This window comes from Lucilia cuprina, chromosome 6 (assembly GCF_022045245.1).
Source record: "Lucilia cuprina isolate Lc7/37 chromosome 6, ASM2204524v1, whole genome shotgun sequence".
NCBI classification, from domain to species: Eukaryota; Metazoa; Arthropoda; class Insecta; order Diptera; family Calliphoridae; genus Lucilia; species Lucilia cuprina.
The window spans coordinates 32,671,108-32,947,054 of NC_060954.1; the positions used below are offsets into that span (position 1 = coordinate 32,671,108).

At 28.2% G+C, this 275,947-nt stretch overlaps 5 protein-coding genes and 1 long non-coding RNA gene across 27 annotated transcripts in view; 3 read left to right on the top strand and 3 right to left on the bottom strand.

Moving 5' to 3' along the window:
• Positions 1 to 2,072, bottom strand: part of LOC111675243 (putative uncharacterized protein DDB_G0277255) — a 54,827-nt gene extending 52,755 nt beyond the window's left edge. The window contains exon 1 of one of the 2 annotated variants that reach the window (XM_023435974.2): positions 1,396 to 2,068. The gene's annotated coding sequence lies outside the window, so the exon portion shown is untranslated. Of the gene's footprint in view, positions 1 to 1,395 lie in introns of both variants that reach the window. The other variant, XM_046954938.1, reaches the window with a different exon arrangement.
• A 33,930-nt stretch (positions 2,073 to 36,002) lies between these two features.
• LOC111675414 (integrin alpha-PS3-like) lies at positions 36,003 to 56,815 on the top strand. 2 transcript variants are annotated; one of them, XM_023436184.2, is made up of 9 exons: positions 36,003 to 36,977; positions 52,397 to 53,387; positions 53,451 to 54,141; positions 54,200 to 54,329; positions 54,403 to 54,765; positions 54,825 to 54,894; positions 54,964 to 55,294; positions 55,354 to 55,853; positions 55,922 to 56,815. In XM_023436184.2, the coding sequence occupies exons 1-9, from the start codon at positions 36,787 to 36,789 to the stop codon at positions 56,033 to 56,035; spliced, it is 3,381 nt and encodes a 1,126-aa protein (XP_023291952.2). In that variant the 5' UTR covers positions 36,003 to 36,786; the 3' UTR covers positions 56,036 to 56,815. The 2 variants fall into 2 exon arrangements, with proteins under 2 accessions (XP_023291952.2, XP_023291958.2); XM_023436190.2 differs by lacking the exon at positions 36,003 to 36,977 and adding an exon at positions 50,230 to 50,606.
• Positions 56,816 to 64,116: 7,301 nt separating this feature from the next.
• LOC111675331 (transient receptor potential cation channel trpm) lies at positions 64,117 to 242,958 on the bottom strand. Of its 18 annotated transcripts, none has more exons than XM_046955458.1 (39): positions 235,312 to 235,703; positions 221,320 to 222,214; positions 193,464 to 193,531; positions 160,649 to 160,818; positions 155,368 to 156,076; positions 139,453 to 139,509; positions 122,811 to 122,893; positions 113,616 to 113,778; positions 112,881 to 113,021; positions 112,707 to 112,779; positions 110,369 to 110,528; positions 108,408 to 108,544; positions 107,863 to 108,019; positions 101,878 to 102,025; positions 100,557 to 100,743; positions 100,126 to 100,282; positions 99,845 to 99,946; positions 94,388 to 94,574; positions 93,028 to 93,217; positions 92,506 to 92,717; positions 91,941 to 92,093; positions 91,331 to 91,405; positions 87,998 to 88,075; positions 86,198 to 86,254; positions 85,376 to 85,414; positions 82,723 to 82,869; positions 81,978 to 82,135; positions 81,713 to 81,903; positions 81,489 to 81,634; positions 74,422 to 74,521; positions 71,575 to 71,696; positions 70,628 to 70,751; positions 69,759 to 69,991; positions 69,069 to 69,335; positions 68,627 to 69,002; positions 68,388 to 68,567; positions 67,888 to 68,025; positions 66,445 to 66,602; positions 64,117 to 66,147 (listed from the first exon to the last, which is right to left on the bottom strand). In XM_046955458.1, exons 5-39 carry the CDS (start codon positions 155,413 to 155,415, stop codon positions 64,993 to 64,995), a joined length of 6,099 nt encoding a protein of 2,032 aa, XP_046811414.1. In that variant the 5' UTR covers positions 155,416 to 156,076; positions 160,649 to 160,818; positions 193,464 to 193,531; positions 221,320 to 222,214; positions 235,312 to 235,703; the 3' UTR covers positions 64,117 to 64,992. The 18 variants fall into 18 exon arrangements, with proteins under 18 accessions (XP_046811414.1, XP_046811413.1, XP_046811415.1 ...); XM_046955457.1 differs by having other exon boundaries at positions 221,320 to 221,644; positions 235,034 to 235,703; XM_046955459.1 differs by lacking the exon at positions 235,312 to 235,703 and adding an exon at positions 235,111 to 235,129 and having other exon boundaries at positions 221,320 to 221,644.
• LOC124420960 lies at positions 76,801 to 77,999 on the top strand. Of its 2 annotated transcripts, none has more exons than XR_006941460.1 (3): positions 76,801 to 76,856; positions 77,589 to 77,769; positions 77,858 to 77,999. It is a non-coding gene; the product is annotated as an uncharacterized LOC124420960 (long non-coding RNA). The 2 variants fall into 2 exon arrangements; XR_006941459.1 differs by having other exon boundaries at positions 76,838 to 76,856; positions 77,505 to 77,769.
• Positions 242,959 to 251,802: 8,844 nt separating the features above from the next.
• LOC111675198 (DNA repair protein complementing XP-C cells homolog) lies at positions 251,803 to 261,752 on the top strand. Of its 2 annotated transcripts, XM_023435921.2 has the most exons (6): positions 251,806 to 252,282; positions 252,342 to 253,156; positions 258,063 to 260,182; positions 260,464 to 260,931; positions 260,992 to 261,160; positions 261,232 to 261,752. In XM_023435921.2, the coding sequence occupies exons 1-6, from the start codon at positions 252,107 to 252,109 to the stop codon at positions 261,507 to 261,509; spliced, it is 4,026 nt and encodes a 1,341-aa protein (XP_023291689.2). In that variant the 5' UTR covers positions 251,806 to 252,106; the 3' UTR covers positions 261,510 to 261,752. The 2 variants fall into 2 exon arrangements, with proteins under 2 accessions (XP_023291698.2, XP_023291689.2); XM_023435930.2 differs by lacking the exons at positions 258,063 to 260,182; positions 260,464 to 260,931; positions 260,992 to 261,160; positions 261,232 to 261,752 and having other exon boundaries at positions 251,803 to 252,282; positions 252,342 to 254,304.
• A 1,603-nt stretch (positions 261,753 to 263,355) lies between these two features.
• LOC111675170 lies at positions 263,356 to 269,192 on the bottom strand. Its single transcript, XM_023435908.2, has 4 exons — positions 268,877 to 269,192; positions 267,988 to 268,780; positions 265,766 to 267,193; positions 263,356 to 265,696 (listed from the first exon to the last, which is right to left on the bottom strand). The coding sequence occupies exons 1-4, from the start codon at positions 268,928 to 268,930 to the stop codon at positions 264,081 to 264,083; spliced, it is 3,891 nt and encodes a 1,296-aa protein (XP_023291676.2). The 5' UTR covers positions 268,931 to 269,192; the 3' UTR covers positions 263,356 to 264,080.
• Positions 269,193 to 275,947: the final 6,755 nt, after the last annotated feature.

Genomic DNA, 275,947 nt, shown 5'->3' on the forward strand with positions numbered 1-275,947 from the left:
TCCGCAGCCAAATTTTTGTATGGCCAATAAAGTAATTCAGTTCGTAAATGGGGGTTGAATTAAGAATGAGCGTAAATGACGAATAATTGCATCGTGTGAACGGGGTATTAGTAAATCGTAATTTTAAAATAGAAATAGTTTTGTAATGAGTTTCAAATTGTAATGAGATTCAAATTGCGACACAATTAGGCTTTTGACTAACTAAGAATTGAGCTTTTTTTTGAAACCCGAAGAATCGAAAATGCAAATACGACAAAATTATTAAAATCATGAAAAGTTTCTCCTAAGAAAGCTAGGTGTAAAAATTTTGTTTTGTAATTTATAAGTTTTTTATACAAAAAGGGACTTTTACCAATTTCATGATTAAAATCTTGTTTTATTATCGAGAAATATTATCACTCCTAATTCTTTTCGACTTTAAACTTTTAGGAATATTTGTATTTATTTTTGATAATAAATATGTATGTTTTTTCGACAAAAAAGCTTATAAATCTTGCTAGAATTTATAAAAGTTAAACCCCCCTATTCGGAGGGTACGGTTGTATGAGGGCTAGACGAAATAACTTGTACCGAGCGCCCAAGTTTTACATAGACACACAGACAAACAGACTGACGGACATAGCCAAATCGACTCAAAAAGAAATTATGTGCTGAATGGTATACTGTAAGGTGTAGGCCCAATATTTTAGGGTGTCACAAACATCAAAACAAACGCATAGACTCGTAAACAAATTGTTTAACAAGTATAACTTTTAAATTTGTTTTTATCAAATTTTATGCACCCATCACCCTTTATAATGAACTAGTTCAGCCACAAATATGAATCCATTCTTTTGGCATTATTTGAACATAAAGGTTATGACAAACTTTTACCTACTTAGTATTGTCTATTACGTGGTGAAAATTTCTTATTTGTTCTAATTCAATAGTTTTTAATCCGATGTTATTATTTATTAATAAGTTGTTATTATTGAAATGTTGAAAGTGTATCAGGAAAACTATAAATACTATATTCATTATAATAATTCCTAATTTTTTTAAATAGTAGTAAATTTTATAGCAGATTTCCGTTATTGAATTGATTTCTTTTTAACAATTTTTGTTATTTCTATACACAAATCTCCGAAAAAATACTACAATTTCAACAAATTTAATTAAATCTAAAGTTTCAAAAAAATTGTCAAATTAAAAATTAATTTTGACTAATGTCATGCCGTCATTAGAGTTTTTCAAAGAAAACTTTTTTACTAATTAAGCTCAGAAAAAAATTTTATTTTTATACCAAAATGCAACTAAAATACACAGACATGGATATTTTCACATAAAAAACTGTTTATTAACTATAATTTAATTTTTTTCACGTTGTTTTTTAGTTTTGTTCTTAACACTTTTTACCTTTTCTTCCATTATTGTTTAAAAAGTCGGTTAAATTGAAATATGTATATAAAACGAAAGAACTAATTATAAAAAAGAACAAACAGTTAATTATTGTTGTTTAGTTTTATTTTATTTTTGTATTTTTTTTGTTTTTTGCAAACGTTAACAGAAATGCAAGTCGTCTGAGTGACTGAATGTGTGAACGATACAATTATCAACACCCACGGGTTTTTTAAACACTTCTGTTTGTAGTGGCTGAATTTATAAATTTTGTTTAAATTTTATTTATTATTTTTTTATAAATTTACAAATAACACTTTTCACTTATTTCATAGATTTTTAATCCTCTTATATTATGTATTTATTAGATGAATATTAATTAATTCTGTTAAATATGCAAGTTAATGAATTTTTGAAAATTTTATAGTCAAATAGATTTTAAACGTTTTTCTGATTGCCGCTAAACCCGTTCGATGCATTTGGTAGTCGGATACAAACTGAATTTTTTGAAAACCAAAATTCTTATTTACGTAAGAAAAAGGCAAATTTCCATCCATCCATCCATCTAACCAACTAACAAACAAACCAACCAACAATCCATCGGATCAACTACATCCACTCACACACCGATTGTTGACTGACTGCAACAACTCAGTCAGCAATATGAGAAACTAAAACAACAGCAACAAAAAAACAGACGAAAACACTGAATGTGTGTTGTTTTAGTTGCTCGACTGCTGCCGGTTTAAGCTGAATGGTTGCTAGTAGTTAGTAATTTTTGTTGTCGTTGTAGTTTTTGTTGCTGTTCACTGTGACCAATATACACACATACATCCTCATACTTACATATGTGAGGTTTTCTGTTTGCAACTGTCTATGCATTTCGGATGCACATCGTAAAGAATACCTTCTTCTTGCATGCACTTCGTCTGAGAGTGCAACAGTTGTAAATTCATGCATATGTATGTATTTGCAACATATTGCTGCAACATTTGTAGACACTGCATGTTCTTTTTATACTTATTAACCAGCAAATGCACGCACATGAAATATTTTGTTTATATCTATAGAATTTATGGCGGGAAATATATTTCCGACTGCGTTATAATGATGTTAATTGCTTTCAGCTTTTATTGACTTGATGTTGTATCAACATATTGCTAAATAGCACGTGTCATTTTTGTTTAGCAACATGTTTAGTTGGTGGTTGGTCTGGTTGGTCTGCATTTTTATAAATAAAAAGTCAGAAAACACATTTTTGAATGCATTGGAGAGAGGAGTCTGGAGACTTCTAGCAATGTCAATTGTATATCCTATAGATTGTTTTTTTTACTACAATTTACCTACTTAAGTATATACATATTTTTTTGGAAGTTTGAGATATGTATGTACAATGTACATACATACATTGTGTACGCATACCTTTTGAAATTGAAATATTAGTCAATATGTTATTTTACATGCCACGTTTTATCAATCATATGTTAATCCCGACTCAATTAGGTTATTCTTAAAAAATATACTTAAAAAATATGTCGAATTAGAATAAGATAACTAACTGAATTAAAGTTTTAAAAGATCAACTAAAACAAACTGGTAAGAAAATATTTCGAAATCCTCTGCTAATTAGATAAATTAGTTTAGGTTGTGTGGGTGATAAGGAAAATAATGTCCCGACTTGAATCAATTATTGCTCGTCCGTGGTCCGAAAAAGACGTACGTGCCAAATTTATCTTTCTAACATAGTTTATATGTAAACCCAGCCCGCAATTCAAACGGACATAGCGTGATCTTTTCAAAAAATGAATCTTATTGGTTACTAACATCAGCACAAACACCCGACTGTGGTAAAAAGTGTAAATCGTTGTACGACCAATATAATAACCAATGTATTAAACTCCATTCTTTACAATTGTTCTGCTTAAGGTATTACTACTACATATTTTCAAGTTATTTTTTCGGTTATTTTCAATCACCTGCAATATCTAATTTAAACAAATAGAAATAATTTAGTAGAAAATTACAATAAATTCTTTTTTCTTTTATTTATACTCAAAGTCAAAATCATGCTTCAGTCATAAAATAAATTTCAACCTAATGTGTCTATTGTTTGTTATTTTGCATGTTTCCTAATGACATCGATGAAATTGTGTTCAATGCATCTTACAGATGCAGCATAGATAAAAAAACAAGTAAGAATTTTTAATCGGCATATGCATGCCATATGATATCCTACACAAGTGGTTGAGTCATTTAAAAATACAAATTATTTTCAATAATAAAGAGTTTGTATTTTTTTGTCTAAATGCCGAATTATTTTAATAATTTGTTGACAAAATAGTGATAGTGATACTTGTGTTTATATGTGAATTATTGACTTTCAATTTATTTTCTGAAGGAGGTAAGTCAAATGAGGACCGATCATTAAGAAACTAGACAGTAATATTTAGATTTATACAAAACTAAGTTGTGTCAATTATTAAAAAGATTCTAAAGCATTTACCATTTTAAAATATAAAATTTAGATACTTCTGAACAAACTCGACACAGCCGATTTATATACTTTAAGGTCGATGTATGACTTATATTTTAGGGTATTACAAACAGCAGCAGAAACACATAATAGCTTTTCTAATATAGTGGTAAATAGTAAAAAAATGCAATGAAAACAGTAACCGCAAAAAGCAAACAAGACTTAAACTCCTTAACAATAAGTCCATTCAATTAAATTAATAAAAATGTTTAATAGTTTAAAAAAATACATGGAAAGTAACTGAACCAGCAAAAGCTTCAATAACAGTCTTAAAGATGCAAACACCGAAAACAAATAAAACGATCGAAATACACATAAAAAGTAATGAATTCTTTATAGCTCAAACAATGTCATAGTTTAGATATAATTGCAAGATTGCACAAAGTGGGTCAAGGTATGGCAAAATTTTTAAAATTTTAAAAAATTACTTGTCAAAGGTACAGTACTAACGCGATTATGGGGTTTATATATAAATTCCTATTCTTAAATCATAAATCTTAAACTCGAATACTCCTTGGCTACGCCTACTCACAGTGGTATAGAATAAAAAATGTGTGAAATATTTCTGTAACTTGTTATAGTAAAAATTAATACATATACCTTATGTACCCTTCACAAAGATGAAAAAACTTGAGATATAATGCAAATGCTAAACATTGAAAAGACATTTTCTTGAGTTATAAAACATTTGTTTTGATAGATTTCACACTTGCATTAGGCGCCAAAAAAGCTCTTAAAAGAAAAGATCAAAGCATTCTTCAGTGAAAAAATTTTGGAAAACTCAAATAAATTTTTGATAAAACTATTTGGGAAAAATTTTGTTGAAAACAGTACGTATTAAGCAAGTTTGGCAACCGTTATCTTTGCGCTATCTTTACCGCTAAAATACCTTTTTAAAACTACTACTACGCTAGATACCAATTCCGAAAGAAGTCTAAATACCGTTGTCCTTAAAATACACCGTTACCAAAATAAGCCAAAATGTCAATATAACTATATTCTATTGGAAATTCCTTAAAGGAGATAAATGTACGTCAAACTTTGATACTCTGTAACTGAAAGAGTTCTTAAAGGGTTGAACCAAACGTAATGTTTTTTTTTTTTTTTCAAATAAATTGAATTTTATTTTAATGTGATTTTCTTAAAAAGTATTGTTTTAGATCAAGGTTTCGTTACGTTTCGAAATGATGATAAGGTAGCGGTATTTTGACTTCAATGTAGGATTGGGTCAATTATGGACCATAAATCCATAATTTTATGAATTAATATTTATTTTGCTACAGTGGCATTTTAGTTATGAACGTTAAAGTGATTTTCTAAAGTGGACCTAATAAAATTTGATAGAACGAAGAAGTTGATAAATAAACATGTTTTGTTAAATTTCTTCCCCGTACTTGTATTTACAGTAATGAACGTAAAATTTCTCTCAATTATGAACCGATTCTCATAAAATTTGGTGGAATGATCTTTAACCCTCCGTCATGCGCATGTATCTGACCAGATATTTTACGAATTTAACTGTGATTTTAATATATTTCTAATTTGGTTAGGGGTTTGAGTCTCCAGGTACCCACTACAAATATTGTTAGATATCGTAATATTGTTACTAAAATGGCATATTTTTCATATAAATGTACTGAAATACATAGTGTATCTCGCCAGATACATGCGCTACGTACGAGACTATCGGAACATGTGCATGACGGAGGGTTAACGAGTTTCTGTTTTATGTTAAATTTCATTGTGGTATTATTAAGTCAGCAATAACGATATTTTAGCGTTACAGGTATTTTGATATCGGCATTTTAGCAATAACGATGGTAGTGCTGCATTGATATTTTATCAATAACGGTTGCCAACCTTGTTTTAGATTTACATATATGTTACCCAAATGATTAACTATAAGGTATTTTGTTGTGATTTAAAGTAAAAAAACTAATTTGGATATTTTCAGTACGGCATATCATACATATTAGGTTTTTATTATATCTTCATGAAAATTAGAACGTATTGTGTCATCATCGAAATATCTTTATATCGTCATCTCAACTTAGGCAAGGAGCAAGAAATACAAAAAATAGACGTATTCAAGTTAAATCCAACTGACAGATATACAAATAAACTATGTATTTATACCCTACACCACTTTAACTTGGTGGCCAATGATATATGTAACACAAACGTTTCTTGAAAATGGTTAAATATTGAAAATGGTTAAATCGGTATATTATTTCATCTAGCCCTCATAGAACTGTGCCACCCAATTAGGGCTTTTAGTCCATAATTATGTTAAATGTTCTAGTAATTCTACCAAAATTAGCACAACTTATTTTTGTGCAAGCCTGAATGTTATTGGTGATTTCTTTATGATCGAGCATCATTTGACACCAGCCCTCATACAAAGGGGGATCATAAGCCATATGGACACATCTGCAAATAGCTAATAATTTGAAAACTGAGTAATCGATTTTATCGCATTATCAAATTTTGTTTTCGTTTATCGATTATCTACTGTCCCTGAAAATTTGAAACATTAACTTTACATATGATGGGAGGCAGACATGATTAATTGTTTTTTAAAGGGCTGTGAAAATATTTCACTGTGCGAACTTTTTGTGCTAACTTTTTTAGTTTTTGTGATAGAAAAAAATATATTGGTCAGTATAAGAACGTCAATAATAGTGAGCATTAGGACATAATAATATTTTCGATAATGTAAGTTGAAGCCCGAAAAAAATTGAAACTAAACTCCAGAACTGCCCGTGGGGCACATGCGCCAAATATATGTAATGCTTGTGATGTAGGACAAAATTTGGTTAAAATATAGAAAAAATCAGTAATAATTTGTTTTAATTTTTTTGTTAAGTTTTGTGAAATAAACAATAAGTATCTGGTTTATTTTACTTTGTTTAATAAATTAAAGTATAAAACAGCAAAAAAAGTTTTTATTTTTGTAATTTTCTTTTATTTTACTAATGACAAATCTGCCCCATCCCCTTGGCGAATTTACCCCATGGATGGGGGTAACGTTCTTGGTCAGTGCGGAAAAGTTAAACAAATATGTACATGACGATGACTTAGGAAATATTGAAAGGAATAAAACTAAAGCCATCATATCTAAGTATCCGAACCAAGAAAAAAATTAATAATATGTATTGTGGTTTTAATTTGAGGCCGCTTCAAAAAAAAAGTGGCCTATGGTTCCCCTTCTACCTTACTCTTCAAAAAATGATTCATAAATCAATAAACACAAATAAGAATTATATCAAAAAACAATTTAATGGCATTATTATTAAAAATAATCCTCATCTTTTACTTGTTATTTACTGGTGTAGGGTATTATATGGTCGATCAGGCCCGACTATAGATTTTTACTTGTTTTTCTTCGTATTTACTAATGATACTTGCATCATGAAACTAATAAATGAATCTGCCACTTAGAACAAATTGTATTGAGGAATATGTCTCTAATGAGATGTACTTATTGTACAAACATACAGACAGACATTATTAAATAGGTACGTGGGCCTGTCTTTAAGAAGTCCAACTGTCTACCTTTGTTTGTTTTCTTATTTTGTTGATCGTCATATACGATTGTGATTGTCAGTAGAAAGCAATAGAATATGTTGCATGCAATTTTTCAACAAACCAACTAAGTACAACGAGGCATTTCATGCAATACGAAAATAAAAGCTTATTTATGTCTCGGAATTTAGTTTTCCTTTTCTTTACTCTCTGCTATTGCATTAAATTAGTCAGTGGTTTAAACGAAGTAATTGATTAATTTGCAATGCAATTTCGATAAAATGAATCTAGAAAATAAATAGTATTGAAAAAGGAACTATTTCAAAAGTGACTTCAAACGATTGCTGCATTTTAAATGTCTGAAAGCGTTAATAGTTGAAAAAAAATTAAAATCATGTTTATATATTCTTAATAGTTTCTTTGTATTACAAAATGGTAAGAATAATTTTGAACAGCACGGAATCTAAAAAGTTGTAAGTTGCAAGCAGACAATGAAATGCATTTTTGTATACTGATTATAAAGCAATTTGTTATCAAAGTTTAACGCGCCTCGTGGGCTTGAATAATGTTGTATATAAAAAAACAAATAGTTTTTCTTAACACTATTTTTACACCATTTCTAAATTATTACACTAGTTAAAATAACCCAACAAAAAAGAACTTCCAAAAAGCAAAAAAGAAGGATTTACGTCATGGAATACTAAACAAAGGGCTTGCGAAAGTGATAGTGATTTCTCTTTAGATTCTTGTGATTTAAGTCAAGTCCCAAGAGCGAAATCCTTTATGAAAAGGTGATTCTATAAGAAGTACAATTTTGTTCTAACTAAATTCGCGTAGTTATATACGTAAGTAAAAGTTGGATGAGTTATTACCAAAGAAAAATTTATGGTGCATCGTATGGACGTATGGATAAGATAATTACCCGCTTCAGACCAATTAAGGAATTTTAATTTTATTGCTATTAGATTTTTTTTAGGTTTCAAAAAAGCACCAGGTCAACTCCGCCATTATGTTAATAAATATACAAAATGTTAATTTATTTTTAAAACGCTTTTAATGCACGAAAATAATTTAAACAAAAATATAATTTTAGTTCAAGAATAATACAACAAAATTAGATTTATTAAATTATTTTTAGAAATCAAAAACATTTAAAAAAATAATAATTTCAAAATTTCACTGGAATCGAAATCATTAATAAAATATTCAAAACAATTTACGGAAATGAGAGTAATAAATAGTTTTTGTTTTGAATGGGATCATTATAAAATACGATGATTAATTATTTTTGTTTGAAAATAATACGTGCAATTCGTGAGCAGTTGTGTTTTTTTAATCGATATAAATAAATGTATTTTTTACATTTGTTAAAGCTAAATTGCCGCGTTACAGACACTGTTGCCAGATAGTTTAAGCATTGCAAACTTAAATATAAATTATATTTGGTTCATAAATTCTTCGATAGCTCCTTTAAAATAAAGATTTTGTTCCGTTATACGCAACATATACTCTTCATAAATTCTCATTGCAATTATACTTTAAGTAATTGTAATTGAGTTTTGTCAACGTCGATTTATACTTTAGCATATTAAAAACTATTTCAAAAAATACTATAAAATAACATGTTAATGGAGCTCTGAGTAAGCGCAAAGAATAATTTTATTTTATTTTTTGATCTCGTTGAACAAATATTCACCCCAAAAGTAAGTACTTCCACATTTCTTCATATTACTTGTCTGCTTACTATGTAAGGGTAGTTTCTAAGCTAGAAGAATAGTTTCCAATTTTTTAAAAACATTTGTATGAAGAATACTCGGGAATTTTTGAAAATTTTAATTTTTTCATTATTTTTTTTTAAAGTTTGTCGTTTCGTTTGATAAAATGAGGCCCTTAATTTTTGCGCTAAAATTTTCCTCTTATTTCTTGTTTCTGATATGGTAATATAGGTAATATTTTATTCTTGCTTAATTTTAAAATAATTCCCAATATAAGTCTGGCGATGGCCGTTCGGAAGCTGGACTAAATTTAAACAAGAAGGAAGATGAAGACGGGCGAGCCATATAATACGCGACACCTGTTACAAAAATGAAATTTGATTTAGTTTTCATATTAATGCATTTAAGTTAACTTTTACATAGCATCAAATGTACTTTAGCCATTTATTGTTGTATAAAAATGTGGACATTTCAGTCAAATTTTGAAGGGGGATTTCTATATGGGCTAGGGTCAAAGGCCCTGTAATTATAAAGTACATGATAGACATTAAGGCTAGTATAGTACTTAGTTTTACAGCTTTTTGTCGAGATAGGAGCATATTATGCTAGGTGAAATAATGGACCCATCCGGTACTATTAGAGATCATGTATCAAACTTCATTGAATGTGCTTGACTAATATCAGCACAAACTCAATATACCCTATCTAAAGTGGTGTAGGGTACAAATAGGTAGTTTTAAATTATCTTTATTCCCGCCATCAAAAAAGATGGGGGTATATTGATTTTGTCATACCGTTTGCAAAAGAATAATAAATTCTAACACAATCAAGCCATGTCTATACTACTGTCTGTTGAAATCACAATAGTGACCACACAAGAAGTACTATACATTTGAAATTTCACATAAAAAGGTTTGTTTTGTATTGAAAATGGGCAATATCAGTTTAAGTTTTCGCATAGCCCCCATACAAGTGGCACCCGGAAATTGTATGTGGATAAGTCAACTATTGACTCTACCTCCTTAAGAAAATGAATTTACTTGCTTTGATAATAACAAATATCATTTAATACCGCATATTGTTTATCTTTTTTAAGAAAAACTATAAATTAACAAGTAAGTCGACCCTACACCTGTTACAAAAAGTAAAATGTGATTTAGTTTTCATAATAAAACATTTAAGTTGAATTGTATCTTGCCTTAGATATACTTAAGCACAAAAAAAACAAGTATTAATGTATAGTCGGGCATGGCCGACCATTTGATATACCACTTTGTTAAAAATGTGTATTGCATTTTAAATAATAAAGCATTAAAGTAGTTTTTTCCTTAATTCCGGAACATTTTAACTTATTGTTGATAAAAAAAGAGATTTCTACGAGAAGACTCACAGGGGCGTCCTTGGGCCAAAAGAAGAGTATGTGACAAATTTCATTAAAATATATTGAAAATTGCTGTAGTGTGCGCACAAGTTTTACATGGACACACAGACTGGCAAACGGATATAACTAAATCTCAGAAAGTGATTCTGAGCCGATTGTATACTTTAAGGTGTTACAATCATCAGCACAAACACATAATACCCTCCCCACTATAGTAATAGCTGAAAAGACAGTTCACGAAACGCCATCGATACTCAAAATATTTCGGAAATTCTCATAAAACAAAACTAAGATTTTTAAGCTGAGAAAAATTTTGAATTGAACATGTCAAATTTTAATATACATATTTTATTTAAAACTGTTTAGCTCACGAATGGACAACACTAAACCCAAAATATTTTGTGTAACATCATATGTCATAACACCATTTTTTTGTGAGTCGGTCTAATGTACATAATATGTACGTGTGCTTTGAATTTATGCATTTTCTTCGTTTAACATGGTAACTTAGCTCAATAAGTACTAACAATAATTATTATTTTCATTTAGTTTTATTTTGTATCTACAAAGTGCGTTAGTTGTACGATTAAATATTATGAACGATTAGCAATATAAGACCGTCCTTAAAACAAGTAGTTGTATCGGCCGGCATTGTTTTGAACTTAACTAATATATTGTATGTAGTGCTATTTATATGCACTTATACTTACAGATGTTTGTCTGTAAGTTTTTACATGCATTTATCCATAAGATACTTGATCTAACTATAGGTAAATAATATGTTTGTAGGTATAGAACATTTGCTTTTGAGGTGGATTAAACAAATATTAAGAAGGATTAAACTGTCTGACTGTGATGGGTAATTGATCTCCTTGACTGGGTTGAAAAATAACAACTATCAACTACAATAGCAATAGCTACAACAAATAAAAACAAAACTTTCTTCTAAAAGCCAGCTAGACAGACAGTATTGTATAACATTTATTGAAAGTTCCGCAAATAAAAAGAGACCGACACAAACGAGTATTTATAGACACATACAAATATAGATAAATATATAGATATGCAGACGTATTTGTACTAAATAACTACGTACATAACTAATACGGATAGTTGGCAATTAATTGATTGTTTATTATGACACTCTAACCATTTCATTAGAAGGAAGATAACAATCTTAATTGCTTTAATTAAATTGTGTCAATCAATTAATTAACAACAAGTTGTTATAGAACTTTGCTGATTTTTCAATGTTAATTAAAAGTAATTTTTTGCACAATGCATATTATATGCCTCTTGCATCGCCTTACACCGTAGATGAATCTAAGTCCTACACATAAATTACTTTGCGTCGTAATTGTTCATAATAAAACAAATAACTTGTCACTTTGATGTTTGTACAATAATCGGTTTTGTTTGGTCATGCATTTTATTTGATATTCGATACTGTCGGCATCAACCCATTCGTACTCATAGAAACATACAGCATGGTGGGATTTTTTTGAGGCCTTCTATCTACAGCCTATATGCCTTTGCATTAACGATATCTTGGGTTTTGTTATATTGGAGTTTTTGTAATCACTAGTGAATGTGCACTGCAGTGTTAGTACCATATTAATAAGAACTAATATTGACCATGTTTGACCCATTGTCCTACTTTTTGTCACCTTCTGGTCCAATTTTCTCAATGGCGCTTTAGCAATGGATATTTGGACACTGGGAATATTAGCATATTTTAAGATTGTTAGGTAGCCGGATCTAGAAACGAGAGATTCTAACCACAAAGGAATTTTCATATAATGATATCGAACTTTAAGTATAGGCCTTCAAATAGGTTAATATACGGCATACATTTCCCGTGTGCAATGTTAGCAGACACAATTTCATTTTAAAACATATTGAAACGCATAAGTTACTACTAAATATTTCCGAATGTACAAGAAAAAATACTTTAACTCCCTCATTTAAATGAAAACGACAAGACAAACGTTTGAACAAATTATTAGGGCCTAATTTTATAAAACGAAACTACAAACGTTCAAAAAAATTTGTATGGAAAAAATTAAAATTTTCAAAAATTTCCCAGTATTCTTCATACAAATTATTTACGTTACCGAATGTTTCGTTTTATAAAATGAGGGGGTTAGTATAAGAAGTTTTCTTCATACTAATCCCTTCATTTTATAAAACGAAACCTTCGTTAACGTTAAAAATTTGTATGTAAAATACTGTGAAATTTTTGAAAAATTTTAATTTTTTCCATACAAATTTTTTTGAACGTTTGTCGTTTCGTTTTATAAAATCAATTTAATTCAATCAATTTCTAAAGTCTCCTTTACTTCACTTCATTTTTCATATGAATAGTTCTTGTATTTTCAAAAATGTGTACGAAAATATTTTCAACGCAAGGTGAAGTGTTTTACAAAATAAGGGGTATATTTGTTAAAATTTTTGGGTCTTATTTTATAAAACAAAACGACAAAAAAAATTTGTACGGAAAAAAATTCAAAATTTCCCAGTATTTTTCATAAAAAATTTTTTCTTTAACGAAAGTTTCGTCTTATTAAGGGGTTAAAAAAATCAGTTTTTCCTTCTGGCAACCAAAATTTTCCCGTTCTTTCATATTTTAACCATTTAAAGATTTTTCACCATTAATTAACAACACCCAACTTATTTAAGACAAAAACCTGTGTTGATTTAATGACAAAAACATAGAAAACATTGCGTAATTGTACATAAAACAATATCTAAGACACAAACCATTTGTGGGATGTATCAGTGTTGCCAGAAAACTTTTGACTATAACAACAACACACACTACGAATATTTTTAAAAATGGGAGAAACAATAAAACACAGTAAAACGTACATTCCTTACGGGAGACTTTTGCTCTGATTGAAAAAAATCATATAAAAAGTGAATTATTGCTCACGCTTGCAAATTTGTTGAAATAATGGGGTTGTATATTTCTATTGGTTCAAAGTCGAAGCCTATTGAAAATGGTTAAAATCCGCTCATTATTTCACCTTGCCTCCATAGAACCGTACCCTCCAAATAAAGCTTTTGAGCCCATATTTATGTTAAATGTTCTAGTATCTCTACCAAAATTAGCGCAACTTAGTTTTGTATAGTTTGAATATTACTGGTGATTTTCTTAATGATCGGGCTTCATTTGACGCTAGCCCCCAAATAAAGGCTAGGCCTATATAGCACGTGATATCTTTATCCGATTTATTTATATCAAGGTCTGTTTTAACATAACCATGGATGTCTATTTATGTCAAAGTAATGTAATAATGTATTAGGCATACCTTCTACAATATTACCATAGATCTCTAGAGTTAACGTAATCCTTATTTCGAAACCATTTTTTACAAGATATATGAAGTACATATTCTTTAATAATTAACAAAACTTTAAAAATGATATTTGAACATTGACTTACTGACCCAATTCTTGAATTTATATTCAATTTAGGTAATTTATTCATTCATATCATTTGGTACTGATCACGTATCACTAGAACACACATTCATAAATCTATTGATACGACTCTTATATGTATCTACCAATTGATTTGAAAAATTAGCGGTGGAAGTACAACAAGAACAATTTATTGAAAATTTTTGAATTATAGTTTTTATATGAACTATACGATCAGCCAATATACATAAAGTATATAAAAAATTAATTTAATAAATTTATTCTAAACAATAATAAATATAAAAATAATAACGAAGACATTAAAGCAATACTATACTAAAATGTTTGCATTATTTATTTAATACTAAAGTGGTGATTTTATTACGGGTCTGATCTAAAGTTTGAAATACATATGGCCAATGTCGTGTCAAGTGATCCAACTTTTAACTTTGATTTCCAAAAGATCCAATGTTAGTACTATTGGATAATGGGCCAAACACAAAATTGTGCTTTCCGCAATTCCAAAATAATATACCAATAGCTTATTTTATGTGAGTAAATAAATTATTTTTAAAATTTTATAAAAAATGGCTCAATGAGTTTGAATAAAATAAAATTTCTCGTTTTCCCCTTTTTGATACTTTTCTCCACACAGAAATAGCAAATATTATGTTATTATATATATAAAAATATATAATAAGAATACGTCAATAAATCGAAAAAGTTTTCTTAATGTGCTAAAAAAAGTACAAAAAATACAGTTTTTTCTTGTATTACTAATCTTATGTAAGATAATCAAGAAACCCCATTCTTCCTCTTTTTACCCCTTTACATCTTTTACATCTACTGTCTACAGTATATTCCTTAACATCCCTACAAGCTCTTGCTATGGTATTTTTGATATTTGCAAAAATTGCAAAAAATTATAAATCAAATGTACATGTACAAAAAAAAGGAAATAAGTAAAAAACAAAAGTTCCCCCCCACACTCTCTGTGTGGATCAGCGGCTGATGTAAGTTTTATAACATTCCTACAATATTTGAAAATTTTAAATCAGTCCTATCCATTTCACATTTCTCGAGCAAATGCTTAAAAATAACAAAATTTTTAAAGTTTTCGATATTTACTCTTAATAAAATTTTAAATTTATTAATGCATAATCGGAAAATTTTGATATAAACTAGTGCCACTGTATTCATTTCTCTTCCAAATTTCGTACCCAAAAATGTAGATGTTTATGCCGTTCAAGATTTTTACACCAAAATGACCACATAAAAGATTTTTCTACCACTTCGTGATTGGGTCTAATTTTGGTTATATTACTAATGTACATACATATCTATATATATTTTATACGTAAAACATATGTATACAATTATGTACTTTTTAATTGCTTTTTAACCTAATTACTTTTTGAAATTTATTGTGCCCCTCAATAGTAATCATTAAGATTGTGTTATATTGTTTTCAACATATTTACACAAAAATCAGATAATTTTGATATTTGCAAATTTCTTTTCATTTAACATTACATACTTCCAACCTAAACAAAAAGTGTAGGCTGATTATTCATCAGTTGAACATACATATTTTTAAAGTTTTGTAATCAAACTAGACCGAACACATGATACCCTGTACTATGTTAAGTGTAACATGTACTTATAGTGAATTTCGGAATCGATCTTTTTTTATTACAATTTAAACTTTTTTCCAAATTTTAATAGTTCGTAGTTATTTCATACATTATTTGGTATTGAGAGGTCGTTATTAATGCTATTAATAACGACCTCTCAATACCAAATTTTAAAATCTTAGAATAGGATGTGGAGCCAATTGACTATAGCGTATATTTAACAACAATATGGAGTCGATTATCGACCAATAAACAAAATAAGACCCATGCAAACAAAAGCAATATTTTTCTGGACCCTCTAATGGGCACTCATACATATGTAATGAATATGCATGTATGTAGCATTCAATTTTCAATGACAATCAAACAAAACCCACTAACACCAAATATTACGAAATAATCGTTTGAAATCCATTAGGAGGCGACAACAATTGCCACTTTTACTTTTCAATTGAAATTTATAAAAGAAAAAATTAAATTCGTCTAGATGTTCGTAATTTTTACTCTTTCTATCATACAACTAATGTTTTAACCCTTTTTGTCAAAAATATTCTAAATTGTAATATTATTTGTATTAAATTTCTCTGGAACTTGTCACTTATGGTTTGTTCGGTTCAGATGTTTACAATTCACCTTTGTTATATTTGCTGGCGCCTATAACTCCGTATGAAGTTTGCAAATGACTCTAGGAATTGAAGATGACGAGGGAATGTTGTTGTTTTTTTATGGGCGAAACGTACAGTAAAAGTGTTTTTGTATTGATGTCATAAAAAGAGGTCACAAATGGGTTTGAGTAGAAGAAAAAAAGAAATATGTACTAGTATTCTTGTTTTAATTAGTTTGGTTGCTCATCGGTTTCATTCAGTATTTGTTTAATATTTATTTCATCCGTCATTATGATTTATGAGCTGTTTAGTTACAATTTGCTGCAATGAATTTTTGTTAAGTTTGGTTTTTATGACAGGCGCTTAGTTTTACACAATAATGACCTGCTTACAAAGGGTGTTGTGTGTGTAGTTTAAATAGGTTTATGATAGTTTGAATGACAGTAAACATACCTGATTGAAAAATATTTTATATGATATTTCGTTCTTATGAAATATGAATGTAAGAAAGGTCTAAATTAATTTAGTTCAAATTGAGTAATTGAGTAAGCGTTTAAACATTCATACATATTAATTATTTAATATGGTTTAAGAATGTTTTATTCACTAGTCCAAAATCCATTAATACCTACTACCAGTATATTACTTTTTATGTATATTGCTTTTCTACTTAGAGTAGTAATATTAATTATTTTTTAAGTATCAGTTTATAAACGGTAGCTAGCCTTCATCAGAATCAATAAATTACTTCAAATTAAAACATGTTGTTTGAATATCTGTTCCCATAAACCGATGTTTCCACTAATAAAACATACCATCATACTTACATATGTACCTGGAGCCTTCTTGTAATACTCTCTCTGGGGTCATAACGTTGGATTTTATTTGTACTTACCATCATTTCAAATTACCATATGGATTCTCTGGTTTTCTTTTTTTGTATTCACTAGGATAACTTCCTCGAGTTTTCGTTGTTGATTAATCTCTAGTAGCCGTATGATGTAGAGCTTGCAAATGGTTAATAATTTGGTAATATCTCATTTACAGTCCATAAATATTTTAGATTTAAACTTATCAGCTTATATGTTTCCAGAGTTATTCGTACAATATTTGGGGATTAAAGTTCTAAAATGTTCCCAATTATACGATTTTTATACCCACCATCAAAAAAGATCTGAGGGGTATATTGGTTTTGACTTTCCGATTGTAGCACATCCAAATATTGATCATTGACCCACAAAAGTATATATATTCTAGGTTCTTATTAAATTCTAAGACGATCTAGTAATATCTGTCTGTTGAAAGCACGATAGAGTCCGAACGAAAAGAATTAGACAGTTGTAGGTAAGGTTTGTTTGGTATTGAAAATGGGTAATATCGGTCCACGTTTTCTCATAGCCCCCATACAAGTGGCCCCTGTCAAATTTTATAAGAATCTTTCCATAATTGACCCTTCCCTTCATATATGGTCCCCTCTATAAATGACTTTAACGCACATGTCTGCCTTAAAAATTCGAAGTTCAATATAAGTATGTTTCTTATGAGCAAAAATCTATTTACCTAATTTTATGAAGATTGGTCCATAATTAACCCTACCCCCATATAATGTCGCCCTCAGAAAATGACATTAACGCTCACTAATGGCTTAAAAGTATGAACACTAATCTCTCTACCGAGTTTTATAAGAATCGGCCAATAATTCCCCATATATAAGACCCCCTTCAGAAAACATAATTTTAAATGTAGTATTTAAATTAATGAAAACTTAAATTTTAAACAAAGAAATATATGAAGAATATATTAGCTCTGTTCCAGAACTTTTATGACTAAAGGAATTTAATGAATTTTCTCTTCGTACTTGTAAAAAGTACGGGAACAGAAAAAACGAAATTTTTCTTTCAATAAATAAAAAATTTCAAAAAATTTTTGTTTTTAATATACTTTTTAAACAAATAATTTATTTGACAATTTTATTTCTATTTGCCAGGAAAAAAATTTTCTGGCTAAAACCGACAAGTTCTGGCAAAGAGAAAACTATTATAATTTCTCAATTTTGCTCTCTTTTACAATTTCTGGTATAAACCTGCAAACATGGCAAGTAAAGGAACACAGCTATTGTGAAGTCCCCATAATTTATACTAATCTATAAATCAAACATTTTAATGTTTATTTTAATAAAAATTGTAATAATTATTTTGGCATCTGCTGTTTACACTATAACATTTCTTGCTCAAGTTTAAAGCACCTCCATTGGGCGTTTAAACTAGCTAACAAAATTAGCTAATTGAGTATTCAATAACAACTTTCGAAAATTAATTTTAATTTAATCCATAATCCTTCACCTAGAGATTAGCTCTTAGTTATTACTTATTTGTTGAAATAAAAAGTTGCCAAAAAGTTCCATTTAGACATCAGGAAAGCACTGTGTAAAGGCAGAAACACACTATCAAGTATACATTTGTGTGTGTTAAGCAGAAGAAAACCATATTCAAGTCAACATTTAGTATTAGTACACTATCATGAAAAACTAAGGGTTTATTTAGTAAATCACTTCCCCTCACTTTATGAATAAGGCATATAATCTATAAAAAATTATAATTATCTTTTTTATTTTATATTTTTCATAATTAAACAATTATTTTTGACTATTCATATTTTTTTGTAAAAAAATAAATTTCCTAATTAATATCAAACATATTGCTATGTGTATTAAAAGAAGAAAGAACATAACAATACAACAAAACAACTAACAAGTTTTCATTTCACCTAAACACGGACACACCAATCCACGAAAGCTTATAGTGTACGTTTGGAATCGAAGCATCAGCAGAATTTTCAAGCCTATACACGCAAGCATTCGAATCGCAATTCTGCTCGTGACTGTTTTTGAGGCTACCAAAAGTGCATACATTTGTATATTGTATGTATATAATTTCGAAAAGCAGTCGTTTGTAAAAACATTACTATTATCACAATATTATCACGAGATCGTGCCCCAAAGGCCCCAATTGTACAATACGTACTTTACATATCGAAATCAGAATTAAAATAAATTTATTACTTTGATTTTATACAATAAAGTATGAAGTACAAGTACAAATAAATTTAATTTCAGATGACTAATGTGAACAATCCAACAATTGAATGTCAATCACTTTCTTATTGTTTGTGCAAAAAAAAAAAAAAAAACAAAAATAATAATAATAATAATATGACGTTTAAATATATTTATGTACGTAAAGTGTCTGTGAGCATTTTCCACTGAATGGTGGCTAAAACGTGCTTTGTTAACAAAAATCTACATATAATGTGTTTATTGAATGACTTTTAATCAAAATACAAAGAAATTTGACACAAAAATACAAAAAAAAAAATTGTATTATATTACGTTTCACAATACAGACAATATTTACAGTCCATTGGAGTCTTAAGATGTAAATAATTGCAACATTTTTGTATGAGTCGATAAAAAATAAAGTACGTTTTAATTTCGTTTTTATCTCATTAATAAATTTTGATCATGATACACAGGCGAACGATTAAAAACAATTTAAATAACTTATACTAATCCCAGTGTTATTTGGTGTGCAGATTCCGAACGAGGAAATAACATTTTCAGTCCTTCTGACTGCAACCCGAATAGTGACCGCTAGTTTCATTTAGTGTCACAAAACAATATCTCATTTTATTAAAAAATCGTGAATTATTCTAACAAAACATGGCATTACATTTAATTTATTCGTATTAAGTAAATTGTGAATTTTTATCATCATTCAATAGCGTACAGCGCTTTTGCAATTCCTTGGCAATTTAATTTTGGAGATTTCGGAGAAAACTACTTTTATGCACTTAAGTAATAAAAAATCTTTCCGAATATAAAATTTAAGATAATAGGAGACATATATCTGAAGTTTTAGTAAAATCGATCTATGTTAACCCATAAACTATTTGAATATTAATTTTGATTATATTTTCCCACAGTAAACTCTACATTTATGTTTTTATACTCTAATAAAGGAAGTGTATAATGATATTTGTAACACTCAAAGATATAAGTATGTACCTAATCGGCCCACAATCACTTTGTAAGTGGATTTAACTATGTCCGTCCGTCCGTCCGTCTGTCAGTAAGTGTGTACAAGTAAAAAAAAATTATCTTGTCACAACTGACAAAATAATTTGGTGAAACTTGGTACATACAGTTTTGACCCAAGGACGAAGTGTATTAAAGATATTAAAAATCAGTCTATCATTGTTTCTTCTAGAGTTTGTTTTAGTTTTTCCCTGGTAAATCATGAGCAAGGCGTAATAAATGTTACTTTTTTTAAGAAATTTGCAGATATTGTTTGATAGATTTACAAATTTATTAACAATAGAAATGAATTCGATTCTATTCGTGTGGCAATATGTATTTAAAAATTGTCCTTTGAGATTTAATACATAAGAAATACATAAAGTAGATAAAGCAGATCGTCGCAACAGATTAAGGATAAAACAGTTTACTGTTATAAATATCTTTTAAATCTCATATCTCACTTGTAGATTAATACAGTTCAAGAATAACATGTTCAAATAACCTAAAAAGTGGATTTAGAAAAAATAAAAATGCGTAAATATGTATTTTGAATATGTAGATTGACAAGAAATCGCAACAAAAATATCAATGTAATTATATGCAACAGGTGTAAACAACTGTCAAAATACTATATAGGTATAATAATATTTAGATTAATTATTTAGTACATTTCAGAAACTATAATCCCTGAAAAGCTCTCACGCACTCTCACATAATCCATAATGTGGAAAACCACATAGATTACAATATCTCACCGATTGTGTACGTCTGTTGTTATTGTTATTTGATGTAATGATCTTAACTACATATAGAATAACTTAATTTAAATAACAATTGTAATTTTCATAATAAAAGATTCAAGAGGTTAAATTGTGAAATGTCATCTACTCTATTATTTGATTTTGAGTTTCAATAGAGTTCTTCAATTGCATATGTATGTGTATGAAAACTTATTTAATGTAATGTTGTAAGTGTAGAAGCAAATTTATAGATACACGCACTTATGTGTATATCATACATTCATTCCTAACAATATTTTCATGTACAATCACTTAGTTATGATACATAAATACATACTTTACTGTCGATTTCAATGACAATGAAAATATCATATTTCATAAATTGTTGATTCAACAATCTGTAAGAATTATTTAATTTTTACTAATTCTATAACAAATGTGCATTCGTAAGAGTTTGTACATTACATGAAGATATAAACAAAAAAATATACTTTTATGTACATACATTTTATAATTCAAGAGGGAGTTCAGGGCATGAACTTGATCGTTTTGATAAGATTTTTAAATTTAACCAGAGGTTGTAATAATGAAAAGGAAAACAACCGATGATGAAGAGTGAGTTTAAAGAAATCGATAGTAAAGCTACATTCACCCTTCAAAAATCGAAATAATGATTTCTTTTAAATTTATGTTTATTTACACAAACTTAATAGTATATTTTGATGATATCAGTTTGGAATGTCTTTATTATTTGTTTTGATATTATTTGCATTTACCATATCCTACTCTACAAGAATGAAGCACATTAAAATGGTTTAAATCGGTCCATTATTTTATCTAGCTCCCATACAAATGCTTAAAGGTTTAGTATCTCTACAAAAATAGAAACAACTTAACTTTATATAAGTCCAAATGATACTGCCTCATTTAACCTTAGACCCATACAAAGTCCCCTTAAGAAAAGGTCTTTATCTTATAAACAATGTTGTCACCATAATATTATGCATATTATGGTGATAACACAGCATTGCTGTTATAAAAAACAACAACCACATAGCAACTTAGCGCCCCCCTTAATGTAAACGGAAATTCCTACACTAACATTTATAAGGATAAGAAAATCCCTTTTTTTCGTAAAAAAAATTAAATATTTCGATATTAAGGTTTATTTTTAAAAATAATCCACATTTTTTCATAAACTTACTAGTGTAGGGTATCATATGAACGACCATGCCCGACAGTATATTCTTATTTGTTTTTAATAAAATTTAGAACTAAAGAAAAAATTATGAAAAAGGGACACGTTGATCGCTAAACAAGTTTCATATTTGTAAAACCCTAAATGTTACTTAATTGTACCAAAGGACGTTTATATACCATCGGGCACTTTGTTACATTCCTTTAAAGTAAAATAACTGAACTCGCAAAGATAATATATGCATATGTATATAATAAACTTTTTACATTTTGTCTGTATAAACGGCAATATTTTGGGAAATCCTAATGAAAATTTACATATCATAATCGGATGCCCTTGATGTAATTGTGGTTTTTGCTGTTATTTTTAGAACGCATTTATGCATACACACATATTTTATTAGTGCAGTTAGACTTTATACTTGTACATATGTTTGTTCATACATAAATAATTACATACTCCATCTAAGTTTTGTATCCATGTACAAACTCATGCATTGATATTTAAATTACTGTACGTTCGTGTATTCTTATGCTTACAGCTGTGTTGACATAACTACTCGCAAAGTATAAAATATACTCTCTTGTAAACTAATGGCCAAACATTTTATAAAAAGATACTCTGTCTTACAAGAACATGGATAACCCTGAAGAACGTTCTTCCTAAACTATTAATTTGAACACATCTGCGTAAACAAACAGATAAAAATATTTTTTTCGTTATTGTAGAGAGACAACAATTAAAATTTTCCAAAAAAAAAAGTTTTTTATAGGCTGTCTTTTGAAATATTGTTTAATATGTTTTTGTGTGTATTTTGTTATTCCCTTTGATTCATATAAAAAATTTTAAGAATCCCCCCCATGTCATGGTACATCTATTGCTGCAGTTTATTATGGTGATGTTACTATTTGTATAAATAAAACGACATTCCTCGCAATATAAAAAATTTACATAAATTTTGTGAAAATTGATTTCATCTTTTCAACGAAAGTGTTTTACTCGCAATATAAAAATCTTCACGTTGATATGAATAATGTACCCTGTTTTGTTTTAATAATTCACTTTAAATTGAAATGAATTCTAATAAGGAAAGAAGAAGTTCTTTCAGAACATTAATATATATACTCATACTTACATAATATAATTATATGTATGTATAATATGTTTAATATGAAAACACGATAACACAAATATTGTGTTTACATATTTGTGTCAGCCATGCATTAAAAGTAATATTCAGGATGTAGCGCTTAAAAATTAGTAATATCGGTTTACTTAAGTGGACCCATAAAGGATTGGTCCATATGATTATTGGTTCATAATTGACACTTCCCTATATACATGTGTATGTAGGTCTCATTGATTATAATAGTTTAATGCTCAAAATTTTTAAAAATCCACGTTTTTATACCCAAAAAATTATACTGTAAAGTATTGATCGTACTCATTTGACTTGACTAACTAGCTGTTGATTGCAATATTTGATATGTATGATTAAACATTTAATTTTATTTATTTGATGCATATACTATGTAATGCTTAATAAAAGTTCTGAAATAATCACTTCTCCTGTAGTTTTTTTTCATTATTTTAATAATTCTTTGTTCCAACTACTGTTCGAACGAGTCTTTTCGCAAAAAAAAAAAAATAGTCAGTAGTTGCCGGAAGTTAAATGATTCATTATAATACTTTCTTTCACTGTTGGGAAATTCGAAAATGGTTACATGCCTACTTATTTATAAGATTTAAAAAATATGTGTATTTAAAAATAAACATACGTAAATGTAGTAAGTATGAGTCTGTGTATTCATTGATAATAAATAAATTTATGCCCCTTTTTACGTAGAATATACTATTTTTAATGGTTTAACATTTGCGACAATTAAACCTGATATAACTTAACGATACAGCAAATTATTCCTACAAATTTTATCAGCATTGGTCAATTTTAAGACGTTGACTAAAATCTTTTCATAAATGTAATATTTTTGTCAGTATCGGCCTTTAAATGTCACAAATGTACATTTTTTGAAGGGCATTTTAAGAGTACATATTTGTAGTACATTAGGAGTAATTATATTGATAATTTTTAAATTTCAACAACTTCATTTGTTGTTGTATTAGCTATTATAATTGAATATTTAGACACTTCTTCAGTCAATGCTGCTTTTTTTAATAATATATTGTTTAACATATCTTATCATATAAGTAGTGCTATATTTAGCACTTTTTAAACTTAGTTAGCATCCAAAAATATAACCTAACACCTAACACCCTTTCTATGATTACAAATTATGTGCAACATAAAAATAATTTTTAACCGGTTATTTGTAGAAATATCCATTCGTATAATATTCGAATGAAATTATTTTATATGTAGTTTTTTATACTAATTAAAAAATTCTAAACCTATTTTTTCAAAGCAGTTAAAATGTACTACCAACAATTGTTTCAATATAAAACAGAAGTATAGTCGGGCGTGGCCGACCATATATACCCTACACCAGTTATGAATATTAAATGTGATTTATTTTTCATAATAAAGCATTTATCTTCAATATTCCTTTGTTCCGATACATTTAAGCAATTTATAGATGAAAAACTAATTTTCTGAAAGAGGCTTTATATAGGGGCTAGGGGCAAATATGGACCAAGCCCGATAAAATTTTGTGAATATATTTATATATACATAATATTTTGTTGTGTTGAATTTTATCGTGATATTTGTGTTTATAAGTTAATTTGGGGCATTCAAGTGATTTTCTGAAGGGGACTTTGTATGGGTGCTAGGGTCAAATGGGGCAAGATCTTTATGAAATTTGGCATGGTCATCAAGACTTCTATGTGCCGTATATTATCGATATATCTGTATATTTAACATAATTATGAGCTCAGAAGCCCTTTTCGGGGGTTCTGTTCTATGGGGGGCTAGGTGAAACAATGGACCGATTTCAACCATTTTCAATAGGCTTCGTCAAACAAAACGTGCGTGTCAAATTTCATAAATTATCTTGAAAATTGCGAACTGTACCTTGCGCACAAGGTTTACATGCACAGCCAGACGGACGGACATAGCTTAATCGACTCAGAAGCCGATTGGTATACTTTAAGGTGGGTCTAGGACAAATATTTTTGAATGTTACAAACATCAGCACAAATCCAACATACCCTACCCACTAAAGCGGTGTAGGGTATATATAAAAACATACTTTTTTAAAATTTTTTCTAAATTTTTCGGAATTGTTTGATCATTAACAAAATTTGTTTACAAATTCACATTTTTTTTATTTCATACAAATTTCAAATATATTGATATTCTGTACAAAGGAATTAATTTTGTGTATTTTTTATCCAAATATCATTATAATTTTAAGCTCAATTTTAAAAATATTCACAACCAAATATTTTAATTAATCAGTTCAGGAATTAGTTCTTTATTAGTTAGTTCTTTTTATGATTCAAATTGTTGGTATTATCAATTTTATGAAACAGTCAATTCATATCTAAAATTATTTTCGATAAAATTTTTACTGGTTTTGAAACTCTGGAGTAGTGTTATACCAATAAAAATATTGAATGAACTAATTTCATGGAATATTTTAAAAGTCCTTTGTAATCAAAATATTTTTCGACAGAAATTATTATACAATTAATAGCGATATTAATAGTTCCAATGAAGCAGTACCAGAATCTGAACAGGTTCAATTTTTGGGATATATAGAGTAAAAATCGAAATATCTATACATAAATTTTATTACCTCGTTAGGCTAGATGGAAGTGTGCTAGCCTGTTGTTGTGGTTTCGATTCTTAACAAAGATTCTTACCTTAGTACCCCGGTAGGCTAGATGGCAGTGTGCTATCTTGTAAGTTGTGGGTTTGATTCTTACCAAACACTATAGCCTGCTGCACTACAATTAAAATTAGGCTAGAATATAATAATATTTTAATGGATAAGTAAATAAATCTATATATAAAATTAAATGTTGTATTAAAATCGTCCCATAATAAATGAAAAGAACAATTCTTATCACTTTTTTTCAGCATTCTTTCTTTATTTTTAGATTTTTTAGAATTTTTTTCAAAAAAATCTATCACTTTTTCCCAATTAGGTTTTGGCAACACTGCATATAAGAGATATTACCGTAGAAATGCAGTTCAAATGTTCTATTGGAATAATAATTTGATGTGAATTTTTATAGATTAATATATCCATTATATTAATTTTCCTCGATCTTTTGTTTATTGGGTTGTAATTAATAAACAAATTGTATAACAATGTTCTAAATCTAACACACACAAAATTCATGTTTCATATTTCTTATTACCAGATCTGGGTTAAAATTCGACTCCACTCAACTTTTGAAATTCGAAGAAAATTATAAATACATAAGCTAATAATGTTTTTACGTAGTCGTACGATATTTATTACAAATTAACAACTTTCATTTTCTATTTAAATTATGTTATTTAAATAAGTATAATTTCTAATATTACAAGATTTTACTCATTTATGTATATATAGCACAAATGTATCTACAATATTTGTAAATTAACGCATAAACAAATTAGACTGGCTCGTGAAAATATATGTTAATAATTTTAACATCATATTTACTTTTTTAGTTCTTCAAACCAATTATGGAAAAAAATAATATTTTTTTTACAATATTTTAATGTTTAAGATATTGAAGAACTAAATTAAACCAAACCAGTAAAATTATTTTTTATGGGCTGGACTTAAATTAACAAATCTTAACATATTTTATAGAAAATAAAATATTCAGAAATGCAATAAATGTATGTATATAAATGACTGACCAACTGAATGAAAGTAATGTGTAATGACAACAAATTTTCGTCATAATAGTGTTAAGTGCTTCCGTTTTTCTCAGTCACGTATGCATGTTACTAATGTGGTTTTGGGTCTTTATGTACAAGTAAGTATCTTTTCGATTGTCAGTGTGAAAATGTTTACTATTTATTTGATATTTTTTCTGATAATACTTTAAGCCATAATTGTAAATAACTACGCAGGTGTTTCAATACAAAATTATTATTTATAAAAACACAATTATTGATGATTGTGGTTGTTCTTGCACGTGCTTTTGAATTTTCTTCAAAGTTTTTATATGTTAACATACAATTTTTATATTTTTATATTAATTAATACAGATAATATTCATAATCCTATGGAGATATCAAATTAAAAAAGAAAAAAAAGACTTATGGATATGGACAATTTCATGTCAAGTGATCCAACTTTTGAAATCATTTTTTTCCGACTTTCATGAAATCTGAACCAACCCGGCATGATGGGGAAATGGAATGGTTACACAAATTACTTCATTTCATGGTCGATTACAATTACTTGTAATGTGTGATTGGGCAATAACCAATTACAATTACTTGTAATTATAACTGAAGTTTATCCAATCACAAATATGTACTTGTAAGGTGTAATTTACCAATAACAAATTACTTGTAATTGTAATTAATTTTTATCTATTACAATTACTTTTAATTGCAATTGAAGTTTACCAATCACAATTATTTGTAATCATATTATATTATTTATAATAATAAGAAACAAAATTCTCAACTACAAGTAATTGTAATTGGCACAACTTCAATTACAATTAATTGTAGTTTGGAAAACTTCAATTATAATTAAAAGTAATTGTAATAGGTGAAGCTCCAATTACAACTACTTCAAATGTAATTGAAAAGTCAATCATTACCCGCCAATGTTAGTAATAATGGATAGTAGGACGGAAACAATTTGATCATACTGGGTTTTACTGAAACAAGAGTACACTATTAGATCTAACAAAAATTGATGCATGGCGTTGAAATAGCTTCTTCATTGTTTTGTTTTTGCTCATAGCGATTTTAAAAAATATAATACATAAATATATAAAAAATGTGTATTTTTTTATGTTTAAACGTTATAGACTACTAAAGGGCAGAGCCGATTTTCTTGGAATTTTCACAGCGCATTCCTGTATGTCTGTATTTTGAAATATCAAGTGGGCTAGGAGCCACGCCCATATTAAGAAAATATAAAATTGATATACATATTTAAAATAATATAACAGAGTCCTCAAATTTACCACTTTCAAATTACCCACTTAAGTGTGATTCTTTAGGATAAAAAGTTGGCGGACTAGCACTAGGCAGCATATAATTTAAATACAAAAATTCTTTTATCTTGGAAACTATTACAGTTAGAATCTTAAAATTTTGTACGAATAACTTTAACATCTATTTTGGATAATAAATTGGCAAACTACCCATGAGGTGCTCCACCCAAAGTAATTAAATACAAAATTTTGTTTATCCGGAAAACTAATAGAACTAAATTCTTAAAATTGCGCACTTTCATTCTGGGGTGCTTGGATCCCGCATATGAAGGCATTAGAATAAGAATTATTTTTTAAAAATAAAAGTATATATTAAATTTTAGAAAGTAAGAAATAAATAGACTATTATTGTATTATTTTAGAATTTAATTGAAATATATTGTCATTATAGGTTTTTTATAACCCTTAAGAAATAATAAAAATTGCATAATTTAACAACTAAATAAATATTTTTTTTTTGATTTATTATGTATTTAATTTCGATTGGAGTAGCGAAGCACCCCGGTTATTAGCTAGTTTAACGATAAAAATAAAATAAAAATATTTTTCAACTCATTTACTTTTTGTAAATCGACATAATAAAAACAATTATAACAGAAATATCAAATGAGTTCAGTTTTTTTTTCTTCCAATTGATTACAATTCTATATGAGAATCCATGTTTCTGTATTTAATTGCAAATAGCAAGCATTTAATAAAGTGTATACAAATATTTAAAAAATACCTTACAGAACAATACACTTACTGCAAACATTTGCAATGTTATTTCTTTTTTTATTTATTCTAAATTTATTTATTATCTATTTTATGAATGTTTTTTTTCGACCACCAAACAAATTTTAAATGTGTCTAAGGGTTAAACATACACTTTATGTTAGCCTATTATTGTGTAGAGTAGCCATAATTCGTTTTATGCTTTTGTATTGATCATTTGAATACTATGGCACTAGCATTTGGTGATTAATTAAATAGTTGCTACTGCTAAATAATTATTTATTACTTAAATGCTGCTGCTGTCTGGTAAGTTCATACTATATATGGGTGTTGCCAACTCTTGAAAATAAAAATAACTAAAATCATTTCAAAAACATTGTGATATGTTAACAAGAAAAGACAGACACATTGGAGTTATTCTCTATTAACTAGGAGATAATTAAAAATACCTACTCGTAAACTATTCTTTTCGTGAATTCCAGTCTCAACATAGATTCAATGAAGATAAGCAAAAAGATTTTTCGTTTCCATTCTACTACTTCACAGATCAAAATGTGTATTTTCCGAATAAGAGATATATTTTTGGCAAGATATACCAGTGATCACAAATCGAGACTATTTTCTCAACCAATTTTTATATTAGTTAGTGACGAGTTTATGATTTTTTAGTTTTCCTAGTTAACAATTAATTTTCGTTTCTGTATTGTGATTTTAAAAGCCTATCATGGTCATCTTAGAGTTGTATAAAATCAATATATGTATTTATGCGATTTGTAAGTATTACGTTTAATTTTTAAATCGGAGATATTGGAGGTCAAAGGTTACAAAAATCTGTTTTTGAAGTTATAATTATATTTATAGAGAATTTAATTTTGTATTATATTTTTATTTTCAAATCTTAATATTTTAACTCCAATACTAATAATGTTGCATTTTTTCATTCTAATTGAAACTAAAAATACATAATATTTAAGCGCCCAAGATATTTCTGGTGACTTTTAACCCCTTGCTAATTATGGCAAAGTGTCAATGTTCGTTTAGCTATCTGAAATTCCCCAGATTGCTTTTTTTGTCTAGTTTTCCTGCAGTAGATGTGTTTTTGGTTATGTAGATCCACTAAGGAGGGATTTTTGGAAATTTGCACATTTACGGGTAAAAAGGGGAAAAAACTGGTAAAACAGATTTTCTTAATTATCTTACATAATATTAGTGATACAAGAAAAATTTTAAATGCACCTGTATCTACTCTTAAAATGAGCAGATGGGTGTCTGGTACTTTTTTGAAATTTGTAATTTTAAGGGGTAAAAATGTGTAACAAAGGTGATTTTGGTACCTTTTTTAGCCCTTTATAACTTTTAAACTAATTAACATAATCAAATTTTTCTAAATATTTTGGATACATCTCTCAAAATTATGAGACACCTGTTCCATACTTTTTTTGAGTGTAAAAGGGAGAAAACTGTATTTATGGTACTTTTTTTAGCACATTAAGAAAACTTTTTCTGTTTATTGAATTATTCATATTAAATTACGGACTAACTCTGTAATATTTATTGCAATAAAATTTTTGCTATTTTACTTAGTAAAAAAGTACCAAAAGGGGAAAAACGGGAAATTTAATTTTATTCAAACTCATTAAACCAACTTTTATAAAATTTCAAAGAGTAGTTTATTTAATCACACAAAATAAGCTTTTGGTATATTATTTTTGAATTCGAGTACTATGGCCTATATGGGACCAAATTCGAGTAAATTGTTTGGTACCTTTTTTAAAGCATAATTTTTCTGGAATAAATGAATGCATATTTGAATCGTTTGAGTTTTATCTGTGATATATATGTAGATTTAAATACGGGACATTTTGTAAACTTAATTCTCGAAAAAGTATACTTCTAAGTGAATAGGGGAAACATTGTACTATTTTTATTAGTACTTTCCACTTAGTAAACTTTATTCCACTTTTGGTACTTTTTCTTCCTTCAAATGATACTCTATGTATGTTCTTTAATATGAACTGAAAACACATTATTATTAAACATACACGGTCCTCATTGAATAAGATTCTTTAAGAGACAACTTTTTAGTACTTTTTTCTCATAAATTGTACTTTTTTAATTTTCTAAAATATTCAACCTAGGAACATTAATTTTAACATACATGGTCTTGACTGAATAATATTCTGTAAAAGGGAACTATTTGGTACTTTTCTATTCTTTAAATGGATTCTTTATAATGGTTAACCGGAACACACGGTCCTTATTAAATGAGAATTTATTGAGAGAGATCTTTGTACTTTTACGTTTTTCCGATGGTACTTTTTGATATTTTTACGATATTGAACATAGTTAGGGTAGCGAAGCACCCAGGGTATGCTAGTAAGCTATAAACACACCCAAATTATCATACGTACACATTATACATAATACAGTGTTGACATGTGCTCTTATTCGTATACTTTTAAACATACAAATACTTACATACATATGCACATGAATGTATTTATTTGGCTGGATTAAACAGTATCGAAAGTACATAATCAATCCCTCGTTTTGCACGATACCTCTTTGTATGATTTCGCCTCTAGTGTTAAAAGAGGGATGAAAATTACCTCGTTTAACATAATTGTACCGAAAATTTGAAAATGAAACATTAATCTTAACTTTGTGACGAAGAATGTATCAACGCATATATGGACTGACCTTCATATCGGAAAAATGTTGTCATTCAGTTATAGGTCAAGCTCTTTAGTGCTATGAGGCACAAAATAATTTAATTTCTACTTGATAACAATCTCTGAATGGAGTCGTATCAATAGAGTCGATTTTACATTACCTATATCCGACCGAAAATAGAATATAACTCTCATATATTGGCTGGAGCTTCAAAATCTATTTTGGACTTATTCGACCGTGGTCGTCTAAGTATCATATCGACCAATTGTGGTCGATTAGCTAGTGGACCGTTCAACACATAAAGTAGAATTATTAGGTTCTCCTTAGATTAGGTGTACTGGATAAACTATAGTTCTACTTATTAAAAGAACTTCCAAAGAAGCGAAAAAGTAGAATTTACTTCATGGAAGTACTGAAAAAGTTATGATTTTAATACAGGATTGTCATAGGAGGAATGTCCTTTTTATTTGATCCCAAATTCACTACATCTGAAGTCGTTATCAGAAAGTAATTTTTATGTTATTTTTTGGAAGTTATTAGGAAGTTGAATTGTACAATTATATAATACAACTAAATTCATTCAAATAATATTAACATAAATAAATTACACGCCTTTATCAATTAACGCATTAACATAATATTGGTTTAATTCAAAAATGTCAGTACAAAAACAAGTATGAATGTATAGTCGGTCATAGCCGACTATATGATACCCTATACCAGTCGGTATGTTAGAAATGGGGATTATTAAAAAATAAAGCATTTAATTTATTTTCTAACTTTATTCCGAATTATTTTTACTTATTTTTGGCAAAAAAAGAGACTTTTTACAAGAGGGCTCAAAGGAGAGTAGGGAAAATATGGGCCTATTCTTATAAATGTTGGTAGAGGAATTCACGTCAACTTCAAAGTTATTTATATAAAATTTAAAAGTATTATTAGAGTTTATAAGTGAAGTCATTTTCCGAAGGGAGTTTGTATTAGCGCTAGGTTCAAATGAGGCCCGACCATTAAAAAATCGGTAATTTCATTAAAAGTTCTATAAAACTAAGTTTTGCCGACTTTTGTTGACATAATAGAACATTTAACTTAATTATGAGCCCAAAGACCCTATTCGGGGGTACTGTTGTATAAGGCCTAGGAGAAATAATGAACCGATTTTATTTATTTTCAATAGACTTTTTCCTTGGGCCAAAAATTTCATCCAGTTATCTTGAAAATAGCGACCTGTACCTTGCGCACAAGGTTTACATGGAAAGCCAGTCAGACGGACGGACAGTGCTTAATCGACTCAGAAAATGATTCTAAGCCGATTGGTATACTTTAAGGTGGGTATAGGACGAATATTTTTGTACGTTACAAACTTCAGCACAAACCCAATATACCCTCCCCACTAAAGTGGTGTAAAGTATATATATACCTAAATTTAAAAAAAAATGAAATTTGGCACATACTCTTTTCTTGATTCAAGGACGAAATAGCTCCATTATTTCGCCTAGCCCCCATACAACCGTAGTTTTATAGAACGATAAATGACACTACTAATTTTTGATCGGGCCTCATTTATCCCACATACAAACTCCCCTTTAGAAAATGTATTGATGGTCAAAATTCATTTATAATTTCTAATAAAACGATTAAAATCTACATAAGTAACTTTAAGGTAGACGTAAATTCCTCTACCAAAAAATAAAAGAATAGGCCCATATTTACCTTTTTCTTCAAAAAATCAAACGGATGTTCAATTGTCATTATGTTTTACTACGCCCTGTTACTAAAGTTCCAGAGAAATCACTCGAATTCAATATTCATTTTACATCCATGTTTTAGTGATAATGAATTTTCGGCTCAGCCGAATATAACTCTTTTATTTGTTTGCTTGTAAAATATTTTTATTTTTTTTTTGTGGTCGTTTTGGATCTATTGACTTTAATTGTTTCCTATAAGGTGTATGCATGCATGTTTCCATAAATTCTATTACAAACGTATGCACATTGTACTGCACGAAAGTGTTCTATTTTGTATTTATTGTATATGTGTATATTTATAAATTTTATGCTACTCATCATCATAGTGGTCTTTTATAATGTTGATGATACGAGTATTAAGTGAGCTAATGACCCCCATTATCAAACAGTTCTATGTCAACATCCATCAAGCCAACCAACGATCCATTAAATGTAATACGATTAAAAAACAAAACATAAATATGAATCGTAAATCTATATGAATAAGTTAAAATGTATCTGTATCTACGTACACATGTATTCATTCAAAAAAACAATGAAATTATATTCGTTCATTATCGTACATACAATACTTGTTGTAAGTACATTTATTTTCAAGAAAAAATCTATCTACTTGATGCAGTATCACTTCTGATGACGAAGTATTGAGGTAGGCAATGTTCACAGCTAAGTATATTTTATATTTAATTTGGAAAAAAGCAAAACGAAAAATTATTGATAAGAATTTTTGTAGCAAATACGTTGTATGTATGTATTTCATGCCTCTTTTATTTAGTGGTTCACTTATTTTTGTTTCGATTTTTCTCCCCCTATTCCAATTTAATTTCTTTAGTACCAGTTTAGTACCCCGAATTAGTTGCAGTTTTAAAAACTGGGGTGGATTTTTCTTTATTTGTATTTTTTTTACATGGAAAGTTTTCTTTGTTAAGAAAAAGAAACTTTATTTGTTCATATTCGTTCGTTCATTTGTTTGTATTGACGGGCGGTGGTATCAGCCGGTCTTCAAATTTGTAGAGAAAACAAAAAAATATATATAAAAAAACTTGTAAATTGAAAAATTACTAACAATAAAGTGCTCAAGTTGTTCTTCAGTTCTATAATGATAATTTTTTTATTTACTCAATTTCAATCGAAACTGAAACGATTTACGATTATAAATGTTTTTCTTCTGAATAAAAGACAAAAACAACAAAATTCACTTATTAAAAGAGTCTTTGTATGTGTCAAATAAAAGATGTGCGTGCACACAATCACCATCGTGGTGTGTTGTTATTGTTGCTGTTGCTGTTGTTTCTGACGTTCAACTGCTGAACTGAAGAACATTGTGGGCGCCGTCGCGACTTTTTCCTATGGGTATTTCTATAAATTATCTCTAAGAAACAACTATAACTATATAACACTCATCTAACTTTAGAGTTTGTAGAGAAAACCTTAGTTTTTTTCATTATAGTCAGTGGGAACAAAACTCTTTATAGCACCAACAAGAATTTCTAATTAGACAGTTTAATGACGCATCCCTTTATGTATACAGTGGGATTTAAGAATACAAGAAGATCTGTCTTTTCCCAGGAAGGAGGATACTTTCTACCAGAACATTAATGAGATACCAAACTCATCAACATCACGCCCAAGTTCTTTATCATTCCCCACATATTTGCCACGACAGACCACTCGTTTTAAAGTTTTTGTCCTCGGTGAATATACATAAGTATCCCAGGTTTCCCAAAATTAACCTATAACTGAGCCAATACCTTTACAAATTCAATGGCGTAAGATATTGTTTGTTGTTCTGGTTGTATCTTACGAATGTTTGGTCCAATATTAGTCCCAAAAGATATTGTTTGGATTGTTGGAGGGCTGTACAAACAATGTTGGTAACATTTAAATGGATACGGTATATATATAAGTTAGTATTGCTACTTTTAATTAACTTTATTTCACCATGACCCATTATTGTCCCTTTATATAAAATAATTTTATTTTATGCTCAATAAATCACAAGAATTAAGATAAAATCAGATAAAAGTGTTTATTTGTCTTTACAGTTTACGTCGACTTATAACTATTTAAATTAACTATATCGTATAAAGTATCGTAATATTCCTTTTTTTGATGACATTTAATATCAACAACTATAGAATATTTTTTTAATTTGGCTATACATAGATCTTAAAAATTGCAAGAAAGTTATAACCAAGAAAAATTTTTGTATTATTTACATCCATAATTTGATTCTTTCAATTATATATTTATTTGAGTGGAAGGACCCATACCTGAATAAAAACAAACATATACAATCACATTTATGAATACCACTCAATACAGCAACTATTAGTATGTAATGCAAGAGCACAATGACAGCGAAGGCACAACGACATAACAACAACAAACACAGAGAACACAGCCCAACATACATCAATTATAGAGCAAAAGACAACAGAGCAGCGCAGAAGTGAACTAAACTGAACTAACTGAGCAGCAGTAAGCGGAGCTTAGAGCATTTCTGACAAAACAATTGATGTTTATTTTGATTTCGGTTGCCGGCGAAGTAAGTAGCACTAGTGAGGAGTGTTTGTATGAATCTGTACGCGAACAAAAAAACAACTAAAATATATATGTAGCAAATAAATGGACTGACTAACGCGTAAGTGTAGCAGAGAAAAACAACCAAGAAAAACACATATTCAAGATAAATACGTATAAATTGAATCTACAAGATTGTGTCTAAAGTATAAAAATAGTACATGCAACAACAACAATGAAATAAACAAGCAAACGACACCACCACTAACTACACCATACTAAACTAAACAACTCAACCTAACAGCAGTAATAAAAATTATTTAAGTAACAATTTAGTGCGTGAAAAACAAAAAAATATATTTTATAATAATGAATTAAAATACGAAAAAAATAATATCTACTGAATGTGATATATGAGATTATAATAATCCACATCCGATTCTGGAATTGAATTCATGGGAAGAGGAGAAAAAGTGCTTAAATATAAATGACAAATTTTTTATAATTTCTGTGTTTATTGGAATTAAAAAAACAAAAAATTGAGTTACGAAATGAAACCATTGTTATCATTACAAAATATACAAATCAATTTATTCAAAAAAAGAAAATAATATACGATATAAAACGTGATCAAGTTCTAAATTTTTACTTAAAATAAGATAAGAAAATTAAATAATATTATCTATTGTTCAATAAGTACCTTTTTTTGTGTTCACTATTCGAAAAGAATAGAAAGTAAATAAAAAAGTTATAATAATAATAATAATAAAAAAAATCAAAAATGTCTGCTCAAATATTCCAAGTGCAATGTTTAATTTTCTGTGGTCTATTTATAAGTTTATTAACCTCAACGCACACCTTTAACTATGCACCAAAGCCACAAATAGTCATCACTGGACCCCAGTTGAAATTTTTCAAACCTCAAACTCGAAGCTCATATTTTGGATACACAATTGTCATGCGTACCTCGAGGTAAGTTTGTCACCACCACCTATGTATATACCATCAACACCAACGAAAATGCAGCAACAGTAATAGCAACAACAAATATAACATTCGAAAAAAATAAGAAAACTATTGAAATTTATTGTCTACAAATATTTAACTTGATATTAAATAAAGTAACAACAACAAAAACAAATAGTTGCATAGAAAACCAGAAAAACAAATATATACATACATACGAAAAAATCTTCCCCATTTAAGGTGGAACGAAATAGTCATATCAATAATTAACACGTCCCACTGTGTGTATTCCCAACTGACAGTCTTTAAATTAATGAATTCTTTTAAAAGAAATGCATATGTTTCGTTTTTTTTTTTAATTCTTAAGAACTTAAATTCAAAAATTTCATACAATGTGAAACCATGTCAAAGAACTTTGTTATTGGGATTCATAAAACTTATTTATATCGAAGTCGATCGCAATACTGATTATAATTTATAGTCAAAATCAGCTGACATTTTCGTGCGCCGCTTGTGATTCTTATAAAGGTAGAGACATTGGGGTATGCTAAATAAATGCTTAATAAAGTTATTGATTGTTTATTGTTGAAATTTTGTATGGAAAATGTGCGTATTAAACCCAAAGTAAGCGATTAATACCTTTATGAATACGAGGGACATACTTTAAGCATTTTACACGTCAAGCCATTTTAAGATTTTTAATCAATACAAATACATACATTGATTTCTCTTTTTTTTTGACAGGCGCATAAAATGCGATATAGCGAAGATCGCGTAGTGTAGACATCCATCTTCAGATGAAACATACAAATACAGTGGACGTCCACTAGTACGAATTATATAATGTCAGGCCCTTTCGTAGTACCGAAAAATTCGTATTATTGAACAACACATTTTGTATGTTTAAATTCAAATAATACACATACAATATAGGATTTTATTTATTTTTGTTTCATTTTTCATGAAAAATTACATAACGAAACAAAATATAATAAATATGTATTATTTCAAATTTCTTGTAAATAAACAGGCATAAAAGACTTATATTTACGTATACGAATTGTTAATAAAAGTATCGTGAGTCCAATGGTTGAAATGAGATATAGAAGGTTTTAAATTTTAATGTTTTTAAAAATATGTGTGTCAAAGACAATTTGCATGTACATATCTGTTCCAAAATGTATAAAACATGTTCAGATTACATAAAACTTTAATTAGAAACTTAAATGGAATATACTTTCAAAAACAATTCTCTAATTTAAAATTTTCTCTTAAAAAATTGGAATAGTTAAAGGATCACATATAGTAATGCTTAATCCCATTGGAATGTGAAATTACAAGAAAATAAATTAATTACACTAAATAATTGTTGATTTGTAAATATACATATAGTAAATTGTGTGTATAGGACTTTTAAAAACACAAAACATTTGTAATAAATACAAAAAACTTCAAAATTACTGAGCTAAAGGTGAATGATATCGAAATCATAAAATAAAAACAAAGTAAAAACTTCATTCATACGCAAATAAAACCAAAATTCCTATAAAAATGCGTTATTCGTACTATCGAACAGAAAAATTGTGACTTTATTCGTACTATAGAGTAGACAATGCAACAATTTTGCCATTCGTATTATTGGACATTCGTAATAAAGAGGGTACGTACTATTGGACGTCCACTGTATTAATAAAATACATTTTGACAGCAGTTTTGCAAGGGTTAAATGTTCTCGTTTACAATAGTATCATCAGCATCAACTTTCTATGGACTCAAAATATTATTATTTTTTTTTAACCAAAATTAAGCAACACTTTAAAATAATAAAATTTCAATTAAATTATTACCAAAAATATCTCTGGCCCGAAATTTTCCAAATCCTGCTAAATTCAGTATTAGAAATTCATTCATAAAGAAATATTAAGAAATTCAGTCCTAAGTTTTCGGTACCATCAAAAAAATTCCTCACCAAGTAGTTGATCTTTTGGTCTATATATTATGTATATATAAGTATATATTTTTAGTCTTTTATCTTAAGCTACGTTCATATCTATCAACAATTTTATGAAAATCTCAAAATATAAAGTTTTCGTTAAAATTAATATTTATTTACACAAATTCAATATATGATTTAAGAAATAACTTTATTATATCTTTGTTATTAATTTAGATATATTACAAAAATCATTTTAGATAAAAAACATGCCGTCCATTAATAATTTTTTCGAATTTTGATCGTATCTGTGATAGATTTGCACCAATATTTCAGGATGTCCGATACAATAGCGTCATATCATAGTCATATCTCTAATGTCTATATTCAGTAACATAATAGCCCGCTGGTCAAGGATTTCTTTTATGGTTTTCTCCTTTTAGTTAATTAATTAACTCTTTTAATTTTCTGTACAAAAATACGAATTTTTTAAGGGTTACCATGGCTAACCAATATAGAGCTTTGTGTTTAGTAGTTTACTATATCCCCAGCATATGAATGAATGTTTATTTGTTTACTCCTTAAAAGTAAACAAAATAAATTTAAATAAAAACTAACTATAACATTAAATAAACCGAAAATCCATTACCATGGAAATGAGTATTCCAAACGAGAATAAATGGTCGTCGGCAAACAACTTTGAGACCAGAAACTAAGTATTATATATTTTTTCTTTTTTTTCATTTATTTATTCCTTCGTTTACTCTTGCGTCCAGACGTACCATTTGACAATCGATTAAAATTCTTTCAACACTCGTTACACAAACAGGCGGTCAGTTAGTTATAGTATAAAAATATCTATGGGAGTCTCAGTCAGCCCCCTGTCTGTCCGCCCGTTTATTTACATTTATATTTGTTTTAAACCATTTTTTTATTTTAATTTTGTTTTGTGCATATTTGTCCATCATTGTTCATTTATTTTATTAGTTGAATTAATTGCTTTTAAATTTGATTATGTTTATAGTGTTGGTTTGTTGTATATTTTATGGACATTCAGTTCGTTTGTATTTTTGAGTGGATGTTTCAGTTTTTTCTTTTTAATTTTATTCCCTCAATTACTTCTGGTTAATTTTTTTATGTTGTAAATTGAATTAATTCTGTACGCGTACGAGCTATACGTCGTTTATTTTATTATTATTTTATTTTTCAGATTTCATTTAACGTTTCAATTATAATTAAATTAATAAAAATTTGTTAATATTTTATATGGAATTTTATTATTTATGAACCAGCAGACAGTCGGGCTTTCGTCGTTATGTTTAAAAATTCAATTCTTCCAAAAGTTAATAAAATTAATGTTGCATTTTTGTCTCCTCACATACACGGAAGTTCATTGCAACATAAAACATTTTGTCCAAATGCATAAACAACAAACAAGATACTTTTTATAAAATGTGCACTTAAGTTGGTAAATTGGTTGTTAATTTATTGTTTTACTTAAATTAATTTATTTAATTGGTGTCTGACATTAAGGACTTAAATTTGTATTCTCTTTCACGTTCTATAAATTATAAACGTACTTCGTTCGGTTCATTAGGTAGTTTTTTCGTAAGTTGTAATAAAAGTAAATTCAAATCATAAAAGTTTCTTCAAGATATGTTAAAGCGTCTATGGATAAAGGGCTTTTATTTTTTCGGAAATTTTGATTTTATGATCAAAATTTTGTAATGACTTGCAATTTAAACCACTTACCTATTAACATACTTTTCAATGACTACTACATACCGTTCTGATTATAAGGAAGTATCAGAATAATGTATTATATAAATACTTTCTAATGTAGTATCTACACAGAAAAAATTATTCATATCTGGAATGAATTTGGTAATATATATTATGAATCGAACAATACTTTTTTCTCAAACCATTTTCATTCAGAATATTAAAAGTTCATAATGTCTATGAATTTGTACATGAGGGAAATTTTTTAAAGTAGTAGATAGTAATCCCATATTAGCGAATATGTATAATAAAAAAATATATATTGAAATGTTGAAAATCAAAATCTTGAACAACAAAATATCAGCAAACATATTAAAACATCTATTCTTCATAACATCCGCCAATTTCATCGATTTTAATCTAAAAATCATAAGGAAATAAAAAATTTCCAAAGAAAATTTCAAACATTTTTAACAAAAAGAAAAATATAATTTAAATTTGAAATATTTGAAAAAAATCATACATTTCTTTAATATCATTAACTTTTGTCAATGAAAGCAGTTCATAATATTTATGTTGAAACTTTTTTCTGTGTAGTTTATTAGTCAGATTTATGGTGAATACATAGAAGCTGTATACATTTTTCACACGGTTTACTTTGACTGATTTTTTACTGACTTGTAAGCGATTGTGTTAAGACTTGCGTTGAATGACATCACCATGTTAAAATAATGTCTCTAAATGCTATTGTGTATGAAAACTTAATCCTTTACCAGGTAATGTATATTGTTCAAATTTATATTTAGGTTAGGTTGATAGGTCACCTAATGGAAATGTTTGTTAGTAAAAACAAAAACCTTAAATATAGTACTTGCTGAATGTATTACGTCCGATGTGCAGAAACTCAGATTTTATACCCAAATCCTAAGAATATTCCAATCAGTGTTCTAGAGGGATGTTATATCCGAAATAATATCAAGATTTTTTGATCTAATCTCGGCGAAAAAAAGCCGAGATGCAGAAACTCAGATTTTATACCCAAATCCTAAGAATATTCCAATCAGTGTTCTAGAGGGATGTTATATCCGAAATAATATCAAGATTTTTTGATCTAATCTCGGCGAAAAAAAGCGTCCAAGAGTTTCACTGTCCTCTCTACTTGTTCCTTGTTCTGCCTGGTGTGTGTGACCACCACACACACAGGCCCACTATGTCCCACAATTTAGAGACATCCGTGTAGTAACGGGTTTCTACAGGTATTTGCTCCAATCATCAAAGTTTTCGACATATTCTGTGTCTGGTATGCAATCGTGATTGAAGTTAATAATTAGTTATTGGAATTTGATGAAACATAACGATCTGTTAACTCTTAATAATACGTGTATTGCATTAATTGTCCAGATTTATATGTTCATTCCCTGTGCTTATTTAACGTGTGCTAAAAAATTTACAAATTCTATCGTTTTGGAAAATTATTGAAATTTTCTTTTGTTTAGCGTTTATTTTAAGTTTATTTTTATTTATCTTATTTGTCGTTAAGCCCTAACAAGTGACGTATTTCGACAATATTAAAAGAAAACATAAACAGCCTTCTCAAAGTTTGATGACCTTTAAAATGTACACAAGCAATTTCAGCACCGATTATCTGAGATTTTTTGCAAAGATTTTATAAATAAATCAAAGAATGAAAACTAAATAAAAATACGTTTTTATTCTTATTTGTATTTCCATATTTTTAATTCTTCCGGAAAGAAATACAACTTTTACAAATAAAACGAATTGCAGCGACAGAAACTGTAATATGAATATACGTATGTATTTATGTATGTGCAATGTATACATTTCAAATGTTTAAAACAAAAACATGACCGTTAAATTTATAATTAATTGCTGTCTTTTAATTTTCGTTGATTTTTTCTTTTTTGCAGTTTTCAAGTCAAGAAGTTGAGTTTTTTTTTTAAATTTTAAAAAGATTTATGATTCATAATGACAGTTAAATGGAATGAATGAAAAAAATAAAGACAAACTATATTATTGCAGCAAAAATACGAACGTATGTATGTTTGTGTATATTGCATAGTAAATTTCAATTTTAATGCATTCGGATAATATCGACTATATAGATTCCTAAAATAAAAATAGATTTCACATAATTTTTCTCGCACCACTATATACCGTAGATCTTCTGAACTATTCATAAAAAATTCTGCGCTTCTTTTACATTTTAAATAGTTTAGTACTAGAGATGAAAAGTTGGGATAGAGTCAGATAATGTAGCAGGAAGAATCTAAAGTGTTCTGGAGAACGTGACTGTGAAAAATATGGACAGAATATAATCTATGTAATTTCACTACAAACTCCTCCCTAGCTATGTTTACATATATGTAATATGGCGTAGGGTAAAAACATTACGCAAAACTAAAATAATAAGTATTTTGCACAAAGATATAGCAATAAATATAGCAGTTTTGCAAGAGTGTGATTGCAAAAAAGTGACATAAAGTGGCAAACTTATTCCACGAATTGGGGCATTAAAAAAATATATGTTTCATCTTTATTTTCTTCTTTGAACTTGAATGAGTCAATGCAACGCAACAATTTAGGGAAATGCATACAAAAAGAAGTGAATACACAAAATAAAATCTGTATGATTGAGAAAAGTATCTGCGTTTTTTATTCGAAATAAAAAATTTAAATAAAATAAAATCAAAATAAGTAAACATATGTTCTTTGTTTTGGTTGTTTGTTTTTTTTTTCAACGTCGCGTCGACTACTTGTAAATATGAAAACAGAAAACCAACCTCTTACAAAACGTTGAAAGTATTTTCAAGAGTTTTTTTAAGATACACAACAACATAACAAAAGAAATAAAACAAAGAAAACTGATAAATAAATGAGAGTTATACTCGTGCCATAATAAGTTGTGGTCATCAGAAATATAAAAGTATAAGAATTTCTGACTGTCAAACCACAAAAACAATGCGGTTAAATATCCCACACTCTTTCTTATATATGGACATAAGTATGTCTCTGCATTCAACAATCAACCAAAAATCTTAAGGAAGATAGGTTTTTAACGGGTTTGTTTTTATTGTGTTTTTAATAGTTTTGCATTTTTTACCATGATGACTCACAATAATATCAATAATTTAGTCAGTCGTAAGCACAGCAAGTAGTTTGATAAAAAAATGTAATATATTAACCTCTATCTAGTAGCTTGACTGTTGATTTTTTCAGTTTAATCCAGGGTTGGTTAAATAAAATGTAGATTTGGTTTTTATGTAAAATAATATTACAGTTTTGACTGGAGTATTTTGTAAGAGAGGTATTTGGAAATTCCTAAAAATTTCTTCATACAATTCTCTAAGTGTAAAACATTACTTATAAATGCAGCAAAATGATTAAATATTAATACCTCAAACAAAGCTTTAAGTAATTCTCGGTAATTATGCATGCATTTGTGGTAATGAAGTTTTTTTATTTTGTCTCATTCTCTGCTGTTGTTGTTTTTTTATACACACCTGGACCTTGAAGTTATTGAAGTTTAAAAGTTTTATTTGTGGAATTTTTTAATTAAAAATTATAAAAAATAGTATCTTTATAAATTTATAAAATACACCGTTTTTTCTGTAGTTCTTTATTTATATTTTAATACTTGATAATTAAGCAAAAAGAATGAAATATACCAACTCCCTTATTCATCAAAAACATTTTATTTTATAAAAGGTTTGTTAAATAAAATTTCCATACAAATCTTTTTTTATAATAAATAAAAATTTATTTATGAATAAAGCCTTACATATGTAGGTATAAGTATAACCGAGTAAATACATGATTTTTAACATCAATCTCATGTAGAACATGAAAGGGGGAGGAGTGTCTGTGTTGAGATGTTGTTGTCTGAGTTCTTATAAGGTCACAGTCAAATTTTTCAATTAATTTCATTTATAAAGTTTATTACTAAACACATTTGACGTACATAAGTAATTTAAAAAAAAAAAAATTGAAAAAAAACTAGTTTTATCTTTAAAATAAACCTGAATTTCAATGTGTTCTAATACAATAATTCATACATACATAAGTACCACATACATATTAATAATTACAAAATAATAGTAGAATAATTATAAAAAATAATATTAACCTAATTTCAAAAAATGTTGCTATTATTTTGCAAACATACAATTATTACACCCTACACCAATAACTAAGAACAACGCACACGTTTTTCCATTACTTTGAACATAAAGACGTTTTGAAAAAATTGCTTATGGATTTTTGTTTTCTAACCACTTAATTTCCTGCTCTTTCCTTAACTTAATTTTATTTGTTAGATCCAAATTTTATCTAAAAGATCAAATTAAGCTCTTTAAAAAAATTAACTTGAGAATCGATAACTGAGTCTCATGCTGATAATTTCAATCCCCTGGACTAATTGTGGCATGTTGGGATATCTTTGTCCGACTGAAAAAAATATTTTCTGCTGCCAAATTTTATTAATTTTACGTATCATTAAATGCACATTTAACGGATTAAGGCTTTTAAGATTATACTGTATTGTATTTTGTTCGATAGGTCAGTTATGCAGAATAATAAAAATAGGAATGTGAACGACTTCGTTTATGTTTTTGACATTTACAATGAGGGTATTTTTCATATTATCATAGGTTATATAAGTTTATAAACAAAAATTTCATACAAAATTCGTTCTATAAACCTTTGATAAATGTTTATGAATAAGGCCTCTAAAATATTTTTCGCTTTTCATATATTACTTAAATATATGGGAAATAAGGTGAAATTAAATAATAAAAGAAATATTTTGAATATACTGATTAGGGTATCCTATGGTCGACCATAATCATGTATATAATTACAAACATTTGTGGAAAATAAAAATAATCAAAAAATGTACAAAAATAGGTAATTTCTGTGTTATGTATGGATGTTATTTTCTCTCGCACTTACTTTCAAAACTTAACCAAATGACATCAGCTTTTTAAAATTATTTAAGATTGTTTAGTTTTTTTTCTACGTGTTTGAATGACTTAAATCAAATTACGGTTTAAAGAAGAAAGATCTGTTGTTGTTGTTGGTAATTTTTAAACATTGTTGTCCATTCCCTCATATATGTATATAGACAAACATAGTAGGTATGTATCTATTGTATATTATATGGATACATCTGTATCTATGTCAATTGTAGGTTAAATACGTAATGTCTAGTTAAGTTATATTGTTATTTATTAGAAAAGTCATAGTCAAATATCGGATGTTTTATTCGAAAAAAAATTCTAAATTTGATAGTTCTTTACATTCATTTAAAAATACCATAATTAACAAGAATGTCATGAATATAAAAGATTTAATAGCAAAATATAAGCAAATTTAATAGGAAAATGTAGTTGAAGTTCCATATTACCCTCTTTCCAAAACATATTAAACAATAATATAAAATTATATAATTTTAAAGTTTATTAAGAATTTGTTACTTGTACAGTTTACACGTATCGGTACAAATGAGGAAATTATGTATCTATAAAATCACGGAAAATGTCAATTAGTTGAAGCTGTTTAGTTGATTTTTGTCCATTTAAAGAGTTTGCTTTGTTTTTTAACATTATAAATTAAAAATATAAATAAATATTTTACATATAGATGTGATCATAAACGTAGCATTAATTTAATAATTATGTATAGTTAGTATGAAATAAAATAAACTCGATTTCCTTCAGTGCTCGTCATATACATATGGTCAATTTATCGTTAAGTTACTCACGGTTAAAACTTTTGGGTAGTAGGTAAGACTCAATGTTGGACATTTTGCTCACACAGGATTTTACTTAAATGAGTGTCACACTATTTTTCCTAACAAAAATTATCCAAAAGAGTTCAGACTTTTAGCTCATACAGAAAATTTTTTTAAAAATAGTTTGGTATTTAGTATGGTCCAATTCAGAACTTACATATAATACACTTAAAGTCGTTTTTCGGACCAGAATAACACTTACAAAGTATTTAATTATTTTTCCCGTTTTGATTGCAGAGATATTGTACTGATATCAAGATTTTTAATCTTAGTAGGAATTTGAAACTGACAGTAAATGTTAATATCAGAAATGATATTCATATAGCGAAACTATTGTCAATTAGGTATGTTTTATATATGAACTAGGGTTCAACTTGGAAAGAGATGATAAAACAATGGTTATGGCTTACAAGGGGTATCTTCTAGGATATAAACAAGTTAAAATAATAGATATATTATGTATATATGGGTTAAGCCAGATGGTATATAAAATTAAGAACTACAGGGTATTTATAAAATACAACCACACACAGCATCACCATTGTGCCCCAAAGCCATCAACGTCGTCATACTTAATCACTGAGACCAAATGGTCAAAAAATTGTTTATCATTTTTTATTAACACTTTTTTTTAATTTGTTTGTTTATTTAACACTTTTTTGTAAGCCAAAATATACTGGATCTTTTGTTTAAAAAAAGTTGCTGGTATGAATCAAACTGAAACATGTCGAGTACTACTTAAGTATATCTGTATAGAAAAAATTTGATTAAAAACATTTTATAACTTTCTCCCAGTTGTTGTGTATGACTAAAAAACAATTTGGTTGATTAATTTTTTCTGCAAAATTACTTTTACCGCTGATGTTTTTTTAACTAATTTAAATTTACAGATTTTATCATAAATTTTTATTTTTTTTTTATGTTGTGTAATTACAAGAAAAGAAAGAAATGTATTCTTATTTATTTTAACATTTCCGGTAAAAAAAAAACTATTTCGGGTGCAATTTGTATTTTGACGGTAGCTGACAATATTTAAAAACCCATTAAAATTGTATGCAAACAGTGATTTATGATCTGAAGCTATATTAGTGAGTCACAAAACCGTATTATTATTTTTTGGTTTTAAAAGAATTGTAAATATTGAATTTTTAAATGTGAAAAATTTGTTTTTGTCTTCAAATTATTTTAAACAAAAGATAAAAATAAAAATATTTACTAATTTTAAATATTAAGATATGAAACATTTCTTAATCTATGAGGTATTTATAAACTTTTTTTCTTCAAATAATTTATAAACAAAATGCTGGATAATTAATTTATATAAGGGTTATTGACTGAAGAGGAATATTGTAAATATTCAAATATTCTTTAAACTACGAGTTGGTGGTGGATATTATAAGTGTCTACAGACGTTTGTGAAGCAAAAATGTGACGGCATATACATATGTATGTATGTACTTCCGTTCAGAAGATTGGTCTAGAATTAGTCAGATGTATTTTATTAATTTCGATTAATATTTGCAGCATATAAATGTGTCTCATGTGTAGAGTATCACAAAGTCGAATTTAATAATTATTGCTTAAATAATTTTTTTATTTAGTTTTTTTAGTTAAAGCGTTTTAGGTTATTGGATGACTTAAGATAAAACAGTGATTCTTAAATACATAAAAAAGTTCTCAAATATATAAAGAAATTGGCTGATGTTCAAATTACTTTTTAAACTTTTCCTAACGTAAAGTGTTATTCTGAGTTCAAAACTACAAAAAGAAAATGTGTAAATAATTTGGATTACCTTTCTATACTCTCGGTATACAGTCATGGTAGTCATGGTTTAAACTTATGTTCATATATGCCAGTTAATTTCGAAAAACTATTAAAAAAGTTGTATTGTGTTAACATTTTCATCCCTGTTAAATATTTTTAATCATTATTTTTATAATACTTTAAATGAAACAAACATAATACAAAAAGGTAAGAAAACATTTCCGAAAAGAAATGTTATGGTTAATTTAAAATCAAGCAACTATATATTTAAGTCGTTTTAGTAAAATAAACGTTTTTATATGGTTTCACTATAAAAAGTATTCAAATGGTGGTTACAAAATAAACTTGATTCATTTTAAATAAATTTTGCAATTTATGGATCAAACTTGTTTGAATAGTTTTTATATTCACAATATTGAGGAGGCTATTATATATTGTTGATAACTGTTACAGCAAAACAATATTCCTACAAACAGTTATATCGAACCAAATATAGCTCCAGGTCATTAACGTTTATCGGCAATTCAACAAACCCAACACATAAAATTTAGCGGAATTTAAACCCAATTTAAGTTAATAATTATTTGATATATTTAACAAGTGCTAAAATATTTAACAGTGTTATTAATTAGCGGAAATCAAAAAAAAAAAAAAAGTTTCATTTGCAATACTTCTACTACCTAAATTTCTAACACCTTAAATATTATGCAAATTTTTATTTAACTCTTTTCGTTGCCTTATATATTAATATTTATTAAATAATATTTCACAAATTATTTTACATAAAAAGGTTAATGTTCCTTTTTATGTAAAGTACGACGTAGTCGACTAGAAAGACTAACTATTTTAAGTAATTATGTTTTACGCCTTGAACAAGAACTGCCAACTCAACCTATATCATTGTATGGCAAGCTGAAACTCACGAACTCAACTTCTGAGATTTTGTTTGTTACACCATCATATATCAAAGTAAAATCTTAAACTATTACTAAATGTAGTTAGTTATTTAGTTAGTTAGGCATCGCTACGCAATATGTCAGAGAAAGGACTTTAAATTGTAATGTAGTGGAGCGCGAAATACTTTATCCACCCAGTGCTGTAATAGAAATACATATCTTCTGATATATGTATTTAAATAGTGCAAACACACCTATTATTTTAAACACTGGTGTAAATGCATATAATTGTCAACATTGAAATTGTTCAATTGTAAATATACATATGCAAACATACATATACATTCTATGTGTCTGGCCAGTTGTTTTTTGTTTTGTTTGTTTTTTATTTGTATTTCAATCAAAATGTACGTCATCAATAAAGAACCAATTTTTTGGCTTTAAATCAAATGTAACAGAGCTTATGATTCATACAATATTCCCGGTACACATGCATGAGAAATCTTAACAAAGATGTTAAAAAACACTTGTAAACATACTAACAACATACATACATACATACAATAATTTAAAAAATTAAACAATAATACAAAAAAATATTTTGAAAACGTTTCATAGAGTATATAGTCTAAAGGTGGGAGCATAGAGATTGTCTTAACTTGGTTAATGCCAATATTTGGAGAATAACAAAATAGTTAAAAACATAAATGCCTTCGATTAAGAGTTAAAAGAGTAAAATGAGCAAACTAGGGGAGAAGTAAATTATACCGGTTTAATTAAAAAAAAAAAAACACACACACAAATACTCGTACAGATTCAAATATGACTATGACTGTTATGGGGATTACTCATACCGAGTGTGGTCCGTCTATATGAGTACGTTCGTAAATAAACGGTATCGTTGGTAAATTATACAATATCTACTTTTGTATGAGTTATAAAATACATATTTCTCAGAGAAATTAATTAAACAACAACAGCAAACATTATAATAAAAACGATATTCCCAACAAAGTGTGTTAAAATGCGAAGTAAATTTGTTGACTGGTTGGTTAGGTTGACTCTTCAATTTCAATTTCGACTACTGCTCTCGAGACAAAACGACCGTTTATAGATGGCAAAGTTAAAACAACATTTTAGTTTAATTTACGCGATTCAAGGGTTGGGTTCGCATTAGAACGGGCAACAACAATATCTTAGACGTCTTTAAGAAATAAAATTGTTATTGTTGTAATTCAAAGAAAAGAAAACAAAAGATTCAATAATAAGTGTTAAATTATATTTTAAAGTGTGTAAATGTGTTTTTGATCACAAATCAATTAAAAAAAATGTTAACAACATCACAAATTCTTAACGCCCTGTGCGTTATATTTATTTTAAATCATTGTACTGACGGTTACAATTTATCGCCAAAACCAAATGCTGTCATGAAAGATCCTCAATTGCCAACTCCCATGGCCAAATATGAATCTTCGTATTTTGGTTTTAGTTTAAATCTAAGATCAAATGGGTGAGTTTATATTTCTATTGTTTGTAAAACGTGTCATTTTATGGATATTCAATAAATGAGTAAATAAGTATCCACATAATTATAGTATAAAAGGTATGAGTTGGACAAGTATGAATCATCATTAAATATGAATTCTTATTTTTCCTTTTGCTTTAATTCGATTATCAATACTTGAATACTGTATTAAATATAGTGTATTTGTAGTTGTTTTTTTAAAGCATAATTATTATTATTATTTTCTCTAATTTTTTCGTACAAATGAAGTCATTCATACAAAAAGTATAAATATAGTTTTTTTATCTCTTCAAGTTTTTATAAAAATTTATGATAATACATATATATTATTGAGTATAAAAGTACTCTTACACACATATTTCATATTACTAAAATAAATATTTATTTTAATATACATATTTAAAAAATATATATATTTAAATGGAGTTGTAGTCATACCTCAATTTTCAATAAATTTTAAATACATAACTTTTAAGCAAATAAAAAATTTAATGCTTTAAATTCGCATTCAATAATAAAACGAAAAATATTAATCATTTTTGTCTACAAAAATATCTTCAATATCACCTTTAAAATGTACGATTATTTTTATACAAACAATAGGTGGATTCGATAAACATATTTCCTTCGATTTCTTTTCCAATTTGATAAGATTACAATGTTGACGAACTCAATTTTTTGATTAGTTTCTACCCAAAATAAAAGGAGTATTTTGATTTTGCATTACGTTTGTAATACATCGAAATACATACTTATGTATACTCACAAATACTAATTGATATTTTTAAGAAAAAAATGTTATTTCTTAAACTATTTTCACCAGGAATTTAAAAAATAAAACCTAATAAATACATTTGTTATTGATTTATTTACAAGTAAAAGTGGAAATTTTGTAATATTTAGTCATTTAAAAGAATTCAAATATTGCATTAATTATGTCAACTTTGTACAATTCTAATTAGATTAAATGCTTTTTATATTAAATTAATTTCATTAAGCGTCGAAATTTTTAACATTTTGATGAAGTGTGTATAAAATTCATCATAACCGAAAATAACATTGTTATTTATTTTTTCTTTATGACTACAAAATCAAATAAAAAATTTAACTTACTTTATTTCTTAAAACACAATCACCTTCAATTATACGATCATACATACATATGTATATATGTATGTAAGTAAATTTTTGTAGCAAAACTTATGGAGAATTTTAATGACAAACATCGTACTCATATACTTTCTACCAAATTCAAATTTTAGATAAGTTTACATATAAATACAACATTTCTTTAGTATTTCTTATAAGTTTAATTCTAAGAATTATATTTCAACTTAAATTGCTCATATTGAGCAATATTAATACGCTTAATTGTATATACATATATACATAGGTTCAATTTTTTAAATTATTATTAAATGTTGATGACAATTAGTTCGGGTTAATGTGTCATCTGTGTTCAGGTTGAAGGGTTTAATACAATAGTGACCAATTGATATGAAAGAAATCAACTGTGATCATTTAAATGACTGCAGTTTTTATTATCATTGTAGTTGACATCATCATTATACTGATCAAGCACATACATACACTCTAGGAAATAAATATGTATGGATGTACATATGTATATCATAATATAACTAAACAGATTTTTGGTATTCAACTTTAACACATGAGGACAAATAAAGTTGATTAGAGGATATTATGAATATTAAGCTTTTTGCACCTGCATCTGAAATTTAATAAAACAATTTATGTCTTTCTTTTAATTACAGTGTAATTATAGGTGCACCCAGGGCGCAATCAACTTTGGAATTACAGAGAAAGGTTAACGAAACAGGTGCTATATATCGGTGTCCATTGGATAAACCTACAGCGTGTTATCCCTACATATTCGATATACAAGGAAATCGTAATATCGAACATAGTGATTACACTTATGATTCGGAAAAACGTGATTTCCAATGGTTAGGCGCTTCCATGGATGGTGGTTTAAAAGACACCGATAAGTTTATTGTTTGTGCGCCAAGATTTATTGCACCAGTTGAGAAGAACGATTATTTAATGCATGGTTTGTGTTACTGGATCAATGATACATTAGCCGATCAACCAAAAGATGTACGAAAAATATCGCCCTTAAGATTAAAGCAAGATCAGATTCGCAAAGAGGATGGTACAAAGTTTTACTACTACATGTTAGCAGAACAGGGTTTAAGTGTTCATATAACACCTGATAACGAAGAATTTCTTATTGGTGCTCCCGGCATTCACACGTGGAAAGGTTCAGTTATACGACATCGCAAGAGAATTCTAAATGATGATCCCAGCTTAAGTCGTCGAGATACTGAAAGAGTTTCACGTATTCGCAGACAACTGGACATGGATTTGGAAAATACACAAATTTACTATGAATCTGATATACCAAATCCACAAAATTTCCATCAACCTCCTGATTCATATTTTGGCTACTCCGTTAGTTCCGGTTATTTCGATTCAAATGATAAAACAAAATTGTTGTATCTTGCTTCAGCTCCACAAGCAAATGAGCAATCAGGAGAAGCCTATATTTACGATTATACTAGCAACCGAATAACCAAGAACTATGTTTTCCGTGGTGAACAATTTGGTGAATATTTCGGATACGCAGTGTTAGCTGAAGATATCAATGGCGATGGCTTAACCGATGTTATTATATCTGCTCCACAGCATAGAGTTTCTGGCTTATTTGACGATGGTGCCATTTATGTCTTTATAAATCAAGGAAGAGTAAGTTTGTATTTCATATGTACTTAACAAATTGTAACTAACCAATATGTGAAAATTTTTTAGTTTAACTTCGAGCGTAAGCTGATAACGTCTCCAGTTCACGGAAAAGCACGTTTTGGCACAACTCTAACCAGATTGGGAGATCTTAATCAGGATGGCTACAATGATATTGCCATTGGAGCACCCTTTGCAGGTGATGGTTCCGTGTTTGTTTATCTGGGAAGTGAAAGGGGTTTGCGTGACCAACATAGTCAACGTTTGGATTCGCCTAAGGCATTTATACAATCATCATACGGCACTCACATGTTCGGTCATGGTCTTTCAAAAGGTTCGGATATTGATGGCAACGGTTTCAATGATATTGCAATTGGTGCGCCCAATGCCGAAACTGTTTTGTTGTATAAAGCGTACCCTGTAGTAAAAATCATAGCTACTCTCAAATCGGACACTCGTGAAATTAAACCAGGTCAATCAACATTCCCCTTGTCTGTTTGCTATAGTATTTCAACAAAATCCAACGAGTCCAGAATTCAATCTCAAGAATTGGACATGCATGTAGTACTAGATCCACAAGTGAAACGAGTAACAATATCATCAACTAACCGCAATGAAATGAAATTTAAGGCTGTAGCCAAAACTCAGACACAGTGTAGCATTATGGACTGTAATGTAAAATTCATTGAATCGGAAATTTTCAAACCCATTGAATTGGAGTTGCACTACAACCTTGTCAATCATGTGCCAGATTCCGAAGGTAAGGTTTTAATTACTCTCAAAAGTATAAACACCTTTACATAATGCTTTTATTTTAGTATTTTGTGAAACTTGTGCTGCCGTCGATCCCGCTGAACCAAAAGTTTTTAGCGAAAAAATTATCTTTAGCACAGGTTGTGCATCAGAAATTTGCATTGCTGATATGCAAGTGAAGAGCAGTGGATTAGAGTAAGTATTTATAAATATATATTATTTCTTTGTTATGTGAACAATGCTAATACTTTTTTTCCATAATTTGTAGTCATTCGTACATACTGGGCAGCAGTCGCACTTTAAAAGTTACATATGATATATCCAACGCTGGTGAAACCGCCTATTTACCACAAATCAATATTACATCGTCCAATCGTATGCCATTCGCAAAATACCCCTCCAACTGTAAGGTGCATGAATCAGTCATGTTGTGTGATTTAAATCGTGGTCAAGCCATGGTTAAGGGTGCTAAGGACTCTGTTACAGTCATTTATGATGTGAGTAGCTTAACGGGTACGGCCATGATCTTAACGGCTGAAGTTTTCAGTACCGGTAAAGAACTTAATCCAGGAAATAATATTGTTAAGGATGTCATTACATTGGGTGAATTTACTGAGATCGAGGCTGTTGGGTAAGTTTCAGTTATTTTTTAATTATCGAAATACATTGTTAACATTTTATTATTTGTAGAGCTCCTAAAACGCCACATATCAATTTAGAAAAGATGTCTAACACAGCAGAAGTTAAGAGTTATTATGAGGTAAGTTTATCACAAATTTTAAATTAAGGCAATTTTAATTAAAACAATATATTGCATTATTACTTTAAGATCAAAAGTAATGGCCCCAGTAATGTAGGTGCAATGAAGGTTGTATTTAATATACCCGTGGCCTACAGAATACCAGGATCCATAGCCACAATTCCTATTATTGATATGGACAACATAACAATGCAGGCTACCTACAACTCTCAATTAGTGGTCTTTGACTTTTTCCAAAATAATATTACACTCGTTAGGAATTCTATTTCAACCATGTCAAGTGCATCTTCGACAGTCACAAAAACCATAATGGAAAGCAGTAATGGTTTGCATTATAATGCCATTGATATGGGTCATGTTAATGAGATTTCCTTTCAAAATACAAATAACGACTTTGGAGGTAATGTTATATCTATAATTTAAATTTATGATTTTACCAATCAAAACATTTTGTTTTAGATTCAATAATGTCTGCTTCCATGGGCCATACTCGCAGACGTCGTGAAGCAGCTGCTCTAACTGCCAACAAGGACCAATATGCTCGTATTGCTCAGGCCAAATCTTATGATCTATTGAGTGAAGATTTAAAGGGTACTTTACCAGTTAATCGTACCATTGTGTTCAACTGCAATGATCCTGAGATGACTGTATGTGTTCAAGCGGTTATGGAAGTTTATAACTTTAAGCCCGAAACCCCCATTATTGTCACAATGTCCTATATGGTAGATCTCAAGGAGGTTAATCAAATTCTCATTGAACCATGGGAATTCTTTGTGGTTCTAGTAGGTTTGGATGTAGTCAAGACCAATGGCTTAGCCTCTACTTTAGCGGTTAACAAAAAAATAGACTACCACATTATTTCCAAACATCAATTATATGGCACACCCATCTGGGTAATAATTCTCGCTATTTTGGGCGGCATTTTAGTCTTAGCTTTAATTACATACGGCATGTACAGAGTAAGTTTAATAGACATCTGATTATCTGATGAATGTTCAATTATAATATTTTAACTCCCCACATTTAGGCTGGTTTCTTTAAACGTGCCACAAAAGAGGAAATGGATAAATTAGTACATCAAGCACAGATATCAAGTGATGGCGTAACAGAAGCCTCCAATTTAAATGATGAAAATAATTAAATCGAAAATATGCAATCATCGAGAACATCATCGTTGTCGATTTATTGAATAGCAGTGATGAGTTGGAATAATCATTGTGATCTTGTCTAGTGTACAAAAGCTGTGAATACACCTCCTTCGCCATTTTCCGTTTTACGTGAATGACGCCCATTTTATTTTTCCAAAATATGTACTTTGTTTTATTTATTTTATGTTTTTTGAGTTTTAATATGTTTTAAACAGTTAAATTACGAATACATCACTAAAAAAGAAATTACAGAACAAACGCAACAATAATCTAAATCTAGAAATAATTCTAGTTGATAATCAACTTGAAAAGAAGATTATTATTTTTAACTTTAGAAACCACGATTTCGATACCAAATGTTACTGTTTATATTCTTTTAAGTTATTTTTAATGATTATTTTTCCGTTTTATAAATATTTTGTAATTTTTGTATGTTTAAATAAGAATGTGTATAAATATAAGTTAATTTATTTGTTTAGCTTCAACATTTGTTTCTATAAATAGTATTAGGAATAGTTTTTTATTTAATTAGCTGCCATGTAAATATTTTATTATTTTCAATTCAATTCAACTCAAACTTACATTTGAATTTTTAAATTTAATATTGTAATTGTGTGTCTTACGAAACGTATTGATTGCATTTTTAAACGTAATTTGTAACTATTTAGAATCGAATTGAATAAAAATAATTGTAAATTTTAAATGATTAAGACTTACATAAGTATTAAAATATATTTTTATATTAAAAAATAAAAAATGAAATTTAATTAAATATATAAACATTGTAATTGATTATTCTAAAAAAATATATCTGGATTATATTATACACATCTCTGGTTTGCTTTTTTGTCATTAATTAATTATTAACTTTATTTCCATCTAGTATATATAAAAAGCCTATCTTTGAAGCAATTGGCCATTCCTAGAAACCCACTTTTTTGGTTAACCGAGCACTAAAAAACCGGTTAACCTAAATGTTTGGAAGGGACGTTGGGCGAAATATTATGAACAGCTGAATAAGATATTTGCACTTTTTAGCATAGATAGTAATATATCATAAGAAAGCACACTTATACAGATTTGAAGTTGTAATTGATTCGTTAGGTACCTACATGAAAGTAAATGATAAATTCACCCTGTCGTACATTTGTATATATGTTTATGTATTATTATACTATTAATTTACTAAATATGAGAAGATGAAAAACATTTTTTTTGAAAAGGCGATTGAAAATCTTGACCTCAGAACAATATGAAAAAAATATTTTTTGCAATCTTTTCGAAATCGGTCACAAAATTTCCGCAATTTCTAGTTTATAGCGGTAAATAAATTATTTCAATTTTGTTAGAGTATTTCCTGTCCGTAAAACGACATTTGGGGTATAATAACGGGCATATGAACTCCAAAGTAATTTAAAAATTTCTGAAATGGACCAAGCAAAACACCAAACTACTTCTTACAAATTTTTATTGGTTTAAGTAATAACTTTTTATCTATTTCCTGATATTGTAAATATTTATTTCATATATGTACATAAAATATTTTTAACATTAGCATACCTTTTGTTTAAAAATCTTCGGACTGTTTTTATAAACACGAAAAAAATGTTGTACTTAAAATTAAAATTTTTTGAATCAGTAAACCGAGATATAAAAACCGTATAACCCGGTTAAATGAAAATCAATATTTTCAAAAAAGCGAAATATGCAATACAAACCGGGTTTTCGATTAACCCGTTTATAAACACTATTTCCATCTAAATCGGCAGAACGTTTTAGTCGTTTTACTTTGGAAGTCGGTAGAATATGTTTTTCTTGTTTATATAAAAGAATTAAATACAACAAATAAGATTTCTACATATATTCGACAGTGTCGCTTCTTATTAAACCTTTAAGGTGTGTTAAAAACAAAATGGAATTCTTGCCTATAGACACTAATGAGCGGTAAAAAGTTTTCTGAAGGTGGCCTTATATGGTAGGAAGGTCAATTATGGACCGATTCTCTTAAAACTCAGTAGAGAGTTTTGTGTTTTAGCCAGTACCCAGCGTTAAAGCGATCTTCATAAAATTAGGTAAATATATTTCTACCTAATGATTTTTTTTTATTTAAAACGGTATAAATTGATATATACAATTTTTCTTAAAATACTGCGACTAGTCAAAATAGACTAACTAGCAGTTTGAGGCTAATTATTTAAGCATATAATTTAGTATTAACAGCAATTCAAATATTTTATAAAACATTATGCTGGTTGAAACGCCTGATGAGGTCATGAGGTTGGCATCTGTTTAGTCGTCTTACTACTTTTGTGGTTCTTAATATTTCTTCATTTGGGTGGAGTATAAGTTTACGCCTATGTTGTTCTGCTTTCATAATAATTATACCCTTCACCTTCGTGAGAAGGGTATATATAAGTTTGTCATTCCGTTTGTAATTTCTATAATATAATTTTCCAACCCTATAAAGTATATATATTCTGGATCCTTATAGGTAGCGGAGATGATTAAGCCATGTCCGTCTGTCTGTCTGTCTGTCTGTCCGTCTGTCTGTCTGTATGTTTGTTGAAATCAGTTTTTAGAAGACCCCAGATATCTGCGAGATCCGAATCTTCCATAATTCTATCAGACATACGACCGGCAAGAACGCTATTTAAAATCAGCAAAATCGGTCCATAAATAACGGAGATATGAGCAAAAAACCGAGACAACCTCTGAAAATTTCATATAAAATTTAGATTTTTTATTCATGCTCAGACAGAAACTGCAAAAAACAAAAACAAAATACATAACAATACGGTAAAATTTGTTATTGTAATTTGTTTATAAAAGCAAAGCAGAGCAAGAGCAGCAGAGCAAGAGTAGCAGAGCGAGAGCGGCACTAATGTTTTGTTATTGGCTAGAAATATGAAATTAAGTATGTAGAGCCTGGATTAAGTGAGAACCTATAAAAGGGGACTTTCTGGTACTTTTTCGTTCTTCAAAAGGTATTTTTTGAAATTTCTATAATATTGAACCTAGAAACATGAAATTACGTATGCATGGCCCGGATTAAGTGAGGACCCAAACAAGTGGAGTTTTTGGTACTTTTTCGTTTTTCAAAAGGTACTTTTTGCAATTTCTACAATATTGAACCTAGAAACATGTAATTAAGTATGTATGGCCCGGATTAAGTGAGGACCCATAAAAGGGGACTTTTTGGTATTTTTTCGTTGTTCAAAAGGTACTTTTTGCAATTTCTACAATATTGAACCTAGAAACATGTAATTAAGTATGTATGACCCGGATTAAGTGAGGACCCATAAAAGGGGACTTTTTGGTACTTTTTCGTTCTTCAAAAGGTACTTTTTGCAATTTCTACAATATTGAACCTAGAAACATGTAATTAAGTATGTATGGCCCGGATTAAGTGAGGACCCATACAAGGGGACTTTTTGGTACTTTTTGTTTTTCAAAAGGTACTTTTGCAATTTCTACGATATTAAACCTAGAAACATGTAATTATGTATGTATGGCCCGGATTAAGTAAGGACCCATAAAAGGGGACTTTTTGGTACTTTTTCGTTTTTCAAAAGGTACTTTTTGCAATTTCTACGATATTAAACCTAGAAACATGTAATTAAGTATGTATGGCCAGGATTAAGTGAGGACCCATGAAAGGGTACTTTTTGGTACTTTTTCATTCTTCAAAAGGTACTTTTTGAAATTTCTATAATATTGAACCTAGAAACATGTTATTAAGTTCGTATATCCCGGATTAAGTGAGAACCAGTAAAAGGGGACTTCTTGGTACTTTTTCGTTCTTCAAAAGGTACTTTTTACAATTTCTACAATATTGAACCTAGGAACATGTAATTAAGTTTGTATGGCCCGGATTAACTGAGGACCCATAGATGGGGACTTTTTGGTACTTTTTCGTTCTTCAAAAGGTACAAAAGGCTTTAAACACATCATGGTGAAGGGTATATAAGATTCGGCACAGCCGAATATAGAACTCTTACTTGTTTTCTCTGTTACTGTGCTCATGTTGAGATCTCTATGGATATCAGAGTTTCTAACGTACCATGGGGCATTCAGGATGGTCCTTAGGATTTTGTTTTGAAATCTTTGTATAATTTTTATAACATTTTTTAGCTCATCCCCATATCTGGATGCCATAGCTCCATACTGGCTTTAGAATTTGTTTATAGACAATTAGCTTATTATGGACTTAGCCATTAGTTTTTCACGAAATCCAAATTGATGATTTGGTATAATATTTCTATTTGTAATTATACTTTTCAGCCTTTCACAGAATAGTTTTTCAAACAGTTTTCCTATCACCGGTAATAGTGATATTGGCCTATATGAGCTGGCATCTGTGAGTGGTTTTCCTGGTTTTGGAATCATTATTATCTCAGCCACTTTTCAAAGACTTGGCATATATTTTAGATTTATTATAGCATTGAAGATTTTGGTTAATATTGCAAGTGCTTTGCATTTAGTAACCGGTTTTTTCACTTCGGAATTTGTTAGTAAAGGTATTTCTTCATCGTCATTGTTAATCACTGTTTCAATACTATCGTGGATAGGTATTTGCGTTTTAAATACATTTTCTAAGTATGTCCAAAAATGATTATGATGTTAAAGTAATTTTTTGGAAAGGACCATCTATTTTGTTCGTGGGTATAAAAAGTTCATTTTGAGGAACGAAAATGTAGTAACAGTCCCCTTGGGTAAGTACTAGGGTATTCAATTATTCGGGTTTTTGTTTTATTCGGTTTATTCGACAAATAATTATTATAGGTATTACGTTAGCCGGTTAATAATCGAATAATTTGAAATTATTCGGTTATTCGAATAAAAGGAAACTAGATGTTATTATTGCTTTTAACAATAATTTTCTTCATATACTGTAACAATTTTGAAAAAAGCATTCACACATGGAAAAGTTGATAATCATGTAAAAATTGATTGATACGATTTTTATGTCCTTATAAAAGGATTTCGAGTTTAAAGGACTACAAACTATTGGTATCAAATGAAAGCTGGGAATCTGTACATTCTATATATATTGTTTACCTGTCTTACTTAGAGAAAAATCGAAAAAGAAATTAAATTTAAAAAGGTTTCATTTTCGACTCAAAAACTTTTAACTACTTTTTTGTGACAAATTTTCTTTAAGATTTCCAATTCTTTGTTGGTGATCTTGGTGATTTGAAATATATTATATTATTTCGAAGCAGAGCAATTCAGCTTCATTTGAAATTAATATTAATACCAACTTTTTAATATAAATTTGGAATTTCATCTTTTGAAATTGGATGTCTTTTAAACTTTAAAGTCCTTTTACAGGAGCATAAAAACTGATTATGAAAAACTGAGTACAGTTAGTACTAATGTTAATAATAATGGTCCACAGTTCCTGTGGATTTTTTTATGTTTGAAAATAACTTTTGCACGGTTTATAAACAAGAATATTATTTTCACTTCTTTCACAAAAACCTTCGTTTAGTTTTTTATCAAATACTAAGAACACAAAAATTTTTGTTATAAGTACACATTTACACCGGGTTCTGCTAAAAAAATTTTGATTTTAAACTTCAAATAGATTGAAATTTTATTTAAATTGTGAATAAAAGATATTTCATTTAATTTATTGTTTTTTTTTAATTTGCTTTCGAATGTTAGGTCTATGATGAGTTGTACATATTTAAGGTGCTATTTTGTTTTATGAATTATTATTTTTTCTAAGTAAACAAAATGCTAATAAGGAATTAGTAAATATGTTCATTGTATACACATACATATTATTATAATGTTACGTTTTAAAATGTAGTTAATGTTACAAATTTAATAATCAATTTATATTTTATACATACGAAAATCCAACGTAATAAAACGAACAATTAAATTATTTTTAAAATATTTATTGGTCTATTTTTGTTTTCAATCTTTGCTCTTTAAATGCAACTTTTTTTATTTATTTAACACTTTAACACAAATTCAATAAAAATGTCGATTTAAAATTCTAGTATTTACTTTATTAAAAATATCAACAAAAATAAAGTAATATTTTCTTCAGGTTTTGTCAGTTAATTTGCCTTTTCACTAATTCAACACATTTTATAACTTAATTTATAAAATTTTATCTTGTACTTAAGGTAACAAGGATTCATTATATACATTTAAGGAGTTATTGTGTCAATACATTTATATATTCATACATAATAGAGTAATAATAGCACAATTATTTCTGTTTACTTCTAATCGATAGAGGAGAACAAATTCAAACTGTTAAGTTGTACGATCCATTAAAATAAATGTAGATCAACTTTTAGGATTACAATTATATAGTTAAAAACAGCCTAAAACCATGCAATAATGCAAGTTCGTTTTTAAATAATTATTATCTAAAAATTTTATTCTGTTTTTCACCCAAAAATTAAAACTCTTAAAAATTTATCTGGTAATCATAAAATTTAATATATTTATTTAATAATACTATGATAATGTGATTTTCGTTCTTAATATTCAACCTAGAACCATAAAATAAGCTTGTGGAGCATGGAGCTAATGAGAACTTTCAAAAGGGAACTTTGGTACTTATTAAATACATACTTTCTATATAAAAAAGTAAGAAATTATAGTCGGGAGATTTGAATTTGAATTATCCCTTGCATCAGATATACATACTTTAGCCATTTATTGTTGAATAGAATTGTGGACATCAAATTAAATTTTTGAAGAGGACTTTTTATAGCGGCTAGGATTAAATGATTACAAGGTTTACATGGACCGACGGACTAAATCGCTTTATAAAATGATTCTAAGCCGATTGCTATACTTTATGGTGGGTATGGGACCAATATTGTTGTGGGTCACCACAAACCCAATGTACCCTCCCACTAATGTGGTGTAAAACCCCATACGGTTCCATACGTATTAATAATTATAACAGAACCTAATACATTTATTCGAACTTCAATATTTTTTTCTTTGAAAAAAGTGGAATTTGTAGAAAGTTTAAATTGCAAAATCTTGATAAATAAAACTTGTATTCGAATGTACACAAATGAAATATCCACCATCAAAATATTGTAATGTATTGATAGTAATTTTTTTCGGAGAAGGTCCTATTATGAATTCTTGCCTCATTTTTGTCCAAATTTGCAGCTCAAATGAATGTGTCTTCTAACTCGCACTATCAACATACAGACACAGAATGTGTATACTTTTTGGGTCTATTACCAACATTTTAAAGTGTTAAAAACGAAATAAAAAAATGAAAATAAGGACGTAATTTGCAAATTTATGAAAATTATGGCTTAAAAGAGAAAATAAAAACATTTTTTTGAAGCAAATCCCGGGATATATTTTGAAAAATGCGGGGTTTCGGAATATTTTAATCCCGAAAAAATCCCGGGATTTATTTTGAAAATAAGTCTATATTCATAACAGTGCAGGATTTGTTTTCTCAATAATTTTTACATTGGCATTTTAGTTAATGAATTAATGTTAATATAAAATTGATTAATGCCGAATTCCATAGCGATACCAATTATTATAAGTCAATTATGGCCTATAAGTATAAATCCAAAAAGCGATTTCATATAGGGGATATGGTCAATTTTGTAGCGATTATTAAAGATTGCAAACTTTTTAAAAATAAATTCATATTTAACATAATTGTAAGGTAAAAGCTTACCGCCGGTTAGGTGAAATAACAGAAAGATTTAAACCAACACGATTCGACCTTTTGTCAAATTTATTACACGTACCAAATTTCATTAAATTACACATATATTTTTGACTCAAGTTATAGTATAAAATGTTGAAAATTCGTATGTGATACGACTTTTTATCTTTAAAATTGTACTTTGACTACAAGGGCGAACAAAGGACAGACGAACATAGCTTAATCGCCACCGAATGATTTTAAGTTGATTTAAGATACGGAAACATGAACAATATCTCTCACAGCGGAATTCGGAAAAACCATTTCCTTAAAAATTATTTTTGGAAATTATTTTTTACTGTTGAGCTTTTTATATAAAAATCTTTTTAGAATTACTTCTTTACAATAAAATACTATGGATACTTTTAATAAACGAAAATATATTTATATTCCACCATGATTTACTGAACAATACGATGTTAATGTAAAATATAATTTTTTCGGAAAAGGGTTACAGATGTATTTAACTAGACGTCGGTAAATTAAACATTTTCTATTTCTGTAGTTTTTTTCATTGTTTGGTTTGTATTTGTCTAAAAACATAATAGATAATTATTTAAATTTTTTTTAATAAATGGCAATTCTTAAGTATACATACAATTTAAGTACATAAATATTTTAAAAAATAAAACACAAATACACGTTATTAAAAATATTGTACAGCACACTGACACATACATACATATACAGCCGTTTATAATTTTAAACATTTCTAATAAATTAATTAACTATTTCTATGTATACAAATGGTCTTTTTGCAAATATTTTGGGTTCTAAATAAATAAATTTATAATTAAATGTTTTTAATTTTAAAAATATTATTGTAATTACTATTTGATTTAATACGATTAATTAAATTAGCTTAGATTTAAATTTGACTTTGTTTTTTATATCCTTAACATTTTACAGACACAGGCAGGGGGAGTGGGATTTAGGGAAAGCCTGGGTATGGGCGAGAAATTTGTCTTGACATTATGCGTTTCTAAACAACCGAAATGTATTGTATATGCACATCATTATTTTTTGTTATATACTATTTTTACAAAATCAATATATCCTTCACTATATATTATTTATAATAATATTTACAATCAAAAAAAAAAATAAATTTCTTTAAGGTTAATTTTTATTCCATTGGACTTCATCAAAATGCGTATAGTGAACACCATGATGAGAACGAGGAATTTCTTTTGATAACGATGTTATGGCAATAATCATTCCAAGTTTCAATAAAAATCAGCACATTGTTTCATTGTAGGGCGGATCCTTTTCTGATTCGGTGCTGCTCTTAATGTTAGATGATAGTTTTGCAATTTCATCTTGGACAAGATCTGTGCTTATTTGCGGTATAGTAACACTAGAAGCCGCACCGGTCTGGTCACCATCCTTGGATTCTTCAGTGCTCGAGCTACTCTCTTTTAGTATATTCATGCCGAATTTACTGGTAAGTGGTGGTTTGAGAGAGGAAATCAATTTGGCAGGAACCGTTGAAGGCAATACAGCACCGGCAGCAATTGTTGCTGCATGTTTCGAAGGTGTTTGCAATTTGGTTGATGCAGATGCTAATGCAGAAGCAGATGCCGAGGATGACGATGAAGGTGCAAATTCTGTGGTTGAGGTGGGTGTTTCGGTGCTTGATAAACGTGAGGTTGGTGGTATCGGCGGTGGCTGTTGCTGCTTGCCTTGGTCCAAGCTAAACTGTTTCTTCAATTGCATAGCTCGTGGAGGCGGTTGCACCTGCGTCATTATATTCGTTGCTCCAAAATCTAAGGAAGCTGATCCTTCATCAGTTGAGCGCTTAAGATCACAAGCACCAACGGACGAAGTTCGCAACGGTTGATAACGTGCAGAGATGCTCAGACTACTACCTCCACTTAAACTAACACCACCCTCGAGCACTGTAGTCCCTAACATTTGGGATTGTGATTGTGACTGTATATCAACTGCGTCGAGAGATGGCTCAGCCGTCAAAGATGGTGTATCGATATTATACGAGCCGGTCATCGATGTGGTGGTATCATTTGAACTTTGCTTAATAAAACGATATGGATGCGCTGAATAGTCAGTGTCGGTACTAGAATTCTTCTGTAAACTTTCACTGGACTTTTTAAAGAGGCGACCGGTGCTCTCATACGGTGGATTTAAAAACTCACTGGTAGCACGTTGTGGTACTACGGGTGAATGATATGTTTGTTGTTGTTCCATAGAGGCATTACGTTGCCAGGGACGTTCATTTTTTACTTGAAAAGCACCAGTAGCTGGACCGCTAGTGTCACTGCTATCACAAGCTCCAACCACACCGCCACCAGCTGGTGGTTTAGACGGGGACAACTCGATAGCAGTTTCTCGTCTAAGAGGATGACGATGACCGAAGTCAACAGATGCACCAGCCTGAACAAAAAACAAACCAGTGATTAAAACCAAAAACTTTATAAAAAATGTTGATAATATTAGTCATGCAAGCATTAATGCAAAACATTTATATAAAATTGAAAGTAATAATTAAAAAAATTTTGTCTAAAATATTATTTCTGAAAATTTTTATGACCCGAAAGTTACCCTTCTTAGTTTATTTCCAAACATGTTTTAACATTTTATATACATATTTACAAATGTATGTACAATATAAAAATTCAAATTTTAGTTTAAAAATATACATAATTACCGCCGTCTTTTGAACTTATTTACCTCATAAGAGTCGTCAGTATCATCAATTGAGGCACGCGCCGTAAATAGACCCTCTAGCATTTGATAATCATTTTCTTCGCATTCTTTTAAATGTTGCTTTTCTAAAAGAGCTGCTCTTTCGGCTTTCGACATTTCCGTTTTTGGTCGATCCAATGATGCTTTAAATGTGAAAATACATTAATGAAAATAGACAAATTTGTATTTATGAAGCAAATATTATGAAAATGTAAGGTATTTGAATAAAATTATTGTTTGTTCTGTATGTTTTACTAAATTGCACACTGTCTGCTGTGATTGATATCATTGAAAATTTTTTTAATTCCTTTTTGTATATCAATACTGAGTATTATTAGGGCTTGAGTTCGATACACACATTGAGATTTTTTCAATATTTTTTATTAAGAATTTTTTTTCGACTTATTCTGGAAAAAAATTAAGCAGAAAGTATCGTAGAATAATTTAGAATGTTTTTTTTTATTTGATACCCACATTGAAAGAAGACTACAAATATTTAATAATTTTTTTTTAATTTCATAATATTTCTTTACAAAAGTAAGGATTTTGAATATGACCCTCTTCGAATTGAACGAAATAATGTTCACACATTCTTCACATGCATATGAAATTTAAAAGTATTTTTTTTAAGATTATTTTCAAAACTTATTATATTCGACAACTACCTATCCGATTTTAATGATGGCTCAAAGTTCACACTTTTTAAGAATTGTAGTTTAACGGTATTTTATTTAAACTATTATAGCTTTAATGTAAGGAAATCAAAAGGTCCTACATAATAAGAACCTCGATAAAATCTCAATTATAACGAATTTCGATATTTTGAAAAAATTTAAAATTCGTATTTAGACGAAGAATGTGTCATCGAAATCAGAGGGGGTCATGTTTTAAATCATACTTCTTTGTTTGAAATTTTTTGAAATTAGCCAATATTTTAAACAAAATATAGACATTAAAATTATTAGAACCAAATAAATACTATAGCAAATATGCGATTTCAAATTTAATGTATATTCATAAAAACGAACATTTAACGACGATAAAATATAAACCGTTATGAATTTGGAAAATTTTGGTAACTTAAAACTCTATTGTTATAAAAAGAATGTGTGTACCGCTTCGTTTTTTTTTAATATTCTAATAAACATAAATATATTGAAATATGTGTTTCATATAGAATCCATATATGGTGCGTACATGAACTTTATAGCTGGGTCTCTCAAAAATTTTAATAACAAATGAACTCATAGGTTACACGAAAAATAAACTTCTAGTATTTTATGTACAATTTTAAGATGGAGCTAAGCTTTGTTTCATTTATTTATCTATATTTCTCTAGACTAGAACTGTAAAATTCATAACATTTAAATAAAAAAATTAAAGTATGACGCAAAATATTTTACAACAATAACAATATCAAATACTTACTTTTATGACTTGGAAGTGATACTGTAGGCGAGGCAATCATATGACAAACACTCTCCAATTCATCAGTGATGGAAGTGTATTCGCTATGCAATTTCAAGAGAATGTTTCTTGAGGGTTTTGCATGTAGTACAGATTTTCCTAAATTACATTTTAAATAATTTTGTTTGTTTGGTTTTTTTACGTTCAAATTTACGATACGAATTTGTTTGGAAAAGATAAAATTTCAAAGATTTGTTTAAGAAAAAAATTTACAAAAAATTACAAAGTTCACAGAAACAACAACAAAAAATAAAGGAAGAGAAATATTATATAGGGATAATAAATAATAACAACAACAATTGTTACTGCAACAATATCGGACACAACAACACAACGAAGCACGCAAATATTCCAAATCTCATTATCACTCTATTCGAGAATGCTCCATAGACTTGGAATACTTGATGCCAAACGACCGGAAGGAGATTGGTGTTCAACACATTGAGGACTTTTTATTGTACCTGTTTGTGCTTCCTTATCACTGTCTGGTTCTGATTGCGTAAGACTCATTTGACGACGTGTTAAATGTAATTGATTCAGACTTATATGAGAACGACTTATGTCGCCAACAATAGAACACGTCTCAGAATTTCTGCGACACAAGGAAACAGTACGTTGTCGCATAGCTCGATGTCTGGCAGCTGTAAAATAAAAATAATAAATTAAATGCAAAGGTGTATGCATAATATTATTTATTTACCTTCAAAAGTTATATCTGGTCCCGTTTCATCAGAATTTTCACCTACTAGTGTTTGATCGTCATCATTTCCTAGCGGTGTTAAGGTATCTTTACTTTCCGTACTTGCGCCTGTGTCCTGGCGTACAGTCACATACGGTGTTCGTTTCACAGTCTCACATGTAGATGGCCGTTGAGACAGAGGGACATAGACATCAGAATCCGATTCAGATTGGACAGATATTTTTCGCACCTGTTCGTTAAGTGCTTCACGTGATTTTACAACTTCATCTGATTCCTCTGGAACGGGCACCACCTCAAAATGGGCTCCATCATCAAATATATAGGCATCTGGGCGGACTTCTGTTAAAGAACGATTAAATCGTCGACGGTTTGTTACCTATATTTAAGATAATAACTTCAATTATGGATTATACTTGTAATAAATTAAATTCTTTACACATGCCTGTAAACTATTCGATAGGCCACCTCCTAGACCACCACCTCCACCTCCCCCGAATCCACCACTGCCACCACTGCCAGCTCCTGCTGCTTCATTGTCAGATACGGATACCGTTCGTAAGCGTTGCAATTCTCCGGGTATATTTATATTGGATGAATTGAAATCATCTTGACCCATTGTATGCATGGCCATAAAACGATGTATCACTGCTAAGTGGTTTAAAATTTGTTCGGATGATTCTTCCATTTTGCGCAAACGAAACTCGATATTCTAAATGAAATAGTAAAGTTTTGTTTTAAAGCTTGTTTAAGTCCCTAACGAAATACTTATAATAATGAAAGATTTTGGGGGACTTTTGGAATTTTTCTCATATCTTCCAGACTTGGCAGTAATGATTACACAAAGTAGTTCATTATGGCAATTACTTGCAATATATAATTGAGCAATAACCAATTATATTTACTTCTAATTAAATTTTTTGACAAAACTTAAATTATAATTAAAAGTAATTGTAATTGGTAAATCTTAAATTGCAATTACTTTAAATTTAATTTTTAATAATATTTTTTAATAGCAAAGTGCCCTGGTTCAGAAAACAAATAATAAAAATAAATTTTTCAAAAATTTCGAGTAAATTAGAAAGGGACAGTTTTTTAAAAAACAACCCTGATACAGTTGTAAGTATATATTTACCTGTACAGTGGCAGTTTGTAAATTTTCCTTTTGATTTATATCTTCTATTTTCTGGGCCATCGTCTCAACACGTTCTGTAGTATTCTTAACACGCTCCTCTGTCGATTGATTTAAAATAATCTCCTGTTCGTGGAAAAATCCTTCAACACACTCCTCTTCAAAATCATACAAACGCTCGAGATCGTCCTTCTCCAAGAAAAGCTTCAAGCCATTGTCTCGTTGAACTTCCAATCCTGTACATTTATTCGATTGAATGTGAATAAATATTATTCAATACAAGAAATACGCAAATACACACAAATATTTTTTTCGATGTTGTTACATACAAATGATTTAATTATTCCACAATACCGTCCCCAATGATAAAATTAGAAAGCAAGTATTTTTTTAAGTTATTAATGGTTAAAATTAACAAATTGACACACAAACATTGACAGTGTTAATCATATAAATAAAAAATAATCAAAAAATAAGGTGTCAGTAAAAATGTTAGTTGTTAAATTGTTGGCAAATTTAAAAAAGCATAAAATAAAAAATACAAATTTGATATTTTAGATTTTGTGCGTGAAATGTTTTTATATTAATTTGTGTGTCCAGTTTTTTAGTGAGTGAATGTGTTTTTTTTTAACAAAAAAGTATTTAAGCAAGAAAATTCAAATTATTTTAAAATTAAGAAATAAGCATTTTAATATGCATTATTTGTTGTATGTGTTTGTGTAAAGTTACACATTTGTTTAATTGTGTAAAAAGTAAATGAACAAATAAATAAGTAAAAGTAAATAGAACAACATTATTGGTTAAATATATTTACGAGCTTATAAATGAAAACTCACAGGGAATAAAATTTAACTTTCTCATCCCTCTCTCACCTTTGGCTTTGCGTATACAATACTTTAGCAGCGAATAGAAATGACAAAACGCTATGAACGGAGGTGGCAGCACGGGCTTCTGTTGATATTCCATGACTACGGTGAAACGTTGGAACATCCATACCTGTATAAAAGTATTTGGATTAAAATTATTTAAATACATACAACAATATATTAATATTTAGTTAAACGTTTAACAACTAGAAAAAAACGTTTGGTTTTAAATCTAATGCAGAACTTTCTAATAGAAATAATCGTGTATGAATATATTTTCAGATATCTTGACAAGCTATTAAAGCTATTTTCATCTTAGGAAAATAGTGAATTTTAAAATGTACTTAAACATAGACCGACTCATCTAAGTCTACTCAAAAAGTGTTTTCACTAATCGATTTTTAATATTAACAATTAGTCTCTGTAAACAAAAATTATTGGATTCTGCAGAATAGTGCATTATGTCTCAAATTTAGTAGTTGTCAGAGAAATTGTACAACTCATTAATCAGCAAGGTAATAAGTCGTGGTGCTGGGATTTGACCTTTTGGTGCTTTTAGTGAATATGTGGCGTTGGAACATGTAAATGACTTTATTATTTATTCATATGAATAATTAATACCTTCTGACTCGAAGTATAGGAAATATCTTGAACAATAAGAACAGGTTATTAAATCTTAATCACTTTGTATTCCTAAAATATATATTTCTTTGGTCCCAGAGGACCTTGAGACAAGGTAAATGTTGAGACGAGGTAGATGTTGAGAAGCTTGAACCAAGATTCTCTACCGATTATTTTTTTCGTCGAAAACATACTATGAAACTTTTGCCTTTTCATACAGAGCCTAGTAAGTATAACAATGAGGAATCTACAGTAGTTTATCCTTATCCGTGGAGGACAAAACTAGAGATTAACTAATGCAACAACGTTTTTAATTAATAATTCATTATTACCTGATGTGAAACCGAATTGACTTCATTGAAAATATTATTGAATACCGCAATTAATAAATTAATTAATAAAATATTTGCTATCAACAAATACATTGACATAGTAATCGGTGTAACCCAGTGTCCTGAAAAAATAAGAGATATAAATTAATTTCTTTGTAGCGCAACTGTTATTCATACAGAAATAATGCTTATTTACTTAATAGAGTCCTAATTAATACCCATCATTTGAAATCCTGATTAATTATAAACAAGGATGGAAGAGACGTTTCTTATTTGAATTCAAAACTGTATCATTAAAATAATTAAATACCAAATCAAATGTATTTTACTTAGAATAAAATCTTAGCAAAACTCGACTTAGGCTTTTACTTACATTACCACTTTATTTTCAATGACTACTACTTACCGCCTGCATTACTTTTACGTACTCTTATAATGACTTACATATAATAAGAAAACTATGTACTTGATTTAGAGTTTTGCCGTTCTATTTACACATTTTATACAATTGCGCTCTAGCAGGGATGGCATAATTGGTACGATGGTACTTTTTTTGATACTATTTGATATGCAAAAGTACCGTGATACTCCCACCATCAAAACAGATGGGGTTTGTAACACATCGAAATAAGTATAAGTATTCTCTATTGCTAATGTTTTCTTGGTATTGAAAATGGGCAATATCGGTTCACTTTTTTGAATAGCCCCAAACAAGTGGTCCTCCAGACAACAACTTTAACGAGCGTAACTGCTTTAGCAGCACGAGTATAGCGATGAAATTCGACATAAAGAAGTTTTATATAAGCCAAAATCTTTCTACCAATTTTTTTTTGATCGGTTCATAATTGACCTACCCCCTATATAAGGTCCCTATCAGCAAATGACTTTAACACTCATTACTGGCCCAAAAATGCGATTAAATTCGGTATAAGTAAGTTTCTTACGAATCAAAACTTGTCTACCAATTTTCTTTTTAGGATCGATCCATATTTGACCTTACTCCCCATATAAGGTTTCCTTCATAAAATTACTTAAATGTTCATTACTGGCTTGAAAATACGAATATAGCAATACAATTCGACAGACATAAGTTCCATGCTAGACAAAAGGTCTTTGTCAAATTTTATGTGGATAGGTCCATAATTGACTCTACCCCCCATGTAAGGTCCCCTTCAGAATTTAAATTTAACTTTAACACTCCTTACCGGCCGAAAAATGTAAGTATAGTGATGAAATTCGGTTTAAGTAAGTTTCATACGAATCAAAACCTGTCTACCAATTTTTTCAGGATCGGCCATCGAATATAAAATTTGTAGGAAACAGCTACTAACGTTATACAGTATTGGAATTCTCTTCATATTATCAGACAAAATGTTAATATAGTCAAAACCCTGAGAATAAGTTAGACGCTTCTATAAGATTAATCAGCGCTGAGTTCGAATATTACTTCATATTTTCTCCATCGCATCTGGAATCTAAGATATTATATCCTGAGTTTTGGGAAAACGCAATTTTGTCCCTTTTCGAGACTTTATAACAGCGCCATGAGTTTTTTAAATATAAAATTTTACAAAGTACAATTTCGTGGTAATATTTGTATCGTAGCTATGAGATACCATGCATTTCTTGGGCAAGAAATTGTGTAGCATCAAATTATATCCAAGATGTTAACATTGAGGGACGAACAAAGATTCGCAATATCAACATATAATGCCCATTCTAATTTAAAAAGTATAAATATAAATATATTTCAGAAATTACAAACTCTTAGCAAAAAACATTTTAGTACTTTGAGATCCAAAAAAGTACATTTTTATACCCTACACCACTTTAGTGAGGAGGATATATTGGGTTTGTGCTGTTGTTTTTTACATACAAAAATATTCGTCTTATACCCACCTTAAAGCTTAGAATCATTTTCTGAGTCGATTAAGCTATGTCCCTCCGTCTATCCGTCTGGCTGTCCATGTAAACCTTGTGCGCAAGGTACAGGCCGCAATTTTCAAGATAATTGGATGAAATTTGGCACACACGCTTTTCTTGGTTAAAATCGGTCCATTATTTCGACTAGCTTCTATACAAGCGTACCCCCCAAATACGGCCTTTGGGCTTATAATTAATTTAAATTGTCTATTATGTCAATAAAAGTCGACAAAACTTAGTTTTATAGAATTTTAAATGACACTACCGATTTTCGTAATGATCGGGCTTGACCCTAACCCCCTACAAACTCCCTTTCAGAAAATGACTTAAAAGTCAAAATTCACTTACAAACACTAATAACACTTTTAAATTCTACACAAATAACTTTGAAGTAGACTTAACTTCCCCTACCAACATTTATAAGGATAGGGCCATTTTCCCCAAACTCCCCTTTGAGCTAGTAAAAAATCTCTTTTTTGCCAAAAAAAGCAAAAATATTCTGAAGTAAAGTTAGAAAATAAATCAAATGCTTTATTTTTTTAAATAATCCCCATTTTTAACATACTGTCTGGTGTAGGGTATCATATGGTACGCTTCGCCCGACTATACATTCATACTTGTTTTGTTTTTAAAACAAAGCTACTTTTTACATCTTATTTATAAGTACTCATATAAGTAAAGATTTATAAGCGTGGTAAGTACTTGCTTTCAATGTCAGCACCATGTTGAAATATTGTGTTAATATTCTAACGAATAAGTGAAACGCAGCTGTTTAACACCTTACTTTTCAATGTACAACAACTAATAAAAAATCATAACAATTGGACAAAAAATTTTGATAAATGACAATACTTAAGGACTCTATTAAAGTAATCATTCTGAAGTTCTAAGCTTTTAAATTTTTAAAATGAATATTTAACGCACCTGTAACACATGCAGGCTGACTTGGATTTTCACCACATGGTGGATCAATATCATCTGCAAATACTTCACCATACAACATGAAGTACGGTTGATAGGTGACCTGAAAAGAAACATGCAACAGAAATTAATAAATAAATTTTATTAAAACACACACTCATATTGTTTATACATTTAAATATAAATGAAACACATATAGGAGGATACAACAACAATTACATAGAGGTTCAGTTGACAGGCAAAATTAGCTGATTTTTATTATACATCAATTTTTTATTATTCGTTTAAGTGTATCATTAAGTAATGATATCTAAATTTATTTATTTTTTTTACAGGTTTCTCATAGAATAGTTAAGAACTTAAAATAAGCTTAATATCGATTACATAGAATTATTTTTGTTTATTAAATTAAAATGTATGACTTTTATAAAACAAATGAAAATATTATTATTAAAATCGAAAATAAAGTAATTTATCCAGACTTGGGGAACACCAATTACAATTTTCTTCACAAAACTTGCCAATACATTTTAAGACAAATAATAATTTTATCTGACATCGATATAGAAATTATAAGTTCTCACAAATGAGAAATTAGTTACTGCAACTATAATATATTCACTGTAACAATATAACATATAATTGTTATTTCAATTCAATTTTAGTAATACTTTAATTACTGTAAACATTTGCATGTTCATGGCAATTATAAATTTGAGTAGGAATCACTGAAACATATTTATTATTACAAAAAATAAATAATATTAGCAATAAAATTTATAAATAACCATTATATGTTATGTTATTATATGTATATCTGCTTAGAACTACAAATGAGTTCAAATAATTCTCATCTGGTTTATGACATTAATGCATAACTATTTCAATTTGTTTAGAATGAATATTGCAGTTATGTTTTTGTAAATTGTGTTAAATATTTTAAAGCTACGTTCACATCTATCAAATATTTAAAGAAGAAGACGTAACCACTATTTTTGCACACATTGGATCATAACATTATCATGTATAATAAAGTTATGATAAATTGGAAAATATTATAATGAAATATTCTAAGGGTATTTAATCATAATAAGGTATTTTAAAATAATTACAATAATCATGGTTACCACAACAATGTTTTTTCTACATCTATGACAATAGTGCTAGATCTGACATAATTCGAAATTCGGAGTACTGAGTACTACAAAATGTTCTAAAATCTGTCATAAAGTTTTATTTATTTTCAAAGGAATCTTTTATTATTAATGTTAGAGTGATTCTTTGATGTAAACTTTGATGTAAATAAACACATTGTTCAAATTAAATAATATTTTTTCAAAACTTTTTTTTAATTAGTTAGACTTGTAGTAGATGAATTATATTTATTTTTATTGTTTTTGAAACAAACATTATCTATTACTATTAAATTTATTCAAATTTTAATTGCAATTGGCATTTTTTGTTAGAATTAAGTACATACAATTGTTATTGTTACATTTATAATAATAAAAGGTAATTGTAATTGCTAAAATCAAATAACTATTATATGTAATTGGTAATTGACCTCTAGTGTAAGTACTGTAATGTAACCATTTCCCCAAAGCCTGTACTGATAAGAATACTTTTTTCATTTGTTTTACAAAACCTTGTATAAAAAATAATCAATTACATTGAATTTTTTTGTTATATGCATATATTTGTACATAAGTATTTAAATAAAAGTCTGGAGAGAATAAAACTTATTATAAAATTTATTTTACATTTTTAAATTAGATGTGCAGGAAATAAATTGTATTTAGACTTGACTTGTAATAAGTTTGAAATTTCAGGCGTCATATGTTCCCAAAGAAGAGAACATCGTTATTTAAGAAACTTTAAATTATATTTATTTTGTTTGTGATTCGTGTTTTAAGATAAGATTTGACTCATATTCAGACAAAGTTTATAACTTTTCTCTCACCAAATTCTATGGACTGACCTCATCTGGGATTTGTAATATCCTGTCCTGAGAAGTTTTGAGAAGTTTTAACAGCGTCAATACAACATTTGTTCAATTCACAATTTATGTTGTAGCGTTGTATGAGTAGTATGTCAGCAGCTGCTACAATAGTCATAACAATGTTGACATTTTCTACGCAAAAGCTCTATACAACTCCTACGGTCATTTTTCATATGTTTTTTGACATTTGTAAAAAAGTTTAGTGTTGTCAATTGTTTATTTAAGCATATAAATAAAAAATTTAATTGATTTTGGAATAAAAAACGATAGAGTGGTAACACAGAATTTACAGCAAACAGCTGTTTATCAAAACAAAAAATAAAAAACTAAAATTTTATTAATAGTGTATATATTAGTTTTAAATGTGGAATAAAGAAAATAAAATAATTTTAAATTAATAGAAATTAATTTGGTTTATTTCGCATGTTTATTTAATATAGTATGATTTTTTATATTTTGACTTTGTTATGTACTTATGTTTGTTTTGAATGTTTTTTTTTTTCATTGAGAACATAAACTTATGACTTACTGCTGTAGATCTGTTCACAATCTCTGTTACTACACTTTAGTAGATACTATAGACAACATGATTGTGAATTGAACAATTATTTATAAAATGACGTATGCCATCTAAAGATATTTTAAAGTTGGATGGACTTTCAGATGATATAAAACATTTTATAAATAAAGTTGTATTAGGACTGTAATAACGTCATAAAAAGGACCAAACAAAGCTTTGCGGTCTCCTTCCTTCTGAGAACTTTTGATTTAAAGCGTAAAGGTAAAACGACTTAAAGAAGTTTTGAAAAAGTAAAGAAAGTTTGTAAAATGAATCCGGTCCAAATTGCGTTTAAAAAATAGCACTAGTTTTAGTACAATTTTTAATAAAATTCTATTTAAAGTAAAACCTTTATCAAATTATTTTAATTTAATAAATATTTAAAAATACCGTACAATTGTCAAATGTTCAATCGTATATTACTTTAAGTTTTCAGAGATAGAAATTCATAGAGTTTATAAATAAAAGCTTAAATTATAAACTTATAAATAATAGAGTACATACACATAGATTTATATCTATTTACAGATGGTTGTATTATTAATATTCATGCATTAAAATTAAAAAAAAAAAAATATGTATATATTTATATCCATTTCCTTTAAATTAAAGAGGCAAAAATATTATAAAAGTTAGTGGTGGCAAATAATTACAAGAATTGGCGGGGCAAATCAAAGAAAAAATCTATAATTAAAAAAGAAAAACAGTCGCAGTTATTTAACCAATTTAGTACAACAAAACTGAAGAGGGACAGTCACAGGAAGAAATAGAAGACATTAATTAAGGAGCAAAAGTAAGAAATATTTTTTTATCAAGATGCTTTTACAACATCAAATCATTTGCATTTTCTCTTTTTTATTTTACTCAAACTAATATTTTAGGATTCTTTGATTCGTTTACATTATTGGTCATATTGCCACTTAAAATGTTAAAGAGTTCTGATCTTTGCAAAATTTGTCCAGATGTTGTGGCATGTTGTGGTGGCGCTGATGATGATGTCGATGTAGTTTGATGTGACATTGTTGAATGTCCACGATGATGGGATGACATGTAACCACCAATACCACCGGTTGAATCTCGCGACCCATGTGATGGACTATTGTGTCTTAAGGCTCCCAAAAATCCTGGTGCTACTATGGAACCAGCAATAACCTAGTATATGTACACAATTTAACATGTGTGTGCGTGTGTGTTTTCATTTAATTATTTAATTTTTTAATTGATACGAATTAATCACATGTGTTAGTAAGCGCAAAAAAGAGAATAAAAAGAGAGTGAAAAAATATTCAAATGTGTTAAATGAATGCAAGTGTACGAAGAGTAGAACATTTAGAAATATTTTAATGCATTTTGCAGAAATATACAAAATAGATAAAAAGAGAAATTTAAAAAAAATATGTTATTAATTAATATATAATTAAGATTAAAATATTCTAATTCATATGTTTTCATTAAATGTGTATGTACTCCATTAAATAGTTATGATTATTCCTAATTAATTACGATTTAATAAAGTTTAAACAAATTAATTTCATTTTGTTTGTCACATAAGAAATTATCAAATTTAATATACACAGCCATTTAAATATTTTCTGGGTCGAGTTAAACTAAAACGTTCTGTGTCAAAAAAAGTGAGTTTTAAACTCTCAAAGATAACATCATGACAATAACTATAGGTAGGATTTTATAATGCAGATAACTCGTTTCTAGTTATTATAAGTAACTGTACTTCGGTAAAAGGATATCGATATCGATTGGCTTCATGAAATAACTTCCCTCGAAATAACTCCACAAAAGCAAAAATGAAATAATTCCCTAAAACTTTCATAACGCCTTTTTACTTATTTGATTCTTTGTAGGTTTGTTTGAAATCTAAATACGGGTTAATCGCTGGACATATTTTCTTGTATGCTTGAAAAGAACTACTGGCCACTTTTTATTTAGAAAATTTAAGTGGACATAGACCACACCCACATCAAAAATAAGAATGTTCTATACCTCAAAAACTACGTTCCTTTCATACGAAAAACTTTGGCATCCATATGAATATTACGGAAAAATGCCACCTTCTATTTAAGAATGAAATTACATTAGTATCAACAAAGACACCCCCTTATGAAAAAATCGTATATCTTAGAAACTATATTAAAGTTAGAATCTCCAATTTTGCAAATCAAATAACACCAGATGACAATGAAATATTTAACAAGTAAATGTGTTATATTCGGCTATGCCGAATCTTATATACCAACCATCAAACCTTACTTATGTCGAATATCATCTCGTATTTTTAAGCCGTTTGTAAGCGTTGAAGTAATTTTCTGAAGGGACCTTATATAGGGGGTAGATCCTTATAAAATTTGGTAGACAGAATTTGGTTCGTATTAAATTTATTTGTGTCGAATGTCATCGCTACACTCGTATTTTTAAGCCATTAATGAGCGATGTAGTAATTTTCTGAAGGGGACCTTATATGTAGGGTAGGGTCAATCATGGACCGATCCTCATAAAATTTTTTTATATACTAGTATTTTTAAGCCAGTAATGAGCGTTAAAGTCATAGTAGGGTCAATTATGAACCGAGTCTCATAAAATTTTGCATAGTTATTTTTAATAAAAAGAAACATGCTTGTGTCGAATTTCATCGCCATATTCGTATTTTTAAACAAGTTATGACAGTTGAAGCTGATTTACAAGGAGCCACTTATATGGGGGCTATCCGAAAACGTGGACCGATATTGCCCATTTTCAATACCAAACAAACCTTATCTACAGGAAATATTTATGTGAAATTTTAACCCTCTAGCTCATTCCATTCGGACTCTATCGTGCTTTCAACAGACATACAGACGGACGGACATACAAGGTGAGATCGTCTTAGAATTAAATGAGGATCCAGAATATATACTTTTGTGGGTCTAAGACCAATATTTCGATGTGTTACAAATGGAATGACAAAATCAATATACCCCTCATCTTTTTTGATGGTGCGTATAAAAATGTTTAAAAAATCTAAATTGAAATTTCATAGTTATATCATCGAATGATCCGATGTGGCAAAATAACATAGTTTATTTAAATAAATAAAAATCGTTATGTGTTTCTGAATGCATGTTTGATATGAGTATACCGTTTCTGTAACTTTATGTGAGGAGTTCTCACATCGATAATTAAGAAACAAAAAATTCCATCGTTTCTCGATTTGCGAGTAAAAAGTGTTTCTGTAGCTAAAAGTGAGAAGATTCACACGAATTTCGTTTTTGTTGTCAAATAAATTTTTAAACGAACATAAAATAAAGAAAAGTATAAAAATTATATTATATCTCCTGAAAATTCTAATTTTATGTCCACGTACTTTTTCAGATTTTGCTGAAAATTCTTTCTATTTTCTAAAAAATTGTTAACAATACTAGTTTTATTCTTAACTAATTATAAAAATAACATTACTTTTTCATAATTTCATAGAAATAATGTTTAAATTAAACTCGTTTTTCTTAAAATTTTACTTTCCTCGCCGTTTGAAAATGTGAGTTCTTTTGACAGTTCATGTGAGTAACTTCTTACAACATTTTCTCACAGAAAAACTTTTACTCACAAATTTTCAATAACTTGCTTCAAAAAACTAAAATAACAGATAGTTCTCACAAAAATAAATTACAGAAACGCTTGCATGCGAGAAATGATATTTTGTTTCAATTCACATTGTTTTTTCTTCAATTTTACTGTTTCATGCGAGAAATTTCTGAATGCAAGAGTTACAGAAACGAGGTACAGGACTGTCAGATCTGAAGATTTCACGCCAAACTTTTCGATTTATTTATGTCTTTGGCGACGAAAAATTGCATTTTGCGACAAGGCGAGTTTAAGGCGATAAACTAATAAAAATTCTTTATTTATTTAAACACAAAGTTATTTAAAAAGATAATATTAAATAAAAAATGTTTAAATTGTATTTTAAATTCTATTATAATATGTAGAATAATTATTAAAGTAGGTAAACGGATACATAAATATACAATAGTTTTTTTTATTCTAAATTATTCTAAACATTTCTGAAATCGGCGATGAAAGTATAAAATAATCTGACAACCCTGGTTGATATATCAAAGTTTCGTGTGAATTTCTGCGATTTAAAAATAATAATATACATGATATTCATATTTAGTAGATATTAATAAACACAAATATCTTGCAATGGGTTTTTCTACAAATGATTGTGATGATAAGAATTGTTGGAAATTCTAAGATATATATAAATATTTGTGTACTTATGTTTACGTTTTTGTCTAAAAAGAACTTAAAATTAAATTATAATAAAAGTCTCTATTAAAGTATGTATGCATTTATAAAGTCATAAAATCTAATGTAAATCATTCGATACTTTGGAAAATATCTCATGGTTGATTAGGACACACACGTATTATATACACACACGCACACACAAAAATAATTCGAATAATTGTTGAAAATAATTTGTTACGGACATTGAAATAAACGAGCTATAAAACTTACCTCTCGTATAAGACGCCAAGTAGGTTCCATATTGGGAAATAGAATGGCCTGACGACTGACACCGAAACTCATTAAGACCACAGCGAGTAGAACCACAAAATAAATCATATTTTTAACCATTTTACCCATCATTGTTACAAGTGGACCTGAGCATTAAAAATATATAAATTAACATACTTATATGCATACATATGTAGTATATGTTGTCATTGAGATATACTTACCCAAATACTTATTAACACCCAAAATATTTAAAATCCTTAAATACCAGTAGATACTGTCAACACAATAAATAACTCTTCCAATGTCCATGGTATTTGGTCGAAAACGCAATGAGAGACCAATGAAAAATAGTATAATTGCCGCACCATCACAAGGATTCCACATGTTCCAAGCCCAAACGGAAAATTTATGTCTGTTCAATGAAACAAAGACCAAACAATAATAATTATTTAATAGATGTTCGACATTAACAAGAGCAGAACTTACGTAATTGCCACTGGTTCTGAGGAAATTATTTCACGAATTTTTTCAAAACCCAATGTTGCGATATATGCAATCGAATACATTTCCTGCCATCGTGGTTTTTGTTCCATTTTAACCAATACAGTAAACGTGAACATTAATAAGAAAAACATGTACGCCATCTAATTAAAATTAAAAATAAATCAGGATTTTAATTGATTTAATTAAACAGATATATATAAGAAGTAAAGTGTAAATTAAAAACAACTACAGGAAAATTGTAACATTAAGTTTATGAGTAAAAAGTAGCACATACAACAAGAAAAATCTAAATTGAGGAAACAGGTGTTTGAAAGACCCCACAGGTTATTCAGGGATTTGTTTACGAAATCTTAAGTACATGCCAAATAAACTAAAGTCTGGAGGAATTCTATTCGGAAAGTGTGTTTACTTTTTATACCTAAAATGATTAGTATACTTTTTGAAAAGTGACATAACTTTTATGGACACTGTGACACTTTTAATTCAGAATAGGATAGTAGTTTACGGAAAAAAGTCTGCTATCTTTATGGATCTCAAATAATTTCATAATTTTAAGAGTTTGTATTAAGTATTTTATATTAGTGACATATAAAATCCAAAATTATCTTAAAAATATAAAAAACCAAAAAAAACTGTTTAAATATATTTCTCTATAAGCTTAAAATTATAATAATCAGATATGATATGTCTTTTAAACTTAAAAATGTTTAAAATTTTTGCAACTCACCGAATCAGCCCAGAATTTCGTTATAGGTGCTGTATAGAATTCGTACACTTTCTTTTTCAGCCTTAAGGGTTGATGCTGCTTAACTTCGTAATCGGTTGTATGAAAAAATTCTCGAAATTGTGATGGATCCGAATCCGTCAATGATACCTGGCATTTTTAAAAATGTTTTTTGTTTTTAAAAAAATTACACAAAAAGAAAATAAAATCAAAATATAAATATTAAAGAAATGAGATTAATAAATTATTATTACTAAAATCACATTCAAATACATTTTCACTTTTTCAAACTACAAACAAATTTAAATTTCATTGTATAATATGTGTATATTTACAAGACGTATTAGAAGAATAAAACTAAATATTATTTACAAAAAATATAAATATATACAATTACTTATTAAGAAACACGACTAATTAATCAACCATCTTCCCATTAAGATTATAAAATACATATTAAATATTTATAATTATTTGTTTATATTTTTTTTACCGATAATTATTAGAATAAAAATTTTGTTGTTTTATTTATAGCAATTATTTTACTTAATTTTAATAAGTTTATTTTTGTTAAGCAAAATCATTCCTTTGTGATAAAGAAATATAAGAAAAGTTTAAAGTATTTTACTGCGTCTACATGGCATACAAAGCTAATTTAAGCTGCAAATATTCATTTTATGACATAAGCGCAATAGAAGAAGTGAGTAAGTTCTGTTTGTAACGATAGACAGCTCCAAAAAAAAAATTTTAAAAAAATAAAGTTGTAATAAAAGTTGTTTTTTTAACTAAAATCAAACATTTTGCTGGTAAATCTTGATAATGGGTTAATCTTAAAGAGTTTTGAATTTAAATTGTTATAAATTTAAAATTTTTCTTTTGTATATTTTTGGAACAGTCTTGTGTTTTATATTCTAATGTGGCATTTGTGATGAGCAGAGTTCTTGATAAATGTGATACATTACTACGAGCAGCTGAAGAAAAGTTAATGAAAAAACTACTAAATATAAAAACTATTATATGAAATGAAAAAAGTTTTATTTAGAACTCATTAAAAATGTATATATTTTAAGCTTTTTATAGAAATTATAATTTAAAAATAAAAATAATAACTGGAGAAGCTTGTATTTGCAGTTATCGTTAAAGATGGTTTGCAATTATACTTTGTAAGAGAAACTTGCTTTTTATCAAGTTTGTGTCATGGTCTCGACGAAGTAATCTTAGTTAATTGGTAAAAAGTATTTTTATTTATTTTAACATAACGCGGACATTACACAACAAAAACTTACATTAAAAAGTAATGAGTTAAAAGGCGATTCTCACTATTTATTCATTAGAATTTTAACTCAATATTTTAAAACGGCGATGACATTAGAGGCAATTACTTACCACGATCGATTAAAAATAACAACTTACAAAAAAGGAGTTAAAAAGCATTTTTGTTTTAGAAAACAAAAGAAATGCTCACACGAACAGGGGCTTTTTGTTCGTTAGTCTTACTTATAATACCACTGACTTTTAACTACTTATTTGTAAATACTTATTTAAGTAGTGATTTATAAGCAAGCGTGGTAAGTTCTTTCATCAAATGTCATAACTGTGTTAGAAAAATAACTTGATATGCTAATGAATAATTAATTAAAAGCAGCTTTTTTGTTAAGTATATACCAAAAATTGTTAAAAATGTTATCTTTTATAAGATAACAAGTTCTATTTTAGAAGGGATTTATTTGATTAACCATGATGATGAAAAGACTTTTGGTATTCTTATTTTGGGGTGTCTTCCTATTGAAAAACATTTGGCAAAGTCTTACTTCTTAATAAATTATTTGGAATTACTTCTTAATAGATTATTTGCGACATGGATACCAGGCATCAATAATACAAACTTTCCGATATTTTTTTCCGAAACATTGTCATTGGGTTATGTCTAAATTATGGCTTGGCCGACCATATTTTCCATTCCATTTATTTTCTGAAGTGAAGTCGTGATTCAGTACGATTTACGCCACATTTTTCACTCAAAAGAGTAATACAATTTCAAGCATGGATTCTTACCATTTAGTACTTTAACAATAGTTCTTTTTTTCTACCAAATTTCGAACAATTCTCTTAAAAATTGCGACCTGTAGTATGATTACAATGTTTACATAGACAGACGGTTAGACGGGCGGACATGGCTTAATCGACTCAAGAAATGATTCTGGGCCAATTGCCCAGAATCATTTTGTTATAATCATTCCGACCCACTATGTATAAGGACACATGATATTGGCCTTTCAAACTAAGTAAAAATTTAATAATGCTCCAAACTTATTAGTGCTAGGTCCATAACAGTTTTTAAATATAAAATTTACTGTCTTATTAAAAAGTGACAGAGATTTTTTTAATTTTTTTAAACGCTCCGAAATTGTTTTAAATTATTATAAGCCCAAAGTCTCATTTCAGACTAAACAAAAAAGCAAAATAATAAAATATCGTTTAGAATGTATAAAAAATAATAAAAATGGAAAGTAAGCATTTTATTGCATCAGCTAAATAACTATGTATAATCTAAATTCACAGAGTGCAATAATATATTTAAGTTGTAAGAAAGTTTAAATAGAAGCGAAAATACTCAATATATTATAATGAATGAACAGTTTTACGTTAAACTAACTTTGGAGGGTGGTTCTTCCGCCCCGGCAGTGATATTAACCTGAAATTAACCGTAGTTGGTGATACAAATGCATACAAAGAAAATAATTAAAACATTCAATACAATGTTTGTAAATATAAATATTTTGATAATTGTTTTATTTCAATAATAATAAAAAATAAATCAAATAAAAACTTATTTATTTAAATAAATAAAAAGTAATAATTGTTTGTAATTGTTATCAGTGAGACAGGGTGTAAGTAGAAATAAAAATGGATACACGACTATAAAGACACAAATAAAATAAGATTTAAATAACACTCTGACAATTGGCAGCTCAATTTCAATTTGATTTTTCCTAAATTTCAAATATTAATATGTATTGGTGGTAGTGATTTTAGAAGTGTTAAACTATTTTCTAAAAATTTTACTATTTATTGTTTTAATTACTTTATGCACTTTTTTACTTCAGTGATCTACAGATTTCTAAGGGACTTATTACAGAATTACATCGTTCTACTAAATACTTTTGTATAATTTGTAAAATAATTTAATACAGATAGAGAATAAAGATAGATTAAAGAAGTTAAAAAGTAAAAGTGTTTGTGTAGATGTGTGCTTTTAATAAAATTTCAATTGGAATAGACATTTCTTTGTGTCTTGGTTTTCATTACTATTTTGCATTGGTTTTCTTAACTGTTTGCCAATAAATTTAAAAAAAAAGTAATATTAAACATAGTTTGTACTTATATAAATTAAGAATTGATAATTACGTAATTATTACTTGTATTGTACGTATGTATGTATTTATATGTATGAAGAATCTCAAAAACTTTTACTCACTTTTCCGTTTTCATGTACTTTGGTATCACGCAGTGAATATGTATCCGCCAAAAGTGCCTGCAAAGGTTTCAATGCGGAATTTCACGATAAATCAATTTAAAACAAAATAAATCAATTAATTTTACAAATATATTGTACTAAGAGTTTAAATAAAAGAAATCTAACAAACTAATCTAATTAACATTGGAAATTGTAATATTTGTTTAAGGTGTATTTGGAAAACGTCATATGTATTTATAAACATTATAGAAATAAAGTGAGAACAAAAGTATCTAAATATTATATATTTATCTACAAGTAAAATATAAGTACAAATACATATGTATATCTAAGATATTATAAAACGTATATATGTAAATCCACACGTATATTTTATTGAATATTTTGAGTTAATAACTTGTGATTAAACCTGACAATCATTATTCATTAACTTAAATGCAAACAACAATAAAAACCAAATAGTCCACTGTGGACCATTTTTTGAGATGATGGCCTTAAATATATTTTATGGTCACCTATTTTAAAGTTACATATATGTTACTTATTAAAATGTAAGCACTAGTAAACCTTGAAAGCCAAAAAAATACAATTGTATTTCAACTTTATTACAGCGAACAAAGTGGTGAAACGTGAACTATCACAGAATTTGTGCACCAGATCAATTTTGTGTAAAATTGTGAATAAAAATATTTTAAAATTTCTATACTAATCTCCCATATTAATAAAATACTAAAATTTATATATCTAAGAAACTATAAAAGCTAGAGTGAGCAAATTTTGTACTAGTAACTAAGTATCAAGGTGCATTTTAAGGGGGAAAAAGTGGTCGGTCTAAAATCAGTGAGCGTAATTTCTCTCATAGTAATCAAAAACTAAAAATTCGGAATCTATAACAGCTATTAACCTAAAATTCACTGTCAACATCGATATAAATGGTTAAGGCAAATGAGAGTAATTTCAATAGTGAGCGTAGCATCTTTCATATAACAAAATTCCAATATGAATATATCTGCGATGCCATAACAGCTAAAATCGCCAAATTTTGTGTGAGTATATTCATAAGAATATAAATATAAAGTGCTTTAAATTACCGAATATAGTTGGAGGGGAAATCCGAGGACATTCTCGGATTTCTCTCAGGCTCGGATTTCTTTTAACTAGAGATTAATCTCCTATTAGTACTATTGGGACTTCACAGGAAGAGTATAAGGATTTTAACCAGACACAGAGCAATTGGAGCCTTCAGGGATTATAGAGTCAATAACACACAGGGTATTTACAAGTTGTGTGAAGACGAAGAGGAACTGGAGACAGTAAGGCATATTCTATGCCACTGTCCCAGAATACAGAGACTGATAATGAAATGGCTAGGCAAAAGATTCCACGATGCACTAAGAGATGTAGGTGGGAGTAACTTAGGCGACATTTTGGGCTTTACTAGAGGAATATTTTATTTTTTCGGAGACCTTTGGGTCTCCGAGTGGAGAGGGTGAAAAAGTTATATAGTTTTTTTTTCTTTTTTTATTGAGTGTAACTTTTCACCTATTTCTTCAAGAAATAGATACCTATTTCTTGAAAAAATAATGAATTAATTAAATATAAAACTATTCGTTACTGTTTTGTCAGCATTTTCAAACATACTTTTTAAAACTATCTGGACTATATGCATGCTTTAAGGAACTAGTACTTTAATTATTTGCGAAATTATAATTTAAGCTAATTATATTTTTTGTAGGATATTGTCTACGTTCTAATATCAATTATATTAAAAAATCCTTCTCGAAACAAGTTTGAACTTACATTGGTGGAATTAGCGTAACTATTATTTGGGGATGGTGATGATTTCTCAATTTTTGTTTCGATTTGTAATAATTTATACTTTAACAAAAGTAAAAACGAAATAACAAAATATAGAAAAAGAATTTTTTTATAGATTAAATGCGTCTTTATAATAATGTAGAAATAAGAAATAAGATATACATATGCACATAAAAAATAATTTAGAATTAGAGATTAATAATTTTATTATTTTGTTTTTAAAATGCAGTAGTAGTATGAGTATTTTATATAAATCTATTTAAAATTAATACGTAACAACAATACTTATGCATGAACATGGAAATTTCGCATGTTCCTACGAAGAATTATTAGATTTTTTTCTTACAAAGAAAATGTACTCTAATTTGATATTATATGAATGGCGTATTTAATGTCATATCAAACAAATTAAATGAAGATTCGGAGAAAAAACTAATTTCAATAAAACGATTAATGAAAAATTTTCAACGTACACTTTTATACCCCCCGGGGGTATGTTACCTTGGTGAAGCCTCCACCTTGGTGTTATTGCAATCCCGGGGTATTAAGAGGTGGCCAATACCTCTAGTCAGGCCGGGACTAAAAAATTGGTTACAGTCTACTGTTTGGCTTAATCCTTGCATAGATTGAAAAGAGGTCATACCAGAGCACCGCATAATCTGGTACTACGGGTAGCCAGTTGCCCGCAGGACTATGTCCTGGCTGGTCAGTTGGTTGAGGTTCCTTCGGGATGCATGTGGTGGCTGTGCTTGAAACACAAATTCGCGGGAAGAGTAAATGGCGGATAAAAGACTGATGTAAAGTAAAGTCAACATTTCGGGATAAGTTCAAAAAATTTTAATTTCAAAAAATGTAGAAATTGTCTACAAGGATACGCCCACAGTATTTATTATTTTAATAATGCTAAACTGATATTCCATTGAATGCGCTTCTCAGAAGACTTTAAATGAACAATAAGTTAGAATGAACTAAAGTTTCATTTACGGTGAGGACATCAATATCTTTCCTTTTCTTTTTCTCTATAAAAACGGGGTAACTTTACTGAATTTTATAAAATAGTGTCTTTCAGAAGAAATTTTGAAGGAATGATTCCTTTTTATTTCCAAACTTTACAGTAATTTTCGACTAGAGGTATAAAATGCATGAACAATTTAATAAAAAATATAAAAAATTTCGAGGACTAGAGACAACCACATTAATAGTTAAGTTTTATTATCAATACACAATAATTTAGAATACATAAAATACAAATAAATAATTATATATAAAGTTAAATTAATAGGTATTAGAATACATAAATAGATAACTACATACATACATATGTTGTTATTTACAAGACAACATGAATAAGTATGAAATTATAGTCGGACAAGGTCGACTATATAATAGCCTACACCTGTTACAAAAATAAAATGTGATTTGGTTTTCATAAAACATTTGTCGAAAAGTATAATTAATGTATTTGTATCCACGCGTAGTGTAGACCTCCGGCTTTAAGTTGAATTGTGCCTTGCCTCAAATATACTTAAGCCATTAATTGTTGAATAAAACTGTCGACATTTAAGTAGAATTTTGAGTTCATGATGATCATCAAGGCTAGTATAGAACATGGTTTTGCAGCTTTTTGTCGAGATACGAGTATATTAAACATAATTATGAACTGAAAAGTCCTATTCGGCGAAATCAATTGTATGGGGGCTAGGTGAATATGGACCGATATTAACCATTTTCAATAGGCCTCGTCTACGATACCATAGAAAATCATGTGCCAAATTTTATTCTTAATGGAAGATCATGTACCAAATTTCATTGAATTATCTTGAAAATTGCAAACTTTAGTGTGATTACAAGGTTTACATGGACGACTCAGAAATCGATTTCAGACTCAGAAAATGATTCTGATAAGATTGGTTACATTAATGTGGGTATAGGACCAATATTATTGTGCATTTCAAACATCAGCACAAACCCAATATACCCTCCCCAATAAAGTGGTGTAGGGTATAAAAAGAAGATTATATCTAAAACGTTTATAGTATTTGCTTTGATTTCAAATATCTTTAATAGATCATCCACAAAAATAAACTTTAAAATTCAAGATTTAACACATATATGTAGTTTAAACTCGTAGTTTAGTTTTAAATTAATGGCTTATTTCCCACATTTGTATAATTTTATCTTAATATCATTATAAATTATAGTCCAAGTTTTTACCGGTTAACTTATGTATTTAGTTTTTAATATCCACCATCAAAAAAGATAGTGGTATACTGATATGGTCACTTCATTTGTAACACATCAAAATATTGGAACCACAGAAGTATATATGTACATTCTGGGTCCTTATATAATTCAAAGACGATTGATTTCGACCAAAAAGAGCTAAAAAAATCGAGGAGTATCAATGAACGATTTTGCACAGCTTTAACTGTTATAACTGTTTGAAAAGTAGAAATATATAGGAGAATTTAATAGTTGTCCAGAAACTAATTTTCAGCTTTATCGGTGAAGAAAAGCCGAAAAAGAGGTCAAAGTTGGGCAATTTTGTCATATTATTCAAATGAGCGTAACATTTCAACAATTGGTCTTTGCAAAAATTTTCCAATAATTTTTATATATGTTATATACATACAAATGTACATCAAAACTTACATTTTGTCATTTTTGATACATAGTCTACATTTTTGTAAATGTTAACGAAACGTACATTTATGTCTTTTAGAATCTTGATTTGTTTTTCAACAGCAGGCGGATGTTGAAATTAAATAAATTTTGTAGTAAACATTTACAGTTCTAAAATATTCTACAAAAAGAGTTGCTAAATAGTTCTTAAATAAATTTTAGTACAATTACTAAAATTATATGGTTTTAAGTTTAATTGGGTGGAATCAATTGTTATTATATTTTAATGTAGAAAAGGAATAATTTTAATATATATTTCTTAAAAATACTATATTAAAAAGACTTTAAAATTAGTAAATAAATAAATTACGAACATTTTAAAAGAAAGTAAAACATTTAGAAAACACAACAAATACATAATGTTAATTTATGAACATTTAGTATATTATTTACAAATCACATTAGTTCTTCACATTTACAGACTCTTTTATTTAATACAATAGAAAAAATAAATAATTTCAAGACACGAAAGAAAAGAACAAAAATATCTATTTGAAAACATAAAATTTTTGTTACGAATACATTAATTAATAATTGAAGACAATCTTAGATAATGAGTTATAATATTCATTATTTTTTTGTTTACGAAGAAAAACAAAAACATTTTACTATTTAGGTTTTAGATATTACTACCTTTTCAGCGTTATTGTTATTACTGCCCATCCTATATTTCAAAGATATAGATCTTTTCGCTTTTGCAAGAGGATTCTAGAAAACAAGTGGTAGTTCGAAACGACAGTAGTATACAAATTTGGTAGTACGATTAAAGTAAATTATTAAGTTATTGATTGTAAAAGTAAGTAGTAGAAATATTAAAAAAATATATATAAGAAAGTTTGGTAAATCTAAATTATAATTATTTTAATACAAAAGAATTCCAAATCTGAATTATAATTATTTTAATACAAAAGAATTCCAAACAGTAAAACTTAATACACTATAATACATAAATTAAAAATATAGAAAATATGATGTCGATTCAAATCTATAAAATATTTAAGATAGTTAAATTTAAGTAGAAATAAAATGTTTATAAAATTTTTCATAATTTAAAAACAAAACGAAATTCTCTATACGAACACAAAATATAAAAAAAGAATAGAATTAAAAAGGAACACTAACAATAAATGTCAAAGTAGAATTACATAAAAATGTATTAAAAAAAAGTTCGAACAACAACAAAAACTTATTTTCGAATGATTTTTTAAACCCACTGATAAAAAGAGTTAAAGATTGTACTTACCTCAGCATCGGGATGTGAACGATCGGAGTCGTCATTGTCTAAATTTTGATTTTCCAAATGTTCCTCCTCAGTCTGAGGCATCTGCTGAAGTTCTTCCTTGGATTTAAAATCCAAATGTTTAATATAAAATGGCAAGACAAGTCCCAGTATAACCTACAAAACACAAAATAATATAATACATTAATATATAGAAGGAATTTTAAATAAATGTAACCAAAAGAATACCATATAAGAATCTCCTCAATTCAAAATACGAAAAAATACGAAAAATAAAAAAAAAAAATCAAATACGAAAAAAGAACGTCTAAGAATTTAATAAGAACCCAGAATATATGTATATATTTTTGACGTTCTATCTATAATATTCCAATGTGTTACAAACGGAATGACATAACAAGACCTAGAATAGACATTTGTGCTTCTGTGTATCTTTTAAATAAGCTTCTTTTTGGGAATTGAATCTTGAACTCCACAGAATTTGTTAAAGTTATAAAATATTTATCACTTTTGAAGAATTTTATGTGTTCAAATATAGGTCAATAATTTTGAAATTTTACTGTTTTACCTTAAAATTTGTATTTTTCCGTGTACGTAAACCACCCATCCATAGATCGGCTAAAATAACTTGACTGCATGGATGTGCTAGTAATGCTCTATGATTTGCGGCAACAGCCAGAGAAAGGCAACTTTGATTCGACCATGAATGTAGTTCACACGTTAGCAGCCGTTGAGCCTTTTCGCCATCTGTTCTGTAGCTAAAATCTAGCAATTTAATACCTAGTCGTAACAAAAAATTTTAATAGAAGAACAAATTAATAAAAATGTTTAATGAGAGTATTACATTATTAAATACTTAAGTAGACATATATTTTTTAATTATACTTAAAGTCAATAATGTTAACAGTTAAGGGAAATTAATTACATTCTCTAATATTAACAATAAATTCAATCTTTATTTTCAATAAATTAATTTAGATATCATAGTTTTAAATGCCTATGTTTATTTCGTAATTGTAATATTTCTAGTTTTAAATATTGTTTTACAAATATATAGAGACTTAAATTGTTCATACAAAAATACTCATACCTTTACTTTCAAATTCTTTGGCATAGGAACGTAATTCTTCATAAATTTCTGTATCCAAATCATCTTCGGCTGCCTCATGAGCCATGGCTTTGTAAAGCTTACATGCTACTAAAGATTTAGCTAAAGCTTCCTCACCATGTGTCCACATTAGTAAAGCCATTTGTTGACGTTTTGTTAACACAGCCCAAATCTGTTAAAATTTAATCAATACCAAACACAAATAAAAAGTTCACAAGATTTTCATTGGTATGTTTGTATGTAAATAAAATTTCAAATCACTTTCAATCTAGGAATATGTATGCAATATACCAGAAAACATAGAGATTCTTAAATTGTGAATTATAATATTATGAATGTATATGTATGATATCTGATATTTCATTATTCTATTTAAATATGATTTTTTATACCCTACACCACTATAGTGGGGAGGGTATTATACGTCTGTGCTGATGTTTATAACATACAAAAATATTGGTCCAATACCCACCTTAAAGTATACCGATCGATTCAGAATCATTTTTTGAGTCGATTAAGACATGTCCGTCCGTCCGTCCGTCTGTCCGGCTGGCTGGCTGGCTGTCCATGTAAACCTTGTGCGCAAGGTACAGGCCGCAATTCTCAAGATAATTTGATGAAATTTGGACCAAGCATGTTTCTTGGCACATGGACGAAGCCTATTGAAAATGGTTGAAATCGGTCCATTATTTCACCTAGCCCCCATACAACCGTACCTCCCGATTTGAACTTTTTATGCTATAATTACGTCAAATATACTGCTATCTCTCTAAAAATTGGCACAAGTAAGTTTTATATAAGTATAAATGATGCTGCAGATTTTCGTAAGGATCGGCCTATATTTGACCCTAGCCCCCATACAAACCCCCCTTCAAAAAATGACTTTAACGCCTAAAATTGACTTGTAACCATTTGTATCGCAATGAAACTCAACAAAACTAACTATTATTTAGAAATATATCCTTTTTCCAAATTTACCGAGGATCGGCCCATATTTGAGCTATATAAAGCCTCATTTAGAAATTTTAGTTTTTTATCAATAAATGGCTTAAATATTTTGGAATTATGGTAATATTCAACATAAAAGTTTCTTTACAAAAAATAAAAATTTTATAAAAGTAAAAATTGTAAAAATATACTCATGGTGTAGGGTACCATATGGTCGGCCATGCCCGACTATACTCTCCTACTTGTTTTAAAATATTTTTTAATGGTTCTTGTTTTTAATTTTCTAACCATTTTTAATGAAAAAGTCCTTTTATTAATAAAAACTTAACTTTATGTTTGCTGGGTATGTGTCTGCATAACGACAGACGGATATACATTCAACATAGCTACTTACCAAAAGTTCATTAAACGGAAATTCAAAAAGTGCCATTTCCGATGTGAAGGGCAAAAGACCCGTTACTAAACTTAATGAATTCGCGCCAGCATAACGTTGATACGTGGAGGATTTTCGATGTGCATTTGCATAACTGTTCATTACTTTGGCGTAAATAGGACGAAATTTTCGGCGTGTATAATAGGATCTGCAAATATAATAAAAAGAAGAATAAAATTCAAATTAGATTTAAACATTTACAATAATTTTTATTGTTCCTGTTCGTAATAAAATATTATATACAAACAAATATGGGCAAATATTTGAAAAGCTGAGTATTTGGTTATAATGTCTCACTTTTCTTTCAATATATTTAGGCATGATTAAATATTTGTTTAGTCGAAACCATTAAAGGATTTTGGGTAGCATTAAAAAAAAGAAATTTTTGGTTTTGGGTTGAGATTTTTTTTGTTTCAAGAATTATTTATATTTAAACAATGTGTTATATTTTTCACTTTTAAACCTATAATTTCATTTTCGTCAATGTTTGTTAAACAGCTTCACAATTTTGGTCTTTGTATGTTAACGTTTGGTGCTCTGTTATAACTCCAAATTGGATATAATCTTTTTTGAGTTGTTTGCAAAAGATAATCATAACTTTGATTTTCTTGAAATATGTTTATGGCTGTGTTTTATTTTATTGTAAAGGCTTTTGGGTAGAGGGGGGATCATTGGCCATAGGAGCACATCTGTCAAACCCGAATAACTAGATTACCAAGTAATCGATTTTATCACATTATCAAATTATATTTTCGTTTATCAATTATCTATTATCCCTGAAAGTTTCAAAGATTAATAAGTATTACATATTATGGTACGCAGACGTGATTAATTTTTTTTTTCAAAGGGCTGTGAAAATATTTCACTGTGTGAATTTGTTTTGCTAACTTGTTTAGTTTTTTTTTTTTTTTTTTTGAAAAAATTATTGGTTAGCTATAGAATGTCAATAATTGTGAACAATAAGAGATAATAGTTATTTTGATATTATAATTTGAAGCATGAAAAAATTAAAATCCTGAAATGCCCCTGGGGCACATGTCCAAATATAAGAAATACCTGTGATGTAAAACAATATCAGTCGCAAATTGTTTTAATTTTTTTTTGTTATGTAAATTAAACAATAATGTCCAAATTTAGAAAGAAGAAAAGAAAACAATTTTTAAAATTTTAAAAATATTGTTTTACATTCTTCTTTCTGAATACGGGCCTAAATATCTGGTTTAGGTTTTCATACAAAATTTAGTTTATAAACCTTTGATAAATGTTAATGAGAAATACAGTTAAAGTATATATCAGCAAAATAAAATTTAATTCGTGTATTTTTTGAAATAATAATATAACAATTCCCTAATTTTCCAAATATGTGGTGCGGTATCGCCGTCTTTGGTCAGTTCGGGAGCATAGAAAAGATAAAAACAGATAAAACTAAAGCCAACTTTAGAATAAAAAAATTGGTATACAAATATGTATTGTGGTTTTAATTCGAGAACGTCCCAAAAAAAAATTGGGTATGTTCCCTCTTCTACCCAACACGATATTTATGGTAATTTACGTGTTAATAAATTTATGCTTAATTAACAAAATTTTTAAAAAAACTGTCTGAATGTGTCGCATAATTATTAGCACAACCTCTAATATTTCATTCAACCATAATTTTAGCCATAATCTTTGTGGAAAATTATTATTAAAATGTATAGAGAACGCGTTAAAGGGGATTTCTTAGATGTTGGCTAAAATTTGCGGCACAATAATAGTACTTACTTGAGGTCGTGGGTTTTGTTGTTGGTTTATTAATTATTTTATATACACAAGAAAATAAACAACATGTTGAAGGTACGATGCGAATGTACTTACCACTTGTGCAAATTAAACGACTTGTTTTGAGTAATAAAAATAAATTTGATGGATAAACAAATTCATTTTAAGGTTTAATGAGCCATTAAATATTTAATTGCTCTTTAATTGTCAAAATACTTGCAAGATTTGGTTGGGTTTTATCGGCAAGAAGATTTTGCCATTGAAATTTACATTACAAATAAAAGGGTTTTCCAAAAAACTGTTGCCATAATAATCCAAAGAGGTTATGTTCTTCTATATTCGGACTAATGTTAATGATATGCTGTTTTGCCGGCTAAATTTTAGACAACTGTTTAGCTTCAAAAATCATCGCTATAATGTGAAAGGGAACACTTTGAACACCAACTAATAGTCATTTTTTTATAAATTGATCGTGCTGATCGATTATATGACTTGACATAGTAAAGCTAATCATTAATTAATAGAAAAACGACAAACGGGCATTTTTACTGTCAAAGACTATTATATGCCCGTTCTTATTGGAAACCATTTATATGTATACTTGTACATCTGCCAACATAATTCACATGGCTAAAAAAGGTCATAAAAATGAGTCGATTACCAAGGCGAAAGAAAGCATGCCAAAGAAAAATATATATATGTATGTATTTTTTAAATTTACCATGATTTAATTTGTAATTAAATTTCCATCCAATGTACTACTTCTCGGTGCAGAGTAAATGTATTTAATGTGACTACCATTGATTGCCGTCACCAAATTTTAAAAATAGAAAAGAACACGAAATGCTAGAAAAAACTGTTGACAGTATCTTTGGTTTCTTAATGGAAGGAAATTGAAGGCGGCTGCCTTAACAAATAAATATGGTAATTTTTCATCGTAGAACTAAATAATTCCTCTTTTATTACGTAGTTAATGGAAGAACAAAATTGGTATGAAATGAACCCACCTACAGAGCACAGAAAACTCGTATTTAAAGAACAAACTTTATTTAAAACTTTTTATTGACATAAGAAGTTTTTTTTTGAAATCTTATAGGTCTAGACAACAACAAAATAACTGAAAAAGGAAAAGAACAAGGAAAACGTATTTATGTGTAAATAAAAAACATATTTTGTTGATGCTCCAAAAGTATATAAGTATTAGGGAGTTTAGTTTTTTAACGTAATCTTTGTTTACGCCTTGGATAAAAGGTTGAAAAAGTTAAAAATCAGCAGAGAAATTTAAAGTTATTCTCAGGTGAGGGATTGCATTCCCTAGTATCAATATGAATACGGAGTTGTTCTACCAAATACAAGTTTGGGTTTCAATTCTAAATTCTCAGGTGATTATAACAGCAAATAACTAAATCCTAAAAGTCCTATAAAAACCTAAAAAAATGCTAAAGAACAAGTTGAGCAATTGGAGAAGGAGATGAGCATAACTACCTAAAGTATCGAAAATTAAAGAAAATGTCCCGGAAAATCATATTGAGTCAATTCCTGATAACTCCGATGGATATATTAGATTCTAGGGAGGATTAGATCTCCCTAGGCTAATATTGTACTTATGTAATAATGCAGCTGTTGTCAATAGAATCAGGGCTGACATAATTATATTTTCAGAGAATATTGCAAACGATATACAAAAATAATTTTTACACATATTTACAAATTTTTTGGCAATTAAGTTTTTTACTTTTATTTTTTTTTGTGACCAACCCTAATAAATTTACTTACATAATAATACATATACCCAATTTCGTGTCAAGTTACCCAACTCAAAATATAGATTTGGATAAAATTTTCACAATGGTTAGTAGACACAATTTTTCAGCTTTACCGGTCAAGAACTGTTGAGTTAGAGGGTGTCAAAGTTGAAGATTTCGGTCATACAGGGTTTTCACAAAAGGATGTAAATTTTCACCTAAAGGTCCTAGCAAATATTGTTCAAAGGAGGAATTGCTATTTTTGGAATCTTTTTTTCAAAATGGGTTCTGTTTTGCTCATGAGTAAAATTGGTGACTGGAATACTACCTTTAATGCAAATTCCATCCAAAACGATTTTTTTGTTGGCTCACTTGACATGAAATTGCTCATATTTAAGAAAGTGTAAAAAAGGAAAAAACTTTGATTTTTATAATTGATTTTTTTAGGTCGTTAATACAAAGACAGCAAAAAAGTTAAGCGTTTTATGACCCTAAAGTTTTAATAAAATCTATTTTATTAAAATAGAAACCACTATAGTACGGAGGGTAATTGGGTTTGTGCTATTTGTAACGCACAATAATATTGGTCCTTTACCCACCATTAAGTACACTTATCGGCTCAGAATCATTTTTCTATGTCTGTCTGTCCGTCACTGTAAACCTTGTAATCAAATTACAGGTCGCAATTTTGAAGATAATTCAATGAAATGTGGCACAGGATATTTTATGGTAGACGAAGCCTATTAAAATTAACCCGCCGAATAGGTCTTTTAAGTTAATAATTATGTTTAATGACCCTCGTGAACTTTATAATTGCAGGGCCTCATTTGACCCTACGCCCTAGGATTTTAATAGCAAATATAAAGTTAAAATGAAAAAATTGTTACAGTTTTAGGTTAAAATAATTACAATATATGTATTTATAAAAAAATTGTTAACAATCTTGTATCGATCGAATCTAGATTAGAAAAAATTATCTTAAATTTTTAGTTTTAAATAGTTATAGAGAGCAAAACTAGAATTGGCTTTAGAATAAACATAAAGATTTTTGTACTATTTCTATATTCTGGAGTTAAATTTTTTTTTGAGTCATGAAAGAATAAAATATTTCATCGAAATCTTTTAGATTTAGCAATTATTAATAACTTAATAATTCCCAGGTGTTATCTAAACTGCAAAAATATGTTTTTTTCAATTTTCGGACGTAAAAAAGACCGGGAAAAAACAGGTAAATTTTGTAAAACTTTATACAATTTTTTTATTAAAAATATTCCAATTGATGATAACACAATCCAATACAGTTTCAAGTTCATTTATAAAGAGATATGTTTGACAAGAATTCACATAAGGGTTAAATTTACTTTTATATTTGTATTTATTTAGTTCATTTAAGTTTATTTCTGTATGTTCTTGAGTGTCAGAATACAATAAAATGACAAAAGTGTGATGAAATTTTTACAAAAGGACAATATCAAAGATTGTAGACTTAAGATAAGTTCAATAATAGAATTTATGTTCATTTATAACTTGCTTCCACAAAAAGGAAGACTAAGTATATCTACTGTTATTGAACCTTATCAAATATTCTTTTTTGGTTGAGATTTGTGGATATATAGATACGTAATCTTTGTTAGTGTCAAAATATATTGTAATTGCGTTGAATTAGGTATAAGTATATACATAAATAGAATCCTATGGAATAAATAAATTTTAGATTGGTTCTTTATGTTGTATGAAAAGAGCATTAATTTACATATAAATTAATTAAATTTTTTCTGTTAATTTCGGTCTAATGTACCTAAAGCTTTATGAAAATATTATAACATCAACACAAAATTTAGTTATAAATTATGCTTTTTAAAACAAGGTCCTCTTAATATTTAAAATCAATACATTTAATGTAGATTATACATACCTATAAGCACCACCCATTAATTTATTAATAACTAGACCAATATCGTGTAATGTATAGACGTATCCTTTGGGTATATGAGGACGTACATCACGTAAAATATAACTAAAAGTAAACAGAATGAAAAACAATACAATCCGTCATTTAAAACATTTTTTAATAAATAAATAATAATTTTACGCATCATTTAAATTGAGTAGCACAAAAATAAACCAAAGTAAACAATTGTAAAAGAGAAAACATTAAATAAAAATAATAATTCATTGTTTATAAAATGTACTCACCCTAAAGTATTTGCTGGACCATGTTTTGTATTGTAAAGTTCCTCAAGGCGGGGTATTGTCAAAAATTTCTTCATTGAAACACCATTTTCTAAAAGTAATTTTACAAAATCTATTCTATCATGTTCTAGTGCCTGCATCATGGCTTCATCCAAAGCTCCTTCATAGGAAAAGGACGACACACACACACACGCATAAGTACGCATTAATGGAAAAAATCCAATAAGAAAGACAAAGAAAAAAATATGAAAATAAATGATTGAATTTTAATGCAAAGTTTACGCATGTAATTGAAAGCAATTACATAGCATTTAACAACCGACTAACCAAGGGCAAAACAATATGAATATAAAATTGTTTTTTAATTTGACTTTGATTATAGAAGTATGAAAAGAATGCATATATACATACATATATTGAAATATACTACTTACCTAATGGCCATTCTTGGCCATAGACAAAGATTTCACTACGAGCAATGTCGACGCGATTCCATGTCAGTGCCAAACTCAACTGTTCAGGCGGGCTTAAATGTTGTGATTTGAAAAGTGCTGTTAAAATAGTTTGATCCAATTCTTGGGCTTCACCTTCGGGCTTTTCTTGAATACGAAATATTGTTATCTATAATTGCAGCCAAATGATGTTTACCGACCAATGATTAAGAACGATGTTGTATGTTGTAAAATAAAAAGAAACAAACATATAATATCTTAATTAATCATAAAAAAAAACAAGGAAGAATTTATAGTCGGACATGACCGATCAAATAATAACCTACTTTATTAATTAAGCATTTACGTTAATTTTTGCCTTAATTCCGAAAATTTTAAACAATTTGTTGACAAACAGAAAACAGATTTTCTAAAAGAGGGGTTATACGAGGGCTAGGGTAAATATATATGGTAAGTATATCCTTATGTTGTAAGGGGGATTTTTGTTTACATTAAAGTTATTTATGCATATTATCATAATATTAATGTTTATGAATTTATTATTGACTTTTACGTCCCTTTCTAGGGTGAAATGAGGCCCGATCATTGTAAAAATTGGCGATAAAATAAAACTTATCAAAACTAAGTTGTGCCGATTAAGGCAGAGATATTAAAAATTACCATAATTATGAGCTAACGGTTTAATGGGGGCTAGGTGAAATAATGGACCCATTTTAATTATATTGCATTTTGTAGCGTGCGCATAAAGCTCATATGTACACACAGACTGATTGATTTAGAAAGCGATTTCGATTGCAGATGATGAGAACAAGAGTAGAAATCCTCTCAAAATTAGTAAGTCTGAAGTTAATATGATATGGTACGTATTCCGATTGGACACACAATATTACGAGCACATATATGCAAAATAGGACATACTGATTCAGACGAATTGTATATAATATTGTGGTATAAATCCGAACAAATTTCATGCTGAATATATTTCTAATTGAACATCAATTTTATAACAGTAAGTTACGGTTATCATCAACTAATAATAAAATTAAAAACTCTTTCTTCATTTTAAGGAGAAAAAAAATAGAAGCATTCTTGTAAATGTGTAAACTTTTAGCAACTCATCTTAAAATATAATTGCTCATTTTAAAAAATATGAATAATTAAATTTTTGCTGTCACACATTCCAGACACAGAATTTATCACCTAATTACACAAATTTTAACATTCATTCTCTCATTCAAATTCAAATAATTAAAATTAAAATTTAAGAAAAAGTTGAAGCAAAAATAATAATTGTTGCTCTTACCAAATTTTTGTTGCGTGTACATTGTAAAAGTTCTTGATAAAGTTTTTCAGCCTGATCCGAGCCGACTTCAAATGTTTTTTGTATTGTATTAATTAAATAATCTCTCATGGATTCCAAAACGGGTTGTTCGTCGCCATCCGATGCATATCTGTAAAATTTTTAATATAAAAGAAAGTGAAATTTTAAGTGATTTTTGTCTTCCTTAAATAATATGTATGTATATTTAAATAAGTACGTATGGTTGTGTGTTTGTGTAACCAAGTTGTCAAAATGTTACAGAAACAACAACAACTTTTTATTGCGGTTTTTAATTTTACCACAAAAAAAAATATTGTTGCAAACGTGGCAAAACCGACGAATATTGAGGGAGACTTTAAGGATAGCTGGAAGGAGTTAAACGTTGTTTAACTGAAATGCTCATCACTTGGGAAACAAGCAAACAAGACAATACAAATGAAAAGGGGACTAAAAACAAACAAAAAGTTGAACATAAGAATTGCAAACAGATGTAAAAGTATACACAAATAAGGCCAATTTAATTAATTCATAGAACACAGAGTTGTTGACAGTAACAGACGAAACCACAATGCATTAGAGTCATGTGACAACCACATGAACAACTTTAGGGAAAAAATCAAAGTTTTACAAGTATTTAATATTTATATTCATAAAATACGATAATTATAGAATATCTTATTTAATACTAAGCCCCAAGATGACTAATAGTGAACGTATCTAATAATATTGACCTGTCTGCAATTTAAGGTTTTCTCAGAAAATATGTTTAATGTTTAGCAATAATTTAAACAAGTTCTAAAAAATAGCCCATGTTCTATTTTAAAGGTATTATAAATTAACGTTTATTTTATAATTATATTACAAATTGATTGTGACAAATATTTCTTTGACTAAAAGGCCGTTAGCACAAAAACAAATTTGATGTTTATTTTAATAATAATGTAGATTATATGAAATAACAAGTTTAATTAAATAAAATAAAATATTATTTAACAAAATTCAATAAAGTCGAAGAAGAAGAGGAATTATGTATACCTTGTATATAGTTACTAGAAAAACAAGTAAGAGTTCTACATTCGGCTTTGACGTATCTTATATATATATTATATCTCCACAAGCTGTAAAACGAGAATATACCAATAAGTCCCTTTATATAGATTTTTATTTAATTAAGGTGCCATGTGTGTTCAGTAAAGCCAAAAGTACGAGGCGTACCATAAATTAGCAAAATTAATGTTTAATTTTATGTTTCTAAAGTCATTATTACAAAATATTTAAAAAAAATATTCTTCGAAGAAGGAAAAAGTTCCAAAAAGCCTCTTATATACGTTGTCATTTACCCGGGCTCTATATGCTTAATTTCATATTTCTAGGTTCAGTTTTTTAGAATAAAAGTCTCGCTTTTACAAGCTTAATTTCGTGATTTTAAATTCAATATTGTAGAATGATCAAAATGTTACTTTTGAAGATAGAAAGTGCCAAAAAGTCACATGTTATATGTTGCCAAATACTTCAGGCTCTACATGCTTCATTTCAGGTTTCTGGTTCAATATTATAGAAAATGCAATGAAAAGGTACCATTTTATAGGTTCTCATTTACACATGTTTATATCCAATAACAAAACAACTCGATTCGTTTTTATAAACACAAGAACAAAATTTACATAATGATAACACAAGAGAAAAAATCCACTTGACAAGATCTGTACAAGTATTTTTAAATATTTTTTGAAAAATGTAGTTTTTAAAACCTTGTAGTCCTTTAAAAAAGACACAGGATCACGAAATGAAAAACTAAAAACACAGTTTTTCTCCATTAAATTTATAGTTTTAGACGTACAATGTCTCTCATAAGTATTCGAATTTATGTATTCTATGGAAAGAAACCAAATTTAATAATATTTTTTGTGTGCAAAATAAATAAATACATTTGTTATATTATCTAGATAGTCCTTAGGTTTCATATTACAATTTTGATAACTAAAAGAATTTACATTTACTTAAATTAATTAAGCTTTTTTAAAGGAAGTCCATAAAATTACCTCACAAAAGTATTCGAATTTTTCCTGTATTTCACATTTCAGTATATTATACGAAAAATAAAATTAGAATTAATTTATTTTGCTTAAAATTGTTACTATCAACCGAAGGGATATATTTTTGGCCCATGGGCGATTGTACCATCTTTATAAGTAATATGATTAAAATGTCGGTTTTTGACATTATTTTAATTTATTTGTCCTTTTTTCCAGAGATAAATCCAAAATTTATTGTTGGGATTTATTAGACTCCTTGACGTATCTAAAAATAATATATTTTGTTGAAAGGATCTGTACTTAAAACTTTCATGATGTATTTTTGGGATCGTTCTTCTGTTGCTTATTAAATTATCTGGATCTTAAGCCCCTTTTCGTTCCACTAAGATCGATATTTTCCGGCAAAGTTGGCTAGTATATATTCATGAATATATTGGCACATATATATTTTTAATTTCCACGGCATTGTAGCGGAATACAACTCCAAAACATGCCTTAACAAAACGTCATCCTCTACTGTAGATTTAAGTTTTTACTACTTATAACTTTCACGCTTATGTTGCCCATTAAAATAACACTGTAAGTCAAACATTTTGGGTTTATTTTTATCATCGTAAATAATATTTAACCAGATATCAATATTTTAAATATTCAGCCTGTAATCCATTGGTTATAAAAATATGGATTCTACTATATTGAACGGCGTTTCTTCGAGGCATGTTTTGGAGTTGTATACTTCTACATTATACTGAAATCTTAAAATGTATAAAAGCTGATATCTAAAAGAATACATACCAGACAACTTTCCCCGAAAATGTCTTATCCTTGTATTATAATGGACTTAAGTTCTAAAAAGTTAAATTAGCTACAGAAGAATGATCAAATAAATATATATTGGAACTTTTAAATATAGATTCTTGGAACAAAAAATATTATTTTTAGATAACCCAAGGTCTATTAAGTCCTAAAATCGAATTATGGTTTTATCTCTAAAAAAGAAGAAAAAATTACAAATATTGCCAAAAATAGCCATTTTAATGATATTACATAAAAATTTGGTACTATATCCCAAAATTGTGGTCCAAATGGGCTACAAATATATCCCTTCGGTTGATAGTAACCCCTTAAATAATGTTAAGCAAAAAAAACCATTTGATTCTAATTTTATATTTCATATATTATGATGAAACGTGAAATACAGGAAAAATTCGAATACTTTTGTGAAGTAATTTTATGGACTTCCTTTAAAAAAAAGCTTATTTAGTTTAAGTAAATGTAAATTTTTGAAATTTTAAAAAGTGTGATATGAAACCTAAGGACTGTTTAGATAATATAACAAATTAATTTATTTATTTTGCACGCAAACAATTTATTAAATTTTGTTTCTTTTCATAATATACCTAAATTCCAATACTTATGAAAAGGCACTGTATATCGTTGGGTTCCTGGCTAATTTTGAGTGTCGAACGGTGTTATGTGTGTTGTTGTTTATTTGTTTCAGAGGGTTTTCTTGTTTTTTTATTCATGTTATTAATTATTAACAGATTTTGCTGATTTTAAATTAAAAACTTCTTGAAAGCATGACGATCAAAATTGTTGATGAGCTGGTTCCCAAAGATATCTGGAGTCCTCTGAAAATTTATTTCGTATACAGACGGACAGACATAACTTAATCGACCCCACTACTTATAAGAAAATTTTATTATAGAAATTACAAACGAATTCGCAAACTTATATTTCCTTATCACAAATGTGCAGGTTTTAATAAATAGCACGATTTGAAATTTAATATTTATTTGTCTCAAATTAAATTAAACTTTTGTGATGTAATTAAATTAGATATTAAATAAATTATTACTAAAATTTCAAATTTTTGTATAGTGGAAGCTAAATATCAAATTTCATCTGTGAATGTTTATTATTGTAAGAGTGTATTAGGGTTTCTATGCAAAAATATTTCTCAACATTCCCCAAAAATTTTTTCCTCTCAAATTCATCTTGACAAGTCCCGAAAATTACTTACAGTACATAATACATCCAGTAATACATACATAGGTGTACACATTAAAAAAAAACAATGTACTCAGTTAACATGATTTGTAAATTTTTGAAACAGTGACCGGGATTACGAATTTTCTCTATGATGTTAACACATTACCAAAGTTAGGGTTAGTGTACTAAGCATTTTCCTAGCATTAATAGAATTTTATAAATAAATTTCTTTGCCCTCCCCTGGCACCAAATATAAACGACATTGACCGAACAAATATTTTTTTAATGAAAAACTTTGTTTTACCTAATTCATACATTTGTTTGTACTAAAAATAATGAATAAACCTTCTTTGTTTTTAAAAAACTTTTAATTAAATTAAAATGTATTTCACTGTGATTTCATAGAAATCCAAGTTATAAAACAATACAAACATAGTGTTGTATATTTTCTGATTTTTGTTTGTTGTTGTTTTTTATACCCTACGCCTGTGTTACAAATATCAGCATTTGTGCTGATATTTGTAACATTCGACATCCGTCTTCAAATAAATTAATCGTCCCCAGGAAAAATGTAAGAACGTGTTCTAAATACAACTAGTTCTGGTAGTACCGCCAATACTTCTGCAACTGATTCTTAAAAAGTTTAAAACAGTTTTCAAGAAATTGGTTCCTAATATCATGAGACTGATATTATGCCGAGTAAAACATCTAATTCCTAAATATCTTAGAAATAACTTCCAGAAAGCAAAGTTTGACAAGAATACATTCAGTGAACTCCATATAATATATTATAAAAAAAAACATTTAATCAATCCAAATTTTCTATAAACAGATTAATCTAATAATAGCACCTAAGATTTTTTACAATGGTAGATTAAAACGAGTTTACTCCTGACGTAAAGCTATATATTATACTAGAAAATCACTCAGTGTTTCGCTACCCAATAGAAAATACAAATAAAGAAGTACCAAAATGTCACCCATATATAATATTATCTTTAAGTACTCTGTATATTATGTTTCTAGTTTCTATATACAGGAAGTATCATTTGAAAAATACAATTATTATGATGAATTAGTGGAATAAGCTCTACCTTTGTGGAAAGTTCTAATAAAAAAGTATACCATTTTCACACATTTCGTTTGAAAATTAAGTTCACAAAATATTCCGTTTTTAAATCTATGTATCATAGATATAACTCATACGACTCAAATCTCCATTCCTTTGTTTCCGAAAAATTGTGTTTTCAAACAATTTACGCGAATTTGATCCTATAGCGGCATTAGTATCCAAAATAATATATTGAGCCAATATAAAAACTGGCTCAATGAGTTTGAATAAAATTAAATTAGGTCAGTAAATTAAAAAAGTTTTCTTAATGTGCTAAAAAAAAGTAAAATAAAAATACAATTTTCTCACTTTTACACCCAAAAGAACTGAATTTTATAAAAGTTCAAAACTGGTGTATTTAAAAACAATTGATCCATAGTTAGACATAAAACTGTGTATTAAGATTGTATCATTACCAGGTCAGATAGGTGTATGGTATAACAAAAGCAGATTGTAGCCAACTGATTTTTTTACTAGGTTTTTTATTAGTTTTAAACTAAAACTAAAGCTTATCAAACTTTGTATGATTTTGAAGGTTAAATTTTTATAAATTCAAACATATAATGTATGTAAGTATGTATTTCAATATGTATGTACACAAACACATATATATATTCACATTCATATCACAACAAACAGGATGCGATATTTTAGCTGCAAAATGCAAATAATTTTCTCGAAGCAATTGGTAGGAAAGTGTATCTGAGCAAATGAATCAAATATTTGAGTTGCTCTGTTTGTGCATGTATTAATAAGAATTTGAATATACTTGTTTGTCAGTTTGTTTCCTTTGCAGTGTACATATGTATAAGTGTTTGTTAAACTTACTTGTGAACAAAAGCTATTAAATCGGCAGCACGCCCAGAGCCATCGCACACTACCACAGGCACGGGTGGTGTATCCGTCACGTATTCTAAAACTGCACGTATTGTGTTTGTACCGCCTTCGATAACAAGGCAAACTACGGGTGTACTGGAATGTGTAACTGTAAATTAAATAAGACAAAAAAAGTATGATGAATATAAAACAAAAAGATACATTTCATTGGAAAAAAATGTGTGAAAAAATAAAAGTGATAAAATGTAGACAAATACAAAAGACACCCAAACACATGATTAAAGGTATTGACCTACAGAAGTGTGTAAATTTTCTATTTTTATATTAAATGCAAGCCAGTAGTATTATGCATATAATTCTATATGACATTTTTAAAAATCGGACACTTTAATGGGAATGCTAATAATGTTGTTTCAAAATTAATGTTGATAAATCAAAATTAAAGTGAAATTATTTAAATTTTTTAACTTAAAATATACATGAAAATTATAAATAAAACTATCCATCTTATTCTCTATATAAGAGATAATACTTACATGGATGCAGCTTAAGATTTGATATAAATTTCTCCAATTTTCTTCTTAAAATTAGTTCAGCACCGTATTTTGCTTGTGTTCCGTTGTCGACCAAAAGAAAGTAAGCGTGACGATTATTTAGCACAGCCAATTTGGATCTAAATGTAAAATTAAAAAAGACACCACGAAGATTTTTATTTCAATGAATATTTTTGATTTGGACTATGTTTAACTAAAAAAAATATTATAAATTAAAATTAAAATATTTTCATGATGTAAGGCCCCTAAAATACGTATGTGTATGTATACGAATAGTACTTGTTTAAAACTTTTACAAAATTGTGCTTTTAATAATAAAATTGAAAAAAAGTATAATAAACAAACGGTTGATTATTATTTTTTTGTCTTTTTTAGTTGTTATAACAATGTTGCTTAATCGTTGTATAAAGAAGTCCTACTGTTTAGATTGAAATTTTATATTCCATTTTCTCGCTGCCCCCAGGCGTATGATGAACATCAATAATTTAGTTGTTGTTTTTGTTGTTCATACGCAACAGTGGAAGAGTAATAAAATACACTAAACTCAACCCCTACAAAAACATTTAAAAGCATACCATGGTCTATGACTTTTATGAAAAATTAAATATTATAAATACTTTGTAGCTTTTGTTGTTATATAAAAAATATTATTTTCAATCTTTTTTAATGTGAACATTATAAATCTCAATATTTGGGGTTGCTATAGCTTAAAACCAATTAATGATTTTAAATAAATTCTTAAATGAAATTTTAAATTCTTATGAGTGTCCCAAAATACTTCTCTTAAAGTTTCTATAAATTATAGACAAAGTCAAGTTAATTATCATATCGAAATCAAATTTTCGTTAAATTTTTAAATAATTTATTACCAGTAGAAAAGTAATAATTTTTACCCAAGATAGTATTAATATTTATTAAATGCTGTTATCATCAAAAATATTTCATTAATTTCCATCATAATTTATATACATAAATTTTTGTAATAATTTGTCAGTTGATAAATGTTTCAAAGAATTTTCATCCGTTTGGTTTTTGAGACCAGACCACAGTGTCTCTCAATATGGATACGTTTCAATTCAACTATACGAGAGGAGTTTGAAAACTCCGTAAATTTATAACTTTCTTTATAAGTAGTTAATGATGCAATGAACATAAAATCGACTAATATGATTTATTTTCTCTATTGAAATACCGACATTTGCAACCTAGTACTTTTAAGTAAGGGCTTATAAAAATTCTGATATATAACAACTATTATTTAGACTTTTGCAATTTGCTTATTACACAAACAAAATTTTATGGGTTCAAAGGCCATTGGTGTTGTTATGAGTACGTCAACGGACTAACATTTTTATTTAATGTAAAACTAAATACATAATACGTATTTAACTACGTATTTTATTTATGTACCTATTTACAAGCGGGTATGGTATGTAATTGACTCAAGTGGCATCGCCGTGTTAAAATTACAATGTTGGTTTTAACTCATTATTTTATAATGTTAGTTTTAAGTATTTAAATACCATATCAAAAATTACGAAAAAAAACCCCTTCTGTTGGAACTTTCAACACTATGGATTATGACTGTGATATTTCGAAATAAAACTTTTACAGATTCACAAATTTCGAGCAAAATTTTATTAATTTTACAACTGCCTAAGCTTCTTCAATAGATAAGCCCAATCGAAAAATATCTATAGAAGTTCTTATTGAAAACCACTGTACAATTAAATTTCAAACCGTAACTAAAGTTAAGATAGTATAAAAAAATGTTCACTGACAAAATTGGCTTAAACGTCATACTAAATTTTATAACACCAGAATATTAAGATGCATTCGAAACAACCCTCGTATATTACATGAATTTATAATAAAATTTTAATGAAATCTTTAACATTTCGTGTTAAAGCAAATCCAGTAAAATTAGCAATTATATGACTCACCTGGGTGAACTGATGCTGTGGCATGGCACCTCACGATTGTGACCCAAAAGTTCATGATTACGTTCAACAATACCCCAGGGTGCAATACCAATACTTACAACACGACCAGTCCGTTGCTGGCCCTCTAATAGCAAAGCATCACCAACTTGTTTGGTTACACCTAAAATACAAATAAATAAAGTAAAAAGGTGGATATAAAACATTATATTGTTCATTTGCAACTAAAGGGTCATAACTCAATACTTATTGTTTCGAAAAAAGGCGCTCTGAAAGTTTTGCTTTTTATACCCTTTACATTTGTAATTTCTGTAATATAATTTTCAGAACCTATATAGCATATTCTTATAGATAGCAAAATCTATTAAATCATATGTTTCTGTATGTTTATTGAAATCAATTTTCTAAATACCCCAGATAATTTCGGGGTCCAAATCTTAAAAAAATCTGTTGAATATGATTTCGAGAAGTTTTCTACTAAAAATCAGCAAAATAACGGAGATATGAGCAAACCACTGAGACAACCTTAGAAAATTTGTTGGTACTTTTTTGTTCTTCAAGGTACTTTGTAAAATGTCAAAGTACTTTTCGTTTGGAAATTTCTATAATATTGAACCTAGAAACATGAAATTAACTATATAGAGCCCGGATTAAGTGAGAACCTATAAAATGGAACTTTTGGTACTTTTTATTTTTTCAAAAGGTACTTTTTGAAATTTCTATAATATTAAACCTAGAAACATGAAATAAGGTAAGAGGACTTTTTGGTAATATGTTGTCAACATACTTGACAACGGATGTTATAAAAAATGATGTTATTATGGAACCAGGCGTGCATATATGTGTAGAAACATAAGATTACTTTCTGCTGCTTTTTAGTTTTACAGTTGCTATTTTTGATTTTTGTAATAAAACTTGTCTGACCGGTTTTTTTCAACACATAACGGTATAGAATCGGCACAGCCGAGTAAAGAACTGTTACTTGTTTCAGATAATACTTAAACAAATAATAAATAAAATCATCTTAAGGATTTTAATGCGACAAATGTGATGCAGCATTGAGTTATGACCCTTTAGTAGCAAATGTGCGACATTATGTATATTTATTTAAAAAAATATAAGTCTCCAAACAAACACAAAAAATAAAAAACAAATAAATAAACTTGTGTCCACGTGTATTGCTGAACGTGTGGGAGGTGATGGGGTTGGTCTTAACAAAATACACATTTTGACCATAATTGTTGGCGAAAAACACATTATTCATACGCACAAATCAACAGAGTGATAAACAAGTGGTTTTTATTGTTTAAAATATAAAAGTAATTTAATCCGTATTTAGCAAGACATGTGTTCAATTTACAAACTTGACGTTTGGTCTAAGTTGTATCAATAGTTGTATAGAATTGTGAACTTTGGTAAGGAAAATTAATTATACAATCTTAGAGAAAAAAATCGGACTAAAACAGATTTAATAAGACATATTAAAAGTGTCCCTCATTTTTGTATTTTGGTAAACAGCTGGTTATCATTTCAGTGGGTCCTTTTATTATACCCTACACCACCATAGTGGGGAGGGTATTATAAGTTTGTGCTGATATTTGTAACACACAAAAATATCGGTCCTACATCCAATTTAAAATATACTATTGGACTCAGGATTGCTTTCTGAGTTGATTAATCCACGTCCGTCTGTCTGTCCGGCTGGATGTCCATGTAAACCTTGTGTATAAGTTACAGGTCGCAATTTTCAAGAAATTTTAATGAAATTTGGACTGTATGTGTTTTTTGGCCTAACGACGAAGCCGATTTTCGAAATTATCGGACTTTATTTGACCCTAGCCTCCACACAAAGTCCCCTTCAGAAAAAAAACTTGAAGGCCAATAATTCACTTATAATGCTTTATTATTAAAAATAATCCAAATTTTTCATATACTCTATGGTGTACAAAATCACATAGTTGGTCATGTCCGATTATACTTTCCTACTTGTTTTTTTGTGTGAAACTTTGATGTTGTTTTTTATTAAAAATAATTTTTTTGTTGCCAACCATTTTCCACCTCATATTAAAATGTCACAAAAACATTCATATATGGGCAATTTCGTATCAAGTGACCCAACTAAAAATTTGGATTTGGATGAAATTTTAACTAAGACATTTAAATTTATTTTATACAATTTTGCTAGGAAGTTGGGTCACTTGCTATATGTAAGTATAAACACTGCTGTAGAAATTGGATCCGTAAGTTTCATATTCGTGGAAAACTTAACAGAACTAAAACGCATTTTAATGAACAGTTCAGGAACATGATATAATCATATACATATGAAGAGAAATATTACCTGTATTTGTGCCACCTGTAAAAATCCACGCTCCCGTTGTTTTGGCAGCTTTTAATAAACCTTTTCGAATTTCCTGTAGTAAAAGATTTTTTCGAATTAATATTTTTTACTTAATTTCTTAATTATAAAAATATATATTTATAGTTTTCCTAGTTAAGTAATTTCATGGTTTACCTTTTTCAATTTTGGCTGCAATTCAAAATTTGCTTTACCGCCTTGTACTGTTATCAGAAGCTTTGGTAATTCTAAATTCCATTCTTTGGTAAAAAGTTGTACTAACAATTCAGGTCGGGTATCGAAAGATAGACGGACATACTGTGTGAAAATAATAAAAACATGTTTGTTAATATAAATACTATATAAATTAGTAAATTTAAATAACTTGTAGAGTTATATTAAAATGATCTTTTACACAATGATATTTTTTTCTAAAATGTGAACCCAAGTAGAACAACAATATGTTTTTGAAATTTGTCAAACGACTCCAAAATTTTGAGAAACGGGTAAAAACAAAGTTTTCGTACATTAAAGTCCATAGAATTGAAGCCATTTCCTGAAGGTGAGTTTGTATTGATAGGACCTTATTTGACCCCAAGTAATTTAAATTAATTTAATTCTAAAATTCTCCTAATTATTTTAATATCCCGATGAAAATCGGCATAAATAACTTTTATATGAACTTTAAAAATCCTTAAATAAATTAAATAAGTGAAGTGCAAAAGGGCAAAATGCAATACCCTCCATTTAAATTTTATATATTTTTTTCAAAAAGGTTAAATCAGTTCTAACTCATAAACAAATGTGTACAAAATAGCAAACATAACAAAAAAGTAAACATATTGATTGATTAATAGATGGATTATATTTTCAAGATTGTTAACGAAAAAAGTTAACAAAAACTTTACTTACCTGGGCTTTTGTTGGATGGGCTCCACCTTGAAATTCTATTGTACCATAAGCATCTGTTGGCTGAGCTCTGGTATGTTTAGTAGGCATCCATAAATCACCGGGTGAACCGCTTTCGATGCCAGCTATAGTTTGATGTGTTTGACGTGCTTGGCCGCAGCAGCATCTGTAATGAAAAAGGTTAATTGTGTTTCGATGAAAATAAATTCAATAATTTTAATTAAAACTATTTATATCTGCATACATGTATTATATAAGATTAACTTGTGTTTCGTTTTATAAAGGATTAAAATTAATTGAATGTTAATAGAAATTGTGTCAAATATGTAAATATTTAATTTTTTAATAAATGTTAAAAGTTAATCGTGGTAAAATCGAATTGTTTGCCATTGTTGATTCTAAATTTAATTATATATTTTGTTATAATTCGAAGCAAATCCTATAAAAAGTGAAATTATTCAATAAAATTATGTGATAGTTGGAAAAACAACTTTTTAAATAACTTTCACTAACCCCAGTATTCTTTAGTGTTCGAATATGGAAATAAAAAATTCGTATTACCCACTAATCTCCCACATTCTCATCTTTCACAATTAACTTTAAGCCATCCCGATTGTATATTCGAGTCCTAAGTTTAAAATACCATCATTTGTAAAATGTTTACTCACTCGCCAAAAGACACAACAGCAGTGCTTTCCAAAATTGGTCGTGGCAATTCTATTTACCAGCCCTTCGTTTCTCCGACACTGCCACCAACGACGGATCAGATGAAACTGGTTGAAGAGTCACAAATGAGAAATAAGAAAATTGGCTAACACAAACACCAATTGAATGGAACAAGCCCTAATGGATTTCCTTAATACTAAAGACCTGATCTCATTGAGTATTGGAGAGTTACGAACGAGCACTCCTTTTTAGACCATCGGTACATATTTAAGATTCAAAATACTACGGTACTGTACTAAAGAACTGTTTATGTCGGGACACATAGGCTGAAAGCTGGAGGATATGGAGGAGACAATGAAACTCCTGATGGGCCCTTATTTCCCAAACGGTGTATGGAACAACATAGATGAACCGATATTGGATGAAGGGAAGGCCAACACCGATAAGTCGTACGTCCTCCTACTTAAAATATTGGAATGGATAGTCGATAGTATGCTTAAAAGCAGTATTTTAGACAAAGACCTTAAATATAAGTAGCATTCTTATGTAAAGAAACGACCAGTGGAAACCGCTTTAAACGAATTTGTCGACTATATACTGTATACACTGGCGGTGAGCAATGATATCGAATCCTCCTTCAATAACGTGCACACTGACATTCTTATCCAATCCCTATCCCAATTTTTATGTTGACCAGGTACTCCATAATTGGATCAACTATATAACTGGATATCAGTAAGTACAGCTTTGAAATTTTGTATAGACAAACATAAATAAACTTAAATCAATTCACTAATTTCTATGATTATCGATAAGTACCCCTAAGAAATTAACTTTAACACTTTTAAATGGGTTTAAAATACCAGAATAGTGATGAAATTCGGCAAGTTTTATGGAACCCAAAATTTATTCACAGAATTTTTGGACATTGTTTGACCCGATCCCAACTCATAACTGGCTTAAAATAACAGTATCGCGAGCAAATTTGGTTAGATACATAATTTACTATATTCTCTATAATATACCTCTTCAAAAAAATCAGTTTATTTATAATATTTATTTGTTAAAGTTTATTTGAAAAAAGTTTTCCATTAGTTCCATTTAAAAATTTGCTAAATTTTTTTACTGTTTGTCTTAAATTTTGTGTCCTCCGGTAGGTTAGTGGTTCTAGTCTGGTAGACCGAAATTGGTAGGTTCGATCCCACCTGAGCACTGGTAAAGGATTGCACAACTGGTCCGATAGAGGTACAGGTGTATTTCTTCGGATTTGATGTATATATGTGCATCCTTCTTTCAAACTAACTAACATGTGTTTGTATTTATGTTGTTCCGATGTTTCTAGTCTCAAAAATCTCATTAATATTAAACGAGTTCTTTGAGTTATTGTGGTATCACAAGTTCGAAGGTAGACAAAATGTTATCAAAAGTAATTATTATTGCACACGTCCTATTACTAGTTTTAATAATGAATAAACTCTACAAAACTTTTGGATACATTTATCTATATACTTACAAGCTAAATAATGAATAAAAAATGAAAAGCAAACAAATTTCAAACTTCTATTTTTCAAAATTTGTTCAATTATATGAGACAATTTTAATCAATTGTTTGATGTACCAAAGATTGTGTATCTGCAGCTATCGTATGATATTAAAACAAACCCCGACAATTAAACTGAAAATATTTATTGTCATTTCTTACTTTTGTTTTTCAGTAACTCCTCAAAATTTATTGGTACAAATAGGAATACGCAATAACCCAACAAATAATTTTAAGATTTTACGTACACCTTTTTTCTGATTTTTACATAACATCGTCAAGCTTTTACTGGGAATATATGCTTTTTGATTTAAGTTGAAAGGTATGTTTTGATAACTTTATGCTTATACGATATTAAGAAGAGTAGGATGAGTTCGTGATATAATTTCTTTCAAGTAAATATAACACTCAAAACCTGCAGGTGCTTTTGGGATCGAAATATTGTTTGAAAAACGTACGAAAAAAAAACGAAGGAAAAATTTCTATCGTGAACTTGCTGTTAAATATTCATTCACAATAGTTGATTTTGTATGACTTGATTCACACTGGGAAACCTTTGATTTTTGTATGTGAGAGAAAGAGAAAGAAATATCAACCATCGATAAGGGTGATTAAACAAACTTATTGAATCCTAATCGAATCCACATGTTCACTGCATTGTATAATTATGCGTAATTATTTGTGTTGTTTCCGAAAACATGTATGTATAAGCATTGAAAAACTATATATACGTTCATGTGATCTGTCGCATATGAACACACACATAACAAAAGTAATGTTAAAGGATACGTATCCTTTAAAAAGTAAGAAACACACACACATGTACAATTATAGACAATACATGTTTGAACATCAGGTTAGGAAATGATGGTTATTGTTTTGTTTCTTACACCATTACGTGTGTGTTCGTCATCATAACAACACACAGTTTCAGCCAAAAGTTTTCGACACGTAATATAATGCCATAATCGAAAGAATTTAGATTTTTTTTTAATATGTTTTAATATACACTGTGTGAGTTTATAACTGTAAATGTGTCAGTTTGTGTGTGAATGAAATTCAATTCCGATACGAAGATTTTTTTAACTTTGTTACTGACAGCTTTTGTGTTCATGGCAAATAATGAATTTCAATTACTTTATTATGATATCCTGTCGAATGTAAAGTAATTGTTAAATTCTCAAACCAAAATAAAATTTTAATTTTGACAATATACAATTTAAAAAAAAACAAGATGTATATGTTTGTATATGCGAATAACTTAAGGACTCTTTAGTATCTATACAGTACATTAACAATCTACAAATGAAAAATACAAAAACACATCAATAACAGAGAATACACAGAAAAAATTATCGGTAGTTTATTTTCAATTAACATGTTTTAATTTTCTTTATTTTTTATTTAAACAAAATTTTATTTGTCTTAATTATTTCGTTTTTTGAAACTGTTTGAAACTAAAGTGTAAAATTTTGATTAAATTTTTAATTAATTCAAGTAATTTTTTAATTGATTGAAAAAAATTTCTGGCTTTCTTTTCTATTTTAGATTTATTTTTAATATTTTTTTTTTAATTTTTGTGTTAGCAATATTTATAATTCTTAAATAGTCCATAAAAGTTTAGGCATATAATATTCAAGTTTCTTTACAATTTATGAAATACTTTATATGTTAAGTTGTGTCAATAAAGTGAAAATTTTTGAAAATGCTGAACGCATTGTTAAAGGTCTAGTTAATAATTTGATTGTTTTAATCACCTTCTTAATTGATTTATAAAAAATACTCTATCAAACAGTTTAATTTATTTGATTAATAAATTAATAAAAAATCAATTTTATATTTATTAAATATTTAATTTATACAATTAATGAATTAATCAATTTTTAATCTTGTCTCAATTATTGACATTAATTGTTCTGATTAATTCGTTATTTGGAAAAAATATATATAATTTTACTTTTTTTACAAATTTGGTAATTGATATCATCATTTTGGTTATAGGTGCAAAAATGGTTTGATACAATTATTTTGATAATTAAAACTCATTTTCAGTTTTTTCTGTGTACATCAAATAAATATTTAAGAATTAAAAGAAAAAATAAACTTTGAAATTAAATATTCAATACAAATAAAATCCTCATCATTTTCAATACATTTGGCTTAATGTTTGTTTAATGTGCTTCCATGAAACTCATCAATAAGATGTGGTTTCACAGATACTAAGGTACAGATCAAAATACATTTTCACACGCTCGTTATCTGCTATAATATAACATCTGAAATATCCCAGGACTGGCATGTCTAGAAAAAAATGCTTAATAAGTAATATAAATAAAATAATAAACAAATGAATAAAAAGTAAATAATTTACGTAATTGTCTGTCTGCTTTGCTTCTAATTTTATAAACATGATTTGAATTAATCGTTGCTGTTGTTGCTCATTATATAAAATTATTATATTTCCTTTTGGTTGACATTTAACATTCAGTAATTCTATGCATTAAGGTAATTTTTCCGAGACAATTCTTTTTCTCATTACAATGATTTATCAAAAAATGTCTGAACCTTATTTACAAATTCAGCAGAACGAAAGAACTTTTAAAAAAGAAATTTTATCAATTTTCTGTCTTTTGCGCACTCTGATTTTAAATCAAATTAATTTCCGTTTTCAATGACAATTATCTCTTTTTGATTAATGCAAACAAAGGATTATACTATTATCTCGGGAAATGAAAATGATTTAAAAGGAAAACTTTAAATAAAGAAAATGAATCTTATAGATTTAATTTGTTATTAAAATTGTAAGGAAAAGTTGTTATTTAAGATAATATTGACAAAATATGAGATATTTAAATAAAAGTTTCATTAAAATAACTTTAGGTATTAGAACTTTCTGGCTAGTGCCAATGACTTATTTGTTGTTACGCCCTTATGAATTTCAAGTAAATAAAAAATTGCGACAATATGTATTTAAATGCTGTATATTATTTTCAATCAAAAATTTAATTTTGCATTTTTTGGTCGTTACGCCCATTTGTATCTCAATACAATCGGTATTAAACGGTTGTATCGTAGTATGTAGTATGTTTATGACATACAACGATACTACATCGATTCACAAATTTATATTTGTTTTACAAAAAAATAATTAGATTATAAAAACTGAAATACTTAACATATAATGTCATAAACCAAATGAGAATTATGTTAAAGCATTTTGTTGTCGCTTAAAACAGAGTAGCTTAAGATTCTTCGAATGTCACACTTGATATTATAGTATCAAAATAAAGAAGTCATATTATACAAAAAATGCATAAAGTTTTGAATTATTTGCATACAACGTGTTTTATTCAAAATTATAATTAATTGGATTACCACATAAACTAAATTAAATTACCTCAATAATATGATAGGAAATAATTATTAAGATAATAAACCACATCATCAGTAATAACAAATACATATCGTAATATGAAATTTAAAAATCAACTTTTATTTATTATGATACACTTATCAAAATACATGTTCCTGGTAAATATTACAGACTTACAACTAAAACTCGCTATCAACGAATCTTTAAAAGATTATGTTCGAAAATTACCTTAAAATTCATAAAAATATTTAACTTTGAAATTGTAAAATGTCGTTCCAATAAAATGAAACAGAAATGCCACTTTAAATTATTCCTTATAACTTCCAAAGAAAACCCCCTTTTTTCTAAAATCTTTATGAAAAAAAAAATTCTAATGCCTGTCAAATTTAGTCCTGTTTGAGGTTTAACCTAATTTTGTAAAATTAAAAATATATTTTCCATAGTAGTGTGTACAACTCGCATTACCATTATAAGCTTTACAAATATTATCCAAACGTTAAAAAAAAGTTTTTGTAAAAGTTTAAAACGCTAAAAACTATCAGATAAAGCAAAAAGTTCGGTGCCACAGAGTGAATTAGCAGAAATTGTGATGGAGACGTACATTCAGCATATCTTTAGTTCTCTAACATATATTTTTATAGGAGGATTTCAATATAGATCAGTGTTATTTGCTTAATTTGAAAACATTTATCATTTAGAATATTTTTTGCTTCTCCTGAAATATTCGTTCAATGCAACTAAGATCATTTTGGATATTATTCAACGATATTGGTAAATATACTAGACAACTTTTTTTATACCTCTCAAGCCATACATATATACATATTATGTACAACTGTACCAAGAATTAAAATTTTTATTCTCAGTAAACTAATTTCCAAAAAAGATTTCAACAAATGCCTCGCACATGAGAAAAATAAGAGCAATTTCGTGTATAAATTTTTACCACAAAATAATTTAGAAAGGACATTTAAATTTTAAAAAGTACTAAGAAAAGGCCAAAATAAATAATGGAGCTATTTTAAAAGAAGTCGGTATGGATGTTGATTCTTTCCCTCCCAAAAGTTCGAGCTGGATCCGTGGGTGATATAAAATCATTTTCAGCCGACTTTAAATAAATATTTATTACTTAGTGTAAGTAGTGCGTGTAATGTAAATATTTCATAACATATTTTATAATTTCTCTTGACATTGTTAAAAATTATCTTTTCAAAAATTTTGGTTTAATTCATATGCCTGGGTAAATAAAAAAAATAACTTGCATTTGTATTTTACGACTACAATGATAACGAAAATCTTAATGATGACAAACAGTTGAAGGGGTCTTGGTCGTGGTGATGCTGTTGCTTCTGTTGATGACGTTAGTATACAAATATTTAAATTTTAACAAATCTATGATATGGACTAAAAAACAACAACTATAAATTATAAAATTTTGGGAGGAAACTTTTTGATTGACAACATTTGTATGGGTTTATGTTTATTCATCTAGTAATATGATTTGTTGCTTTTCGGTAAAAATATTATGGGAAATGTGTCATTTACAATTTTTAAATTAAGCATTAACGGTCATTTTAAAGTAAACTAATTAACACAAACTAAAATTAGCACAAATCTTTTTTAATCCTTAAGTTTATTAATTTAATTCTTATGTTTATTAATTGCTTTAGTTAGGTATTTGTTTTCAATTAAAAATTTTTAAAAATATATACATATATCTATGCCCGGCTATAGTTTAATATGTAGTTAATTTTGGGTTCTCAGAAACCCATTTTTTAATATCCGGGGTTTTCTTATAAACTTCAATTCGTTATAACCGAGTTCGAGTTTAACTGTAGTTGTAATACGGTTTGCTCAGTACATGTAAGACTTTACTTTTTTGCAAATAGTTGTTGTTTGATATTCAGCTATTCAGATCTTATAGAGAGTGCATTTTGACATCTTATTTTAATATTTTTAAACAAATTGCATTTCGTTGACTACTCTAAAGTAGTTGGAGAACATAAGTATATACAGTGAATAATAATGTACAAAGTTTCGGTAAATTATTTTAAAAATTGAGACCCCCTAGTTTAATGAGAATGTTTACATGATGAAATCTGGACCGATTGTTATACTTTATGACTGGATTTTTCACCGTTTTTTGGTTCGCAGATCGCTTAAGGAGATATATAATTTAATTTGGCAAGTATCAGTATTTCGATTTCTGATTGCTGTAATGAGACGACAACAACCAAAAATTGCCTATATAACAAATCCAGCTCGAACAAAAGTTGAGTTGTCATGTCTTTCAGATAGATTTCAATGGTATATGTGTATTTGGTTTTGTATTATTTATCTCTATTTTAAAACCTATGTTTTCAACTTTGAGTACTTTTTTCCTTAATTAACCCCATCTACATATAACTATATAGTTTGTAATTAATAAATATTTGAGCAGCATTTTTTAAACAATTGGATTTATTATATCTAAATTTTAGTTCTTGTACTATACGCCAGGTGGATAAGGTTTTAATTAAGGTGGTTTATATCGAGGCTAAACAAATTTCAAATCGTAATGTCAGCAGCGGCCAACAGACGGAGTTATTTTAAAATTTAAATATTTGAAATATTTTCATGTAAATTTTAACAAAAAAACTCCCTAAAATTATAAATTTTTCATAAAATTTTTTCAGAATGCAAAAATTTGCTTTTGCACTGAAATATCAGGAATTGCAAATTTTTTAGCTCAAGTGATTAAAATAAGCCCCTATTAATTATAATATGATATATTCTGTTTAGTTTTAAGAAGTTCGATTATAATCGAAAATTTACGTTAACAGATAATTTCTCCATAATAAACCATACATGCGTAACTTTTGAAATAAATATTTTCATGTTTATTATATATATAAAACAATCTAAACTTTAAGTTAAACACATGTTTGTTAGAACAAATTACAAAAGACTTAACCTCATCAAATGCAGACAAACACACATCTCCTTCAACTCTTTCACAAACAAACAATTCTGAAATATTTAATTCAAACTTGAAACACATTTGAAAAGTTGGACGATTCCATTGTATTGTGAGAAAAATATCAACAAAAAAACTTTAACAAACTGTCTGTAGTAATATTTGCTTATTCATAGAATATATAATTATGTTAGTATAAAATACTGTATATTATATAGATACCCAGCAAAACCTTGGTAATTACTTACAAAACCACTTACTTTTTAATGTCTACTATTACTATTTACCGTATGCATTTATTTTAAGTATTCTTATAATGACTTAACTAAAACAACGCGCTAGCAACTTATTTTAACACACAGGAAGAAAGTATCGAACTCATGAACGAGAACCCAAGGTTCGTATTCTGAGTGATCAATTTTTTTTAAACATAACATTTTGTTAACTTATTATTTGTAAGTACTTATTTTAGTACTTATTTGTAATAAAACGTGTTAGGTACTTGCCTCCAATGTCATCACCGTGCTAAAATAATTAGTTAAAATTCTTTTTTAGCTTTTAAACTCATTACTTTTCAATGTTAGTTTTTGCTGGGTATGTATGTATTTTTTATATGTAAATAGATGGGTTGTTTAGTTGGCTTAATCAATTACTAGTACTTACTTTGTGTCGTCCTTGGGACATGGTATGAATTTTATGCATTCACGCTTTTGAAAATTTGTTTCAATCCAACTTCGAGGCTGATGCTGATGATGTATCCGTTAAGATGTTATGTGGAGTCAATTTTCAAGTTTTGCATTTTAATTTCAACAGGAATAAGAAATATGGAAAAAGAAATAAAATTTACAAGTTAAAATAAATTGATGAAAATTATAAAAAGGTGATTATTTATTCTTTTGTATTCAAAGCAATGTTTATTCAAATTTTTACATAATTTTTATTACTTTTTTTTAGAAAGCACGTTTCAAAACAAACAAAATAACATTAAACAATTGTTAAAAGAACGAATAGAAAAATTCAAAAGGGGTTACATTTAAATGCAATCTTTAGCATAAAATGGGTCATTTTGCTATTTTTTAAAGACGATAAATTTAAAAAAAAAAAACAACTTTAGAAAAAAATAAACCATAAAAAATAAATAATAGAATTAAAATATTTTAATTATATATTTACAATAATAATACAATAAATAGACATGTTCCCGAATATGTTACTTTGTTAGTTTAAATCATAAATAGGATTAATTATAAAACAACAAAAGATATTAATTCTTATTCATAATAATTTATCGAAGATTTGTAAAACTAATTTTCTTACATTAAATATTATATAAACCTTAGAAAAATTAATATGGATAAGAACCAGTAAAATTTGAAGTATGAAAACGATTTATTGTAAAACCAACAATTATGTCGAGCACGTCAAATCTATATGGTTAATTTTAATAAAAGAACACTTTTGATTAAGAACATATTCAGTTTACGTCACTAATTAGTTGTAGAATTTATAGTAAATTTATCTTTAGAAATGATAAACAAACTTATCCATGATCCGGTAGAACAAATTCTTTGCTGAATCAGTTTACGCACTTTAAGTTTATCACACAACACTTTCAAATGACGTCTTTAAATATGAGTAAGACGCATTTTTAACAATGTTTTATAGCAAACATTTCTAATATTTTATTACCAGGTTTATTCTTCTAAATACACCCTACAATTGTAAATAAATAAATAAACAAGAATTGTCAGATAAAAGCCGACCATAAGTTTTCCAAGTATATAGAGCTTAATGGAGCACGTAACTTGAGGGATTGTTTTACTATATATGGATTAATTTATCGCGATTTTATGGTTTTAAATTTCTGAAGAAACCCCAATATTCAATTTAGATTCTTTCTTTGTAGATCCTTTTGAAAATTGGTAAAGTGATTAATATTGTTATGAAACTAATTAAATAACTACGGACAATTATTCTTAATTTCCATCTCAAGCTGCGTTAGTAACAGCTTATTCAGTTAACCGAAAACCCGGGTTTACTAATTATTTCGGTTTCTCATGAACCGGCTTTTATGTTTTTTTCGATTTTTTAATTATAATATCAAAAAAACTGTTTACAAATATTATCATATACAATTTAGAAAATGTTACTCTCCAATCGTATTTATAAATAAGATTGTAAGATTTTTAAGTCAATACACTGTGCCACATTTAGTACATTCTGATAAAACAAAAGTCTAACTTTAGAAGTATAGACAATAAATTAATTATATAGAACAACCCCCCCAAAAAGGACGGTTATAGTCCACTATTGTAAGTGATAATTTTGTTATATTGGGTACAATAAAAAGCAATAACTTATAAATTAACAAAGAAAACGCCTACTTTGTTTTAAAATTTATGCACAAAAATTAAAAATGTGAATCAATTCAAAAAATATATAATCGTATTTTTATGATAACCATGCCCACATAAAAAGGATTACACTCACTTTTTAATATTTCTGAATATTTAGTTCATATATTACAGAAATTTTATATAATTATCATATATATGGGTCGTCAATATATGTATTTATTTTCTTAGTTTCTCCGTTTTACGTGGACATCTATACAAAATTGGACTTGCGGATTCAGACGAATATAGAGCACTGTTAGGCATTCGTCGAAGATAGATCCAAGTATCTTGGAAGTGATGTTATTCCGGAAATAACATTCTTAACCAACACTGATTGGAAGATTCTTAGGAACTACGTCCGCGAATCTGAGTTTCTGAACATGGAAAAATAATACGTTCAGCGAACAATTTTTTTCATGAATTGGAGCGCACAACAGGCCTGATAGTGGCCTAGGTGTATTTCTTCGGATTTGATGTAGTATACATCCTCCTATCAACCTAACCTAACCCTAGTTTCAATTAAATTGATTAAAATAATAATATTTTACTATGGTTTCATTTGCCCTTCACTGTTTATGGGTTAACTATATTCGATTTTACTAAAACTTCAAACGATATTTCCTATTATGTGGAATTTGTTAAATTTTGTTAAATATTTCTCGTTTAAGTATTTTGTAACACCAATTGATCTGAGGAACTTGTAATAACTTTTACAATTTTTGATTGATGTTTTATTTCATGTTATTATTATATAAAAAAATCTTCTGTTCTTGACCGAAATCTTTTGATCTTAACCGAAAAAGTTAAAAATTTGTGACCTTATATCCAGTAGCGTTGCTAGATTTCCATACATTTCAGTTAATCGATTTAACCATTTCCTACTCGGTTTTCTAGAAATAGCCACTTTTCAATTAACAAAACTCTACATAACTGATTTTGCCCATCTAGATATTTGACCATCTACATAACTGATGGTCAAATAACAAGTTAATTTCTAAACAAATGAAGTTATCGTCTATTACAGGTCAATGCTATAATATTCAATTTTTTTGTGGATATTAAAATACTCGTCTCAAATTGGATTAGTTTTAAACTAGTCTCGTAATTGGTTTCTTAAACAAATTGAGGCAAATTGTGAATTTTAAATTTTAAAACAAGTTATGTTATGTCACGTTAAGTATATCCAAAAATTTCACCAAAATTGTTTTATGTAAACTTAACGGAGCTTAAAAATATTTGGTAGGTTAGTGTTGCAGTCTGGTAGACCAGATGTGGTGGGCTCGATTCCTATCTAAGTAAGGACCTTTTTAAATTTATTTCCTCATCTTGTTTTCTTAGTTTTTTATACCCTACACCACTATAGTGGGGAGGGTATTATACGTTTGTGCTGATGTTTGTAACATACAAAAATATTGGTCCAATACCCACCTTAAAGTATACCGATCGATTCAGAATCATTTTTTGAGTCGATTAAGACATGTCCGTCCGTCCGTCTGTCCGGCTGGCTGGCTGTCCATGTAAACCTTGTGCGCAAGGTCCAGGCCGCAATTTTCAAGATAATTTGATGAAATTTGGACCAAGCATGTTTTTTGGCACAAGGACGAAGCCTATTGAAAATGGTTGAAATCGGTTCATTATTTCACCTAGCCCCCATACAACCGTACCTCCCGATTTGAACTTTTTATGCTATAATTACGTCAAATATTCTGCTATCTCTCTAAAAATTGGCACAAATAAGTTTTATATAAGTATAAATGATACTGCAGATTTTCGTAAGGATCGGCCTATATTTGACCCTAGCCCCCATACAAACCCCCCTTCAAAAAATGACTTAAACGTCTAAAATGGACTTGTAACCATTTGTATCGCAATGAAACTCAACAAAACTAACTGTTATTTAGAAATATATCCTTTTCCCAAATTTACCGAGGATCGGCCCATATTTGACCTATATAAAGCCTCATTTAGAAATTTTAGTTTTTTATCAATAAATGGCTTAAATATTTTGGAATTATGGTAATATTCAACATAAAAGTTTCTTTACAAAAAATAAAAATTTTATAAAAGTAAAAATTGTAAAAATATACTCATGGTGTAGGGTATCATATGGTCGGCCATGCCCGACTATACTTTCCTACTTGTCATAGATAACAAACTAAGTACAAGAACAACATACATATACCAAAAAATTATTTTTTGAAAATTTCAGAAAAATCGTCATAAATAAGCATATTATAGAACTTCTATGTAATCAGAACGATATGTTGTAGTCATTGAAAAATATTCTTATAGGTAAGTGGTTACAATTGCAAATTATTACCAAGTTTTTGCTTTGAACCTACATATTTTATTTGACTTTTTTACAATTATGTTACTTTCCCAAGAGTAAAAGAAAACTTCGTTTAAGAGAAACATTATTTTTTCTAAAAATAAAGTTATACAAATGTATTATTGTACTACGTATGTATGTAGTTATCTTTTAAAATATATTTTTTTTATCCATTTAAAAGTGCATGCAGTAGTTGTATTCATAATGTTTGTGTAACTTTTAATTGATGGCAAAACTAGAAAATTAACATCAACTCAATAAAAGTGTAAGATAAAAAGAAAATGACTAACAAGATGAAATAACAAAGCAAATCCAAAATAGAAATTGCAAAAATAAACAACATATTAATAAAATAGAATACAGAAAGTCAAGTCAAGGAATTTTAAAAGTTTAAAACAACAACGATAGAAACAGCAACAGAAACTACTACAACAATCAGGATTGTAATTGTTGCCATCATTGTTACCTCCTCGGAGTGAGGAACATGACGTGAACAAACATGGGGGCCAACAAATATAAACGATGAAAAAACAAAAACAACATACCTCATCATTATTATCACTTGGATCTGGAACACGCAATAAATCACGTACATTCAGTACTAGGACTTTTGTTAGAGTCGATGAAATCGATGAACGTTTCCGTGCATGTTTACGGGAGCGAACACCACGTATTGAGGGTTTATGCGAAAAGGGTGAGGAATTAATTACATCCACAGGAGTCGTACTAAAACGACGTACCGTTGAATAGTCTTTTGAAACACTCCGTATGTATCTTTGTGTTAATTGTGGAGAATCTAATACCATGGTGGTTGGTGGTCGTGGTCGTTAAAACAAATATACAGGATTAATTAGACGATTTCAGTTGAAATTAATTACTTTTCTTTCTTTATTACACAAACTGACTGGCAAAAATAATATTAAAACAAAAAAATAAATTCAATTTATTGCAACAATAAGTTTGGTGGTCATACCGCCAACCTCGTTACTACGCAAATACATAAATATATAAAAAAATTTTCCATGAGTCTCTGAGAGGGAAACGAAAAATTCATCACTATTCTGAATACTGGATTTACAATGAAAACACAATTTTGTTTTAAGGTTTTCACGTTTCTACGTTTTTCTCATTCCTGTGTTTTTTAGGGTATTTTAAAACTCTTTAAATCAAATCCCATACAAATGGTTTTGTATCACTATTGGTTTAGTTTTTATTTTATTTTGTTATTTATTTTTTTCTTCGAAATACCGCTATTCCAACATTTATAAACCAACGCGCGTTATGGCCAAGAAGCGAATGCACTGATGCTACCGTTCTGCCAACTCTACAACACAGCTGATGATGCTGGCTGCTTGAATCGTTGGCTGTATGGCTGGTTGGCTGTCTGACAATGTCAAATCCAAGTTATTTTTTATTTTCATTTTATTACGCCCTACACTCCCCCACTGGGTGATGTTGGTTGATGCATATGTAAATAATAAAATGTTTATTCGAACATTTTTAACTAACTAACTTACTAACTAACAACGCTCAGATAAGATTAGACAACGACACTTGGTAAAGATCACTAATTGACACAGTAAGTCATTTTGGGGTAAAACTTTTTAAACATTAGTAAGTCCACATACATACATAAGTACATTGTTTGACATTTCTATTTTGACATTTAACAAACACATATTTATATCAGCTATTATAACATATTTAGGATTACACTTACATACATCAGTTTAGCAAGTGTAGAATTGAAACTACAGTGTAGAACATTTTGTGGTTACAATCGATAACCATCTAAGTCGACTTAAGAATAGAGTTAGGAATGTCAACGTATGCTATACTATCATCAATAATTTCTTCTAAAGATTTACCCCCATATTCATAACAGCTTAATAAATTGTTAATGGTTTATAGTAGGAATTTTGTGTGGGTTATTTATATACATATGTACACTGAAAATAATCCGTGAATGCTTCGTTATAGTTTCTGTTAACTTTTATACTTTTCCTTAAATTTTATTTAAAATCTTATTTTTTAATTTCACTGCAATCCATGTTATTATTAAAAAATTAGTAAAGAATTTTTTTTTTGTAAAGTTAATGTTTTATTTTCAGTGTATTTGTTTTATGCATACTAAGTTTTCTTGTTGCCGGATCGAGCCTACTATTCAGCACAATTTGAAATAAATTCACATGTTTTTCATGAACTTTCAACACGCATATAGAAGTATTTATATTATTTTGTTCTGGTATACCTTCTAAGGGCCCTTCACACGATCACACTTTATGTATGTAAATGCTAATAAAAAAACTAAAAAGAAATTTTATCCGTATAAAAAAAGATAATTACATCCGTATACCAAAAAAAATTGTGTTGAAAACAATAACAAAGTATATTGGAAACATCTGTTTCACTATTTTGTATGTGTTTACATAAAAATACATCCCTGATATAATGTTTGTTTTTTTTAATCATTTTAAATATGAAAAGAGCCACACAACTGTCAAATTTTCCATCCATATTTTCTCTCAATGTGTAGTGGTTTAATTATATATTACAGATCATATTACTTGCTCGTACGAAGGGAGCTTTAACAGACTATTGTGTTTAAGGCAGACTATTGTGTTAAGTTATTGTAAATATCAAGGGTGTTCAAGCTATATGCGATTAACCTAGTTACTACATTCTTATTTCGCTCAATGGCTAAAATTAAAAAACATTAATTAAGCTTAATCCAATTTCTGGCCAGTATTTTAATATCCAATATGTAAGAGTGATATATTGCCCTATTTCAAATCAAAGTCCTTAGTTCTCAAAACTCTGTTTGTGTTTAAATATTAAAGCATTACAACCGAAATCGGGAAAAATCGATTCAAAATGATCATTTTCGGCTGAAATTAAAAAATTTAACACTGTGATGTCATAGGTGAGGACCTTGTAATTCATATAATTGTAATTCATCAGAGTAATTATGGGGAGTACTTGATCCGCAAAAAAGTCATATGAAATGCACCAACGGACATGTTGTTTAAAAAATTAAACAACATGTTCCTGTTTTACATGGAACTACTTAACGGGTCGAACATGTTATCCAATAATGTTTAAAGAGGAGTAGTTCTGGGATTGCCTTAATGGTTTATGTACTCCAATAATTTTTTCAGGGCTGGGTTTGAATTTTATTCGTGAATGTAGATAATTTCATAAAATTTGTAACGTTAAAAATTATTTCGTAAATTTTTCACACACGAACAACTTATTTATCCAACTCTATGCCCTGCCATATCCTCAACAAATAGAAGCAGAATCAGACTTTTACACGCAATTTATTTTTTTAATTTTAAAGTGTAAGGTATCTTTTTAGCAACTTATTGCCGGCATGCGATAGTTATTGTTGTTTTTCATTTCTGTTATTTTCACACACTTTTATAGAGATAGTGAATCTCTACTGTAGCATGGAATATTTAGATAAATTTTGTTTGCACTTGAAGTGTTTGTGTATCTCATAGATAGCTTAGTACAACTGAACGTTATGGAAGACAAAAAAAGTTTATCTTTTAGCAGCAACAAGTGTTGGTTGTTGTATTTCATGCCTCACTCATTGGCGTAGTAGTTAATTAATTAAAAGTTTTTTTATATTTTGCTTTTTTGTTCCGTGGTTATTTTCTTTTGACACATTCTCTTGTCTATAGCGTTAAAATATCTTTGGGAAACTCTGTTTTCTTTATCTGTTTTGGGAAAAAATAAAATGACTTTTATTTATAGATTTCTTTGAAAGTAAATCAGCTGGAAATAAATACCACTCTATCGATTTTATTATGTTTTTTCAAAAGCTGCCAAAGCAATATATTTTTTCTTTTTTATAGTTTCAATATAAATAAGAATTTAAATAAAGATTTAAATTGCAACAATTTTAAAGAGATTTTTGTAAAGATGTCAATTGCATTCGCATCATTTAATTTCTTCTATAAATTAAAATTTTTATTTAAATCTTTAAAAAGATGTTTTAGTATGTAAAGTTTAAGCTTAAGAGTGTTTTTTTGGTTATACTACATTAACCAGACACTCATTCTTTTAATATAATTCGTAAAATTTAATATAATTCTTCCTCACCTCTAATCTTTTAAAATATTTTTTGCAATGATATACGTTACAAGAAGCTAAGTTTCCCTTATCTCGGTACCATTGAGTGAGTGAGCTCTTTAATATCTTGTAGTTCAGAGGAATGCAAAAATATACATTTGAACTTGTTTTCTATTTCGATAAAATAAGTTTATAAATTTTTAATTTTTTGACATTTTTTCAATTGATTCCATGAAGTTGTTTCGAAACTAGTATGCGTTCCATTGAACTAGTGTGGTAGCAATGTATAACTAGTTTCAAGGAACTAGTTCCTTAAAAACTATTTAGAAGTATTTAAGAACCACAACAATATTCTAAAGAACGGGTTCGAGAAGGTATGGCGACACTACTAGTTCCAAGGCTGTTGTTTAAGAATCTGAAGTGGTTCTGTTTTCACTCGTTTTAGAACTAGTAGGTTTTAGAACAAGTTCTAAAATTTTTCCTGGGATTTTATTTAAAAAAAATATGTATTTAAAAAACAACAAGTAATGTGCTTTATATAGATATGCCGTATCTCATATACCCTTGAACCATAGTATATGTATTTTAATACTTTTTTTTTAATAAAAAATACATTTTTAATTTATTTGAATATAATTTTTACGTAATATTAGTAAAATTAATTTTAGAGTTTGATTTTTTTTTTTCAATTTAAATTAAATTTTTTTGTGCATATACCAACATACTAACAGCAAGTATGAGAGTTTTATCGGCTATGCCGAATCTTATATATACCCACCATCAAATCATTTCAAAAAATTATAAATTTCTTATAAATATGTATTGATAGTTAAGAATCCATACTTTTGTTATTATGGAAACAAGTTTCTCATTTAATAGATCAATTATGGCGCGATACTGGTAGAATTTTGTAGAACGATTTCTGTTGAAAGGGAACTTTTTAGAAGTGTACGGTTAATTATGACGCGATGCTCAACAAATTTTCTAGAACGACCTTATTGTATTTTTATGATAAATTTTGGCTCGTATAAAACTTATACATGTCGAACTTCATACCCTTATACTCTCATTTTTAAGCCAGTAATGATCGTCAAAGTCATTTTTTTTAAATTTACCTTATCTGGAGGGTAACGCAGATATTTAGATTCCTATAAAATATATTCATGTCGAATTTCATCGCTATAAATGCTTATTTTAACCAGTTATTATTGTTAAAGTAATTTTCTGAGGGGATCATATTTTGGTACTAGGCGAAATCCATTCCATTTGGACTTGTGTTTTAAACAGGCAGACGGACGGATATAGCTTAATAGTCTTAGAATTTAATAAAGACCCAGAAACATTGCGGTTTATAGATTTTATTTAACAGCTTTAGAATTTTTTCGAAGAAAAATTCGAATTTCCGAAAATCTTTATAAAAACAAAGAAGCCTTATCTGACCAATAAAAACCGAATTTAATTTAGTTAAAAATGTTGAAACATACTATTTTTTAATGTAACTTACGCTTTTTTGGGTTTTAGAAAAACCAAATTCTCAAGGGTGTAAGTTTTATATCTCCGCAATTAAAACAAAAACCGCAAATTTTTCTTTAAATACTTATTTGTCAATAAAAAAAGCATTTTAGAAGGTTTTTTGCTTATCCTTAAAAATTATTCAATGTTATTTAGGGCTTTTTGGATATCATATGCCATATTACAAACAGAATGACAAAAACAATTTATTTTTTGATGGTGTGTATAAAGCTTAATTATCCATTAAAGAAATCCCAAAACTACTCGCTTGTTAGCATTATTGGAGTATATGATCATTTAAGTAGTCTAATGTAATGCAGGCTGTATTATGTTTTTTTTTACCTATGAAATGTAGGTCCATAGCCTACATTTCTTAGGTCCATGTTGCGGATCATGTACTGTTATAATTTAGCAAGGGTTTTAAGATTATTCTACAATGGTCATCGCAATGTTAAAAAAATATGATTATCCATTTATTTGGCTTAGTTTTGAACCAGTCTTAGGTTAGGTTAAGTAATGACTTAAAAAGTTACTATTCGTTAAAATTTTAATTAAATATTTTCAAGTTATTATATTCAGTACTTTCCACATTCGCGTACAATTTACTACTTAAATAAGTACTTACAAATATGGTTTTAACTCAATTCTTTTTTAATTAAATTTTGCTATTTGGTATTATCGATAACAACCTAAAATTTTAAGTTGAAACTTATTACAACTTTTTTTAAAACAAGTAACAGTATGCCGAATCTTATATACCCACCATCAAACTGCAGTGGAATGCTTGGGTTAATTATGGACCGATCCTCCTAAAATTCGGTAGATTTTTGCTCGTAAGAAACTTATGTATATCAAATTTCTGCGCAAAACTCGTATTAAGCCAGCAATGGCCGTTAAAGTCATTTTTCTATGGGACCATATATCAGGGGAAGGGTCAATTATGAATCGATGTTCATAAAATTTTGTTGAGAATTTGGCTCATATAAAACTTATTTCTGTCGAATTTCATTGCTATATTTAATTTTTAAAACAGTTACGGCTGTTTTTCGGAAGGCCTATTTTAAATACCAAACAGACCTTGTGTAAAAATTTCAAACTTTTCCTTCGGACTCTATCGTGCTTTCAACAGACAGACAGACGGACATACATGGCTAGAACATACATGGCTAGATCGTCGTAGAATTTAATAAGGACCCTGAATATATATAGTTTTGTGATTCTATGATCAATATTTCGATCTGTTACAAACGGAATGACAAAATCGATATATGCTGGACATAAACAATTCAGTTGTTTTTCAGTTAAGTTGTGTCAATTTTAACTCAACTGTGTTGAGTTGTAAACCATAATAGAGACATAAGAAATTTAAGTTAGTTTATGAAAATATTCACATTATAACAAAACATACTGGAACATGATAGCTCTCAATTAGTGGAAAACTTTTTTGTTAAAACATTCAACACAAATTGTCATAACAAAATTCTATAATAGTTGTCTTCACAACTTAGTTTGTAATAAGTAAAACAGCTTACTGCTAAGGAGTTAAAAAGAAAATATGACTAATTGATATGTATCAATATGCGTTTAAGTTACGTTACCAATAAATCATTATTAGCAGTAGTCACGAAATGTAAACATAAACACATTTTTCTTTTACAAAAGACTTTATCTACGTTCAGACCTATCAAACATTTAATGAAAAAGACGTTACCACTAATTTTTGTAAATTTATTTTTGATTTTGCATGATTTTTGTAATTGCAAATATTGTCGAACGAAGACATTCTGAACTGATGTCGTCAAAGATATATTATGTTTGTGCAAATAAATATATATTTTTAAGAAATCAAAATTAAGATTTTTTAGGGGTCACGTCATTTTCGTCAAACATTTGATAGGTTTGAACGTAGCTATATAAACAACATTTTATTTTTAAACCGTTTATAATAAGTCCTTACAGAATTATATGTTTGTCATAAATATGTCTTTGCATTTAAATATTTATTTAACATAAAGACTTATATTTTGTTTGAAATTTTTGGAAAAATCACAAAATTTAAATTCTGAAAAAAAGCTTTTACACAATAATACCCGTAACTGAAGAACTTTAAACAATTATAGGATATGTAGTTAAAAAATATAAATTAGATTCGAAGCTAAAATAATCAAAATCAAGTTTCATTAAATTTGCAACAAAATCCATCTAAATGCATATATACAGTGTACACATTCACGAATAATTAATTTAAACAATCTGTAATTGCCACACAACAAAAAATTTTTGAATGAAAAATTTGCAGTATACTTAATACATATGTAGTATATATTTACATATTCAAATGCATATAGTATGTTTTATGTACGTATATGTATGTCTAATGTAATTATACAGTTGTTTAATATTACTTAATTGAAATGAATTTTTATATCAACACTTGTTTATGTTCCCCTTTATGAAATTAATTTATACCTATTTTTAATAGAGATTAAAAGCAATTATTGCGTACAGAAAAAATGCAACAATATTATTGCAATTTAAATTCTTCCCTTTTCTCTCAGTTAGGTACCACATTATTAATTACACTGTGCTCGTTTGAATTTATTGAAACAATTTAAGCAAATTCAATGGTGTTAAAAACTTTTTACATTTTTTAGGAAAAACTTGTTAATGACTCCTTGTTAATACTGCAACATACTTATCAATGAGTACATGCTTAACAAAACTGCTAAAAGTTAGAAACTGTCATATGAAGGTATTTCTTTTTATGACTTTAATATAAATATATAAAATACAATAATATCAATTAAGCGGTAAATTTTTTGAAAAATTGTATTTTCCAGAATACATTTTTATAACTTTAAGTATAAGTCTAGAGTTAGAGACAGGCACTATTCGTCAAGTATACGTTTGAAAAATTACAGAATTTTACATAAACTGGATACAATATATTAGAATTATATTAGGATTATCTTAAATGCTTATTAAAACAAGAAAGAAAAAGTGGTGAAATTTTGCTCCTACGCTTTCCACTTTGTTCCCTGGTCCATTTGTAAGCTCCATTTATAAGCTCTGTTGATAATAGAGCTTAATTTGTTTTAATATTAGCATTAACAAATTTATGTTTGATTATTATTGCCTTGCGCTAGCACAACTACTTACTTTTCAATATCTACTACGTACCGTCTACATAAATTTTAAGTACTCATATCATTATAAATGTAAGTATTTATTTTAAGTTTAGCATATTTTACACACATACATATAATGAAACAAGTATTATGTTATAGTGGGCTAGGCCGACCATATTATGCCCTATACCGAATAAAAAATGATTTACTTTTCTCAAAAAAATCATATAAGTTTAATTGTACCTTGCTCTTTATAGGGACAAGGGTCAAATGAGTCCTTATAATTATAAAGTTCATGAGGGTTATCAACGCTAGTATAGAACTTGGTTAGAGCCCTGCATGAGTGACTTAAATAATAAATTAAAACATTTGATTTTTTTCAAACACAGTGTGTTTGACTCACTCATTGTTTTATGAATGAAATGAATAGTATATTTGAAAATAAGGAATGTTAGTCAATACTCAATTCAAACGAAACAAGTAATGAGAGTGTTTGTGTGATTCAATTCAAGTAGTATACAGTGAGTGAATCGAGTGAAAGCAAAAAAATTTTTAAGTTCGACAAATTAACAGATTTTTTTAAAATGACTTCGAATTTTCGAACTTAATTTCGAATAGTCGAAGATAATATAGTAGCCAAATTTCAGACAATTTGGTCCACGGAAACTGGTTTTATCAGCTTTAAATTTTTTTCGAACTTTCGAACTTAATTTCGAATATTCGAACATAATATTATGTTGTCATCAATTGTACTCAAGACTACCACCGAATTCGGGCCACAGGAACTAGTTTTAACAGCATTCAAAATTTTTAACATTTATTCAAGAAAAAGTAATAATTTTTATATGATGCACAACAAAATTGTATTTTAAAACGTTTAAACTATATTTAAAAAAAAATATTATATGTCCTTTTACTTAATTTGTAAAAATTAAAAATCTCTTTATATATATATATATATATATATATATATATATATATATATATATATATATATATATATATATATATATATATATATATATATATATATATATATATATATATATATATATATATATATATATATATAAAGAGATTTTTTAATTTTTACAAATTAAGTAAAAGGACATATAATATTTTTTTTTAAATATAGTTTAAACGTTTTAAAATAATAATGTTAAAAAAATTCAAATTAATTTAAAAAAATAAACAAAGTTATACAAGTTAAATTAAAATTGAATATAAACACAATATTTAACGAAAAAATATACATGTAGACAATTAAAACAAACAATCACAACAAAAATGTTAAAAAAACACAGAAAGGTAATTAAAACAATACCATTAAAAATTCACAAATACAAAAGTCATAATAAATTTAATAAAAATGAAATAACGATATTGAGTGCAAACGGTTAGGATATTTAAATATTAATGTATAATTGCGATTATAGGATTATACTTTTTATGATTTAATTATTGACCATAAAAACGCAGAAAATATTGTACATAATTTATTATTCAAAATAATTTATCAAAGGTTTGAAAATGCATAATGATGCGTTCACACCTCACATGATTTTTTGTAATTGCAATTGATTACTTCTAAAGATATGTTTTTTTGTATAAATTGACATGGGAAAAATCAATAAGACTAAGTCTAATTTTTTAATTTCATAGTGCTCCAGTACTCCAGTGCTTCATTTAGTAGTATCCAAATATTATCAACTTACAAATGATGGAAAAAGCATAAAAATGCGTTTAAACCTTACATGATTTTTTGTAACTGCAAATTTATTACTTTTAAAAATATATTTAAATCAATAAGAATAAGCCTCATTTATTACTTTCAAAATGCTCCAGGAATTCATTAAGTATTATCCAAAGAAAACATTTTTTAATATTTCGAATAATAATTCTTTGCGCCTATTCAAATAATGCTTATTGCTGAGAAAAAGTGTACAAAAAACAAAAATTAACCCTTTCGATTGAATGATACCTTAAATTTTCAGATTTTTAACTTTTGAAAGAAAATTATTAACATCAAAAGAAAGTTACAACAAGTAAGAAAGTATAGTCGGGCTTGGACGACTATATGTTACACTAAACCAGTATTTCAAATTTCATTAAATTATCTTAAAGTTGCGACCTGTACTTTGATAACAACGTTTACATGGACACACGGACTTTCGGACGGACATCTTTAAATCGACACAGAAAGTGATTCTGAGTCGTTCGGTATAGTACTAGTGGGTATAGTACTAATATTTTAATGAGATACAAACATCATACTCTTCCCACTGTAGTGCTAATTATTTTAACGTATTTCGACTAAGAAAATTTTTCTATTTCTGGTCGACAAGACTTTATAAACATTTTGATAATTCCATGTTTTACCTGGTACGGTAAAAAGTGAGTATCGGCCACTGTTCGACATCGAACTTTTTAAAAAAATATAATAATAATATTTTAAAATTATCAAAAAGTTTTATTCTGAAAATCTTTAAATTCGTGAAAGGGACCTTTACAGAAGGTTAATTTAGATTGTACAATTCAAATACAATATATTCCTATTAGAAGCTCATCGAAGTGGTCGTGGGGGTTTATAGGTTATTATTTTAACACGATCTAGACATTGCCATCTGTCTCTTTCTAGAAAGCACGATAAGTCCTAATTGCGTTTTGCAGTTTGATTGGTGTTTAAAATTTACAAAATCTGGCCACACGTAAACATGGGCCTCGTGTTTAAGGCTCGTTTTGTTATAATTTCTAACATTTATATTTCTTATATTGAACTCTATCATACTTTTATCATACAGACGGATGAAATTAATAAGGACCCAAAATATATATACTTTCTTGGATCTATGACTAATATTTCAATGTGTTAAAAACTGAATGACAAAATCAATATTTCTCCCATCTTTGTTGATGGTCGGTATAAACATACAAGTGGTATACTTAATTCTACTAGTAGTATAACTCTTTCTATTAAGTTCATTACTTCATTGTACAATAATATAGATGACTCTTTTCCCTTTTGTTACAAAAAGAATCTCTCTCAATCTTTATATGTGACTAATATACAATTCGATTTATGTCGCATTATTCAAAACTAAATACAACACAAATCGAGGGATTTATGTAATACCATGGATGTTTTAACTAGGTTTAAACAATGAATATAAAATACATTTATCCAAGCCTTCCATAAATAATTCATTATTACATCAATTACTTGTAATGCTAATTGAACAATAACAAATTACAGTTACTTGTAATTAAAGTACAACCATTTGTAAGATTACTTATAATATGTAATTGAGCAATACCAAGTTACAAATAATTGAAATTAAAAGTAAATATTAAAAATTCTACAGAATTTTTATCAGGTCATTTAAAACATTTTTGAATGTAATTGATTTACATTTTTATTAATTATAATTTAGATAATTGTAATTGAAAATAAATGAATTACGATTATCTCTAACGTAATTTAATTACCATTCGCCAAAAATGGTTTATTGTAAGATTTAACTCATAATGTTTATGGTTAATATTTCAGCTTTAAAATTTGTTAAGGGTTTTTTATATTATACGAACCTTTATATGTCCATAATTCGATTCAATTTACTTAAACTATACAATACGATATATTAAGAATCGAATTATCAAGTGGACCCCCGATTATTATACAAATCAATAATTTCACACTAGTGATGGATTATGTTAAATAAAAAATTAATAAAAACAAATTAAAAGTTAAAAAAAACAACAAAATTTAAATTACAACACAAATACAATTACAAAAACAACGAAAAAAGAAAACTAAAACGAAAATGTAAATTGATGAGTTTTTAATATTTATATTAATTGCTTACCCTGGGCACAGTTATATTTATCAATCCCCAACAGATTTTTTTCAATCCCCATGGTATCTAATCATTTGATTTGATTTTATTATAATTCATTCATTCATTCATTGATAGATTGATTTCATACGTTTCATTCATTGAATGTATTAAATATTTAATTGAAAGTTGTTCGTGGTTGAGTTGATTGTGAACGTGGTGGAACGTACAAAACGATCGATCGGTGGTTGGTGGTGGTTGAGGTGGTAGTAAAAGAAGAAGAATTTTTAAACAAGGACGTGTGAATGTGTGTAATATTAGGCAAATATTAGACATATTGAATAAAAATTATTTTTAAAAAGTTTTTACATTTATTTATTTAAAAAAATCACAATTATAGGTGTAGATATGTGAAAATGGGAAGGGGTTTTCAATTATGTCAATATTTTCAATATATTTTTTTTAATTAATTTATTTTTTATTTAGTTTTTGGGAACGGTGGGTGTGCACAATAATCGGATACGGAACACGGTTGGGTGGAAGTATTGTTTATTGAGTTGTATGGGTGCAAAATAATTTTAATGTTGAAATTGAAACAATACACACATTTACTCAAGCAACAAGTGCATGATTTGTTTATTTTATTTTTGCAAAAAAAATAATTTTTTAACGCGTTTCCAGGATATTGGTTTTATGAAATTAAAAAATAAATAAATTTAAATCATAAATAAAAAATTAGAATATTTATTGTATAATTGAGTTAAAGCAATAAATTTATTATTGCAATTTTAGTTTTGTTTTATTGAATGAATTAAAAAAAGAAAAATAAATATTATTTATTGTATTTAATTTTAGGTCATAATAATATTTTTTATAGAATAGAGTAGAAAGAGAGAGAGAGAGGTGCAAATAAAAAGTTTAATTAGAAGAAATAGAAATGGAAGAAATAAACAAGAAGAAAGAAGTTATAAATTATTAGAAATTCAAATGTTTTTCACTTATTTAGGTTTTCTCTCACAGTGGTTAATACTACAAAGGAGTTTTAATAGTGGGGGTTTAGGGAGAAAAAGTAGTTGATTATTTTTGGGGATTGAGTGACTTTTATACCTTTAGATGTTTTCTTGACTTACAACCGCTTCACTTTTATTGAATACAAATTTGTTATAAAAAATTTTGTGCATATTTACAGTGAGACTGATTTTAAATTTTAATTACAAATTTCAAATAAAATATCCATACGAAATAATGAATTTTGCTAATTTTACAATATTTACAAAATAGACTTGAAGCTTATTTTTTAATAAATTTTAATTCCTTTCTTAATTAAAAAATATTATTTAATGTTTATAATTTTCGATTCAAACACTATCTTAAAATTATTTTAAAAATTACAAAACTGATATCTTAGGTTCTATCAAAAATAGAATTTTCTACTTCAAATATTTAATATCTAATTTTTAAACAGTTATCAAAGGTTTATATAAAAAAGTCATAAACAATTTTTTTAAACCTTTGATAAATGTTTATGAATAATTTATGAATACCCTTAGTATCAAAATTTATTTAAAACAAAACCTTAAATTAAGGAACTTCATAGTCTATAGTCTAGACTGACATAACATTCACGTGCTCTATATACAAATATCTTATTACACTCCTTAAACCTTATAACAGTTTGACATTGTGTAAATCTTAATTTACGAGTACATACATACTTTAAATATATTACTATATGTTTGTTCGAAGTATTTCTATGTAATTGGACCAAGTACTTGAAAAGTCATACAAACTGTTATTGTAATAAAGCCACGACCACATTCATACATACAAACCTTCCTATATTTACAGCTGCTGTCAAGTATTTAGTAAAGACATTTATGACAAAATCTATACAAAATTTGTAAATACTACGTTTCTTCTGTGTTAAAATTCGTTAAATATCATAAATTAGAAACTTGGCTGCAAACTGACCAATTATATCAAAACTGTGTTCCTTTTTGATGAAGTTCTTTCAAAAACGGAATTTTGAAGAAACTTTGATATTAATCTGTATGGTGGTGATATATATTTAAACATTTGCACAATTTGATATTGTTGATATTGATAGACGTCTTTTTATTCTACGGTAATTCTAATTTGCGAAATACAGCTGTGCAAATGTACATGTGCATCTCATAGAAATATTCGTTAGACTAGTCCAAGAAAAACTTTGATATTTTTGCTAATAAAAATATTTAACATTTTTAAACTTTAACTTCAATACTGTCATAATTGGGATCAGATCAGCCGATTTGTTCAGAAGTTAGAAGCAAAAATGTATGTAGCATAAAAAAATTAAATCTTTTTCAAATTCTATTGGCTTATACAATGTAAGTTTTGTTGTTTATAAAAACAATTAATTTATTTTTTACATTCCTGCACAATTGTCAATAACGAAAATAATTTTAGCAGAGTAATTGATGGTTTAATTTTGCTTCATACGTTATGTGTTGTTTTTGCTTTGTTTAATTTTTATTTTCAAGCAACTAAATACAAGAACAACATATACCATATGAAGCTGCCTGTGATTGTTGTTTTCTTAAATCATCACATAATGATTTTGCTGATTAATTGAAGATTTATATATTTATACTTTATAGGGTTGGAAAATTATTTCAATTTGAACGCCGGTCTAATGTGCATGCATATCCAAATACTATTTGCATACATATGTCTGACAATTTGTATATTTTTCTATTATAATTCACTTCAATTTATTGTTGCTGTTTTCTCTTTCAATTTCCTTGCTACCAGTATAAAACAGTTTTATTTGTATCTCTTAACTATGTGAACATGACAATGTTGCCATTTATATCTTAAAAATATTTTACTGCAAAAATTCTACACCCTACACCATAAAACTAAGGAAGGTATTATGCGTAAGTGCTGACTGGGAATCAGTTTCTGAGTCGATTAAAACATATCCATCCGGTTGGCTGCGGAATTTTTAAGATATTTTGATTAAATTTGAAGAAAACGATTTTTTCACCATAGTTTCGAAGCCTATAGAAAATCGTTGTCCTCCAGGTTTTCGCTTTTTATATCAGAATTACGTCAAATATACTATATCTCTAAAAATTGACAATACTTAGTTTTATATAAGTATTTTACAGTAGTCCCCATACAAAAAAGGAACAATTACTTATAACAATTAATATCACAATGACATTCTGCGTAACTAACTGTTAAAAATATATGGACCATGTTAGACCCTAACTGCCATAGCGCCTTTTGGAAAATTATTTTTTTTTTATCATTAGTTTGCTTAAATACACCGGAATTAAACCAAATTCAACATAAAAGTTCCTTTTTGAGAAAGACAAATTTTTAAAATATACCCATGGTGTAGATTAACCTATGGTCGACCATGTCCGACTATACTTTCCTACTTGTTTTTATTTTTTGTGTGCCTTCACAAAAGGATAAGGTAGTATTTATGGCAACACTATGTAGAAACATATGATAAAAGCATTTACTTTTGAACTTTATACATTTTTATTAAATAAATGTTATTTCCCAATAAAAACAAATATTTTTTTAATAGTTAACATTAAATTTGTTCGCTGTTAAAAGGATAAGACTTTCATATTTACTTTTGATTATGACTTTTGTTAATTGTTTGTAAAAATAATTTTCTAAATTTGTTATAAGTTTTTATTAATGTAATGAATACTTTATAATTTATTTATTTCTTTTACTATTTTATTAATAAAATAATTATCTGTCATGGATGAGAACGTCAGAAAATATTTTAATTAAATTAAATTGTTTCAAAGTATGTAATCTAAAGAGGATAACATTAGCAATATTTTAGAAAAGGGCCTATAAAAATTTAGGTCTGCGTGCAATTATTAATATGACATTATATAGGTACACTGAAAAAAATCCATGCCTAATATATACGAAAAATGTCGTACATTGTACGAATCGTTCGTTGTTTCGCACCACGAAATTCTTTCGTAATATATACGAAATTGAAAAAAGGGAATTTTGAATAAATATGTTAAAATTTACTTAATGTTAATTTATTCAAACATTTTTGTTCATTTTAAAATAAATTTTCTAATTTTAGTTCAAAATTATTCTCCACACGAATTTTCAATTTTTTTTATGAAAATAATTCGAGAATAATATTATACTTTTTATTAAATTTTATAAAAATGTTGTAGTTTTATTTAATTATAATATAATTAATATCATTATATTTAATTTCGCTAAAATTTAAGAAAAAATATTACGAAAGGTTTTCGTACTTTCGTAAAAATAAAAAAGGGTTTTATTAAATAATATTTCGTATTATACACGAATTTTTTGTAAATATTACGAAAATAGAAGTTAAAATTTTTTTTTCGTAAAGTTGAGCATGGATTATTTTTAGTGTAGGTAGGTTAATAGGAGCATGTATAGTACATCAAATCTGAGGAAATGTATATATATGAGTATATTATTTTTCAATGTTTAGAAACTCAGCTTCCTGGACGTAATTCCCAAGAATTTTTCTATCAGTGTTAGTCAGGAATGCTATTTGCGGAATAACATTACTTCGACGAATGTCTGATAGTGGCAAAGAAAGTGCTCTCCACGTGCTCTAATTTTGTATAGTTATGCTCGTAATTCTGTTTGTCCACTCAGAACATGTACCACCGTAATAAGTTCAGATTTGCTCATTTTGAGGTTTCTCGTCTTGTTTTTATCAGGGTCATCCCATAAGATATTTGTAGTTCTATATTTATCCTTAGCAGATTATCTCACCCACATTTTATTACGTCTAGAGGCTTAGCGTGTGTAAGATAAACTACCTCGAGCTCCCTTTCCTTTAAAGTAATAGTAACCGTATTTTACATTAATTACAACCGAATTTTGGTATAGTTGAGAACCGACTGAATTTGTTTGGAAACAAATTCTGCTTTCTCTGTGTACAATGCAATACGTTCTTAGATTTAATATTATCACCTGATATCGCCCCAAATTGCCTTTTGGCTGTCAGTAAATATATTAAGAGCTATGGGCGCCATATTTATTCTAATCCAATTTACACATTCCGATATTGCTCGGACTTCTGCATGGAAGCTTTTATGTTCTTCCTAGTGTTTCCATTTTAATGTCCGGTCGAGGATAACACCTAAGTTCCTTTACTCATTATACGTAGAAGTTTTTGTCATTCTAGTGAAAAGACAAATTTCCGTCTTCGGCGGTTTAAAACTGATTCCTCCTGGTTGAGCTTAGCTGAAGACCGTAACTATACATAAATGTAGTAAATTTCAGAATCGCTGTTTATCTCTCTCTATATACCTACAAAGCTTATATAAAAATATCTCTAGTTTATTAAAAAAGTGTGGTTACAGATAACAAGGAAAAAAACTTTTGCGAACACACATTTTCAATAATATAGAAAAACTTCGTAAAAACTGCATAAGTTTGCATTTCTTAACTACATTTTTAAAAGTTTTCACCAAGACTTCTATTTAACGAAAATAACCGTCCAAAGTATAGTAATTAATAGATAATGACAATATCCAAATATTTTTGAACCTTCTCAAACATACTTGAGAAGTATGAAAACGATGTATTCATGATTGGATTAAACATTTAATACTATACCAAAGAAAAACTAAGACTAATCAGTCTAATATCTTAGCAATGCCTTTGATATATGAATTCCTAAGTGTAATACATAGAAGAATTTATACAAAATGCGAAAAATTTATGGGTTTTAATGGGTACCCAAGAATCCTAAGTCATTATCCAAATACTAATACCGAAAATTCAAGATGTGCAGAATGAGAAAACTTTTGATATAGTCCAAGGAGTTAGACATTTAGAGAATCAATAAAAAGAGAGAAAATTGGCATAAGGATAAGGAAACGATATAAATTTATAACATTATTATATAACATTTGATATGATGACGACACTACAATATTAGCAACCAGTATATCTGGCCTATAAAATCTTTTTGACAAAATTACTTGTTAAAGTGAACAATATGGTATCGAAATTAACATTAAAAAAGACGAAGTATGTATATGGTTGTCCGTAGGGAAAACCTAATTCACGATAACACGTCAGTATGAAAGTAAGAAATATAAATAAAAAGAGTTCAGATTTTCAAATACTTTGGAGAGCTCATAAATGATCATGTGATATATCACGGTAGATAAAATGCCCCTAAGAAATGGTTAGAAACTCATTTTTTAAAAACAATAGAGTATGAATTAGTCGCGACAAAAATAAGTAAGATATATGGAATATTAAAAGTTCAATGTACGGATGGAGTGTCGAATGAGGAAATACTAGAGGAAATTAATATTGATCGACAATTAATAAAAATATAAGAACAAGAAACAATATTAATTAGTAACCAAAAGGAATAAGAGAGATTCAGAAATGAACAGGATAGCCAAATGAACGAAGCCTTCTTAATGCGACAAAGAATCTATCTATAAATTATAAATTATTTTTTATAACACATATGTGCATTAGATGTCCCGTGGAGCACTTTTTTGAAGATATACCTCTCAAACAAATACAAGATATTTACCACGATATGCTAAAAAAATTAATTTCAAAATAATCTAAAAATTCTAAAATGGAATTTAGAATTCTAAACCAAAGGCAATTTTAACCCTTTATTCGATAAAAACAGAAAATAATATGTCTCTCCAACCCACTAAAAATAATTTTGTAGACCAAAAATACTTTAAACATATTTTAAAATTATTTTTCCTTTAATCAGCTGAAAATTACTGAATTTTTGAGACCCATTTCAAAATAATCAAAATTAAACTGATGTCAGAATTTTCAATCGCTGGAAGGGAACTGAGGATCATTCGAAAAAATAGAATAAAACAGTAAGTCGATATCTCTCAGCAGAAAATAATTTTTGGTAATATTTTTTACAAATTAATTAATTAATTCTTTATTGCATTTTATATAAAACCTTTTCAGAAACATATATCTAAAAATTTTGTAAAATCAAATAATGTTTACCCATAAACTATGAAGATCAAAAACAAACTTGAAACTGTTTTTTTATTTTTGTGAAATATTTGTCCAATTTTTAATCGGAGTTGTAAGGTTGTATCGAATTTATGTCGAATATTTAATTTTTTTTGTTCTTGTTTAAAATGAAACTTAAAAAATATATTATTAAAGAAAATGTACACAGATGGAAGAATATATATACCCGCCTGGTTCCAAATCGACACCAATTTTTTTAATAATATCCCTTGTCAAGTATATACATACATTAGAAAGACAACACTATGTAATGTAGACAGCGCGACGTTATCAACATTTCAACAATTCGTTCTCACGATCTAAATGTTATATATATCCGTTGTCTAAAAGTTAAAAATCGTGGTAAGCTTACAATCCATTACCAATAGTGAGCTTATTTAGTTCTTCCAAACCGTCATTACATTGGAATGTATTATGAACGATTTTTCAGTTTCTGTGTTATAAATAATTTTTCAGTGATAATTTTTCTTAAAAATTAATACGCTAAAAAATTATATGTTTATTAGTTGGCACTAATTTGTTAAAAATGGGGACACAATTTTTTATATTTCAACATAATTTTGTTTATACAAGTCTGCGATTAAATTCAAATTATTATTTTTTTTTTTTTTTTTTTTTTTTTTTTTGCAAAACATGGGCAAACTCTGAATATTAAATATTGGCAACTCTTATAGCTCACAGCTGATTTAGATATTTCAAGAAAAATTCATGTCGATCCATTAAATACAGCTGATCGAACTAACAAAGAGAGTAAAATGAAATCAATAACAGTTCATTCACATAAGTTTTAAATAAAACAAAACAGAAAACAAAACATCTAAGAGATATTTAAATGTGTATGTTTAACTAAATTAAGAGAATAAAGTTTCATAGTGAATACTCGCAAAAAAAAACAATTTATGGCCAAACAACTGCTTGGTGAAGTCCAAAAGCAGTACAACGCAGATACTTTTACTACAAGTGCAATACTCATTCGTACATATAATTTCGATTTTTTATTATTTGTTTTTTCTTTTACACTCAGCTACACTTTGCTCTTTATTTCCATTGAGATCTCACAAATACAGTCTGCAACTTTAACATTGTTCATTCTTTTTGTATAATTTGAATAACAAATCATTAAAAAAATGATTTCATATTAAAATAAGTTTGGTAATATTAAATGTGTTTTTATATAAAAAAATGTGAAAAACTTACAAAAACCCAATTTGTGTGGAAATACATTTTACATTTACAAGAACGGCTAGATGAAGTTTCAAGTAGTTATTCTCGTCAAATATATATATATATATATATATATATTTATTAAATATTAACTAAACAAAAATATTACTTTTCTTTTTGTTATTCACAAATTGATCACATTATTGAACACATTGAATTGTGTGTTTCGTTATTATTTTTGCCGATTTTTTATCTATGAAAATTATTAAATTATTAACACTGGCGTTTTTGACCGTCACGACTTTAACTCATTTCAAGTTGTACTGCTCACTGAAAATAGTTACAAAAAAAGTAGAAAAACATACAGAATAGAACCGAATATACATATCAATGGAACTGAGTTTCGAATTGTATATTGTATCTACATTTGTATCTCTTCTAATCGATTCCGTTACTCTCGGCGACGAAAAGTTAAAATAAATAAACAGTCGCTGGTTTGTTTTGTGCGGAACAGATAAAAAAACTGATTAATCAAACAAACAAACCTCTCTGGGCTGAACACCGTAACAGAGTTGCCACCATATTTTCGTTAATTTTAGACATGCATGCATGTATTTTATCTCCAGTAGGTAAATCTAGAAATATGCAATAACTATGGCATATATTAAATCTATTTAGTTCTGTTAGATATATCGTTTATAAATAGTTATTAAACTTCCAATCCTATATTATCTGATTTAAGAATTTTGCGCGAAATTTTTAATGTTTTAACAATTTCATTAAAATATCTTAATTCTTTTAAATCAATTAATTCAATAAACTTCTCATCTGTATTGACCATGATGCATAATTCTCAGCATGCAATATTTTAATTATATAAAAAACTTATTTATTTAGCTTGAACATATTTTTCCAACTGACAAATATTTTTTCTACAATTGAAAAATATATAAAAAACTAATATGATAAAGAATTTATATTGAACATAAAGTATAAATTGTTTAAAGTATTTCTAACAATAGTATTTTTCATTTCTAATTATAAGTAAGTTTAAGATATTAATAAATTTCAGATCGAAAATACAGCTAAAAGTTTGGGAAAAAAATCTCTCAAAATGTATTTTATTTCTCTATTTGGTAACACTGCAGTTAATGTAAATTATAATTCAACAAAATATTAGCTGTCTCTTAAATTTGCCACACTTTCGATAAGAAATAAGAATGTTTCAAACATTAATATCAAGGCACACATCCATCTATTTGATTCATAAATGTATTTATGTAATTTTCTTTAGTTATGTATGAGTGTAATATTTTATTTAATAAAATATTAATTTAATTTTAATCAGAAATATTGCAATAAAAATTAAATAAATATTCCATGAAGTTTTTATCCAATAAATAACATTTAATTTAAATGCTTCATTTTTTTAAATAATGGAAGATAACAGAACGAAACAAAATTTGTTAGAAATGTTATTAACAAAATATAACATCACATACCCTGTTCTGAAATTATGAATATCTTTGCCGATGCGGCTTTAGCAGAACTTAACATAAAATTTATTGTCCCTTATTTGGATTACTGTAATAGATTAATTTTGAATTCAATACAATACTGAAATCGGAAACCAGCCAAAGACTCATTAATATATACATGTATTAGACCATAGATAGAATAGCATTGTCTATAGACCTGACAAAAGGCAAGTCTATGAAATAGTCTGTACAGTGGACGTCCACTAGTACGAATTATATAATGTCAGGCCCTTTCGTAGTACCGAAAAATTCGTATTATTGAACAACACATTTTGTATGTTTAAATTCAAATAATACACATAAAATATTGGATTTTATTTATTTTTGTTTTATTTTTCATGAAGAATTACATAACAAAAAAAGTATATTAACCCAGGAAAAAATTTAGAACTTGTTCTAAAAACAACTAGTTCAGATTCTTAAATAACAACCTTGGAACTAGTGATGTCGCAACTACTACTGGAACCCGTTCCTCGGAACATTATTATGGTTCTTAAATACTTCTAAAGAGTTTTCAAGGAATTAATTCTTTGACATTAGTTATACATTGATACTACACTAGTTCAATGGGACACATACTAGTTCCGAAACAACTTCTTAGAATCAGTTGAAAAATAAATGTCAAAAAATTAAGAATTCATAAACATATTTTTATTGAAATCTAAAACGCAGTTCCGAAGGTGACAATTTCGAACAATAATCATTGGTCTCAACGCCAAAGTAGAACGAGTTCGGGCTATAATCATGCGTTCTAGAACTAGTTATGGAACAAATACAATTTTTGCTGGATTATTTCAAATAAATTTCTTGTACATAAACAGGCATAAAAGGGACATATTTACGTATACGAATTTTTAATTTTGAAAGTATCGTGAGTCCAATGGTTGAAATGGGATATGGAAGGGTTTGAATTTTAATGTTTTTAAAAATATATGTGCCAAAAACAATTTGCATGTACATATCTGTTCTAAAATGTATTAAACATGTTCAGATTACATAAAACTTTTATTAGAAAAATGAATGGAATTTACCACATTCAAAAACAATTCTCTAATTTAAAATTTTTGTGTTAAAAACATGGAATAGTTAAAGGATCACATATAGTAATGCTTAAAACCATTGGAATGTGGAGTTATACTACTTTCAAAATTGACAGTTCATACATATATAAATAACATTTTACTTATTAGAAAATCCATAATTGATGATTGATGTTTATTACTTTGTAAAATGATTCCTTCGGCCTTTCAATAACAGCGCTTTTGAGGCTTTAATATTTTTCTGATTGGCGTTATCATCCAATTTAATTTCTTCTCTTGGGTCACACAAAACACTTGTAGTGAATACAAAAAAAACTTCTATTTTACTGAGCTAAAGGTGAATGATACGAAATAATAAATTAAAATCAGAATAAAAACTTCATTCATACGTAAATAAAACCAAAATTCCCATAAAAATGCGTTATTCGTACTATCGAACAGAAAAATTGTGACTTTATTCGTACTATAGAGCAGACAGTGCAACAATTTTGCCATTCGTATTATTGGACATTCGTAATAAAGAGGGTACGTACTATTGGACGTCCACTAGTATAAATATATACTAGTATAAATATATATTCATAGATTAGTCCCTAGACTATTAAACATGACCATAGAAAACTTATTAGGCTAGTTAATTTTTCCTGCCTTCTTCTGGACTATAGCCACTAGATAATATGTCTGTTCAATAACTAAAAGTTGTGGTGCCTTCTTAAACAAAAAGGCAGTAAGAAATTAAGCATATTTTTGAAATGTTTTTAAAATAAAAAAAAGGCTAGTAAGGTAAGTAAGGTAGTAAGGTAAGCTTAAAACTGAAAAAAATTTTAAACGTATTTCAAGTATACTTTATTAGTATTTTTATGCATATTTCAAACCCTAATAGTAATGCTAACCATTGAAAAAATTATATTACATCACCTGAAAATTAGACATTCATATATTCACTTTACCATACTATTCAATTGTATCTCAGATTATATCTCCTATATTTAAAGTTTTTTGCTCCCTTGCTGTAGAAAAAAATGTTCCGTTTTTATTTTTATAAAATAATTTATTTTTTGAAAGAAAAAAGTTAATATTTAGGAATAAATTCCTAAATCGTATGAATTTTTTAATTTTTATATTTTCAAACATTATTTAGAAGCCATGACTTAAAATATTTTAAATATATTTTTATTTTCTACTATTTAAAAAAATGTTTAAAATTTTCTTCGGAAAATTTTGTGTTTGTTTATGACTTTTAGAATAAAATCAATGAAATATGCGCGTAGTTGGCGGGATTTTATGAACAAAAGATATTTAGCTATGTTTGCTATGTTTTCCTTTTTAAGGATTTAGTTTTTCAGCATTTCAATTTATATATTTTTATTATACGCTAATATCTCTAAATTATAAGATAATAGACTTTGTTAGCAATTTGTTCATGAATATTGCAGAAAAAAAGTACAAAAGTACATTCTATAAACTTTTAATATTTTGAATGAAAATGGTTTGGGAAAAAAGTCATGTTCGATTCATACAATTTATTACAAAATTCATTCCAGTTATGTACTATTTTTTCTGCGTGCTTCAATTTCTGAAAATTAGTTATCATTTTTTGGTATTGAACAGACATATAATAATTGTCTTTAGAATAGAATAGTCGGTAACTAATCTAAATACTTGTATATGGACTAGACCCTAGTCCAATTTATGGACTAGAACATAGAAAAGTCGAAAATTCGAATAAAAAGTATTTTCGAAATAGCACATAAAAAGATCTTTAAAATTGCTTAAAAATCGATCGTATGGAAAATGTAACCCTAAAGAAGTACTCTTTTTGTTAAAAGTTATGAATGATTGTTTGTTAGGTTGTGTTCTCTTCCAGGTGAATTTGTGAAAAGTTGTTTAAAAGCGATCGAATAGAAAAAGTAATAAAGAATAAATAAAGAAGTACTCTTTTTGTTAAAAGTAATTACTGATTGTGTGGTTGTATTCTCTTGCAGGTTTCTTAATAAACAAAAAAACGAGAACAATTTGGAACAAATTAACGTATATATTTCTAAAGTATAACAAAAGGCGACAAGATTTTAAAAAAGTTAAAATTTTGGGCAAAATTTTACTTTTCTAAGGAATTTGCCCGCTAATTATATCAATTATATAAGGGTATTGTGAGCAAATTTATATTTCATTAACAAATTTAGTTATAAGTACCGATTGGTGGTAAATAAAAACTATATAATTAATATTTATAGAAAGCACAATACAAAATAATACTTTAATATAACAATTAAATACATATCATACAAATACCTATGTTTCTACAAAGAAAATAATTATCTACAATTTAAGACTAAGATTACAATACAATGATATTGCCAGTATTTAAATATATATGACATACAAGCACATTTACGATTTCATCGCAGACATAAATACACATATTTAAATTATAACTAATACTAAATAATTCCATAAAATAAAACTAATTAATTAATATTGTTAGGAAGAACAAAACATACATATATTTGTATGTGTGAATGTACATTAGACCGACTCTCAAATTGCACACAGATTCAAGATCATTTATTTTGTTTTATAATGATTTTGAAAACACTTTCAATATAGTGATGCCTGTTCTCTTAACAAAAATAAAATATAATTTTGCTTTAAACATTTAATATTTTTTTACAAAATCTGCAAAAATAACTCTGACGATAGTACGGAAATAGTTATTAATTTAAAAATTATTTAAAGAAAGTTCTTTTTAAAATCAGTTTAGCTTAGATGTGATCCTTTCTATATTACAAATCTTTTGAAAATCATTATAAAATAAAGCAAGGTAAATATAATTTTGCCTTCCATTTAAAATAAGTCAGTCTAATGTTCATACATATGTATTATTATAGATATAGATAAATTTAATTACAACTAATTTAAAGCATATTTTAAGGCTATAAAATATAATTGATAAAATTTTACTACAAGCTGAATGTTGTTCAAATATAAATTTTACGAGTTTATATTCGTATGTTAGATGAATATTAGGGTATAGCTAAAAAAATGTTTGTCACTTTATAAAAACATCAATTTATCTAATTGACGTTTTTTTGTTTTAGTTAGCCAGGGCTAAACGTTTAGTTTTAGTTAGCCAGGGCTAATGGAATTAAGTACCACAGTTGTTATTATCAAATTTTATTCATCTGATCGATTTATATGAGTTGGAACTCAATATCAGGGAGTTGATAGTTAATACATTTATAATATTAAAGCGTCTAAAGACATTTTCTATTGATATTCCTAAACATATGTTTCCCTATTGCTATAATTACCACGTAAGGATGTCACATTTTACATTTACGTATAGTAAATTTATTTCAAAACTTGTATAGATACAAAAAGGGATCATCTCAGATTAGTATATATAGGTATTAGATATTTTGTATCTGCCACAAATTTGTGGTACCGTAATATACATGAGATATCAATTATTAAAAACACAAATTCATATTGACAGAAAGGTTAACAAGAAACTATGGTAATAATAAAACAAAAAATCTTTTAAATATTCTAATACTTCTATCCGAAACAACAAAATCATTTTGATTGATTTGTTTGATTTAGAGATAACTAAATTGTATTTAACTTTACATGTAAGCCTACACGTAGGCAATAAAAAAAATAAATTTAATTTAGATTGTGGATTCGACGTTAATTGTGTATGTATTGAGAATTGGAAAAATGGTAAAATTACTGTATATTTTCCACAAAATTCAATATCTTGATAAAAAAATTTCTTTATTAATTCTTTATTATTTTTCTAAATGAAGAACATTTGTTTGCTGTTTTTTTTAACAATACTTTAGAAACATTTTAAGAATTTGTTTAAATTTTAAAAACAGAAAGATTGTTGGTTCTTGAAAATAATTATATCGCCTAAACTTCTATAACCAGTTCAGAGGAACATTATTGTGTTCAGCAATATTTATACACTAGTTCATTGGAACGTATAAATTCTGGAATTTTACTCGGTTCAACAGATATGTATATGGATATATGTATGTACATAAATTTGTTGCTAGCAAATACATACAATTTGGACCAATGTCGAAAGGTCATTTTGTTTTAATTATATTATCAATCGTTATTTATTTTTGGAAGATTTCATGTTTTTTCTCAATGTAAATATGAATTTGTTTTAAACAGGACATATCGTAAATTTCTCAAGGACAAATGTACGTATTTTAAAAGATTGAAACTACAACAAACACATAGACATAAAATAAAGCACTCAAAATCTATTTGATACATTCACACGATTATGAGAAAATGTTTATATTTTTCTATTTTTTCTTAAATAAATAAAAACGCACATAAATGCCTACAGTAATCCCTAGATTTACGGTGCCAATTTTTTTCGTTTGTTTTAATTTTAAACTTTTTGACTTTCGTCGTCTGAACGACGCACAATGTTAACCAAGGAATTGCTGTTATATTATTATACAAATAAGTATCTAGAAATACAATAAAGACATTTAAGCTAAATTGAATCTACTACAGAGATTGTTGAAAAGCACAGATATTTCAGCTTCTTAGAATGTTTATAGCATTTTTTTTATATATTTCTTACATACGATTTGTTTAACTAAAAATAAAAGCGAATTGGCGGCGGTTAGTCAAGTTGCACATCAAAAAAAGTAAAAATAATAATGTATCTGTTTACTTATGAAATAGTACTTTGAAATTGATTGTACTTCAAGTACTTTTAAGGTATTAAAGTCTATATTTAAGTTAATGATAGTGAAATGTTAGAAGAAAAAAACAAACTACTTATTTAAAAGGATTTATTTGTGAAAAGGGAAATGGAAAAGGATAGATAGAAGTAAAAATAGATAAAAACTAGACATTTCTATCAATTTAATAAAATGAAAAAAGCTAAATTGTAAAACAATTTTAGAAATGAAAATAAGAGAAAATGGATTAGAAGATAAACAGGAAGTAAATTGTTTTACGTATCTTAAGGAAAAGTAGGAAATAAAATGTTTTTAATAATAATTGTTTAGAATTTTTTGAGAGAAGGGTAGAAAAAAAGCAGAAGGGAATAAAAAACTAGGAGGAGATATGTTTCAATTGATTCTTCTACTAATTTTATTTCTTCTGCTTACCGGTTTGGCTTTAGGTTTCTGTTTGGCTTGACGTTTTGGCTTCAACATATTCCGGAATTGTGGAATTTTTGTAATCTTTACACTCTTGCCACAAAAGTGTTACACGGCGTTTTTTATACAAAAACGCCAAACAGGATACACCCTCACACCGAACACACACTCCCACGAAACGTTCGTTACGTTTCAAAAGCTAGAGATGTTGATGTTGTTGCTGTTCTAGGTCGTAGGCGTTGTAATTGTTGTTGATGATGTCGTTGTTGATTTACTGACAGATGACAGACATTTAGTCAGTATTTTACAGATGTTATTCTCAGTTAGTATTTTTTATTTATAAAATTTTTTTCTTTTGTTCTTTGGATTTTATTTTTTTTATTTTTGCAATGTTTCGTTGTATGTTTTTATAAATTTATGAATTGCGATTTATTTATTTTTTGCTATTGTTGTATTAACATTGTCTCTTGCGAATTGTTGCTATTGTTATTACTGTAACCGCCTTTCTGTTTCCTCTTGTTATACTTTCTTTTATTTATTTATTTATTTTTTATATTATGAATCCTGTTTTACTTGTTGTGAGTATTTCAATATCCTTTTCCGTATGTGTATGAAGCAATTCTTATTTTTATTTTGCGAAATTTTATTATTTTAAATTTAATATTTGGTTTTTTATCTTTATTTATGTTGCACTTGACAACAGTTGTTCTGTATTTGTCTAAATGAATATTTCCATAAAAAGAGAAAGAGAAAATTGTTGTTGAAATTGAAATCTATGTATTTTTTTATTTAAATTTCAAATTATTATAATTTTTATACTACTGTTACTATTTCAAGCTAAATAAGCATGCATAAATATGTGTAAATGTAAATTCAAACAGTCAGCCAGCCAGTGCAAATAAATATTATTAACAAAATTAAATTTGTTTAGTAATAATTTTTGATTTTATTCAGAAATAATAATGTGTAATTTTTTACTAATTTGATTAACTTTGTGTACTAATTTTATTATGTTCAACTCATGTACTACTGCAAAAGAACCTTAAAAATTAATCGACACACGATTTCAAAAGAAGAATTTAAAATTTTTATGAAAAAATTTGTACTAATATTAATATTAAAGAAATCTTATGATCTTTGCTTCAAAATAATATAATTTATTTTAATTTATCGAGATTCAAAAAATTTGGATGAATTATCAAAATTTGCCATGAAAATAAATACTTTTTTAATTTAGTTTTAAAAATGAGACTTTTTTAATTTTATTTCTTTTTAGATTTACCCTCTTATTTATAAACAACATTTTATTTAAGGTTTATAAAACCAAATTTCTATGATTTTAGTATCGTTTGTAAAAAAATGTTTGTTTATTAATAGGGTTAAGTTTATGGTCTAAGAGCGTCAAATAAATAAAAAATACAGATAAAATGAACATTTTCTCAGATTTCATTTGATAGTAATATTAGCATCATTCAATACATATAAATAAACTTTAAAGTACTTTTATAAGGACATATAAGCTGATTGTAAAAAACGGAGTATGCAGATTTGTTATAAATGATCTCTTGTTCAACATGCTATCAACATTTTTTTATTTTTTTTTTTTTTTTGAAATTGTTACATGGTGTAATAAATACCTACATACATATATACTTGCATTTACTTTAAATGACAGAAAATTTTTACCTAAATTGTTAAATAAATTTTGTCTCGTCTTGCAGAAAAGAAATCGAAAATCAATTTGTATGTCTGGGAATGATTTATAAAACGCCCATACATTATACACATACGTCGATATATACATACATCGATATCGTCCATAACATATATAGAAATAAAATCTTAATTTTTCACTTGGATCACAACCATCAAAACATTTGTGTTATGGTCAAGGAAGATTTAGCAAAAACAAGTAAGAGCGTTATTTATTCAGCTGTGTCAACCATCGATACATGAATCTAAAATTTAAAGTAAATTTTCTAAAAACGTAATCCATAATAATATCAATATGGAAGGGTCACTTAAAATTTTTTATCCTCCGTAAACATATCCAAAAAACTTCAGCGGATTAGATATTTTTAGATTAATATAAAAAATGTTTATGTCGAATTCTATGGCTATTAATGTGTAATAATGCCAGTTTTGAACTCTAAAGTCATTCTCTGAATTTGGCTCTTTATGTCTGTAATACATTTAAATTTATTTTAATGTATTGCATTTGCAAGTATTTTGTCTAAACAATTTATGGAGAAACTCGAGACAGCCCTGAGAAAATGACAGAGAAAATGACAGAACAGCCCTACCAAACATATGCTTGTCCTAGAAGGAAATCAATCATCCCTCCATAGATTACATAGAGACAGTTAGAATGATAGTCCAAACGTGTCTGTGTACGGCAATGAACCTTTTGCTTATTATTTTTTTTAATATGTAAGCATTCAATATTACGTGTAAACATCATGGAACATTAATGGCGAATGTTACATATCGTCATATGAAATCCAAAAAGTCCTAAGTTACATTTAACAAATTTAAGATTGAATGAGCCAATTTGCTTATTTGCTATCTCAAAGTATAACCTTTTTGAAGAAAAAGTTTAATAAACATTTAATAATATTAATATTAAATATTTATCTGCGCTATTATTAAATATGTAATATTCAAAGGAAATCTGCTTGAATAAATTATTATTCCATAATTTAATTAGCAACTACTATATACATATATTAAAATAATAATAAGCGTTTATCAGGAGTTTAATCACATCTCTGTCACTTATTAACGATTGTCCTGATTTTAAATAACACAATACTCGGAAGCAAGTCTAATAGAATAATCTAATATGCTTAAGATATCTTTGATCCTTAGGTAATTGATTTCAACAAACATAAAGACAGACGAATTTATCAATAAGGATTCAGAATATGTAAGTATGTTAACTTTATAGGATTGCAAAATAAATAACAAACGGAATGACAAACTCACTAAGGTGATGGATATAAAAATATTTTTTGGAAATTTATGTTCATGTTTTAATGAAAGATACACATACATACTAATGTACATATGCATGTATGTCTAACTTGTTGAAATAAATTTTCTCATTTTTACTTTTATGAGACTTGTTTGGTCAGGTGCTGTTGCCGAAAGGAATTTATCTAGAAATATACAATCAATTTATGACACAAAATTAAAAATAAAATATTTTTTTATGTTTTCACAAATAATTGCTTTCTTCTTTAATGTCTTACTAAACATATTAAGTATAACATCATTTTTCAGATTTTATAAACTTGTTCATTTGTTTTGAAATTATATTTTTCTCAGTAAGATTTATGGTTTTTATTACACTTTTGGCCCATAAAAAATATTATATAAATATTTATTATGGGTTAAGAAAGATCTTTCATTGGCTTAAGACCAACATTGTACATACAAGTAATATTGATCTAAAATTCAAAATATCTCACACCCAAAATAATAGACTTTTTTTTAATTTGTAGTAAATGAGAAAAAAACTGCACCGTTTTGGAGCTCGCATCATTTATAAAAAGAACCTAAACAACTTTTTTACACCAAAGTAACAAAAATATGTATATGCTTCTATAAACATAAATATAGGTTCTTAACCCTTGCAAGCACAAAACTAAACCGTCGGACATTTTATTGATATGAATTCACCATACACTTTATTTGACGTATATTGATCATTTTTGACGAAAAATGGAAAAAGTGTTTTCGCAGGATATTATCCTTTTTAGCATGTAGTGACATCAAATCCTAAAGACAAACGTAATTTTCTTTCGAAATAACCATTTACTGTAGCTGTGAACTCAAAATAACGCTCTTAATCGAGAAAAATGTGAAAAGAGACAGAGTTAAAGCCAAACATTTTAAACTTTTCTAAAACTGTTGGGAACAAAATCAGCATTAATTAAACAATAAAATTATTATAAATACATAAGTATGAATGTTGGTATGTAAATATAAAAGAAACATTTATGTCAACATCCACCCAACACAACTAAATACACTAGATTTTGAATGTCAATATTTGTTATACATATGCTTATACATATGTATATATGTATTCAATCCTTGTGAACAGATAAGTGTAATTATTCCATAAATGGTTCGTCATTAAAATAAGAAACTGAAAGAAATGAAAACGACAATATATAAAAAAAAAAACTGACGAAACATTTTAAAGCAATTGAAAATTTAAATATACAAATAGGAAATTTCATGCCAAGTGACCCAACTCAAAAAATCGATTTTGACAATTTGTAAACATAGAAACTGATTCAGCACGAATATGATCAATCCAAAAGTAGTTAATTAAGCAATGAGAGATTGGGAGATATTCTTAAAACCTTTCAGAACTTGTAGAAGAATATTGCTACCAATAATAAGTCAACGTGGCTAGGTTAATGAAAATCCGTATCAGCGAGTTCAAATGTTGGTAAAGCGCGGGTTATTTTTGGAACCACATTTGCCTGAGCGTATATCTATTAAAGATAGAATCTTTAAATTTTACATTTGGAGAATAACGGGTGGACTGGGGCGGCTTGGCCCCACATATATAAATTAAATACAAAATTTCGTATATCTTGGAAACTATTAGATTATTAAAATTTTTCTTAGATATAAAAAATTTGGCGATGTAGATATGTAACATATTGTTAATCTGGAAAACTATTGCAGTGAGAATTTTTTTAGGGTAGCAAAGCACACTTGGTATAGCTAATAATAAACTGCAAATTTTTTGTAGCATTCAGTTATAAAAAACGTAAACTTTTAGTTACGACGGTCTTAAAGTAAATGAGTGATATGTACAGTATGTCAACGATAATATACGAGACGAGCATGTAGGATTTTTGCATACAATACAATGAACAGAGATTTTAAAAGGACATTAAACAACAATAACAAACACATGATTTTTTAAATCATTTAACAATGTACAAAATAAACAGAAATATTTAATAAATAGCTAAAGAAAAAGCTTTACGAAAAATTATTACGAAAAAAATTGATTAATTATTTGGTTTTATTTTGTTAGTGAAATAAATTTAAAAATTTGCTTATAACTAATCTACAATTTAACGCAAAGCCTTTGTACACCCTTTTGTGTTATCAACAAAGAACTTTATACATATAATCATGTTCCTTTGAACACAAAGCAAAATAAATACCTACAATAAAGCTGTAAAAGGCATCAAAGAAAAACTCAAGCAAAGAAAAACGAAAAATTTAATAAACGAAACAAACGATAATAAACGCTTCTTACCTTTTTAGGTTTCTTTAATGAAACAGTACGGGAATACTGATGATAGACCTGAACATGATTTGATGTAAATTTGCCCAACATGGGGAAGTCCTTTAATTGATTTCGTTCTCCTTCTCAAAATAAGCGATAATAAAGTTTCAATAATAAATTGGTTGATATTCTTAAAATGTCTGCAAAGAAAACAAAAAAGAATGAAAACAAAAGAATTTATTATTATTTTACATCAAAAATAATTTTTTCTTAACTAGGGAAAATTAACATCATCATCAACATTCGTTCAGTAAAAGATGAATAGAGAGTCATTTGTAGAACAATAGAATTAATTCAGAAACATTTAGTTGAAACAGTAACTGTTTGATGCTGATAAGATGAGAATAAATCTGACTGTGGCATCCATATTATACTTTTTAAAGCCGTCTTAACTTGTGAATAATGTTGCCATAATTTGCACATACATAGATCAAAACACACACACATAGAAGAGCATAATGTTAAAAAGGCTTATGATACCATTCATTATTGGCTTCTACAGTATTTGCTTTACCCAAATAAGCTGCTAGGTTCTCAGGGAATTTAGTAAAATAATATATTAATTTGACAGGTTTTTGTTTAATTAGGTTTTCCAATAAAGAATTTCATGAGAAAGCAATAATGAATTAAATTGACTTTCCGATGTTTTGAATGTTTTATGTTCATATACTACTAGCTACTCCCAGTGTGATTGCTACCCTTAAAGCAAAATTCTCGATTTTGATAATTCAGTTCATAATATGTTTCCAGATATAATTTTTACATATGGGAGATGCCACGGAAATTATTACAAGTTCGTCAATATTTCCAAACTTTTATTAAGAATATTCTAATAGTTTTCCGGATATACAAAATTCGATATTTAATTCATATAATTATCTTAAGTAGGCAAGAAATATTGGAGAAAAGTGTAAGTAGTTACTTTTTTGGTGAATAATTACTTATTTCTGTTAGACGATGACCGACTTTTCCGGATTTAGAACAGGTTTTACAGTTATTATTTATGTTTGCTAGCATATAGTAGTATATAGCCGAAACTGATTGTCAAGGACCAAAGTCTCCTGTCAAAGACCAAACTTGTGAGAATGTTTAAGTAGAAGCACAAAAATAAACACAATTGTTCAAAAGGTACTAAATAAAAAATGTATTTTTTTAACGTTATTTTTTTTTGTGTGTTATAAAGGGGATTTTATATACTAGTAAATTAAAATATTAGTTAATTAATCTTTTGAAAAGATATTTTATCATAAATGTATTATAAACACTTCTTTTTGTTATTTTTTTCTGCACTAATGCAAATTGAAAAAAAGTTATGAAAATATTTTTTTTAATTTTTAATACGAAAATGTAGAACTTTTCTTTTTGTAGTTTTAATTAAAATTAAATGTCAAAGAATAAAAAGTTTTTTTCGTTTGTAATATATAAATTATTTTCGGGGTATTAAATAGATGAAAAGTGTCGCAAAAGTAATAAACATTGAGTTTAATTGATAAGAAAAACTATTAAGGCTAATATCATCGCAATTTTGAGAAGAAATTTTTAAGGATTGTGAGTGCGTTTAGCTTTTACAAGTTTGTTTTTATTCTCTCAGAGCTCGTCTGTGTGAAGAAAATAAAAATTTTTGTTTGACAACTGCTTCAGTTTCGCCTATATGTACTACTATATGTTTGCTAGCCTATTCTCTTTCTCAATGTCCAATTCAAAAGTAATTTTATCATTATATCTGGTGTGGTTTCTATACAAATGTAATTATCAACATTTTTTTAAAAAACTTCCAAAACTACTAAGGCTAGAAACACTATCTAATTCCTTATTGGACATACATTATAGACAATTGACTATAAATTCTATTCAAAAAAATTACATTATGTTATTGATAACGACAACTCATTACCAAGTAATGTAAGAAAGACTGCATTACCTACAATACTCGTTAACAAATTTTGAAAATATTTTACTAGAATGCTTTAATTTAACGCTTTAATTTTGACTGATTTTTGTTCCTATAATACTTGTTTATGACGAATTTTATCGTTATACTCTCGATATTATTTAGTCATATTTGGATGTTGGAGCCTTTTTTTCTTTTTCTGGCTTTTTGGGTAGGTCAATCTGATTAGATTTTAGGTTATTTAAATATGTCATATTATGATCAAATATAGTCATAATATTAAAAATAATTTTTTAAATAATTAATTAATTGTCTAAAGCTTGTGATATTATAACATTATCAAACGTGATCGAAATATATTATGTATCAATCATATTATGGTCAATATTAATTATATTACAATACAAGGTTTTCATATTATTTTAAATGTCTTTTTATAATGAAATAACGTTCAAAAGCCTCACAAACTGTAAATTTTTGATTTTATATTGAATTTGTCACAGATTATATACGATTTTACTCCCACAACAGCGATACATTTGATCGTATATTGAACTGATGATTTTAAACTAAATTTTCTCGTCTTAATAATGCAGATAACTATTTGTGCAAAGGATTTTTATTATACAAATTCGGGCTGATTTATAATAGTTTAAATATACATAGTCCTTACATAGTTTAATCTAACCAAGTGTTAATGTAGTAATTGAAAACTTGCAGGCAATCAATATTCTTGCCAGTCTTACAACATTTAAATGTTCATAGATTGTACCAATAAACAGGAAATTAAACTTTGAACCTAATAAAGTTTTTACATATCATAAGTTCACTCTTGTGCTAAAAGCCACACAAATATTTATGAACATCAACGAATATTAGATTTTGAAAATTTAAAAAAAATAAAAATAAAGAAACAAGGTACAATTTTATACATATATGACTTAAAACTCTGTGCCTGCAATTGAGAGCTAAAAATACAAAGTTGCTGTAATCAAAAAAGAAAATTTCGTAAATATTAAATTAATTGAAGGTCGCGTAATTCATGGTTAAATTGTGGAAAATAAAAATGTTTATAAACATGTCACATTTTCACATAGAAATTTATGAAATAAATATGGCAAACAAAAACATATAAAACAAGAAAAAAATCAATGGCCTTTGCTTGATACCAAAAAGCATGAAATATTTTTAAAGCCTTTATTATATGGGCTTTAAATTTATAACCGATTACACAGGCCAACGAAATGAAGATCTATTAAAACTTTTAAAACCAATAGAACTTGTTGTACTTTTATCTGCTAAAACCAATCTGATATTAATTTTTTTATAAAATAAAAATATATATTTTGAAAATATATGCATACACGCACTTCAACAAATCAAAAGGAGTGGGAAAGTGCAGTCGTACATGGCCGACCTATATACACGTTTAAGCAATTTATAGAGAAAAATAAAAACTGGAGTTATGTGGCGACTAGAGTCAAATATGGAACGATCCTTATAAAATTCAAGAGTGTGATTTTAATTCATATAAAACTTATTTATGCCAAATTTTATCTTTGTACTACTGATAAGAGGTGAGTTCAGGACGTTTAAGTGTTTTTCTGAAATTAAACTTTGAACTAGGGTCCTATCGTTATGAAAATCGGCATAAAGGTTTAGGCTTATAAACATTTTAGATCTGACGATTTTTGAAGGGATAGCATTATAATTAACAGAATTATGAGCTAAAAAGTGATATTTTCGTGTCCGTTTGTATGGCGGCGAGGTGTAAAAATAGACCAATTTCAAAAATTTTCAACAGTCTTCGTGTTTGGTGCTACAAAAGATCATACCAAATTTTGTTGAATTACCTTCAAAAGTGCAGAAGTTATAAGGGTTTTATTTTTTTAGTCGTGGTTTACCTTTTCATGGAATTGCCCATATTTAAATTTTTGTTACTATTAGTTTTATTCATTATACTCTCAAATATTTATGATTTCATTTATAAATATTATTTTATAAAATCTAAGTAAATTTTTTTTTAAATAAAGTAGTGTTCAAATGAAAAACCAAATTTTCATGAAGAAATCTTCAAAATGAATATTTTAAGTACCTGTTCAACAAAAAATAAATAAAATACTTGAATTCCTAGAGAAATATTAAAATATCTGTACAAAAATTCATAGACAACGAATGCATTCAATATGAAGGGGAGTGAGGTGAAAATAGCTCATAAATTTAATGAAAGAAAAATCTTGAATATTATAGAGCGTGTTGTTATTTGAGTGTAGCTACTTGTTAGCTTTTTCCATAAAATGAAATTTTCTTCTGAAATTTTCTTTAATTTCTTGTTGCTTTTCTTTTCTTCATTATCGACTTGTTGTTTTGCTCCACGTAAGAGTTTCATTCATTATTGTGACCTTGCTTAAACTTTAATTGCATAGACGACTTGATAATAAGGTTAAATAAACGTACACACAAGTAGCTGTACATACGCATTAATACCCTGCAGTGCTATTCTAAAAGATTTTGTAATTCATATTAGTCCTTTAGTTTCTTGCTTTGCACATTTATCTACACACAAAAATACAATGTTGGAATAGCTAAAACTGGACTGTAAATATTGTCATTCGAGGTCGTAGTATCATGGATTGCAGGGTGTATGTAGCTAGTACACAAGTAAACAAACAAATAGAAAATGATATTAAATCAAACATAAAGGAAGTGTACTAAAGCTGCTTAAGATACTTGTATAAAAGAAGGAAATGTGACATACCACATACATACATATATACATATAAAAAGAATACGCGGAGATATTCATATTAGTACATTAGGGTGCCGCCGTTTGTTCTTATATACTTATGTTCCCACCGAAAAGTTAAGATTCTAATATATCATTTTTCGAAATTTTCCCAGCATTAAAAGTTTTGTAAGATGAGTCAAAGGATTAAAGGATATTTTTTTTTTCACAACACATTTCATGTCATATCAAACCCTTATGTGAGATTGCAAAGTATTAAAAAAATAAAATTTCCGAAAATTTGTTTGGTTTTTTAAAGTTTTAGATAAAACCTTTTGATATACACCCAGCAAAAATAAAACGAAATACAAAATAGAATAACATTTATCACCACTTTAAAAGTAGCACCAAAAAAGCAAAAAAAATTTAATTTAATTTTTAAATATACGTACATTTTTTGTACTGAAATTTTTTTAATTAAACCAATTTTATTTTGTAGATAATTGATAAATGCTTGTATAAATATTTATTTATGTTAAAATTATTTGAGTAAAGTTTGTTATATTCTATAATACTAGAATTTCACTTCATAATAACTTTCAAAAAAAACAAAAAAAAACATAGAAATTGCTTCCTGAGTATGACTTCAGACGTAATAAATTTGGAATTAAATAAAAAGGACATCCCTCCTATGACAAGCCTGTGTTAAAATCATAACTTCTTCAGGAATTTTTCAGTACATCCATGGAGTAAATTCTACTTCTTCGCATCTTTGGAGGTTCTTTCTTTGCTGGGAATGTATAATATTGTGGTCAAAAATTAATCAGACACTTTACTACCCTAATGTACATATGTACATATATCGACGTGTTTTATTGGAATAACTCTATAAGAGTAGATAGTAGGGTGATATAATATTTAATTGATTTTAGAAATCTGTTTGTATTAAACATTTTATAATGTATGGATAGGTATTTATAATTGGGTTTCACATAAAAATTCATCAAAATTTGCACTAAATTGGAAACAAATTTATTTAATACCTGTAAACAAAGAAATTGACCACCCTAATAAATAGGAATTCCCTCATATGCGATATATTTCGTTAGTATTATATTTCAGACACGTAGTATGTGCCATTCACTCACACAAACATCATCATTTCAGTGTGAAAATATCGGTAAATAAAGTTGGAAACATTTTAGTTATTTTAAACATTTCATTCAACTCGCACTAGTAGAATAATTTTCTTCTATTTCCTAGTTATTTGCTGTACTTTGTAGAAAAAAAAAATTGTGTAGTTCATTCCCAGAATATTAACGTGTTAAGTGTATCTTCATTAGATTTTGAGAGCTTTTAGTATTCATATACACATGTATTTATTTGTTCTTAAGTTTATATAGTGTAAAATTATTGAGATATTTTCATTAAAATGCATTCGGTAATGCATTTCAAAACATTATTTGCAAACATTTTATATCACAATTTTTATTAAATGGCATGTATGAATGTTTTGGGAGTAATTACATGCTAAATTTGTCGGGAATATAGAGCTCTTTTAGTTATATTTTGTAAATTCAGAATATAAATGTCAAGTAGGCGAGGTGGCAGACACATTTATAAATTATGTTTTAAAAGTAGCATATCTCAAAAACTGCAACAGAGTCCCCAATTTGTATATACACATTTTTGACTTTCATTTGATCATTTGAAGACGAAATAAGCTATTACTTAGAGTCCTTAATTGATCATAACTTCCATATGAATTAAATAAAAATTCGTGTAAATGGAAAACCATTAGAAATAAAATCTTCAAATTTTATATGGGAAACATTGACATGCAAATTAACAATTTAAAGAAAATATGGCAGGTCTATTTAGCAAAAGGTGCCACGCCTATATACGAAGTAAATAAACAATTTCGTATATCTGGGAAATTTTTTGAGCTAGAATGATTAAATTTTTAACAACTACTTTATAATCCAAGTGAACATTTGAAACATGTATGTATACAACCGACTCAAAAAATGAGAGAAGTTTCAAGGGGTATTTTATTTCCACACCACTTAAGTAGGAAGGGTTTCTGCTCACATCCACCTTAAAGAATATCAATCGTTTTTTGAGACGATTTAGCTACTCAATGAAATTTGGTAAATGGTTTTCTAATGTCCGAGGAATGGTGTTTATTAAAAATAGTAAAGATCGGTCTATTATTTCGCCTAGCCCCCATACAACTGATGATCCGGATTATGGATTTTGTATTCATAACTTTGTTGAATATACTAGTATCTAGACACAAATACCACTACAGAAAATGATATAATATACATTGTTTATATGTATATGTAGTATTTAGAATTGTTTGTTCTTCTCATGCAAATATTGAACTTTATTGTTTTGTCAAACTTTTAACAAAACCAATTTTTTTATTACTATAAAACCAAAAACAAAATAATTATTGAATTTCATAATGTCAACCACTATCGTACAGTAAAAATAAAATGTTTTTTATATATTCTCAATACGGAGGTACTTTGAAATTTAGTGCTATCAACCCACACGTAACATGTTGCAAGTAAAGCCCATTATTGGTGATACGAAATTTATTATTTTAATGGACTATTAAACAAAACTAATAACTTTGCATATGAAAAAAAAAACTAAAGGAAGGAAGGAAGGAAGACTTACAATAAATAAGAGCTCACATGCAGATTTGAACAACAATGAATTTGTATTGAATGAAAAAATAAAAAAATAGGAAACAAATAACAGTAAACAAGAAATTTGTATCTGCAACATTCTGATATTCTATACACTAGATTGCACCCAAATTAAGAGTTTTTTTTTAGAATTTAAATTATAACTTTAATGTTTAATATTTAAAAATGGGTTTTATTTTTAACGATTAAAGTTATTTTATCAATTATATTTTAAAATTAATTTTAATTTAATTTTAGTTACGTAAAAAAGAAATTTTGTTCTATTTATATAAATGGTGTCATCCTAATGTACGCCATTTTATAAAAGTATCGAAAAGCAATCATTTTTATACCTTGAATGAATGGATAAAGGGAAATACAAATTGCCAACAGGTGATATGGCCACAGAATGGCAGTATGAAATTCTATACTCCATTTCTGCGAATGAATTTATAGTTGACAAAAATATATTTTGTATTTGTAGTCATAGTTAGAAAAATTGTTATCATATTCACTTCATGCGTTCTTAAGCAAAAAAAAAAAGATTTCGTGACTCCTTTAAATTGATAAAACTAAAAACAAAAATACTTTCGTATAAACCATTAGCATTTTTAAATCAAATAATTTGAAAACCACGACTCGGATAAAAGGCTGTGCATTTCATTAACAAAATCGGTTGATCTAAATTCAAGATTTTTTTAATGCACTTGAATTCTTAAATGAGGAATTTAGTGACAAGTGACCCAACTTTAGCTCCACCGTCACCCAACTTTAGCACTCGGTTAAGAGCCGCCGGACCTGGGGGAGTTCAAAATTGTACATTTTAGTCATACAGGGTTAAGTTGAAAGATAGCTATTTCTTCATTTTTCCAAAAGAAAATAATCTAAGTCCGACAGTTCTTGATCGAGAGAGCTAAAATTCTGTTTCTATATACTAACCTTGGTGAAAATTTCACCCACATCGATTTTTTGTGTTGGGTTACTTGATCCTAAATTGCCCAAATATTTAAGAGATTTATTGAATTATTGCAAGTACGAATGATTATATGAATGAATAATAGTTGTATGTAATACTCTCTTTTGTTTTATTAAAACCTAATGACGCGTCATGACAGATGAAATAAATTTTCAAGTTGTGTATGTTTATTAGAGTGCTCCAAGCTTGTATGAAGGGAAAAAAAATTATCCAATTTTTCCTCTGCATTTGTTCTATGTCTAGAAAAACTATGTCCTGCAAAAAAAATTAAACTGATAGAACAACGTTAACAGGTGTCGTAAGGGGGAAAATCGATTTTCCCCATTGTTTGGAATGAAATTTGGACATTTAGTAATACATTTTGAACATTTTTGTAAAGGAATCGCAATCTACACAGATAAGTGAATAAAATGACGAAAAAATTAAATCAAGAATTCTTACAGTTAAGCTGACCTGCGATTTGAACTCTGCGCATTTCAGGAAAATCGCATTTTTGGAAAATTTTAAAGAATACTTATTAATTCTTTACTTGTGTTTAAACATAAGACTTCATATATTTAAATATTTGATGTGATAGATATTACGATTCAGAGGTGCTAAATCTTTTAGAAACTTCTATATTTCTCAAATATCTGATAAAATTAAGAGTCCAGATTTGGATTCAGCGGTGCTTTTGGTTTGGCTGTGTTATCATATGCCACTCTACTTTCTAACCTGTTGATTTTCCTTTCCTCTATTAATACACCCTTCAGTGTTATATGTAATTTCGCCAATCAGACATTTACTTTTCAGCATTAAAAATATTTTTTTAGGACTAGCCTAGTACACATAAATCAACATTTTTATTTATATATATATTTTGTATTCAAATTGAACGCATAAGATGAAAGTGTTTAAAATGTGTTACACTCAATTTCTATGAGATAAATAAACACTTTCGTATACATTTTCTTTCATATATATTTCATTCTAAACTTGTCAGTTTTGTGTTAAATACTCGTTAGTATATTTTAGTGGTCACAAACTTGACCCATTGCAGTCGAAGGAAAAGAAAATATTTAATAATGAAATCATGCGGAAAAGTTTAATGTCAGAACTTAAGGTCAGAACTAAATAAACATACACTGGAACAATTTTAACCACAATAACAATTTCAGGTTTATAGTTTTAGAAAGCTGGGATATGTAACACCCAAAAAAACATTTAAGTTTTCCACATTTTGTGAAGATTGGCCCATAATTTATCACATCTTCATTAAAAACATTTTACCATTTCAACTTATTTACTATTTCTATTTTTCTCATATCATCACCTCACGCATCCTTAATTCCAATATCTTACTGGAAAACGAATAAATCTATTTTATATAATTGGCATAATTTGTACAAGTTTCTATAAATAAACTTATACTTGTTTCATTTCTTTCAACTCGATTTTAATAGTTAGAGGCCCATTGGAGAATCATACAAAAAAATGTTATTTATACATTTCTGCTCACATTATTGTAAAAAAAATATATTTTGTAAAGAAAATTCTTAGAATTTTTCAAAAGATGAAAAGTATAATTAAACAGCTCGTTTTTAACAAAACATCTTATTTTTAACAGGAGAAAGTCTTATTTGTTTAGAAATCCTTAAGAATTCTTTTGTACTCCAGCAAACTTACTCCCTTCTGACTTTTCTTTTACTAATCTTTTGGATTTGTAATAGTTTTTGTATTTAGTTGTTGCTGTTGTTGCCATTCTATAGCATGTTGCTTGTGATAAATTCTTGAAATTTTTACATTATCTTAAAAAACATAAAATAGAAAAAAAACTTGAAACATTTGAAAAATATTTTAAGAACCTACACAGACAAAATGGATTTAATAACATTTAATGCTGGTATTTTTATTTCGGATTTTCCGTTATACATTTCATTTGATTCGGCTCAATGCGAAATTTAAAAATAAACGTTAACAAAAGACTTTAGTTTAGGGTTTTGATCAAAAGGCTAATGTAAATATTGTGTTACGAATGAAATGAAAAGTATATCTATTGTTATTGTAAATGTATGTGGTAGGTTATTGTAAATAGATTTCTTTATTATGCCATAGTATATAAAAACAGTGTTTTGTGATTTTCAGGAAATGTTTTTACGCCGAAATACGTTTGATAAAGTTCTAATAAAAGTTTAGTTCGATTTTTTTTTATTATACATATATAAAACCCAACAAAAACCGTATTCGTTACATAGAATGACTTTAGTTGATAATTTTCTTACGAGTACCCTACCCTACACCACAATAGTCGGATTGGTATTATACATTTGTGCTTTTATTTGTAATGCACAAAAATATTGGTCCTACATCCACCTTAAAGAATACCGATCGACATTCTGAGTCGATTAAGTCATGTCCGTCCGTCCGGCTGGTTGTCATTGTAAACCTTGTGCTTAAGGTACAAGTCGCAACTTTTAAGACATTTTGATAAAATTTGGATACAATGACGAAGCCTATTTAAAATGGTTGAAATCGGTCCACTATTTCACCTAGCCTCCATACAACCCTAAACGCCGGAAAGGGCATTTTAATTCAAATTACGGTAAATATTGTACTATCTCTACAAAAATCGACAAAACTTAGTTCTATATACGTCTTAAAATTAAAATTTTCGTAATTATCGGACTAGCCCCCATACAAAGTCGCCTTCAGAAAACGAAAATGATGATTCAGTTATAAACATTAGTATCTCTATGAAATCCAACATACATAACAAAAAGCTATGATTTCATATGGTCAGCCATGCCCGACTATACTTTCTACTTGTTTTTTAAAATAATTTTAAAAACTAGTATTTTTTTTTTGTGAAAAATATTAGCAGAAACAGTGAAAGTATACTTGGTGCATTTCATATATAAGACTACAAACTTAATTCCTTATTCGCAAGCGTTCGTGGTAATAATTTATTTAACAGCTCTAGTTTGCTTCTGTAAAATTGTATTTTTTTTTAATCCCTTACTTCACAATAAAAGTTTTTGCTTGGTACGAATACCTACTTAGATACTCATAACTTATTTGCAGTTAATGGGCCGTTTTGCAAGAACTGACATGTACTATCCGCGTGTTATGAAAATATATTTTATATATTTAAAAGAATACCAATTATTTAATATGTAAGTATAAATTTTATTATAAAACTGATCATAAACATTTAGTATATAAAACACTTTCCATTTACAATAAATAATTATATGTATGTTATTAGATTTAATACTCCTAGAAATAGTTAAATAATATTTAAAAAAATCAACATCTAATCCTGTAAATAAATAACTAATATGTATTTACAATGAGTATAAAAAATATTTTTTTTTTATAATCATGTTTAGGCTTTCATAAACCTTACCTTAAGTCAATAAAAAAATGTAAACATATATTCATGCCTGGGGCCTTACGGTATTATAAAAAAAATCATATATAATTTACACAAATCGTTATTATGTAGAACAGACACGCACAAATTTGACTATTGACACTTTTGTGGAAATTAGAACAGTCGCAAAACTTCCAATACAACACCGTGGGGAAAATGAATACATAATGAATATTGTAAAATGTTTGGCAGTTCGTAAAAATGTTTTTTAAAAAACTCTTTAAAATTTAAATTAATTCAAAAATAATTCTCTACGTGAGACAAATATATAATACATATAAAATGCAGATATTCTTAGCATTCATTTGATATCAATCATACAATACATATCAATGTTTTAGACATTCGTTTGAAATTGCAAGTTCTTTAAGCTTTAAAGTCAGCTGATTATGAAAAACGAATTATGCAGAATTGCTACATATGCATATTTATGTGTGAAAGTTTATTTTTCAAAATATAAAAAAATCATAATTAATTACCTAATTTTAAGATAAACCAAAATGTTTACAATTTATGTTTAATTTAAAAAAAAAATATTTCGTAAATTTCAAAAACAACATACCCCACGAACACTGATTGGAAAATTCTTAAGAATTTTATTTAGAAAACCGAATTTCTGAAAAGTGTACATTATGCCCGATAGTGGCCAAGCTGTTTTTGAATTATAACAACATATTTCGCACAATTTCGTATATATTACGGGAGAATTGCGGGAGGTTTTCTTTTAACTTGCTCTCTCAGTTTGTTAATAAATTGAATTTTGAACTAGTTTAAACATGAAGACTTGATGTCAATCCAATGAGTATTTAAAAATTCGAAATTACTCTCGAAAATCAAAGCTATTACCGAAAGTTTATATATACGATTTTTATTTTAAATTTAAAATTTTTTATTCCCACTGTATTAGGAAATGAAAGTAAATATTTATTGCTTAGTCTGTAAATGAATTAACTTTAGACAAAATAAAAATAAACAAAACTACACATATTTCCTTTGGAATAAGTCATTAAACTAAAAGGTATGTAAAAATATAACAGAAAAAACGAACTTAATTTTATGGTACATAGTATGTTATTGGTATGTAAAATTTTTGGGTATTTTGAAACTAATTTACTGGTATTGATACAGATTTATTATCAATATTAAAATGTATATTAGAACTTAATGGAAATATGTATCGGTATTAATATATACTAATGACTTAAATTAGAAAAAAATTTGCAAGCAAGCCAATTTTTTAAATGAAATTGTCTAAAAATCGTTATTGTTAGACCTGGTTCACACTAGGAAACTTTTTGAGAGAAAGCGAAAGAAATACCAACCATCTCTTCCTCTCACACACAAAATCAAAAGTTTCCCAACAAAAGTTTCCCAGTGTGAACCAAGTCTTAGACGTAACAGTTTATTCCAAAAATTTGCTCATATATAGAATATAATGAAGTTTTTACATATCAGAGATGTATATTTTAAATACAAACGGACAGAGAAATGGCTATTTAATACAATATAAAATTTTATACATTTTTGTAATGAAATCTCGTAAATTAACAATAATTTAAAAACGAGTATGAAATTTGGCTTATTTTTTAATAATTCTGAAATACTTTAACTGTTGACATATGGAGGTGAAGGTAAATATATATAAAAATGTTTGTTGAAGAATTTAGGTCTACATCCAAGTTATTTATTTAGTATTCCAACGTGTTATTAGTGTTTATAAATGAATTTTGAGGATCAAGTAATTTTCCGAAGGGGAGTTGGTAAAGCGACTAGAGTCAAATGAGTTCTGATCATTATAAAATTAGGCAATATCATTAAGACTTCTATAAAACTATATTTTGACGCTTTTTGTTGACATATTGAGGTGAGGCGGTTATATATAAGTTATTATTCCAATTGTAATTTCCATAAATAACGGAAATATGAAAAAAAATCCAGGACAACCTCTAAAAATTTCATCAAAAATATACTTTATTTGTTGGTACTTTTATTATTACTTCTTTCAATTTATTTGTTTTCTTTCGTAATTAATTTCAATTAATAATTACTTATCAATTTAATAAAAACCCAAAACATATATTTATAGTTTAATACAATAAACCCATCATCAAAGTATAGAAATAAAAATTATACTACTATTCCGATTATTTTCATAATATTCATATCGGCACAAAATCAGTATGATGATAATAACTGCCGATATACATATATGCATATTTTCTACATATTTTCAATTTCCTTACAAATCTCTTAGCTAATTTTGTACATAAAATGTTTGAATTAAATTATCAAAATGTAACAAATAACCATGTTATTCATGTTTATATTTTCCACCACTGGTTTAACAATTTCTTGAATATTTTTAACTATTTTTTTTATTTTCTAGTTTTTGTAAATTCCCTGGTCTATTATCTAGATACAAATGTTTCAATTTCTAAGTGAGAACAAAAATTCAATTTTTTATGTGGGAAATAAAACAAATACTCGTACATATTTATTTATTTGTTTGTTTATTTTGCACACATGTTTCCTTTGTCAGCGCTTTTCAACAAATTGGTTATTTTAAAAAAGTTTTTATACATCGATCCCTAGTTGGAAAAAATATCTATGTGCAATTATGTGAAATTTTGAGAAAATAAATTTTTAACTATTGTTTGCATTGAATGTAACCATGCGGACAATACGAAGTTATTCTATTACCTTTTACTGCATAAAGTTAACATCAACACTTAAACTGTTTTCCCTGTTAAAGGATAGCTTTTGCTATAAATTTATATAAAATGTACTTAAGTGATGATGCAGTTTCTGCACTTCAACTATGGTATCAAGAGCTTTAAATAAAATGGAGTATTTTACTTTATATAAATATGCTCTGCAATTACCTTTAATTAAATACGGAATTATTATGTTTGAAGTATATATTTGAAATAGAATCCATGATGGTTTAAAGAAAAAACTTTGTTTAAAGCCGACTGATAGGACTTTAATATCACATAACAAAGCAATGTTTTGAAACGTTGCAATGTTTTAAAACGTTACATGTGTTCAACATTTGAATACCACAATGAAATTGAGTTTAAACTTTCTATAGGTACGTTTTAAGAAAAAAAGGCAAAGATGTTTTCACGCTGATATATACTATATAAAACTCAAACTTTAGGACACGGTTTATATCAAAGTCATGATATGATGGCAAAATTCTGATGGCAGATACAGCATACCTCAACTTTTCATACTTTAATCTCATAAAAAGTAACAAGAGTATGGATGCTGTTGAATTTATTTGATTCAGTTAAACTTGAGGCCATTAGTCGAAATACCTGTGCAAAGAAATAGAAACAACCATTTCTGCTCTACCAGCCTGGAACACTAACTACTAAATTGTCGGAGAATGTTTATAAATAAATATCGGTACATATTTACATATATATAGGCTCAAATGTTTAAAGGATGTGATCCCTTGTAATGGTTTGAATTAACTATTTTTCTGGTTTAACATATTTAAAAATGTTTAAAGCCTCAACTATTCCTGCAGAATGTATGGGATCTAAGTTTAATTAATTAACAAAAAAGTTCGAGGTAAAATCAAGAAGTTGCTTTATTAAGGTAAAAAAAACTTATTTAGTACCTTACCTTACTCCCTGAAGATGCTTTTCTTATTGACGAATTAATATTATGCATATTAAATATCAAAAAAAATAAACTTAACACACAAATGGGAAAATAACAGCGATAATATAAAGAATCTACCCCCTAAAGGTATGCAACTGAAAAATAAACAGAAAAACAAATTAAAAACAAAAATAACAAAACAAAGTTTTGTTGGGAAACTTTTGACATTGCTTTTAAATAAATGACCAGTGTAAGTTTAACAATTTAAGGTTTTTTTTACAACGCAGTATCATTTTATTATTTTCTTTGCTTTTATATTTATTTAGGAAGTGGTAAGCAAATAAGAAAGCATTGAATTTACAATATAAAGGTAAAAATTAAATTAATTATTATTTAGTTAAAGTATCAGTTTGAATAGTGGTTTTCTATATATGTTTCGTTCCTTCTGTTATAAGATTTAAAAAACAACGATAAATCAAATTAAACAAAATTTTCTTATGTCGAAAAATTTTAAATATGTATGTCTTAAAATTGATTTAAAAAAGCGACTGCAACTAGTATTTACCTTTTTTATAAAATTCAATTTAATACTGTTTCAATTGTATTTGAAAAAAATATCAGTGACTGTATAATCTGATTTAAATTTCTTTTAAGAACTTCGTTATATGTACAACTACTTCATAAAATATTTTATTTTAACTAGAGAAAAATAAATCCATATAAATACTTCATATAAGTGGAATTATGAGTGCATTACTATTGAAGAAAAATCAATAAAACATATTTGCAATTTACATTAAAAAATGTCATAACTATTCCACAAATATTATCTTTTTATTAAAAAAGAATAATAAAGCAAATAGAAAAGATACAATATAAAATTTACTTGTATTCAAATATATATTGTTCATTTACTAAAAGACTGGCATAACATAAAAAGCCGTGTTGAGACATTTTCCTATTTCTTTAATAACTATAAGACAAAATTAAACCAAGTTTAGATGGTAGATGATTGTAAATCTAAATTATCATAGCTATGAAATTTACAACTACTAAATGGTATGAAAAGCCATTTAAGATTTTTTGCGATCAGAAGAATTTTAAGAACCATATTTTGTGAGGTGCATGTAATATTTCAAACAGATTCGAACGAATATAACATTTTTACTTGTTTTTAATAAAAAAATAGAAAATTTTGTATGTAAAAAATTCTTGAAAATTGGGCCCGATTAATCAACTTAAAAATGGAAACTAAACTATTTTAATCATTATTCTGTTTTATATTTTGGGTTTGCTGTTGCATTAGCATTTTTGTAATTTTTTTATTTAACACTTATCATTTAAAAGGTTTTTTATACCATCCGGGGACGCATGCCAAGAATTATTATAATGACCATTTGTGGCTAAAAAATAACTCTATAGTAATGTAACTCAACATAAAAAATTGTATATGTAATTCAATCTTTGTATTAAATTTTAAAAGGAATCTCTATAAAGTTTTACTCAGATTGGTCCATAATTGACCCTACCTACTAAATAAGATACCCATCAGAAAATTACTTTAACTGTAATTACTGGCTTTAAAATACAAGTACCGCTCACTACTGGCTTAAAAATGAAATTCGCCATAAACATAAGATATAAAATATTTATGAACCTAAATAGTGCTACATTATTTTGGGAGGATCGGTTCACATAAAATTTGTTTGTGTAGAATTGAATCGCTATACCTATACTACCTTGCTGTTCTTCTTTTCATGTCTTTTCATGCATCATATGTAGCCAGTATATTTATTTAATTAAAAAAAATATAAAATTGAAATGAATAAAATACTATATAAAACTGATTTATACCTAGAATACAGAAATTAAATTGAGACTACAATTAGTTAATATGTACATATGTCTGTCCATGTTTTATTGTTTCAAAATCATGTATTTTTCCCTGTTACGCATGAGTGATATATATGAATGTGTATTAAATAAATATTGCGTATACGTCATGTTGTTACAAGTTTGTTTTGTGTAATATTTTATTGTTTATTCAAATCTTTATCACCATCCCAGCAAAAACCAGAAAACCGTAATACAGACATCGACTGTATTACGTTACATTTTATTTAATTGCAAGTTAAGAGTTGTGTTTTACAAACACGAATGCAAAATTATTTGTATATTAAAACCACGCTTAATAAAATAGCTAATCTGTAATAAGAACGATTGACTGACAAACTAAATCCTCTGGTTAACATATATTTTATTAAAAAATAGAACAACTTACTTAACAACATATTTGTAAGCGACATTGCAATTACTTATTTAACTACTTGTTTGCAAGCGAGTATTCAAATTACTCACCGTGTAAAAATCATTATGCTAATGAAAAAGTAATGAAAAGAGATTTTAATATCTTTTCAACTCATTAGTTTTATATTAATGTTTTTTCTGGAATACTACTTAATCGATGCAGGATTTACTATTAAGAAATGAGAAATAATTCTCTAATTTCCATAAATGGCATTTTTATACAAAAATTTAAGTAAATAAATTTAATATTATCACCTTAATTTGGAAAGGACGTATCTGATATGTTTTTTACATGTGCATTTACATTATGTCCATTAAAATCTTATTAAGTTCTAGCATTTATATGTGTTCATTGATTTCTATACATTCATAGAAAATACATATTGATTATTATATACTTTTTTGAATATTTTCATTGTTGTATTACACCGTCCAACACCATTTTTCACACACGAACCAAACCATATACATAGGAAAGCACATAATGTATATAGTATAACTGCGTACTCAGTTTTTCATTTTCTGATCGTTTGTCCTTTTTAAAGGACTTTAAAATTTGAGGTACGTACAATTTTCAAAAATTTTTATAAAATATTTTTAGCCACCCTGTTATAACAATATGGGTATCAAACTAAGAGTTTGTTTTATTTTTTAAGAATAAAAAGATGTAAAAAATATCCTTATAAAAGTTTTTCTTTTATTATCCTTGAAATTTTATACAAAATTGTTCAACAACAAATAATCATAATAAAGACATTCGAATGGAGTACAAAAGTCTGAAATTTGGTCTTCATAGCTCCATTTGTTTAATTTGTATAATATTTTTTAAATATCTCAATAAATTAATTAATAAAATTTTCCCCTCTGAAAATTTCAAAGTCCTTTTTTTTTTGTTAAAATATTATATAGAAAAATTAGAAATTTGATATTGTGGAACCGAGTTTTTTTATCTCTATGATAAAAAGTTAAAAAAAGTGGAAACATTGAAGAATATGAAAGGATAAAAATCGATTAAGGATATCTTAAATTTTTTATCCTTTCATGTTAAAACTACCTTCTGGGAAAGTATATTTTCCTTTTTATTTTAACCCAATTATTAGTAAACCACGATATACATAAATATTTAAACAAGTTAGGAAAGTATAGCCGGAATGGGCCGAGCATATCATACCCTAAACCAGTTGTGAATTTCTTTCAAATTTGATATATTTTAGCAAATAAAATATTTATGTTGAATTTTTACTCAATTGCGACATATTAAAAAAAAACTAATTTTCTGAACGTAGGCTAGAGTCAAATAGAAATTAAGGGCCTACACAAGACAACAATAATGCGACAATTTGTTAAACAAATATCGTGTGCGCCATCATAAGCACATGAAATTGTTTAACAAATTGTCGCATTACTGTTGTCTTGTGCAGGCCTTTAATATGTATATTATAAAATTAAGAGGAAAGATTTATGTCTACATATATAAACGTTTTTTATGTAGCTTTTCATCGTGATATTAATGTTTATATTAATTATATTATAATTTATATTTATAATAATATTATCCTGAAGTAAATTTTAGAATTCGGAACATGCATGTTTTCATCACTAAGGCCTGTTATCTCAACCACCGGTTATGTTTAATTCGTAGATATTTTGTCTGAAAACTGTCAATTTAACGTTAGTATAAAAAATTAACAGACATTGAGATAATGGGAGTAGGTAATTGGTATAAATAATAAATTAAATAAAACAAAATATTCTCAACAAATTTTTTTTTAATTTGAACTCATCTTAACTTTCATTTTTTTTACAAAGAACGAATAAAGATAGAGACATGAAATTTGGGAGTCTGTAACTCCATATTTGTAAATATAACATATATTTTTTCTAAAAAAAACTGACTATAGAAAATAAGGATATAAAAGGATTAAACTTTTAAAGAACATTTTGTTTAGTTTTTTTATTCTAACATTTTAAAACTATTTTATTTATAAAAATACTGTTATTCTCCTCTTTCAATCGATATCTATATTGACCTACTAGACCAAACCAAATTTAAGCTAAATATAATTATACTTACTCTTCCTTTCAAACTTTAAAGTCCTTTTAAAGGAAGAAACGATCAGAAAATAAAAAACCAAAAATGTAGTTTAACTATATCAAGTATGTAGTTTCCAACGTATATGATCTTGCTCATGTGTGCAACAATTTTTCCAAATTTGTTGTACGGTGTTATTGTATTTTTAATTCTTTACTCTACAAAAACTGTCCTAGAGTTATAAATCAAGGTCACATTGCTAATAGCGATTTAAATTCCAACAAGTCACGCTAGTTTCGTTGTTTGAATGTTGTTACACTACAAATAAAAAACCTTTAATATTACCCTTGTTCAACGATATTTATTTAAAAATATTAAAATACACATAACTCCGTTTATGGGTCGAAGTTTAAATTCACAACGTTTGAACAGTTAAATGCACTTAATTGTAAAACCCAAAAGGAATAAATTAAGTGTACCGAAAAAAACCCATAATTAATTTGAAGTTATTTATGAGCAACCACTATTGGAAAACAATGTTAACACAAATGTACTTATAATAATAAAAAAATGTGTTCATTTCTAACATTCGCATTTATTGATTGCAATTAAAGATATTATCTCATATGAATATCACTATACATGTGTTCAACTATTAAACGTAATGACATTTTATATTGTTATTTTCGATTATTATGTTCAATAATTATTGGAATTATTATTTAATTATAATAATTAAAAATTTTTAGAACTCATTTGAATAATCAAAACTCAATTACGACATGTACCTTAATTAAGAAAAGTCCCGTTTAATTATTTAAGGACCAGACAATAATAGACGCTACCCTTGCATGGATTTAAATGGATACATAGACAGACAAACGAACGAACTATACCTAATCCACATTTTTAACATACTGGTGTAGGGTGTCATATGAATGGCCGTGGCCGACTATACATTCATACTTGTTTTAATTTGGTTTCATTTACTCCGATATGTTGAATAATATGTATTTGAGATTAAGCCATATTTCAAAAAAACTGTTAGCACATCTTGCAACTTAGTTAACTGCGAAATGCGTGCATTTTATACCGAAAAACGTATGTTCCTAATTTTAACAACAAACGCCAATACATTCTAGGGATGCCAATCGGAACTGGCTTTTATAAATCCCGGGATTCGGGATTTTGAAAATTGTAATCCCGGGAATAAAGAATTAAATTATTTTATATATGAATATCTTATAATCATCATGTTTGTAAAGCAAATGTTAAGTTTGTTGAAATTTAGATGTATTTAATTAAAATAATCGAATTAATTGCAATTTTTTAATAAAAACTTTTAGAATTTCAAAACAAGAATTATTATAGTCGGGAGAGGCCGACCTTATAATACCCTATACCTGTTACAAAAAGTAAAATATAAATTGGTTTTCATAATAAAACATTTAATTTGACTTATACCTTTTTTCAAATATACATACTTAAGCCATTTATTGTTGAATAGGGTGATAAAGGCAAGTATGGAACTTGGTTTTGTAGCTTTTTGTCGAGATACGAGTATATTAAAAATAATTACAAACTTAAAAGCAAATTTCGGCGGGTTCAGTTGAAAGGGGTCTGGTTGAAATAATGGACCAATGTTAACCATTTTCCATAGGCTTCGTCTCCGGAACCATAAATGATCATGTGCCAAATTATCTCGAAAATTGCGACCTATAGTTTGATTACAATATTTACAAGCCCTATTCGGGGATTCAGTTGTATGGAGGTTAAGTGAAATAATGAAGTGATCTTAACCATTTTCAATATTCTTCGTCGCTGGGCCAATAGAAGACCATGTATCAAATTTCATTAAATTATCTTCAAAATTGCGATATAGCTTAATCGACTGATAAAATGATTTAGTTGGATATAACATCACTAAAGTGGTGTAGGGTATAATAAATATCAAGTTCCGAAATTGGACGTAAGCACATTTTAAAACCTCATGCTGTTCCATGCGAACTAATAATTATAACAGAACACAATTCAATTATTCGAACATCAATTTAGAATTTTTTCTTTGAAAAAAATTTGATATTTTACATAAATATATATTAGTTTTGGAACATAACATATTCGCAGTATTTATTGAAAATTTATGTACATTCAGAAGCAACTAATCTACTTTTACGGTATTACTCAGATTTATAAAAACTTATTCGACTGTACAAAAATGAAATACCCACCATCAAAATATTGTAATGTATTAATACTAATTTTTTTCGGAGGAGGTTCTCTTCAATCTTTTTGTCCCATTTTTTGTCCAAATTTTGCAGCTCTTCGAACTCGCGTTTTCAACTTACAGATACAGAATGTGTATACTTTTTTGGGCTATTCCAACATTTCGTTGTATTAAAAACGAAATGAATAAATCAATTTATATGTACTATGAGCATGGAATCATTCCAATTTAAAAAAAAATAACTTTCAAATATGTACTTATAAAACTAGCTGAGCTAAATTTTGTTTTGCATAAATCAGAAATAAAATAAGATCATAATTTGCAAATAAATGAAAACTATGGCTTAAAAAAGAAAATTAAAAAAATTTTTTGAAGCAAATCCTCGGATTTATTTTAAAAAATCCCGGCTTTCGGAATATCCTAGTCCTGAAAAATCCCGAGATTTTTAGGATCGGGATTTCGGGATTGGCATCCCTAATACATACCAATGCTTTTTTTTTATCTTCAAGAAAAACAAAAAAAAGGTTCGAAAGCACCAAGGATAACATCACAAACGTTTAAGTTTTACATTTATCTAGTGAGTAAGTTAATGAGTCCTGCGAAATAATTGCCAGACACCAAGTCATTGTATACGTACATATATTTTGCAGGTATTTATTTTACCATCTGAGACATAAGGTGCAGTCAATTAAAAAGTGACAATGCATTTTATTGACTTTATTAACATAAAACGAAATTTTTAACTGTTCAAAGATCATTGCTGCATTTCATTTAAGTACAAACCAATAAAGGTAATTATATATCTGGGAAAACATCTGCATCTGTAAGGGAAAACAAACTTGCAGGACTTGGTTGTTGTCATACCAAATCCTGCAAGTTTTTTGGAAACAGTTTTAATTATAAAATAAATACAAATACAATAACTATTAAGAACCTAGATCCTATTTAAGTAGTATCATTTTTAATAACACAAATTATTTTAATAACAACATTACTAAAAATTAACAAAATAATAATTCTTAGCAACAAATTAAATCATATTCACACGAAAAACTATAGTCGAAGAAATTTTCAGCTGAATTTGTTTAAACTAAATTTTATCTCGACAGACAAAAAGGAAAACATGTAATTTGCTAATTTGTCATGTGAAGCAGAGTCAATTTTTTAGCAAATTTTACATTTGAATAAGATAAAAAGATAAGATAAATTCAAGGAAACAGATAATATTGTGCCACAATATATGCATGTGTTTTGTCTTTTGTTTGGATTTTGTTCGAAATTTTTCTAAAATATACAATTTCTTTTACTTTAGTTGGGAATGTACATATTCATATGTATATTCATGCAATTTTTTATTTCTATTGTGTATAAAATTTAATTTATTATAAACACATACATACTTCCAACGTCAATGTAAATATTTAAACAATAAAAAAGATACTATTTATTTACCCATAGTAAAGCGAAACAAGATAAAAATGGTTAAAATTTAAAGATGCCAAATAATAAGGTTGTTGCCAAATTCGAATAAAAGTTATTCGATTAATGTAGGAAAAAAAATCGTTTTTCTTCGAATCATAAAAAAACATTTTAGAATAAAGAATAATTCAAACAATTTTTGTCGAATAATCAAATATTCGAATAATATTTTAATAATACTTTTTACTTATATTTTATTATAGTATTGAACAAAGAATTCCATAAATATCTTAAAAAACAAGTACTGAATCAAAAATATAACATATTGATAAAAATAAATATAAATTTATAAAAATGTTAAAAATATTTTTATACCCTTCACCTTCGTGAGAAGGGTATATATAAGTTTGTCATTCCGTTTGTAATTTCTAAAATATAATTTTCCGACCCTATACTTTATAGGGTCGGAAAATTATATTTTAGAAATTATATTCTGGAGCGGAGCTGATTAAGCTATGTCCGTCTGTCTATGTGTCCGTCTGTGCGTTTGTTGAAATCAGTTTTTAGAGGATTCGAAGAGATCCGAATCTTCAATAATTCTGTTAGACATGCTTTCGAGAATATCGCTATTTAAAATCAAAAATCCGAGACCACCTCAAAACAAAATACATTAATTTTGTTATGGTGCTTGTTTATAAAAACATGGTAGAGCTAGAGCAGCACGAGTGTGTTGTTATTAACTAGAAACATGAAATTAAGAATATGGAGCCTAGCTTAAGTTAGAAGGCATAAAAGGGAAGTTTTTGGTACTTTTTCGTTCTATTAAAAGCACTTTCTGAATTTTCTATAATATTGAACCTAGAAATATGAAATTAAGTATGTAGAGTCCGAAGAAAGTGATGCAAAAAAGGACTTTTAGGTACTGACTGTTTTTATAACACACCATGAAGAAGGGTATATTAGATGTGATTCTATGCATTTCTATGCAAACATTTAGCAGTGAGCAAAACACATATTTCATAAAAGACCTGTTTTTGTAGAATTTAGTTGCTATACTTGTATTTGTAAGCGAGTTATGTAGGTACTGATTCAATCTTTATATGGGAGGTGGGAACGATTATCGACCGACCCTCATAATATTTTAACAAAACACTTTGGTTCCTTAAAAATTTATACATTTCGATTTCATTGCCATCCGCGCTTTTAAAAGCCATTTATCTGCTTTATAGTAACTTTCTAAAGGGAACCTTATATGGAGCAAGGTAATCGTTTACAGATAGTTCTCATTATCAATACCAAACAAAAAATATTTGTTTAAAATTTTAATTCATACCCAGCAAAAACTGGGTAATGGCTTTCAATTGTAATTATTTTCCTAACAACATACCTTTCAATGGCTACTGGATATCGCCTGGATTACATAGAAGTAATCTTATATGGTCTTAGTAATAATATATTATATAAATACTTTCTAATTCATAAGTCTTCTTGCCAGTAAAAATATGGAAACTGTATACGTTTTTTTATGCGATTTACAATGACAACTTTTTCTAATTACTTGTAATCGTTTATGGTAAGTAGTTGTCTCCAATGACATCACCGTGTTAAAATAATGACTTAAAGTGTTATTATGTAAGTAAATTTTAGTATTTTAACCCTTTACATGGTAATGAAAGTTTTTACTGGGTAGCTCTTCCTATCGTGTTTTCAACAGACAGGCAGGCGAACGGATGGCTAGATTGTCCTAAAATCTAATAAGGTCTAAATATTTCGATGTGTTACAAACGGAATGACAAATACTATACATCATATTTTTGTGGATAAAAAACATGTTAAGTAGCTGATGATGTTACTGACTTGTAAGTGCATTAACCTACTTATAAGTCAGTATCTTAAGATTTTAAAAGTTTTTGAATAATTTTATTTACATTTTATTAAATTATTCAAATAAAAATTTTTAATCGTTTGAATAATCGAATATTTTTTTAAAATTTAGTCAACTACTCGAATAAAAAAAATTTATGTTTTATTCGAATAATTTTTAACACGAATAATTGACAACCCTATAAGACACACAAAATACACGACTACATTAAATTGCATAGTAAAAAGTTCAGTGACATTTCAAGAAATAAGTTATGTCTATATACATTATTTTATTTTTAAACTTTTTTTGGTAAAGGAAAGTGCAAATATATCAGATATCCGAGATATTTTGTTTTTTTTTTTTTTTTAATTAAAAATAATTTACTATAAGACTATTTTAACTATAGAAAATATATATAAAGTTATATAAAAATATGCTTACATAGTCTGCTTAGCAAGTCTGTTTTATAATGTTCATATAAATCATTTGTTGAAAAGTTCAGGAAGCATCTTTAAAGCAAAATCATATCGCTAAAGATTCACAGATTCACAAGATTCACAAATGCAATAAAATTCCACATGGTTAGGCTGATAGATGTACGTATACTTAAATAAATCTGTAGAAATACACCTAGACCACTATCGGTCATATTTTGTAAGATTTTCTGGATCTAATTTCGAAGAAAGCCTGGCAGAGAAAGTGCGCCAGAGTTGATCAATAACTAATTATAGGTACTTTTACACTCGTAATTGTATTCTAGTTATATATTATATATAACGTATTATTATCCTTTATTGTATTTGTATACCTACCATCAAAAAAGATGAAGGGTATATTGATTTTGTCATTCCATATGTAAGACATCGAAATATTGGTCATAGACCCACAAAATTATATATATTCTGGTCTGTCCGTCTGTCTATCTGTTGAAAGCACGATAGAATCCGATTGGAAAAAGCTAGAGGGTTGAAATTTCACATAAATATTTATTATTGTTTGGTATTGGAAATGGGTAATATCGGTCGACGTTTTCGGATAGCCCCCATCCAAGTGGACCCTATTATTTTTTGAAAGGGCCGAATTTTTGATTTTGATCCATTTTTAAAATATTAAAGAAAATTTAGTTTTATTATATGGGCAATTCCATACGACATTCGCACGCCTTCAGAGTGGCATAGATTTTGTAAAATTAGGAGTACTTGAGCAACAATTTTGTCATTCTGTTCCATTTAAAGAATACTATATTTGCAAAAGGAATCATCCCATTCGGAACCATGTTTTCAAAATATGGCTTAAAATATGGCGATATAATATGTGACAAAAACGGAAGTGTTTTTAGAGTACATGTAAATATTTACATGTGTGTAAAATTCGAAACATAGTTTTTTTGGAGCACTCTAATGCATACACACTTCAACAAATCAAAAGGAGTAGGAAAATGAAGACAGACATGTCCGACCCATATACATAAAAATAAAAAAAACTCGAGTTATATGGCAAATAGGGTCATATTTGGACCGATCCTCATAAAATTCTAGGGTGTGATTTTAATTCATATAAAACTTATTTGTGCCAAATTTTATCATAATACTAGTGATTGGATGAGTTACGGGTGTTTAAGTATTTTTCTGAAATTTAACTTTGAATGGAACTAGGGTCAAATGAGGTCCAATCGTTATGAAAATCGGCATAAAGGTTTAGGCTTGTAAACATTTTAGATCTGCCGATTTTTGAATGGATAATATTATAATTAAAAGTATTATGAGCTAAAAAGTGATTTTTTCGGGTCCGTTTGTATGGCCGTGTAAAAATATAACGATTTCAAAAATTCAACAGTCTTGTTGAATTATCTTCAACAGAAGAAGTTTTAAGGGTTTTATTTTTTCAGTCGTGGTATACCTTTTCATGGAATTGTCCATACGGTACTGAGATCAACATTTTCAATCACTAATTCGGATTTGAACTCCTTATTTTTTATTTATCTCGTATGAAGTACATTAATGAGCATCATTTTAGAGGTATTACTACAAAACAGAGGTTCACGGGACATCCTTAATGTACATATAAAACACTTTCATCCATTTCAATGTCTGACTATTTTTTATTCTAACTATAAGTGAACAGTATTCAAACAAAAATTATTTTAAATGACAGTACATCTACCGGTTAAAAGATAATCGGATATTGTGTTAGTGGCCCTTTGAATGAAAAAAATCTTATTAAAATCTGAAAAATATATATAGGTACATATTTTTGTATATTTTCTTTTAATAAATGATAGAATACATTATACATTAAACCAAATGCCTTAAATTTTATTCCGGTAAAGAAAAATTTATTGCAGACCAGTCTAATCATAGAGTCTTACATGTTATTTTCTAAATTCCACCTGTAGCAAAAAAATACAAATTACATTAAAGACAAAGACTCTTTTTTATTGAACTAAGAAAATCTTGGATTGACTACTGTATCAATTTTCATAACCATAAATTTTTACGATGACAATAAACGAGTTCTTACTAAAGTGTACTCGTAAGAAACATATGATGAAATTTTTTAATACTCTGCGCTACCATAAATGAAAAGAAATACTGAAAAATTTGTTAGAAATATTGCAGTCCATTTTTTGATATACCTTTATAAACAAATATATCTACAGAGCATTTAAAAAAACTTTAATATTAAAAAAAAGAAAAATATATTTTTGTTTTGATCGGCTTTTTCCTTCCTTCTTTTCTAAAAACTACTTCGTATTGATATAAGTAGGGTATCATATAGTAGGAATTGACTGACTACTTGTTTTTATAATAAAAGAAAGTGGAGCTGTTATCAAGTGCACTAGTTAATCAGTATATTTTCTCTCTATTATTCACTCACTTGCTCATTTATTCATTCATTCAATCGATGCAAGAACATATGACAGGTTATTGTAAAATGAGAAAACTTTTAACTTTAATCCATGCATAGAAATAAAAATGAACTGAATCCTCTAGCAGAGTAATGGTAAAGTAAATAAATACCAACAACAACAAAGATTGTATAAAGCTGTCAATTACTGGCAAATGATGTCGGAGTATGAGTAAATGTCAGTCTTGTCTTCACTGTTGTTGTATTTGCTGCCACAGATGTTCGTGATGGCATTAAACGTGATGATGAGGATGCTGATGTTGATGTTATTGTGTGGTTGATACTTGGAACCAATGATAACAATGATTGTGATGATATTGTTGAAGTTAGCAATGGATGTGAAACCCAGTAGACGTAGTGGCAGCGTCATTACTATGCAACTGATGTTGATGCTCCAGCCATGAAATGAACTAGGAAAACAATAACAAAATCAACAGGAAAAAAATGCAATATTAGTAAGTAATTGCTAAATAAAGCTTAACTCAACTACTTTGTACCCTTTTGAGATATAGCTGTTGTTAGTGTTGTTATTGTTGTCTGGGGAAAAGGGACTTGTTGTTGTTGTTTTTGTTATTGTCATTATTTTTCCTTTAAGAAAATATGTGTCAAATAAGATAGTGAAAATTAAATCATGATACTATAAATCGAGTTTTCACCCTCGTACACTTTTTACAACCTTTATCATAGATTCTCAAAGGTGTCCTTAGACGTGATCAAGGTATAAACTATTTATACAGAACAACTGAATATATTGTATCATGGAGCAGTGTGTCATTAATGCTGTCATAAACTTTATTTAACAATTTAACTGCACTTAATGTTGCAAACAACTGCTTGTTATTCGTATACGTACATATGTATTTATATAAATATGTATGTGTGTACTACAAGACATAGCATACATGTAACATATTTAATATAATCACACTTAAGGAACTTACGACAGTACATGAAGACAATTTTAAATTTAATTAATTAGGAAAATTGGAAATTAATCCACCGCAAAGTTGGTTTTTACAAGTACTTAAAAGTTTATTAAACAATTAAAACAATAAATTACTTTAAGGTTCTTACAAAATATAAATAAATGTATACATATGTAAGTTGCTAATGGAAATGGTAAGAAACTGTTTGATAAATTTCAATTCTAAGTTCTCAGGAAATTTTCATTTGCTTGCTTACATTGCAAAACATTATATAGTTTTACTCCTTTGATATTGGAATCGAGTTGTGGTTTTAAAATTTGAAATAATCTGAACTAAAACTGTTAATATTTTCAAAATGACCAAAACACGATTACAATTTTCGAGTTATAGACATTTGAAAATTTAAATTTAAAAATTGTTCATTGTTCATAATTTTATTTTTTAAGACAGACAACATAGATAATCATACGTAAAACATTTGGGTATTGTATGTTTTTTTTTTCTTTTATTTATAAAAATTTTGAAATTATACAAATAAAAAGCAAGTAGTCTACGAGACACACTAATGAACATACATATCATGTTATTCTATTTTTTGATCATGTTTCAATTTTATTTAATTTTTTTTAATGTTTTAACGTCAGTTATCAACAATAGATGTCCTATCGCTGTATGCCATAAATATTTTTCAAGGAAAAGGACAATTGTAACATAATAAAAATAATAAGAACTGTTTTCTTTTATTCTGAAGTAGTACTTAATATATGTATATGCCCTCTTAAATAATAAAAAATAAACCATTTAAAAAACACTAAAAATCCGTGCTCACTCAGAAACAACAGAGTGAAAGTAATTAAAAAAACAGTATGTATTTAAATCCTGTACGTTTTAAATCAATGTCATTTAAACAGAAATACATACAAAATAAATAACAGACAAATGAAAAAAGCAACGTTTTTTAGCCTGCATTGCTTTGATGTTCTGTTTCACAGTCCAGTTCTTTTATTACACTGTGTAACAAGATATGTCAGTTTTAATATATATGTAATATAATTGTTAAATCATCAACAAAACAAGTTAGAGTACTATATTTGGCTGTACCGAATTTGAAATACCCTTCACTAGCAAACTAACTTTTATTGAAACGTGGTTAGGGTACCAACTGAACTTTACCCTGATAGTTTTATTATTCAAAGAAATATATGCGTTAAAGTAATTTCAACAGAATTATGTCACATTTTATAAAGATAGTTTTATTTGACAATGAAATATGTGACATTAAGTCTTATATGGGTCCTATAACCAACAGTGGATCGATCTAGAAAAAATTTAATAGAATGATTTATACATATGTATACAAGACATATTTAATCCCGTTAGCATTATACATCATTGTAATATAAGTTTCGAAAGTGGGCCTTATATGGGAGCTTCAATTAATTACGTGCCTATCTCGTATAGTAAGTTATATAGGATCTATGATCAATTATAAACCGATACAAAACAACATTAGAAGTATGATTTCTCAACGTTTATGTGCAAAATTGTGTTTTCAAACCGATACATTTTGGGGAGTTACAAACGATACCTGGATTATATACCTTTGAATGGGTATAATGGGAAATTTAAGATCTATTGTTGTGATTTTGAATTTATTTGATAAACTCTAAACTAAGGGCGACAGTGAATTTTTTAGTGAATTCAAAATTTACTATTGGTTTGAGGAAGATAGACGGATTTTTTCTTTGTTGGAATGAAAACTTAAAAATAATAAATTTGCCGGAATTGTCTAGATTTGATTTTTTTATTATCAATCTTAATGAAACCATTACATGTTTTTAATCATTGTGGTCAGGAATTGTGCAGCACAGTGTTTTTGCCCAAAGACAGGAATTGTAATAAACACCGCAAATGCAAGTACATATGTACATAGGATTATATATGTATGTCTATGTGTATAAATATTGATTTTGAACACTTGCCAACAACGACTTATTCCCTAGAAGACACCAAATGTTAGTGACAATGACACTACACTGTCATTATGATAAAAAAACCAACAACAGACAGGATAAAGAGAAATATATTTATCAAAATTATGCATTAGTGTGATCACAAAAAAACAATTATTTCAGGTACACTGAAAAAAGTTGCAGCATATATATTATAAATATTTATGAATAAGTTTCTAAATTGCATGAATTTTTTCAAACAAAATCTAGAAGCCTTGACTTAAAATATTTCAAATTTAAATTATATTCATAGCTAGGTCTTAAAATATTTTCCGGAATAACCGGAAATTTTTCCGTATAAAAACACCAGTATAATATAACTTTAGTGGAGGAATTATAAAGATACATCTGTTTTGGACATTGGGAGAGAGGTGGACATGCAAGTTCACTTCAATTGAAGTATATTGCTTGGTAACTGCGTTCTACTCAACCTGGCAGAGTGATCTACACTTAACCTTTAAATATATCTCTAATTCTACTGTGACCTGGACATTATAATGAATGAAAATCAGTTCTGAATAAAAAGAACGAAAAAAAGAATGCAGTATTTTAATTATTTTAATGTTTTTTGGCCAAAGGGACAAACTTTGCGAAACTAGTAAAATTATATTCTGGGATTTTTAAGTACCATGTTATTATTTATTTTTATATAGGCTTATGTATAGATATTATATTATATGATTCAACCATATATGTACATAATTCTATAAATTTGGACATATTCGCGTTAAAAGTTTACGTGTTTTATAAGTCATATTAAACTAAAGACGATGACACTTTTATTGTAGTTGAATGTAAAAATGTAAGTTCTTAGTATTTACAAATTCAAGGATATACGTATCCCTAAGTATGTATCTACAAAAGTATTTTCTTTATTAAATTAAACTTTGTGTGAAAAAGGGAAGTGATTTTTTTCCTATTTAATTTTATGTAAATGGCTGGTAAAAAGTTTAAATTTTTTGTTACGAGAAGTAAATATGACTACAAGGTGACCCAAATTATTATATACATACATATACGTATGTATGTGTAAGCATGTATATTAAAATGTGTATGCATGTGTTACCTTTAGGTCAATTTACATTGTGTGTATGAAAAGTTTTCATTTTTTCTTATTTTTTAGTTTCCATAACATTAGTTAATCACATGCATATGTGATTGTATATATTCCATACTATCAGATCTCATTTTTCTTTGTCCTTTTTTAGTTTAGTTTTTTGTGTCTGAGCACAAAAAAACTAAATACACACACTACGGTTTGTGAGTGTGTGTGTATATTATAAGACCACTAACAATTGTCACCAACAGATAAAAATCTCTACGTTTTAGTGTTAGTAACGCCCCAATTATCAATAATAGCAAGAGTTCAAAAAATGTTATTGAATCATCCACACATATAAACATAAATTTAATAAAATCCATTATATAGCCCAAAGGTGTAGTTTAAACAAAAAAAAAATATTAATATTTTATAATATACCTGTTGTTGGAACTATTTAATCAATAGTCTTTTACAAAAGAGTTAAATATCCATACAAATATTTTAAGTAATTCAAACGTTTTTAACGCTTAAGTAGAAGGAGTACAAAAGGACTTCATAGCTACGCATTAAATACTGTTTACAAAATTAAAATAATTTCAATGGAAATAAATTCTTAACTGTCTACAAAATTAATATGTTTAAGTCCGGTACTATCAATATAAATACATACACATGTATGTATATCGAACCAAATAATAAGTTAATTACTGTTTAATTATAAACCAACATACCTGTTACAGTTTCAGTGAATTTCACTTGTCTGTCTGTTAGGGCGATTATGAGCATATGCTTTCCGGTCCTAAAATGAAAATAAAATTGTTAAAATTGTTCGCCTACTGAATCTGCAAATAATTTATTTAGCTTTAATATGAATATTCAAAATGACTGTATCCTATTATTTATTTTCCGCTTAGTAGTCACAGACCCAAACATACAAATACTATGGAATACATGTGTATTTAAAAGTTGACCACATGTATGGATTTTGTTTATAAATATTAAATTTTTGCATAGTAATTGTTTTCATTTCAATGAATGAAATGATATCAGCAAAATTATTGTTTTAAATACTAACAGCTGAATTCATAAAGTTTAATTTGTGTTTATTAAACATTTTAGGCAAAATTCATGAAAATTGTATGTATGAATCTCTAATAGCTTGAAATAGAAATATTAAATGTGCGAGTATTTCCTCATTTTACACTAGTTTCTATACCAAGTCTAACATTTCTTAAGACCAGTACGATGTAATTCTACATAAATAGCTTTTTTGAAAACTTTAATCCCTCTGGCAAAACTTACGAGAATAGGTCGAAATTTAACAAAGTTTTACTGATTTAACATAATTGTGGACTCAAAAGACAAACGTATTTGTGGGTATGTTGTATTGGGGCTAAAATAATAAATGTATTTTAACAATTTGCAAAAGGTATCTTCCTTGGGACTTAGGAAACGTTAGTGCACATTGCATCAAATTATATTGAAAATTGCAACCTGAAATTTAATTACAAAGTTTATGTACATGGACTGACATAGTTAAATCGATTTAGAAAATGATGTTGAACAGAATCAGGGTGTGGAGGCAATATTCCTATGCGTTACATACATCAGCATGTAGGGTGTAATTATATTATTCACTACGACATATTCGTATAAAAAGCACAATTTGAATTAAATTAAGTTGAAATAATATACAGTTTATATGTGTGAATTTGCGAAAGAAAAATACTACAAAAAATAAATTTTCAACATGAAAACGGCTATGTCTGCGATAAAATAGCAAAATAGTTTATTTCTTTTGCATCATACGGATTTTTTATGATGTTACTTAAATGTTTTGTACTTTTGGATTCTTTTGTATAACTACCAGAAACCTAATTGCTGCAATAATTACGCTACTTCTCTGTTATAATTATAATTTTACACTTTGAACCCAGCAATAACTTACAAATAGCGAGTCAAAAAATTTGTTTTGTTTTACGCATAGTTGTGTAAGTACAAGCAATTATCAAGTTTTTGCTGGGTATGTTGTATAAGCTATATTTAAATGTATGCGTAGATAAATGTTCATTCATTCATATTTTCTCTACCAGTTTGCAATGATGACTTAAATATATTAAAAAAATAATGTTAATTAAAAATTTATCTGAAAATATGGAACAGAAGTTAAACATTTTTTATTTTTTAAGTCGACAAATTTTATAAAATACATGCTTTCATGAAGTCTCAATAGATAACCTGATAGAAATTATACTTATGTCGCTGGGGTAAAAATTTGTTTGTGTGTATTATCTATTCGAAAGTATGTACTTAATACATTGGATAATAGTAAAACTTGTCAACTTTGGAATAAAGAAACAAACCAGTTATATGTTTCTGCGGGCTCTTCATGCTTAATTTCATGTTTCTAGGTTCGATATTTTAGAAAACTTAAAAAGTACCAGAAAATGTACAATAAGGTCCCCTTTAATATGTTCTCTATTACCCTACATACCTTATTTCATGTTTCTAGGATCTTTTTTGCGGAGTTCCATGTAACACCCCAATAGCATATTAAATGTTACTAAATCTATTAATTTCTCAAATTTTATTAAAATTAGATCAATAAGAACTTAAATGTTATCGCTGAATTTTGCACTTTTGAATCAGTTCATATGTGATCCTACACCCCCATATAAGGTCTCTTCAAAAAATTACCATGAAAAAATTATTAGTGCTCTCAGACATATAGATTTTTCTCTTTTGTTTCAAAAACTATAAAATTGGAGATTGCTGCTTTTGTTTCTAATATATAAATATTGATTACTTAACTTAAAAGAGCTTTTACCATAACGCTGATTGTTTTTTTTTTTTGGGTAAAATAACAAATACAACATATGTGAAAAAAGACTTTAATATGTATGTAAAGTATATACAATAAGTTCGACTCGTACCACGTACAAATAAGTGTGTGTATAAGCTAATAATGGACTCTAATGTTACTCCGTTTTTATGGATTGTAAACTTGTTCGATTTTGCCAAATAAATTAGGAATGAATTTTATAAAAAAATCATAGAATGCAAATTTTTTATTGAAATTAAAATAAATAATTTACTATATATGTGCTTACAGATAATTCCTTAATGTTTTAAATTTGCAAAAGTGGGGTTTCAAAACATACTACAGTTTATAGTATGAATCAAATATTTTGGTAATTTATAGAATCAAATTTGGAGGTCATGAACAAAATTACTACATATTTATGAGTTTATATCTAAGCCTCCCTAAGGTTCACCTGAATGAATTCTATAAATTGTAACTATGTTCATATTTAAGTGTACTTGTTACAAACATTTTTAGTTTAACACGTAACAGCCATAAAAAGCAAATATGCTCATGAAAAAATACACATACATATGAACATATATTTGTATGTATGTATGTTTACAGTTTAGTAACAGATTTTTCATGTTTTTTTTAACCAAAACTTAATTATACCCTACACAACTATAGTGAAGATCGTATATGCTGATGTTTGTACCACCCCAACGCATTGGCCACCTTAAAGTAAGGAGTGAGATCGAAAAATTCTTAACATACATATATGTTTATAAAAAAGAAACCACTAAACTTACAGCTTTATTTTTTTTTATTTGATTCAAATTATTATTACAATTTACAAAAAAAATATTTTTATAGTTTTAATCACTAGTGATGAAATTTTGAACCCTTTTCGGAAACCCTTCCATTAACGTTTTTATAGTGCTTTCTGCCACTTTGCTCGAACATGTAGTCCATCTCCGTTTAAAATCTACCACACTTTTGGACACCTTTTTTGTACTCTTCAATTCTCTTTTAACAAGAGCCCAATATCTCTCCACTGGCTTTAACTCCGGGCAGTTTGGAGGATTTGCGTCTCTTGGTACAAATACCACATTATTGTTCTTGTACCACTCAAGGGCTTGTTTACCATAGTGACAGGATGTCAAGTCAGGCCAAAAATAAGTGGACACATTATGAAGTCTTATGAATGGAAGCAGCCTTTTTTGTAAACATTCCTTGATGAAAATTTCGCTATTTATAGAGCCCGTTGTAACAAATGATTGGCTTCTTTTGCCGCAACTGCATATTGCTTGCCATACCAAGAACTTTCTGGGAAATTTTGTCTGCTTTTGGGTTCTAAACTTTTCTTCAACATTCCCTCGAGCATCAGCAACATAAAACTTTTGACCTGGAAGTTGCGAAAAATCTGCCAGAACATACGTTTCGTCATCCATTATGCAGCAAGAATATTTTTTTATAAAACTTGACTTCAATTTCCGTGCTCTGTTTTTGGCCTCTAAATTTTTAGCAGCGTTCCTGTCAGGAACTTTTTGAGCCTTGTATGTTTTTAAACCTGCATTAGCTTTAACTTTTCGTACCAAATAGTCCGAGCACTGAGCTAACTGAGCTGCTTTCCTACCGGATGTGTTGGGAGCTCTTTTGAAAATGCGTTCTATTTTTTGGCTTTAGAAACATCATGTGGACCATTCCTTCTACCTGAACCAGGTTTTCTATCAACTGACAAGTTCTCCCGGTACTGTTTAATAACATTGGAAACAGTTTGACGGCAGACCTTTGTATGCTTGGTCAACTTTTTGTAAGACCAAGTTGGGTTTAGTTGAAAATATTTAATAATTTCAGTACGCACTTTTTTCTGGTCACTCATTTTAATCAGATTAACAAAAAAATTAATATAATTGATATTACACATAATAACTGACATGTTTTTCAAAGGTAACTTGATCAAAAAAAAAAACAAATAATACTTTGGTTGAAAAATGTAATGAAAAACGTGTGTTAAGAATTTTTCGATCTCACTCCTTATGTCAATCGGCTTTTAATTTCATTCTGCTTGTCTGTCTGTGTGCCCATATAAAGTTTGAGCGCATTTTCAAAATAATTTGGCACATACCCTTCTTATGGCCCAAGGACAAAGCCTATTAAAAATGGTTAAAACCGGCCCATTATTCCGTCTAGTCTTCATATAACCATATCCCCAAATAGCACTTTTGAGCTCATAAATATGTAATATGTTTTAGTATCGGCAAAGCTAAATTGTATAATAGTCAATATGGCGCTGCCGATTTTTGTAATATTTAGGAATCATTTGATCCTAACCCTCATACAAACTCACCTTCAGAATGTGATTTGAAATTCATAATTTACTTATAAACACTAATGAAATTTTGCATAAATAACTTTAATGAAGACGTAAATTAATCTACTAAAATAAATATGAATAGGCCCATATTTGCATATAAGCCCTTTGGTAAAAAATCTATTTTTTCTGTTAACAAAAAATGAAAATATGAATTAAAATAAAAAGCTAAATTATTTATTTTTAAAAAAATCTACATTTTTAACATCAAGTCATCTTGTCAAGAGGACCTCGGTACCAATTACTACATTTTGGGTACCTTTTATCAATTATTGTTATCAGCGTGTCCAACTATTTTGCGATTTTCATTGTATCTTTAATTTAACAAAAAAATTTATATGTTTACATCCCTGCAAAAACTTTTATTACCTTGTAAGCTAAAAAGTAATAATTACTCTTGGGGTGAATAACAAATTAAAAAGTGGTTACTAATTTGATTACATGTTTCTGACTTCCATGTTGCTTTTTGTAATCAATATTATAGAAAATTCAAAAAGTACCTTAAACTCCAAAAGTACCTTTTGAAAAACGAAAAAATACCAAAAAGTTCCCTTTTATGGCTTCTAATTTAAGCCAGGCTCCACATACTTAATTTCATGTTTCTAGCCAATAACAGCACCCTAGTACTGCTCTCGTGCTGCTACTCTTGCTCTGCTGCATTCGCTCTGCCTTGTTTTTAAAAACAAGAGTACAATAACAAAATTTACCGTATGATTATGTATTTTGTTTTTGTCAATTTTTAATGAAATTTTTAGAGGTTGTCTAGGATTTTTGCTCATATCTCCGTTATTTATGGACCGATTTTGCTGATCTTCCCGAAAGCATGTCTAACAGAATTATTGAAGACGGACAGTCCGCTATCTATAAGAATCCAAAATATATGTATATACTTTATAGGGTCGGAAAATTATATTATAAAAATTACAAACGGAATGGCAAACTTATATATACCCTTCTCACACCCCCGGGGGCATGTTTCCATGATGAAATCTCAATCATGGTGTATTGCAATCGCGGGTTAAAGAGGTGGTACCAATACCTCTAGTCTGATGGGACTATAAACAGGTGATGTCAAATGTATCCTTGGATTCGCCTCGGAATGATTTGGAATGAGGTCTAACCAGAGCACCGAATAATCTGGCACTACGGGTGGCCAGTTACCCACAGGACTATGTCCTGTCTGGTCAGTTGGTTGAGGTTCCTTCGGGATCCACGTAGTGGCTGTGGTCTAATACCCAATATCGCGGGTCAAATGTATCCTTGGATTCGCCTCGGAATGATTCGGCATGAGGTCTAACCAGAGCACCGAATAATCTGGCACTACGGGTGGCCAGTTACCCACAGGACTATGTCCTGTCTGGTCAGTTGGTTGAGGTTATTTCGGGATCCACGTAGTGGCTGTGGTTTAATACCGAAAATCGCGGGGAGAGAATGTTGGTTTAAGAACTGATATATCCTATACCTAATGGGTTGGATAATTCTCTCTTCGAACAGGTCTGTGTACAAAGCAGCATGTTCTGGATTCCTAAACCCGATCGGTATCTCTTACCGCTCGTGTAGTGGGACGCCAGTATATGCTGGGGAATTGTCAGGTCAGTATTCAATGGTTGCCTGTCATCCCGTAGATCAATCTTTATGATGGGAATGGAACTGATGCTAAAATTGTTGAAAGATCGGGAAAGTCTCCATATATTGGATATAAGTACTGATTTAATATGCCTTTTTACGCTTCGGGGAAGTTCTTCGGTACTGTTGCCATCGACAAAATGCTGCGCGGCTATTTGTCGGGGGAATTATTGGAATTAATTGACTTTGGAAATTCATATTTCCTTTGTTACATTGTTCATAAAAGAGGGATCTGGATCCATTTTGTTGGGTATTTCGGACTACCAAATATAGACATATTTGGTATCTAGGTGCTGTTGCCATAACAACAGAGCCATTTCAGTAGTGTAATTGCGCGGGCTTTAAGTGGTTAAGGAATGCACTGGAATGGGTCATTAGATGATGGAGATTGCATTTTTAATAATGCAATTCTTTCATGACATCATAAGGGTGGTCACTTTCGCATTTCCGGAAGATTGATTTCACCTGATGTTGGGACTCGTCGCCCCCTTTTATTGACTTTAGACCAGTGATTGCTTTTTTCTTGTCGGGGTTCGCATTTAGAATTTAATCATATGCTGCCTTCATTCCGCAACGGGGCTGCTATGGCAAGAGATTAGATAGCACGAGTACTTTAACAAAGTGCTTGTACATGGACCGGTCATCCATGTACAAAAATTGCTACATGAGTTCTTCATAGAGGAATTCAGGGGCGCATGGTAGACCGTATGAAAAAGACCACCGTGAGATAAGGCCGTCAAGGCAGGTGCTCACGTTCAATCTTTCGACATTCATACCCTTCTCACAAAGGTGAAGAGTATAAAAGTAAATGGTAATAAATGAAGTAATTTGGATGATAATAAACACTCATTATCAGGTAATGTATGAAATAACTATTGGCCATTACCAAAAATTTCATTTTTAATGTTTTATTTTCAATGAAAATGAATTTAAAAAAAGTTATAAAATAATCCATTATAATGATATAAACCGAAGGGATCATGAAATGAAAAATATTTTTTGATCATTTTCAGCATATATTAGTTTGATTGTTTGGTTTGAGATTATATTCGAGAAATTTACTGCATATAATTTTACTTGACTTTTTAAGTATGCATTATATTAAGAAATTATTTTTTAAACATTTTATATAAATATATTTATTAATTATTATAAATTATTTTTAAATACGAATAAATTTGGCAGTTTTTTTTTTTAATTCAAAGAAAATCAATCATTATCTATTTATAACTTTTAGGATTAGGTTGAAATGTGACCTTTATCAATGCCAATTAGTTAACAATCACGTGTCAAGAAGATACATATGTGCGTAAATAAGGAAAATATTAAATATTATTTAAATATCATTCATCCCACATTACTTAATATAATTTAATATTTACAGAAATTATATTTATATGCTACAATAAGTGTAATACACATATTACAAAGTTATTTAACAATATTTGTAAGCAAAGTCAGCTTAAATTTTAAATAGGTCGGAAAATAGCCTTCATTGAAAATGCCACCTTTGAAAGTCAATGGATACGTTATTTTTAGTGTCATCAATGATAAACTATTTGTACTAATTTTTATAAAAAATATACAATTTTTATTAAACATGAAAAAAGTATTTTTGAACTTTTATCCGATAAACATAAATAATATTATGGCTTTTGAAATCCTTTATATAAATTATTTTCACACTCACTTATACATATATACATAAATATATGTTTATGCATATGTACAAATTAATATATTCTGCACAAAATATTTGTTTACCACATGTATTAAAGTTGCCACAATATTATAATAAATAATTAGAAAACATGTTTAAATCCAGATTTATTTTATATTTATGTATTAAAAACCCAATATACAAAATTTTCGGTCCTTAAACATACCCAGCAAAAACTCGGTAATGATTATTATTTATAAGTTATTACTGGACTCTTTTTAAGTAATGCAGACGGTGACTACTACAGTTAGTATAAAAATAAGTGGTTGAACAAGTGCAATTATTGATCATGTTTTGTTGGTAAAAATTCTTTAGGATTTTTTAGTTTCAAAGTTACGTAGAAACAAAATCTCAAATATTTATGATTTCGAATGCCTGATGTTTTCTTGGTTGGATTAGACAGTATGCTTCTATAAATGTTATATAACATGAATAAATATCTACTTCGTGTATGTATTTGTTATTCATTTAATCATGTACAAATAAAAAAACCAACATTTATGCTGTATCAATTAAGAGTGTTTGCTGAAAAAATAATAAAATGCAATCAAACGATTTGTCAGTCAAAAATGTATATTTTTTAATAGTACATACAAGCATACATATTTAATCTAAATATATTTGCATAAAATTTATAATTGTTACATTTCCGCGCCGAATTAATGCACCACAGAATTTTAATAAGCTAAAATTCTAATAAGCTAAAGTAAGGAAGTTGAATGTTTATAAATTACAATTTCTAAGTTATTAAAAATTTTACCTAAGTAAATATGTACAAGGTGAACCTGGTTCTTGCTACTGTCTTTTACTCAAATTTTCAAAACCCAACAGTTTGGTCGGGCAGCCCCTAATTATTTATTTAACCTACCACTTAAAGACAGACAAAAAACTGTCTACTATCTTGCCTACAATGTGAACACCAAAATTACGATTATCCCCACGCTCGTTTAGAAAGAGTACATACGTGATTAAAGTCTAATAAGAGCCAACCAGGTGGTTAGAGGAATTTACCGTATTTTTCAGATCCATTGACTCTTAGAATAACTATTGAGTATGTAATCGATTTAGGGGTTTAGTTGTAGTTGACTAAAATTATCACAAAAGACTTCAGAGAAAAATTTTTGACGGAATTATAATTTACACGTGACTTCCGTAACTATCTTATCTATACGGTGTGTATTGAAATGTTCTCTTTAACTATATATTGTTTCTAAATGAATCTAAGACTGCGATTAGTTAAGTAATCTTCATTAAAGAATTTGAAATAAAATATCACTCATATTACAATGAAATTTCGAAATATGAGTGATTAGGATTGCAATGAATTGGCTAAGGAACTAATACATATCAACTTGGTATATCTGAATTTTAATGATGATACATTTAATACATTTAACAATAATTCATATGTGCTGTGTCAGTGCTGAAAAATCCATTTTCTGATATAACAATGAATAAACACACATAACGCACATAAACATGTAAATTAATAAAACTGACTATTAAATTTATTTGGGCATAATTAAATACATATTTTCATAAAAAAAAATTTGGATTAATAAAACCAATTGACCGCAGAATGCTTTAAAAAAATTAATTCCATCATAACATCATATGTACATAATAACTATCATATACATACATATATGTATGGATGAAGTGTGTGTAATATGAATTTATTTTAAAATTATTCCATAAATTTAATTATAGTGGCAATCGAGTAGGGTAGAAAGTGGACCATACGCCACTATTTTTTTTTTTTTTTTTTTGATGCGGCCTCAAATTAAAACCACAATACATATTCTTAATTTTTTTCTTTGTTCGAATACTTAGATACGTTGGCTTTAGTTTAATTCCTTTCAATCTTTTCTTAATCATGTACCGATACCGCCCCATCCATGGGGTAAATGTGCCAAGGGGATGGGGCAAATTTGTCATTAGTAAAATAAAAGAAAAAAATACAAAAATAAAAACTTATTTTACTGTTTTATACTATAATTCATTAAACAAAGTATAATAAACCAGATATTTATTGTTTATTTCACAAAACTTAACAAAAAAATTTAAACGAATTTTTACTGATTTTTTCTATATTTTAACCAAATTTTGTTACACATTACATATTTGGCGCCCCACGGGCAGTTCTTGGGTTCAGTTTCAATTTTTTCGGGCTTCAAATTATTTTATCGAAAATATTATTATGTCTTATTGTCCACTATTATTGACGTTCTAACACTGACCAACAAAAACTAAAAAAGTTAGCAGAAAAAGTTCACACAGTGAAATATTTTCACAGCCCTTTGAAAAACAATTAATCATATCTGCCTCCCATCATATGTAAAGTCAGATGATAGATAATCGATAAACGAAAACAAAATTTGATAATGCTATAAAATCGATTACTCAGATTTCAAGTTATTCGCTATTGGCAGATGTGCCCCTATGGCTATGATCCCCCTTCTACCCTAGATACTTAATTTTTTTTTAAATATTGTAATAACCGTTTTGGTCAAAAATTACATAGAAATTACAAAGAAATAAAAACATTAGGCATTTTAAAATGTGTATTGTACACAAATTTGTCATTATTTTAAACGTTAAATTTCAACACCAGGAGAATTTTTATATAATTGTACCAAAGACTTTTTATTATTAATGTAATTGATACTCAAATATGATCCACGAGAAAGTATTTAATGGAAATTATTTGCATCAGCACATTAAATAGTCTCTCAAATGTCAAAAAAAACTAAAGTAAATTAAAGAAAATACAAATAATACAGTGAATTCCTGTTGATTATAATATGGTTGAATTATGCCAAAGGATTAGGATGAATGATAATGTTAAATAAACAGATACCAAATTCCGATCATTTTTCCAAAAAAAAATTTAACTTAAAATATTTTGAATAATTTTGCCAAATAAATATGCCACAAGACAAACTATTGCAATGAAGCCAAAACAATTTTTGATTTTTTGCCAAATTTAGTTCATTTTCTACAACTAAAGTCAATTACTTAATTTGTTCTTTTTGTCTACAGTAGTTTTTAGCCAATAATTTTTAAATTGTTACAAATGTAATGCCTCACTAAGTATGCAACACTTTCTGTATAATAATTTTGTATTAGAGAAGTATAAAACTAAAATCAGTGCAAATACGTGTTAATAAAATGAAATTGTGCGTGTTTGTTTCTGGGGGGGTTATAAATTCTGAAATACCACCGATTTAGTTCTCTATACAACACACATACATATATATTATCACATGTACAACAATCATAAAAACTATTTGGAGTATTTATCAAACGATTTAAGCCAACAAAAGTCAACAGTTTGAAAACTTTTTTTCGACCCCCATAAAAATAACAAGAAATAAAATGGGAAACAAACAAATTCGTTGGTGTTATAATTTGGAAATTTCTTAGACGAGTACATTTATAATAATGGACATATTATGACTGTATTTAGGAGTGCAATCCGAAAATTGAGTTTTACTTCTATGTCAGACGGTAAGTAATAGAAAATGGTTACGGAACTAACTATTATCAAGCTTTTGCTGTGTAGTGAATGTAAGATGTCGGATGGATTACATAAAAAACAACATCCGTTCTCAATCCGGTGTTAAGGAATGTATCATCCAGACGGATGAAACTTAAAGGAGTGAATGTTGCATGTAAAATTTGTATTTTTTTATAGTAAAGAGGTTACAAGCTCCAAATTACTGCAAGTAAAAGGTGTAAGAAAGAGCCCACCAGTACAGATACTAAAAATTAAGGATATAAAAAGAATACGTTCTGCGTTTAACTTAAATAGGATCATCTCCGAAACGTCATATCGGTTAAAATCAGTCAATATAAAGTTTGTTAATACACCAAAAGTTTTAAACTTTCCTTTAAGAATTTCATTAGAATGGAGAGAAAAAAACCCACAATATCTTCTATGTGGAGAGTTTTATCATCAAACACTTACGACCATATCTGTAGGAAAGCAATTTGGGCAACAATTATTTAAGAGCTTGAAGACAACGTTGGTCAGATGGATTTAGGAAAAATGGTGCAATCTCTATACGTTATCACAATAAGTCCTACGCTACATTAACCTAACATAGATTTATAAAAATTATATTTATATATTTTTGAAAAAGCCTTTCACTATTACCGCGTATATATTGCTGTGTTTACCGGATAGTGTGCGTGTATTTCGGTTTATTTATCAAAACAGAAGGAATGAGGATTGGTCAAGTATATGTGTACATATGTAAGTCGGTCAATGTCAGAAAAAAAAACTGTCGCAATGCTGTTGTTATATTAAAGTCACAAAATTAAATTAGGATACAATTTTGGTATACATATAGAAATCGTTAGATTAAGTTTGAATACATTTACTCTCCTTTTTTGCAAACAGACAATTTGACACGTAAACTAATGAAATAAAAGAAAATCCCAAAAAAAAAAAATAAAATAGAACGAAACAAATTCCAATATATAAAGAAAATGGTGGAAAAAAATACTTACTTAAGTATCCCAATAAAAAATAATAAAGGATAATCGCAAGTTTTATAAGCCTTGAAAACAATAATAAGAAATCGTATCAGAAATCTTACAGCTGGCTGACTGCATAAATGCCAACTCATTTATTATTGTTGAAAAATAAACCACCGATAGGAAGTAAATGTAAATTGTTCAATAACAATTTGAGCGTAAAGAACTATAATGTTTTTGTCCTTAAAAAACCACAACAACCATTGCAATAGAAAGCAAGGATAAACAAGTTATGTTTACGCAAATTGAATTTTTACTAGTTACTAATAGTATAATAAATATCCTCTTATGATAATTTGGTTTACTGCGACGTAAAAACATAAATTTAAAAAAAAATATGAATTACATATTAAAGTCGGGCACCTTTGCAACGTATAGGGAGTTGGCCTATTTTTTAAGTAATGAATGTGGTTGTTTAAAGTATTTGTATGGAAATGTTATAATCATGTTTGTGTTAATACTATTGAGGAGTATAGAAAGAATTATTTCCAGAAAAATATTAAACATATATTATCAAAACTTTAAAATATTATCATTCTTTAATAAAAATATATATTCGTTTTATCTTCAATGATTTGTATTAAACTCAACATCCTACTACTTAACAAAGCCCTTCATTGTTTAAATTATCAGCATTTTGGTCTTAGTTTACTTCAGCTTCGTGAATTTCTATGATTTTAATATCGACAGTTGTTCTAAATCAATTGAGTAGAAATAATGAGTTTTTCTTTTGGGATTTTACATTTCTGTTTTTGTTACCCAAAGGTTGCTCTTTTTTGTGTGAAAATATTCCACATATGACAAAAATAAAATAATATGTGAAAAAATTCAAATTCATTTTAGTTTTGCTTATTCATCTATACACTCAAATATTATATACCGGAAATATAATGATTTATACGATAAACTGAAAATCGGTTTAAAATTTCTGGGGTCGTCACTTCATCAAAATTAGGCAAGTTAATCATGGTACATATATTTATAATTAAAATAAAACAAACATATTCAACTCGACTACACGAAGAAAAAATATATTTGTGGTGACCATGTTCTAAGAGTAACATGGAAAAATGCATATTCATGAACCCGTCAAAAGGATTAAAAATAAACTATATATTTTTTATTATATTTTGACATTAAATCTTTCATTAAACTGGGAAAATGTTAAAATTATAAATAAAAAATAATATAGTAGTAGTAAAATATTCAACCACTGAACACTAAGAAGTGAAACGCTGTCATTTTTTTACAACAACAACGTTACGCTCTTCTCACAGACGAGTTCTGTGTAACTCCAACACATATGTAAGAAACTTACTCTCTCTCCAAACTTCAAAACTTTGTCGCGTAAATTCGTGGCTTATAGAACTTGAAAATATTTTTCATCACTTAACGTTATATTTTATTATTTTTTTGCACACTTTAAATATATTTAATAGCCCGAAAAGATTCAATTTTTTACAAACGAAAAAAATATTTTTTATTTTTTTGACATTTAATTTTTGTTGTTGAAATTAAAACAAAAAAAGAACAATGTTGTAAATTTTCGTATGGTACAAGAAAAAAATATTTCAACTAACTTAATTATTATTTCAATATTGCAGATTAAAAAGCAAAGATACGTTCATATATAATGTTTATAGATAAATTATGTTGCAAAATATTTAAAGAAATCTTTTAAAATATAAATTCAAATGAAATAATTTTTTTTAAATTTTTAAATCCGATTTTTTGCAACTATGTTGGCTTCAGAATTCTACTAATACATTCTTAGAGTTAGGTACCGACTGACAGTAGACTTAGGTACTTTCTGACAGCGTTTCACTTCTTATTTATTCTTTGTATTCAACCATTATTTTTCTTTGCGTTTTTAATATTTCAATAGAAACTTTTATTCAAACTATTATTATGTCAGCTTATTGCTTTACTTGAACACCTACCGTGACGGCCTTATTTCACAATGGTAATTTACATCCACATGAGGAGCTTTTCTCAAGTCTTGAGCTATAATCTCTAACAATTTTTGTCCTTTGGGTTGGCCTCTGATTAGTCGACATTAGAGACATATTTATTGGGACAAAACAAGAATCAATCAAAAAAGTCAAGGACTTTGTTCTTACTCCATCACCATTCCACCCAGCACACTTCTTATTTGACATAGCCATAGAGAACATCAACCGTTGTTGAGACTAACAACCAGTAAAGGTGTCGGTTCATTGTTTACAGAACATAATAACAATACAATAAAGTTTATCCACAACACTAGAACCGCGATCGGCAACTCCTATAAACAGTGTATTTTGGACGTTACTAAATTTACAAAGACTACTCACACGCATAGAAAACAGAATTCAGTCTCATTTGAACAGGGTTTACAGAGGCGCCACGAGCAAAAAACTATTTCCCTCTCTTTCGCACAAAACGATTTCAATGATTTTTAGCTGTATTTTATATACCTCTTCTCACCAAACAATTTCAAAATCAAACAAAAGCTGATTTTAGACTTTTTCAAATGTCAAATGAATCAAAGTATATTAATGTAGAGATGTATAATACGTTTTTTCGCTCTTTTACTTATACAAGTGCAAAATATAGTATATGTCTGCCGATCCTGGCGAATTATATACCATGCTGTAATACGATTATGGCTGCTACAGAATGACCGAGAAACCAGACCATATGATACCCTAAACCAGTCAGTATGTAAAAAACAAGTAGGAAAGTATAGTCGGGCATGGCCGACAATATAATACCCTACACCATGAGTATATTTTTAAATTTTTTACTTTTTAATTTTTTTTATAAAGAAACTTTTATGTTGAATATTACCATAATTCCAAAATATTTAAGCAATTTAATGATAAAAAAAAACTTAAATTTCTCAAAGGAGAGTAGGGAAAATATGGGCCTATCCTTATATATGTTAGTGGAGGAATTCACATCTACTTCAAAGTCATTTATGTAGAATTTAAAAGTGTCATAGGTGAATTTTGAAGGGAGTTTGTATTGGGTCCAGGGTCATATGAAAATCGGTAGTGTCATTAAATGTACTATAAAACTAAGTTTTGATAACTTTTGTTGACATAATAGAACATTTAACTTAATTATGAGCCCAAAGGCCCTATTCGGGTAGAACGGTTGTATCGGGGCTAGGCGATTTTATCCATAGGCTTCGTGCAAAAAAGAGTGTGTGCCAAATTTCATCCAATTATCTTGAAAATTGGGACCTGTATCTTGCGCTCAAGGTTTGCATGGACAGCTAGCCAGACGGACGGACTTAGCTTAATCGATTCAAAAAACTTTTACTTTTTTGTTGCAATTAGATCTTCAAGAGTACAATGGTAAGTCAGTGATCCATTTTGTACAAAATTGTACTTTAACACAGACCTACTTCGTTCTAATTTTTACTAAATTACGGAAGGGACATATACAATTCTTGCTTTCATTATAAAAAAATAAAAAAATTTCATTTGCCATTTCTGAAATAATAAGATTGGTGTTTTTTTTCTCTTTTTTCAAATTTGTATAGATTTTATCTAAAACTTTCATTCGAGTGTAAGTAAATATTTAATCCACGAGTGTACGATTACAAATAAGAGTGCGCATTCATTTCGTTTTCTTAATGATGAAATCTGATTAAGAATTCACTGATGTGTGCGGTTGAGTGCGGTTGGTTCCAAGTGCTGTTAAACCCATATCAAAAGATAATAACATCTGTGTATATGCGTAAATACATATATTTGTATATGTTAACTTATTTATGTAGACAAACGAAAGAAATGTCAAAAATTCCTGCAGAAATTTTATCAATTTAGACAAAACGAGTAAAGAGTAAAACTCATATGTACATATATTTCAATCTACTTCTTGAAGACATAATCAATTTGTTCTTATTCATATTCATTAGAAATGGTATTAATTATAATTAGAATTGGTAAGAAATTATATTTTCGCTTGTATTTTAAGGGAACATTATAAATTTCATGTAATTACATACATATGCTCAACTTCTAGTGCATTTTCCCTTCTAAACGTTTGAAAACTACATAAGACATTAAGTTAGAATCGTTTTATTAAGTATTTTGTGTAAATTGGTTATTAATAGAGACAGTCAAAATCAGTGCTACTGTGTAACGAAAATACCAAACACTCAACAAATAGAATATATAAAGTCCACAAAATATTCAAAAAAGTTCTTAAATAAAAATACTGCGAAGTTATTCCTGTATGATCCCAATTATCGGGAATATAGTTGATTTCTTATAAAAAGAACACATAAAATAGCTCAAAACACATACAGAACTAAATGGCAAAAAATACATATGTTTGTATACAATTAGAGATATTATTATATTATTACATCAAAAATGGCATTGAAAATTAAAAGTCAGGGATTTTGAACTTATGTATATTTTCTAATAATTCCATAAAGGTTTATATATGTATGTATTTATAATCACACAAATGCGTTAACGTTTATTCATGTAGTGTAGTATAGTTTAGATTCAAACAAAGATTAAAAACTTTTTCTCTAACATGCTTTTATACTAAATACTATGTAGTCTACAATTACAAGTTTTGTGATGAACTTTTCTTTTGAGCTTTTTTTATTTTTCCTTTTTTGCAATTGACATTACGGAAAATTATACATATATGTACATTAGGGTCATAACCAAAATTAGGCTCTATCACTACGTAGTAGCCAGTAGTGTTCTGGTAACGAAAACATTTTTTGTTTAGAGTAAATATTGAAAACTTTAAGGCATTTGCCGCGGAAATTTTTTAACGCTCGGGAAAAAGTAATATACCTTTTGACGTATATTTTTTTTACTCTATGTGATAGGGACGATTTTAAATTTCCAAAAATTGTATAAAATTTATGACCCTAATGTACATACTTACATACATATTATGTATTTATAAAAGGGGGCCCAACAAAATAAGATCATTTGAAAAGAATCTTGTTTTAGTAAGAAAAAATAAAAGAATTTAAAATTCTTAATCAATAGACTGTGAATTGTCTGTGTCCAAAAAATCGTTTAATGTTAGGCTAATCGAAAACGGGAACCCGTGACAAAACCGATTATGTAGAATTTCCTAAATAATAGAATCTTTCCGGTCAACAATTGACCTTATTTCGCCAAAATGTTGAAATTCCAAAGAAAATATAAAATAAATTGAACAAAACGTAAGCTAAACATATTCGAGTTATTTACCCAATTTTACACTTTTCTGTCGATTTCCGGCACGGGTTAAAGTTATCCGATTAGGCTAAAGTTTTACACCAGTTATTTTTAGACAAAAATGCGATCCATCAAAACAAAATCGATATTCATATTTTAAGCACCTCTAATGTACATGCGTATTTTTTTTATTATTTGTTCATTTGTCAGTTGATTTGTAGATGATGCGTTCGTTGGTGTTTTTTTCGTTTCAAAAGAACTTCAAGGTTTTGTAAAAATTGAAAGTAAAATGAGTTTCTTATAACAGTCTATAGACTTATTTTATGTACTTTTTTGGAAATATGTATGCATCTAATGTTTAAGAGTAAAAAATATTTAATTGGATTTAAATAGGAGGTATGTTAGTTTGAACCTTGAATCCCTGAATTAAAATAAATAGTTTAATGATGTTTAAGAATTCACATAGCTGTTTTAAAATTTAGAGATATAAATTAATTTCGAAATATATAAATTAAAAATAGTTTTGCAAGTTACTTTCTAAAGTTATATTAAATAATTTTTACATACATTAGGATCAAGAATTTGTGCACACAAATTTTATATCTTTCATAATACAGACACAATTATCTCTTTACTTTTCTTATCATTTCAAAACTTTTTTATTATCTCATTAGAAGAGTTTTGTTTATCAAAGTAACTATAAATAAAAAAGAAAAATGTAATACCAAGGGACTTAATCGAGAAAAATATATGTAATTTAATGAAGAGTGTCTACAATATTCGTAAATGTAAAGACAAACACAAATAAGAATCTAAAATAATTCGATTGTGAAATGGTTAATAAAATAATGTAAATATTTAAGTTTATCATAAATAAATGCTTTTATTTAGTACAATGAATGAAGATTCTTTGACACAATTATTTCATAATCCTTTTAAGAGATTGTATTAAAAATAACCCTTTAGTGTAAAGGGGATTACAACTGGGAAATTTTCAATGTTAAAAAAGCATCAACAAATTGTGAAAACATTTATTTATGGATCTTTGACTGTAAGTTAGTTTTACTTATCGAACAGTAATGAATAAATAATACAGAATATCTTAAGTTTCATTTTTTACCTAAACTAGAAAAAAACTAGGGTTTTGAAATATTTATGATGTCTAATAGACAGCGTTCTTGCGTTAGATCTAGTGTTTGACACATTTAAATCAATTTAGTAGAATAAAATAACATGAAGATGATGGTGTTTTCAAGGATATTTGAGAAAACAATTATTGTTGAGTTTAAACATAGTTTTATGTTTCCAGAAGATATTGTCGATTGACAAGAGCGGATAGCATAAAGTTGCCTCATTTTAGTTTAACAAATCGAGGCTTGTAGCCGATGCTTTTTATGATGCTATTTATTAGCCGAATAGGATTGTGAGCTTCATACCACTCTTATTACAATCTATATATATAAAATTCTAACGTTACTGACTGACTGACTGACTGACTGACTGATTGACTGATTCATCATCGCACAGCCTAAACGGTTAAAGCTAAAGAGCTGAAATTTGGACAGGGGGTTGGTCTCCCACCAAATAGATCCACTAAGACGGGATTTTTGGAAATTCGAATGTTTAGGGGGTAAAAAAGGGTAAAAACGGGTAAAATCGGTAACCTCATATCTCCTAAACTAGAAAAGATACAAAAATAGTTTAAAGCTTATCGTCGTTCATTTAAAAAATAAGCGGACAGGTGTCTGGTACTTTTTTCAATTTCGGCCCCTTTAGGGAATAAACGGGTAAAAACTGTATTTTGGTACTTTTTTTGCACCCCATGTATCTTTAAAACCAGTGAACATTCAAACAATATTTTTGACTCCTTCATAACTTGACGAAAAAATAAAAATATAAATTTAGTACTTTTTGGTTATTCGGATGTTTAAGGGGTGAAAATTGTACCTATTTTTGGTACTTTTTTCATAAAACATTGATTTTGGTTTTAACTTATACATATAAATACGTAATAACGGGCTCCCACTACGATGTTGCAACATTTTGGAATAGAATTTTTATTTCGTTAATGAAATTAAGCATGTAGAGCCCGGAGTAAATGAGAATCTATAAAAGGGGACTTTTTGGTACATTTTCGTTCTTCAAAAGGTACTTTTTGGATTTTTGTATAATATTGAACCTAGAAACATGAAATTAAGCATGTAGAGCCCGGAGTAAATGAGAATATATAAAAGAAGAATTTTTGGTACTGTTTCGTTCTACAAAAGGTACTTTTTATGAGAATCTATAAAAGGGGACTTTTTGGTATTTTTTCGTTCTTCAAAAGGTACTTTTTGAATTTCCTATAATATTGAACCTAGAAACATGAAATTAAGTATGTAGAGGATGGATTAAGCGAGAAACTATAAAAGGGGACTTTTGGTACTTTTTCGTTCCTCAAATGGTACTTTTTGGAGTTTTGTATAATATTGAACCTAGAAACATGAAATTAAGCATGTAGAGCCCGGAGTAAATGAGAATCTATAAAAGGGGACTTTTTGGTACTTTTTCGTTCTTCAAAAGGTACTTTTTGAATTTCCTATAATATTGAAGCTAGAAACATGAAATTAAGTATGTAGAGCCCGGAGTAAATGAGAATCTATAAAAGGGGACTTTTTGGTACTTTTCCGTTCTTCAAAAGGTACTTTTTGAATTTCCTATAATATTGAACCTAGAAACATGAAATTAAGTATGTAGAGGATGGATTAAGTGAGAACCTATAAAAGGGACTTTTGGTACTTTTTCGTTCTTCAAATGGTACTTTTTGGATTTTTGTATAATATTGAACCTAGAAACATGAAATTAAGCATGTAGAGGCCCGGAGTAAATGAGAATCTATAAAAGGGGCTTTTTGGTACTTTTTCGTTCTTCAAAAGGTACTTTTTTGAATTTCCTATAATATTGAACCTAGAAACATGAAATTAAGTATGTAGAGCCCGGAGTAAATGAGAATCTATAAAAGGGGACTTTTTGGTACTTTTTCGTTCTTCAAAAGGTACTTTTTGAATTTCCTATAATATTGAACCTAGAAACATGGAATTAAGTATGTAGAGGATGGATTAAGTGAGAACCTATAAAAGGGACTTTTGGTACTTTTTCGTTCTTCAAAAGGTACTTTTTTGGATTTTTGTATAATATTGAACCTAGAAACATGAAATTAAGCATGTAGAGCCCAGAGTAAATGAGAATCTATAAAAGGAGACTTTTTGGTACTGTTTCGTTCTACAAAAGATACTTTTTGCGTTTTCTATAAAATTTAACCTAGAAACATGAAACTAAGCATGTAGAGCCCGGAGTAAATGAGAATCTATAAAAGGGGACTTTTCGTTCATCAAAAGGTACTTTTTCCTCAAATGGTACTTTTTGGAGTTTTTTATAATATTGAACCTAGAAACATGAAATTAAGTATGTAGAGCCTGGATTAAGTGCGAACATATAAAAGGGGACTTTTTGAAACCTTTTCTTTCTTCAAAAGGTACTTTTTGGATTTTTGTATAATATTGAACCTAGAAACGTGAAATTAAGCATGTAGAGCCCGGATTAAGTGAGGACCTATAAAAGGGGACTTTTTGGTACTTTTCCATTCTTTAAAAGGTACATTTTGAATTTTCTATAATATTGAACCTAGAAACATGAAATTAAGCGTTTAGAGCCTAGATTAAGTGAGAAACTATAAAAGGGCACTTTTTGGTATTTTTTCGGTCTTCTAAAGGTACTTTTTGTGTTTTTTATAATATTGATCCTAGAAACATGAAATTAAGCATGTAGAGCACGTAGAAAATGAGAATCTGTAAAAGCGGACTTTTTGGTACTTTTTCGTTCTACAAAAGGTACTTTTTGAGTTTTCTATAAAATTTAACCTAGAAAAATGAAATTAAGCATGTAGACCCCGGAGTAAATGAGAATCTATAAAGGGGACTTTTTGGTACTTTTTCGTTCTTCAAAAGGTACTTTTTGAATTTCCTACAATATTGAACCTAGAAACATGAAATTAAGTATGTAGAGGATGGATTAAGTGAGAACCTATAAAAGGGGACTTTTGGTACTTTTTCGTTCTTCAAAAGGTACTTTTTGGATTTTTGTATAATATTGAACCTTGAAATATGAAATTAAGCATGTAGAGCCCGGAGTAAATGAGAATATATAAAAGGAGACTTTTTGGTACTGTTTCGTTCTACAAAAGGTACTTTTTGAGTTTTCTATAAAATTTAACCTAGAAACATGAAATTAAGCATGTAGAGCCCGGAGAAAATGAGAATCTATAAAAGGGGACTTTTTGGTACTTTTTCGTTCTTCAAAAGGTACTTTTTGAATTTCCTATAATATTGAACCTAGAAACATGAAATTAAGTATGTAGAGCCCGGAGTAAATGAGAATCTATAAAAGGGGACTTTTTGGTACATTTTCGTTCTTCAAAAGGTACTTTTTGGATTTTTGTATAATATTGAACCTAGAAACATGAAATTAAGCATGTAGAGCCCGGAGTAAATGAGAATATATAAAAGAAGAATTTTTGGTACTGTTTCGTTCTACAAAAGGTACTTTTTATGAGAATCTATAAAAGGGGACTTTTTGGTATTTTTTCGTTCTTCAAAAGGTACTTTTTGAATTTCCTATAATATTGAACCTAGAAACATGAAATTAAGTATATAGAGGATAGATTAAGTGAGAACCTATAAAAGGGGACTTTTGGTACTTTTTCGTTCTTCAAAAGGTACTTTTTGGACTTTTGTATAATATTGAACCTAGAAATATGAAATTAAGCATGTAGAGCCCGGAGTAAATGAGAATATATAAAAGGACTTTTTTGGTACTGTTTCGTTCTACAAAAGGTACTTTTTATGAGAATCTATAAAAGGGGACTTTTTGGTATTTTTTCGTTCTTCAAAAGGTACTTTTTGAATTTTTTATAATATTGAACCTAGAAACATGAAATTAAGTATGTAGAGTATGGATTAAGTGAGAACATATAAAAGGGGACTTTTTGAAACCTTTTCGTTCTTCAAAAGATACTTTTTGGATTTTTGTATAGTATTTAACCTAGAAACGTGAAATTGAGCATGTAGAGCCCGGATTAAGTGAGGACCTATATAAGGGGACTTTTTGGTACTTTTCCGTTCTTTAAAAGGTACATTTTGAATTTTCTATAATATTGAACCTAGAAACATGAAATTAAGCGTTTAGAGCCTGGATTAAGTGAGAAACTATAAAGGGTACTTTTTCGTTCTTCAAAAGGTATTTTTTGTGTTTTTTATAATATTGATCCTAGAAACATGAAATTAAGCATGTGGAGCCCGGAGTTAATTAGAATCTTTAAAAGCAATCAGGGACTTGAGTAAATGAAAATTTAAACTGGAATATTTTCTGGTACTTTTTGAATTTTCTATAATATTGAACTTAGGAACATGAAATTAAATAAAATAGGTCCTTTGGTACTTTTTCGTACTTCACTGGTACTGGTACTTTTAGAGCTTTCTAAAATATTGAATATATAAACATAAAATTAAACACGAAAATTGAAAAAGCATACTCTGGTACTTTTTTGTTCTTTTACTAATACTTTTCGAATTTTCTATAATATTGAACCTAAAAATATTAAATTGGACATGTAGCTTCCTGATTGTATAAAAATCTTTATGCGATTTTTTTGGTTTCTGGTTGAAAATTAAACATGCGTCATTCTGATTTAATGAAAATGTATAAAAAGGCACTGTCTGGTACTTTTTCGTTCTTCAACTGTTTTTTCTAATTTTCTGTAATATTGGGGCTAGAATCAATCAAACTTAAAGAGTTCTCTAAAAGGGGAATTTTTGATATTGCAGATATATATATACATTTACAATAATGATATTTATTTTATTCCATTACGATGAGGGTAGCGAAGCACACTGGGTATAGCTAGTATTGTATAAACCCTTTTAATATGACAAATAGCATTGTGCAAATTAAATTCTAAAACTATTTCAATAATTACTCTAACAAATTGCTAGAAAACAATTAACACTATAATGTTTATATACAATTAAATAAACAAATGTCGTTTATCTGGACAAATGTTCAAGTTAAGAACACAATTTTAGGATTGATGCTGGTGGTATATCCTAAATAAGCGCTATTTCGTCAGACCATAAAATGGCATATTTTATAATTTGACAGAAATATCATGTCGAACAGCAACAAATCTACATATAAATAAGTATATTATAACATTTCAACAAACTTTAACTGACATATAGAACAAATTAAACCATAAAATACTCAATAGAATTAAACACACGCATGTACACTCCAACCTAAATCCACACTCTTATCCAAACTAAGAAACCATAATGACCACAAACTTTCACAACACAGGCAACAAACAGTGACATTTAATGTTACGAATTGAGATCAATTAAGACGTGTTACGATGACTTTAAGGATTTTCAAGTAAAGGGTTTTCCATTAAGAGGGGACAAATGTTAAATAATAGCAACTATGGGCAAAGATCATTTTTCGGTAAAAATTTTGATTCTAAAGTGCACAAAATGTGAATGAATTTTTTTACATATTTGTTTTAGTAATAAAATTTTTAATTTTTGTACAAGATTCTCAAATGTACATACATGTGTATGTGAAACTTAACACGATTGATAAAATACAATAATACATAAAGTATTTGTTAAACATTTCCGACACAAACTGTTCCGCAGTTATTGTAAAACCCTTTAAAATGAGTATGCGCCATATTTGCCAAATACACACACATACACAGTTTAACATACTCACATAAATATACATCAAATGCCTATGTGTTTTGCATGATGATGTCTGGGTTACAAACTCCAGGGATTACTAAACATTTAATAAAGTTGTCATAATTTATCCTTAAGTTTTTATAAAAGTTTTTAAATAAAATAAAGAACTAACAGACAAACAAACAAAAGAAACTGAAAGTAAAATAATCATGTTTTGATGTTTGCCATACTTAAAAAATATTAGGGTGTTTCATTAAATAAAAGAAAAATGTTTAACACCTGTGCTTTTGAGAACAAACTGCTAAAATGAGTTTCAGGTTCACCGGACACTTCGTGACTGTATCAACCACATTCTATGAAAAGATGGAAAGCTGCTAGATATGCAATATTACTATGTATAAAAATTAATTTCTTTGTGCCCCATAGGGTGAGATTTCATCGCCAAATTCTAACTAAGCGTTTATAATCTGATCTGACCTTTATGAACATCATTGAATTAGCTCTTAGCGTTCAGATTTCATGGGTCCTTAAAAACGGTCTAAGTGTATAAAATCTAAAAATCTACCTCCACGATAAGATGGTATCAAGTATTTTGTTTGATAACAAGACTCACTTCTATTCGAAACAAAATTTAATCATTAACAAACATGTCATGATCGTATTGGTTACGGAATAATCCTACAAAAAGATAGGCATGCTTATCTGTGACAGGAAACGGACATGAACAGGGATGATTGTTATATAGACTAGCAGTCTTTAAGGCCGAGATATATGGCATCGATACATCCACGAGAATAATACGGAAACTGAATCTGGAAACTTCTACTATGAATGCACAGCCAAAGGGTGATCCCTAGAACTAACCCTTGCACAAAGGAATATTTACACTCTCCTAGTGACCTATAAACTGCCTAGTCTTACAAATACACAAACTACTACACATAATTCTAGGTCACAAGTAAAAATTATTACATTTCTGGTACCGGCAGGTTCTTAAGGGGAATACAGGAACCACTTAGTCAACGAAATTAGTATAACCGTAAATATATATACTAAGTACACATACAGGTTTTCAGGTAAACAAATGTATAGCACTCGGAAAGAATAGTAAGACTCAGGAACACTTTCTCTGACATTGAGAAAACGTTGCCAAATGACCCATTAATAAATCTATTACAAAAAGACTTTTTCTTTTATGTTATATGCCGCTACAGTTTTGATCATTTTGTTAAAAGAAAGGATATTCAGCGTTGAATCAGTAAAGTTTTGTAACCCATTTATATAGAATATGGGTTAAATATATAAATAACTGATTAATGTTTTTCATAAAATGTCCATAATATAATGGCCACAAGTGTATTAATGTTTTTTCTGTATTGTATGGTAAGTAGTAAATTATTGTTAATGACAAAATCTTCCCACAAAATTCATTTGAGGTTTAAGGCCAGTAAATACATACAAAACATTAAACTTTAGCACAATCTTAAGACAAGTGTTATTAATGTTAATTACATAAGACATGCTTCTATAGTTAGAAATATATAAAACATCTCCTATCTTCCCCTCCTTTCTCCACACAAACACCGCAACCATATTGTGGTGTTTGTATGAATGTGCAAATGTATGTAGGTAAACCAACAAATTTTGAAAAGAAACTATAAAACAACAACAAAAAAACATATTTTACTTGAAAAAGAAAATATTTGGACAGCTACCTGTATATTTGGAATTATTTAATTTTGAAGAAAAAAACTCTTTTAAAACCAATAGGGAATTTGAAAACTAAAGTTTGTCATAGAAACTTGTATTTCAACAGCTAATGCTAGGATACTTTTAAAGTTTTAAATAATTATAACATTTTGATTTCCTCTATGATTTAAATTTTCAACTTCTCACAATACAGTTTGTTTTTTTCTAATTCAGTGAAAATTTAATTAAAAAAATCCTATTTATTCTCTACGGGATTATTTTGAAACACATTCTCACATCTACAAAAGATTTTAAAATAATAATTTATCGATTATAAACTCAAAGGACTAAAACCAACATTAAGAAGGTTAAATACTACTTGCAATGACGTAGGAAGAAAGGTGTATTACCATTATTTATGTTAAAAGTTAAACAAAAAAGAAAACTGATGTTAAATTTAAAACATGACATTTTGCAGTCCTAATTTATGTGCATATTAAAGGTTAAACACTGTTTCCGTTTTATATATTAATTGCAGATTATTATAACTATAGCAATTAAAAATGATATATATCCAATGTTTGGATATCATATTACTTATAAGAGTTAAAATATGATATTAAAAATTTCGCAATTTAAGGTATTTTTCATAAATAATAAAAGTCTGAAACTAGAGGCTAATTAAAGCAAAACTAAGTTCACAGTTTTTTTATTTCGGGCTCCTATTTCCTTGTAAAGGGACCTCAAAGTTTTAAAAAGTACATTTAAAAAAAATATTTACTGGTCAAGCAATGTTGAATTTGATGCCAAAAAAAAACAAGAAGAGTTGGGAAATATTTTGTATTATTTTCATTTCATTCTGGTAGAATGATAAATTTATAGTTTCAGACATCCTTTTGTTGTGTAATATAAGGATATTAATTTAGAGAATTCCCTTAAACCGAAATACTTGATATCCAAATTTAGATGTTTACAAAAATATTTAACATGAGAGATAAGATGTGAAAAAGCTCGATTAAACTTTGAAAATCATAATTTTGCAAGCTTTTATTTCCAAATCTGATTTTTTGTTTTAAGGTTACAAATTCAAATTCATAGAAAATATTATCACATATTGGAAGCAACTAAACAAGGTGGTTGGGAAAAATTAAACTATGGACTATAGCGAAATGGAATGGATATTTTAGAATCCTTGAATGTTTATGGTGTATAACAGTAAAATTTTTGAATATCGGTGTTTAACTTTTTATACTAGTTTGCCAAACGTGAACCATTATGTTATCGCAGATCCTTTGACTCTATTTTTTATGAGTCAATGGAAACAGTGTTCCAAAGAAGAATTTGTTTGATTTTGTGTGAAAACATAAGAGGTAAACACACTTAAAATTTAAAAAAAAAACTTTTGCTTTCAAATAAAACAATTTAAAATACGCTTTTATTGCGGAAAATAATAAGGAAAAAAATCAAAAAAGATCAAGTGTAAAGAAAATATTTGATGTTAATGTTTTTTAAATTATTTTCAATGAACAAAACAATTTTTATTATTTAAGCAGCAATTAAAGCAAAAACAAAATTTTAAACGTAATGTTTCATTTATAGTCTGTTTTTCATTGGTTTTTATGATTCTTCTTTATTAATATGAAATGAAATGGAAAAAAATTTCGATTGAATAGAAATTGAAATGTTTAATTATAATAATTTCGATCCCATTCACCATACATTCATATGTACACACAAACATACACATGTACATAGATCTATTTATGTGTGTAGTTTTTGATAATGAAAAGCCGTTTGTTCATTCGTCAGTGGAGAATTAAATTGCTAGCAACTATTCTAGTTATTCTATTATATTTCAAATATTTACTTACCAAACAAACAATTATTATTGTTGTTGTTGTTCTTAACGATGAATTTGTTGTTATTATTGTTGTTTTATTGTGATGAATAAATATTAAAAGCAATTCACAGCAATATTTGAATGCAGTGGCAATAAATGGCAGGAACAGCGGCAATAACGATGGGATATTTAAAAATTTTGTTGTTTGTTGTATAAACGATATTTTTGTCTAGATAATGACGACAAGTCTGTTTATTTTATTGCCAAACTCACCAATAGTAATAGAACTCTCGCTCATTGACTATAGAGTGTTGAGTGTATTTTGATAATGTTGTCATTAACAATGGGTTATAAAGCTAAAAAGTGATGATTGATTTAATTCTGTTCAGTTTTATTTTTATTTTTATCGTACAAAAACATTTATTATTAACAACAGCAGAAGCAGTAGTAATAGCGATTTGGTTATTTGGTTAACAGTAGTCGTATTAGTAGCATAACAGCATCAGCAATTATTTGTGGCAGCATCTGTATGGTAGCATCACTAGCATCTTTATCTCAATCATGTGTAGGAAAAACAAATAAACACTTTTGCTGACTGTTTTGTTGGCTGGCATTAATTGTGGCAATAACAATACAGTGGTAGTAAATGTAAAATTTATTTAATTTACTTTTAAAATTTAATTTCATTTATTTATTTGTTTATGTTTTATATCATCTTTTTGAATCTTTTTTTTTTTCTCAAATTGTATTTCTTGTTTGAATTTGAATATTTTTTGCAGATACAAAAGAGTATTTTTTTGAATTTTTACTCACTCACAGAAACACTGACTGTTCTTTGATTCGAATTCAATTCAATTACTTATAATGTATTTATTTATTATTTTTATTGTATTGTTGTTTTGTAGATGTTTAATTTCGATTAAAAACTAAATAGAGAAAATAAATAAATAAAGAGCATTTGTACATTTTATTTCAAAATTACTTTGAAAAACAATCAATAGATGTTTTATATTTTATATTGAATATTTGCCAGTGTTACCAGATGGTACGAAGAGAACAAAAGGAACTGCTAACTAGTTTTTTGAATATATGTTTGCATGTTTACCAATGTATCATAATTAATAATAATAATACAGGCCAAGAATGTAAAGTTTTCTAAAAAACTGAAAAACGCTGAATATAGATTCGAAAGAAGAAGATTTAACAATGATTAAACTTTTAGTTAAAGGGTGACAAATTTGACTTTCAAATGATTGTTATATTATATCAAATTTAGCAAAATTTTTTCGTTTATTGTAAAATATAGAAAAAGTATACTTTGGTCTCTGGGTTTTGACTTTTTTAATATTTGGTTGGTTTATATAATTAAAAATAAAAACACGTTGATACAAAAATACAATGGTTCTTATATACCAATTTCATTTCGTTCATAGACCATAGAGTACGAGTAATGGTTTCTCGATCACTAAAGCACTATTTTTGAAGTTTTAACTTCAAAAATCATAAGGTTGATGGTTTTAAATTTTGTGTATTAAATATACAACTGTTTTTAAAAAAATGTTCAACTTTAGTTATAAAGTAAAAGGAATCATAATGAACAAAGAATAAGCATTTCGGATACACAAAAATAGCTTGAAAATGTTAAAAGTTATTTCAAATTCCCCAGGCCATTAGATTTAAAACACAAAAATTGCTTGAAAATGTTAAAAGTTATTGCAAATTCCCCAGGCCATTAAGGTGTCAAAAATGACAAAAAGTTAAATTTGTTCAACAGCCGTTTCAAATTACCAATTTCAATTTTTTGTCACATTTCGAATTCATGTGCTGTGAGACACGTTAATAGCCTAGGTAATTTACAATAACATTTAAAATTTTCAAATTGTGTTTTTTATTTTTTTCGGAAATGCTTATTCTGTTTACATTACGATTCCTTTATAAAATTTTTTAATACATGATCAAATTTGAGCAAAAAACGATATTTTCCCCTTGTAAATTTCAGAGCCTTTGCGGCACCTGCATGCAGAGAAAAACATGGTTGTGGTAACCATGTTCTAAGAGCAACATATTATGGTTAAAATTATGATTGTGGTCTAAATATATTATGGTTATTGTAACAAATTTAAAATATCATATTATGGTTAAAATCAGCTAAAACATTTTATCATAATATTTTTTATTTACCATAATATTGTTTGTTATACATGACTATATTATGATCCAATATGATCAAAATATCGTTAAAAATATGCATTCGAAATCAAATTTATTTTGATTACTGAATCAGTACAATTACAGTTTGATTTCAAAAAACATAACTACATTATTCTATACAAAGTGAAATACTTATACATATAATGTTATAAACCAAATGAGAATTATTTCAACTCATTTTATTTTCGCTTTAAACAACACACACACAAAATAATATGTGGCTAAAGTTGTTTTGTTGTTGTAGCAACAGACATAGAACAACAAAACACATAATGGTTATTTATAACAACATAACATATAATGGTTATCAGTAAGTTGAAATATTTGTTAGTAACATAAGAATGTTTTAATCGTTAACATTACATAGTTATTGAAAAAATAATTATTTTTCAGTGAATCATACTCAAATTTATAATTGACATGAACATGAAAATGATTACAGTAAGAACAATATTGTTTAAATAGAATTAAAATAACAATTATATGTTTTTGATAACAATATATTGTTACAGTGAACATAGTTTAGTTATAGTAACCATGTCGAACTATGTTTTTTCTCTGCGTGTGTAAACGTTAACCTATCCTGAAAACTTTATCCTAGCCTAATTGTACCCTACACCACTTTTGTGGAGAGGGTAAATTGGGTTTGTGCTGATGTTTGTAACACACAATAGTATTAGTCATATACCCACCTTTAAGTATACCAATCGGCTCAGAATCATTTTCTGAGTCGATTTATACCCCCCATACAACTGAAACCCCTTTAGGACTTGAAAACTTTGTAATAAAACTAAAGGAGATAAGTCAATGAAATTTGGCACATGTTCTTTTATGATATTGTTGGCGAATCCTATTGAAAATGGTTAACATAGGTCCATTATTTCACCTAGCGCCATACAACTGAACCCCCGAATAGAGCTTTTAAACTTTGTAATCAAACTACAGGTTGCAATTTTGAAGATAATTCAATGAAATTTGGTACATGATCTTCTATTATCCCAGGGACGAAGCCTATTGAAAATGGTTAAGATCGGTCCATTATTTCACCTAGCCCCCATACAACTGAACCATACCCAATAAGGCTTGTAAACTACAGGTCGCAAGGAAATTGTTTAAGCTTTCTTTTGAGAAAAAAATTGAAAATTTTTAGTGGTTAGTGCTCTAGTCTGGTAGACTAATATTGAACAAAGAATTACATTAATATTTTTAAAACAAATACTAAATCCAAAGATCTGTTATAATTGGAACAAATCTTTTACTATTTTTTTTTTTTTTTGGAATTTATAAAAATGATGGTGAGTATAAAAACATATTAAGTAGCTAATAATATGAAGTATGATTTTTGAAGTGTTTGGCAATTTTTATTTAAATTTTATTAAATTATTCTAATAAAAAATTTTTATTTTTTATTCGTTCAAATAATCGAATAATTTTTAAAATTTAGTCGACAACTCGAATAAAAAAAATATTTTAAGTTCTTATGAATAATTTTAAACACGAATAATTGACAACCCCAATAGACCGGATATGTGACGGGTTAGAGGAGCGCACTATAGGCCCGATATAGACCTAGTTGAATTTTTTCCTATTTGATGTTAAATAATTCTTCTTTTAAATTAACTAACTAACTTTGACCCACTGTAACCTTACATGAACTCCCTCATATCTTTAATATGTTTTTATATCCATCACATCGGGATACAAATAACAAGATACCTGTTAGATATAGATGCACAAAAAATTCGTCGAATATAGACCCTTCGAAAATCATCTTATAAAATTCGACAAAAATGATTTGTATGACACATGTTTTTATATACAGTCCTATTCTAAATAATAAATTACCGATATGTTCCTTTTCTTATACGTAAGCATACAAAAAGGAATAAACTCCCGACATTATCGAAAATAACACTCTTTCTATTCTTTGGATTTTTGTGTATTTAAATTTCATTTGTGTTTGTTTAACTTCAAGATTTATCTGTAAAAGTGCGATTTTCGTGTTACTTTTGTTATTTCCTGTAGATTGGGAGACCACAATTGCACAAATTACACCTAAATTAACATGTCTTTGTGGCATATTTTTTGAACTGTATGTACGTGAAGCAAAAAAGCAATCTGAGTTAAGTACTTCTTCGTCATACATTTCCTACGGTACGTATAAGTAATCATATTTTCTAGACGTAAATTACTTACAATAACCATATGTAGGCAGAACACAATTTTCATATTGACAAGAAAATCGTTAAATCTCAAATAAGATTTAAATCATTTTACAAATCAACCATGCATCATTAGAAAAGAACAAGAAAAACGTGTGCAATAAAAATTGATGAAAAACAAAAAAAAAAATACAATAAATTGCCAAATGGCTGGAAAAGCAAAAGCTTTTCCGAAAATCTGTGTGAATGTACTCATAAACTCTTATAGAACTTGATTGTATATTTTTGTAAGAATTAATGGTGTGTATGTATTATTGATTTGAATGGGTTCAAATGATTTTATACAAAATCTTGCTAAAACCTTTTTTTTGTTTCTAATTAATTTAATTAATTAGTCATTTGTTTAAAAATTAAAATTCACTATTCATGAATTTCAATATCTTAAAGAATTTTTGATAGTTATGATATTAAACAGAAGTACAACTGTTTGTATTTATTTATTCAAATTTATGATCTCTTTAATAGCTTAAAACACAAATAAAGTGCAATATTTTTCCAAAAGAATTTTGAAACAAATATTCTAATAAAAGTGTTTAATTATTTATCAAATATTTACATAATTAAGTAAAGATTAACAAATCAATAACAAATAGATTAAATATGATTTAATTATTGCAAAGTGATAAAAATAATTCAATAACCACTGTGGCTTAATTACTTGATTAATTAATAAAATTGTAATGAAATTATGGTAATGATTGTTAATTTTTTGTCTGTCTTTTGAACAATGATTATATATATTAAAATATGTTAAAATATGTTTGGTTATTTTGGAATATATTTATATATTTTTATTTAATATATTAGAATTAATGTGTGTTTCTTTGTACTTATGTATAAGCTACTTTTTATTTTGAAATTTAAGTGGGCGAGGAGCCCAACTTAAGAAAAAAATTCGTCGAATCCGCTTTAGTGTCAATATGACTATTTAGGATAAAGAGTGGACGGACTTGCATTAGAGGGGGTGGCGCCTCCCATATAAATTAAATACAAAAAATCATTTGTCTTGGAAACTATTACAGTTAGAATCTTAAAATTTTGAACGAAAAACTTTAATATTCATCTGAACAGTTTTAAAGAAAAAGAGCGGACTTTCATCTGGGGGGGTCTTAAAGCCCCCATATGAATAAAAAAAACATATATCTGAGGAACTATTAGGGCTGGAATCTTTAAATTTTAATTTAACAACTTTAACATTCATCTGAACATTAGGAGTATAACGAGCGGACTTCCAATGAGGTACTTGGTACCTCCTATATGAATTAAATACAAAATTTCGTTTAAATGGAAAACTTATAAAACCAGATTCTTCAAGTTTTGCAGAAATAATTTTATTATTCTTCTGAATATTTTGGAGGAGCTTGAAGTCCCCATATGAATTAAATAGAATTCGTATATCTAAGAAACTATTAGAGCTAGAATCTTCATATTTTACATGAAGAACTTTGACATTCATGTGAACATTTAGAGAAAAACGGGCGGACTTTCAATGGGGGCTTGGTTCCACATATATGAATTAAATACAAAATTTCGTATATCTTGAACACTGTTAGATAATTCAAAATTTTCATAGATAGATAGAAATTGACGATTGTTGTTGTAACAGCTCGAATGTGGCCGATAGTTCTTTCCTGGGGAAAAAACTTTCGGTTGATACAACTGTCGCTGGGTTGACAATCTTTGGCCTAGTATGACTCGCGTCATTCCGGAGCGAATATCAAATTGTCGTGGGAACGAAATTGATGATTGATAGAAGTTGGCGAACTTGCAATAATTTCTCATATGTAACATTTTTTAAGAATAAAAATATATGTTAAATTTTAGGAAGTAAGAAATCAATAGCTCATTAATGTATTATTTTGGAATTTAAATGAATGAAATGAATAAATGAAATTTAAGAAAAATTGCATAATTTGATAACTTAATAAATACATTTTTTATTATTATGTAAATAATTTCGATTGGGTTAGCAAAGCACACCGGGTATTAGCTAGTATATATTACAACTAGATCAACATCTAATTTTTAAATACTCTAGATTTAAGATACTATTTCCGAAACAATTTGATCATGTTTTTTGTGCTCAGTATATATTAGATTAAAATTTGTTCATCGACGCATTTACTTAGTTGCTTTAATACTATTAAAAATTGTAATGTTCATTCAACCTTCTTAACACTAAAGTGTTATTTTTTCCAAGTGTAGTACTTATGTATGTATATTGTAAAAATAATAACAAATTGTTTTGCATATTATTATTATTGATTGTTTTTATTGAAATTTACACATTCTTTTTTAAACCACAACACTTTAAGCAACAAAAATTGAATAAAATATGAAACTAAATTCAATTAATTACTTGTTGTAATTGAGTCAACTTTCTGAAGTCAATTTGAAGAAAGTGAAAACAAGTTTGAAATAAACAATATTTATGCATTTTTTTGTATCCATTTTGTGTCTGTCCACACCGTCTGATCTTCACCTCCCTTGTTCAATGTTTGAATGTTAAATGGAATAAATTAGAAAAAGAATTTGAATAAATAAATTGAAACAAATTCTATAAAAAGTATAAAAATAATAGCAAGTATTCGTAAGAAAAAGTAAATCAACAAGTGTAATAAGTAGATGAGATGTGATGGGTTGGTGTGGGATGGATGTAAACAAGATTTGAACATAAGAAAAAGACAATGAAAACAATAAAGTACAATTACATTGTGACAAATTGTATTTTTTTTTCGTGTAAACGTAGGGATACAAATGATTGTATTTGTGAATTCCTGGGATAAATTTATTAAAACTTCTACCAATTGTTCGCAACATTTTCCTTTTGCAAGGAATCCTAAAAATTTTAAGTAAAAAATATGTATAATTTAGAAAATATTTTTTGCTTACTTAAAAAAATTAAAACAAATAAGAGTGTTATATGTATCCACCATTAAATCATAAGTAATCTGTAAAATTAACATGAATTTTGGAAGGTGGCCCTATTTATGGTTCTTCATAATCACGATATCTTATGTTTTCGGTATTTTTCTCGATTATGAATCATATTATAGATTGAACACAAAACTTATAATACTAGATTTTATTGAATCTGATCATGATATTTGAAGCGTTCAAATTAAATTCCGACAATTATTGGAATATATGACAACCCTCAACCATTGCATTTCCAATTACAATTGCATTTTAAGTAATATAATTAAAGCTTTATCAATAACAATTACTTTTAATCGCAACTGACCAAATTTGAATTAAAAGTATTTTTAATTGGATATTGGTCAATAACACATTACAAGTAGGTAATTGAAATTGAAAAAACTTCAATTACAATTGGTTATTGTGCAATTAAATATTACTTTGTGAATACTTTCTGTAATCATTACCCCCCATGCCGGATTTGCAATAATGATTTTATTATCATATGTATATTGTCGATAAAATCAGGCTGATTTCTACAATATGGACTTTAATGAGAACTTAGGTCAATTATGCACCTAGCTCTTTCAATTGGAAAGAATGTTCTATGTGAATCGATCCCTTCCTTATTTGTTATAACAATTTGCTTATTTATTAGATTTATTCTAAAGGTTATCATAATATATACGAAAAATGTCGTATATTGTACGAATCTTTTGTTGTTTCGCACCAAGAAATTCTTTCGTAATATAAACGAAATTGTACGAAATATTTAAGTATAATGCAAAATAATATTTGAAAAAATAATTTATATAAATTGAAAAAATTGAATTTTGAATAAATGTGGTAAAATTTAATTAAAGTTTAATGACCGATAGTGGGACACCACAAAATTGGTCTTTGTCCAAAGTAACCATCCTCGTCCCATCTCAGTAATATAGTTGTCGGTTATTTCTTCGGTTCTTTGCACAAACAATATTTTGTCATCTAATTAAGAGACGCCCGGTATTCTTATGCAAGTCTTGATCAGTATAGATTCCAATACATATGTTAGATATTTATATATTTATATTTTGTCAATAATATACTGCCGAGCAAGTATATGTAAATCGTCCCAATATATGAAAATATTATGATATGTCAAAGAAGTAAATAAATCTAATAATTCTCTTACAGATTTTTGATAATATATTTCATTTCTATGTCAAATTTATTCTTAAAAAAATTAATATTCGAAAATCTTTCTACGTAACAGCAAAGTATGTAGAACATTTAAAAATTCAGGTTCACTTGAAATTCTCACTATGTAAATTACTTGTTAAAATTTGTAGCCAAAATTGATAAATTGACCGGATACTTATAAATGATGAGAATGTATGTCAGAAGTGTATTTTTACATTTCTTGACGATAAGACTACAAGCATACAAATCAATCAGATGACGATCTATATCTATTTAGATCAAATATAGAAACAAACTATCAAAACATGTGAGACATTCAATGTACCTTTAGACGTGATGGCGGATGAAGGGAAGCCCCAGACCAACTAGTTGAAAAAATTTAGCATTTTGCTTTGTGTCTGTATGTGGAAAAACATCATCACACTTTATACAGTTTTAACTTAATGAAATAAAACACAAATTAATTCCATATTTCAAAGATGCACGAGTTGTCTGTGAAAAAAAAAGCTAAAACAAAAAAATACACAAATTGTTTTTTACGTGGTATCAGAAAAACAAAACATTTTTAAATTTACAAGTTTTGTTGCTTTTACTTAAAATAAACAATGCACGGAAATAGATTTACAACAAATGAAAGAAATTTATTAACAAAATAAAGGCGAAAATATAATGTACAATTTTAACAAAAAATTATTTCCATTTCATAAATTTATTGGCTGGAACCTCCAAAACTACTCAACTACACAGTTGAAAGAATGTACATGCATTTAGGCGATTTGCGAAACAAAATGGATCATAAATCCATTTTTAATCAGATTGACACCATCTTCGCAACATTACATATTAAACGTTAAAATGAGGAATATATACTACTTCTGGAGTTTTTTCCTAATAAATTGACGTATGATTGTACTTAAACCCAAAGAAATGTTATTAAAATTTAAGTAAACTGCTAATTTTAGATAGCTAAATAAAAGTTGAAACAATGCCTTCGTATTTTAGTTCTAAAAAAGTAGTATAAATTCAGTAACCCGTGTGCACTTAGTGAGTTATTGGAGGTCAATGCTGGAGGTCATGAAAAATTCTGTTACTAGAAGTAATTAAAATTTAGAATCACTATTTGGTCCATAAATATTTACATATTTTTCCGAAAGTTTCCATTGTCTACGATATCTCGCTTAGCGCCTACTGGTGCAAAATTGAAATGGAAACAACGTATTTAATATTTCAATTTGAAGCCATGTGTAATCTTTTAATTTGCCATTTAAATTTTGTAGTTAACTGACTATAAGGCAATTTTTAGAAGTTCAAGGCAAAGTTCAGTTCTCTAAAATCCCCAAAGTAACATAATTCCTTCTCTAAACTTTAGTGTTTCCTAACTTTCATATTCAACAAAAATTATATTACAAAAATATATTTCAACATTTTATTCAGTTTCCATTTTCTGTGTTTTCACATCGACTTTCCTTATTCAACAAAAATTATATTACAAAAATATACTTATTTCAACATTTTATTCAGTTTCCATTTTCTGTGTTTTCACATCGAGATACATAATTCTTAAAGAGATTATATTGACAAATTAATGTTAAAATCCCAGTTACACTTTTTTCTATTTTAAAATATTTTCTTATCTTTAAGAAAACACAAAATCTTTTATGGTGAAATAGGTACGTACATACGATAAAAAAATTGGTCACATTTATTACTCTTAAAAAGATGTTTTACATATTACAACAAGTAAGAAGTTATAGTCGGGCGAGGCCGACCATATAATACCCTACACCTGTTACAAATAAAATGTGATTTAGTTTTCATAATAAAGCATTTTAGTTTTGTGGAGATACGAGTATATTAAATATAATTATGAACTTAAAAGCCCTATTTGGCGGGTTCAGTTATATTAGGCCTAGGTGAAATAATAGACCGATGTTAACCATTTTCGTCTACAGTACCATAAAAGATCATGTGCGAAATTTCATTGAATTATCTCCAAAATTGCGACCTGTAGTTTGATTACAATATTTACAAGCCCTATTCGGGGGTAGAGTTGTATGGGGGCTAGGTGAAATAATGAACCGATCTTAACCATTTTCAATAGAGTTCGTCCCTGGGGCAATAGAAGATCATGTACCAAATTTCATTCAATTATCTTCAAAATTGCGGCCTGTAGTTTGATTACAAGGTTTACATGGATGGACGGACATAGCTAAATCGACTCAGAAAATGATTCTAAGCCGATTGGTATACTTTAAGGTGGGTACAGGACCAATATTATTGTGCGTTACAAAGATCAGCACAAACCCAATATACCCTCCCCAGTAAAGTGGTGTAGAGTATAAAAAGGTAAAACTAATAAATAAAACGATTTTATTATATTACATTAATTAAATCATAAGTTTACATTTGGGGAAAAAGTCAAATACCGATGGACAATTTCATGTCAAGTGACCCAACTCAAAAAATTCAATTTTAATGAAATTTGCACGATTGCTCTTTTAAGCACTTTCGGTCAAGAAACTTATGTTGAATTTTTGCGCTACACTTGTATTTCCAAGTCAGTAATGAGTGTTAAAGTTATGAGGGGAGCCTAGAGTCAATTGTGGACCGATTCTCTTAAAATTTGATAAAGCAATATATATAATGCCATATGGGCATTAAAGTAATTTTTTTGAAGGGATAGAACCGATTCCGACAACTTGCTTATGCCGAATTTTATCGCTATACTCTTAAAGGCAGTAATGGTCATTAAAGTAATTTTTTTGAAGGGGTAGAACCAATTCTCATAAAATTTGATGGAAAAAAATGTTCTTACATGAAACTTATTTTTGTCGAATTGTTTAAGCCTGACGACTTGTATGGGAACCATGCGAAAACATGGTCCAATATTTCCACTTTTCAGTACCAAACAAACCTTACCTGTAGAAAATATTTGTGAAAATTTTTAACTCTCTACCTCTTTCCGTTCGGACTCTTTCGAGCTTTCATGGTTAGATCATCCTTGAATTCAATAAGGACATAGATAAATATATGTACGTAAAATTTTGTGTGTATCAATTTCAATATAAGTATGAAACTTATATTGAAATTGACTTTAAAATAATGAAACACTTTAATTCCCATAGGTTAAAGGTTAATTTGCATATTGTACCTCAATGTATACTTTGTCGTCAAAAAGGAATAAGTAAAATGGAAAGAATCGTGAAGGAAGTGAATTCTTAATTTTTATAATACACTAGAATCTAGTGACTAGATCCTCATCACAATTAAAATTGAATTTAACATATTTCTTATGATTTTTTTATCTCTAAACTTAATATTTTTATAAACAAATTTTTACAGGGTGGTAAACAAAGTACACTTTCAGGTCCAATCGCACTCAATTAATTTTAGAAAACCTCCATGAAATTTATGTACAACAATAAAGGAATAAAGTAGAAAAAATTACGTAAAAATATTATGTTTGTAATATTTTAGGAAATTAGCCTAAATTCTTTACAATTAAATACAAATTTCCTAACAATAGGAAACATACATATAACTGAAGTTTGAGTATTGTCAACCCATAAACTGAAACTCGAACTATGCAAAATTAGAAAATTTTATTGAGACTGTAGTTAAATATTATATTGTTTCTAGCCGATTTATTATGTTATCATAAAACTGGATGTGAACACATAGACTAAATATATCAAATCGATAAATTTTTAATTGTTGATATCTACGAAACAAATTGTCCAATTAAAAAAAAAATTTGGTTTTTTTTATTTCAATAATTGTAAATTTGGTTTTGAAAAAATGGGTTCAGAACTCATTCGGAGAAAACATAAATTGCACGGATATGATGAAAATTAAGTGTTTCTATACTTTTGATAGCATAAAACCACAAATTATTAAAAAATATTAAGTATCATTTGGCCACAAAAAAGTGTCTGGCTAAGGGAGCAAATTGCTTTTTCGTGGGAAAATCAAAACCTGTTTTTACTAGTGTTGAAATAAATGGTAAAATTTATAGAGAAGAATGATTTGAAAATTGTATATTTAACACTGCAAACACGTCATTATGCCCGAAACTAGTCAGTTGTCATTATGCAAGAGACACAATTAAATGATCTTTAAAAAAAAATATATATTGGTCAATTATGAGATTATGTTTTAAGAAATAAGAAATACTTAGGTTTCCGCAAGCCAATAACAAATCAACGGATTCATCACTTAACGTATAAACTAACTGATCCTTATGCGGCATTTGACATCGACGAAAGTCTCGTGCATATCCGTGCAAATTAAGTTGTCTTGGAGTAAGCTTTGAATCCATTATAAAATTAAAAATTATAAATAGATTTTTAATTAAATTAGGAGACCATAGGCTATTTGAATCCAAAATTTGATTTTAGTTGGTCAATTATGTTTAAAGATTTTGGTGGATTAAACCCTTTTTATAAAATTTCTGTAATAAATTTTTAAGATAAAAATAAAAATCTTTTAAAAGTTTTTCTAAACCTTCATTTCGTTGGCCTGTGTAATTTTTAGGTATTTATGTGAAAAAATACCCTATGGATTAATATTATTTATACAAAATGAATATTTTTATTCTAACGAATTGACGAAATAAACAATTTTTTCTGCTTTCGTCGATATAGAATTATTTTGATAAACAATATTTTTTTTAATAAAAATGTTTAATAGAAAATGTAGCTATTTGAAAAGTGTTGGTATTAAAAATTCAAGAATAAAATAGACAATAATTTATTTTCCTTTGAAATTAATATGCCAATTGAATATAATTTGAATATGGATATAGAAATTTTTAAAGTTTTATTAAAGTTAATAACATGTACATAATTTGCAAAAAATAAAAATTATGAAAAATGCATAATAATTTATGGACTGTAAGCGACTGTAAGTATTAAATAAATTTTGAGCAAATGTTCCGAATTTGATCACTAAAAATTTGTCGGGAAAATTAAAACATTTTCTAAAATTATTAAATGATTCTTCAAAATGTCCTCTAACCAAATTAAACGATTAATATGTTTAATAGTAATTTCTAAAAAAAATCAAACATTTAATAAAGGGCACAATAAAGCAAAAATAAGATCAACAACACATGGCAGAATCAGCAAGCATCAGCTGTAGCAGAAGCAATAGCAAGATCGGCGAAACGCTTTTTTGAAGCACACAGAGAATAAGAAAAAAAAAATAAAGAACCTCAACGCAATACAATTTTTTATTTATTTCTTATTTTTTATTTTAATTTTTTTCTGTTTCTTTTAATATTCACTCACTCATACACAATTTAATGATTAAAAAAATTTTTTTCTTATTTTCAAAACAATTTTTTGTTTATTTTATCTTAAAAACCATCAATTTAAAATATTTTAATTGAAATTAAACTTTTATTTATTTGTACTCGCACCAGATATTTGTATATATTTTCATACACTTTTTTCTTACTACATAATAACTATTTCATATTCATAAATTACTTTTTATTATTATTAATTATAATTTTTTTTTAATTTTTAGTTTTGTTTTCTTTCTTTAAGCAACTCAAGTAATTATTGTTTAAAACCACAATGTGTTTAATTATTAGGCAGACAGACGACAACAACGTCAGGTTAAATAGAACAAAATGCAAAATTTGCAAATGAAAATTTCGTTTCGTTTGTTTTTCAATAAAAATTTGTTTAATTTTTATAACACGGTTGGATAGCGAACCGAATTAAATTATTTTCTATTTTTTTATTTTTACTTAGTGAGTGAAATACTAAAATTGAAATGTTTATTCAGTATTTTTTACTTAGTATTTTTTGTACGTAGAACGACCGAAAGGAAAATTTTAAACCACTAAACACGGCGAACTCCAATTTACAAATGAAATTTATTTCACATGCTGAGAGAGCTCCAACTTTGAAAATGTGTGAAATAATGAAAAAAAAAATAAAAATAAAACAAAAACGTATGAGATAGAATATAAAATTTATTTCTCCCCTTCTCTCACTGGAGTTTTGTTTTGATTTCATTTTATTTTGCGTGTGTTCGTGTGTTTTGTTGTATTTTTGTTTATATTACGGTGGGGGTATTATTATTATGTATTTTCACATTCTCCATTATTCTGACATTTCGCACACAGCTGTTTTGGGATCTGTCATCTGAGCGCCACCAAAAAAAATGGGGAGCAACAGATAAGAAGAGAAAGCGTGCATATGACACTACGTCAGAGTTGTTACAGTAGAAAATAGTGTTGCCAGTGGAAATTTTATTTTTAAAACAGTTAATTTGTTTTTCTAATTTAAGAGTAGAAAATTGCAGCATATTTTTATTTCCGGAAAAACTTTTTATCAGATTAACAAAAATCGATTGTCTCTATTCATAACAATATCCAAGGGAAGAATTTTATTGTTAAAGCCTTTTAATTCCGTTTCCGTTGATCGTATGTTTTGTATGATAACTTTCAATTAACGATAAAATATATAATACTAGCTAATACTTGGTGTGCTTCGCTACCACAATCGAAATTAAATAAATAATCAAAAAAATTATTTATTTAGTTATAAAATTATGCAATTTTTCTCAAAGGTTTGTGGTAACAATGTGTTACATATGAGAGTTGCCAAGCAAATTATTGCAAATTTGCCAATTTTTATCTATCGCCAATTTCTATCTATTTATGAAATATTTGAATTTCTATCTATCTATGAAATATTTGAATTATGAAGGTCCTCTCTTTTTTCTCCAAAATGTTCAGATTAATATTAAAGTAATTTGTGCAATATTTGAAGAATCTAGTTATATTAGTTTCCCAGTTGGACAAAATTTTGTATTTGATTCATATGTGAGGTACCAAGAACCCCATTAGAAGACCGCCCGTTATACTCTAAATGTTAAAATGACTGTGCAAGTTCTTCAAGTAAAATTTAGAGATGTTAGCTCTAATAGTTTCTCAGATATACGAATTTTTCTATTTTATTCAAATGGAGGTTTCAAGACACCCCAGATGAAAGTCCTCTATTTTTCCCTAAAAATGTTCAGATAAATATTAAATTTCTTCGTGCAAAATTTTAAGAATTTAGTTCTATTAGATCCCCAGATAAACTAATTTTTGTATTTAATTAATATGGAAGGTGCCGCTCCTCTCATGGGTAGTTCGCCAATTTATTACTAAAAAATGTTAACATGGATGTAAAAGTTATTCGTGCAAAATTTTATGATTTTGACGGTAATAGTTTCCAAGATTAACGAATTTTTGTATTTTACTTATATGGGAAGTGCCACGCCTCCTAATTGCAATCCGCCCACTTTTTGTTATAAATAATCATATTGACACTAAAGTCTCTCCGGCAAAATTTGAGGACTCTAACTCTTATATTATTTTAAATATACGGATTTAATATTTTCTTAAAGTGGGCGTGGCACCTCGCCCACTTGAAATTTCAAAACAAAAAGTAACCTATTGTTTCTTTCATATATAGAGGAACACACAGTACATAAGTAAGGCTTGGAATCCAAGATTCAAATAGCACACCATTTAGTGTAACTAAATCTACCAATTTGTAAAATTTAATCAAAATTGGCTCAAAATTTAATAAAATAAAAAGTACCATTGTATTAAAAAAAAAATAAAACGATAAGTGAACCCTTTTTATAGTATCTTTTATATGTTAGGAGGTATAAGGTTAACTTATTAAACCGTTTTTACCCCTTTTTATCCCTTAAAAATTTTAATATTTAAAAATCCCTTCTTAATGGATCTACAAAACCAAAAATACATTTAGTGTCAAAATATCATATCCCTAGGTTCAGTACAATTAATTAATGTTTTTGCATAGGGTGACTAATAAGGAATTAGTTATTTAGTCTTACCCTAGTATATATTATACGTTTTTTACAGTTTTACATTCATACAAAAAGTATTTATTGCTGCAATATTACTTTCCTACTTAGAGTGCCAATTACAATATTAAACGCAGTGTTACCATACAAAACAACAGAAAACTTCACTGTTTGTTATCAAAATAAAGCATGTTTTATAAAATGGAATATGAAAACTAATGAATTAATGAATTAAAATTTAAAACAAAAAAATATATTGTAAAGTCCCTATAATTAATACTTAACGATAAATCAAACATTTTAATGTTTATTTTAATAAAAATTGTATTATTATTTTTTTTTTTGGATCAGCTGCTTACACTTTTGCATTTCTTGCACATGTTTAAACCACCTCCATTGACCGCTTAAACTAGCAAACAAAATTAGCTGATTGAGTATTCAAAAACAACTTTCGAAGATTAATTTTAATTTAATCCCTAATCCTTCACCTAAAGATTGGCCCTTATTGGTTAAGTAAAGAATCTTTACTTTAGATTTTGCTGGGTAGTTTAAACTTTTTTTAACCAAAGGAAAATTTAACAAGTATGAATGTATAGTCGGCCATATGATACCCTACACCAGTCAGTATGTATGTTAAGAATGGGGATTATTTAAAAAAATAAAGCATTTGGATTATTTAAAAAAATAAAGCATTTGGTTTATTTTTTAACTTTATTTCGGAATATTTTTACTTTTTTTTGGCAAAAAAAGAGATTTTTTTAAGAGGGCTTAAAGGGGAGTAGGGCAAAATATTGCCCTATCCTTAAAAACGTTGATAGGGGGAGTTAAGTCTTTTTCAATATTATTTATGTAGAATTTAAAAGTGTTATTAGTGTTTGTAAGTGAATTTTGACCTTTAAGTCATTTTCTGAAGGTGAGTTTGTATGGGGGATAGGGTCAAATGAAGCCCGATCATTACAAAAATCGGGAGTGTCATTTAAAGTTGTATAAAACTAAGTTTTGTCGACTTTTGTTAACATAATGGATCATTTAAATTAATTATAAGCCAAAAGGCCATATTTGGGGGGTACGATTGTATGGGGGCTAGTCGAAATAATCTACCGATTTTAACCATTTTCAATAGGCTTGGGCCAAAAGAAGCGTGTATGCCAAATTTCATCCAATTATCTTGAAAATTGCGGCCTGTACCTTGCGCACAAGGTTTACATGGACGGCCAGCCAGACGGACGGACATAGCTTAATCAACTCAGAAAATGATTCTAAGCCGATTGGTATACTTTAAGGTGGGTATAGGACGAATATTTTTGTATGTTACAATCATCAGCACAAACCCAAAATAAAAAATTTAACCTAAGTACAATAGACCGACTTACAAAAATATTCGCTGTTATATAATATGATATATCCCAAAATATTTTCGTTGAAGTATTGTCTATTCGTGAGCTGGACAGTTTTCAAAAAAATATTATATGGGGACACGATTTTTCATGTAAAATTTAATATTTTACCCAGCTTCAAATAATTATTGTTATGTTTTTAATGGTTCCCAAAGTATTTCTAGTCTATCAATGGTCGTTCGTAAGCCGAACCGCTAACAAAAGGTCCCTTTTTCGTTCTTTTTTAATTTTACAGTATTTCTTAAACAAAATCTACAATACGTGGTATCATTTAAAAGGGGTTTTAATGCCAAGTCTACTAGTCCACAAACTTTGCATAATTGTGCATATATTTTTTTATTAGTGGAAAACCTTATAATTTTAAATATTTTGGAATATGACAATTATTAGCATACGGTTATTTAGGATTAATACATCATTGAACGCAGCTTTAAAACCCTTTTCAAACGATACCACATATTAAATATTTTATTTAAAAACAAAAATTGAAAAAAATAATTCCAAAGTAGCTTGTTTTAATTTGGTCATCACCAGACTTAAAATATTTTAAGAATCATCATAAAACAAAGCATAAAAATTATTGAGACAGTAACATAAACACGTTTTTGCTTTCCATACAGAGTGAATCGGTTTAAAGTACACATTTCTTGAATGAAAAGAGATATCCGATACATGTAGTTACATACATTTTAGAATTTTTAGAATTTCACTAAAAAATGCATTTGCTGTTAAGCTTTCTTTATAAAAAAATGTTTTGAATATTATGGATTACATTTGGAATAAATATGCATCAAAATATACATAATATGTTGCAAAATGTACTTTATTATAGGTTAGTTTTAAACAAAATTGTACAAAACAATTCGACTGTGTCGAATCTTATGTACCCTTCACCTGCTTTAATTTAATATTATAAACAATTCAAAAAGTACCAATAATGTTTTTTGGTTCAATAAGATAGAAAATTCAAAAAGTTTTCGTTTTGATGAACGAAAAAGTACCAATATAATTTATAATTTTATAGGTCATTCCTACATGCTTAGTTTCATGTTACTATGTTTAATATATATAGAAGATTCAAAAAATACTTCTTCATTTTACTTAATCCATGCTCTACATAAATTATTTCATGTTTCTAGGTTCAATAGAAAATTCAAAAAGTACCAATTAAAGAACGAAAAGAACGAAGAAAAGGTTTCACTTAATCCAGGCTCTATATGCTTAATTTCATGTTTTAAGCCAATAACAGCACACAGTTTCATATGTAACGTATTGCTAATCAGTGTTGCCACTTTGGTTATTATTAACCAAAATTGGTTATTTTTATTTTGCATGTGTACATGTGAATTATTTTTTCGTTTTGGTTATTTTTTGCAAACAATTAAACTAAATGCTGTTTGCTTTTATTCCAAAAATAAAATTAAAAAAAAAAACTTCTCTAGTTTTAAATCAATTATGTAAATATACATATCACCTGTGGAATTTTTTTTTACTACTCGATGTTTTTTATTACTGCAATTTGTACATCTGCTGGTTATACTTATGTATGTGCACAAAGGTATTTTTGGATATCTTAATTGGGTAGGATTTAGCAAAAGTACCTATGAGTTTTCCACATATTAAATGAGTTGATTAAAATCATAACAACACCGTAATATTATTTATTATATTTATATTTAAAATATTTATTTACACTAGTCAATCTAACACCGTGAATAATGAATCCTCTCTCTCCTTTTGGTACATCAATGAACTTAAAATCCCTTTTTGGGTCGATTCAAACTCGTCCTTCCTTCCATTAATATTTCTATTGGAACTTTTTATGTATAGAACTCGCGATACTTATATGAAAAAAATTGGTGGGAATAGTCTACGTACTTAGTAGATTATTTCCTCCAAATTAAATTAAAAATTTAAAGTATAATTGCAACTTCTATACCTATTTGAAATTTTGCATAAACAAATGCTGTGCTAATTTGCCGAAATTCTAAGATAAATGATTTAATAAGAATAAATAAAGTATTTTCTGCTAATTGATGCAAGAATAGTATCACAATATCTTTAAAGTATTAATCAACTGGTATTTTTAAGTAACACAGCTGAGGAAAATGAAATTGTATTGTATACAAAAGTTGTAATAACATCTAAACTCGTACGACGAACAATAATCGCGATATATGCAAAGATGTGATACTCATGACCTTTGACTTCTATTATCTCACAATGACTTTTAGTTCTTTATTTACATTTTCTAGATGATGTTTTATACTAGTTTTTATTTTACCGTCTTAAATTCTACATTTTGGTCAATTTGTCGGATAATTTGGATAGATTACGTTTAGAAATATTGCTGAAGTTATGAATGTAATGCTAACATCCGCTACATGGTATTATAATTTAAACCCAAATTTCGAACGAAATCTCCAAATCTGTAAAATGGGAAGAATTTTATAATTTAAAATTGTTTTCCAAAAAGTCATATGTGGAGTATTTTTAAATTGCGCTAAAAAGCGTTAAAAACTCAGTTATTTTTTAAAATAAATATTAATTGCATTTATTCACGAATCTGCGAAGAGACATATATTTATTGTTGAAAACAATATAGAGTCGAAAAGAAACAAGATAGAAAACTGAAATATTTTGCCAAAATATATATAATTGACCCAGTTTGATTGGTATTGAAAATGTGAAATATCGGTCAATGATATCACCTAGCCCCCATATTATGCCCTATTCAGAAAATTACTATATTGCTTAAAAAGCATCTATAGCGATAAGTTTTATTGGAAATGTATTTGTCAAAATTTATGAGGATCGGTATATAATTGACTCTATCCCTCATAAAAAGTCTCCACTGAAAATGACTTTAAAGCTCATAATGTACTGCAATATAGCAACAAAATTCAACATAATCAAGGTTTAAAGGAACTAAAATATCTCTGTCAGATTTTATGAGAATTGGTCTATAATTGATCATACGTCTCATATAAGATCTCATACAGAAAATTACTTTAACGCTCATAACTGTCTTCATAATACCAGTTTAACGGCGAAATTTAAAATAGTTCCACTTCAGAAAATGAATTTGTTATTTTAATGTACAAATGTAAAAACATAAAAGGAATAAAAATAATTTTGTTTACTTTTTTCTTAATTTGGTTATTTTTTATTCGAATTTTGGTTAGAAAAGAAATTTTGTTGTGGCAACACTGTTGCTAATGCTCTGATTTGTTTTTATAAAACATCAAGTACAAGAACAAAGTTTACCATATGATTATGTGTATTGTTGTTGTATGTTAATTATGCATGCTCAAAAAATGTCAATTTTTGAGAGGTTGTCTCAGATTTTTGCTCATATCTTCGTTATTTATAGACCGATTTTGCTGATTTTAAATAGAATTCTTCTCGAACGAATTATTGAAGATTCGGATCTCGCAGATATTTGGGGTCTTCTGAAAACTGATTTCAATTTACACACTGACAGACATACGAACTGATTGGCATCGCTAAATCGACTCCGCTATATATGGGGATAATTTATAACGTAGTAATATTATATTATAGTAATTTCAAACAGAATGAAAAACGTATATATACTTTTCTCACAGTAAAGGGCATAATAACATTTTCAGAAATGCCAATTTTGGACTGTTTGACATGATGAGTTTGATGAATACTTACTCTGGGTCTGATAAAAAATCTCATTTAAAAAAATATTGTTCGTACACTTAAAAGAAGAATTGAGAAATCATTACTTAAATTCATCTAGATCAGTTTCAATAGTACATAATTGGTGTTCGGAATATTTATTAGACTCTGGCAGCACTTTTATTTCCGATAAACAATCACAAACATATAATAACGTTTTTTTAAACGATCGATTTGTCGAGAATGGCACACAAACATTTAATTTATAATTTCTTTTTGCCCTTATTAAACTTTTAACTTTCTCAAAACTTTATTACAATAAATTTACATTTACAAAACATTATCAAGAGCCGATTAAGTAATTTTAATACACATATATGTATGTATGTGTGAAAGTTTTAAATTAACAAAATTTGAAGCGCCCTTTCAACTTTTCGCCAATAAAATCCGCAAAGGACTAAATCTAATTTTAATTTAAATTGTCATTGCAGTTGTAGTTGTGTAATTGAGTAATAAATTGAGAACGAAGTTTAGCAACTTCCCAACTCTCATAAAACGACAGGGAACATGCGCCCTTTTTGCTTTTTACCAAAGGACATAAACAAATGCAACAATGTGTTTTTCTAAAACTTGCATTAAAATCCTTAAGTTGTTGTAATTGTTGTTTATTTTTCTTTTTCTGTTAAGCAATTTTGTTGTTTTTATTTTTAGTTTTTGTTTTCTAGACAAATACCTTTAAGGGCAGGAAAACAGAAATAGAAAGTGAAACTATGCACATCCTTTAAAGTATCCTTGAGACTTCTTTTTATATATTTGGTTGTTGCTTTTTTTATTTATTTTTTTACAATTAGTAAGCTCGGAAGTTCTCATTTCCGTTTGCACCAAATTTCATCAAATAAAAAAAATAAAATAAAAAACTAAAGTGAAAATGCAAATGTAAATATAAACGAGCACGAGTATAAAAATGAAAATGTGTTTGTGTGTCAGAGTTGTCCTTAATTTCCATAAATGTATTTGGTTGGCTGATTTTAACGCAAAAGCAACAACAATTCCAACAACATGAACATGCAGCACATGATGTTTTAAAAACACGTGCAGTGTTTTTTTTGCGATTTTACTTTCACTTCACATTCTATCCCTCTCGCGCTGTTTTCCTTATAACGTTGTTATTTATTGCTAAAGAAAAAAGAAAGCGAAAATCGAAAAACTTAAAATAAACCATGACCTATCTTAACCGGAATTTTAGTTAGTAAATTAAAAGTCTATCATAAATAACTAAATTGTAATAAATGTACTTCATTTTAAACTATTCTAAAATATGTTACCCTAAACTATGAATTTTTTAGACCCATGTCTAAAATATTGAGTCCGATTTCAAAAGGTTAAAATATAAAATGGAAAAATTGGAAATGATAACTCAGACTAACAACAGAGAGACCAGAGTTTACTTTTCCAAAAGATTGAACTGTTTTGAATCTTATAGTAGTAAGTTTGAAAATATCACGTTATACGTCATTGAGGTCAATATATAATTATTTTCCGATAAAAATAACTTCTTAATAAATTCAGTTTCCATGATTTCGTTTTTTTTACAAATTGAATCAGCCTAATATATGTATTTCTGTACATATTTAGAGGAAGTAAATTTTAAACAATCTACACAAATGCCAAAATTTTTTGATGTGAGGTTAAGATGACGAACAAAGTATTCTTCGACCTCTTCAAATATTATGAAAGTTGATGACGTCATTGTTATTGAGGACATTCAGACATGTGTTTTTACTTTTTCTATATGTTGCAGCAGATGGCATATATTAGTATGTTTTTTCGTCATTATGTTTAAATTTATATGCAAATCTTGTTCGAATGGATGTCTAACAGTTTTTCGAAACAAATACAACAAGGTTAAGATTCACAAGGAAATGTTTATTTTCGAAGAAATTTGTATATCCATCTCCTTTTACATATTCTGGTTCTTATATAAATTTTATCCGTCTATCTATCCTTCAATCTATCTATTGAAATCAACTTTCTAAAGATCCTAGACATAGTTCGTTTGAAAGGAAGATGTATACCAGAGCGTTCAAATTGATTTCTCTCTCGAGTGATTTTAATTCGAGCCAAATAAATTGTTTACTTTCTTGTGAATTTATCTTTTTTTCTCGTGATTTTTAAAAATAAATCTCACGAGTGATATTTAAATTTAAGGAAAATAAATTTCTCTCATGAAACGAGTACATGAATTTTATAATATTGTAAATCTTAAGAAAATGAAAGTTAACTTTTTTATGTTTGAGTGTGTAAGCATACATGTGCATTTATGTATATGCATTTGTAAACTTTAAAGAGTTATGTTTGCCGGTCAATTTCAGAATTTTCATTTTGATTTTATGCCTTTTTACGATCTTTGTGCACGTGTGCAAATAGAAATATCAATTGTTACTGTAATTGAAGTAATCAAATCCGAAGAATTACACCTAGGCCTCTATCGGGCCTGTTTAGTACTCCTTAACCAGTGTCACAGGTGGGAATCGAACCCACCACCTCTGGTCTACCAGACTAGAACAGTAACCACTAACCTACCGGATGATATCCTTCCATCTGTCTATTTAAATTAACTTTCAAATCTAATAGGTCAAGATTTTTATTCAGAGCTTATAGATGGATTTAAAAAACTTGAATCAGAAGGTTTAAACTACATTATGTCTGGAATATTAAAATCTCCTAGAACAATTATCATATCACTAGGCTTGATACTTACGAACAAATGATAAATTTATTTTTTAATTTGTTCTTCAATAAAAATTATTTATTCTGAACGAAGAACGGAGATATATTTGGAATTTACTGCAGATTATTTCAGAACTATGGAACCTCTTTTCAAATTTATCATTTCAGAAACATGCCAAAGCTATGAAAATAAATAAAAAATGATTTCAGTTTTGTATTTATACCAAGAACATTATGATAACCAATGGATATAGAAAGATCATAAAATTCATTCAGATTACATTTAGCAATAGAAGAACTTCTTAATCCAAGCACTCTAAAAAATACACCTATAACTTTTTCCCAAGAAATATTATTGCGTAAACAATATTGGTAATATTTCTTATTAAATTTCTGCATAACCATTTTCTATTGGGTTTGAATATATATAAATCGATTTTAACTTTTTCAATTATATTTTTTCCTTGAAACAAGAAGCAAATTTTGTCTTAAGATGAAATAAATCAATTTAAATTATTTTTAAATTTACTTTAATTACGCACAATTAATAAATTTATATTTTTTTATTATTTTGTTAAAACATCAAATGATAGACGAATTGAATTTTGTCCAACTTCAATCAAATATGTTAATAGAAGGATATCAAATATTTACTGAACTTTTCACATACACTACGAATCACTTAAATAAGGAATTTAATTTTATTAATTTTCAACGAAAATATCTTATAAATTAAATATTGGAGGTTAATAAAATTATAGAATTTTAAACGTCATATTCTTATTATAAATTATGTGAAAAAAGTGAGTGGATATTTTGTTCCTCCTTAAGAAATTAATTTTTTTCTTAACCCACAAAAAAAAGAATTTTTTAGGCATCACTTGAATAGATAATTTTTATACCCACCATCAAAAAAGATGGGGGTATATTAATTTTGTCATTCTGTTTGTAACACATCGAAATATTGGTCGTAGACACATAAATGTATATATAGTCCTTATTAAAATTTAAGACTATCTAGCCATGTCCGTCCGTGAAATCACGATAGGGACCACACAAGAAGAGCTATTCTCTACTGCTAAGGTTTGTTTGGTATCGAAAATGGGCAATATCGGTCCACTTTTTCGGATAGCACCCGTGCTTCAAAAGCACGAGTATAACGATGAAATTAGACAGAAATAAGTTTCATATGAACCAAAATCTTTCTGTAAAAATTTTTGAGGATCGGTCCATAAATGACCCTACATCATATATAAGGTCCCCTTCAGAAAATGACTTTAACACTCATTACTGACCCAAAAATGTGAGTATAGCGATGAAATTGCCTTCAGAAAATGACTCTAACGCTCATTACTGGCTTAAAAATAAGAATATAGCAATGAAATACAATACACATAAGTTTTATGCGAGTTAAAATCTCTCTACTAAATTAAATATGGATCGGTCCATAACTGACCCCACACTCCCTAATAAAGTCCCCTTCAAAAAATTACTTTAATTCTCATTACTGGCTTTAAAATACGAATATAGCAATTAAATTCGACACACATAAGTTCCATGCGAGCTAAAAGGTTTCTGTAATATTTAATGTGGATTGATTCCCTACCCCCCATATAAGGTCCCCTTCAGAAAATACTTTAACAGTCATTACTGGCTTAAAAATGTGAGTGTAGCAATGAAATTCAGTACAAGTAAGTTTCTTATGAACCAAACCCTCTCTACCAATTTTTTTAAGATCGGCCCATAAATGACCCTACCCTCCCATATAAGGTCCCCTTCTGAAAATCACTTTAACTTTATAGTTACGAAATTCCACACAAATAAATTATATACGAGCCAAAATCTCTCTACCAAATTTAGTGAGGATCGGTCCATAATTGACCCCACCGGCTATATAAGGTCTCCTTCAGAAAATTACTTAAACGAACAGTAGTGCCTTAAAACATGAGTTGTGAAATTCGCTAACGAGTTTCATGCAAAATGTGTTAGTAATTCACCCTACCCCCCATATATGTTAGTTCCCTTTAAAAAAATTACATTAGCGCTAATTACTGTCATAAAAATGCGAGTACAGATGTGATATTCAATGTAAACAAGTTCTATATGAACCAAAATCAGTGTACAAAATGTTATGAGGATAAGATCATTTTTAGAAAATTTGATGAATAAAATTCAAAAAATTACTTGTCAAGCGATGAAAATCGACATAAGAAAGTTTATACATAGGGCCATAATTCTTCATTCCAAATTTGATGGGGACTGATCTATTTTTTCAATTTAAAATGATTAATGTTATAATGTCTTTATTATACGAGAATGCCCTAAAAAGTTCCAAAAAATTGAGCGGTGAAGCTATTCAATAAAATCTAGTGATTTTAAGCTCTTATCAATCGTATTCCCGCCTTTTAAGACTGATTTGCATAAATTTGCTTTCTTTTGTGGTACACTTTTCTAACAAGCTTTCGCTTTCATATGAGCAGGACAATATAAAATTGATACAGCTTGTTGACGAAATCACTGTTTTACAACTCTGCGAAGTTAGTTGGAGAATTTTTTTGTTAGACGATCAACAAAAAAATTTTTAAATTGTGAAAAAGCGTCTCTTAATGTTCTCTACTATGTTCCAATTGTTCTTTTTTGTCTCAAATACAAATTTGACAGTGCCATATTAGGTTATGACACCCCAGACCACAACTCCGCCTTGTCCGTTGTCCTTACCATGAAAATGTATATCATACACACATTATATTTATTATTATATTGTGAAAAAACAAGTTGGAAAAGTTAGGTAAAAAGCTAACTAACAAATGAAAATTTAGAGTCATTTTTGGAACTTTAAACAACATGTTGTAATCCAAACATTCGAAAGCCATCACTCCCATTGAATTTGTTCCATGTACTATTAACTTGTAAGAAAATTTTTAATTCTTTAAAGTATTAATTGAAAAGTTCCCTATAAACGTATCAGCGATAAGATGTAAGTCATGATCATATTTTCCAAAATTTTAGTGTTTTTTGAATTAAAACATATTTTTTAGAAAATAATTAATTAATTAATAATGTGGAGAGTTTGGATACAGTTAAATACTAAAAACTTGGTTTATTTGAAAATTTTAATCTTTTTTTAAAGAATTTTATATTGTTTGCACGCTTTCTATAAAAAGGTTCCAAAAAATTTAATATTTTTAAATATTGCACGTTTTAATGACAGTGATCTATTTAATATTGATTTATTTTAACAAAAAATTTTAGCTATAAATTAGGGAACAGAAAGTGTATTATGGACCCATCCTTACAAAATTTGGTAATGAGATTTTGGATCCAATAAATCTTTTTATACCCTACACCACTTTAGTGGGGAGGGTATACTGGGTTTGTGCTGATGTTTGTAACATACAAAAATATATGTCCTATACTGGCCTTGAAGTATACCAAATGACATAGAATCGTTTTCTGAGTCTATTTATTTCACCTAGCCCCCATACAACATACTTACCTGTATATCGATAAAAAGCGGCACAACTAAGTTTTATACAAGCCTTAATGACCTTACCAAATTTCAGAAAGATCGGCCCTAGCACCCATACAAAGTCCCCTTTAGAAAATTACTTGAACGTCCAAAATTAACTTATAAACACAAATATCGCGGTGAAATTCAGCACAAATAAATATTATATAAATATATCCACAAAACTTTATCGGGCTTGGTCCATATTTGCCCCTAGCCCCATATAAAGCCTCTTTCAGATATTTCGATTTTCGGAACAATGAATTATTATAAAGAATAAATCACATTTAATATTCATAACTGTTGTAGGATATCATTTGGTCTGTCACGCCCGACTGACTATACTTTTATACTTGTTTGTCTTGATTTTCATCATTATACTTGTATTTTAGCCTTCGTTTTCGAAAGAGGACTCTATATGTGGGTAGGGTCAATTTTGAATCCATCCTTATTAAATTTGGTACAGATATATGTGTTCTTATAAACTTATTTATTTAGAATTTCGTCGCTATACTGCTACTGTTATGTCAATTATGATCGTAATTTTCTGAAAGATTTCTTATATTGGGGTTGATCAATTATGGTTCGATGTCCGCAATACATCACAGTATTCTAAAAAATTTTCTCGATTGTTGCCACTATGACACTTATACTGTATTATGGCAAATTCCTTTCATTTATCACTGACTGTAATATCACTGTTGCCCAACTCTAATAAATGTTTATATTTATATAATAAATATTAAAAAAACATATGAAAATTCACAAAGTATTTGTAGTCAATAATCTTCCTTGCAGAATTGTCTTGTATATAATTAAAACAAAATTTTTTTTTGAAGTCAATTCATAAAGTGTTTGTAATGTTTCAATAAATAAACATTTTGTGGCTCTTTCAAAACCCATGTTTTGTGAACTGTAAATTTCGGCCCTTCCGATTCAAAAGTTTGCCGACCCCTTTACTAGACTATTGACTTTACTATAGTATATATACTATAGGCCAGACTACAAAGACCTGTTTCACACTGGGAAGCTTTTGTTGAAAACCTTTTAATTTGGCTTGTGAGAGAAAGAGATATTTCTTTCTCTTTCTCACAGGAAAATCAAAAGTTTACCAAAAAAAATTTTCCTAGTGTGAAACAGGTCGGGAAAATCGTCAAATTGCTAACACTGGGCATGAGTCAAAATTATTATGGTAACACAGAATCTTAAAGAAATTTACAGGATATTAAGGCGACAGCTTCCGCATACGTTTTTTCAGTCAAATATTGTTTATTTTAATAAAAATTGCACATTATTTCGCTCATTTCCTACAAGACTCCAAAATTCGTTTTTTAGAACATTGGGCTGCAAAACAAAACATGCGTCATACTAAAGTCTTTCACCGGTGTGAGTTAGATTTTTAGTAACGTAAGAACTAAAACTAATGTTTGACGAATATTAGATAAATAAGATGAGAATTTTAAAATTAGTAAAATGTCATTAAACATTCAAACTGACAGGCACACTAGCAACTGGCCAACCGATCTACCCACACCCAAATTGTAAAATTTTACAAAACTTATGAAATATATTTTTTTTGCAAAATCTATATATATTATTTTTAAGCTTTTTGAGTTCTGGAAAAATTGTTAATTTCACTGAAAGTGAATAACATAACTTATTTTAAAGTATTTTGAATATTTTGTTTTTTTGTTTTTGAAGAATATTTGCTTTTGTACATTTTGTACATAGATTTTGTTTTGTTGGTCAGTTATAGACCAATCGTCATAAAATTCGGCATAAAGAATTATAATAAAAAATAATGAAGTAATCATGGATGCTTTATATATGAGGGATAGATTCAATTGTGTAAAAAAATTGTATAAAACTTATTTTTTGTCAATTTTCATCGCTGTACTCATATTTTTAAGGGGACCTTAATAGGGGGTAGGGTAAGTTACCAATAAATCCGAATTAAATTCGCTAGGAAGATTACATTTGTATAAAAGTAGTTTATTTCGAATTTCTCCGTTAAACACGTATTTTTACGTCAGTAATGAGCGTTAAAATCAATTTTTGAAGGTGACCATATGTGGGGGTAGGGTCAATTATGGACCGATTGCCGTAAAATTTGCTAGAGAGATTTTGGCTTATATAAAACATATTTATGTCGAATATTTTTAAGTCGGTAATGAGTATTAATGTCATTTGGTAGAGAAATTTTGATGCATATAAAAATTTGTGGAAAAATTTAACTCGTTTGCTCTTTACGTTCTAACCCTATCGTGCTTTCAACAGACAGACGGACGGACAGATGAACAGACGGATGGACATGGTTAGATCGCCTTAGAATTTAATAAGGACCCAAAATATATACGACCAATGTGTTACAAACGGAGTGACAAAATCAATATACCCCACTCATCTTGGGTATATGTTGGGTATAAAAAGCACTAAATGCACTGTCATAAAATTAGAAAGCACCACTTTAGTGCCTTTTTGAAGAAAGGCACCATGAGCAAAATTTTCCGCGTTTGGCACACCAAAAAGCACCGCAAATAGTGCTAAAAGCACTAAGTTGGCAACACTGCTGTTAGTCGCTAGCAAATTTCCGGAAAAACCTTAAAAATCCGATGTAATTGTGAAACGGAGAAAAAATGATTTCTATGAACGTCAAATCATTCACAATTAATTTATGATAATATGTACATAATTGATGACATTTTTGAGTTCTTATTAAAATCTTTTGATTTTACTGGTTGTAACGTCCTGTAAATTAAATTGTTTTGCAAGATTAATTTCGTTTTTACGCGGCAACTGAAATCTTAGCCGCCTCACAGTCGATTTTAATTTCAGCCGTCGAATATAATAATGTTAGCCGTCGTCGTTAATGTTTGTCGGCACAGGACTTTAATTTTGCTGGGGTAATTTCACAAATTTATGGCAAAAAGTAAAATACAGTTTAAAAGTATATTTTAAACAAAAAAGCGCAATATAGTGAGTTTTATTGGAAATCATAGAGAAGTTTAAGTTTACAATTGATAATAAGATTTAAAAGCATCAAAGGAAAACAAGAAAAAAATCAATAAAATTCCCTACATTAGGAATTTGCAAACAAATGTGAATCAAACGCAGCAGCAGCATCAAAAACAACAACATCAAATCTGGCGCATAAAAAACAGGAAAATGTCAGACGAAGAAGATTCTATGTCTGAAGGCTTTTCAGCAAGTGAGGATGAGTGGAAGCCCAGCAAAGATATTAAGGGGGGCGAGTCATCAGATGATGATGATAGCGATTTTGAAGGATCGCCCTTAGCTGAAGCTGCAAGTGGAGGAAGTGGAACAAGTGCGGGACGAAAAAGGTATATTTCAACTTCATAGGTTTTTTGACATTGTTTTTTTATTATTTTTTGTATTAAAGGGGAGAGCCAAAAGCTCGCAGTGCTGCCAAACAAACATCATCAAAAAAACGCACTGGGTTATCACTGCGTGCCAAACTTTATAACAAATATAGGCCACCACCCAAAACATTTTCACCACCCAGCGGTGTTGCTGGGAAGAACTCCCCCTCAGCATCTACATCACGCACGAATTCAAAAAACGCCACGGCGCCCAATGAAAGCAAAAGTATCAAACGATTAAATAATGCCGACGAAGATTCAGGCTCCAGCAGTGATTCCAGCATTGATAACTATCTAGTTAATCCCGAAGATTTGGATATTCAATCCAGTTTTTTCAACGTTGAAACTAAGTCAACCAAAAGACCTTCAGTCTCACCTGTTCCCGTTTTTGATTGTAACGCCGGTCTTGGAAATCTTACTGACTCTGGGTCAGATGACGATCTGGTTGAGGCGAAAAAAGATGAAAAAGCTTTTGACTTTAATAACTTGCTTGAGTATGCTAAAAGTCTGGAACGCGTTAAGGAAAGCGTTGCCAAGCATAATGCTGAAGAATCTAGTAAAAAATCGTCAGCATCTACAAATATTGATACTTTAGATGTATATGCCGTGCTTGCATTGGGCGAAAAGCAACAAAATCGTTCACACAACGATGGAGAAGATGAAGATGATGAAGACGACGATGACGTTATCGGCAACGAACAAAAGCCAAACAAAAGTCAACCTTCAAAACTAAACAAGACAAAATCTACAAGAATTAAACGACATACGAAAACACGTCCTACATCAACTGTGGCCGCCAATGATACCGACGATTCTGATTGGGAAGAAGTAGCAGGTAGGAAACGCAAGTAGATATTTGTAGTTTAGGTATTTTATGAAAAAAATATTGCTTAATGTTGATGTGGTTTAAAAATAACACCATTTATCTTTCTGAAGTTGTTGTATTTTGCCCAAGATATTAATTTTATTTTATTATAAAAACCGGATGATGCTGAAAATACTATTATTGTATCTTAAAGTCTCATTGTGCGCTTCCAATGGTTTTATATATAAAATTCTGAGACTCTGTAGATATTTAAAACAATTATGCTGTTAGCAAAAATTAAAAAAAAACATGGCAAAGTTAAGCAAAACAACTCATAATTATAAATGAAGTGAATAAAAAACATCTGAATGAGTTTTAAATATGTGAAAACAAAAAAAATAATCTAAAAATTTAGATCAACTAAATTTTCTTATTTACTCAGAATTTATTATTATTATTTACTTTATAGTTCTTGATCTCTAATTTTTTATTCGAATAAAAATGGAACGTTTTATTTTAGTAATCGTCTAGACATGTACATTTGTCGTCATTATTAATAAAAAACAAACAACAACAACAAGAAATAGCAGCTCGCTAATTAGTATAAATGTTTTTGTTATTAACAAGAACCTTAATATATTTTGAATTATATTCATTTATCCATATTCAACCATTCTAGAGATTTTGAAAACGTGATTTTGATCTTATATATATATTAGGAAAATCTAATTTAAGGGGAATAGATTGTTAGATTCGGTTTCAGAAAACATTAATTCTTTAAAAAAGTATTCTTTGGTATCTGTGTTAAAAATTTGTTGGTCTGTTTAAAAAGCAATATGAGATTTAGTCTGCAATTGACCTCATCTTGATTGAGATTAAAACCAGTTTTTATATTTTTTGTAGTAATTAATAATTGTTTTTGCACAAGGCGGTAGATGTTTTACTTTCTAACTAATTTTTTTTTTTTAAATTTTTTGTACCCATGTCTAATATGAATATGAATGTTATTTAAGAATATGGAAACAGATTAATAGATAATGGGCATTTTTTTTTAAATACTTAAGAAAATAAATAATGGACGATATAAAAATACAAAGTGAATCAAAATAATTTTCAAAATCTTTTACACATTTTTTTTATATTTTAATGTCATTTCATAAAACTATGGTTGTGATATATATTTTTAAAATTTTATTTATTTTAACAATGCATTTAAGGGTTTCTTAACATTATTTTTAATTTTATTGTTATTTGTAGCTAATACATACATACCATATTTAGTTAACTTTTTTTATTCTAATTTATAATAAATTTACAACATTTTATGCTAGAATTTTCTTTTAGCACGCATTGTTTCTTAACTATGTTTTAAAAAAATATACTTTTGGTGTTTATGATTTGGTATAAAAAAGACACATACAGATATTAACAGAATATATTAAAATAAATGTAAAGAAATAATTTTTGTTAAAAATCTAAAAATATAATAAAATACATAGAAACTGAAACACTTCAAAATTTATTCAAAATTCAGTAGCAAGTAATTAATATGTATTTTTTAACTAAAAAAAATAGTGAAATTGTATTAAAATACATTTCAAATAAAAAGTGGAAAAGCTTAAATAACATCAATTTTTATAAAAAGAAAGTTGATTTATAGTTACCAAAAAAAGATAAATATTGTTGTTTAAATTAGTAATAAAAAAATAAAATCAAAAATTAATTTAATTAAAATTATAAAAAAAATTAGAGAACTGAATTTTAAACGAATTTACTTTAAATATTGTATTCACATTAAATACGAAATATACAAAAAAAATAAATAATTGTTAAAAACAATAAAAACATATTCTAAATCTACTTGTAATACACTAGATTACACTACATTATTATAATTATTATTAGTTTAGTTTAGTCATTATTAAAAATTTAAATTAAAGAATAACATAAAATTCAAAATTTCATAATTGAAGAGATATTTTGAAAATTTTAACTTATATGCTGTGGACTTTTGACAAAATCTCCTATTTGGGTAAAAAGGAGCATAAAACTATTTAAACATAGTGTCATATCTTTAGATCTAGAGAGCATAGACTTACCCCGACTAGACAGAAATATTCGCCTTTATGTTGACTACATTTGGGGAAATTGTCTTATGTCGAGATAGGAGAATTTGCAAAACGTCCACATTAATACATTTGAAAAAGGAAATGTAACATTTAATAAAAAAACAGGACATTTGGGATTTTTATATCAATATCAGCCAGTAAACAGAGGTTCTAAATCCATATGTTCTGAAATAGTTTAATTTAAAGAATACATAACACGTTTTGGGAAAAATTGGAAATATAGTTAAAAAATACTGACGTTTCCATAAATTTTTAAGCAATACAGAGTAAATTTCGATTCTTATTGGAAAGCAGTATAATTGTTAAACATATATGGCTCTGTGAGCTCGGTAATTAATTCATGAAAATTAATAGGTTAACTATTTTATTAAAAAAATTCTTTTGTTTTATTTATATATTATATAATTTTCGTAATTATTTCCATTTTTACGACTTTATTTTGTATTGAAAACTAAATTTCGTCAAAAACTACGCATTAGAATTCCATGATTAGTATCTCAAGAAAAAAGTATTTAATTCTTCTTTCATATCGTATTTTATTGGTATTCAAAAAATTTGGCATTGGAAAAATAATAGAAAAGATTCATAGTATTGCATAGGCGACATAAGGTATGATTTTTTAATCGTTGTTTTTGTATTTTATTTTGAAAATTGTTATTATAAATGAAGTTATTTACTTTTTACGTTTATAATAAAGTTTTTCTTTTGCCGTTTAATTTACCGCATGGTTCCTGACAGCTTTGAGAAAATTTAGTTTTCACCACAAAATGAAGTCATTTCTATTATTTTTTTCCACTACTGTATTGTTTTGCGTTTAGAATTGGCGTTTCACCTACCGATTTAGAATAACTTTCTGAATCTAATAAGGCATCACTTAGCTCCCAGGTCACAGGCCCATATTTAAGTTTAGAAAGGCCAATTAATTAGTTACATACGTCGTAATTAAGCTAAAAATCAATCTTAATTATTTTTTATAAAAAATACTATACTTGTTTATTGTATTTATTAATTTTTTTATTTAAAATACAAAACCTTTTAACTAAATGTGTCCATTTAAAATAGAAAACTGTTTTTAACTAGAATAAAAATTTCAGTAATGGAAAAGTGACTACTGAGTCAATGACTTAAATAATTTCGTATGTAATACTTTGGTTCTACATAAGATTACATATTAATAGTTTTTCCAAAAATGTCATTGAGTCGGCTAATAAGCAAAAAATAGAACAGCAAATTATGATACGTTTAGCTCAACAGTAAACATTAAGCATTTAAAGCATATATGTATTTCATATTTAACCTGGTTTATTAATAATTAAAAAAAGAACTTAGCCATAAATTTTTTAATTAAAAAAAATCTCTCATTATTCAAACTTAGTTTTTTTTTAATAAAATAAAATAAAATATATTGAAAAATAATAGAAAATAATTATTTAAAACTTAAACAAAGAAAATCCCTATACTACAAGCCTTCATAGATAAAAAAAGAAATCATCATTGTTATTGTGTTGTTACAATTGAAATCTAATATAAAAATATAAATGTAATTAAATAAAATTAAATCTATAAAATAAATTAAATATTTAAAAGCACTAACACAACCAACACTTGCTGAAGAAAGTAAAAAATAAAAAAAAATCTTAAATAAAAAACACTAATAAAATAAATGTTATTTAAAATGCAACAAACTAAACATAATTGTGTTTTGGCTTTCTTTTTAACTTACTAATTTTTTTAATTATTAATACACGTTGCTATAACAAATATGTAGTAGCTTTTATTTGTTAACCCTTAAATGCATGTTTTCTAATATATTTTCTATAACTATTGGATTATAATTAATATTTTATTTATATTTATTATAATTATATTACAAACACTTTATCTCCTAAAAAAGTATATTTGTATTACTTTGCCCATAAATTAAATTATTGGAATACAATTGTCATTCCAGTTTAGGCTGGCAAATAAAAGTAATTATTAAATGTTATAAAAGTTTAAGAAAATATAAAACAAATTTTTATCAAATCAAAACTCTAAAATTTGTAAAATTCTGGACTCTTGGAATGAAGGCAGATGAAGTGTTTTACCAAATCGCCTCGAAATTTAACATATGTTACAACTGCTTATTCATTATAGCGCTTTCGTTTGCATTTAAGGGTTAATATAGAAAGTAAACGGTTTAATAATTCCATACTTAAATCATATTGTTTTGAACAAAGAACGTTTTATTCCCCAACATAGGCTTCGAATATGTATATTTAGGCGATTTTAGTAAAAATACTATTCCTACTTCATTCATTCATGTATCCACAGCTTAAGCCTACGAAGTTTTTGTCTTTATAACATTGATTACTGATGTTACGTTCCTAGATGTCTAGAATGACTAAAATACATTTATATTGTTGACCATGGTATAGAGGATATATGTATATTTTTATACCCACCATCAAAAAAGAAAGGGGAATATTGGTTTTGTCATTCCGTTGGTAACACATCGAACACACATCCCGCCTTGAAACATTCCATTTACGGCATACGGTTTGATGGTGGGCATATAAGATTCAGCGTAGTCGAAAATGTATAACACTCTTACTTTTTGCTCTAGTAAGTCTAGTATATTTAGAAAAGGCTTTTTAAATTCCTGTACCATATACAAATGTTTTTTGTAATATTTTTCCTTAAAACTCGTCGTTCTGTTCGCTTGATTTTTTTTGATAAACATTTATCGTATAGTAAGTGAAAGGCATGTTATACATTTAAAAAGAAGTATTTTAAATTTGTTTCTTCAATTTGTGCTCTACTTACAGATACTTCAGAAGGTATTGACACCACAGCAACTTCAAGCGACATTTCACATATTGGAAGCCTTGAAATACACGTAGATTTGCCATCTCGCAATCGTGAGAAAAAAATAAAGACCCAACAAGACATAGAAATGGCTTTTAAACGTAGACTAAATCGAGATATTAAGGAACGTCAAGTTCTACTGCACAAAGCCAGTTTGTTGTGTCATTTTGGTCGTACATTTTTTTACAATCGTTTGTTAAACGACACAATCTTAATGCCAAAAGTTTTAAAGCTTTTACCCAGTAAATCCGCATATCCGCCTGACAGAGGAACTGAAATAAAATACTTTCAGTCAATGGTGACTTGGTTTAAGAGTGCGATCAAATTAAAAACACAAAATTTATATCCTGAAAAATCAGCAGCTAAAACCAAAACCAAAGCACACCTTGAACTTTTGAAACAAATTGAGAAAAAAGAAGCTCGTAGCAAACAGGATATGATTTTCATATTTATTATTCTGCTACGTGGTATGGGACTCCAATGTCGTTTGATTGTAAATATGCAACCGATGCCCTTGAAACCTGCTCAATCAGATTTACTATCGCTTAAATTGAAAAAAGATGATGATGAAAGGGGTGATAAAAATGTTTCCGTTTCTTCTAAAAAGATCAAGAAAGAGGATCGAGATACAGATAGTAACACTGAAGCAATGCCTCAGGCTTACTGTTCTAAAGTTAAGATAATGAAACAGGAGAGCACAGATAGTGAACAAAAAACAGTTGAAGCTAAGAAAAGCATAAAAAATGTACCTAAAAGTGATGCAAAAGAAAAAGTAGAAAATGAACAAGAAGTTAAATCTAAGAAAATTAAAAAGTCCAAGCAAAGTTCCTCTGTAGACAGTGAAGATGTCGTAAAAGTAGAAGAACACCAAAAAACAAGTAGGAAATTAACAAACTCAAAGGAAATGGAAAATCGGAATAACACTAAACGCACTAAATCAGAATCTGGTATGAAAAAAGAAAAGGTAACAAAAACAAATGCTAAAGAAAAACATATTGATGAAAAAACACAAGCATCGGCAACTACTATAAATGTTAAAGAGCCTAAGGGTGACAAGAATGAAGAAAACCCTAAATCGAAAGAGAAAACAATAAAGGGGACGGCAGTTAAGAAAACTAAAACTACTGTAACAAGCAGCCTGGCTTCAGGAACTAAAACTTCAGAACCTTCAGCAAAAGACATCAATAACGAGAAAAGTAGCGGCCCCGATGATTTGGAAAATTCACAAAAAGAAAATAAAACTAAATCTCTAAACAAACCTACTTTGTCACGATTAAAGCGTACTAAAGCAATCGACAGCAGTGATAAGCAAGAGGAAAAACCTAACAAGAGACCTACAATTGAGGCCGGCACCTTGGTCATACCAAAAATTGTCGTACAAGCTGGAAAAGACCTAAATCCTACTGAACAACCCACCACCTCAAAACAAACACGAAGTACTCGGTCTCGTAGTAAATCACCACAGGCCCATATATCTACAGCTTTTCTATTACAAAACTCACACTACAAAGAAAAATTCCCAGGTATTATACAGCAAAATACAAATGTTAAAAAGAAAACGATTCGTGGTAAAAGTCCCATTAATAAAGCAAAAATATCAACCGATTTTCTAATACATCCTCAACCTATCAGTGTTCCAAAACGAGTTCTACGTTCACGTCAAAAGACCAACGAAGATTCTCAAGATGATACCAAAACTATGCAAGTTGAAATACCTCAGTTAGACGGAGCAAATGATAATGATGCTGATTGTGAGAATAATATTTTGAACTCGAAAAATGGCAAAAAGAAACGTCGCCCAAACATAAAAAAATTAAAGACCCAACGTAGTACAGACAATTCCGATGAAGATTTTGAACCGTCACCACCGAAAAAACCAAAATCTGCACCTTCTTTAGCTAAACAAGATCGTCGTGTATTATCGTCTGATGATGAAAATGATAATGCGGATAGTGCTGAGAAGGCGAAACGTAAACAGACTGCTGGCGATATGTGGATTGAAGTTTGGTGTGATGTTGAGGAACAATGGATTTGTGTCGATATATTTAAAGGAAAAATACATTGCGTCGATACAATAAGAGTAAGTTTAAGCTTTTTTTTTAATTTGATAAAGATGCAATATTGAATAAAAAATTCACGTAGACTTCAATGAAACATTTGTTAACGGCAATTATACTAAGGATTAAATGTTTACTTCAATTTTACGACAATTCCTTCTGAGATGTCTGCCAAAGCATTGTCTACATATTAAAGTGATATTCAAATTTCATTGAACAACAATTTTTTAGAACCTACATTTATAACACTATTCATTACACAGAAAAATTATTAATTACCTACATTATTTTATTTTTTATTCAGAAATCCGCTTCGCCCTCTTTGGCATATGTCTTTGCATTTCAAAATGATTTAAGTATTAAAGATGTTACTGCTAGATATTGTCCGAATTGGACTACCGTCGTACGTAAATCTAGAGTAGATAAAGCCTGGTTAGACACAGCGATTTGTAAGTATGTGGGTCATCGTACAAAGCGTGACATAAAAGAGGATCAAGAATTGCGACGTATTCATGAAGAGAAACCGATGCCAACCGCTATTGGAGACTATAAAAATCACCCATTTTATGCTTTGGAACGGCATTTATTAAAATTCGAAGCCATATATCCACCCAATGCGCCAACACTCGGCTATATTCGCGGAGAAGCTGTGTATTCCAGAGATTGTGTTCACACTTTGCACTCCAGGGATATTTGGCTTAAGCAAGCCCGAACCGTAAAATTAGGTGAAAAACCATATAAAATTGTAAAGGCACGACCCAAGTGGGATAGGGTAAGTGTATATCAATAAAAAGTATCATAAGTATAATATAATATTTATATTTTTCTCAAGATCACTCAAACTGTCATAAAAGATCAACCACTTGAAATTTTTGGTTACTGGCAAACACAGGATTATGAACCACCCACAGCTGAAAACGGTCTGGTACCACGTAATGCATACGGTAATGTTGAGTTATTCAAACCGTCCATGTTGCCCAAAAAAACCAAACATATACGTTGTAAGTATAAAAAATTATAAGGTAATACTATGTATATCACTGAATAATGATAATATTTATTCTTTCTCAAGTGCCTGGTCTTAACCGAATTTGCAAAAAACTTGGGATCGATTGTGCCAATGCTGTAGTCGGCTTTGATTTTCATCAAGGCGCTTGTCATCCCACCTATGATGGCTTTATTGTTTGTGAAGAATTCGAAGATCAAGTTGTTGCCGCCTGGCATCAAGATCAAGAAGAACAGGAACGCAAAGAACAGGAAAAATATGAGGCTCGAGTTTATGGCAACTGGAAGAAACTTATTCGAGGTCTTCTTATCCGTGAACGTCTAAAGATAAAATATAATTTTTAAAACTGAAATCATTCAACAAAGTAAATGCAGCGTTTTATGCTACAGTCGCGCACTATGTACAAACATACGCATCAATAACCATACACTCTCTATTATTCCAGTTATGTTTTTTTATATTTTTTTATTAATGTTTATTATTATATTTTTATATTCATATCATTCATATATTTTCGTTTGTATGCTAAATTTGGTCTATGTTTTCAGAAATTTCTGGCACGAATAAAAACTCCATTTAAAATAGAATTTGGTGTACATATTTGTTTTAATCACCCCTATTCTGGATTTCGATTACGTTTACGCATTCAGTTACACAACGATCGAAAAAAGGTATTCCAATCAAAAACTGAATCGTAAGAAAAAGAAGAAGCAATTCCATTTCGTTTCAATGCTTTATGAATGTATGTATTCTGCGTTACGATCATACCTACGTTTTTGAAAGTTGTTAATGTGGCGGAAAGTAGGATCGAAATGCAGAATACCGAAGCTGCCAAACGGAGAAAATTTCGATTCGAATTGAAATGTAGAATAGGGGCCAATAAATTTTGTGAATATATTTATTCAGATCGAAAATAGTTTAGCTTAATGGGGTTGTGTACCATTAGGAATCTACTTCCTAGCCATGTTCTTCTAACACTCTAGTCTAGAACAATAACAAATAATCTGTTTTATTTTTTTAGATCTTATTAATAGACTCCAAACTTGTAGCCATTACGTTTAGGCTGTAATTCTCAATGGGTAATTAATTAATGAGAATGTCTACTTATACCATGTAAAACACATCTTTGAGTTTTATTGTATATCTTCCAGTGTATGATATTTATAGGATCTCGTATTAAATTCAATCTAAAATCGGTTCTTAAGATTTTTATATACTTATCTTTAACGCCATCGCCCCTCTACTCCATATCTCCTGTTTGACCCAAGAATAGAGATAAACTACATGATCTTACTTACTTAGATAAACTCTATCTTCAACCTTTATTTAAAGATAATTAAAGTATAAGTAACCACTAGTAACTACAGACCTGCTTCGGTTGATACAGTTGTCGCTGGTGTGACAATCTTTAGACGAGTATGACTCGGGTCCTTTATTCTTTTCCATTCTCAATTAGAATTTGATGATTGGGGTTACTAAGGAGATGACATGCTATAAGGAACTGTGTTGTTGACTAAACGTTTCTGTTGGCATGTCATCTGCCTAGTCACACCAACCATCAAATTCTTTTGTAGGATTCGAGAAGCATCTTAGCACAATTAAGAGCCGCTAGGTATAGTTTTCTCAACTACTGCCGTAAACGAATCGTTTCAGCACATTGTCTGTCATCGAAGCCATCAAGACGCGGTGCATTTATTCAGTTCTTTCGCTAGGTCTAGAAAATTTGCGTCCCACAGAACTATGGTTAAGATCAACTGAGGTAGAGCAGTTTCTTCAGTTTTTATTCTTATTTCAGAAAAAAATCGGCAAAATATTGTTGTTAAATTAGTAATAGGCCCTTTATATTTCATTCAGGCGTTTTTAAAAAATGAACATCAGATTATTAGCATCAGCATCACAAACTAATCATCGGATACAATGCATTTGCGAACAGGCCCAACAATAAATATTAAGACACTATTTTTTTTTTCATCTAATCCAGACCACTTCTATGATTGATTTAATAATTCTGCTGATCTTCACAAGAAATATGAACCAATTAATTCACTGTTTGTAAACAACAAAAAACCGATATAAAAAAAATAAAAAATATCGATGATTGGAAATTGTTTACTGGTTGTTGGATTTGTGCTACTACATTTCTTTTATTACTTAGTTTCGTAACATGTAAATATTAATAGACTCAAGCAATTGTTTTAATTAAATCGATAAATAATTAAATTTATTATTGATTTTAAAAGCGAATTTGAAATATGGTTTGTTGTGGAGTTCTTTTTTACATTTCACTTACTCACTAATTTATAGTATTGTTGTTATTGTGTGTATATATTGAATTCATATTATTTTGAATTAGAATTTCCAATTTTATTTATTTTACACATACATTTTATAATAAATCTATATTGTATAAAGTAAGTGAGGAGGAATTCTATGGAGTTTTTTATTTTGTTCTCTTGCTTAGTTGTTGCCGTATAATGTTTTAATTGAATGAAGTTTAAGATTAAGAATAAACGTTTAGTATAATAATTAAAGCTTAATTTTATACATATGTATGTTGATTTTATTTTCAGTAGAATAAATTAATTAAAATGAGATACAAAACTTGTCTTAATAAAAATTATACATAAATATTAAGATAATAAAATACATATCGTAAAATAGATACACACATACATACATATGTAAATAATCTAAAGAATAAAAAACGTCAACTTTAAGTACACATACATAGAAGTTAAAAATAAATCGTATTCTTATTCCAAATTAAGATCAAAGAAAATTTTTTACTTAATCTCAAAAGTTAAGGTGAAAGGAAAAACAAGTGAAAAACACAGTCCATTTGTATTCTTAACAAATCTTTGGTGTTTTTGTTTGGTCAATTATAAACAATTCCACCTGGAATGGTTTATAATATCTTATGACGACTTGGTAAAAAATGATGGCGATGTGGATGTAGATGAAGTCGTGACTGAAGTATAATGGTGAGGATTATGATGAATGTTTTTGGAATGTTTCTGATGATTACTGGTCGATGCAGTTGCGTTTCTATTAACATCACTTGTTGGCTGTTGTTGCTGCACAGAACCTGGAATAGTTGACTGCAGTTCTTGTTTTTGTTGTGGATTGTATGTAGTTTGATTTTTTAAATAATCGATATACATGCGTCTAGCTTGATTGAGGACTCTGGTCACATCGTGCTTGCGTACCATTTTGTCAAAATGCATGGCAATTTCATTGTAATCCATGTTACTTTTCATAATGGTATTGCGATGTTGTAAAAGAAGTGTAAGACAAAGAAACATTAAAAACGGATTACCACCACCAAACTCCGATGGAGGTGGTAGACGGGGTGTAGGTGAGGAATTGTTCGTTGCTGAACTGGAAAATGGTGGTGATTTTGTGGAAAAAGTGACTTCGTCTTCAGCTGCTGTTGTTGCCATTTCATCTATTGCAGTTGCATCTGGAGTATCTGTTGATATTGGCACCAACACTTCTGGCAAGGATGTGGAAGTTGTAGGGAGATTATATATATTATTGCTACTACTTATACTACCGGTCTTTTGTGCTGTTGACAATATTTCATCGCGTAGAAGACTTTCATCCAAAAAAGGATTTAGTTTTAAAACATTCGACACATTACTTTTAGTTTGTTCTCCATGTTCAATACCCCCACCATCACGTACATTCAAATTGCTATCAATTCGTCCATTCAGGAGGTGCTTAGACACCTTATCATCATTTTTTGCGGCCAATGATTTATCACGTTGACGTCGTCTCATCATAAGTTCGCTGACTTCGGGACAAGTAATGATTTCATTTTCTTTTAAATCTTCAACCATGTCAAGTGAATCTTTTTCCAATTTTTCATACTCTATTTCACTACCCGTGGAATCTTTCTTTCCGCCTTCTTCATCCTTTATGCAAATTAAATCACCAAATAACTGGCGGTCTAAATTTTCAGCTTCCAAACGTAATTCACGAGTAATTGCTGTTGTCATGGGGTAATAATCCAATTCTTGGCTATCGTCAGGAGTGGCACTGGAATCACCTTGATCTTTATGTTTGCTCGCCGAATTTGGCGTAGATTGATCTCTTTCACGTTCAGCGATTGGCGTACGTTCTGGGGTGTGCGTAAGTGAAGATAGTTGTGAATTGAGCTCTAGTTGTAAACTATTACTGCTTAAATTATTTGCTTGTTGTATTGCTGTAGCAGCTGTTGAACAGCTCCAAGTATTATTAGTAGTATCGGGTATCGATGAGGAATCCGAATCTAGGGACGAAGTAAACCCACTTTTTGTTAGTTGCACTAAAGGATGTAGAGTTTGTGTTGGTGAGGTTGGATTGTGTGTTGGCGAAGGTGTTTTAGATTTATGTGCTGTTGTCGACTTGTCACCAGTTGTTAATATTGTTGCACTAATTTTTTCAGCATTAGCCACACGACTTTTGTTTAATGAAGCAAAATTAAGAAATTCATTAAAATTTTTTACCAGCTTTTGCTGGGATTTTTCGTTGCACTCCTCTAGGCTTAGACCTAAACAAACAGATTAAAAGAACATATCGTAATTCTAAGTTAGAAGTAAAATAAAAAATATTTGACTACCTTTTCTACTTGTGGCAGCAATTTTCTCCTTAAGATCTCTGAAATGTCCACCACCACTGCTGCTAACTCGCTTGACACCTTCGCTTACATTCGTCGCCAGTTGTTTTGCAATTATATTGCTTACCGAATTATAATTTGAGAGTATATTTTTGTTTTGTAACTTTGCGATTCCTTTGGGCATCTGAAGATTTTTGTTGTCAGGACTATTACATTCACTACTGCTGTCTACGCTGGCATCAGCATCGCCACTATTGCCACTAACATTGCCACATCCCGTAGTCGTTGATGATATCGTGTCATCTCCGTGTAGCGATGAAGACGAACTGCTTAGAAATGCTTTAGGGATTTGTTTAACTTGACTCACATTACTTAACTGATCTTCATCATTGTCCTTAAATGGATTGGTATCGTGAAAGTTGAAATGATTTGTATCAGAAAAAACGTCATCATCATCGTCAATGTTACTTTGTTCATTTTTCATAGAACCAACAGAATTTTCAACACTACCTTCTAGTAGTTGCAACATTTTAGTTTCATCCAATGATTGATGGGCTTTCGATGAAGCTCTTCGTTGACGTCGTGTTGCATGGCGTGTTATATTGTCATCCAAACTTTGATTAAGACGTTTTGTGACATCTAATTTCGAATTTAGAACATTCATACATCCCAAATGATTCGTACTTGTACTTAGCGATGAACTTAGAGAATTTAGAGATGCCGAAGAACTTTGACGTCTTAAAGCACATACCTTTGTGTATGCATTTTCTCTTGGCTTTGCCATTAAAAACGAAGGACTTATGGGTGATGTTCCATTTCCACACCCAATACTAGCGGGCGTCGGAATACCACCTACTACAGCTGCTGAAACTGGCGTCTCTGTAGTTGGTACAAATTCTTTTTCATACAATTTCAATTCCTCGCGATCTCCAGCAATACTTGTTTCATATTTAAGAGAACTCCACTGTACTTCTAACATGCGCAATGCATCCTCAAATGGAAACTCACGCTTTAGCTCAAGCAATAGCCAGCGATAACAAAACAATAAATCATCAGCCTGTTGTGCCTTTAAATATTCCCAAAATTCGGCATCATAAAAACTTAAAGCTTCTGTAAGATGGGCAAATTTTTGCGTCATTGCGATGCCGTCAAGCATAAAGTTTCCACGTACTCGACTCATAATAGCACAAAAACATATGTAAGCTTGAGCTTCGTCGTTCATGGTCACCAGTAAAGGTGATGCAATATCGGACATACCCTGACAATAGCTGACGGATGGATGATTAAGAGCGTAAGTCGTGAGTATATTAAAAAGTGCTGCTATATTCTGATTGTCATCACTGCCTGCATAGAATGGATGTAAACGATCAGTACGCAAAACATCCTTCTTTACCATACTCGTTACATAAGCTAGTTCGCCAACTACATATCCTAAGAAATTCATGTTTTAAAATGTATAATCAATTAATAACATCATGTTACTTTAATTCTAATTTCAAGTAAGAAGTTATAGTCGGGCGAGGCCGACCATACACCTGTATACGAATAAAATGTGATTAAGTTTTCATAAAAAGCATATAAGTTGAATTTTACCTAGCCTTAGATATACTTAAGCCATTTATTGCTGAATAAAACTGTGGATATTTAAGTTAAATTTTGAAGGGGGCTTTTTATAGGGGCTAGGGTTAAATGAGGCCCTATAATTTTTAAGTTCACGAGGGTCATGAAGGTATAGATCTTGGTTTTGCAGCTTTTTGTCAATATGCGAGTATATTAAACATAATTATGAATTTAAAAGCCTTATTCGGCGGGTTCAATAGTATGGGGGCTAGGTGAAATAATAGACCGATGTTAACCATTTTCAACCGTCAACGGCACCATAAAAGATCATGTGCCAAATTTCATTGAATTATCTCCAAAATTGCGACCTGTAGTTTGATTGCAAGGTTTCCAAGGACGGACGGACATAGCTAAATCTACTCAGAAAATGATTCTGAGCCGATTGGTATACGTAAATGTGGGTATAGGACCAATATTATTGTGCCTTACAAACATCAGCATAGGGAATAATAACTGCGTCAAAATCTAATTGAAGTTTATTTTTTTTAAGTTTTGTTTTCCGATAAATTAAACCATGTTGAAAACAATCTAACAACTTTATTTAAGTGTCAAAACGTTTGATTTTTTTCATGCTAAATAAATGCAACAATTAATTAATTACTAACCTTGTTTTATAGCCGTCTTCCAAGTTTCACGCAACTTATAATATTGTTCTGATTTACGACGCATATAATCCATACGTTGATGACCGTTCATTACACTTGGATAAACATTGAGAATATGTTTCCAAACTACCCGGCGAAGACTAGGATCAATACCACCAAAAAATATTACTTTACGCAATTCATCACAACGATGTATCTGCCCTAAAGCATCGAGAAACATGCGAAACTCATTATCAGCCAATGGTGGCCTTGGAGGCAATGCTGCCATTGTTTCTTCATTCAAATTGAATGCTTTTTGAACCATTGAGAATGTTTTTTCCATTTGATTCATAATTAGTCCAGGCAACTTTGTCTGCATCTGTTGAACATACTTTTGAGAAACTCCCAGCGACTGTTGCAGTGGCGATATCAATTCACGAGCCGTTGAACCAGTGGGCGTAGCTCCAGCACTGTTCGACACGATCAATGTTGCTGAGGGACTACTTGCTAAATCAGGATCCCATTCTTTAACCTCAGTAAAGGGTTTAATATCTATTTGCAACATCAGACATGGTTCCGTTGACGTCTGTATAGAAATATTGTGAATCCTTAAAAATGCTGCATCCAAATCCCAGTCTGATAAGACGGCCAAATAAATCTCATTACCAGCTGGATCGTATGCTTTGTATTTAATGGAAAAATCCGACTTAATATCAAAAGCCTTAGCCAATAACGAGTACAAAACCTCCAGGGAAGTAATTTGAGGATCTACGCTGAATTTACGCCACTCAGGTGGAAGGTTTGGTTCACATTTCTGTATTACGAAACAATTTTAATAGAAAAATTAAAACCATTCAATAACCTTGATGATTGCTATCAATAACTAGGTTTTGAATTTCATTTCAATTACCTTCACTTTTACACGTACCGCCTCTCTAGTATGGGCAAATATGCTATTGGACATTTTGTCGAGGCCAGACTGTAGAAGTCTTTTACTGCTGTTACAATTTGATAGCTTTAAATGATGCTGCCTTACTTTATTACTTCATGGATATTTCAAGTTTTAACTGTTTTTTCGGAAAGAGATGTTCAATGGTTTTTACAAATAAACATTTTAAAACTTATGTTTTCCATAGAATTAAATAGAAATTTTTAAACAAAAAAACACAAAAGATTTTTCAAACACACACACAACCCAATCGAACAGCTGAAAGTCGTATTGCTCCATCAACATTGATATGTCAACCGCACTGTTGCCAGATAATATTGACAGAAAATCGTCAAAACTATTTTTATCGGCAAAATCGTTAAAAATTGGAAAAATAATTAACAAAATTGAACAATTTTTAATCGTTTATATTTTCAAAAATAATTGATCAATTAAAATAAAAGGTTTGGATTTTAATAGTCTTTAAATATAATTCAAATAAATGTGTTTTTATTATTAATTTGGTGTCGAGAAAATGGCTGCAGGACTAAGTCAGAGAAAACTTATTATCCTCGAATATGCATGAGATTTTCTTTGATGTCAAATGTCGCTTAAAGATCTTTTATTATTATTATTATTTTTTTTTTATACCCTTCACCTTCGTGAGAAGGGTATATATAAGTTTGTCATTCCGTTTGTAATTTCTATAATATAATTTTCCGACCCTATAAAGTATATATATTCTGGATCCTTATAGGAGATGATTAAGCCATGTCCGTCTGTCTGTCTGTCTGTCCGTCTGTCTGTCTGTCCGTCTGTCTGTATGTTTGTTGAAATCAGTTTTTAGAAGACCCCAGATATCTGCGAGATCCGAATCTTCCATAATTCTATCAGACATACGACCGGCAAGAACGCTATTTAAAATCAGCAAAATCGGTCCATAAATAACGGAGATATGAGCAAAAAACCGAGACAACCTCTGAAAATTTCATATAAAATTTAGATTTTTTATTCATGCTCAGACAGAAACTGCAAAAAACAAAAACAAAATACATAACAATACGGTAAATATTGTTATTGTAATTTGTTTATAAAAGCAAAGCAGAGCAAGAGCAGCAGAGCAAGAGTAGCAGAGCGAGAGCAGCACTAATGTTTTGTTATTGGCTAGAAATATGAAATTAAGTATGTAGAGCCCGGATTAAGTGAGAACCTATAAAAGGGGACTTTCCGGTACTTTTTCGTTCTTCAAAAGGTATTTTTTGAAATTTCTATAATATTGAACCTAGAAACATAAAAATTAAGTATGCATGGCCCGGATTAAGTGAGGACCCAAACAAGGGGAGTTTTTGGTACTTTTTCGTTTTTCAAAAGGTACTTTTTGCAATTTCTACAATATTGAACCTAGAAACATGTAATTAAGTATGTATGGCCCGGATTAAGTGAGGACCCATAAAAGGGGACTTTTTCGTTGTTCAAAAGGTACTTTTTGCAATTTCTACATTATTGAACCTAGAAACATTTAATTAAGTATGTATGTCCCGGATTAAGTGAGGACCCATAAAAGGGGACTTTTTGGTACTTTTTCGTTCTTCAAAAGGTACTTTTTGCAATTTCTACAATATTGAACCTAGAAACATGTAATTAAGTATGTATGGCCCGGATAAAGTGAGGACCCATACAAGGGGACTTTTGGTACTTTTTCGTTTTTCAAAAGGTACTTTTTGCAATTTCTACAATATTGAACCTAGAAACATGTAATTAAGTATGTATGGCCCGGATTAAGTGAGGACCCATAAAAGGGGACTTTTTGGTATTTTTTCGTTGTTCAAAAGGTACTTTTTGCAATTTCTACAATATTGAACCTAGAAACATGTAATTAAGTATGTATGGCCCGGATTAAGTGAGGACCCATAAAAGGGGACTTTTTGGTACTTTTTCGTTCTTCAAAAGGTACTTTTTGCAATTTCTACAATTTTGAACCTAGAAACATGTAATTAAGTATGTATGGCCCGGATTAAGTGCGGACCCATACAAGGGGACTTTTTAGTACTTTTTCGTTTTCAAAAGGTACTTTTTGCAATTTCTACGATATTAAACCTAGAACATGTAATTATGTATGTATGGCCCGGATAAGTAAGGACCCATAAAAGGGGACTTATTGGTACTTTTTCGTTTTTCAAAAGGTACTTTTTGCAATTTCTACGATATTAAACCTAGAAACATGTAATTAAGTATGTATGGCCAGGATTAAGTGAGGACCCATGAAAGGGTACTTTTTGGTACTTTTACATTCTTCAAAAGGTACTTTTTGAAATTTCTATAATATTGAACCTAGAAACATGTTATTAAGTTCGTATATCCCGATTAAGTGAGAACCAGTAAAAGGGGACTTCTTGTACTTTTTCGTTCTTCAAAAGGTACTTTTTACAATTTCTACAATATTGAACCTAGAACATGTAATTAAGTTTGTATGGCCCGGATTAACTGAGGACCCATAGATGGGGACTTTTTGGTACTTTTTCGTTCTTCAAAAGGTACAAAAGGCTTTAAACACATCATGGTGAAGGGTATATAAGATTCGGCACAGCCGAATATAGAACTCTTACTTGATTTTTTTAATTTTTGTTTGTTTTGAAACAAAATATCCAATACGGGGTATCGTTTAAAAGATATTTTAAAGCCGCGTCCAATGATGTATTAATCATAAATAACTGTCTGCTTATAATTGTCATATTCCAAAATATTTAAAATTGTTAGGTTTTTCACTAAGAAAAATAAAATGTATGCACAATTTTGCTAATTTTGCGCACCTCTAGACTTGGCTTTAAAAAACCTTTCAACTGATACCACATACTATATATATTGTTTAAGAAATACTGTATAATTTAAAACAAAATAACTAAAAAGGGACTTTTTTGTAACCGGTTCAGCTCACGAACGGCCATCGAGAGACTAGAAATATTTTGGGAACCATTATAAAACATAACAAAGATTTTTTGAAGCTGGGTTAAAATATTTAATTTAACATGAAGAATTGTGTTCCCATACGATATTTTCTTTAAAACTGTCCAGCTCACGAATGGACAACACTTAACCGAAAATATTTTGGGTAACATCATATTACATAAGAGCGAATATTATGAGGGGGGTAACTCAAGCACCATTTTTTGTGAGTCGGTCTAATGTACATATATTACTTTTTTTGTTAAATCAATTATTTTTTCTACTATTTTAATTTTAATTATTTCAATAAAAACTATAAAATTTCATTTTATTTAGATTTATTTTTATAGATTTTATTTTGGTAAGTATACAAATAGAAGAAGAGAAAACTCATCTTCTGGAAAACGAGAATACTCATCTTCTAGAAGAAGAGAAAACTCATCTTCTAGAAGACGAGAATACTCTTCTTCTAGAAGAAGAGAAAACTCTTCTTCTAGAAGAAGAGAAAATTCATCTTCTAGAAGATAAGATAGGAACACTTTTAGATGATACTAAGTAGTCACTTCAAGAAGTGACTTCCTAGTTACATCTAGAAGAGTCTTTGGCAATACCTTACTTCCAAGAGTCATCTAGAAGTTTCTTCTGCGTTTCTTCCAGAAGTATCTTCCACATTACTCTTAGACGTCCCCCAGCTCGGCATCAGTTCTTCCCGACTGGTGACAAGAATTCTTATACTTCCGCAACATCGCTGGCGAGCTTTTAGCACGTTTGGAAGTTTCACACGGGTAACTTCCGCAATAGAAAATGTTTGTAGGGATGTTTTTCTTTAATGTATTGGTATTTACTCATCCGTAAGAAACTTTTAGGCACTGCTTCAGTGCTTTAGGAGATAAGAAATAAAATTGCAACTATAACTGCAATAAACATTTATAATACAATGATAAAATTACACTTTGAATTCGGTTCTACAATTCTATATACATATCTTTCAAGTAATCAAATTGAGAGACTACAAATGCTACAGAACAAGGCAATGAGGTCAATTATAAAGTGCAATAGGTTTACACCAATACAACTTATCCTGGACACTTTAAAATGGTTAAATATCCCTACAAACATTTTCTATTGCGGAAGTTACCCGTGTAAAACTTTCAAACATGCTAAAAGCTTGTCAGCGATGTTGCGGAAGTATAGGAATTCTTGTCACCAGTCGGGAAGAACTGATGCAGAGCTGGTGAACGTCTAAGCGCAACGTGGAAGATTCTTCTGGAAGACCCGCACATGAAACTTCTAGATGACTCTTGAAAGTAAGGTCAAAGACTCTTCTAGATGTGACTAGGAAGTCACTTCTTGAAGTGACTACTTAGTGCTCCTAGAAGATGAGTATACTCATCTAGAAGATGAGATTTTTTCTTCTAGAAGATGGGATTTCTCATTTTCCATTTTTATAGTCACCCAGATAAAATCTATAAAAATAAATCTAAATAAAATGAAATTTTGTAGTTTTTATTGAAATAATGGAAATTAAAATAGTAAAAAATAATTGACTTAACAACTAAACTAAAAATAATAATATATGCACATATGTATCAAGAATATTAAATTAATACCTTCTAATTAGATAATTTTCAGAAAATCGTTGGACGTTGGACTCAACGAAATAACAAAAATAATGTTATAGTTAATATTGAATATACATACTTTTGTATTTATTGAAATTATCTGTTATTCTTTAGGAAGCAATAAAAATAGAGTTCTCTTATGACCAATACATTTCCCACCAAAGTTTAAACGGTCAGATCCATTTTTTACATTTTCTGCAAATAATCGACATTTTTAATTGATCCGCGTTATAAAATAAGACATATAACTTACCTTTTATATTTGAATTCGGTTAGAAATATTTTAATATGGAGTAAAATATTAGCTACTCTTTTCCTAAAAAAATAATAAATATTAATTAAAATTATTTATTGTTTTGAATCAATAATAAGTAAGAGTGTTATATTCGGCTGTGCTGAATCTTATATACATACCATTAAACCTCGTTTGACTATATATACTAGTATTTTTTAAGTCAGTAATGAGCGTTAAAGTCCTTTTGTGAAGGGACCTTATATGGGCGGTAGGGTCAATTATTGACCGATCCTCATAAAATTTTGCATAGTGATTTTGAATCCTACTTATGTCGAATTTCATCGCTATATTCATATTTTTAAACAAGTTATGACTGTTGAAGCTACTTTTCGAGGGGCCTCTTGTATGGGGCTATCCGAAAACGTGGACCGATATTGCCCATTTTCAATACCAAACAAAACTTACCTATAAGAAATATTTATGAGAAATCTTTCCATTCAAGGTCTATCGTGCTTTCAACAGACTGGCATGGGTAGATCGTCTTAGAATTTAATGACGACCCAAAATATATATACTTTTGTGGGTCTATGACCAATATTTCGATGTGTTACAAACGGAATGACAAAATCAATAAACCCTCCAACATCAAGGATTTAAAACATTACCTTTCATGAACATTTAGATTTTTTTGTTGATGCGAACCAGTGTGTGTATGCGGGTTGGGAATCCACGCCTCAAATGAGCTAGTCGAGGTGGCAACACACCCAATAGGAGAAAAAGGTCTCGTAACAAATTTTAATTTAATTCCTAATCCTTCACCTAAAGATTGGCCCTTAGAAGCTAGTGATCTAGAGCCGGATTCGCAATGCTAGAAACATTTTCAGGGGGTTTTCCCCATGCTAGCAACCAATTCTTTTTAAAACTCGCGATAATCTTGCAGCAAACAATATCACTATTTGATTTTGTTAAAATTTTAATTTAGTATTTGCTTTGATATTAAAACAACGGTTTTTAGTACAAAAAATATAGTTTACATTTAATACTTGTTATAATAGTCTGGCATCTCCTTTAGTGCGACGACTGTCAGTGGTTGACCAATATTGCCAGATTTGCTTTCGATTTTATTAACGACATATTCACATAATTTAGGATATTAAAAAAATATATGTACTTTTCTAAAAATGTTCTTAAAAAATATTAAATCTATTCATTCATTTAGTCAGATTAACATCAATTAAACTGATTTAGTTTATATTTACATGAATTCAGGAGATTCGATTTCAACCATTAAGCAAACTTTCATCTAATCATCTAGGAAATTGCTGGAGGTATTTAAAATGTTTAAACCGAAAGTGGCAAGAAATACGTATACAGAAGGCTTATAATTTTATTTATTTTAATAAACATACATATGTAGCTTATTCGCAGAAACCTTTTTTGCATGGATATGATAAAAATTAAAAGCGTAAATAATCATATTCCATTATCTGTCCACAAAATTGGAAATAGAAAATAAAGTCCAAATCTCCAAAAACGGAAAAACAAATTGGTTAGAACAAAACTTGTTTTTACAAGTAGTTAAATCGTTTGTAAAATTTATGGAGAAGAGTTATTTGAAAATCATTTATATAATCTTTGAAATGAAATGTTAAAATGAGTAAAAAATCGACTTTATACAAAAAAACAAGTAAGAGTTCTATATTCGGCTGTGCCGAATCTTATATACCCTTCACCATGATGTGTTTAAAGCCTTTTGTACCTTTTGAAGAACGAAAAAGTACCAAAAAGTCCCCATCTATGGGTCCTCAGTTAATCCGGGCCATACAAACTTAATTACATGTTCCTAGGTTCAATATTGTAGAAATTGTAAAAAGTACCTTTTGAAGAACGAAAAAGTACCAAAAAGTCCCCTTTTATGGGTCCTCACTTAATCCGGGCCATACATACTTAATTACATGTTTCTAGGTTCAATATTGTAGAAATTGCAAAAAGTACCTTTTGAACAACGAAAAAATACCAAAAAGTCCCCTTTTATAGGTCCTCACTTAATCCGGGCCATACATACTTAATTACATGTTTCTAGGTTCAATATTGTAGAAATTGCAAAAAGTACCTTTTGAAAAACAAAAAAGTACCAAAAAGTCTCCTTGTATGGGTCCTCACTTAATCCGGGCCATACATACTTAATTAAATGTTTCTAGGTTCAATAATGTAGAAATTGCAAAAAGTACCTTTTGAACAACGAAAAAGTCC

Excerpts from the sequence above, each read along its gene's own strand:
- LOC111675170 (XM_023435908.2), bottom strand. The coding sequence starts at position 268,930 with ATGTCCAATAGCATATTTGCCCATACTAGAGAGGCGGTACGTGTAAAA. Across the intron at positions 267,194-267,987 it reads GAAGACGGCTATAAAACAAG|GATATGTAGTTGGCGAACTA; the intron begins GTTAGTAATTAA and ends TGAATTTCTTAG. Across the intron at positions 265,697-265,765 it reads TGCTGCCACAAGTAGAAAAG|GTCTAAGCCTAGAGGAGTGC; the intron begins GTAGTCAAATAT and ends CTGTTTGTTTAG.
- LOC111675198 (XM_023435921.2), top strand. The coding sequence starts at position 252,107 with ATGTCAGACGAAGAAGATTCTATGTCTGAAGGCTTTTCAGCAAGTGAG. Across the intron at positions 260,183-260,463 it reads ATTGCGTCGATACAATAAGA|AAATCCGCTTCGCCCTCTTT; the intron begins GTAAGTTTAAGC and ends TTTTTTATTCAG. Across the intron at positions 260,932-260,991 it reads CACGACCCAAGTGGGATAGG|ATCACTCAAACTGTCATAAA; the intron begins GTAAGTGTATAT and ends ATTTTTCTCAAG.
- LOC111675331 (XM_046955452.1), bottom strand. The coding sequence starts at position 127,678 with ATGGTATTAGATTCTCCACAATTAACACAAAGATACATACGGAGTGTT. Across the intron at positions 88,076-91,330 it reads ATAACAATAACGCTGAAAAG|TATAAATTATTACAAATCGA; the intron begins GTAGTAATATCT and ends CTTTTGTTAAAG. Across the intron at positions 82,136-82,722 it reads CGAAATTCTGGGCTGATTCG|ATGGCGTACATGTTTTTCTT; the intron begins GTGAGTTGCAAA and ends AATTTTAATTAG.
- LOC111675414 (XM_023436184.2), top strand. The coding sequence starts at position 36,787 with ATGTCTGCTCAAATATTCCAAGTGCAATGTTTAATTTTCTGTGGTCTA. Across the intron at positions 36,978-52,396 it reads ATTGTCATGCGTACCTCGAG|TGTAATTATAGGTGCACCCA; the intron begins GTAAGTTTGTCA and ends TTTTAATTACAG. Across the intron at positions 54,330-54,402 it reads GTGAAGAGCAGTGGATTAGA|TCATTCGTACATACTGGGCA; the intron begins GTAAGTATTTAT and ends CATAATTTGTAG.